The sequence below is a fragment of the Mercenaria mercenaria genome, chromosome 1, assembly GCF_021730395.1.
Source record: "Mercenaria mercenaria strain notata chromosome 1, MADL_Memer_1, whole genome shotgun sequence".
In the NCBI taxonomy this organism is placed as follows: domain Eukaryota; kingdom Metazoa; phylum Mollusca; class Bivalvia; order Venerida; family Veneridae; genus Mercenaria; species Mercenaria mercenaria.
Genome location: NC_069361.1, coordinates 57,681,769 through 57,970,126, shown reverse-complemented (window position 1 = coordinate 57,970,126; position 288,358 = coordinate 57,681,769). Strand labels below are relative to the sequence as shown.

The following is a 288,358-nucleotide window of genomic DNA, read 5'->3' as shown; positions in this document are numbered from 1 at the left end:
ATTGTAAAACGGACGAAAAGATTCAGTAAATCTGTAGCTATATTAAATGTCGCATTAGGCTTGCTATAGATTCAAAGCAGATATTTGATGAATTGTGTGGTATATATGGACCTCAGGCCATTTCAATGCGCACAGTTTTTAGGTGGGTTAAAGTTTTTAAAGCTGGGAAATTATCTGTCTAAGATGATACCCGTTCTGGTAGATCTAAAACCTCTGTTACCAAACGTACGTAGCAAAACCGGAAATGCTACTTTCCCATCTGTAGAAATTAACAAAAATATTCAATGGCATATGGCGTCAAAATAATACTTTGGTTTTCTGTCCTCCCAGGTTATAGCCATTATTGTATGAGTGGAAAATGTTATCAACAGTGTTTCAGAAATCTCAGTGGCTTGGTCAGGAATTGAACCCGTGTTCTTTGGAATAAATCCACATATTTTACAATTCGACTCCGTCCATTATATGTAGTGAAGGAATGTGAAGTGCAAAATAAAAAAAAAAAATCCTCTAATTTACTGAGATAAACCCAAAACACACTCCTAAATAAGGGACAGGGATAACAGCAGTTATTGTCAGTAATATGATCACACTCGGATTGATAACGTTCTTTTATCATAGAAAAGTTCTGTTTTCTCACTCTAGAGGTTTACCACCGATCAAAAAAAATCTTTAAATGCAATAATATATTACATGTTCGACGGCGTGGATCCAGCATGAAGTCTTCTCTCTGCGATAAACGTTGAGCCGAAATAATGACAAAACATATGTTCATTACATTAATTACTTTTACCGTTGTATTTTTTATATATATATTTTCTCTGTTGAAAGAAGTTTTATTGTGAGTACACAAGAGTAATTCTAGAGCAAAACTGAAACGTAGCAAATTGTTAAACATGAACGTTGTATCTGATTCTCCATAAAACGTATACACGGCCAATTTAAGTTATATGTATGAAGTATTCGTAAACACAGTACATTTTTGAACTGACTGATACCTGCAAATCTGTCTTCTTCTGATTAATACAGTACTAGATCTAATATAAAAAATTGATTAATACAGTACTAGATCTAATATAAAAAAATTGATTAATACAGTACTAGATCTAATATAAAAAATTGATTAATACAGTACAAGATCTAATATAAAAAATTGATTAATACAGTACTAGATCTAATATAAAAAAATTGATTAATACAGTACTAGATCTAATATAAAAAAATTGATTAATACAGTACTAGATCTAATATAAAAAAATTGATTAATACAGTACTAGATCTAATATAAAAAAAACAGTGTGTTGTCAACGTGCCAGAACTGTCCACATGGTATTAAGACATTTTATTAGAATTATATAAAATTTATCGAACTGAACGCCTAACATGCTTAGCATGACAGTTTTCAGATGATCATAACAGTTTAGTAAAAGTTATATTTATGTTTACAAATAATTTCGAAGTTTGCAGAAAACCTTAAGTGCATTTCTTGAAAATGTTCAAAGTTTGTTGTTGCCGGAAATTATTTAAAGGAAATATCACAGAAATCGTGTCCGTAAGTAAAAGATGAGGTCATGATATAAAAGAGATAATTAATTATTAATTATGTGTTGATGACCTGACAGTTAATGTGCAAATTAATTCTAAGTTTATTTGCACATTTCTGCCACTCGCTTACTTTAAAGTTGGATGGATATGTTATTATTGCATCTAATGTTTCATGAATTGTATACATTTTGTAAAATATACGATGTTCACGTCATTTCATGTTATCGTACGAACCCTGAATACTATGGTATACATGTGGTAGATTGTCGTTTTTCTTACAAATAATATTTAAGAAAATTACATGAAAGAAAATACGCTTATCTTCTTTAACTATAAGTATTCATTTACTTTGGTTTTGGAAGAAACAAATTCAACAGATGTAAATTTTTGTAAGGCAGAGTGAAGATACTGAATTCTTTTATTAAATTTGTTTCTACCTTTTGTGGTGTTACATTGAAACTGCTGTCACATCTTTAGAAATAAACAAACTCTTGTTTTTTGGGACATGACGCCAAAAGTAAAGGTTGAATATGACTAAATCAGTCCTGACCAGGGACTGGTGGTTTGAGTTAGGGAATCTAAGCAATGTGTATATGGTTTTGTATACAAAAAATCATCTTTAAAGCTTCGATTGATAATGGTGCATCTTTTTCTATTTAATGATATTTCGTTTATCGTCTCTTTCATGTGAACGATATCTAAAACTAATGTAGACAATAGATATGTAAGATAAGGACAAGAGAGGATCTTCATCTTCACCTCGAAACAATCTAGAGATATATCAATCGGTACAATCCGAAACTTCACTAAGGGCAACAATATATCACACCAAAACTGAACTGTCAGCCGTTTGCAATTGTTTCTTTCTCTATCTGATACATTAAAACCAAAGGCATAAATAACATGAGTTTAGTGAACGAAATGGCATTTTTCTACGGTATTTCTAGGTGAAATCCCCTTCCCAGTAATGTGTCTTATTTATTACTTTCTCAATAAGAAGCTACGGCTTCAAATCATAGAAAAAACCCCAGAAAATCTCAGGGGATTACGTTGTTATAAACAATACCCAATCTGACATATCCTTACGACACAGGGCACATTTTTATACAATCTCGCCATGCATATTTATGTTTTTGACAACACAGAAAATGACGTCACTCGACCTTCAGCTATTTCCGGAAGTAAAGAAAATGAAAGTAGACCTGCTAAACTGCCTCTGCATTGGTCGATAGTCAGGGGTCACACGCAGGGGTCATCCTGTCAAAATATATGGACTTCTTTTTTTTTTCTTTTTTTGCTATTGGGGAGTCCATTTTCAGAATTTTCTAACTATTTGAAAACACCTGGGCTTTAGCACGACATGTCAGCTTTTCATCTGCGAAAACATATTTGAACTCGGAATAAATACACAAATCCCACAGGTGTCCGTAACGGAGCAAGGGTACATAGAGATTTTTGGAACTTCGTTAAATCGCTCAAAAGGTACATTTTGATGTTGTCTGAAAGTGTCAGTATATGTCTCGGATATAAGATATTTCCGTATTTGAGAGCTGCAGACCTAGACATTTCAGAAACGTTTTCAAAATGATTTCGTGTAATAAATGTTGATTCTACGGAAGCGTGAAAGGGCCATCAAAGGCTAATACGTTTTTATTACGTTACAGGTGCGGAAAGGATATTTGCCCTAGATAATTTATTCTAGGAAAGATACCAACCGGGGTCGCTGTTTTCAAAATTCTATTAAACAGTAAATAAATTGATATTATCAGAAAAATGTCAACGATTCAAACGTCCCAGATTTTCATGAATATACATAATCTGTTATAAAATATATAAAAGATTATGCTGCGTGGAAGAGCACATACGCCACACTTTTCATCACAGCAAGTGCGCCTTTTCAGTGATTAAGTAATATGCCTTTGATGAGATATGAGGTAATGGGTAGGATGATTTTTTTTAGTTTCACTTCAGACTCCGTCTTGCCCAGGCCTATCATGTTTGTGCTTATAGAAAATAGCTCTATTCGGTTGTCCGCAGTGAATCACAGCAAATATTTGAAATCCTTTTTTTCTAATTTTCATAAAAAAATAGACATATAATTTCTTTGACCTAATTTTAGTATCGTTTTTAAAAAAAATATTACTGCAATGGCAATGAGTGGAGATCGTACTGAGTTACTAATTCTCAAAAGATCCAAAATATATTAATTATATTTCATAGAAAATGTGTCAACATCGGACTGATTGACGGAATATCGCTGTTGAAATTATGAAAAAATGTGGTTGCGTTCAACTGATGATTTAAACAGAATTATGATCTAAACAGAATTGACAAAGGGCGAAATGATATGATCATTTAAAAGAACAGCTGTTTCTTAGTAAGCCAAACAAATTTTATTTTGACGGTTCCTGGCAACTTGGATAATAAAGTTGAAATCCTGAAATCATACATAAATGACGATAGAAAAATCAACCTATATTATATTTGTTTGTCAACAGATTTTGTTGTTCTATTTTATGTCATGAAACAATTTATTACTCCGTTATGGGTTTTCATTTGTGTACTTTATATATGGCATATCATGAACGAACAAGCGTATATTAGGATTATGTATGTACGTACAAACCCTGCAATTGTTTTGATAAAGAAGAGGCATCTTATTGCGAATTCTGCATGTATTCATAAACAGAGAGCATAGTGGAAACAATCCTTTAGGGTCATGGAGCCCCAGGAGCATGAAAAGAATTACTACAGTATTTTATGTCACAAAATCTGTACAACATATATAAATTTTGGGGAGAATAAGGTCAGTTAGTATAAAACAAGTTTAACATTAGTGTAACTGACATTTGTTGAGTATAGCACGTTTCGGGTAGAACTACTAGAACGCCAACCTTGACAACTGGAATAACCAGTACTTACAGTAAACAGCGGAAAGGAATAACAACATATGTTTTACAAATGTCAACGATCTAGTTTGGTTCTCTAATAATCAAATCGCTCGATATCCATTTTGTTTATTATTCTGTTTGTTTCTTTAACAATCCTTTCTACATGTTATTGTACGAGTCGTCCTTTACATTTTGTCTCACCGGGAGCCACATTAAACCTCGCACTGTTTAATATCAACTGTCAGAAGGTTATTTTACTTATTTACTTTATCGCCTTTAACTATGTGTCTATTAGACTACCGTTGAGAACATTATATATTCCACCATGTAAAAATGTCCAAAAATGACGTCTGATCTATTAGACCACCAAGTAAAATGTGAAATGGTTAACTGACAGCGGTCAAAGGAAAGCCCCAACCGCTTGCGTCAGTTTACCAAAAATCTGTCATTGTTCCCACTAAAAGTGTATTACAATACAATGTTATTCATTTTACAATAAAAGATAAAAATGCTGAAAAATTCAAAAAGTCAGTTATGGCATAAGCTATGATTGACAATGTCAGCAAATAACAACACTGCCACTTATATTCTGAACGTGTTTAATGTTTTTATGTAGAACAAGTTATTCTTTCATATTGAGCTATCGGAATCATTTACATATCAAACACACATAAAATCACTTGCTGCGAGTAGTCATAAAATATTAGTGAAAATGATGAAGAATACGTATTTTGCAAACGTTCCATACATTTTGCATGTACACGTATACGATGGATAAGTTATGGTGAGCGTTTGGTAGTAGAGATTTTTTTCTGTCAATTTTAGGATCGTTAAACAGCAAGTGGTTTTGGTATGTTATTTCAAAATGGTATCGTTATCGTTTGCCTTTTCTATCAGTAGTTGATATTTGGTATTTTTGCTGAGATATATCAAGCACACAGCCATTATAATCCAGAATATATGTGAATATACTGCTTTTAATCGCAGAAAGACAGAAAATATGAGAATTTGAATATAATCAACAGTAATCCTTCTGACATATCTGCCTTTGACAATTCATTCTTGTGTAAAACTATGTGCAAGGTATTCGGCGATATCTCAGATTTTCATAATTCTTTTCTATCGCTCAGACAACATTTCTATTTTTCGATGTGGTAAATACAGTTTCTTTCTTCTCTGTAGCCCGGAATGGCAGACATATCAAACAATTATGTTACACATCTAAAACCGTGAGATATATTAAAGAAACACAGAGTGCGTGGCTGAGAAATCTGCGTATATTCATAGGTAAGATGGCCCTGTGAAAACAATCCGTTATGATGAAATTACGAATGTCTTTTACATTACCAATCCCTGAAACTTAAAGAAAATATCAACAGCTTTTGAAGTCGTCGTATCTGTTAAACTTTGGAGGAAATCAGGCCAATTAGCATAGTACGAAGTTTGGCATCAGTACAAGTGACATTCTACAGTTGCAGGTTTGGATAGAGCGTCAACATGGACAATGTTCGCTTTACTTATACCAGTGGTATGGATAGAGCGTCAACGTGGACAATGTTCGCTTTACTTATACCAGTGGTATGGATAGAGCGTCAACGTGGACAACGTTCGCTTTACCTATACCAGTGGTATGGATAGAGCGTCAACATGGACAACGTTCGCTTTACCTATACCAGTGGTATGGATAGAGCGTCAACATGGACAACGTTCGCTTAACCTATACCAGTGGTATTGATAGAGCGTCAACATGGACAACGTTCGCTTTACTTATACCAGTGGTAAATAATATAATAGAGAGGAATATTCAAAATGTCAACGACAAAGACAAGGGTATTTGATTTAGGTTAGTGCTTATTTGCTGACTGCTTATTAGCAAGCTAGTTTCGTCAATGACATTTCAGCGAAAGCTTCGAGAGAGACGCTTATTTGACATACATTTATGTAGAATTTAGGCTCATAAATGTTCACCACGTAGACGACAGTATTCTGACTGAAAAATAAGTTTAGATAATCTCTGATCAGTTTAACAACCCAGAAAATAATTATGTTTCCTTTTTTCTGTATCTATATATGACCACTTATTCCATTTTACCGCAGCTGAGAGATTTATAAACAGTAAATAATAATAATAACAAATGAAATACATTCAGTTTTTGAACTTAAACATAAAACCCAGAAAGCACTACCTGAAAGCAAGAAATGGACTGCTAATGCGAACTCACTCAGCTTTACTTGATAATACGTTTTGTTATCATAGACGGGTTCTGTTTTCCTATTTTCTCAATTCCATTCTGGAGAACAGCCATCGATCAAAGAAGAAATGAATTCTAAATCAACAATATATTACAAGTGTGACGGTGTGAATCCAACATGAAAACTGCTATGAGATAAACGTACAGCCAAAAATCAGAAAGCGTATTGTTCAAAACATTAATAACTTCACACATTTTTATAACGATATCTTGTTGTTTCGTTTGATAAATAAAACTCACGCTGATCTTAATGTTTTGGTTCCAAGAAAGTCCTATGTGTATTTAAAGGATAAATACTACCAAAGTGCATGGAATACACCATTTGATACAGACAGATAACTATAGTCTTCCAAAATTGTAGGTTGCTGGTTAGTTTATGAACTGTATTTCCCACTTAACATTCTGTTTCTGTTGTAACTCGCTAGTAGTCGTACGGATAACAATTAATTAAAGTTCAATGTAACAAAACAACATAACAAGAGCTGTTACTAATGGTGACAAATGCCACCGCAGCGCCTTGAACTTTGACCTGGTGACCTTGACCTTTGACCTGGTGACCCCAAAGTCAATAGGGGTCGTGTACTCAATAAGTACTATTAGCATGTGAAGTTTGAAGGTCCTGGGTGCAGTGGTTCGCGAGTAAAGTGCCTTCATGCAAAAGTTAACACTGGCCCCTGTGACCTTGACCTTTGACCTGGTGACCCCAAAGTCAGTAGGAGTCGTGTACTCAATAAGTACTATCAGCATGTGAAGTTTGAAGGTCCTGGGTGCAGTTGTTCGCGAGTAAAGTGCCTTCATGCAAAAAAGTAACATTGGCCCCTGTGACCTTGACCTTTAACCTGGTGACCCCAAAGTCAGTAAGGGTCGTGTACTCAATAAGTACTATCAGCATGTGAAGTTTGAAGGTCCTGGGTGCAGTGGTTCGCGAGTAAAGTGCCTTCATGCAAAAAGTTAACGTTGTGACGAACGAACGAACGAACTAACGAACTAACGAACGAACGGACGGACAGTTGAAAACTAATATGCCTCCCTTCGGGGGCATAAAAATATTTATTTGTATATCTCAAAATGATCAGCTGTTCTACCTCTGGCAAACTCTACTCCTGTACAACAGCTGGGACCTACAACGGTACAGCATGTAACTACCTAGTTTTCACAAGACAACAACCAGGGCATTATACAATAGGTGTTTCAACGTACAGCTTCCGCCAGCAGAAAAACATTGATATATACGAAATAAAGTTTCATTTCGTACTATTATTTATTAAATTAATATTATATTGTATTACAACTATTCAAAATAAGCTGAATGTAGACATTAATTTAATAAATTGCATGTATTGACACATTTCCTTTTAATGTACACACATATTGTCACACACCAAAATACATGAAGTCATTCTCAGTTAGGTATGCAAATGGGTTCATTTAAAATTCTGCAAAAAATCTTTGTACTTAACCCCATACTCCTAATATGGCACTTCTTTGTGAATAAGGATGATACACTTTGTCTATATAATGCAACGGGAAAGTGTTGAAACTGGCTGAAACTGATGAAAAATTCAGTGAAACTGACTACCATGTTTTACTATGCAGTGTAAGAATATTGTTTAATTGGGCTAAATGTTGATGAAAATATAAATTATTTTACGATGTTACAGAATCGTCTCAGAGATCAATTTAAGCAGAAATGACATTTTTGATATTAATAGTATGGCAAAACTGGCCCATTATGTAAAAGTCAAAACCGAATTTAGACATGAACTTTATATTTAAATTGTAGAAAATGACATCTTAGAAAGTTGTTTACATGCTTTAGTCATTCAGCAAATAGCCTTGCTATCGAAACAGGAGGATATGTCGGTATTGATAGAGCTGATAGGTTTTGTAGACAGTGTTATCACGATTTTGTAGACAAGTGTTATCACGATTTTGTAGAATCAGAACATCACATTTTGATGACTTGCTGCAAATATTCCAATATTCGATCAAAGTATTTACCAAATATTTATTGGCCTTACATGCTGAAATTCAACAAATAAATGACGTCAAAAGTTGGAAAGACTGTAATAAATATTTGTAAATATATCAACAAGTCATATAAATTAAGGACAGAAACAGTATAGTTAAAATCTGTAGGAAGCAAAGAATACAACCAAACAAAGTAATAGCAAACTCGTTTTAACTGAGTCTGTTCATTAGATATAATGTACAGTTCAATACCTCTCATGCATAAAACCTGTAAACAGATTCTTTGGAATCAAAGAATACAACCAAGCAAAGTAATAACAAAGTCTGTTTAACTGAGTCTATGGGAAGTGCAACACCCCTCACGCTCTCTAGCACCGACTTCCGGGGGTTTCTATGACACAGATATTGAATGGGCTGCATGAACTCAAAGGACCAGAATATATAACAACACTGAATTCAAGTACGCGGAGACTTTGTACGGCCACCACACGGCATTTAAATGATTAAAGATCATTGTTATGAATATGTTTTATTATACATAGATGTGTAATGTTACCCAGGTGCATATAATTATTTATTGGTACTGTATCTGTTCATTAGCAAAAGACATCCTATGTCTCGATATTACTAATAAAGTTTTATTGTTTTTGTTGTTGCTACTAATCCAAAAGTTATCAAAATGCATATTTGTCAGTGCTGAGTTTCGTCAAATAAGTTAGAATTGTGCAGAAAACAAAATTTACTCAATCCTCTCTGTTCACCTCTATAAAAAATAACACGTCATGAGGTGGCACTACCTATGTAAGTAATAAAGACATGAAATGGAGTCTTTTAAATGAAAATGTGTCTGGCAGAATGATTCAATAGGAAACTAAAAATGCTAAAGCTATTGCTAGGAAACAAAAGGCAAAGTCAGTGAAATTTCGAACAGGTGCTAATTAAATAAATTGCATGCGAAGAAGGGCTCGAGACAAGAACTTATTTCAACATAACTGACACAGAGTGATATTTTCATCGTGATGGAATTTCCATTAGTAAAGTAAGACAGAAGAGCATGTGGACAAAAGTGTGTGTGTGTGTGTGTGGTGATAATCTGACACGTTTATGTGTAAAATCTTAATAGTTTAATCGTATTTCTGTCATTTTTTCACATAACAGTAGGGCGAAGTTATTGACATTGTACTCCCTATGCATTATAGGAAAATAAATAAAATCCTTCGTGGGGAGATGGTAATGACTATTTGTGAAACAGAGGATGTCCATACTTGTATTAACGTCACAAGCAATTTGCTTTACTGACCTGTGCCAAAACATTAGAGCAGACAAACTATTCAAAAGGTATGTTATACCATATGCCATTTAGTCATAATTGACATTGACCACATGTATATTAAAGCTCAAATTTCGAAACTGCATATCCTTAGGACACCGGGCACATTTTTTTTTGCAATGTCGCCAGACATATGTATGTTTTTGACAACACAGAAAATGACGCCACTCGACCTTCAGGTATTTCCGGAAGTAAAGAAAATGAAAGTAGACATGCTAAACTTGAAAACAAAAGTCGCCTTTGCATTTGTCGATAGTCAGGGGTCACGCGCAGGGGTCACCCCGTCAAAATGTATGCGCGCTTCTTTTTTTTTTTCTTCTTATTGGGAGTCAATTTTCAGCATTTTCTAACGATTTGAAAATATATCGGCTTTGGCACGACATATCAGCTTTTCATCTACGGAAACATATTTGAACTCGGAATAAACACAAATCCCATAGGTGTCCGTAACGGAGCAAGAGTACATAAAGATTTTTGGAACTTCGTCAAATCGCCCAAAGGGTCCTTTTTGATGTTGTCTGAAAGTGTCAGTATATGTCTCGGATGTAAGATATTTCCGTATTTGAGAGCTGCAGACCTAGACATTTCAGAAATATTTTCAAAATGAATTTCGTGTAATAAATGTTGATTCTACGGAAGCGTGAAAGGGCCATCAGATGCTAATACGTTTTATTACGTTACAGGTGCGGAAATGATATATATAGAACAGTTAACGGTACCGTTGAATATTTTGAACGTGTGAAAATAGTGCTATATATGAATGCGGTTTTTAAATAATGATAACAATGTGCTAATGAAATATACCAACAAACTGAGTGAATAATTCTACTTAATAATCTTGGGGAATTTATTTAAAATTACTTCTTCTACTGAGTTAAATGGACCACTTGTGTTCGAAATTACATAACGAACAACAATCATACTCGCTCAGTAAATCCTGATCTGTTACCGTATAAAACAAACAAGGAAACGCTTGCAACATAAAGACAAATTTTGTTTATCACGGGGAAAATATTGCTTCGACTTGATTTTGTCTACCAAGTATTGTGTTAAATGTTCTGTCCATTTTATAAAATTATCTTTTAATAAAAAATATACAGATAAACAACTGACAATTGTTTTCGGTTTTTGTAAAGCTAATATTTCAGCTTGACTGAAAATGGTAGTTGCATTATAGCGTCCTATCTCATCCTTAAACCCGGCGATAATGTATTCCATTTTATCCGATGAAATCTTAAAAATGATTATAAAATTGTTGGCACATGACCGGCGGAGAGTTAACGCCCATCAACACTACAAGCCCAACTGAACCAAGCAGGACTAATCCTCAGAACACTGATGTAAATGTAGTATTGGTCAAAGTAGCCGTCAAATACAAAAACTAGAATTTTATAACCCTAAGATATGCGATTTTCCCGTTTATGTGGAAATACGTGTATTAAAATGAATCGGCGTTTTTTAACGACGACTTTTAATTAGCAAAGTAAGTGGTCGTAACAGGAGATACATAAGGACAAGCAAGTAGGCTGACGAGCCATTAATTTTAAGTATCAAATTCATGTAATTATTCCACGAGAAGTCTGTATGTATAATGTAAAATGCTAGAAGATATGTCTGCGTAAGCATGAATTAAATATATAGGAAAATTTTTGGAAAGCACAGAATGTAACAAAGCAAAATAATAATAGACTGAGGTCTGTCCATGACTGATATTGAAAAGCTCAACACCCCTCATGTCCCCAAACACCGGCTTCTTCGGACATCTGTTAGACAGATATTGAATCGAATCCATGGTTCTAAAGGTCCAGAAAATATTACAACACCGAGTCAAAGCACGGGGAGACTTTTGACGGCCACCCCAAAGCACTAAAGAACTACTGTTTTGATACTTAATAAACTCTATGAGAAGATCCCTTTGAAGCACAGAATGTAAATAAGCAAAATAATAGTAGGCTCGGCTTGATTGAGACTGACTGTTCATTAGAGGTAATGAAAAGTGCAACACCCTGCGAGTTCCGACTAAAACGGAGTTCTGTTACACAAATATTGCAAGACGGCACTTCAGACTGATGTTGTGAAAGTTAATAAAATCTGAAAGAAGATCCTTAGCAAGTATGGAAAGCAATAAAACCTCTGTTTGAGTCTGTTCATGAGAGGTAAGCAACACCCCTCACGGTACCTAGCATCGACATTTTTGTGACAAAGGGATTGCTCAGCTCTGTATAGAATTGATAAGTAGAACTAAATATTCCAAGCGCTTATTACACTGAACGAAAGCGTTAACAGCAAAATGTAAACAACAGGAAATTATCTTCTATGCAGAATCAGTTTACTGTTCTGTAGATGGCTAGTATTTTACGTCTGTGCAATGTTCTGGGAGGAGCAAGCCATTATATTTATTGAGTTAATGGTACTTGCGTTCAAAATGATCTTACAAACAGCACATCATGCATGCATCAACACACAAACATGCGACATGCAAGCTAATCACGGTGTAAACATTGAACATAATGTTAGTGATATAAACAGTCCTCGTGATTTTCCATTTTCTTGAGTGTTTTCATGTTTTCATATGAATTTAAAACTGGACAGAAAAGGATAACTGTTACTGGGACTTGTACAAGGAATTACATTTCTAATGTCCTCGTGTATTGTAAGCTTATCTAAAGGCGTGGTAAAAATTCTTTGGTAAAAGAAAACAAATCAAATAAATAAAACAATCAATATTCGCTCAATGATCTACTATTATTTCAAGATTATAACACACAGATGCCAATGTGCAAAAGATTGATATAGGTGCAAAAGAACAACAGCATCTCATTTGCACAGGAGCATCTATAATTATGTTCCTGGTTCTTTCAGGAAATTTATATACTTTAAATGACACAATGAATTGTATTGCCGTAAAGTTCCATAAATGAATCAAGTTTATCGAGCGAATATATGACACAAGCACAACTGCAAGATATTATAATGATAATGGCATTTTACAGAGAAACCTGAGTGGAACAATAAATAAAACAGTACGTTCTGTCAGAACAGAACGCGGAAAACTTCATCTTACGGGTGTCTTATGCATTCCTCCACTGAACATGCAGTTAATTTCAGTAGAATTCGATGAAAACAACTTTATGAAGAAACATCAGTTTTCTGGCTAAAACAAAACTCAAAACTTTTGAATTAGAAAGCTGGTCAAAAATAAGGACCAAATGAAATTTATGTCTAACTTGTTATCCTTCATTACTACGGTTAGTACCGCGAGCACGTCAAATAAAGTTTACATGTGTTATAACATATGTATTTCTTGTAGAACAAAAATAAAGTGAACATTGCATTCATAAGAGAGTTAAGAGAATCTGATTCCTATATAACTGTTTAAAAAACACATTCTTATTCGTGACATACACTTAGCTTACTAAGTATTTAAGTAGACATATACTTTTCACATAAAAATGTTTTTAACGCGATATAATTTTGATAAGTGTTTTCTTACAAAGTGTATACAGTTCTTAGCAATGTATTCATTAAATTACTACAGTGCTTGTTTCTTACATCAGAATATATGTAATTTACGAGATGACTACGATAATAAACTTGATTTAATTAAATGGGTGATAACATATAGGCAGTATCCTAACCGTTGTAAGATACATTTGTCGCCGGTGTAATGAAGTATTTCGACCCCTATAGAATAATGACCCCCGGTCATTATTCTATAGAAAAAAGTGACCCCCCGGTCATAGTATTATGACCTCCAGATCATAGTACTATGACTCCTCCACGTGAAGTAAACTGAACCTCACGAAGAATATTGACTCCCATAAAAAAACGACCCCCGGTCATTTGGTCAAATTTAATGATAACTCGTGTATCTAAGACCTAATTGCTGCATTTTATGCCCCCACTCGGGAGAGGGGGGCATATAGATTTGCTCTTGTCCGTCCGTCCGTCCTTCCGTTTGACTATTAGCCCCAGATACCATCACTTGACACAGAAATCAGAGCATTCCGCAACGGGAAAAGGGATTCTATTTCTAGACGCTGTATCTTGGTGTATACATTTTTTTCAGGAAAATAACAATTCACAATACGTTCACAAAACACACCAGTGTCAATAATCCCTGCAAACTTCGGTATGAAGTAATTCTTCATAAAAAAACTGCACAAGAAACTGCTAGCATAGAACTTAGTATTAAGGTAGTTCTGCACGTTTGATAAACCGGAAGTGATGGCGTAACGTCATTTATCCGGAAAACGTAGAATAATGCCTGGATTCGGCGTACGGAAACGAAAATCAGTTTATGAGTTAAGGGCAACCCGTGAGTAAGTGTACTGAAATGGCACTGTTACTATCTTTCTAAAGTTAAAATATGATGTTAAACATGTTACACGTTAAATAATTCAAAATAATGTCTTAAAATTAGCTTAAAATATGCGGTTCACTTTAATAATAGCCAGATATCTCAAAAATAAGCACACGGACCTATACATTTTATTTCACCATATTATAGGCCATATGTTTATTTACGACTGTGAGAAGTTTCATTAAAATCTACATTGTAGAAAAATTTCTATTCGTGAAAATGATATGAAAATTGCGTTTTTCCCATAGAGTCCCATTATGAAAAATTGCGTGAGGTCGAAATTTTTCAAATCAGTTTAGCAAAAAATCAAGCACACGACCCTATCTTTTTTATTTGCTGAATTTTCTCAGTATATTCGGAAGTTTTTGAAAGATCAGAGTTTAATCAAATTCTACATTGTAGAAAAAATTTCGATCCTAACGTGCAGAACTACCTTAATAGAAGTTGCAATACTTAGCAGAGGCAGTAAAGTACGGTAGCGGCAATAATAGAAAGTAGTAGTAGTAGTAGTAGTAGTAGTAGTAGTGGTAGTGGCAGTGGCAGTGGCAGTTGCAGTAGTAGCAGCAGCAGCAGCAGCAGAGGAATAAGTGACAGCAACAACAGCAGCACGAGAAGAAGAGGTAGATGTACAAGACGTATTAGTGGAAGCAGGTATAGTAGTATCAGTAGTAGCAGTTGTAGTAGTAGTAGTAGTAGAAGTAGTAGTAGTAGTTGTAGTAGTAGAAGAAGACGTACATGTAGTAATAGCAATAGAAGTAGCGGCACCAGTAGTAGTAGTACAATCAAAATGTTAATTATTGGCAATGGAGGGTATTAGAGTTGTAGATCTAGTAAAATTGTCAGTTAGGTTTGGTGGGGATCACTTTTTAATAGATATTATAGTCGAAAGTCTTTTTAGGAGCCGGTGTTTTACACGGAAAGAGTAACTTTTTTAAATAGAATAATGTCCGGGAATCGATATTGTATGAGAGTTCGAATGTAGTAATTTCGGCAGTGAATATTTTACATGGAAATAGTCACTTTTTCTATAGAATAATAACCGGGGTCGTTATTCTATGAGATTCGAAGGGAGTCATCTTTAGGCAGTCAGTATTTTACTTGGAGGGGTCAGTTTTTCTATAGAATAATGACCGGGGGTCGTTATTCTATAGAGTTTTCAAAGGGAGTCAGTTTTTTATAAGGGGAGTCAATTTTTTACAGGAAAGGAGTCACATTTTCTATAGAATAATGACCGGGGGGTCGTTATTCTATAGGGGTCGAAATACTTCATTACACCGGCCGTGAGACGAATTTTGTTTGAGGTAGAATAAACTCTTAAAAGAAAAAAATGCTAAACTGTGCTAAGCACTGTAGTAATTTAATGAATAAATTGCTAAGAATTACAAGCATTATGTTGTGCATGTCAAGCAATACAGGTTAGAGGCATTTTTCCAAGAATCATAAATAGGATAGTAAAAACAATCCGCAAAGATCATGAAATTACGGATGTCTTTCGCATTATCCTCGAGAGCATGTAGAGAATTTCAACAGCCTTTTGATGTCATCGCATCTGTATAACAATTGTAGAGAAAATAAGGTCAATTAGCATATTACGAAGTTTGGCATCAATGCAATTGATATTTGTTAACTGTAGCATGTTTCAGGTAAAACGCCAACTAGGCCAACGTAAATACACCTTGGTATATCAATCACGTGTAGTAAATAGCAGAGTGCAATAACAACATAGGTTTTCCGGAAATATCTATGACCTAGATCAGTGAAAAAAAGACACAAACCTGGCGCCAGATTGCTCCTTGTTATTTCTTTATATAAACTTTATTTTATGACATATTCATAACCACGCAGTAAATTGTGTTACACTGTGGGCAGCATTATTTCATGTTAATTATCACAACAGTATGCACTTGAAAAGACTTTACATTTTTAAAAGATTTTAATGTTCACCCCTACAATATCACAAATTGTAAGTGTCATCTGATTAGTTTTTCCGCGATTCACAAATTGGCGAGTACTTGTTTTACTGGTTTCATGCAAGATTATCATTTCATTATAAAGTTTGTCTGTGATTCCACACATTAACCTGCTTTGCTGGATGAATTCAATTAAAAGTAACAAAATTCACCCAGAAACAGCCATGTGAAATATGTTTGCAGTGATGATAAACGATAAATGCAAACTTTAACCTTCCAACAACTTAAACAGTATTTCCCATACACACTATAGTCCGTATATATGTGATATAAATATTTTAAAAAATAGGACCAGGAATAAAAACTGACATGGTAACACTATGAGATACATTATATCTATTTAATGTGGAAACACCAAATTGACAGATCGAACAAAATAAATGCAACACTTAAAGCGAAGTCGTTGCAATTTGCTGAAAGGAGTTGACTAAACTATAAACTGCTGAAAAAGCGGCAGCCTGAAACTCTATCCATTAGCAAGAAATGCGATCAGGAAGCCTCTCAATACACACGTGTGGGCTAATAATCTCACATGTTTTTCCGTGAAATTATAATTCTGTCCTTCTTGAACAATTAGGTTGTGTCAAAGTTTAGACAATGGATACTGAATACTATGGGAGAAAAAAGATAAAAGAATGGTAATGTTCTCTCTCCTGATCCGTTACATATATAATGGACGGATACAAAGCAAAAACATACTGAACGGTTTAAAATGACAGTGATCGCTATGATATAGACTGGCATCAGTCGTTAGAGTCCTTTAAAATAAATATCTCTGCCACGAATTCCTCTAAAATAGCACTGTCTGTAAAACATTTACAAAACCTCTTATCTTTGACTCTAACTGTTAAGATTGAGCCTACAGTAGAGAGAAAAGGCTTTTCTGAGAAAATACCGGTGTCAGTATGAAGAAAGAATAAACTTTATTACAGATTACGTGATCTTAACAGACTGTGTAAGTCTAGCTATAAAAAGGCATAAATAGGTAGTTAACGTAAACAGTCAACACAGCATATATTGTGCACAGCGAACTAGGACACTATATTTAAATGTTGGCATTTCTTTGGCTTATTGACCTATCTTAAACAGCATGTATATGTATTTTGAAAAAGTTGGGCACCTTATTTTTTTCTATCACTCATTTCTTTTTTAAACCAGTATGTGTCTTTTTTATTTTTAGATGTAGCCAGATACACTATTAGTGCCGCCCCATCCAGTCAAAGGTCAAACCAATTCATGTCAGAAACAGAGTATAATGTTCTGCAGTGATTTCAAAATGTAGAATCATTCTAATGTCATTAATGGTACGAATGGTACAATTAAGATGTCAATTCCTGTTCAACATCCACAAAATATGTTTCACCACCAAGAACATTGAAACTGATAGGTACGTTCTATACTAATATGGAGAGAAAAAAAACAACAACATTATCGCCTATTTTCCAATCTGCTTGTGGTCCGAATATATAAGTTCTACATAAATATTCTAGCAATGTTATGGATATCCATTATACTAATTATTTGTTCATAATACGTTGTTTTCAATAATTTCTTTTAAAACAGTCCCTCTTGAGAGGTGTTCCATGTTTTATAAATTGTCATGAACATGCTTGATTGATTTCGCTATATGCTTCCAAAGTTTGTAGATTTTCCATCTTATATTTCATCCACGTATTATATATAAGTTGAAATAAAATGTACGATTACTAGTAAACTTCGCAGAGATAACCATATCTTTTAAAAGATACTTTGATTTTTTTTCTGTTTAATAAAAGAACCATAGCTTTTTAACTTAAACTTGATGAAGTCCACCAGACTTTGTTAAATTACTATGACATCTCTTTTTTTCTAAAAAAAAACCCTAAGATGAGAAAATATTCGATTTGATGCCGTACTTTGTATCAGTTATATATCAATATCAAACAGCCTCCTCTGACCAGGGACAATACCGAGCCTCCTCTGACCAGGGACAATACCGAGCCTCCTCTGACCAGGGACAATACCGAGCCTCCTCTGACCAGGTCTGACCAGGGACAATACCGAGCCTCCTCTGACCAGGGCCAATACCGAGCCTCCTCTGACCAGGGACAATACCGAGTCAAACAGCCTCCTCTGACCAGGGACAATACCGAGCCTCCTCTGTCCAGGGACAATACCGAGCCGCCTCTGACGAGGAACAATACCGAGTTAAACTGCCTCCTCTGACCAGGGGCAATATCGAGCCTCCTCTGTCCAGGGACAATACCGAGCCTCCTCTGACCAGGGACAATACCGAGTCAAACAGCCTCCTCTGACCAGGAACAATACCGAGCCTCATCTGACCAGGGACAATACCGAGTCAAACAGCCTCCTCTGACCAGGATCAATACCGAGTCAATCAGCCTCCTATGACCAGGAACAATACCGAGTCAAACAGCCTCCTCGGACCAGGGGCAAAACCGAGCCTCCCCTGACCAGGGACAATACCGGGCCTCCTCTGACCAGGAACAATACCGAGTCAAACTGCCTCCTCTGACCAGGGACAATACCGAGCCTCCTCTGACCAGGGACAATACCGAGTCAAACAGCCTCCTCTGACCAGTAACAATAGTGAGCCTCTTCTGACCAGGGACAATACCGATCCTCCTCTGACCAGGGACCATACCGAGTCAAACAGCCTCCTCTGACCAGGAACAATACCGTGTCAAACAGTCTCCTCTGACCAGGAACAATACCGAGCCTCCTCTGACCAGGGACAATACCGAGCCTTCCTTGGCCAGGGACACTACCGAGTCAAACAGCCTCCTCTGACCAAGAACAATACCGAGTCAGACAGCCTCCTCTGACCAGGAACAATACCGAGTCAAACAGCCTCCTCTGACCAGGGACAATACCGAGCCTCCTCTGACCAGGGACAATACCAAGCCTCCTCTGACCAGGAGCAATACCGAGTCAAACTGCCTCCTCTGACCAGGGACAATACCGAGCCTCCTCTGACCAGGGACAATACCGAGTCAAACAGCCTCCTCTGACCAGGGACAATACAGAGTCTCCTCTGACCAGGGCCAATACCGAGCCTCCTCTGACCAGGAACAATACCGAGTCATACTGCCTCCTCTGACGAGGGACAAAAGCGAGCCTCCTCTGACCAGGGACAATACCGAGCCTCCTTTGACCAGGAACAATACCGAGCCTCCTCTGACCAGGGACAATACCGAGCCTCCTCTGACCAGGGACAATACCGAGCCTCTTCTGGCCAGGGACAATAGCGAGCCTCCTCTGACCAGGGACAATACCGAGTCAAACAGCCTCCTCTGACCAGGGACAATACAGAGCCTCCTCTGACCAGGAACAATACCGAGCCTCCTCTGACCAGGGACAATACCGAGCTTCCTCTGACCAGGAACAATACCGAGCCTCCTCTGACCAGGGACAATACCGAGCCTCCTTTGACCAGGAACAATACCGAGCCTCCTCTGACCAGGGACAATACCGACCTCCTCTGACCAGGGACAATACCGAGCCTCCTCTGACCAGGGACAATACCGAGCCTCCTCTGACCAGGGACAATACCGAGCCTCCTCTGACCAGGAACAATACCGAGCCTCCTCTGACCAGGGACAATACCGAGCCTCATCTGACCAGGGACAATACCGAGTCAAACAGCCTCCTCTGACCAGGATCAATACCGAGTCAATCAGCCTCCTATGACCAGGAACAATACCGAGTCAAACAGCCTCCTCGGACCAGGGGCAAAACCGAGCCTCCCTGACCAGGGACAATACCGGGCCTCCTCTGACCAGGAACAATACCGAGTCAAACTGCCTCCTCTGACCAGGGACAATACCGAGCCTCCTCTGACCAGGGACAATACCGAGTCAAACAGCCTCCTCTGACCAGTAACAATAGTGAGCCTCTTCTGACAGGGACAAAACCGATCCTCCCTGACCAGGGACCATACCGAGTCAAACAGCTCCTCTGACCAGAACAATACCGTGTCAAACAGTCTCCTCTGACCAGGAACAATACCGAGCCTCCTCTGACCAGGGACAATACCGAGCCTTCCTTGGCCAGGGACACTACCGAGTCAAACAGCCTCCTCTGACCAAGAACAATTACGAGTCAGACAGCTCCTCTGACCAGGAACAATACCGAGTCAACACCTCCTCTGACCAGGACAATACCGAGCCTCCTCTGACCAGGGACATACCAAGCCTCCTCTGACAGGAGCAATACCGAGTCAAACTGCCTCCTCTGACCAGGGACAATACCGAGCCTCCACTGACCAGGGACAATACCGAGTCAAACAGCCTCCTCTGACCAGGGACAATACAGAGTCTCCTCTGACCAGGGCCAATACCGAGCCTCCTCTGACCAGGAACAATTACCGAGTCATACTGCCTCCTTGACAGGACAAAAGCGAGCCTCCTCTGACCAGGGACATACAGAGCCTCCTTTGACCATGAACAATACCGAGCCTCCTCTGACCAGGACAATACCGAGCCTCCTCTGACCAGGGACAATACCGAGCCTCTTCTGGCCAGGGACAATAGCGAGCTCACTCTGACCAGGGACAATACCGAGTCAAACAGCCTCCTCTGACCAGGGACAATACAGAGCCTCCTCTGACCAGGAACAATACCGAGCCTCCTCTGACCAGGGACAATACCGAGCTTCCTCTGACCAGGAACAATACCGAGCCTCCTCTGACCAGGGACAATACCGAGCCTCCTTTGACCAGGAACAATACCGAGCCTCCTCTGACCAGGGACAATACCGACCTCCTCTGACCAGGGACAATACCGAGCCTCCTCTGACCAGGGACAATACCGAGCCTCCTCTGACCAGGGACAATACCGAGCCTCCTCTGACCAGGAACAATACCGAGCCTCCTCTGACCAGGAATAATACCGAGCCTCCTCTGACCAGGGACAATACCGAATCAAACAGCCTCCTCTGACCAGGGACAATACAGAGCCTCCTCTGACCAGGGACAATACCGAGCCTCCTCTGACCAGGAACAATACCGAGCCTCCTCTGACCAGGGACAATACCGAGCCTCCTCTGACCAGGGACAATACCGAGCCTCCTCTGATCAGGAACAATACCGAGCCTCCTCTGACCAGGGACAATACCGAGTTCATTCAGTATTAAGATCATCACCGAACACTCAGTTCATGAAATATTCAGTTCGTTCAGTACATTTTGCTTATTGTATTTCTGATCTTACTCAAAGTTACTTGATCAAACCTCTCTTATCATAGACTTGTTTTGCCGCCCTATTTCTTAGAACAACCATCGATCAAAGACAAAATGAATATCAAATACAGCAATATATAACATGAGTGACGGCGCGAAACCATCTTGCGATCTACTACAGTAAATCTACGACAATACAATAATAATTTCACACGTTTTTGCAATAATAATCTTTTTTTCTCTATAGAACAACAACATGATTTTGATCTTTATATCTATTGTGACTGCGCTCTAAGTTCCTAGAATATATCTCCAGGAAAATATATATAAGTGCATGCGGTACATATACACAAGTATACGTGTATCAGTCTTGAAGAATCCACTGTTATATATTTGTGGAAGGTGGAAGCTTTTTGGTGTTAAAATGATGCAGACAGTTTGCCAATAATGAATCTTTTATCAGAAATGGCATTAGTAATTATAATGTTCTGTTAAAAGTAACAGCCAAAAGCAGTAGAAAATGATCATAATTATACTGTTCACATTATCACGTGTTCAGTTTCTAGCAAACTGTATACCCATTAACAATATATAGATGCAGAAGCGGGCACAATTTAAAAAGATTGTTGATTATTGATACAGTACTGACGTGGAGTTACAACATGTTAATATTTTCAAAACGAGGTTAGTAGCAGTAGGAAAATGGCAAATGACCTCAAGAGACCTTTGTAACATCTGTATATAACAGTTTCCGCCGCCAGATATAGCCTAAATGGTTTAGTGTCAAAACTGGTCTTCGGGACAAGTTCACTTGTATTAGACATTAATATTGCACGAAATACAAAAACAACTAAATAGTGAAAGTTGTCTTATGACGAAAGAGAGACAACATGTTAGTACTGCTCGATGAGAAAAAGAGCACAAGATTCAGTAAAAGGATTTGGAACCTTAAACAAGTAAGACAAAACAAAGGAAATGAAAACGTGCAAGTTTCGTGTACTCAGGACCCTTTAAAAATATATTATTTTCATGATGGAATGTTCATTAGCAAAGTGTGTGGTGATAACATGGAATACCAAAGCATACGGAGTACTACAGTAAATGCCACAAGAATCAAAGTATTTGCAGCATGAAAGTTTTATTGTAGCCGATGGATTGTATCACTCACAAGCTAGGTTGTAGACTAAATATGCACCAAATATAAGCTAATGTCCCCCATGCCACATTCCATTTAGCAGCTCTTTTCACTGGCCGCATTAAAACAAAGCCGTTTAAGCATAGGTAAATAACCGTAAATTATATACTTTTGCTACAAATGACAAAACCTGCATACTTTTTGGCAGATTGGTAGTGTTTTTGCGTCTGTGTATTTAATTGTACTTAATGTTCTGGGAGGAGCAAGTCATTATATTTATTGAGTTAATGGTACTTGCGTTCGAAATAATTTTAGAAACTACACATCATACACACATGTGGTATACTCGCTTTTCATGAGGTTAACACTGAACATAACTTTAGTGATATTAGCAGCGCGAAAATATGTTTTTTCCTACTTTTTCGATAGATATCGAACATGTTATTAGCAAACAACTGATAGACAAATATCACTTTTCCAAGTATGATATGAAACAAAGCGAAAATATATGCTCCTAAGTTCCTTTTTTATAAATTTTCAATTTATTTAAAAACATGTTAACTGCAAACAGCACAATAACACGAGTCTGGATTTCAGAAAATGTCGTGATGTAACGTGTTATTGAAAAACACTAGTCAAGTACATGTTGTTTGGAAAGAAATATTCATACGATGATCTACAAGCATTTTAAGGTTGTGATCGAACAAAACAAAACCTAGAAAATGAATAGCAGTTCATGGGGGTTATAAAGCATTCAACCTCGCTCACTCTAACTAGAACCGACTGAGAGGAACTCTTTAAACAAGAGCTATTGAATGGAGAATATTGTCTTAAAAGACAGGAAAATACTAGGAATTATTACATGCTCGTTTCTATTCCCCGTTAAGTTACACTGGTACCGGAAACGTCAATATTTCCCCATACACCGACGCCTGAATTTCATATCGGGTGCGTGATGCAATTTAGTGTGTGTTGTTGCACTGTTTCTTTTATTTAGTTCAGTATTGTCAATCCTATTCAGGCTATTGAACAAATTCGTAGTATTTACATTATTTTTATACGTGTAGATGCGTATGTAATAAAAAGGTTATTATCTTTTCATCGGGAAATATGCACTCGTTCTTCAGCGGAAGAATATTGCGCTCCTAAAGTCGCGCAATATTTCCACTGAAGAACTCGTGCATATTTCCCGATACAAAGCTAATAACCTATAAATATAACAACACCGAGCTCAACTTTTGTTCTGATTTCTCAATAAGAGCGTGTTCAATACCCTTAAATGCGTTCACATTATATAACAACATGGTCTACATATAGAGTCTTACAATTTTCCAAGTATCCTACTTTTGCCTGTGATAAAAGAAGGTCAATAAGAATAATTCCAAATTTGGCAGCAGTGCCAGATACATACATGTGCAGGTTTGCATGTTATTAACATTGGCAGATCTATTTTACGTTGCAAATAGTTGAATAAACTACATGTGTTTCCCGGAAATATTTGTGCCTAATTCTTCCAATCACCTATTATGTATGAAATTCAACTTATTATTATAACCACCCCGTAAATTTCACATTTTATACCTTTCTACAGTCGTAATGCTAACTGCGCCGCCCAATCCATTTCACTCCACCAAAGGTTTTCATTACCCTATGCCAAAGTCATGCGGTTATTAACAATTTCAACTATCTCAAGTTTAGACTATTGTGCCGTAAATTTAGTTATGAATACTGACATGAACACCGATATGTTCCACAATCAGAAGGAACAAATTCAATGGTTCTTTCTCTTCTTGGTATAATTTTATCTATTTTTATTTTCCGGCCTCTGAAGTACATACAGTCCGTTCCATTAATATTGCACCCCTTTGTCAGTTTCATTCCGCTGCTCACGTGCAAACATATTGTTAATTATCCTTTTGAAAGCAACTGTTTTCATTTTTTTGCTATATATAGACTTTTTACATACTTTTTCTAACATGATATTTTCCTCGTAAAGGAATTTCCTAATATAACAGTATGAGATAATATGAAAAGATCAAAATAATGTTGACTAACACGACCAGGCTGCTAATCTATAATTTTTGTATGAATCAATTTATCATTGTTATATCATATAGCTGCCAATCAGGGTAAAAGTATGGACATTGGACATTTTTCAAGAGAATGTTGAAAATCAAACTCATCGATAAGGGTAAAGACATTGGATTGACCCAGAGGAGCGTCCATCTCCGTCAGAAATAATCTGCATTATAGACTTCGTACTAAAACTTTACAAAGAATCAAGTGTTATTGACCGCTTATATCACAAAGCTCCGCCTTGTCACATCCTATATAGCTCCCTTCGGATATAGCTCCTCGGGGAGCTCTATTCGGGCACCTTTTCGTATATAGCTTCTGTGGATCCGTATATAGCTCCCTTGCTAAAACTGGAGCTATAAACGGAACACCTGTATCTTTGTTCAGTATATAGCTCCTCAATGTTGTATGCAACATGGACCACGTGGCTTATTTAAGACATTTCGTTAAGTCGTGTTTTTAAGGAACAGATAGTGTCAAAATATTTCACACATATCTGCCTTATCTGTAATGCAAGGGCCATAACTAGTACTAAACCACTATTTGCCAGTCAACATTTCTGGACAGTTTGGGACTTTAGGGCAACTACCTTATTTCGTCAAGTCCTACAAAAAAAACTAAAATCTCCAGGTACACTTAATTAACGTTTGCTCCAATTTTGTTAATTCTGTCACATAGTACAGAAGATGAGTGCCTGTCACAGTATGATAAAATATGTATTTGGACTCGAGAGTCGTAACTGCTAGACCAGATACAAAACTTTAAACCCATGTTCCTAACTTCAATTGCCAGTTATTATTTTTTTGTACAGGTTGGTGATTCTTGGTCTAAATGTATCCGTTTTCGGGACTGTGTACCTACGCACTCTGGCTCTCCAGCTCATACCTAATGGTTTGAGAAATCAAATTTATAATCCCAGCCTGTCTCCCAAGTGCTGAGTGAAATCGTATATTCAAATGACACTCTGCAAAATAATCATGTTTTGTATTACTCGAACAGTACTGTTATAGTATATTAATTTTTACATGTATAGGGAGTCATATTCGGTTTTGTACATGCTTGCGTTCGTATGCAGCTCCTCTGTCCCAAGGAGCTATATACGTAAACGTGATCCGAATATAGCTCCCCATGGAGCTATATCCGAAGGGAGCTATATAGGGTGTGACATAGCTCCCTGGTGAGCTATATTCGGAGCACGAGTTCGTATATAGCCCATTGCTTTAGAGAAGCTGTATACGAACGCAAGCATGTGCAAATACGAATATGACTCCCTAAAAATGGATTTAAATGCTATAAAAGTAATGTAAGAGTAATACAAAACATTAGTATGTGGCAGAGTGTTATTTGGACATTCATCCCCTTTGGGAAGAGAGGGAGGCATAAAGATTTGCTCTTCTCTGTCCGTGCGTACGAATTAATAAGAGAGCGAGCGCACTTATGTACGTTTGTCCCGGAAAGGGGTACCATTTGATTGACAATCACTGTCAGGATACGAGTTATATGACCCGGGGAAGTGCCTACGCCTTTAGCATCTTGGGTCCAATCACTAAGGTGACTATGCTGACTATGTCTTAGACTAGCTGACAAACGATGTAGAATGTCCTTTGTAATAACGTATAGCTGGTGAGACTAAATATCTCGTATATAAAATTTTCCTCTGGCTACCTTGCCTAAATGATTCGTGTAGGCCTACCAATGATTCGTAAATTATTTCAGTTATGAGCTAGACAATTTCGGGGATCAGGCAAAAATCATTCAATGTTTCAACTATCAACCTTCAACTCAAATCCACAGCTTAAACTCCTACAGGCTGGAGATACTATACTTGACTGGCCTTTGTGTCGACGTTCCCTTCAGACAATGTTTTTGAACAACAACGTACGAGTCCTATCGCACAGATGCTCAACCTATGTTCTTTTATTTAAAGCTGCAACTCACTAAGATTGCCCCGACTCCTGGATGCTCAGGGCCTATATGCTATCACTTATAGCATTCAACTACCATATAGGTAATAACCCTGATGCCTTGGCTGTATTTCGCAAATAACGTTGAACCTCGTCTATAAGCTGGAACTCTCCTACTTTCTCAGTAGATCACCAAAACCTATGTCTCAGCCTCAGCTTTCCGATGCTCAGCCTATATTTGCTATCGTCTATAGCATTCAACTACCCTTAAGGTAAAACTCCTATGCGCTGGCCCTATAGCTCGAAACCTTGTTGAAATTCTGCAACTCTTCTTTAGTCTATGAACTTTACACGTCTTTTAATAATTTATCCACCCTGACAGTGTAGTTGCAATAACTTCCTCATCAAGGTACTGGGATAAATTATTAGTTGAATCCTCGATGAGTCTTCTTCAATCGCTGGATACAGAATGAGCTCTCCGTCATCTATCTATCTATTTATACCCTAGCAGACGTGCTATTTATAGAACTTGTTTCTGATTGGTCCAAATTTAAACATAGCGTTTTTATTCAAGTCTCAATCGTCTTATCTACCTTGTCATTTTCGCTTTCGGACAAGCATGATTTAAAAGGCGACCACTGATACTGTTTGTTGAAATGATGTTTTTTTATATATAGCTGATACGCTTTGAATTGTTACATTTCAATGTCATTTTTTTTTTCAGAATTACTTAAACATTTCTATTGGAGATATGAAATTATATGTGTTCCATTTTATTTATGATGTATTTTTCTACTTGCATTATTATGTTTGTGTATTGATAATGATTTATTTATTGTAAGGCTGATAGGCGGCTCCCCGACCCCTATCACGCCATCGACGGGGAAAATAAATGGGTCAACCCCTTTCGAGGGTGCCTGAAAAAAAAAAAAAAAAAAAAAAAAAAAAAAAAAAAAAATAGCGTTTTACAACGAGTACTTGCTCTATCAAATATCTGGTTCCTTTTAACTTTTGTATATGACATAATGTGTGATGCTGGGATCCAGCTATCCACATAATGAACCCAAATCCTATTATTTACAGCAATTCAACAATAATTATAGCGATAACAACATGAAAAGAGAGTCAAGCACTATCTGTGCTTATGTGTTACGTTATCAATATATCAAATATACAAATTATTCTGATAATCACCAAACTTTATAAAAAAAAGACAAATGAAGTTACGCACATGGGTTTAAATCTTTAACTCTGGACTGTCAGTTGTGGCCCTTGATTTAGTCCAAATACCTACTTAATCATACTATGAAAGGCATCCATCTTCTGAACTATGTGAACCAAATTCGAAACAAATGTTAATTAGGTGTACGTGACGCTTTTATGTTTGTATCGGACCAGTAACTACAGAATTAGAGCCCTTGACAAATAAAGTAATTGCCCCCAAAGTCGCAAAACTGTACAGAAGTATTGACTGGCAAAGAGGGGTTAAGTTACGACCCTTCCAAAAGATTTTAGACATCATATGTGAAATATTGTAAACAGTAAACCAGATTTAACACACATTTCATGAAGTCTTAAAGGAGAATATCAATGCTTTTGTTCCGTTTATAGCTCCAATTTTAGCAAGGGAGCTATATACGAATACGTGCTCCATATACAGCTCCCAGAGGAGCTATATCCGAAGGGTGCCATATAGGGTGTGACACCGCCTGTATATCTAAGTAACAGAATGTTTCTACACATGACAAAACGTACATACTTCCTGACATATTTAGTCTATTTTACATGTGTATGATTAATTCCTCTTAATGATCTGGGTGTGGTCTTTATACAAAATTTATCACACTTGCATCACACTACACTTCATGCACACATGTAACATTGCTTTTCTTGATATTCTCTAGTGCATTAAAAGTTCAAATGTATGTTGATCGTTATGATTTTAATTTTCCTATATGTCTATGTGCATTTTCATAAGATATTAGAATTAAAAGGCAACGGAAGTGTTGCTTACCTTAGAGCTGACCTGAAATTTGGCCTCCATCATTATGCCGAGCGCTATAAGAAAGCGGGTATTCTTTTTCTGAATAAAAGACGCTTTGATTGTAAAACTGATCCAGCCATTGCGTCCGCTTGATTCGTACATGTGTACCAGATTGGCAGCAATATTTTATAGTACAAATAATTCATATGGTAGGATAAGTCTGATAACAAAAGCTATTACTGTCAACCAAGGCGAATATAAAAGGAAAAAAATGATATATTCTCTTTCGTGATTCACATTCAAGTTACTATAAGATTAAATAAGTAGCATAAATAATTTGAAAATATATATTCATTTCTAATAGGTGAGTTCCTATTGACTTTGTAATTTAACATTGGACTTTTGTATTGACTCTTGGCCTCGACCAAAAAAAAAAGCCAGTAATTAATATTATAATAATAAACTGTAATATAAAAACTAACTAAATGCTACAAGAGTATTAACAGCTTTTAAAAAGGTTGGTATAAAGCATTCAATTATATCTGAAATATATATTATGTTTCCTACCTTATCTGATTATATCCATATATATATGTTACTGAGAAACATACTGCCGATACAACAAGAAATCATATGACGCAAAAACGAGGTTATATATAAATCTGATTAAACTATTACTATCAGGGATAGGAGATAATTATTTTGGAATCCCACGTATTCTGATATAATTGTCTGGGACACTCAAGATAGACAAGCGGTGATTTACCTATTTAAGATTTGGCCATCTTTATGACGAAGGGGATAATTCGATGAATTTGCAAATCGCTTAATGATATTTTTATCCGAGCAATATTTTGCCGGATATTCGATTTATTTGTTTCAGTGTAAGATCAAAATATCTTCAAATCAGTAAACACCAGAAGAAATATTTGCACGAGTGGCAAATGTATGGGTGAATGATAGTTTCTATCAATTTCATGTATTTTCAATGTATACGTAATTGTCTCCAAAACTACCAGTTTTACTCTCGCAACGTCAAGCGTAATGTCAAAACGTCACTTCAAAAAAGAGTAAAGAAAAATCTAGTAATGTTGAAATTTACAAACTTATGAAACGATTTCATTCGAAGGTGAATTTCTACCGATGTCTAAAAAATTAGAAATCTATTGTTGAAAATTAGTGTTTCACTTCTATAACATAAATGTTTACGAGACGGGAGCGACTATCATGATTGTGAGAATTGCTCTTCTCCTAAACGATAACTAAATATGTCTTGTTTAACAGTATTGATTTACTTTTCAAATCATATGAAATGCAGAAAATATACCCAGATTAGATTTTAATCATCGATCATTCTTCCGACAAATCTTCCCTAGACAGTTTATGCTAGAATAAAACATGAGAAAGGTATCTGACTTTATCTTGCTGAATGTTCATATTTCTGTTCTATAGTTATCTGACAAAGTATAGACTAGACAATACATCAAATGGCAACCGTAATGCTTTCATGAATAATATCTTCAAAATATCATAGCTGAACTAGTTTTCTTTTATTTTACCACTGTTCCTACGCTCATATCAGATTCTGCATAAGTAGAAGCTTGATTAACCAACAAAGCTACATTGACTATGTGTTCCATTGATACAACTTTATACAGTTTGTAATTACGTAATATTCTTGATTACGTTGGCTTTCATTGTTGTAGTTTACATAACGGAAAGTTAGCAGTTTTATAAGATTCCATCGCTTTATTCTATCTATTCTATTTATGTTTGTATCTGTTTCGCCATTAAAAACAAATATGATTGCATCTCTATAATGCAAAATGCAATTTTGATAATTCTAATTATGTGTAGTATTTTAAATGGATTTATCCAATACTCCGTGTAACAGCAATGCCTATTCTATGTATATGTAATATATATAAAGAAAATGTCTTACATTTACTATAGGAGGTGTTGTTGTTTGTGCGAAGGTGCTTACATGGCATGGTGTAAAATATAGCAGCGTTATATATACTTTAAATGTGCAGTGTCATAATTTATGTAGATAACGATGCCATTATTTGTACAGTACTTTTATATAATGAACTAATGTATGACAAGAGCATATGGATAAATTGAAAGTTAATACGTCAATGATATTCTCGAAATATCAACTCAGATGTTGAGGAGATGTTTTCATTTTATGAGGAAAGGCAAACATAAAACATTTATGTCTGCAATATCTCTTTAGCGTATTCATTGTTTTAAGGAGAAACAAGAGGAAAGAAACCACACAAGTATGAACTAACAGTGTCTAGTATATTAAACTTAAGTTTTCTAAATAATCACAAAAGTTACTGTGATAATATGTAACGAAAACGAAATTTATATTATCTATCTTTAACCATGATCATTGTTATTTCATTGCCTTTAAAATATATATAAATCCGCATTCTAGTAAAGCTGCTCTGTTATAATATATATAAAGAAAGAGAGCATTATGATCAGATATCTATTTATGTCAGAAAGAGAGCATTATGATCAGATATCTATTTTTGTAAGAAAGAGAGGATTATGATCAGATATCTATTTTTGTAAGAAAGAGAGTATTATGATCAGATATCTATTTATGTAAGAAAGAGAGCATTATGATCAGATATCTATTTATGTAAGAAAGGGAGCATTATGATCAGATATCTATTTATGTAAGAAAGAGAGGATTATGATCAGATATCTATTTATGTAAGAAAGGGAGCATTATTATCAGATATCTATTTATGTAAGAAAGAGAGCATTATGATCAGATATCTATTTATGTAAGAAAGAGAGGATTATGATCAGATATCTATTTATGTAAGAAAGGGATATGACAATTCTATTTATGTAAGAAAGAGAGCATTCGTTTTTATGTAAGAAAGAGAGGATTATGATCAGATATCTATTTTGTAAGAAAGAGAGTATTATGATCAGATATCTATTTATGTAAGAAAGAGAGGATTATGATCAGATATCTATTTTGTAAGAAAGAGAGATTAGATCAGATATCTTTTTGTAAGAAAGAGGATTATGATCAGATATCTATTTATGTAAGAAAGAGAGCATTCTGTTTATGTAAGAAAGAGAGGATTATGATCAGATATCTATTTTTGTAAGAAAGAGAGCATTATGATCAGATATCTATTTATGTAAGAAAGAGAGCATTATGATCAGATATCTATTTATGTAAGAAAGAGAGCATGTCGATATTATTTATGTAAAAAGATATGATCAATACATTTATGTAAGAAAGAGAGCATTATGATCAGATATCTATTTTTGTAAGAAAGAGAGGATTATGATCAGATATCTATTTATGTAAGAAAGAGAGCATTATGATCAGATATATATTTTTGTAAGAAAGAGAGGATTATGATCAGATATCTATTTATGTAAGAAAGAGAGTATTATGATCAGATATCTATTTATGTAAGAAAGAGAGCATTCTGTTTATGTAAGAAAGAGAGGATTATGATCAGATATCTATTTTTGTAAGAAAGAGAGCATTATGATCAGATATCTATTTATGTAAGAAAGAGAGGATTATGATCAGATATCTATTTATGTAAGAAAGAGAGCATTCTGTTTATGTAAGAAAGAGAGGATTATGATCAGATATCTATTTTTGTAAGAAAGAGTGCATTATGATCAGATATCTATTTATGTAAGAAAGAGAGCATTATGATCAGATATCTATTTATGTAAGAAAGAGAGTATTATGATCAGATATCTATTTATGTAAGAAAGAGAGCATTCTGTTTATGTAAGAAAGAGAGGATTATGATCAGATATCTATTTTTGTAAGAAAGAGAGCATTATGATCAGATATCTATTTATGTAAGAAAGAGAGGATTATGATCAGATATCTATTTATGTAAGAAAAGGAGCATTATGATCAGATATCTATTTATGTAAGAAAGAGAGGATTATGATCAGATATCTATTTATGTAAGAAAGAGAGCATTATGATCAGATATCTATTTTTGAAAGAAAGAGAGCATTATGATCAGATATCTATTTATGTAAGAAAGAGAGCATTATGATCAGATATCTATTTATGTAAGAAAGAGAGCATTATGATCAGATATCTATTTATGTAAGAAAGAGAGCATTATGATCAGATATCTGTTTTTGTAAGAAAGAGAGGATTATGATCAGATATCTGTTTTTGTAAGAAAGAGAGGATTATGATCAGATATCTATTTATGTAAGAAAGAGAGGATTATGATCAGATATCTATTTATGTAAGAAAGAGAGGATTATGATCAGATATCTATTTTTGTAAGAAAGGGAGGATTATGATCAGATATCTATTTATGTAAGAAAGAGAGCATTATGATCAGATATCTATTTATGTAAGAAAGGGAGCATTATGATCAGATATCTATTTATGTAAGAAAGAGAGCATTATGATCAGATATCTATTTATGTAAGAAAGAGAGCATTATGATCAGATATCTATCTATGTAAGAAAGAGAGCATTCTGTTTATGTAAGAAAGAGAGGATTATGATCAGATATCTATTTTTGTAAGAAAGAGAGCATTATGATCAGATATCTATTTATGTAAGAAAGAGAGCATTCTGTTTATGTAAGAAAGAGAGGATTATGATCAGATCTCTATTTATGTAAGAAAGAGAGCATTCTGTTTATGTAAGAAAAGGAAAAAATTATGATCAGATATTTATTTTTGTAAAAAAGAGAGCATTATGATCAGATATCTATTTATGTAAGAGAGACAGCATTATGATCAGATATCTATTTATGTAAGAAAGAGAGCATTATGATCAGATATCTATTTTTGTAAGAAAGAGAGCATTATGATCAGATATCTATTTATGTAAGAAAGGGAGCATTATGATCAGATATCTATTTATGTAAGAAAGAGAGGATTATGATCAGATATCTATTTATGTAAGAAAGAGCATTATGATCAGATATCTATTTATGTAAGAAAGGGAGCATTATGATCAGATATCTATTTATGTAAGAAAGAGAGCATTATGATCAGATATCTATTTATGTAAGAAAGAGAGGATTATGATCAGATATCTATTTATGTAAGAAAGAGAGCATTCTGTTTATGTAAGAAAGAGAGGATTATGATCAGATATCTATTTTTGTAAGAAAGAGAGCATTATGATCAGATATCTATTTATGTAAGAAAGAGAGCATTCTGTTTATGTAAGAAAGAGAGGATTATGATCAGATATCTATTTATGTAAGAAAGAGAGCATTCTGTTTATGTAAGAAAAGGAAAAAATTATGATCAGATATTTATTTTTGTAAAAAAGAGAGCATTATGATCAGATATCTATTTATGTAAGAAAGACAGCATTATGATCAGATATCTATTTATGTAAGAAAGAGAGCATTATGATCAGATATCTATTTTTGTAAGAAAGAGAGGATTATGATCAGATATCTATTTATGTAAGAAAGGGAGCATTATGATCAGATATCTATTTATGTAAGAAAGAGAGCATTCTGTTTATGTAAGAAAGAGAGGATTATGATCAGATATCTATTTTTGTAAGAAAGAGAGCATTATGATCAGATATCTATTTATGTAAGAAAGAGAGCATTATGATCAGATATCTTTTTATGTAAGAAAGAGAGCATTATGATCTGATATCTATTTTTGTAAGAAAGAGAGGATTATGATCAGATATCTAGATCTATTTATGTAAGAAAGAGAGGATTATGATCAGATATCTATTTTTGTAAAAAAGAGAGTGATCAGATATCTATTTATGTAAGAAAGAGAGCATTATGATCAGATATCTATTTTTATCTTGTCACTTGCAGTATTTTCGACCCGATATCAGGGTGCCGTAGGCCCCTATATCTTTCTTGATATACTGTCAGTTGACACGTGACCAGTGATATACGGTCAGTTGATCATGTGACCTTATGATCGATATTGTTGTCATAAGAAATTTTGCACTGAAACCATCACCATTGTGTTGGAAATGTCCGAACTAAGAAAATGAGTGGTCAAATAATGAGATTTTATTCAAAAACAAAGAAGTTATTGCGATTTTGTCGGTGATTACGTCATTATATTCGTGACGTCATTACGAATATGACGTCATTAAAACGGTTGTCGCACACTTATTTTTGTAAAATAAATTGCCAAATATCGGAAAATGAAGTAATGACAAGATAAATAGAATAATAGGTTAGTGCCTAAGATGGAGAAAGTTTATCTGGCTCGGCTCCGGACGTTATCAGGTCCGCCTTCGGCTCACCCGATAACCTCCTCCACCTCGACGTGTCTACGGCGTGATATTCCAGTGAGGCAGCACTATAAAGTTGGGCATTATGCTCACTGCTACAAGTAGACACCGTCGTTTATATGACTGAAACATTGTTAAAAAAGACGTTAAACCCAAACACACACACTCCTCCACCTCGCCAGATAAACTTTCTCATCTACGGCACTAACCTATTATTCTCTATAGGCCTATGTAAGAGGTTTCGTACTTTTTGTTATTATGAGACATATATATAGAGAATATTAGGTTACTGTCTGATAAATTTAAATTTATTAGGCGAGTTGAAGAAAGGCGAGGCTCTGCCGAGCCTTATATTTTTTCGCAGACGAGCCTAATAAATTTAAATTTTTAAGACAGTAATCTAATATTCTATTTATCCTACCTGCTCAGAAAATTGGGAAAAGAGTCGTTGGAAAGAGCAACAGCATGCGGACTTGACGTCATATATGACGTTTGCAAGTGCAATTAAATTTATGGATATAATTGAAAAAATTGCAAAAACTTTTTTGTTCCTGGATAAAAACTTTTGATATTACCACTTATTTTCTTTGTTAGAACATTTCCAATACATTGATAACAGTTTCACTGAAAAATTCGAAAAAAAAGTGTTTTCAAAATTTACGGCTGAAGTACTGTAAAAGTAAAAAATAGCAACAACTTTTTTGTTCCTGGATGAAAACCTATGATTTGACCACTAATTTTCTAAGTTCAAACATTTCCAATACAACTGTGACGGTTTCAATGCAAAAATTTAATAAGATATGTGATTTCAAAATTTCCCGCAAAAGTGATATCTTGACACTGACTGGATAAAGCAAAGTTTATTAGGCAGACCGATTTTGTGCTGTATCTTGCACGAGGGTAGGATAAAAAGCAAAGGAAACTTTTTAGCAGTTACCATTAGGCCTACATTTAAAGCAGTCGGCATAGAATTACTGAAAAATATTTACTTGTATACGTTCCCAGCCACGACATATATTTGCTGTAAAAACATAACACGGTAAGTCAGACACGTGAATATGGCCAAATTGTTTTGTATTCTCAATTTATAGCGAGTAGAACGAAACAATGTTATGAAGCTCAAAATAACAAATGAAATACTTGAATAATCGTATTGTGGTAAGTTTCACTTCTCAAATCTAACAGATGGCCTTTGTTTCAAGTCTCTCGGTCATATAGATAACAGAAAACTGTTTTTAAAGACAAAACTATCAGCGACATGTATCTTATTTTCTGTATATAGTTTACTGGGCCCAGTACCAAAACTTTTAAATGGTATAGGCGCAAACATCCTAACAGTTCATGTTTTGCCATTACGAAGTCTTCATACAATCGATTTGCTATACAGCAGCAATTCGGTCTGTCTAGTTCCTGTGCAATTTCGTTTCATAGTGTCTATCGTAACTTATATCAACTTTAATAATGAGACATTTCCCTCGAAATAAAAGGAGTCATGGAGTTTTCCTCGCCAATTAAGCCGTCTGTTGTATCTTCTCAAGAAACATAAATAATGAATGAATCTTTATATAGCCATGTATAATGGATTCGTAATTGTCTCTTTCTCAAATATACACAGTAACTTCAAACAATAAATGTATCAAATCAGGTTTAGGATTTGTCTGTCTTTAACAGAGGAATCAATGAACGTATTTGTAACACGTATTACACAAGTTATGTCTCCAATAAATAGCCATTTGCATGATAATATGTGATGAAGATACTTCTTGAAATTAATTTCATTTTTTTTCTACAAAGTATAAAGTTAACAGTAAGTTCCGGTGTCTTTGCATGAATAAATATATGAGTAAATAAACTATGTTAACTAGTCTTGTTAGATTCAATCAAACCGAGTCTGCTATTATTTTGCTTGGATGCTTGCTATGCTTCCAAAAGATCTCCTGCAAGTTTATACGAAAAAGCTTGCACAAGTAGGGCCTATATAAATATCAGATACCATGCATATTCATGTGTTTGTTCAAATTACCGGTGACCGTTCTACTTGTGGTTTGAGTGTTTACCTCATTTAAATTGCTATTTTCTGACAGCCAATCTAGAATCTATCCATTATTCTTAAACTTGCTCAATCAAAGTAAAATATTTATAAAATTCTTTATAAGAACGACTTCTCCAAACTCATTAATCATGTTCATGATATTATATATGAATTAGTTAACACAGGTTATACACGAGTATTGTCCGTCGTCCCTCTGTACATTCTTTCTCTATTTCCCTCTGTTATAGTTATAGGAATAGTTTGCATTTAAAGCCCTGCTCCGCGGCTATTCAAATTCTATTGTGTGTATGCAACCCATGATTACTATAGGTAACAGTTAACGGCCACGCGCCACACTTTATTTCATAGTTCATAGTCAGGATTTTCATGCTTTTTCAGTGACAATTTAAGGTTAAAAGGTAGGACTGGAGCAGGTCTTTAAGATGTTTTTAGTACACTGAACCTTGTATATTGATTGATTCGGTTTACAGTATGTTCTGTTTGCCATAATTTGCTCTCCTGGGGAAGAGAGCTATATGTTTATATATCAACAGTGTTTATGTATTTTTTCATTTATCCATGTTTCTTTTCAAGATTCGTTTGTTGTCACTCGTCTTATATAATCTCTGCAACAGTGCCTTATCGTCTCTATATATTCCCTATCGGCCCTATATATTCTCTGTCGTCCCTATATATTCCCTATCGTCCCTATATCTTCTCTATCGTCCCTATATATTCCCTATCGTCCCTATATATTCCCTATCGTCCCTATATATTCTCTATCGTCCCTATATATTCTCTATCGTTTCTATATATTCCCTATCGTCCCTATATATTCTCTAATTCCCTATCGTCCCTATATATTCTCCATCGTCCCTATATATTCTCTATCGTCCCTATATATTCCCTATCGTCCCTAGATATTCTCTATCGTCCCTATTTATTCCCTATCGTCCCTATATATTCTCTATCGTCCCTATATATTCTCCATCGTCCCGATATATTCTCTATCGTCCCTATATATTCTCCATCGTCCCTATATATTCTCTATCGTCCCTATATATTCCCTATCGTCCCTATATATTCCCTATCGTCCCTATATATTCTATCGTCCCTATATATTCCTTATAGTCCCTATATATTCCCTATCGTCCCTATATATTCTATCGTCCCTATATATTCCTTATAGTCCCTATATATTCCCTATAGTCCCTATATATTCTATCTTCCCTATATATTCCCTATCGTCCCTATATATTCTATCGTCCCTATATATTCCTTATAGTCCCTATATATTCCCTATCGTCCCTATATATTCTCTTGGAATCACAAGGAGCATTGCTTCTTGTGATGCTGAGAGAAACATCAACTGCTTATGACATCATGAGTAATGTACATGGAGTTAAAATTTCAGTTTTAACCGTGATATCAGCATTTCTGCGAACGACTGAAATTGATTGTAGCCGACGTTGAAATAGATTAGTTGAAGGTCTGCACATCAATATTAATTTCAAAGTAACTATTTCAATAGATTTAAAAGTGCATTGGAGAATTCATTGATCTGATGAAATCATTCGTTCCATGCAACAGTATCTTTAATATATGGATATTACTTTCTGTTGAAATGCACATTGCGTATGTAAAAATACTGTTAACAGATCGTAATTTTGCTCTTTGTCTTAGTGGGTATTCTTTGTAAACATGTACATATATAATATATTCGCACGCACCAATAACGCGTGTCGTTATGCTGTTTGCTCATCATTTCTGTAAGTGTAAAGTAATAGTACAATTTTAATTTGTCATAATGGAATACACTTCCTGTTTAAGTATTGACAAAGTCAGATTAAGCATGGATGTCACTTCTCTGTGCACTTCATGCAAACTTACCATTGGTTTTCTGCCGCGCAATGTGAATTAAAAAGTAATTCGTATCAGATTTGGGAATATCATTTTCGGGTAAAAAACGTGTCTTAAACTATACTTACCAAAGCCTAATCGTACAAAAACAAACAACAATACTATAGAAAACCAGACAAGTACAAATAAGGAGTATTATAGATATTAGTTTTAAGTCAGTGGTAATTTCAGATCTATAGCGTGCAATGTAGGCAAAATGTATTAGCCTTTTATTACACCTGTATTTAATACATTTTGCTATCTATGATAATATTTCATTTATTAAAATATGTACAATATGTTCTAGTAAATACTGATATGTAAGACATGTAAGACAGAACCTCGATCTCATCGATGAAAATAAAATGTAATAGCCAGAATTCTTTATTAAAGATACGTTTTTCATCTTTTGAAATCTTTACGGATCGATGTGGTACAGATAATAATATTTGTTTGGTGACATTTCATTTCTTACATGAAACTGAATCTCCCAATGCTAACACCATTAAATACAAAAGCAAAAACTAAAAGAACAAAGAACTCAGCTCCTTCAAAAAACGATAGCCTGTAGCAGTGCATGTTTGATAAATAAGTGCTGTACACAAACACGCATAACATGTAGCAGTGCATGTGTGATAAGATGTGCTGTACACAAACACGCAAAGCCTGTTACAGTGCATGTGTGATAAATATATGCTGTACACAAACACGCATAGCCTGTAGCAGTGCATGTGTGATATGTGCTGTACACAAACACGCATAGCCTGTAGCAGTGCATGTGTGATAATATTTGCTGTACACAAACACGCATAGCCTGTAGCAGTGCATGTGTGATAATATGTGCTGTACACAAACACGCATAGCCTGTAGCAGTGCATGTGTGATAATATGTGCTGTACACAAACACGCATTGCCTGTAGCAGTACATGTGTGATATGTGCTGTACACAAACACGCATAGCCTGTAGCAGTGCATGTGTGATAATATTTGCTGTACACAAACACGCATAGCCTGTAGCAGTGCATGTGTGATATGTGCTGTACACAAACACGCATTGCCTGTAGCAGTGCGTGTGTGTTAAATATGTGCTGTACACAAACACGCATAGCCTGTAGCAGAGCATGTGAGATAATGTGTGCTGTACACAGACACGCATAGCCTGTAGCAGTGCATGTGTGATAATATTTGCTGTACACAAACACGCATAGCCTGTAGCAGTGCATGTGTGATAAATATGTGCTGTACACAAACACGCATAGCCTGTAGCAGTGCATGTGTGATAATATTTGCTGTACAAAAACACGCATAGCCTGTAGCAGTGCATGTGTGATAATATTTTCTGTACACAAACACGCATAGACAAAGTAAAACATGCATACAGCGAGGACAAAACAAACTTATGAGATTCTTTGATTTCTGTAGGCTACATGGACCCCAACACATCTCTTTGGTGACACTGATATCAGTTGTTGTAGGAGAGTTAAAAACTTCATGCTTTGTTTATAATAGAGCTGGGCCATTTTCTTACAGTTATTTACTTTATATATTACTGACAATCATTTCATTTCATTGCATCCATTACTTCTCTGTCTAGTTCATATGCGTTTTTGTTTCATATTGTCTGTTATTTATATCATCTTTAATAACGAGACATTTTCTCTCTAAATGAATGGAGTGGCGGAGTTTTTCCGTCAATTCAACCGTCTGTTTATCTTCTCCAGACGCTTAAATGACGAATAAAAATGTTTATAACTGTGTTTGACGGATTCTTAATTGTCCATTTCTCAAAAACAGACAATTAATGTATCAAATTAAAATGGGAGATTGCTAGTTTGTTTCATTTTTGCACTTCGTATGAGTTATTGCCAAGGCTCTCTGTCTGTAATTTAGAAAATCAATGAACCTCTGTGTTAGGTGCGGCTGTTTCTCTTATTATGTAAAGTTCCGTAGAAAACAACAGTGCCGATATAATCCTTTTGTACAAATTAATTAACCTAATAATAAAAAAATATTTATCCGCATGTAGTTGCGGTTCTACTTTCGTTTTCAGAAAAAAATAGCGCTGTTTGAAATGCTGTATACTGTGTAAGTGAAATTTACTATATTTTTATACATTATAATACTATTTACTGATAGAGAATATTTTAACAACAGTTGATTGAAATAAGTTTACTTAAGTTTTATGCTTTATAAGTTAGTGTGTAAAAAGAAGTGAATTATTAAGACATTTTCAGCTACTTGTGAACAGATTATAGTCCCATATATTTCTGACTAGAATGGTTTGCATGGTATTATATGTGATGTTATCTTACTGTGTATATGTTTGTATATCATGCACAGTGGGACTTTAATAAACTTCTCTTATCTTATACTGAAACACAGTAAAATATTTTGTGTACATATGCTAACAAAAACATAAAATGCGTGTAAGTTTCCGTCGTTGTTTCTCTGCACATTCGCCATTACAGATATCCGCTAAACTAAATTTACCATTACACATATCCCATGGGAAATGTGTTCTACATTTAGAGTACATTGAACTATGTATATTGACTGATTCCGTTTGATAGAATGTAAACCAGTTTTTTTTTTGTTTGTCATATTATGGGACTGTTAGACTGCTGATACAGTTATAATGTTCTTAGTCAGACTTTTACGTCCATTTATCACCGTGTAGTTTTGCAAAGTAATGGGAACACAATGACAAGAAAATGAGCACCATCATTTTCCTTTTTAATTTATGTTCTTTTTTCGATTTTCATCAATGATTTCTGCAACAGTGCCTACTCATTCACATTGCTCTTTGGAAAGAACTTTTGATGACAATAAATATTCATGGGATAAAAATTGCAACTGTGATATCAGCACAACTGCTTATGATTGCAATTGTAACTGATATAAAATAACTGATTGAAAGTCCGCACACTAGTATCAATTTACAAATTAATTGTTTCATTAGATGTAAATGTGACAGAAGATAAAATAAAGGCTGCAGTCGACGATAAGGGTCTATAATGTACGAGAATTACTACCTCTATAATGTACGAGAATTACTACCTTTATAATGTATGAGAATTACTACCTCTATAATGTATGAGAATTACTTCCTCTATAATGTATGAGAGTTACTTCCTCTATAATGTATGAGAATTACTACCTCTATAATGTATGAGAATTACTACCTCTATAATGTATGAGAATTACTTCCTCTATAATGTATGAGAGTTACTTCCTCTATAATGTATGAGAATTACTTCCACTATAATGTATGGGAGTTACTTCCCCTATAATGTATGAGAATTACTACCTCTATAATGTACGAGAATTACTTCCCCTATAATGTGTGAGAATTACTACCTCTATAATGTATGAGAATTACTTCCTCTATAATGTACGAGAATTACTTCCTCTATATGTATGAGAATTACTACCTCTATAATGTATGAGAATTACTACCTCTATAATGTATGAGAATTACTTCCTCTATAATGTATGAGAATTACTACCTCTATAATGTATGAGAATTACTTCCTCTATAATGTATGAGAGTTACTTCCCCTATAATGTATGAGAATTACTACCTCTATAATGTACGAGAATTACTTCCCCTATAATGTGTGAGAATTACTACCTCTATAATGTATGAAAATTACTTCCTCAATAATGTATGAGAATTACTGTATGAGAATCACTTCCTCTATAATGTATGAGAATTACTTCCTCTATAATGTATGAGAATTACTTCCTCTATAATGTATGAGAATTACTACCTCTATAATGTATAAGAATTACTTCCTCTATAAGATGAAAATGCGTATTATTTCCCTTTCTCACAGCTTTGTCTTTACTAAGTCCTACGTAAGAGATACAAGTCCTACATAGGAGATACTATGTCCTACGTAGGAGATATGGTAAGTCCAAGGTAGGAGATACTAAGTCCTACGTAGGAGATATAATTCGATAATGGGAGGTAACGCTGTGTTGGAGTTTGTCCAGGACGCTGTCATATTTTCAAACTCTAACAACGTGAAAAGCCTGTTTAAGGTTATGCTGTTATATAACCTGCCGTATGTTATTAGTTTACGGAAATGCATTTTGCTCAATAAACGTGTACAATAACACACCAGTGGTGAATGTTTTATTAATATGGACAAGAAAAGAAATGCAATCACCATGATAGAACTTATTGTCGGAAGGTAGTCAGTATATAATTCTCTGAAATATTGAAAATATTGGAAGTGTTTTACCACATAAGGAATGAATTAAATAAACATCTTTTTAAAAACCTTACATTCAAGTCTGTTTCTAAGCATTAGAGATTTCTCACTGCCCGTATTAATACACTTACCTATTTCAGATGCTCTCAGGCCGGACTATCATCAGTTACATTTTCTAAGAAATTACTATTGCCTGATATGCGGTAACATAAGATCAATAGGGAGAGCGCAGATCTACGAATCGCAGGGTCGGCGTATGTTCTCCGTGATGATTTGATAAAAGACATTGTGTATGAAATCATTCCTCCTGCACCTCAGATTCATATATGTGGGGAAGTTGGAAGTTACTTGCGGAGAACATACAGAATCAAGGACACTGTTTAGGTTAACTGCCCGCCGTTATATAACTGAAATAGTGTTGAAAAGGCAGTGTTAAACCCAAAACAAACAAATCATCAGTAACATGTGGCATTTTAATATGGGGGGATAACTTTACCGGATACTTTTGAAGGAAATTAAACAATGAATATCAGCTTGTCATCTATTACTATGATGTTTTACAAATTAACATTATTTGTGATAAACAGTCCATTATACGCTACATTCATATTATATTCAGGCAGTAGTCTGGAAAAAGCTTTAGACTGGCAATGGACAGCCTTGACAGACATCAAAATGTAATAATATCTCTGTACAAGACAAAATGACCCAATGGCTTTCTGCAACGAACCAGTATTTGATATTCTTTCAATATCGACTCACATGTTGGGCAGATAATGTTCATTTAACGGGAATATGCATATTGTAAAACATTCTTGTCTTTAAACTATACCGCCTTTATCATTGCCATAATACAAGACGAAACAAGAGGACATAAATAGCACAATTGTTCTAAACATTATTCAGTCGTTGTCGTTATTGCAGGCCATGATCAATTGCATTCAATTACAGTGAATATTTTATATAAACAATCAGCCGGACAGACGGTCTCTGTGAAGTTAGCAGAATAGCAGAATAACTCCAGCAGAATAGCAGAATAACTCCAACAGAATAGCAGAATAGCCGAACAACTCCAGCAGAATAGGAGAATAGAATTGTTGTTATTCATTTATAGATTTCAATCATGCATACAAGCAATGAACATTAGACAAGAAGTATCAAAGTTACCTTAATCTTTGTCAAGTTTTTATAGATTATCAAAATAGTCATTACTTTAATAAATATTGACCTTTCATACTTACACAGACCATTTTTAAACAATACTGTGTATCGGGATAAAACCTGTTTTGACATCAATTTTAAATGAATTTCAGGAAAACAAAGTTTAATAAGGCAGATGAAATTGACAAAGAAAGTTATTCTGCTATTCTGCTGGAGTTGTCCTGCTATTCTGCTGGAGTTGTTCTGCTATTCTGTCTGCTGTTCTGCTGAAGTTCTAACAGACTAAAGTCATTAAAGCAATAATGGTAACATGTGTCTCGTAAAAAGTGTCTTAGGCGAGGTACAATGCGAGACGTATAATGTATAAAGTCGGTCTTAAAGTTGTTCTTTTAACTGACAAAAATGGTTTTCTAACAAATTAAAATGGTAACATGTTTACCGCAAAAATAGTCTTAGGCTAGTTTTAATTGTCATACAGATGCGAGGTAAAATGAAAAAAAAAACAAAAACATTTAGCATTTTTGTCTTTTTAATGTTGTTCTGCTATTCTGCTGTTCTGCTATTCTACTGGAGTTATTCTGCTATTCTGCTGGAGATATTCTGCTAGAGTTATTCTGCTATTCTGCTGGAGTTAGTCTGCTATTCTGCTATTCTGCTAACTTCACATGATTATTAACAGTAAAACGTATCTAATCGATGGATAAAAACTATTGTGGTAAGGGTTCTTTGTTTTAGTTAAAGTTTCGTTATATATAATTTTTGCAGTAATGTAACATTGGTGGCGGTACCACATGTATTGTCATGGCAGGAATCCAGTGCAATCTGGTGGCGGTACCACATGTATTGTCATGGCAGGAATCCAGTACAATCTGGTGGCGGTACCACATGTATTGTCATGGCAGGAATCCAGTGCAATCTGGTGGCGGTACCACATGTATTGTCATGGCAGGAATCTAGTACAATCTGGTGGCGGTACCACATGTAATGTCAAGGAATCCAGTGCAATCTGGTGGCGGTACCACATGTATTGTCATGGCAGGAATCCAGTGCAATCTGGTGGCGGTACCACATGTATTGTCATGGAAGGAGTCCAGTGTGGTACCGCCACCAGATTGCACTGGATTCCCGCCATGACAATACATGTGGTACTGCCACCAGATTGCACTGGATTCCTTGACATTACATGTGGTACCGCCACCAGATTGAACTGGATTCCTGCCATGACAATACATGTGGTACCGCCACCAGATTGTACTGGATTCCTGCCATGACAAAACATGTGGTACCGCCACCAGATTGTACTGGATTCCTGCCATGACAATACATGTGGTACCGCCACCAGATTGCACTGGATTCCTGCCATGGTAATACATGTGGTACCGCCACCAGATTGCACTGGATTCCTGCCATGACAATACATGTGGTACCGCCACCAGATTGCACTGGATTCCCGCCATGACAATACATGTGGTACCGCCACCAGATTGTACTTGATTCCTTGACAATACATGTGGTACCGCCACCAGATTGTACTGGATTCCTGCCGTGACAATACATGTGGTGCCGCCACCAGATTGCACTGGATTCCTGCCATGACAATACATGTGGTACCGCCGCCAGATTGTACTGGATTCCTTGACAATACATGTGGTACCGCCACCAGATTGTATTTGCAACTGTTGCTCTACTGCAGCGTCAGTTCTTGCAATGTTATCTAGTGTTCATCCTTTTTTGTTATTGAGTCTGAAGCTGACACTAGATTGCATTAGAGTCTGGAAGGTGTAGATGCAATATTGGCGGAATTGTACGGGGTGCTACCATAATAATACAGGTGGCACCGCCGCCATATTGCCTTTGAAACTGCGGCTCTACTGCAGTTTGAGTTGTTTTAATATCATTTGCAGTTATCGCTCTTTTTTTGCAGTGGAGTTGTCTCCTCATTGCATGTGATGGTTTTGCCATATTGAAGTCGTCATGAAAGATTTCCTTGGCGGCACCAAAACGGTTGAAACTTGTAGTTATATTTATTCTTTGTCACACTGAAAGAACTATGCCGAAAATTACGAGTGAAAATGGCTAAATTCTTTAAGACACTTAATTAACATTTCATATGATTATCAATAATAACACATTGAGCAAAACAATACAAGGAAGGAATAAGGCTAGTCTTGGGGTCAGCCATGTCTTGTCCAGATATGTAATCAGTAACAAAATGTTTTATATATAAGTTCTGAACTTTCATTTTTCAAATCGAACTGTATCTTAACGTTTTCTATGTCCTAGGAGTACAAAATATATTGTATTCTTTTTTCTGCTTGCGTATATTAGATACAAGGGCCATTTCCGCGACTCCTTGTAACATTCAGGTGTGCTTCAAGAACCTCGCAGTAAATGTAATATGAGCTATTGTCTATCGATTCAATTCACCGCAACCATTTGTTATGTCATGTTTTACAAACTTTTGTTATATATATTGTATTTCGTAATTTATATCAACTTTAGTAATTGAAATGTCACGGAGACTTTCCCGCCAATTAAACCGCGCGGTGTGTCAAATAGGGGATTTAATTTTCGCGCACTGTTATTCATTCCCCGACTATAGACAATATATTATTTATTACGTCTCTTTCACGTCATATGCTATAAAACAGGAGATCTAGCTATTTGTGACACCTCAAACAAGAATGATTAATAGTCACCTCTGGAAATGACAGGAATATCTAAAAAACAAAGCTACTTTAAGAAACATACGTTTACAGTTAAACTAAATGTGTTTAATGTTTTCACTCGGTAGAAAAATGGGTCTTACTGTAAATGAAAATGGCAGTTGAAGTAGAACCATCCGTTTTGGTAAAATTTTTGGCAAACGAAAGAACTTCTATAGCATACAGAGAAGTGTCATATTTACAAGGAAAGGGGCAACTTTATGTCTAAAATCAAGCTCAAAACCTTCTACGAAACTTTTTTTGTCTTTATAGTTAATCGGCTTTATAGACAATATTGCTATAAAATAGGCTTCGCGCCACAGCACTGGCAAACACAGCACTAGCACATTTATTTTTTGAAAAGTAAAGCAAAAACCAACTTACCAGTCAAAAAATCCATAAGCACATGTACTTTCGGCTGTAAATACATGTACGGCCATTTTTGTCACAGCGCAACATTTCGTTCGCTTAATCCTTACAACATACCACCGTACGTCCCTATGTTTGTTTTTTCGCGAAAAACAATCTCTAGTTTTTTACATATCAACTTGACTTACATGATTTAGTAGAAGGTCACTAGATTAATTCTAGATAAAGAACTGAATACTCCTTCCGCTGAAAACTAGATAACATTTCCCGAAAGTTTTTTTTTTCAAAGGTTGATTTAATGTGACGTAGCTTCAGTTTACCTCAGAATTTCATTTTCTTTCAATTCACACATTCAAAACAGAAATAAACAATAACAACTATATGCTGCATTATCTTTACTTTCCACCTTCGAACTTGTAGACCGGCATCTCTGTTTCTGTTGCATTTTTCTTTCCTTTAGATAAAAACCAACCTTTTCGCTTTTAACGACTGAAAACATTTTCACATTCATTTGTTTTGGTTATCGCAAAGTGTACGCTATTATATCTAACACCAAAAGAGAATCAGTAAGTAACAGACCGGCAACTGCTAAAGGTTGCGCGGTAACATCTCCCGGAAAAGCCCTTAAGAGGCCATGACTTTGGTGTTTTTACTATCTAACAATTTCATGAAATTAATGCAGCAGTATCTACAGCACTTGGTGTATCCAGTCAAGCTTACGCTATATTCTGTTCCCTACAACGTGAAATATTTATTTAACTTTTTTAAAAAAAACTCACTGAATAAAAATAGCTATAGAGGATAAGCAGGTTAAGTTACTTAGTCAGGACCTTCAATTGTCCACCCGTCATTTTGTAGCATACCTGTTTTATGTTTTATTACAATGTTTTCATGAAGTTCATACGGGGAAAAACAGGTCACTTCTATAGTTTAATGTAAATATTATAAAAAGCAACTAATGAAATTTATACAGACGGCTTGTTACAAAAAAATAATACAAGCGACGTCCAAAATGCCAAACTGTACACTCTCTAGCTATAAAATAACTTCAAGACATAATTATGCAAAATCCAATAAACAACGAACATTATTAAATATAAACTCTTAGTTTTTGATACTTTTTATTTTTTTCCAAAACTGCACTTCTTCAATTTCTCCAACCTTGCACATGCATTCTACGATGCAAACTTCGCGTTAACTACTTCGCGTTTGTACGAATCGGGTTCACATCCTTTCAAATTTTCTTTTATCGTCAGTGGCGAAGACATGGTATATGTGTAGGCATGTTTTGACGTTTTTATGACAGATGTGACCAGCCTCAGTTTTTAATGTAGAACAACTAGGTTTAACGTTTGTGAAGAGTTTTTATATATGTTGTTAAATTATTTCACATTTGTGACTGTTTTCACATTTGTAACCGTTATTATATTTTGGGCCCTACATTTGTTCTTTTTCGGAGTGCATTAAACTTCAATTTGAAATTAATTTTGGTAAGGGCTGTCAGAATCTAGCCCAATATATTCTTCTCGAGTGTCGTTTGAAGGGTAGTGACTACCATGCTCGACTAGACGATTAGGTCTGTATATATACTCTTCACTTACCACTGACTGGTGTGACGAAACATTACCTGAACGCCATCAAACACAACCAGTTCTCGTAACAGTTCTTTTTCATGAGATACTTTTTTTTCAGTTTTCATCTGAACTTAAAATTGCTTCATATGATTTATGTTACAATTTGTTCACGTTTTTGTTTGTACTATTATATTTCTCGTGATGCCTCTTCTGTTAGAAAAAGTTCCGATAAACGAACAGTGGTATCAACATTTGGAACTGGAACTGAAATAAAATAGCTGACGCTGACATTTTCATTGAAAGTGCACCATAATATCCAATTTTCAAATTAATTATTCCAATAGATGTAAATGCGCACTGATGACATTTATTGATCCGATAAAAGCGTTCATTTGAAAGAAGATAAAGACTGCAATCGATGCTATTGCAACAGTTTCTATGATGAAGTATATTATTGTCTCTGCAACAACAATGCCTATTGATATGCAAACTGCGTCCGAAATTGCATAACTCTGTCGTCTGATTGACTTTGTCGGCGTTACTTTGCTCTTTTTCTCAGCGGGGTGTCTTTGTAAAACTTAAATTGTTAGATTTTTCTTTCATGGAACACCAAGCCTGTGAATTTTTATGTTATTACGTTCAGTTTATTCATATCCGTATTCAACAATGTCGTCTGCATGAATTTTACATGAAACTGCATTTCGCTCATTTAATGTGCATATTAAATAATGTAAAACAGTAATGCATGTTTTTTTTTTGAAAGCACTTCCTCTTAATGGAGATCAAAAAATGGAAAGATGGATTCCTCTACACCAAGTTCCAAACGTAGAAGTCGTGAATCGCACCATTTTTGCATTTAAAGTAAGTGACAAAAGACAATCAACACACAATTATCTGGAGAAAAAACAAGAAATTGGAAATAAGATGAAAAAAAAATGCATCTTTTAATCATCACACTTAAAAATGTTCACCTAACACTATAGTATGGATTTAGAACCAATTCGGTTTAATGACTGGAATTATTCCAGGATGAACTGTCATCAAACAACAAATACCTGGGGTGTAAACAGTAATCAGAAACACAATGACAATATATATATATATGTATATATGGATTGTATGTCCAAAATAACCTAAGCTGAAATGTCTCGAAAGGCATTTACAAATACGTCACATAGTTTAAGTTGCACTGTCCAAAAGGTTAAACATAGTATAATTATACTCCACGCCGAATTTAAGTTGCACGTCCAAAACTGCAAAACTAACACCAAAAAGTTAAATTGAATTATATACGTCCCAAACAGCAAAACTAACACCAAAATGTTAAACTGAATATATACGTCCCAAACTGCAAAACTAACACCAAAAAGTTAAATTGAATTATATACGTCCCAAACAGCAAAACTAACACCAAAAAGTTAAACTGAATAAATACGTCCCAAACAGCAAAACTAACACCAAAAAGTTAAATTGAATATATACGTCCCAAACAGCAAAACTAACACCAAAAAGTTAAACTGAATAAATACGTCCCAAACTGCAAAACTAACACCAAAATGTTAAACTGCAAAACTAACAACAAAATGTTAAACTGAATATATACGTCCCAAACTGCAAAACTAACACCAAAAAGTTAAACTGAATATATACGTCCCAAACTGCAAAACTAACACCAAAATGTTAAACTGAATACATACGTCCCAAACAGCAAAACTAACACCAAAAAGTTAAACTGAATTATATACGTCCCAAACAGCAAAACTAACACCAAAAAGTTAAACTGAATATATACGTCCCAAACAGCAAAAATAACACCAAAAAGTTAAACCGAATATATACGTCCCAAACAGCAAAACTAACACCAAAAAGTTAAACTGAATAAATACGTCCCAAACTGCAAAACTAACACCAAAAAGTTAAACTGAATAAATACGTCCCCAACTGCAAAACTAACACCAAAATGTTAAAATGAATACATACGTCCCAAACAGCAAAACTAACACCAAAAAGTTAAATTGAATAAATACGTCCCAAACTGCAAAACTAACACCAAAAAGTTAAACTGAATACATACGTCCCAAACTGCAAAACTAACAACAAAATGTTAAACTGAATATATACGTCCCAAACTGCAAAACTAACACCAAAAAGTTAAACTGAATAAATACGTCCCAAACTGCAAAAATAACAACAAAAAGTTAAACTGAATACATACGTCCCAAACTGCAAAACTAACACCAAAAGTTAAACTGAATACATACGTCCCAAACTGCAAAACTAACAACAAAATGTTAAACTGAATACATACGTCCCAAACTGCAAAACTAACACCAAAAAGTTAAACTGAATATATACGTCCCAAACAACAAAACTAAACTGAATTATATACGTCCCAAACAGCAAAACTTACACCAAGAAGTTCAACTGAATAAATACGTCCCAAAATGCAAAACTAACACCAAAAAGTTACAGTCGTCCTTAGATAAAATCATATACGTCAGGATATAGGCTTTTATATTCAATTAACAAGGACAATAGTATACTTTCAGCACAGAGTAGACTATTAAAAGTGTCTAAAGGGGATCTAAACAACTCTTTGTTATATTGACTAGATTGTAGAATATTATTGCGACAGTGGTAGTAATATTTAAGGTTTCTAAGAGCTTTTTACCTGGTTTGTGTTACAAGAACTACAAAAAATGGTCGAATAATTTGTGTCCTTGTCAGCTATAATATTATTACAACATACGCTTTCCTGTTCTCATCAGGAAAACGAGATGTTCTAAATATATTCTGTAGCTAACTGAAATAATGAATACCCAGACAAGGCCCATTTAAGGGTCAATTTTATATGTTTTAATTATATCTGTGTAGGCCGGGCTAACATGCAGAGGGGTCTCTCAATAAAGAACAAGGTTTTTATTTTAAGAGTGAAAAGTAACTGTTATAAAAAGTAAATGAAAATGGTAAAAGAGGCGAAATAAATGACTGTTGCTATGAATACTTTGAGCAACAAACATAAGTGGGGGTAAAATTTGTAACAACCATGTGTTCAGATTGAGACTATAATGGTGTCAGGTTGACATGGAACATCACTGCTATCTTCACTCAAACAGTTATTTTTTTTATCCATTTGATATTCTTATCTTTGAACTTTGTGTATATTATGCTGTAAGCTGGAAGCTATTGAATGTTTCGTTCTGCAAAATCAAAAGAAAAAGAAGTTTATAATTAAATTCATTCAGAAGTGTTCCTGATATGTAAATGAAATAAATAGCTTGATCATAATTACTGGCTGAGCTTTCCTTCTCAAAGTTTCTCTTTTTACCTTAGGGGTGTTGATTAAAGTCTTTCATCCCGGGGAAAACCTCTGCAAATTAGCTGTCGCAAGGTATGGACATCTGGTCTTAATTCAATCTGCAAAACATAAAATATTCATATTGTTACTTTTTCTGCTGTGTGTTTCGTACGATTTCTTTATCAAAGGGTCACTGGAAGGTCAATTTGACCACACCTTTCTCACCTGCCCGTGACAGAAATCATTTCCTGTAAAACCAAAAGTATAAAATGATCCAGAAGTCCTTGATGAAAGAAAAACAGTCGATGAATACTTTTTAGTATAATTCTTATTATTTTGTATTTTAAACAATAAAACTGAATGTAATATGAAACAGTACCTGTAGAATGTTAGAGGTTGTTGTTATAATGCATTGATATCATCCGCATTTTCCAAAACATGAGCCTCTAATTAGCATATTTCTGAAGATTTATGAAGTTGATGAAATTGACATTTTTCGACCCTGTCAATCCAAGTGGCGACGTCGACGGCGCATGACAGGAAGAGATAAGTGAACATGAAGATATGTTCAAAAATAACACCGAATGACACACACGCCAGTTATTTTAATTTATGTGACTAATCCTCTTCCAAAAAAAAAAACTGTTCAAAGATTTCACAGTAGAATGTTTCGTCAGAAGGCATTTACGTTATACGAACATAAGGCAGCGGAGCCCATCAAACTAAGTTTGCTCAAGTTAAAACTTTCAGACATTGCTATATCTCAATTCAAAACAGTTTAACATATTCAAAGAGATTAAAAAAAACCCGGCTGTATGGAGAATGAGAACAATGCGGTCCAAGATTGTATATAATTTTGTTTCAATAATGTAGCAATATGCGTGACCCTTTTAATCAACATTCAATATTTTTTGTAAAACATGCTTCTTAGTTTTAAAAGGCATAATCCTGCAGCGCATTTAAATCTTCAAACAAAAAATAAAATAAAATATGAAACTTCAGAATAGATATAAAATCAACAAAATGTGTGATTTTCACAGTTATGAAGTGTTAAAAAGGCCAGTGCCTGTAGCATCCTTGTTGCTCTATAAATTTTGTACATCATAAAGATGTATACATGCATTTGATATCATTTTAAAGGTTAAAAACAGACTTTTCTATTGATGTTCTGATCATTTATAGCAAAGCTATGAGGCTTGCGTCATAACTTTCAGAACATCCCTCTTAGTTAAGTTTCGACGGTATTATCAAATCTAGTGAATGCCGTTCCCTGTTAGGAATACACTATACTCATCTATGAACAAAGACTCTGCGAACACATTGTTCACTTTTTTTAACACTGATTCCAGTAGCTTTCAGGGAAAAGCCAGTCAACAGCTTTTCCATTGTATGAACAAATGAATCGATTTTCCTCCAGATTCGTTTATCTTAAGGGCCATGTTAGTAAACAAACGGCATTAATAAAGTTTGCAGAATAACTAAAGTAAACGTTTAAGAAGCATGACCGTGTTAGAACAATACGGGGTTTTTGGAAGCAGTTTAAGGTTAACAGAAGTTCACATGATGGACCTTTGAAAAGAAAAAAAGAAACATGCGAACTGTTCTGAGTCAATATCTTCTCATTAGATTTTAAACGATGAAATAAACATCTTAGTTTGTCATATTGTAAAAATTATAATAAACAGAATAGCTTTCTTGTTTTTCGTGTCAAGCGTCAAGTGCAAAGAAAAAAAAAACTCTCCAAGAATTTGATACTGTAATCTTTGTCCAATTTATTCATGAAATGAATATTATCTTTAGCATACTATCTTTGTAAACTGAGCTTCAACTGTTTAAACGTTGCTTTTGTTATTCAAATTGTCGAAACATTTGATGGCGTATTCGTAAAATGATTTTTTTAAAAAGTTTATAGCAATAAAATTTGAGAAATATCTAAATACTGTTTAGCAGTATTTGTGTTTAATTGCCTCATTTAAAATTCTGACACTTCCAATGACACTCCTTAACATCACCTGTCTTGGGCAAAATTAAGTTGTTCCAGGCGGTATCAAAGGATATTTTAAGGTAGCATACCGGAAGTACACGCCCTATAACATCGTTTACAATATCTGTTTAAAAGCGATACTTCCAACTGTGGCAAGTGTGTTTCACAAATGATACTTCTTATTTGTTCAGGGAAATCAGTTTTTCAAAAAATTGTACCTTTCAGACTGTCGGTCTTCTTTGGAATGAATGTCTTTTTGTATTTGATTGATCTTTGCCATGTATCAAAATATTCCATATATCGCGTACCTATTAATTGCACTTACCGACATGTAGGATATATGTACATGTATTTACATTACGTACACATTATCAGCATTTCCCATGAAGAAGCATTTTAAAGAATAAAATGTCACAATGCATGGAAAGGTTCCACCAAATGTCGACGCCATTTTACTTAAATTATATACTGAACTGGAACCGAAAATTAGAAAGCATTATGATCAATGGGCGATTTCACAAATACGACGACATGGAACCGAATAGTACACCGAAACCGAACCGAAAACACGCACACATTGAAATCCTGTCCAGTAAAATGAAAACAGTCATGTTTTTCAACAAGTTTGTCATTTTCTCTTTCAAAATGCAAAACATCACAGGATCCTCAGTCAATTTTAGTTCAAAATCCGTCTCTGTGTTTTTTAATCACATGTAGCCATTTCATTCTCCGACGGCGACTTCGGCCCTTTTATAGTATCGATATACAAGCGATAACATATCAGTATCACCTACATAAGGCTTATTTCATCAGTGTTGCTATCTATACACATTTTACCTTGAGATTCGGATCCATTTTCGCTGTATATTATGTGAAATGGCCTAACAGTACCATCAAATGTCGCTACAATAACATGTAAAAGAATGCTAAAAATCTCTCCATGTCACTTGGTGAGGAAAATTGAGTCTTGCTTGATTACCCAAGGGATAAACGCTTTTTTAGATTATAAAATTAGTTGGTTAAAACAAGATTATACCCCAAGGGTAATTAAAATACAATTGGCAGTTAAATGAGAGCTAATAATTACGGGCCCCAGAGTTTTATTCGTGCAACGAGTTTCCACCGAGGAGTATGCGAGTAATTGAAACATTAATTTGCGTTTCCTAGAAACCGTTAACTTGTCATTGAATGATAAACTTTCGTATCGAAGCAGTTGTAAGACTAGTCTGGCTACCGACTAGATAATCTTTTTTTTAAGAAAAAATGATTCTGTTATATATTCTGACTTCATCAGTTTTGGCTCTGATTATCTAGTCTGGTTAAATTTGGTCAGAGCTTGGGACCGATATCTCATCATGATAAACCGTTAGCTGACCGGTCACAAGAATAGCTGTCGATAGTTTACAGTGGTCAGCACACAGTGCTTTGAGAAGAAAATGGACATAATTATACAAAATTTGAATAGCCTCATGAGTTATTTCCAGTGAACAAAACACAGGGTCTGAACACAGACTACTGTAAGACATGTAAAAGAAAGAAATTCAATAAAAATGAACTTTGACATTACTGGCAAAATTGGGCCAAAAACAGATTATGAAATAGGAGGAATAGATGCTTCCACCTCGAGTGTCCTGTTTAGTAAAATAGTGAAAAATACTTTGAACCTGGTATATCGTGCTTAGTAAATAGTGAAGGATACTATGATACACCTTTAGTAAAATAGTGAAAAATGCTTCACACCTCGAGTATCCTTTTTTTTGCAAAACAGTGAAGAATATTTTACACATTGAGTATCTTGTTTAGTTAAATAGTGAAGAACACTATAGTACATCTCTTGTATCTTGTTTAGTAAAATAGTGAAGGATAGTTTACACCTCGAGTATCTTGTTAGTTGATTAATGAAGGATAGTTTACATCTCGTGTATCTTGTTTAGTAAAATAGTGATGAATACTTTACACCACGAGTATCCTTTTTAGTAAAACAGTGAAGAATATTTTACACATCAAGTATCTTGTTTAGTATAATAGTGAAGACTACTATAATACATTTCGTGTATCTTGTTCAGTTAAATAGGGAAGGATACTTTACACCTCGAGTATCTTGTCAGTAAAACAGTGAAGAATACTTTAAACCTAGTGCATTTTGTTTAGTAAAATAGTGAAGACTGTTATGCAACAAGTGTATCTTGCTTAAAGAAATATTAAAGCATACTTTAAATCTCTTGTATAATAAAATGGTGAAGAATACTTGACACTTCGAGTATCATGTAAAGTAAAATAGTGAAGGATAGCTAACATCTGGTTATCTTCTAAGTAAAATAGGGAAGGGTAGTTTACATTTCGTGAACCTTTTTAGTAAAATAGTGAAGGATAGTTAACATCTCGAGAATATTATAATACATCTCGTGTATCTTGTTTAGTAAAATAGAGAAGAATACTATAATACATCTCGTGTATCTTGTTTAGTAAAATAGAGAAGAATACTATAATACATCTCGTGTATCCTGTTTGTAAAATAGCGAGGTATACTTTACACCTCGGGTATCTTGTAAGTAGAATAGTGAAGGAAAGTTTACACCTCTAGTATCTTGTTAGTAGAATAGTGAAGGATAGTTTACATCCCGTGTATCTTGTTTAGTAAAATAGTGAAGAATGCTATAACACATTTTATGTATCTTGTTTAGTAAAATAAGGAAGGATCCTTAACACCACGAGTATTTTGTTAGCAGAATAGTGAAGGATAATTTACATATCGTATATCTTGTTTAGTAAAATAGTGAAGGGTAGTTTACATCTCGTGAATCTTGTTTAGTAAAAAAGTGAAGAATATTTTCATCTTGTGTATCTTGTTAAGTAAAATAGTGAAGAATACTATATAACATCTCGTGTATCTTGTTTAATAAAATAGGAAAGGATACTTTACAGCCCGAGTGTGTTGTTATTAAATAAAAATACTTTACAGCTCTAATATCTTGTTTAGCAGTGAAGAATATTTTAAACCTCGTGTATCTTGTTTAGTAAAATAGTGAAGACTACTATGCAGCAAGTTCTTATTTCTTAGAGAAATATGAAAGAATACTTTAAATCTCTTATGTAATAAATTAGTGAATAATACTTGACACTTCGAGTATCTTGTAAAGTAAAATAGTGAAGGATATCTTACATCTCGTGTATCTTGTTAGTAAAGTAGTGAAGGATAATTTACATCTCGTGACTCTTTTTAGTAGAATAGTGAAGGATAGCTAACATCTGGTGAATTTTTGTTTAGTCAAATAGCGAAGATCGTGAATCTTGTTTAGTAAAATAGTGAAGGATAGTTTACACCTCGTGAATCTTGTTTAGTCAAATAGCGAAAGATAGTTTACATCTCGTGATGTTTAGTAAAATAGCGAAGGATAGCTTACACCTCGTGACTCTTGTTTAGTCAAATAGCGAAGGATAGTTTACATCTCGTGAATCTTGTTTAGTAGAATAGCGAAGGATAGCTTACATCTCGTGACTCTTGTTTATTCAAATAGCGAAGGATAGCTTACATCTCGTGAATCTTGTTTATTAAAATAGTGAAGGATAGCTTACATCTCGTGAATCTTGTTTATTAAAATAGTGAAGGATAGCTTACACCTCGTGAATCTTGTTTAGTCAAATAGCGAAGGATAGTTTACATCTCGTGAATCTTGTTTAGTAGAATAGCGAAGGATAGCTTACATCTCGTGACTCTTGTTTATTAAAATAGCGAAGGATAGCTTACATCTCGTGAATCTTGTTTATTAAAATAGTGAAGGATAGCTTACATCTCGTGACTCTTGTTTATTAAAATAGTGAAGGATAGCTTACACCTCGTGAATCTTGTTTAGTCAAATAGCGAAGGATAGTTTACATCTCGTGAATCTTGTTTAGTAGAATAGCGAAGGATAGCTTACATCTCGTGAATCTTGTTTATTAAAATAGCGAAGGATAGCTTACATCTCGTGAATCTTGTTTATTAAAATAGTGAAGGATAGCTTACATCTAGTGACTCTTGTTTATTAAAATAGCGAAGGATAGCTTACATCTCGTGAATCTTGTTCATTAAAATAGTGAAGGATAGCTTACATCTCGTGAATCTTGTTTATTAAAATAGCGAAGGATAGTTTACATCTCGTGAATCTTGTTTAGTAAAATAGCGAAGGATAGTTTACATCTCGTGACTCTTGTTTAGTAGAATAGTGAAGGATAGTTTACATCTCGTGAATCTTGTTTAGTAAAATAGCGAAGGATAGCTTACATCTCGTGAATCTTGTTTAGTAGAATAGCGAAGGATAGCTTACATCTCGTGACTCTTGTTTAGTCAAATAGCGAAGGATAGTTTACATCTCGTGAATCTTGTTTAGTAGAATACAAGATAGTTTACATCTCGTGAATCTTGTTTAGTAAAATAGCGAAGGATAGTTTACATCTCGTGAATCTTGTTTAGTAGAATAGCGAAGGATAGCTTACATCTCGTGAATCTTGTTTAGTAGAATAGCGAAGGATAGTTTACATCTCGTGAACTTTGTTTAGTCAAATAGCGAAGGATAGCTTACATCTCGTGAATCTTGTTTAGTAAAATAGCGAAGGATAGTTTACATCTCGTGAATCTTGTTTAGTAAAATAGCGAAGGATAGTTTACATCTCGTGAATCTTGTTTAGTAAAATAGCGAAGGATAGTTTACATCTCGTGAATCTTGTTTAGTAAAATAGCGAAGGATAGCTTACATCTCGTGAATCTTGTTTAGTAAAATAGCGAAGGATAGTTTACATCTCGTGAATCTTGTTTAGTAAAATAGCGAAGGATAGCTTACATCTCGTGAATCTTGTTTAGTAAAATAGCGAAGGATAGCTTACATCTCGTGAATCTTCTTGTTTAGTAAAATAGCGAAGGATAGTTTACATCTCGTGAATCTTGTTTAGTCAAATAGCGAAGGATAGCTTACATCTCGTGAATCTTGTTTATGTAAAATAGCGAAGGATAGTTACATCTCGTGAATCTTGTTTATTAAAATAGTGAAGGATAGCTTACATCTCGTGACTCTTGTTTATTAAAATAGTGAAGGATAGTTACATCTCGTGAATCTTGTTTAGATAAAATAGCGAAGGATAGTCTTACATCTCGTGAATCTTGTTTATAAAATAGCGAAGGATAGTTTACATCTCGTGAACTTGTTTATGTAAAATAGCGAAGGTTAGTTGTACATCTCGTGAATCTTATTCAGTAGAAATAGGAAGGATAGTTACATCTCGTGAATCTTGTTATTTATAAATAGTTGATAGATAGTGAATCTCGGATTTGTTATATAGAATAGTCGAAGATGTTACATCTTTGCGACTTAGATAGCAGTCAAATAGCGAATTATTGTTTTACATCTTCTGATTATAAGATTCTTGTTTATAAAATATTCAAGGATTGCTTTACATCACGTGATCTGTTTGTAAATAGCGAAGGTATGTTTACATCTCGTTGCTGTTTATAAAATACAAGGATAAAGCTTACAAAGAACTACAACTGATCTTGTTAAAATGTAATCGAACATCACGCCTTGAATGGAATAGTTTACATTCTCGTGAAATCTTGTATTAGTCAAAATAGCGAAGATGTTTAATCTCGTGAATCTTGTTTAGTGAATAGGAAGGTAGTTTACATCTCGTGACCTTGTTTAGTAAATAGCGAAGGATAGTTACATCACGTGAATCTCTTGTTTAGTAGAATAGTGAAGTGAATTGTTTACATCATCGAGAACTCTTGTTATAGAATAGGGGAAGGATTATTACATCTCGTGATTCTGTTGGCGTAAAATAAGCGAAGGATAGTGTACAAACTAACCTCGTGAATTTTTAGTAAATATATCAGCAAGGAATAGCGTTTACATCTCGTGAGATCTTGTTTAGTAAAATAGCGAAGGATTAGTTACATCTCGTGAATCTTGTTTAGTAGAATAGCGAAGGATAGTTTACATCTCGTGACTCTTGTTTAGTGAATAGCGAAGGATAGTTTACATCTCGTGAACTTGTTTAGTAAAATAGCGAAGGATAGTTACATCTCGTGATCCCCCCCCCCCCCCCCCCCCCCCCCCCCCCCCCCCCCCCCCCCCCCCCCCCCCCCCCCCCCCCCCCCCCCCCCCCCCCCCCCCCCCCCCCCCCCCCCCCCCCCCCCCCCCCCCCCCCCCCCCCCCCCCCCCCCCCCCCCCCCCCCCCCCCCCCCCCCCCCGGGGGGGGGGGGGGGGGGGGGGGGGGGGGGGGGGGGGGGGGGGGGGGGGGGGGGGGGGGGGGGGGGGGGGGGGGGGGGGGGGGGGGGGGGGGGGGGGGGGGGGGGGGGGGGGGGGGGGGGGGGGGGGGGGGGGGGGGGGGGGGGGGGGGGGGGGGGGGGGGGGGGGGGGGGGGGGGGGGGGGGGGGGGGGGGGGGGGGGGGGGGGGGGGGGGGGGGGGGGGGGGGGGGGGGGGGGGGTTTTAAAATTGAGATATCTACACTCTCGTGACTCTTGTTATATTAAATATGCGAAGATAGTTTACATACCGGAGTTTATACAAAACGAAGATAGCTTACACTCTGATGTTTGTCAAATAGCGAAGGATAGTTTACATCTCGTAATCTTGTTTATGAATAGCGAAGGATGCTTACATCTCGTGACCTTGTTTAGTCAAATACTAAGGACATAGTTACATCTCGGACTGTTATAAAAAGGAATGACTCATTGTGCTTGTGATTTCATACATCTAATCTTGTTATAAACTAGTTTAAGGATAGTTACATTCGTGAAACTTGTTTAGCAAATACGAAGGAATAGCTTTTTACATCTCGTGAATCTGGTTAGTAGAATAGCGAAGGATAGTTTACATCTCGTGACGCTTTTATAAAATAGCGAAGATAGCTTACATCCGTGAATCTTGATTAGGGAAAATATCGAAGGATAGTTACATCTCGTGACTCTGTAAAAATAGTGAAGGATAGTTTACACCTCGTGAATCTTGTTTAGTAAATAGCGAAGGATAGTTACATCTCGTGAAATCTTGTTTAGTGAAACAGTGATAACAAGCATAATACAAAAAGCCAAATATATATATGAAGCCTTTACATTATATTAGGATTAGGATTTTCAAAGAATGTGAATTTGGTTGAGTAAAGTATTGTCCGAAGATGACAAGACTTTTGCAAGAAAAAGCAGAAATCTATTGCAGAATTTTCTCGTTTTCATTTCAATGAATTATTATCACAGAAATAAAATGCAGTTCGTCACTACTGTATATATCATAAAATATTACAAAGAATTGTGACTTTGATCCACTTTCATTTAATATTGTACAAGTTGCTGTTAAGCATATTAAATTACTTCCGTTGCATTTTATTATCATATAAACCATTTCATGGCGATAAGAAAACAACAGGAACAGCAAACAGAAACACAGAAAACTGTCATGGCTTTATAAAATTCTGCATGATATCGCATTACACTCTCTTCCGCCTTTGGATTATTTATTACTTTCATTCAGCACTCAGACATGCACAAACCAAATATCAGCAACAAATCACCACATCATGATTTATTCATTATTTAAAGATATATTGTGATAACTATTCGATTTATCTCGGGATTTATTGCGTGCCTATATATGCTTCCATCCTGAAGCACGCTTTATGGCAACTCTTTTGCGACATTAGATACGCAATGTCGGGCCATAAAAGAAATTACTTCGATTTTGTGTCTTGTGATTGTGCCATACATCTAATTTTCTTAACGGTTGGTCATAAAATATTCCTAGCTTAGATTATGCAATATCAGCAGTAACTCGATGCCCTATTATACTTATATTTTTCGTTTTCCTGTCTGGGCTGTAAAATAAAACAAGTAAGAGTTTGATAAATGTGTCTACAAACGCAACGGCTTTACAAAACATATTTGCCTAAAATGCTATATCGAGGCACAAACGAAAACACAAAAGCACTGAATAAGGGGAAAAATTCTGTCTTATGTTAAACAGAAGACTTGTACTGTTTCCTGTCAGAGAGAATGTACAATGTGTATGTTATTCAATCACATTTAATGTGTTGAAAACATCCATATCAATATAATCCAAATGTGCGATAGAAAATTTCGCAATCGCACTTGCCTCCTTCGCAAGATGCACCGACTGGCTGGTATCTGGCAACCATTTTCATTAAGATCATTATGCAAGATATGTTCGCCTGAAGGAACACAAAATAAACTTTATTGCAAATTCATCTTGCATTAAGAATGAAAATTTCATTTCTAATTATCACATGAAGCATGCTAAATGCTGATTTATCTAGTGCTTTTGATGTAGACTAATGAAGCCAAGAAACAATAAATCTTTAATTACTCTGCATACGAACTAGATGTAAAATACTGAAGCATTTGACATACCAGATTACTGTGGCTTAGGCCTCTTTGGACGCAAAAAGGTTGATGTTCATACGAGACACATGACCGTAGTCCTATTTTTTTCTGAGGATGACCTTATCTTGTCACTTCGAAATATTTTGAGACCTATGTTTCTATATGTAGCAACGGAAACAGAGCTGTTTAGAGAGATTATTGGCCTAGATGAACTAATGGGCGACGTAATGATAGGAAAAAAAAAACATTCGCTACAACGTTGAACATCAGTATATACTGGCTTGCTATTAACCATTTGCTAAAGGGAAAAGAGCAGGAAAACATATTTCAATCTTGATTGTATCACATTATCCTTCATCTGAATAAATATTTCCTTGTGTTCAAATTACCTATTTCGCACACTTTTGAGATATTGTTTCGTCCTCCAGCAAAATGAACTGTAAGCAGAAGTTCAACATTCGAGCTTTTTATTCTATATTTAGTGCTACAGATTAAACAGTTTTATGTTTTAGTTTTGCAATAACTACAATGTACACACATTTGTATAGTAGTCGCAACTTGACCGCGATGGTTGACCTTAGGCAGATTATTCATATCGATTATTTCATTGTAGAAATATGGGGTGCTTAGTGTAGCCGTCAATTTTAAATTTATGAATGAAAATAGCTGAAGCGTTTAAGTACACCCCTTTTCAATAATAGGTTGTATCTAATTGTGTATTATAATACAAAGGTCAACCATCGGGGTCAAGTTGCGTCTACTATAACGTGAAGTAAGTGCTCTTATGGCGTTGTTACGTAAATTTCAGTCAGGTTTGTGTTATTATATAAAAAGACATCAAAGCTTGTTTCTCACCATTACGTTATGATTGTCCAAGTGTTGATGGTGTCTTTAAAAAGTGCGACCATCCACAATAATATGCATATCGTATAGTGATTTTTATACAACTGTGACAATTATCTAAGTGGTACTGGGTACAATGTGGTTAATAGCTATATCCCTCATAAATGCGCATGAAGTATATATATCTTACAAATAAATGATGTACATTACACGAATTTTGAAAATAAAATGCAAAAAAAAAATGTTGTAGTCAAACTTGCAACGTTTTTAAAGTACATTTGTATAGTATATATGGAATAGACCAGCTCGGTCTATACATTTACACTATTCATGTATCATATCTTCGATACCGTTGTGCAAATGTTTACATGTTGCCATGCATATCGTCGTGCAAATGTTTGCATGTTGCCATGCATACCGTCGCGCAAATGTTTGCATGTTGCCATGCATATCGTCGTGCTAATGTTTGCATATTTCCAAGCAATTGAAATAGATAAACTGTCGTGCAATTGTTTGCATGTTGCCATGCAATTGATCTCGTTACTTGTTTTATCTGCATATACAGACAGACAATTGCATCAGAAAAATATTGATGCGGAAGTACGTGGTAATTTCATTTCCAGAACTTCAGCGAAACATTCAAGGATGATCGAACATTCCCTTTGTGTGCACGGAAGTATTTTGGTGATTTTAAAAATAAAATACACATTAAAGCAGCAAAACAAGAGACAGGTGAGCGTTTAATGGCCGAAGCCTTCCTATTTCAGGTGTGAATTTAACGCCTGTCAGGCTTCAGTACAAATCTAAAATTTATAGGATAGTTATTTTTGTGTTCTGAAAGTGTGCCTTTGCAAAGTGTCCAAACAGAATGTTTGTTAACCTCGCGGTAATTTTCAACACAGTGATTCAGGGTGTTGATTGTGTGCCTTATTAAACGGGTACACACAGTAGTTGCACCTAGTTATACATGTTAACCCAGGAATTCAGTGTGTTTGTGCACCTCTTTATACCTACGCACACATTATCAGAGAGTTTGTGTGCCTCATTATCATCGTCCACACATAAGTCTAGTGTATTTGTGTACCTCATTATCGATGTCCCTCATTGTACACGTACAAGCAGTAGTTTAGGGTGTTAGTGTACCTCGTTACACTTACCCACACAGTATTTCAGAGTGTTTGTGTATCTCGTTATACTTGTTCACAGAGTAGCTCAGAGTTTTTATGTACCTTTTTATACTAGTCTACACAGTAATTCAGAGTGCAGTTTGTAAGCCACATTATTATTGTCCACACAGAAATTATAAGTAATGTTTGTGTACTTCATTATACTTGTCCCAAAAGTAATACAAAATGGTGTTTGTGTAACTCGTTATACTTGCCCGCACAGTACTTCAGAGTGTTGTTTTTATAACTCGCTATACTTTCCCAAACAGAAATAAAGAGTACAGTTTGTGTATATCGCTATACTTGCCCACACAGTAGTTCAGAGTGTTGTTTGTGTAACTCGCTATACTTGCACACACAGTAATTTAGTGCAGTTTGTGTATATCGCTATACCTGTCCACACAGTAATTCAGTGGTGTTTGTGTAACACGCTATACTTGCCCACACAGTAATTTAGAGTGTGGTTTGTTTAACTCGCTATACTTGCCCACACAGTAATTTAGAGTGTTGTTTGTTTACCTCGCTGTACTTGCCCACACAGTAATTTAGTGCAGTTTGTGTATATCGCTATACCTGTCCACACAGTAATTTAGAGTGTTGTTTGTTTAACTCGCTATACTTGCCCACACAGTTATTTAGAGTGTTGTTTGTTTAACTCGCTATACTTGCCCACACAGTAATTCGGAGTGTTGTTTGTGTATGTCGCTATACCTGTACACACAGTAATTCAGAGTGGTGTTTGTGTATCACGCTATACTTGCCCACACAGTAATTTAGAGTGTTGTTTGTTTAACTCGCTATACTTGCCCACATAGTAATTTAAATAGTTGTTTGTGTAACTCGCTGTACTTTCCCACACAGTAATTCAGAGTGCTGTTTGTGTATCTCGATATACTTGCCCACACAGTAATTTAGATTGTTGTTTGTATAACTCGCTGTACTTTCCCACACAGTAATTCGGAGTGCTGTTTGTGTATCTCGATATACTTGTCCTAACAGTAATTCAGAGTGTTGTTTGTGTAACACGCTGTACTTGCCCACGCAGTCATTCAGAGTGTCGTTTGTGTATCTCGATATACTTGCCCACACAGTAATTTAGATTGTTGTTTGTGTAACACGCTGTACTTACCCACGCAGTCATTCAGAGTGTCGTTTGTGTTTCTCATTATTATTGTCCACACACACATTAGTTCAGAGTATTCTTAAGTTGACACCTACAGTAGTTAAGAGTGTTTCTGTCCCTCATTTTACTTGTGAACTTAGTAACTCAGTACTTAATTACCTTGTCTATTTGTCATCACAGTAGTTGAGAGTATTTGTATACTTATATTCTTGTCCAGACAATAGTTTGAACAGTTTGTATACCTCATTATACTTGTCCGCACAGTACTTGAGAGTGTTATAACCCATTGCGCTTGTCGGCACAGACGTTCAGATAGTTTGTCTGTCTCGTGTGTATAGTTTGGCGCTTGTCGGCACAGACGTTCAGATAGTTTGTCTGTCTCACGTGTATAGTTTACATGTCGGCACAGACGTTCAGATAGTTTGTCTGTCTCACGTGTATAGTTTGGCGCTTGTCGGCACAGACGTTCAGAGAGTTTGTCTGTCTCACGTGAATAGTTTGGCGCTTGTCGACACAGACGTTCAGATAGTTTGTCTGTCTCACGTGTATAGTTTACATATCGGCACAGACGTTCAGAGAGTTTGTCTGTCTCACGTGAATAGTTTGGCGCTTGTCGGCACAGACGTTCAGAGAGTTTGTCTGTCTCACGTGAATAGTTTGGCGCTTGTCGACACAGACGTTCAGATTGTTTGTCTGTCTCACGTGTATAGTTTACATGTCGGCACAGACGTTCAGATAGTTTGTCTGTCTCACGTGTATAGTTTACATATCGGCACAGACGTTCAGATAGTTTGTCTGTCTCACGTGAATAGTTTGGCGGCGCCTGTCGACACAGACGTTCAGATAGTTTGTCTGTCTCACGTGTATAGATTGGCGCTTGTCGGCACAGACGTTCAGATAGTTTGTCTGTCTCACGTGTATAGTTTGGCGCTTGTCGGCACAGACGTTCAGATAGTTTGTCTGTCTCACGTGTATAGTTTGGCGCTTGTCGGCACAGACGTTCAGATAGTTTGTCTGTCTCACGTGTATAGTTTGGCGCTTGTCGGCACAGACGTTCAGATAGTTTGTCTATCTCACGTGTATAGTTTGGCGCTTGTCGGCACAGACGTTCAGATAATTTGTCTGTCTCACGTGTATAGTTTGGCGCTTGTCGACACAGACGTTCAGATAGTTTGTCTGTCTCACGTGTATAGTTTGGCGCTTGTTGGCACAGACGTTCAGATAGTTTGTCTGTCTCACGTGTATAGTTTACATGTCGGCAAAGACGTTCAGATAGTTTGTCTGTCTCACGTGTATAGTTTGGCGCTTGTCGACACAGACGTTCAGATAGTATGTCTGTCTCACGTGTATAGTGTACATGTCGGCACAGACGTTCAGATAGTTTGTCTGTCTCACGTGTATAGTTTGGCGCTTGTCGGCACAGACGTTCAGATAGTTTGTCTGTCTCACGTGTATAGTGTACATGTCGGCACAGACGTTCAGATAGTTTGTCTGTCTCACGTGTATAGTTTGGCGCTTGTCGGCACAGACGTTCAGATAGTTTGTCTGTCTCACGTGTATAGTTTACATGTCGGCACAGACGTTCAGATAGTTTGTCTGTCTCACGTGTATAGTTTGGCGCTTGTCGACACAGACGTTCAGATAGTTTGTCTGTCTCACGTGTATAGTGTACATGTCGGCACAGACGTTCAGATAGTTTGTCTGTCTCACGTGTATAGTTTACATATCGGCACAGACGTTCAGATAGTTTGTCTGTCTCACGTGTATAGTTTGGCGCTTGTCGACACAGACGTTCAGATTGTTTGTCTGTCTCACGTGTATAGTTTACATGTCGACACAGACGTTCAGATAGTTTGTCTGTCTCACGTGTATAGTTTACATATCGGCACAGACGTTCAGATAGTTTGTCTGTCTCACGTGTATAGTTTGGCGCTTGTCGACACAGACGTTCAGATAGTTTGTCTGTCTCACGTGTATAGTTTACATGTCGGCACAGACGTTCAGATAGTTTGTCTGTCTCACGTGTATAGTTTGGCGCTTGTCGGCACAGACGTTCAGATAGTTTCTCTATCTCACGTGTATAGTTTGGCGCTTGTCGGCACAGGCGTTCAGATAGTTTGTCTGTCTCACGTGTATAGTTTGGCGCTTGTCGGCACAGACGTTCAGATAGTTTCTCTATCTCACGTGTATAGTTTGGCGCTTGTCGGCACAGGCGTTCAGATAGTTTGTCTGTCTCACGTGTATAGTTTTGCGCTTGTCGACACAGACGTTCAGATAGTTTGTCTGTCTCACGTGTATAGTTTACATGTCGACGTTCAGATAGTTTGTCTGTCTCACGTGTATAGTTTACATGTCGACGTTCAGATAGTTTTTCTGTCTCACGTGTATAGTTTGGCGCTTGTCGGCACAGACTTTCAGATAGTTTGTCTGTCTCACGTGTATGTCGGCACAGACGTTCAGATAGTTTGTCTGTCTCACGTGTATGTCGGCACAGAGTGTGTGTTCAGATAGCTCGCTATACTTATCATTAGTTCACAGTGTTTCTGTTCCTGGTCTTACATGACCATTAAGAAACACAGAGCTTTTGTATAATGCATCTAACTTGACAAGACAATAACTCAAGGTGTTGGTGGATCTCGTTGGCAGAGCGTTTATTTGCCATTTTATTAGTCAAGACAGTAGTTCGGAGTGTTTGTGTGCTTCGTTGTTCAAAGACTTGTTCAGTAGTTCAAAGACTTGTTGTGCCTAGTTTAATTGTCCAGACAGTAATTAATGTTTGTGTACTTCTGTATATTTGTCCACATAGTAGTTTAGAGTGATTGTGTGTTTCGTTGTATTTGTCAACACAGAAATATTTGTGACTCAATATATCTATCGAGGCATTGTGCCTGCCTAACAATGATATATAGTGTTTACGTGTTTCGCATTTTTTCAAGATAGTAATTATGAGTTAGAGTGTGTGTATGACTCGTAATGTTAGTCCGGACAGTAGGTTAGAGTGTGTGTGTGACTCGTAATGTTAGTCCCGACAGTAGGTTAGAGTGTGTGTGACTCGTAATGTTAGTCCGGACAGAATGTTAGAGTGTGTGTGACTCGTAATGTTAGTGCGGACAGTAGGTTAGAGTGTGTGTAACTCGTAATGTTAGTCCCGACAGTAGGTTGAGTGTGTGTGACTCGTAATGTTAGTCCCGACAGTAGGTTAGAGTGTGTGTGACTCGTAATCTTAGTCCGGACGGTAGGTTAGTGTGTGTGTGTGACTCGTAATGTTTGTGTGGACAGTTGGTTAGAGCGTTTGTACTTAAATTTCTTTATTGTGCGGAAAGCAAACAAAAATTAGATGTTTGGTACACTGATTGACAAGGGAGCATTAGCCTACTTCAGAATAACTTGGGCTAGAAATGGCAGCTAATGACTGGTGATTAATGTACGACTTGTATAATAATGTCTGTGGTAATATTATAAATATGAAGACTCGAAACAGAATTTTCTCCTTCTTTTTATTGTTGAGTGTGATATGAATTACGTAAGTTTAATTTTGTTCTTTACCACCAACTTGTAAACTAACAATGTGTATTCCGGTCAAAATCAATTAATTATTTCTACACATCTTTACTTTTTAATGATACGGTTCCCATGGCATGTCAAAGGTCAATATCTTAATAAGGTTCATTTTCTAATAACGCGTGATATGTCACACTTAGACCCCCACTTGTTACACGTCCTTGTCCACTCTGAACATCGCGTGGTCCTTGTTTATCTAACGGCTGACCAGATGGTGACAGTGACATTTTAGAGGATTTTGGCTTCGGGTGTACAAGCATAATGCTAACTAAATGTTATATTTTGAGGTTGATTAATTGGCGTCGCAAGATTAACGTTCGATATCTGTCATCATACTGGCATCGGTGACAGGAGAAAAGCCCCCTGTGACCACTTGTTGTAAAAAACAGGTCTTCTGTTAGAAAGCGATTGTGGACACTTTGTGTTTGATTAATGAAACTCATTTTAGGTAATTATTCAGGTGTAATGTGTGCGCGTGCGTTTACAGTTGCATGCTGTGAGAGGTCGTTGTATGGTTATATCACATCAGTACACTCTTGCTTTGACAATAACTGGCCAGATTTTTTTAATGAATGGTTAAGTACAATTGATAAACGGTACACAAATCATGTAGAAAATTAGTCGCCTAGTAGAATAATTTCAGTCTATTCTTTGGAATTATCCATAGTTTTATAGGTTGGACCCTATGGCAAGGATTAATAGTAATATTTAGAACCATATTTCTTCTGTAGCCTTGATTTGAGGAAGCTAAAACTGGAACATGTTTGGGCAATGTTGTGTAAAACAAAGAAATACCTAAATACATTGCTATTGTAATGCCCTACTTTTCTGTGTAAACACATCTCCCCTGACTAAAGTTTGAGAAATTCAATCCCCACCCAGGGGATCTTTGTTACACAAATGTCAGTCAACAAAAACATCTTGATTTATTACATGAAAGCAATGTCATCAAACGTCCGCTTACATTTGACATGCAGCAGACGACATCACGCAAAGCAAATGAACCAGTCACGAGAATCACGCAAGTGTTCGGAAGACTAAGAATCGTTTTCAGGGCCACTACCTTTTGCTTTGTCACTTCCGGTAGAATGTCCAAAAGTGGGCGTTTAGATGCTAGTAGACGTTATTTACCAGACGGTAGTTGCTATATAAAGTTCTATTTTATGAAGCATGTGCAATTTATTGCTAAATGGTATGCCAAAACTGCAACACGTTAATTGTCCTTCAGACTGAACGTCATTTGTTGACGCAGGGAAAATTTGACATACTAGAACGTATCTACAAGTTTACAAGTCTGTTGAGATCAAGTAATCTGTAACACTGTTTATTGCTTTCTTCTTAATGACACTGTTTTCTCTAGGCTCAGAGATAAGAGATAAGATATATTGATTTTTTTTTCAGAAAGTGCTATTAAAGAGGATTTTATGACAGGCATATTTATTTTACAGGATTCTAACGACTGATGCCAGTCTAGTCTACGTGTAATTTTATTATCTTTTTTTTCATAGGGTCTCCTACTCCTATCATATTAGGAACGGGAAGTATAAACTTGGTAGCAAACGGAGAATCTTGCCAGTTTTCATAATTATATATCTGTTGTATCCTATATTAAATATTCACAGCGTTCAGTGTGACAACAGTACTTTTACATCATTTTCCGATCGTTCGTAACTTTAAGTCATCCTTAATGGAAAACATGTTACTAATGGCGTTGCTAAATACAATATGATACTGTTGTATCTGATAGAGAATTGTTATATATTCTCCCATGTGGAAAATGCAAGACCAGGTCAAATGTAATAAGCATTACATACTCGAAAAAACTTTTAAGTTGCCAACGTATCAAATCACAACGCAATTTCTGGTAAATAAACAAAATTATTTATTGAATCAAACAATCATCGAAAGTGTTCTTGACAATTTATCTATCTAATGGAGCATAAAATGCAGTCAATATCAAAGTGAAATCATGGAAAGAAATTGAGAGAGATACTGCAATATCAAATTTCGCAGAAATAATGGATGATCGACATTAAAACTTTAAAATCTTGATAAAGACAGCGTTGTTTGATATTATTATAAAATCAATAACACCTTACCATGATTCTGAATCTGAATCTAAATTGTTTACGCATACAACCAACTTTAATGGCAGACACACATAGAAATTTGTTAAAAATATCTTTCAGTGCTACACATGTTGAAGACAGAATTTGATTTAAGGACGTATGCTAGAATTTGGTGCGAAAATTTTCCCAATAACAGAATTTCTTCAAACTTTTGATACTGAAGGACTATCATCTAAGAAACAAAAAAAAAAATGCAATAAAAATCATAGGTCACCGGTATCGAAAAAGAGTAATCTGCCCTTGAAAACAGCATTTCCCCCAAAAATGACGTTTTCAAGGGCAGATAACTCTTTTTCGAATCTGGTGACCTATGATTTTTATTGCATTTTTTTGTTTCTTAGATGATTGTCCTTCAATATCCAAAGTTTAAAGAAATTCTGTTATTGGGAAAATTTTCGCCCATCTCATATACAGGGAATTCTAGCGTACGCCTTTAAAACATGATCCAACGCATTACATTGATATAGATATAACAAAAGAAAAATGGTCCAGCTATAAGTTATTAGCCATTTCCAGTTGCGTCCGTGCGAGTATTCAGGTTTTAGGTAGATAGGTAGGTAGGTAGATAGGTGGGTGGGTGGCCGGGTGACTGACGGACGGACAGACAGACAGGCAGACAAGCAGGCAGGCAGGCAGACAGACAGACAGATAGATTGATACTTTTATTTCCTCCTCAAGGGAGAGCAGAACATATTGCAGTACATATTTACAAAATGTATACTATAAATATACAATGAGCAATTTTACATGGATATACAAAATATATACAGCTAAAATCAACACTCATGTAACTATATGAAGATGTTTACAATAACCAACCAAACGTGTACAAATAGCTTAAAAAGCGATATATTGTCATTATCAAATGTTTAAATAACCGCTATGGAGATAATACGAACAACCGCTATGGAGACCGAGATAATACGAACAACCGCTATGGAGATAATACGAACAACCGCTAGGGAGAGCGAGATAATACGAACAACCGCTATGGAGAGCGAGATAATACGAACAACCGCTATGGAGATAATACGAACAAGATCTTACAGAAACGAAAAGCCAGAGCAAGATAAAACTTATGTCAAGCGGTACATATTCACTGAAAATACTTTTATATAAACAGATAATGCAAGTATTGTCATTATGCTATGCAACACTGTAAATGTAGCAATGAGCATACTGACAACACGCCACTGTCAGGTGGCACTAACTTACATACCCGATTAACCACTATGGAAATACCATCACGGGAACAAGATCTTACCGAAACGAAAAGCAAGAGAAAGTTATGATAAATTTCCAGCTGAACATTTTCATTTAACAGTAATATTATATGAACAGATAATGCAAATACTTTAGAGCTATCTTATGAAATTCATCATGCGCATTTCCTGTTATACAGAACAGACCAGAGACAAGTTCACAGACTTGTCGGGTTGCACTTAATTTTATAGATTGAAAAAAAAACCCCACTTCATTGCCTTTGAATTGAATAATACTTCGGAAAAATGATTGTCTGAATTCTCTATTTTTACAGCAGTTGTGTATTTTATGGAGCACAATATTATCGGTACAACAGTTACACTTGTTACATATTCCTGTTATCCCATTTGAGCACAAACTTAGACAATTAAAAGCGGTGATGCAAATAGGCTTTAGAGATGGCTGGTCAAGACATAGCCTCCATATTACACAAGGTTTCTCAGTCCTGAATATATATTCAAAAAAAGCTCTCTCCACAACTCGTTCAGTTCTAGCCTTTCGGTTGTTATACTGGAGATTGTGGACGCTTGTCTAACTCTAGTGCACCAAACATAGTTTGACCGGCTATTCATCAGGCTATATTTATTCAAAAGTATGTACAAGTCTGGAAACTTGGGCTCTGACGATCCGTGTTCAAATATCTGGTCAGTCTGTGTATGAGAAGCCGCTTGGCAATATATTTTTCAGGTAGTCGGCAAAGTTGGCCAAAGAACTGTACCTTTTTTATATCAATAATTCATTCAATGGAATATACACCGAGCGCTTCAAGGGCAACATCGATGGAAGAATGTATGGGCAGTCCCTGCAAACGTTTCAAACAATGTCGATGGCTTCTCTCCAGTCTGAGTATATAATTATGTCTGGCGTAGGGAATTCCACATTTTACAACCGTAGAGAGCCTTAGGAATTACTACTGACAAACAGACTTGAAAAACAAGTCCAAATGAAACTAAAAGAATGTTATGGTTTGTACTATTTGCATCAGACCGTAAAAATGCTATCTTCATGTTATACCCTACCTCTAGGTATACTATAGAACCATGATGATGAAAAGAAAGATATACTAAGCCATTTCAATCGCACATTTCTCATTTAAAATGCGCAGATTGGATAATGGGTACTACTGGTAATTTATCTTCCATCGTGCACCAGTCACATTACCTCAATATTTCATATCGTAGAGACACTACGCATATTTTATGCTTTCGTCAGCGTTACCAAAAAAACTTGGATGAATTTCCCTAATGAACTTCCGGTCTAGACGACACATGTTGGGCCAAAGTTAACAAACAAAAACACAGTACAGTACAGACGGACAAAACTTACCTAAAACTATTTATTTCCGTAGAAATAATTGATATACACCAAAGCGTGTTACTTTAGAGCCTTAGTTGATGCAAATATTTTTTCAGAAAAGTTCTTCCTCCTGTATTTATCACTAAAATGTCGTATGTCGTCCGTCGCGCTTTGAGGTCGGTCGACGCACGACAATGCGACACGACATCGCGACAATGCGACACGACATTATAAAAATGTCGCTTCCCTTTGCGTCGCGTTGTCGCGTGTCGTGTCGCATTGTCGCGCGTCGCGAGCAGCAAAAAGTCAGACCGCGACGCACGACAATGCAACACGCCACTACGATATTATTTATAGATATGTCACGTCGCATTGTCGTGTATCGTGTCGCATTGTCGTAATGTTGTGTCGCATTGTCTATTTTGCGGAACGTTCATATCAGCCAAATTTTACTTAGTGTGAAACCCCGCTTTAAAAAATAAAACGCGAAAGAAACAATTGGATTCGTTGTCTAAGCGAATTGGACATTGACTAGGCATTTTTAATACTTAAAGCCTATAAAGAGACATAAGCTCCGTAGTAAAAAGGTTCAAATTTACCCTTTTATAGATCTTAAAAAATCTATCTATAGTGTTGTTTAGAACTGTTAAAATGTTGACCTTTTTCGTATTTTTCAGCTTGTTCGATCTAATCTAAAAAAACGTTATTCTTTGTGTTACAGAAAATGAAAAAAAGCGCTTTAAGCAAGACCTTATGACCCACTGTCGATTTTGCCGATAACTTCACTTGATCCTAAAGCCCACTTTCATTCCTCTTTGTTCTTAAACCTGATTTTGAATATGCTAATGTCTCACCTTTCACCGTTGTCAAAACGTTTTATAACATGCTGACTTTTCCTCTTGTATTCAATTGTTTCCATGCATACAAAAAATCAGTTCAAGGGGCGCCCCCTGCCATATCCTTCTAATTACACATGAAATATGAGAACGCACGATCCAGGTTAATTACACAATGTGATTTTTTATCAATGTGCTGAATTATAACAAGTATAGTAAAAGAGAATCTTTCACTTTATTATGATCCGACATTCACAAATCTATCAGATTGCAAAAATTCACAGTTTCTAGCTATTCCACTTTTTCGCTTCTGTGCCAAGATGCCATTAAAATTCTGTAGGGATTTTAAAACGAAATTAATGCCGTCACGTTTGGGGAAATTTATTAATATCTGTCTCACTAATTAATTGCGTGATACTGAAATGTCCTTGGTTATAATTTTGCCATGGGGATGCGATTAAAATATTGAATAATATTAGCAAGAGTATGCAAGACCGTATTCATGTTTGAAACAGCACGTGTTCATTACAGGATGGATTATGACGCTGTGTTCTTTGTGTATACAGCATCATTTCTCAAGTGCACGTAATCTATACTATTTCTCGAGGACCGTACTGCCCGACAGAAAAACATACACGAGAGAAACCTTCTTTAAATATTTTGCAGTAGTTGCATCATGCAAGGTGTTATTCGAGATCTTAAAGTGAGTTAAAGGTGTCTGTGTAAGATTGTCAAGATTTGAAAGGGTATGTGCATATGTGCAATAAATTTCAGTTTTGAAAGGAAAATGCGCAACACCCCTCACGCCCCCTAACACCCCTCACGCCCCCTAACACCAGCTAGACAATTTGATTCCGATGCACATTTGAAAGCATATTACATAATTTTATAATGAAGGAACTAATGCCGTACTGTTTCAAGGACTGTAGCCTACGGTTGATATAAAAAGGTATCTTCCATGTTGCTACGAAGCCATTAGTACATGTATTTGCTATTCTGCCTATACATAATGAAGGAATTATTTAACAGTGAATATCCATCTTTAACATTCAAACATTAAAGTTTTGATACAAGAAAATCTATACAGATACTTAAAGTTGAAGGACATCATGACGAAGCATTTTAGCAACGATAAAAGTACAATATTGTTACAGCGAATATTTGCACTGGTAATTCCAATAACTGTTACACATATACTTGATTGTAATTCATAGCATTTATGGAAATATTATCCCATCATTCATTCATTACACGTGAGCATGGTGGTATCAACCAACTACACACAAAAAAGGTCCAGCCAACCGATTCCAATAACTCGTGTGGTATTTTCGGGACCCCAGGCAATGATGAACGCAGCGGTAGTCATCTTCCGGGACACTGCTGCAGGGCACAGAGGTGTAGACCAGATAGACGAAGCTACAAGTACAACGGCACCTTATCAGACGCATGCAAGGAAATCCCCAAGCTTCCCAATCCCTACGCTCAACGTGGGATGCGAGAGGGGCGGGGCACATTACCATCGACAGAGCACCAGCCTGCACCTTGCGGCGACAACCGCCCTTGTAAAGGCGACCTTGCTACCTTCTCATTTGTTTGCAACCACGTCTCTCGTGTGTCTGTTGTTAAGGTGTCATTGGCCGTGACAGTGACCCACTTTGGCTTTAAAAATTATTTGGATAGGTTTGTCTTATACTATATGGAAATTGCATAGAGGTAAATTATTCACCATTTGGCTTCAAAAATTCTCTTTAACGGCATTCCTGGTGACATGCCGGGGATACGTACTCTTACATAGCGTAATGCTATACTGTGGCTGAAAGGCCGGATGGACCCTGATTAAACTTACATACATACATACATACATACATACATACATACATACATACATATAGCATTTCATTAATTGCAAAAAAAAAAATCAACCGTTACATGTCCTTAACAAATAAATTCTTACGTCTGACCAAAGACGGGTTTTTTAATGATCCGCGATTTTTTGTATCTTTGTTTAGAAGGATAAGTTTTGCTTTGTATCTAACAATATGATAAGGCCACCAATCTCAATATCTCAATTTAAATAGTATATACTCAAAAAGTTTAAATGAAAAGGGATGCTATAATTTCTATTACTAGTAAATATTCAACACAAATCATTTCAGTTTTAAGTAATAGTCGTAAATAGTCTTTCGTGGTAAATGTATTTACGAGCAAATCACTCATGTTATATTGCAATTAAGAGTAAGAAAGATGCAGAGTATCACTGCAGACGACGATTTCCAATGTCATCTAGCCTTGTCAGTGGGGTCAATGTATAACAATGGATATTCGTATCATTTTGCTTTGAAAGTGCCTATACACAAATGAACATGATTTTTTCATTAAACTGAGTACGACTAAGCACGTGACTCTTTTCAAATGCATTGTGGGAGAAGTAATATCAAACATGTCACATGTGCCATTAATTGTTCTGGTACAAAATATCTTATTGATCAACAAATTAACTGTGGTCATAAACATGTAACCTTCACTTTGTAATCAGATTGATCAATAAGAGATCTTCTTAAAGTTACCAGATTAAAAATACATTATATGTAATCAGGAAAAAGAGAATTTCCTCAGTTTTTGAGGATCTTAAATGTCCAGCGATTCGATCTTTTTACATCATTTCCGGTGAACAAGTCAACGGATATAATCAGTAGAACTGGAATGTCAATTTTTGAATCAAACATTATACTACTGGTTATACAGCCCAGCTGCTGATAATCCTTTAATGTTGGAAATATGTAGACATACCGTCAATACGTAATGTGAAAACAAGTGCAAACACTTCTTTTAACATTAGAATATAGATTTTGTTCATTTCATCATTTTGGAGCAGGTGGTAGAATCGTTTGGATCGAAATGTATCGTTTTATACCTGGTCGCAACATCTGAGATTCTAGGACATCCTGTCGCGCGAGTTTCCTGGAAACCAGTCCGTCTTCCCAGAATCTTGTCATAACAATGTTGGGAGCTTGTATTTTTATTTGTGAATCCACAATTCCCACCGTGTTTACAGTAGGTTTTATTTGCACAACACTTGTGCCATGGTCGATGTCCTAGCTTTATTTAGAATGACATACTCTGTAATGTTCTAACGATGGTATTAATTTCTAAGAACTATTTAAGACGCACTGACTTGTATATTTTTATTCATTTTGAACCGTCATAGCTTTTAGACGTCTAAAACTTAAACGTGTTTTTAAAAAATGGAGTCACGAATATAAAAAAAAACTGGCTTATTGACAATTATCTGTATGCAAATTGTGTTATAGGCAGCAGGGTTTATTGTAACTAGCATTGCAATTGAAATGTTTAATTCCACGGGCCATGCAAAAGTGCTGTCTTTTTGATAAAAGTTTAGACCTTAGTTTAAGAATATTATGGCAGACAGGTTATTTTGAAACTTGATATAGTCCATCATAAACAGCTGTGTTCTAATCGATGTCCTGAAAGCAAGAATAGATATTAGTATTACTTTTTAATGTAAACGGCAATTAAAAATGCATTCTAATGTTTCACTTTTGTAATACTGATGAGGAAATGCATTTATCGTAACTATTCCATTCCAAACATTTGCAGACGATTTTTTTTTGTGTCGCACCAATTACTGAACATTTGTTACACCTAACAGTAAAATCCGATCTTTAATGTTATTTGCATCAATCAATAAAAATGAACAGCAAATCTAAGAAAGTTTTAATATGTGTTTTTCCATGGATAACTACCCAAAACATTTACACATTTCCAAAACAATACTTAGAATATGTTAAATCAGCATCCTATCAGCGGATCTATATATCATAACCAAATCGCTTGCCCGAGCACATATCCTCGTCTGTCTCAATTATAAGACACCGAGGTCAGTGCGATCCAAATGAATTGAATCATCAATTTTTATGATGGTCTAATTTCCAATGGTCTGCTGCAGACGACAGTAAAAGTCTCGCGCAGTGACCATATTGATAAATCGTCTGATATTCTTCTTGGTTTAATAACAGGCTATTGTGGTTATTAAGTTAGCATAAGAGGCAGAACAAAGAGAAAACTTAATTATCCCCATAGAGTTTAGCTCTAAACGTCAACACACTCGAGTCCACTTGATGAATTGTCTGTTGATGCTTTGATTTTTTGTCGTCTGCTAGAGGAAGCATCTGCTATTAGAGACGCTCAAAGATATGGCGGGAAAATTGAAACGCACATGAAAGGAAGCAGTTTATAAAATATAAGAGGAAAATGGTAACGTACTTCACTAATTATTTCACTTTTTTAGATTGAAGTCTTACCATCTGTGTCATACATATAAACGAAAAGACCAACGGGAATTAAAAAAGAAAGTTAAATTTCCGCCTGCCTGTGATACAAAAGTTATATTGGTGTGTTATCTGACTGGAGGTCGTAACTGAAATCATTTTGTTTACTGTTGACGATTTGGTAAAAATATATTATATGAAATAGGGAAAATGAAATTTAGAATCAATGCCTAACATTGACCTTTAAACACCTGGAAGCTAAAGACGCATGAGTACGTCCAGGCAATAATCGAAGATGTATATTGATAGACACTCCACGCGACAAAGAAGTCTCCTAGAAACCCAGAAGTGTGCCCGGGCGTATGCATTGCTAATGAATAGCCCCTTTTAGCTGTAAATGTAATTACAGTTTATTTAATAAGGATTACGAAAGGTTATTTCTAATTTAGAATTCATAATTGAATGATATTTACTCAAGGAGAAGATAATTGGATCTTGCGCAACTAGAGTAAAAGATATTGACCCAAGAGTAACGTTCTTTTCATTGAAGCGTTATATAGGGGTATCCAGTTACTATAGGACATGAAAATTTAAGACAGCTATCTAATTCAATTAGTTTGGTTCGTTGATTTGAGTTTTAGAAGACATGAAGGCCCAATGTAACTGTGCGCTGAACAAATTGTTTTAATCGTACATGTATTATTATTTTCGCTTCATATTCTAGTGGTAAGAAAAATTCATACAGTAACATAATTATCTTCCCTCTGTCGCGTTATAGAATTAGGATTTTCGTCATCTGATCATTTAACATATAAAATTTGTGTTCTTTTTTTTTCTTTCTGTTTTTGTTTTATTAAATTGATTTTCCTATCCTATTAGTATAAATTTGATAAATCTGGTGCCCGGGGAGGGGCGTAGGGGGAGGGGTAATATAGCTCTTCTGTTGAATTAATTTCTCTTCTTGTCAAAGCACCTTAACCACATAAGAGGCATTACGTTTTACTCAACCCGGGATACGCCGGTCATGCGAGCGGCAAGAAAGAAACTCTCGCCGTTTTTACACAACGAACGCTTCGGCGTATGCCGGCCACGTGAGCTTAAAAAAACCCAAAAAACATGTTATGATTTTCAACTGTGTTCAGTTGCAAATAAGTAAGCAAAACATTTCTTGAGGTATGTTTCTACCTTTACTGGTATTAACCTCAAATTTCCAAATGTTTATCCGGGTTTATATCGCGAAAATATATGATTTGCCGCTTAGCCTATCTCATAAGCCTTGACCGGCGCACATCGGCGTACGCCGGGTAGACCCGGGCAGTGCCGTGAAGCCAAATGAACACCTAGCCGGTTGCCAGCGGTGAAACGTCGTACGCTGCAAAATGAATTAGCCCTATGCCCTAAAAACCATGATAATTGCACCAGGGATTTGAATCCCATAGATGTCGCTGTTGCAAACACAATACCATGATCCACGGAATGCAGGCGTGATATGAAGTTCGGCGACCCGACAAACAGATGCTAAACGTTTAAACCTTATCCTGAAAACTATCAGGATCAAAACTAATAGACGGTGTCCAATTATACGTCTGAATAGATCCTAATTTATTGTGATAGCCCTTTACCTTATCTTTATAATATTGAATATCTAATACAAATCAAGATAGAAGACAGTAGATAGAACTTTATATCTTCCAAATATCGTGTGATATGGATCTGTGGGTCACGCGATAGCGTGGGATACATTCTATATCTAGCTTATATAAATAAAACAATGAAAACGCAGTGGCCACGAAATTGCGACTATAGACACGTCAACGAACACGCCGAGCAGGCCTATTCACCGAGCCGTTGTATAAGACAATACCAATTCGATGCATGCACAATTGCCATTTTTTCTTCGTGACTGATTTAATCCGATTAAGCATACAATGATTGACGCATCACATGAATATTTTATCACCGTACTAGGTTCCGGCGAGAGCAAAACCACAACTCACAATTAATATTCGCCCAGATTTAGATAAACGCCGACATTAATTAGAGATAGGCCCTAAAATTTTCAATGATAATATTACATTAAATAAAGTCTAGAAAGTAATTTCCAAGTCCTTGAAATAACCAAAAATGATTTCACAAATGTGGAGTTTATGATAGTTTTGTTATTATCAATGACAGAAGTTTTAATTTTTAATTTAAAGTTGTGATCCACAAAGAATGACAACTCTTGCCTTAGGCTAGTACTTATAAGTAGAGATCTATTAGTTTACTTCCCTTGCAATTACACAATTGAGCGGAAAATGAAAACTGTTTTAAACACAATATCATACTTTTTTGCACAACAAAATCATTAAGGATTTATTCATTTGTGTTTGATTTACCCCTCAAGACATGGTTCCTATGATTCTGTCAGCTTACATATGGTAAAAAATTAACTTTTAACAAGCCAATAATAAAACGAAGTACCAGTAGGTAAATAATAGTTCAGATAATACAGTTTTGCTTGTATCAAAATGTCACAATAGATCCACTTTTTGTAATACAGAACACCTGGTAGGATTAGTAAAGGTGCAATTATATTGATCTCTATTTCCTATGCCTACATTAATATTTGAAGTGACCCTCCGGCGTCTGGAACAGTGTGCGAGCTGCAACATCTGAAAGAAAACGGTAAAAGTGAGCAGAACAAAGCATATAAGACGACAAATGTTTGCACTGACACTCCAGTTCTCCAACTTTGCGATACACGCCTCTATGATACTGTTGTAATGGTGAAACGAATTCAGTTTATGTAAAATATCAATTATTAAAACGAAAGATAAAACGAAGAAAAAGAAACTTCCTTAAAACCCGTTTTGTAAAAAAGATACTCAAAACTAAAGTCTTCAGCAATAAACCAGAACTGGTGAAACCCAAACGCATGGACCACACGTAACTTAGAATGACAGAAAACCCACACAAATGACAAAAAAAAGGAAAATACTTGATTACTGGTAGACTGGGTTAATGAACGCATTTGTCTGAAGTCTGAAGGAAAAACAATGAAATGATATATATTCGTGCCAAGATTTCAAACTGCAAAAGATTTTATACACAGAAAGTGATATGCGTCATTTGTATAACTGGTTACTAATAGACTGAACTTCATTTAATTCTGTTGTATCACAAGAATTATGTAGCTTACATCTCGGTCAGATCTTAAAAACGTAAACATACTACGTTCCGATGTCTCTGCCAAGTATTTTTGTGTCAACTATGCAGAAGCCATGGTCGGGTCATCAACAACACGAAAGCTTAAGCCCTCGGATGCCTGACAGGAACAACTTCCCTCCTAGTAACACCGACATAAATTGACTTATGAATCGATTGCATGTTGAGCCATGTATTTATCGTGCAGTCAATCTATAGCCAAACACGTTTAAATCCTCCGTGGGGTACAAATTCCGCATAGCTGGCAATAAAGCTTTTTGTAACCTGTATACAAACGTTTAAATATCATCTAGTTCGCGTGTGGATTGTGTCCAAAGATTTTGGGCGGACCTGTGAAGGCTGTACGCGCGTGCCACTGTAAGAATGTACAGCGCGTGAGGTAAATAAACCAAACAAATAGCTTTGATGTCTGTGTACCCTTTGATATTATCTTTTTCGTATTGATGTTCCTGTTTTCGCTGGGTTTTAAGTTATACTGAAATAATTTAGGCATATGGAGCTGGTGTCACTGGTGGCGGGTACCGGTATTATTTTAGACATTGGCGGAATCCGGGGTAGAACCTTTCGTCAACCAGATTGAAACCTTTCACACAGGAAATAATTCTACAACCCTATTCCCTACCTGGATTGAATCCACAACAAGGAACAGCAAGCGGTACCACCTCAGAGACCTTAAACACTCGCCGCGGACGGCCATTGATCCACATTGGTACTTGCCCTTAAAAAAGTAACAGTTAAAAAAAACAAACCTGAAAACTTGCTTTTCAAAGTTGATTTGATTTCATTATTGAGTATATTCAATACCTTCTATATACCAAAGGGTAAAGTATAATTTTATGAAAAGTTGAGGACGGAGACATACAGAACATAACATTATACAGATTTTTGTCAACAAAAGTTGAGGTCATTAATCATTAGTGAGCTCCGTAAATAAATAAATAAATAAATAAATAGATAAAGAAATAAAGTGAACTAGATAAATAACCTTGTAACAAAAAAAATTACTTTTGTAGCCATTCCAACTTCTTTAAAGAAGACATTTGTTTTAAATAATTTGTTATTCTTCTCGTCATTGTTTCAGATCTCCATTAAACTATTGCACCAACGCAGGTCCTATTTTGTGAACATTGGCGTTAAAACATTTTTATTATCAAATCAGTAACGTAATAGGGCATGAAAATATACGAGAATCCTATCTGAGTGACAAATAACTAATCTACTATTTGATCGTTATCATATCATATTAAACTGATTAAAGTCCTAATAATAAATGTCAGAATAAGTCAAAAATAATAGGCATTTTTCGTGTGAATATCTTGCTAAAATGGGAAGAGCCCTTCTTTTTTACCAAACACAGAGCAGTATAGACTCCCCCACTGACTTAATACAAATGCCAAACTATTTTTGTGAATGGACGTATTAACAAAACATTAAAACAAAGTATAGGACGTGCAGAAGATATTTGAGAACTTTTCTAGATCAAGACTGAAATAACAGATTGAATGATATGTTTGCGTAAATTTTGGAATATTAGATTTTTATCTCCATGCCCGAGCAGTTCAGTGCCTCGGTTAAGATTACAAAGGGAGATAACCGCTGATAAGAGATAACTCTTGTCAGATTACGACGGAAAGTAGGTATAGGCTCACAATATTGAAAACTAATGTCGCTGTGCAATCATTATAGAGTGTGGAACTGCATAATCTAACCTCTCTAGCGTAAATCTGGCTTATCAGCACAGAAATCAAGCACTTTTCAACAGATTTATTTGAATTTTAATGTGATGATATGTTCGTAATATTGGGAGAATTGAATACAATTTTTTCGTCTAATTTTAACTTGAACGAAAACTTGCCTTGATAATAATAATTAGACTGGCTTTTATGTTGTCAACATAATGGTTGTGGAGATTTTTTAAAACTGTATAATACCTAAATGTACAAGTAAATTCCACGCACGTGTTTCCCCTAAATATTTACAATTGACGAAGAAATAGGGGAGGAGCTTAGTGTTAAAAGAAAGTGCGATCGTCCCATTTCCTTTTAATATTTCATGACATTAAAGTCTTCCATGCATACTGCGAGTGTTTTATGATAATTGTGTTGAACTTACACATTACTAGAGAGCGCGAGGGACGTTGCACTTTCCATTACCTCTCATGAACAGACTCAGTCAAACAGAATCTGCTATTATTTTGTTTCCATGACTCTAAAGGATCTTCTTATAGCTTTATTGAATATAATATAGACCTCATATATAGCTAGTTTGTTTTGTTGCTGTTCAATGAATAGAGTCGGTGTTCTGTACATGTGTGTACTAGCAAAACATCTTAAAAATGATACCAATATCAGCCACCCGATGGAAAAACAACACGCTTGATTGATGCTGTTAGTAAAGTGACATTATCAAAGGGGAAAAAACTGTGAAACTTTATCATAACTGCTGCTTTATCTTAAATACATGTATAACGAAACATATGTTTTACAGAAATCATATGTTGTATACATGACCCGATCTACAAAGCCGAACAATCTGTCAAAATGTTTTGTAAATTAGGAAAGAGAAGACGGTAAATATTTACGCAAGAACTGTGATATCCCCTATCGTTATTATGGTATCATTTCAGATCTCTCAGCGGCCGTCACTGACCTCTCCGGTCTCGATTAGAATATTCCCAGTGAGTGATCCGTCCCACCTGATTTCCAGCAATGTATATACATATATGGTCCTCGCCACGGACACCAGTTTACTGTTCTTTGACCAGATATTCAGATCAAACGATACGTTCTTGATTGATTTGTTCTATTAAAGAAAGAGCTGGATATATCAAAAGTATAGTAAAAAATCAAGATCTAGTTTGAAAAAAGAATTAGCCTAAAAAGTTTTTTTTAGACGAATAATTCTTGAACTCCGGCTTAGATGGTTGTAGGTTTTCATCACTCAATGATGGTTCATTAAAAAGGTAACTTTTCCTCCGTCTCAGCTATATGGAATGATGTCAACTGATAAGAAATTCGATGTTAATTTAAATACTAAGCAAAACTCCACTACATCAGTCCTTAAGAAGCAATACTTTTATTTTTAGAAAAGTAGAAAACTGCAGTAACATGCATTATCTTATTTACTAATGCTGTATGGCCCGGTATATTAAAGTCGCCCCTTTTTCCCAGAGATAATCATAGAGACCAATTTTAAGCATTGCCACACAGAATCTTTGGAAACAAGAAATTGTACAAATGCAGGATTTATTCGTATTAGAAAATGTATGTCTTATATATATAAGAACTACTTTTACAAGATACAGAATTCTTAAATCTATATAATTCAGAAAATTTTATTGAAAATATGCGAACAGGTCGCTTTAATTACAGCAGACGCTTATTGTTTTTGAAAACATCAGACGACATCCCGTGCATATTCTACACAACCCTTGATGTCTTACACATGTACGTAATTATTTTTATCATATTTTCCCACGCTTCCGAAAAGCTTCAATAATTAAATAATGAAAACATATTCCTGTTATAGTTCTATAATCAACATGCCCAGTCAGCACTAAGTATTAGTATATATATATAACCTTTCATTAATTGGGAGTTTAATGCCAGACATAAAAGATAAGTTGAAATTACTTTTATATTAAAGCACTTTCTCACCTGTGCTTACTATTATTATGGCATCGCGCACGCGCACGCGTAATTCGTGGCACGATATGTTTATGTGTTTCATATGCGGGTAAGCATGGTGATTAGGTAGGGTGGAATCAAGTGCTTTGGTTAAATATAAAGACGCACACAAGTACAAGAAATACTATATGTGTTTTGAATTCGCGGAGCAAAAATTTCACGGTATGCGTATGACCGATTAAGGATATTGTAAATATTTTTGTGCGATTATAAATTCGTTGAGTATCATAAATTCGCGCACGGGTAGAGAGTAAAATCAGCAGTGTTCCGAGTCGTTTACCTTTAAGTGGGTGGGGGTCTGGTTAGGATGGTGAAGGTTTTTCAAAAAAAAGTATATCATACCGTAAATCACTGCAACCTAACATAAATAAACACATCCTTTCCGCAGCCTTAACGTAATAAAACGTATTATCGTCTGATGGCCCTTTCACGCTTCCGTAGAATCAGCATTTATTACACGAAATTTATTTTGAAAATATTTCTGAAAAGTCTAGGTCTGCAGCTCTCAAATACGGTTATATCTTACATCCGAGGCATATACTGACGCTCTCAGACAACATCAAAAACGACCTTTTGAGCGATTTGATGAAGTTCCAAAATTATCAATGTAGAGCTACCCTTGGTCCGTCACGGACCCCTGTGGGATTTGGGTTTATCCCGAGCTCAAATATGTTTCGTAGATGAAAAGCTGACATGCCGTACTAAAGCCCAGGTAATTTCAATTCGTAAAAAAGTGCTGAAAATTAACTCCCCAATAGCAAAAAAAAAAAAAAAAAAAAAAAAAAAAGAAAAAAGAAAAAAAAAGAAGAAGTCCACGCGCACACATTTAGACGGGATGACCCCTGCGCGTGACCCCTGACTATCTACGAATCAAATTACGGCTTTCGTTTTCAAGTTTAGCATTTCTACTTTCATTTTCTTTACTTCCGGAATATATGCCTGGCGAGATTGCATAAATATGTGCTGGCCTTCCTAAGGTTATGGAAAATTAAAATACGTCATGTTTTCACTTTTACTGCGAGCAATGTTGCACTTTATATATCCTTTCCGCAGCCTTAACGTACTAAAACGTATTAGCGTCTGATGGCCCTTTCACGCTTCCGTAGAAACAACATTTATTACACGAAACTTATTTTGAAAATATTTCTGTAATGTCTAGGTCTGCAGCTCTCAAATACGGTTATATCTTACATCTGAGACATATACTGACACTCTCAGACAACATCAAAAATGACATTTTGAGCGATTTGATGAAGTTCCAAAATTATCAATGTACCCTTGGTCCGTTACGGACCCCGTGGGATTTGTGTTTTATCCAGAGCTCAAATACTTTTTCATAGATTAAAAGCTGACATGCTGTACTAAAGCCCAGGTAATTTCAATTCGTAATAAAGTGCTGAAAATTGGCTCCCCAATAGCAAAAAAAAAAAAAAAAAAAAAAAAAAGAAGTCCACGCGCATACATTTAGACGGGGTGACCCCTGCGCGTGAACCCTGACTATCTACGAATCAAAATGCGGCTTTCGTTTTCAAGTTTAGCATTTCTACTTTCATTTTATTTACTTCCGAAAATAGCTGAAGGTCGAGTGACGTCATTTTCTGTGTTGTCAAAAACATACATATACCTGGCGAGGTTGCATGAACATGTGCTGGCCGTCCTAAGGTTATATGATTCTGTTTAGTGGTGTAGTATTTAATATTCACTTTTATGCAAGAATTAGGACAAACTAAATCTAAATAGAGTAAACAACACTTTTACTAAGTCAGTATGTGTGTACAATGAATGCCACACATACATGATATTCTCGTAGCATATAAACAGACAAAAGGATTGACGATGGAACAAAGGTTATTTTACCGAAAGTTAGAAGCACGCAAATATTTCTACGCTTACAGTAGTTAGTTCAGTGAGTATAGTAAAAGTATTAGCAAATTGTACAACGAAAAAAACGATAGTTTTCTGAATAAAATTGTTAGATAAAACAGAGGACATCTTCTCCCTTTGACCCCACCCGCTGCATCATAACGTAAACCAAAAGCAAAGGGGCGGCGGGGCTTGTTCAATATTATCAGTAGATATGGTCTGTTTATATGGAAATCAACTTTGGTTTGATTATTTCTGTCTTCTTACAGTGAAGTGGCTTCGATATTGAGTTTTGTCATAAATGCACATGATGTTCTATAAATATTATGTCTGTTACATCAGGCCACCGCATCGGACCACCACATTATAATATCGGAATTTCTCTTTTCTTTCCGCACACAGACATGGAATGTTTGAATAAAGATATGGTACCATTTCATTTATTCGGCTATTTATCAGTGCGCATGTCTCACATAGGCCTATATGTAAATGCCCATATTGTTCTAGACTTACACTGTCTGTTGAGATTACACATTTCCCATTCCATTTAAGAAAAATTAGGTCAATGGGCCTTAGAAATCCTCTTTTCCTCTTTCTTTAGCTTCCCTTCCACCTCCCCCATACTTTGGCTTAGAATCAGAGATAAGAGAAGTTGTAAAATTTTTCAGAAAGTGCTATCAAAGATGATTGATTTTATAGTGAACTCTAACGACTGATGCCAGTCACTTATATTGCTCCAGCCCAGCGGACACAGAAGTACGGTTCATCTTCAAACAAATGTTTGTTATTTTGTTTCAGTGTAGTCCATATAACAAGGTACACAAAAATTATTCCCAAGATCATTTTTGTTTACAAGAGATATAAAGAATATACTGTCAGTGTTACGGAAAACAAATATAATCCTTTTTTCCGTTGAATTATTGTCATGGAGAAAAGGATTTCATTTTTGATGACATAGTGACTGAAATATAGCGGTAAATCTGACCAATTCTCTGAGGGGTCATTCACTTTAGCTTAAACAGGCTCTAGTATAATTAACGAGAGTTAGCTTTTTTGCTTTTTTCATTAATGTTATTATAGTTTTAATAATTAATCGCAGACGGATATTGTCAAGGGAATTTCGCACAGCCTGAAATGTATTTTGCCTTTATAGAGAAGAAACCCCAAATCCATCGTTGCCATTTGCGTCAATGCTTTATGGTTACTAGTCACGCCCCTATAATTAGCGAAAAAAAGGTATAACGGTATACCACCTGTATATCCAACGCGCCAAACGACACAACCTTCCAGCATGACGGTGTAAGGGAGGTAAACACTGCAGAGATAATATCAAACCCATTTTCGCCCTGGATTTTTCGTACGACTGTGCCCATAATTAATTCAAATTATGATAAAATGGAGTAACGAATCCAAAGAAGTTGATATTTTCATAACATTGCTTTAGGCTACATGTTTTTACTTTTTAACAGTTTTCCCCTTATATAAACACTTAAAATAAGAAATAAACTTAAGAATTCATTTCATTAAAGGGGAAAATTTTAAATTCTGTCAATTATTTTGCAGATGAACTGAACATTGTGTTTTTAATATGACAATAACGAAACTTGTCGTGATAATATAATTTTCATGATTTATATAAACATTCAAAATCGATATACGATCTCTTTTCAAATGCGTAATTTTAGGATCCGTCTTCTGTTGTTGTAGTTGTTTTTTTTTGTTTTTTTGTTGAGGGGGAAATTGTTGGTCTTTAGTTGGAAGGAATTTGTTTCTCTCCTTTGAAAACATACATTTCATGTATTACTGCTTCAAATTTTCTTCGACAAACCATCCATTTATTTATTTATCTCTTGTTTATTAATCTATTTATTTATTTATTTTAGGCTTAACGTTACACCGACATAATTATAGGTCATATGCCGACTTTCCTGTTTTTCACGGCGGAGGAAGACCCCAGGTACCCCACCGGGAATTATTTCCTCACGGGCTGGCACCTAGGTAGAATCACCGAACTTTTGTAAGGAAGGTGGAAGGCTTCCTCACGTGAAGAATTATACGCCCTAAACGAGACGCGAGCCCACATCGGTTAGGGGGAAACCAGTGATTTGAGGTCAGCGACCTTTAACCACTCGGCCACGGAGGCACTCTCCATGTACGTAAAAAATGTTGTAAAACTATACTCTTATTTTGGAAAAAGGAAGTAAAATATATCTGTTCTACAAAGACATTCGGACCTATAATTATTTCTTGATTTGTTTGCATTGTTGGCATAATATACGTCATACTTTAAGACTCAAAGTCCCCTTTCCGGGGTAGACACCTCAGTAGTGCGACTGGCCTGGATAGCTTTCAGAGAGGAAAGAGCGGGTTTAGAACGAACTTTAGCCATTAATTACTGCATGCCTTAAGCGAAACGGGACATTCTAAAATAGGCACTCGTCTCATCACATAACAATTTACTGAAAATAAGGCATAAACACACAAGTCATAAAATATGTTTATAAACCGCACCGTAAAATGAGCTGCACGCGTGAAAATATCAATCGTGGAATCCTTGGAAACTTTTCCTTTATGATATCAGATTAACGGAAAACCCAAGATATAGCAAACACATCATTGCTTATTATCTTATATAGTTTATTACAAGTTATTATCAATATTTTTTCATTATCAGTATTAATTGATTCACTATTACCATTATTATTTACGATAATAGTAATCATGATATTAGTATAATCTTTTCATGTTGTCATATTTTCAGAGTCGTATTTTGCTTGGTTTAAAAATAGGGATAAACAAAACACCGAGTAGAACAATAAAACATATACAAAAAAACTGACGTTCCAAGTTCTTCCTCTGAAAAGTAGGTACCTCCGTAGCCGAGTAGTTTAGGTCGCTGACTTTGAATATATCAAGCCCCTCACTGCTGTAGCCGAGTAGATGAGGTCGCTGACTTTGAATATCAAGCCCCTTACTGCTGTAGCCGAGTAGTTGAGGTCGCTGACTTTGAATATCAAGCCCCTCACTACTGTAGGTTCGAAACCTCGCTTTGGGTGTAGGCTTCTTTCAAGTGAGGGGTTACAGAAGGATCTACCTAAGTGCCCGCCTGTGCCTGAAGAAATACTCGGAGGGTATCTGGGGTCGTCCTCCACCATGAAAAGTTAGAAAGTCGCCATAAATATGACCTATGACTGTGTTGTGTGTCGTTAAACCCAACAGGAACAAATCTGCAAAATATAATTTGGCTATCAAGAAATTATATAATAGAGAAGTAACTTACTGCCTGAATGAAATAAATTATTTCAGCTTGAATTTAGAAAAATGTTTTTAAATGTATCGTCTAGCACATTATGATTATAATTCTCCCCTATCTATTGTAACAAAATGAAGTATATCTCTTTATTAATTCTACATGTTAGAACTGACATCGTATAGCCTACAGCTTTGTTAATATCTCAAGCTCATGAACAAGCTATACATACAAAACGGCTCAAGTAATGTCCAGCCCAATATCTCTACTTTAAACAATTCCCGCTGCCCGAGTTTGTCAACTTCAGTTAAAACATACTACATTCCCAGGCCATCCAAAAAGGAGCCATTAGCCGTTTTAAGCCAAGTGCCCGCCCTATCTGATTTACCCAAGTGTCCACCCCTGTATAATACAGCCAAGAGCTCGACCGTCTGACTTAGCCAACAGCTCGACCCTGTCTGACTTAGTCAACAGCTCGACCCTGTCTGACTTAGCCAAAAGCTCGACCTTGTCTGACTTAGCCAAGTGCCAAACCCTGTCCGATTTATCCATGCAAGAAGTCTTCCTTTATATTTAAGGTTCGTGAATGTTTTGATTGTTTCGACTTTAAATATTCTGTTGACAAGGAAGAGTTGATGAAATCTTTAATGAGTAAAGTCATGCACAGAAAGAATGTCTTTGTTTGTTTGTTTTACCACACAGTAGCAAACATACATAATACACGACATATCTTTAGGACACCGGGCACATTTTCATGCAATCTCTCAAGGCATAGGTATATTTTTGACAACACAGAAAATGACGTCACTCGACCTTCAGATATTCTCTGAAGTAAAGATAATGAAAGTAGACAGGCTAAACTTGAAAACGAAAGTCGCATTTGCATTGGTCGATAGTCAGGGATCTCCCCTTCAAAATGTATGCGCGGCGCGTGGACCTCTTTTTCAGTTTTTTTTTTTTTTTGCTAATAGGGAGTCAATTTTCAGCACTTTCTGACGCTTTGAAAATACCTGGGCTTTAGCACGACATGTCAGCTTTTCATCTACGAAAAAATCTTTGAACTCGGAATAGACAGGGGTCCGTAACGGAGCAAGTGTATATGGAGATTTTTGGAACTTCGTCAAATCGTTCAAAAGGTCCTTTTTGATGTCGTTTGAAAGTGTCAGTATATGCCTCTGACGTAAGATATTTCCGTATTTGAGAGCTGCAGACTTAGACATTTCAGAAATGATTTTAAAATGAATTTAGTTTAATAATGTTGATTCTACGGAAGCGTGAAAGGGCCATCAGACGCTAATATGTTTCATTACGTTACAGGAGCAGAAAGGATATATACATTTCCTAAAATGCATTTTATGGCTATTTTTGTTTCAAACGTCTGTTTTCGTACAAATGTGTTAAAAATGTCGGAAAACACTCATTTTTAGTAAAAAAAAGAAAAGATTTTCCTTATATCCTTAGGATACCGGGCACATTTTCATGCAATGTAAGAAAAAATACCGCATCTAATCTTATTAAGTTCGCTCATTATAAAGAGTTCTTTTCATGATTAAGCCAAACACTTTAAAAATATTACTGTAAAATATAATTAGAGTTTATTCTTTGTTCAATATTCGACAATATTACATAGACAAAGATATATCTCAACATCTCGATCTTCTCCTGTAAATATATAGCAGCAGCCTATGTTGTTATGGTGGCCGTGTTTTTGACAAACTGGAATAATTTGAGCATACTTGGTAAAGGGTGTATATCGTTGCGCGCTTCTATTTATTCATTTATTCGACGTATTACGCATATCAATACATTGACACCGTTAATAATTCTACTTATTATCTGAATCTAAAAATGGTCTCACGATTCGCTGATAATGTTTAAGTGCATGTAGGTTATGTAAATCAATATCACAAAATTTAATAAACAAGGAAAATGTAAAATCTTTTTAAACATTTTCTGCCATGATTCACTATTATGGAAGATTTCAATAAGAATCCCTTCAATGAGGTGTAGCGCCAAGATTTTTTTTTAATTTCTTGATTTTCTAGGAAAATGCCGTGGAAGAGGAATGACGTGGAACAAACTGCGTTGTTTTTGTGTGGCAGACTTGTGACTTGTTTTACTTAATCTTTATATAATCTGATTTCGTTTGTACATGTACAAAAGTGTGTATATAGGTCTGAATTGCATCACCTAAGTTAAGCGTTCAGACCATATGGTCGGTGACTGTCAAGTTGTAAAGACGTGGGTTTCTATCAGAACAGTAATTATTTTCAGTGGGTATCTTACCTGATCATTTTAAAGGTTAACCTCAAACTAACTTTATTGCTCTCCAAAGCAGCGCACGACTTAACAACCATACGGACTTTTATATAAACAACGTGAAGCATCTTTGTAAATAGTTGCAATGGATTTTATCGAAGAAATGATGGAGGAAGGGCAAATCGTACGGGTGTTTGGATATGGGTCTTTGCTCTGGAAGCCGGACTTCCGGTATGAGCAGGCGTTCATCGGCAGGATAGAAGGCTATAAGAGACGATTTTGGCAAGGCAATGTCACACACCGAGGAACGGATGAAAATGTAAAGACATGTTTTAATGAAGTTTATATTTTATATAGTGGGTAAATTACAAATAACTCTTTACTGTTATTGAATGCAAGCACAACGTTTATGTAGAAACCGTACTTCGATAAAAGTAAATCCAATTGTATTTATTTTAAACACTCAAAATTAGTGTTTGTTGTAATTCTTATGTATCTTCTTTTTTTAGATTGGACGAGTTGCAACACTTATTCCGTCCAATAAGGTGTGTATGCAATTTTAAACTATTTTCCCTTGATATATCTTACATCTTATATTGAAAAAAAAGATGATACTAAAGTTGCCACTAATGTCGCCTAAACGAAATTGTAATTTTGTAACGTATAATCAAAACAAACCAAGCCTGTTTTTACCTGATAATTTCCGTCACGAGTAAAAACGTAAATATTGCATCACTTATTTTAACATGTTTCGTTATTGATCGTAACATATGTTACATAGTAGCGTATGTATGCATACGTATGAGATGAATAAAACGACAAAAATGATGAATTAGCGCAATATTGAGACTAAAAGCCATATAAGCCGGCATATCTATTACGGATAGAAAACCAATAGTGAATATCAAACTTTAAGGCTACCTTAATGGCTACCCTAATTTGGGGTCAATATTATAAAATCTTAAATAAATTCCAGCATGAAGACTTTAGAAAATAATGTAAAACATATGGTGAAAAATTATGATTAATAGCTGTATTTTTACAGTCAAGCTGGATCCTGTTATTCATTTGACATGGTCTGTGGATGCGTCTTTTGATTTAAACAAAAATGAAATATTTCTGAAGCACAAAACTATATTTAACATTTTTTAAATTGTCATTTCAGAGTAAGGTCTGGGGTGTTATGTTTGAAGTCCGGGACCAAGAAGCAAAAAGTAAAGCCTTAAATGGACTAACTAATCGTGAGGTATTCCTGGGCGGATATGACGTCATTGCAACCACATTTTATCCCAGAGACGGGGAGTGTAAACCGTGCCTGGTAATTGTTTTCATGGCAACATCTCAGAATAGTTATTTCCTCGGGAAAGCAAACACTGATACAATGGCTATGCAAATTGTTAACGCGGTTGGACCTTGTGGCACAAACATTGAGTACGTTACCAAAATGGCGGACTATATTAAAGAACATATACCGGAAGATAAAGACACACACTTGTTCAAGCTAGACAAACGTGTCCGTGAAATGAGTGACCAAAAACACTGTTTGAATAAATCTATTGGACAGAAGGAATTCTTTGAAGAAAGACAAGAAACAGACGGATAAATAAATGAATTTAAGGGAGTTAGTCTTTCAAAGTCGACCACGTGTTTATTGTGGGCGACAATAAATTATATAGTGATCTCAAATAATTCCAGTATTTTTACATCTAGATTTTAATGTTTTAAGCATTTATAGGTTAATTTATTAGTGATTTATTCATCTTTCGTGTTTTCTGTCTTGGTTCGCAAAAAGTGCAAGACTAAAAAATGGCCAGAATTGTATTCGAGTTGGTAAGAATTGAGTTCCAAGTAATTAATATTTCTTAAAACTTGATTGAAAACTTTAACCTTTTTTTGTTTTAACATTAGCCAAGAGCATTTGTGATGACATGTTAGGGTCTGTGGCTATGTTAAAGACGATGTTCTAGGCTGGCTCGATATCCGAATCCAGCCATGTGTTTCTTATGAACTTCGGTCAATACTACCTATAGTTGTATATTTTTTTATATAACTTGTTTTTCATTGAATAAATAATACAACCCATTTCATTTCCACAAAATGTTAAGAATATTTTAAATATTGTAACATATTCTTACAAACTAAATGTGATAATACATATTGAAATATTATGCGAATGAGGTTATTTTTACTTCCTTCATCTTGACCGTCGACAGTTTTGTTGGTTAGAATTAGCAGGCTGCTGACCGATTCATTTTGTCTGTCTTATGCCGCCTTAATCAGGAACGGATGAGAATGATGTGTTTTTGAGAATGTAAGGACAGGCCTTGAGGTCTTTTGACGGATGTAGGCAGAACGGTCTTTGAGATGTTTTGACTGGCGTTCAGGTGTTTTGACGGTTGTAGGCAGAACGGTCTTTGAGATGTTTTGACTGGCGTTGAGATGTTTTGACGGACGTAGGGAGAACGAGATGTTTTGACTGGTGTTGAGATGTTTTGACGGACGTAGAGAGAACGCTCTTTGAGATGTTTTGACTGGCGTTGAGGTGTTTTGACGGATTGAGAGAGAACTGTCTGAGATGTTTTGACTGGCGTTGAGGTGTTTTGACGGTTGTGGGGAGAACTGTCTTTGAGATGTTTTGACTGGCGATGAGTTGTTTTGACGGATGTAGGGAGAACGGTCCTTGAGATGTTTTGACTGGCGATGAGGTGTTTTAACAGATGTAGGGAGAACTGTCTTTGAGATGTTTTGACTGAAGGTGATTTGACGGATGTAGTGAGAACTGTCCTTGAGATGTTTTGACTGAAGGTGATTTTGACGGATGTAGGGAGAACTGTCTTTGAGGTGTTTTGACTGAAGGTGATTTGACGGATGTAGGGAGAACAGTCTTTGAGATGTTTAGACTGATTCAATGTGTTTTTGACGGATGTAGGGATAACTGTCTTTGAGATGTTTTGACTGAAGGTGTTTTTGACGGATGTAGGGATAACTGTCTTTGAGATGTTTTGACTGAAGGTGTTTTTGGCGGATGTAGGGAGAACTGTCCTTGAGATGTTTTAACTGATGGTGATTTGACGGATGTAGGGAGAACTGTCTTTGAGCTGTTTTGACTGAAGGTGTTTTTGGCGGATGTAGGGAGAACAGTCTTTGAGATGTTTTGACTTAAGGTGATTTTGGCGGATGTAGGGATAACAGTCCTTGAGATGTTTTGACTGCTGGTGTTTTTGACGGATGTAGGGATAACTGTCCTTGAGATGTTTTGACTGAAGGTGATTTGACGATGTAGGGATAAATGTCTTTGAGATGTTTAGACTGAAGGTGTTTTTGGCGGATGTAGGGAGAACTGTCCTTGAGATGTTTTGACTGAAGGTGTTTTTGGCGGATGTAGGGATAACTGTCTTTGAGATGTTTTGACTGAAGGTGTTTTTGGCGGATGTAGGGATAACTGTCCTTGAGATGTTTTGACTGAAGGTGTTTTTGACTGATGTAGGGACGACGACTGTTGAGGTTTATTTGATGTAGTTAGGCAGCTCTATATATCTAAGGCTGATTAAGATGCTTATCTTTAGTGGTAGCCTCTTAATTACTATTCATAAACTGTACACGGGTGAATTAAACATAACAAATGACTAAATTTCTTACGGTTTCATAAATCTTCTGTACAACCAGAGTCATTTTCGTTATATTCTGTACAACCAGAGTCATTTTCGTTATAGAGTATATCAATTATCATAAAATTATACTACGTTTAAGAAAGCAAATTCACATTGTTATTGCGTGCAGTGATCAGGCCTGGAAGAAATCCAAAAAACTTTAAGTACTGGTAATTAGCAAGAGGGGTGTGGCAGTTACCTCTTGAAATGAAGTTGAGACTTTGTTGAAACACAATTAGATGTTAGTGTGGATTCCGGTACATAACGTTACTGTTAAATGTAGCAGAATAACTAGATGTCAAATATATACGGGGTGGAAATAATTGCCGTAGTCTTATTGAGAACAACGGGTTCGTACATACTGAGCTTAGGTCACTTGTAAACAATTAATAACAACATTTTCAAAAATGCTGTGAAAGTGACAAAACGTTCTAGTGGTACTGGGATATGTAATCGGTTATATTCTTCTAACATAAAATATTTCAGTCATATCTCGAATATCGGGCCTGGGTCCTACATTTACGTAAAACCTACAGAGAGGATAGGCGATGTTCAGGAACAATATTTACTATTTATGTCTTGAGAAACAAAATCTGTCTTGAGAAACAAAATCTACTGTTCTCCTCCGTACCTTGGTCTGGTTCAAAACGTGCACTTAGATACACACAGTTCTCAACCTCGACCACACATAAATAAATTTAACCTCAGCAATAAAATAATAAGCGGAACAATAAACAATTACTGTTGTGATCCGGCATGACTTTATTGACCTCTTGGATATAGTGTTACAGCTCCATTGGTCCAAAACACTGACGTTGATGCCTGTAATGAAATGTTGTACTAGTATTACTACAAACAGCAACGTGTATACTTCATCAACGTAGGGGGATATATGATATCTAATTAAGAAGTAAGACTGTTTTGTCTGTAACCAAAAATCTCTGTGGATTAAATTTCATGAAAAAAACAACAACAATAATAAATAAATAAATAAAATACTAAAGTAAAATAAAAATAAATAAAAATAAACAAGAGGGTCATGATGACCCTAAATCGCTCACCTGAGTAATATGAGCCACATGTTTAAAATGGCACACTGATGCTAAAATAATAGAAAGTAGGTCATATTCGTGGTATGTTTTAAGATCGATGTGCAAAACTGTACATGTCATCCAAATTTCAAGGCTGTATCTTAAAAAACGAGAAAGTAGGTCAGTAAGTCAAGGTCACAGTCAAGTGACCCCTAATCGCTTGTGGTCATCAGGTAATTATAATTAAACAGTCTAGGAAATATAATCTGATAATTTTTTAAGTATTTATTCCTTTATAACTCATATAACAAGTGACCCCCAGGGCGGGGCCTCTTTTCACCCCAGGGGCATAGTTCGAACAATCTTGTTGATAACCCACTAGGCAATGCTACATATCAAATATCAAATGCCTAGGCCTTGAACTTTCAGACAAGAAGATTTTTTTTCTCCCTATATAAGTCTATGTTAAATTTGGGACCCCCAGGGCTGGGCCTCTTTTCCCCCCAGGGGCATAATTTGAACAATTTTGGTAGAGGACCACAAGGCAATGCAACATGCCAAATATCAAAAGCCTAGGCCTTGCAGTTTAAGGCAAGAAGATTTTTAAAGTTTTTTCCTTTATAAGTCTATGTAAAACTTGAGAACCCCCGGGACAGGGCCTCTTTTCATCCCAGAAGCACAATTTGAACAATCTTCATAGAGGACCATAAGATGATATCACATGCCAAATATCAGGGCTCTACGCCTTGCGATTTTGGACAAGAAGATTTTTAAAGTTTTTCCTTCCGGTTGCCATGGCAACCAGAGTTCTGCATGGAATTCAATTCTTTGAACAAGTTTGAAAGGGGGCCACCCAAGGATCATTCCTGTGAAGTTTGGTGTAATTCTGCCCAGTGGTTTTCAAGAAGAAGATTTTTTTAGAAATTGTTGACGGACGCACGACGCACGACGGACTACGGACATTGAGCGGTCACAAAAGCTCACCATGAGCCTTTGGCTCAGGTGAGTTAAAAATGAACACGGTTGACAGTTCAGTTGCGCAGGAATTTCAGATCGTAAGTCCCATCACCTTCCATAGCCTAACGGAGTTTACTATAGAGTTTTGTTTTCAGACAGAAAATTTGAAGGTACAGTGAAAACAGTAAAGAGGTCTTTATTCACATGTGGCCTCTGAAGAGAGGTACCATGTGGTTTCTGAAGAGAGGTACCAGGTGATTTCTCCAGACAGTTACAGGTGATTTCTCAAGACAGGTAACAAATACAGGTAAGAGGTTGTCTTTTAAGAGGGTAACAAATGATTACCAGTAACAAGTGGTCTCACAAGACAGGTTAGAGGTTGTCTCTCAAAACGGGTAACAAGTCATTTCCAGGTAATAGGTGGTCTCTCAAGACGAGTAACAAGTGATCTCTCAAGGCAGGTAGGTAACAAGTCATTTCTAGGTAATAGGTGGTCTCTCAAGACGGGTAACAAGTGATCTCTCAAGACAGGTAACAAGTGATCTCTCAAGACAGGTAAGAGGTGGTTTCTCAAGACAGTTAACAGCTGGTCTCTCAAGACAGGTAACAAGTGATCTCTCAAGACAGGTAACAAGTCATTTCTAGGTAATAGGTGGTCTCTCAAGACGGGTAACAAGTGATCTCTCAAGACAGGTAAGAGGTGATTTCTCAAGACAGGTAAGAGGTGATTTCTCAAGACAGGTAACAGTGATTTCTCAAGACAGGTAACAGGTGATCTCTCAAAAGACAGGTAAATTCATACTATTTATGAATACACGGGAAGAGTGTGGCGTTTTAAGCATTTTAAAATAGTGGTTTATATTTTGAGGCGGTCTTTAGTAGAGACTTGACTGTATTTAATAATATATTTCAGTGAGCATATTAGCACTCAGGCATGGCTTATTTAAACTGTGGCATTAGTTTATAATATAAGCTCGTTGTCGACTTACCCGGACTTCCCTAGTATGATTAGTTTGGTGTGACTTGTCGTTGTGAAATGTTCTCCGATGTAAACAAAAACAAATCATATCTGAAATTTCATGGAATTCTAAATATAGGATCTGCGTAGCAATTTCTGAAACGGGAAGTATTTGAAATTTAACAAGCTTAGACAGATATACTTTTAAAGTAAAGGAAGTTTCATAATCCACAAAAGTTGCTGTTTCTTTCTTCTTTTTTTTCTTTGCTGTTTTTGGCAGCTTTCGTTTGTTTCAACAAGTGATTTAACCGAGACAGCATTTAAAAAAAACCCCTACTCATTAGCGTTATTGGAATTCATTTTAGAATAAGAGTGCTTTATTTTAATCACTGTAAAGTCTACTTTGTCCATTTAAGGTTCTATTTCATATAGAGGTCACAGTACACGCTGAAATGATATCGCAAAGAAATTCTTTTTTGTTTTTTTTTTTTATTCTTGTCAACATTCACGATTTTTAAACTTTAACTTAATAAACTTAATAGCTAAGTTTTTATGGCATCAAACCATTTACTCGTTCCTAAAATATATGATCAGTTGCAGTCCGAGTGATTTGCTTATCAAAATTATTAATAAGAACTTAAGTTGTAGTACTGACTACCCAAGCTGGTTTGTGAGAAAAAAAAAACGAAGCTAACTATAGTTGTATAATGATAATGCTACCTAGAAAAATCTAGCAGCTAATACTTAGTGTCATCATGAGGTGGCACAATAGCGACCTCAGTGAACTTCGAACCCACGACTTCCAGTTGAGCATTTGACACTAGAACATCACTACTTGGCCCTGCTGTTGGTGTGAAATACTGAATAATGATCCACGTTATGTTAACCTTAGTTCCACAAAAGAGTACTAATACTTTTTACTAATAAAATTAAAGCCATGTAGGACCACATTCGTAACAGATGGCATTTGTAACAGATTTCGTACGTATGCGATCGCATTCGTAACAGGTAAAATGTGTTACGAATGTGTTTGTCCAACATGGGGGTTGGCATGAGAAGCACATATGTATCATGTTGAGTTTTATACTGTAAATGTTCAATCAGTTAAAATTATTTGAGCCACATCATGAGAAAATGGGCCTTCAGGAATCTTCGAATCCGCGCAGTCTGATCAGGGCACACTGTTCGCTGTTATTTCAAAAAAGGCTTATTCTACCTGAATATAAAATTTTCTGACCCTAATTCAGATGCATTTAATCTTCTTCATGTTATTAAATCTGCGATTTTTGCCATTTTAGGGGCCATAACTCTAAGACTAATAGCGTGATATGGCTACTTTTCGAGGAAAAAAAGCAAGATCTTAATGATATATAACTTCAATGCAAATTTGGTCAAAATCAAATAATAAATGTGATTTCTGTCATGTTCACTATGCTTAAATTAGCAAATTTTGTCATTTTAGGGGCCATAACTCCAGGGCAAATGGTGCTATATAGCTGGTTTTCGCAAGGAACCGAGATGTTATAAATATAAAATTTCTATACAAGTTTGGTCAAAATGAAATAATAAATATGGTCTCTATTGTGTTCACAAGACTAAAATAAGCAAATTTTGCCGTTTCAGCCATAACTCCGAGACAAATGGCGCGATATGGCTGTTTTAAAAGTTTTTTTTTGCCAATTCAGGGGCCGTAACTCCAAGTCAAATGGTGCAATACGGTTGTTTTTGAAAAGAACCGAGATCTTATAGATATATAAGTTGTGTGCAAGTTTAGTCAAAATAAACAAAAAATGTGGTCTCTATCGCGTTCACAAGGCTAAAATCAGTAATTATTGCCATCTCAGGGGCCAAAACTCCAAGACGAATAAGGTGATATGGCTGGTTTTTGAAAGGAACCGAGATATCATAGATATATATAAGTTCTGTGCAAGTTTTGTCAAAATCAAATAATAAATGTTGTCTCTATCGTATTCACAAGAAAAATGTGAACGGACGGACGGTCGGACGACGGTCGACGTACAAAGGGTGATCAAATTTAGCTTACTTTGTCACTTCGTACAAGTGAGCTAAAACATGTTACAAATGTGTTTTTAGATGTAAAAATGCACTTTTTTGTTCCTTTTTCCGATCGAAAATGACATGTGACAAATGTGATCAGATGTCACATCAAAAATCGGCATCGATCACATTCGTCTCAAAAATTGTTACATATGTGCTTGATTTCTGTTACATATGCGATCTCGTTTGTAACACCTGTTACATATGCGATCGCATTTGTAACACCTGTTACAAATGCGATCTGATACGAATGTGGTCCTACAAAGCCCTTAGGCAATAGTTGTTAAGATGCTGATGTTCTACACAGACAGCCGACGGAGTAATATTAATATGAACTATTTCCCTGGCACCAGCAGGGACAGTTTCTAAATACATGTATTTATGGCTAGAGTTAGTTATTTAAGATAACTGGTTTGAAACTTGAAATGGGCAATTTGCGTAAAATTAAGGAATATCTATGACGAAAGTCGGTTAAAACGATACCGGTCATCCAACCCATGCGCTAAATTTTGCAGGGAAAAACGGTTATGAGATACTGTTCTTGTCATTATTGCCTATAATACCTCTAGCAACATGCTGGAAATGTCATAGTACCATGTAAATAAAGCGACGGGATTGTTATAAAGAAGCAGTTATATTTTGTTTTGCCGAAAATCAATACGTGTCAAAAAGTTTACAATAAATATGAGACATTAGGACTGGTCTTGTTTATTACACAAAATGTAGACGGCCATTGGTCCACAATCAAATGACGTTGATGAATGTAAATCTGAACCGCAACATAAAATTATACACCTGTGATTTAAATCAAATTTTATTTTACATATACAATGTAGTTTAGAAATCCGTTTCGACAGCGGAGTAAATGAATAAATGGGTTTTAATACAGCCTTACCCGGAAGTGAAGTTCTTTATGTAAATACAGGGAAAGCATTTTATTTGTGCTTAACTTACGCGAGTCTCTTGTTTATATGCAATGCCTTAAAAATAATCAGTATGCAGTTGTCTGAGAAATTACCTTCTGTTCTCTGTTCAGATAATAATTAAGGTATGGGTGGGCACCTGGGTAGAACCACGGGCCTTACACAAATAGGTTCGATTGAGCGCGACTCGCACTTACACGAGTGGGAGGTAATAATTCTAAGTCAGTTCCAGTAATCACACTACCAGCATACTTTAAGGGAAAATATCCTGGGTGTCTCACGAGTTGTGGTCCTGATGCTTGTCGGAACTGAACCCACAAGGTCACTGGTTCAAGGATGTCTCTAAGTTTAAAATTAAAAGATTTATGAACAATTTTTTTCTTATTTTCATCGAACTATTTTATCACAATATATAACAAGCCTTCACAGAAACCATTAAACACGACACTGAACTTGAATTATAATATCAGTCATTATATTTCATGATCCTATTTCAGTTGTATTAAAGTCACAATAATTCGACACCAAACAAATAGTCCCATGCTCATTATTTCCACTAAAATACATTTATCTCTCAAATAAATCAATCGTTAAAAAGCATTTATTGACCATCTTCAACATTAGAAATGAATTTACGGCACACGTCGCACTTAATTTATCATCCTGTGCATATAACTTGAATTGACACACAATTACGAAATATCAAGTTTTGGAGGTAATCACGTTTTTTTAGTATTACAGCTGCACTTAAATAAAGGCAAGGGCCATTACTCAAGTCAAAAAGTTGACATTTGCATATTTTCTGAGTTAGTTCATTAACTGGCTCGTTCATGATATTGACTGGTTAATGAGATAATTCACCTGTGAGATAATTCACAATTAAAAACGCACCTGGCTACCTTGAAAGTCAGGTGACCATACATCCATTACAGCACTCGATGATTTGTGCAATTTATGGTTCAATAAAAGTGTGTCTGTCTCCAACTAAGGAAATGTCAATATTATTATGTTGTGATCTAAATAGGTTCATGGAGTAAAATAAGCATGTACTTGTGTACGCAGTTAGATTGCTTTATTTTTTTTTCTATCTTGCGATGGCAAACATCATATAGCAATAAGGGAATAAAGGTCCCGCGTCTTTCACTCGATCTTGGATTTTATGACCTTCATTATATGTAAGATCATACTGTATGGCGAAAGGCAACAATTTTGTAAAGTATGAAAATCTGTCATCCAAAAATAGAACATTTCAGACAAAGTTTGGCAAATATCTACCAAGCCGTATATGAGGACTTGAGAAAAGTCTATACAATGTGAACATCCATCCAGTGGTTCAAGGTTTCTCATGTTTTAGCTCGGCACCTTAAATATACTGGAGAAGAAACAGCTAAATAAATATGAGAGAGGTCCAATTCAGGGTGCTACAGAAAAAGTTTGGACAATCGTGACTTTTTATTGAATCCTAAACCGCGATGTACGATGGTACGATGACGAAAACAACGATAGTACGATGGTGAAAACGCGATGGCACGATGATGAAATCGCGATGATGCGATGGTACGATTGAGAAATGTCGATGTAATATCGCGTTTTCATCATCGTACCATCGTGTTTTCACCCTCGTGCCATCGCGTTTTCATCATCGTACCATCGCGTTTTCACCATCGTGTCATCGCGTTTTCAACATCGTACCATCGCGTTATCACCACCGTACCATCGCATTTTCACCATCGTACCATCGCCTTCCGGTGGTCATGCGCCTTCCGGTGGTCATTTTCACCATCGTACCATCGCCTTCCGGAGGTCATGCGCAGTGGTACAGTATATGTATCAGTAAAATACAGGCTTGATACAATCTCATTTTCACATTGCACTATATACCTTCTACATCCTAACAAGAATAAGCTGAGTTTGAATAACATCATGTGACTATTACATCCAGCTTTTTATTTACTTTCATGCATACATAAAATACAAAGGACGTGGCCTTGATTTTACAGTTTTAATGAACTGAGCACTGAACATTTTGTAAAACATTTTGCAAAACAGCAGAATGAGATACATTCATATATTGTTGACAAATATACAAGTGCACGGAACTACGCATTTCTAAACGGAAGGCAATGGTACGATGGTGAAAACGCGAAGGTACGATGGTCAAACTGCGATGGTACGACGGTGATAACGCGATTGCACGATGGTGATGGTACGATGGTGATAACGCGATGGCAAGATGGTGAAAACGCGATGGTACGATGGTGAAAACGCGATGACACAATGGTGAAAACGCGATGGTACGATGGTGAAAACGTGATGGCACGATGATGAATACGTGATGGTACGATGGTGAAAACGCGATGGTACGATGATGAAAACGAGATATTACATCGAAATTTCATCGTCGTACAATCGCACCATCGCGATTTCATCATCGTGCCATCGCGTTTTCACCATCGTACCATTGTTGTTTCATCATCGTTCCATCGTGTTTTCGTCATCGTACCATCGTGCATCGCGGTTTAGTATTAAATAAAAAGTCACGATTGTCCAAACGGAACACTGTAGTAATTTGATAAAAGTTTCAGAGAAGTTGAACTTAGACAAGCACTGCCCATCACCTAAAGACTTACCCAAGCTCTCTTGACACAAGGGAAACAATCTGTTTTAAAGTTGATATTGTTGACTGAACACTGTCAATTTTAATATCAATGCAATGGAAAAGCAAGCTATCTATGTTACCAGCTATACAGGATAACCCAGTCATGTATCTAACAGTCCTGATATTGTTTTCTTTGATTTTCTCATATCTCTAGATATTTTCCCCATACTTCGAGGCATATATATGGGTAGCAGAGATTGTTCTGTTTCCAGCTATAGCTTTCTCAACATATTTTACCTTGTGAAATTCTGTGGGTTTTAACTTTAAAACAAGAGCGCCGCCAAGCGGGACAATAAACGCCCGAAGGGTTACATCAGAGAATGGGAGCAAAATTTAAAGAACTTGACTGTTGAAGCCCAAAGGGCAGGAACAACAAAAAGAAGAATTTCCAAAAAAAAAAAATGTCCAAGTCCAAGAAAAATTTTTTACTAGGTAAAGTTATGTCAAAATACATCTAAAAATTTGGATGTACCATCCATGTTGTACCACAGAAAAGTGGTCTCAGTTTTTCCCTACTGCCAATAATAAAAAAGTTTCAAAATAAGCTATTTATAGTAACAAAAAAGGGAAGTAATTCAAAAAAAAATTATTGTAAGGGAACAAAATGGTATTTTGCCAGATAAAAACAAGAGCACTGCAATATACACAAAGCAGTCATAAATGACCTTTGACCCCTAACTGTGACCTTGACCTTGAAGCGTGTCATCCAAAACATGCGCTCTGCACGTCGCCTCAGTGTGGTGAACATTTGTGCCAAGTTTCTTTGAAATCCTTCAAGCAGTTCAAGAGTTACAGAAAACCAGATGAGCTAAAAACCTTTCAAGCGTTTAGACTTTACAAAGTTGACACAAAGTTAAGCTATTTGATCTCTGACTTGCACAGATGACCTTGACCTTGGACCTAGTGATCAGCATTGTGTGCTCTGCAAGTTGTCTCAATTAGGTAAATATCTGGTGCTAGTTTATGCAAGTCTTCCAACCAGTTTAGAAGATACCAAGTGGACACAAATGTAAGCTATTTGATCATCGACCTCCAAGTGTGACCTTGACCTTGGTCCTAGTGACCTGGGTTGTCTGCTCTGTACATGGTCTTGATATGGTTAACAATATATTTTAGTTTTATGATAATCTTCCCAATGGTTGGAAAATAGTGTAGAAAGGAAGTGTACTTTACATTTGACTTCCAAGTGTGATCTTGACCTTGGACCTAGTAACTAGGGTTGGGTGCTGTGCAAGTAATCTAGATGAGGTAAAAAATTAGTGCTAGTATTATGAAAATCTTCCAACCAGTTTAGAAGATATACAATGGACAAAAATTTAAGCTCTCCAAGTGTGACCTTGACCTTGGGCCTAGTGACCTGCATGTCATTTTGGTGATACTGACAACTGATGCTAGCTTTATGAAAATCTTCTTAGTGGAGCAGATCAACAGGTAGACATGTGTGACTCCAATATAGCCTGCATCTATTTTGTATCTAGGGTATAATAAAACTGGATACTATATATTTGAAAACTAAGCATTGAAAAGTATTTTTAGTTCAACATTTAGACTTTGACTTTAAAATACTGAATTTCTATTTTGCTTTGGTATGGTTAAAGATGACAAATTGTAATGAAATTGCATGAATGAAAGTTCTGCAGATTACTTGACATAATTTTGTCATTATGTATTTGTTATAAACATTTTTAATGGCAAGTTGTATACTTGCTGTTCTGAAGTCCAAGACATGGAACATTGATAATACGGACCCTGATCTTAAATAATATTAGTATAAACAAGAAGCTGCATTTTTAAAACACACCATCATGTTCCCAGGTGTAGGACTGAAGATGATTTTAGGTTTAAGGTGAAGATCAAATGAAGGTCAAGGTTATCTATATATAGATCATTTTGTAGGTCTTGCCATAAGGTTTGTTGAGTGGAGTATGAACTAAATTGGGTAATTTATGAGGGCTGTAGGACCAAAAATGTTGTTTATAAAGGTTTTAAGTTTGAAGATGAAGGTCATATAAGGTCAGGGTCAATTATATATAGGTCAAATCACAAGGATTGTTGAGTGCGAGTATGAACTAAATCTGGGCATTAGTGTGGGCTACAGGCAATCTGGTTAGTATGGACTGACTGACAAACAGACAGTCAGTTCAGGCACTATATGCCCGAGGGCATAATTATGTATTGTTATACCTGAGGTTACAACATGTATTTGATATTTCAGCAATTAATTTTTCAGCAACAAATATAAAGTTTGAACTTCATCATGCAATATAACTGTGACCGAAACTTAAAGTTAGGCAATATGTTTGGGCCTTTTGATAGTGTATAAAGCAATAAATGAACAAGTAGAAATGTAGACACTTTATTAATTTATAAAATTGCAATATCTACATGTAACATCATTCATTATATATCAGGTATCATCTCTAAACAATCAGGTTCAGAATAATTACATTACAAACAATGAACTACAGTAACTGATATTAATTGCATTATCAATACTTCAGGTTTCTACCCACAGACAAACAGAATAAAACTTGATGAAAATTAAGCAAATCTTCCTTCCACAATGTCTGTATTACCTGACAATATTAAATATCTTGTCTGAATAAAATTTACTAAGTTCAATGTCAGACTGACACTATAATTATACATAGTCATATGGCAACTTTCCAGCATTTTATGGAGGAATATCTCAGGTTCCCATTCGTGCATTATTTCAGGCAGAGGCAGGCACCTAGGTAGAACCACCAACAATCCATAAGCCAGCTGGATGGCTTGCTCACAGGAAACAATTCTACACCCCAAGCAGCTGGATGGCTTGCTCACAGGAAACAATTCCTCACCCAAAGCAGCTGGATTGCTTGCTCACAGGAAACAATTCTAAACCCCAAGCAGCTGGACAGCTTGCTCATAGGAAACAATTCTACACCCTAAGCAGCTGGACAGCTTGCTCACAGGAAACAATTCTAAACCCAAAGCAGCTGGACAGCTTGCTCACAGGAAACAATTCTACACCCCTAAACCCCAAGCAGCTGGATGGCTTGCTCACAGGAAACAATTCTACACCCTTAAACCCCAAGCAGCTGGATGGCTTGCTCACAGGAAACAATTCTAAACCCCAAGCAGCTGGACAGCTTGCTCATAGGAAACAATTCTACACCCTAAGCAGCTGGATGGCTTGCTCACAGGAAACAATTCTAAACCCAAAGCAGCTGGACAGCTTGCTCACAGGAAACAATTCTACACCCCTAAACCCCAAGCAGCTGGACAGCTTGCTCACAGGAAACAATTCTACACCCCTAAACCCCAAGCAGCTGGATGGCTTGCTCACAGGAAACAATTCTACACCCAAAGCAGCTGGACAGATTGCTCACAGGAAACAATTCTACACCCCTAAACCCCAAGCAGCTGGATGGCTTGCTCACAGGAAACAATTCTACACCCCTAAACCCCAAGCAGCTGGATGGCTTGCTTACAGGAAACAATTCTACACCCCAAGCAGCTGGACAGCTTGCTCACAGAAAACAATTCTACACCCCAAGCAGCTGGACGGCTTGCTCACAGGAAACAATTCTACACCCCAAGCAGCTGGATTGCTTGCTCACAGGAAACAATTCTACACCCCAAGCAAGGTTCCAAACCAACAGCAGTAACAATTAGAACTAAGTTACTTTAACCACTTGGCCACTGAAAAACACCTGTTTGAATACTTTGCTGATTTATTTACTATATGATAAAGAGATTGTGGAATATTTTACTGCAACATTTCAATCCAATGAATTATGAAACTAATGCCTAAATTCAACTATTAAATACCTTTGTAATGTATATAATTTCTAAGACAGGATATAAAATGTTGAAACTAGTGTAAACATTCAAGACAAACAGTACAGAATACTGTAAACTTAAGGTAGTGCACCCATCATGACCATGGGCAATTTCTGTTTTATTACCAATTCTACGTGTGTGGCATCAGCATTCTTCAACTTTTATGGAAAGCCATGTTCAAACTGAAATATATTTTGTTCCAAGAATGTCGAAATAGCCAATAAGAATATAATGTATAATGGCACAGAAATTGCTGATTGTCCTGCTGCGTCCTCTGCTAGAAAATGGCACTGGCAAGTATTAATTTCCAGAATATCATAACGTTTAATTAACTAAGAATGCTTGTTTTACTTTGAAACATTTTGTGTAATTTATGGATGGTTTTTTTCTCTCTAGTTTTTGTAGACTAGCAAGGAAAAGTTAGTATTATACTGTAACTGTGCTCTATTAAAGTGACCTTAATACAAAGTTCATGTATTCAGCTACAGGTAAATAAATGATAAAGAGAGACAGAAGGAGAAAACTGACAATAATAAATAGAATTTTTAAAACCTTGCAGCTAGATGTCAGGGGAGGACAACATAATGAAATATACAATAAAATCAGTTTCGCGAGTAATAGCTTGATAAATATATCAAACTTAACAATTCTACCAAACTGGAATAATTATATAACAGATTTCATTTCTATTCTCTTAAAACATAAATAACACATGAACACAGATTTTTCTTCTTCCTCCAATAATGTACAGGGCCCACTCTGGATTACTGTAATATATTTGCTAACTTTAAATGACAGATGTAACCCAGTGAGACCCTGCATGCCCTAACATTGCTGGCATTAGTACCAGGAACAACCTGAGCAATTCATGTCACATTGTAGTCCTCAGCCATTTTCTTCATATTTTTATTCTGGATTGCTCGAATTATAAAAAGATTTGTCTAGCTAGCTGTGCTTGCTGCATGAACCAGTCCTTCCTAAAACAAAAGCTCTTCATGTAAACTGTATTTCAAACGGTTTCCAAAATGACAAACATGATTTTCATGCTGTCAAGATTCTGCTTGCAATCTTTGATTAGCATAAATATATGCATAGAGATATTCATAATACTTGTACATGTTTTCTGAGATCATATAAACAATCTTTTAATGTATAAGTATGCTCCTTTGTCTAGTTTGTAAATAAAACCTGTTGGTATGCATATTCTCTAATTTTACACTATAGCCTTTCAAAAACATTCTTTTTCATGCAGATTTTCACCCATCTACCTATGATTTACACAGCTATTTGTTTAAAATGTCAATCCATTAATATTAGAACATATTTAACAGCATTACTTTCAATTCATAAATAAAAATTTAATGAAAAATAACACTCCTTTTTTAATCTGCTTATAACATTTTATATTCTCATAATATTTTTTGAGTTTTCATCTGTTTAATTTCACCCAGATTATGTCATTATAATTCAACTGGTTTACAAGTTACACTTAATTTTCAACCAGGTTACATCTACTTCTTACGCTCACAATCACTACAACTGGTAGCAGCTGACACAGGATATTTACCATGCAGTCGACTTAATTCTAATGGGAGCTATGAGGCCCCCTCCCTACACTATGCCTCAGCAACTGCGCCTGGTAAACCAGAGTTTAGCCTGACCTTCAAATCCTTACTGAATACCTGTGTGATCAAGAACAGGTAAACACTTACACATACATATATTTGTCACCTCCATCCAAAATATAATATTTTAATATGAGCAAGTACAAACGCATCCTCAGAACTTATGTAACCATTGTTCATGTTTCTAGATTTGCTCTCTGTATCACTGAGTGATAATAGTTTGCACGCCTGTCTGATGTGCAACAATAAATCCACACACAAATTGTGACTACCAACACATCATCAAATCAGCTCACACTATATCCTCTGTTCCACAAGTCTTCCATTTGTTACACCCCACAGACACTGGTCTTAGCAGTCTCAAACAGGAAACATCATCTTCCAAACCTAATAAATTTCACTTTCCTATATTCCTCCTTAAGTCCTGTCATCTTTTATCAGTTTTGTCCGAAGAAACTCCACCTTTATTTGCATCTGATAATGAACTAAACGATGAAGAATTGCTCAATGGAGTTGGACCTAAAATAGAACAGTATGGCCTTAATTTAGATCCATGTTTTATGTCCCAATGAATAAGCCGTTTGGGCAAAACCACGAAATTTCATCAAAATTAAAATGATTCTACTGTAAATGAAATAAAAGTAAGCAAAATCTTACAAAATCAATCTAAAAACAAGAGCACCGCCTTGCGGGTGCTGACGCTCATCTGATTTTTTTTGTATAATAGAAATATTGTCCTACCCATGATTTTCTAAGTCTAAAAAGGGCCATCACTCTTGCAAAAAGCAGGATAGAGTTATGTTTCTTGATGTACAGTGTCCACTTATGATGGTGAAAAACTGTTGCAAGTTTTAAAGCAATAGCTTTGATAGTTTATGAGAAAAGTTGACTTAAACATAATATTCAACCAAGAAAATGATTTTTCTAAGTCCAAAAGGGGCAATAATTATTGCAAAAAGCAGGATGGAGTTATGTTGCTTGCTGTACAGGGTCAGCTTATGATGGTGAACAAGAGTTGCAAGTTTTAAAGCAATAGCTTTGATAGTTTAAGAGAAAAAGTTGACCTAAACATAAAACTTAACCAAGAAATCTGATATTTTCTAAGTCCAAAAGGGGCCATAAATCTTGCAAAAAGCAGGATGGAGTTATGTTTCTTGCTGTACAGGGTCAGCTTATGATGGTGAACAAGTGTTGCAAGTTTTAAAGGAATAGCTTTGATAGTTTAGGATAAAAGCTGACCTAAACATAAAACTTAACCAAGAAAACTGATTTTCTAAGTCCAAAAGGGGCAATAATTCTTGCAAAAAGCAAGATGGAGTTATGTTTCTTGATGTACAGGGTCTGCTTATGATGGTGAACAAGTATTCCAAGTTTCAAAGCAAAAGCTTTGATAGTTTAGGAGAAAAGTTGACCTAAACATAAAACTTAACCAAGAAATCTGATATTTTCTAAGTACAAAAGGGGCCATAAATCTTGCAAAAAGCAAGATGGAGTTATGTTTCTTGCTATACAGGGTCAGCTTATGATGGTGAACAAGTATTCCAAGTTTCAAAGCAATAGCTTTGATAGTTTAGGAGAAAAGCTGACCTAAACATAAAACTTAACCAGGCAACGCCGACGCCGACAACCGCTCAAGTGATGACAATAACTCATCATTTTTTTTCAAAAAATCAGATGAGCTAAAAATTAAACAACCTTATGTATATCAAAATCGAGGCTTTTACATACATGACAGAATAAAATCCTTTTCAGGCATTTCCGCGCACGCACCCGCCAAATCTAAGGCATTAGTTACCAAGACAAATCTAAGGCATTAGTTACCAAGACAAATCTAAGGCATTAGTTACCAGTATAACTATATCCATAAGCTTTATACGCAGCTGTCATTCCTGCCTGGGCCCCTGCTATCTCAGCTGCAGACAGAGCCCTCTTGGTGCCTCCACGACCCCTGGGTCGACCTCTACCCACACCCGAACCCCTGGGTCTACCTCTACCTCTCGTCTTTTTGGGTGTGGGTGTAGGGGTGGAGGCATCATCCACTATGACTAGAGCATCATTGCTACTGTCATCTATACTGAACAGGACTGGTTGTGGAGTCTCACTGCCCACAGATAACTGTAACACAGGAAGATAAAATAAACATTTTATCACAATAAAACTCCCTTTTTAAATTCAAACTAAAGACTGATTCAGTGAAGAAGCAGATTTCTGCTTGGTACAATCTTCTGATTTAGATGCAAATAAAATTCATGTTTGTAATTAAGTTTTCCATGACAATCAAACCAGTTAGAACTGATCTTGTCCAGCAGATTTCATCAAGCAGAAGGATAGAAGCAGAGCACAAAGGACCACAGACATGTCAAGTTCAGCATGTCAATCTGAACCATCTGAACAAAATATGGATGCTTCTCTCAAATTTGGTGACCATTAGTCAAGGGGTAAATGATAAGCATTACGCTTAAAGTCATACATCAAGAATAAGTTCATTTTCTAAAATTTCTGATATCTAACCAGTACAAGATTATTCTCTGCAACTACCTGCCAACTTCCACACTTAAAAACAAAGGTGACAGAAGAATCATATAAAACTGCTTTTTCTCAACTGATAAAATTGACCTTGCCTGGAGTTCTAGGGGCATTTGGATTAACAATCTAATAGTCTCTAGATCAAGCTAATCTCAATGGTTATACAATATTTCAGGCCATCAATGTCTGTGAGCAGTACATACCTCACTTTGTGGACTGACAGGTCTGGAAGAATCAAAGCTAGCCAAGGAATCAGTATCTGGAGCTGGTATGGTCATATTCTGTTCTTCCACTTTAGCTTTCTTTGACTCCTTCTTCTGTTTGTCAAAAACAGATCATAAAATTTCATTCCTAATTTAACTTACACTTATAAATTAACTGTCTCTATTACTGACTTGTATTGTGATCAACATTTTGTAAACTGCAGTGTCAATTTTACATTTAAATAAAATGATGCCCATGGCAAACATGTATCACCAGCAGTGAAATATATAAAGGTTATGTAACATTTCTGTTTACTTAAAACATTTAATACAAACAGGTTGCGGTTTTGCAGAGGCCTCCTCTATAACATTATCAATTCTGCCCCATGTTAATATTAAATGTTAATCAAAGTATTATTTTTAAAAATCTTTTACCTTAACATACTGTTCTCTTTTTCTTTTTCTGTCTTTCTCCTTGTATTGTTCTTCCTTATCCTTCTTTTCTCTTGATCTCAATTTTACTAAACACAAAATGTTCTATATCTTATACAATATCTACAGAAAATGCTTTTGATAAGAAGTGTGCGATATCAATCACATCTTTATTCATTTAATATTACCATATTTTCCCTAAGTTTTGGGACAGGAAAAAATAATTACCAGTATATTGTGACTGAGTTCTTTCAAAATCTAATGGTGACATGTATATAAACAGACTCAGTACGAAGAAAACCGAGTCAGCTACTATTCTCCTAGGTAGTGTTCTATGCTTCCAAAGGATCTTTTTACAGATTTTATTGCATATTCTATATAATATTCTGATGAGCAGAATTAAATTCACAGTCAAGACTATGAGTTTGACAAGCAGTGGTGTAGTGAAAACAATTCACCTCTAACATAGTGTTTACAGGTTTAAATTCTGTCATGAAAGTTTTGATACAGTTTGTTACATCTCCTTTCAAAGGCCCAAATACTGGTCATAAAATCAGGGAGCTGTCTATATTCATAGTTAAACCTTCCCAATAATAATGAAAACAGACCATAAATGATAAATTAGCAGATGTCTTGATTACCAACAAGAGCTGTCTCCATAGGATGACACATGCCCCCGATGGCACTTTGAATGAACAGTTATGGCCGATGTTAGAGTTTAGGACCTTTGACCTACGGACCTGGGTCTTGTGCGCGACACGTCGTCTTACTGTGGTACACATTCATGCCCAATAATTTTAAAATCCATGCATGAATGAAAAAGATATGGACCGGACATGCCCATCAATGCACTATCATGAAATATGACCTTTAACGTCTAAGTGTGACCTTGACCTTTGAGCTACGGACCTGGGTCTTGCGTGCGACACGTCGTCTTACTGTGGTACACATTCATGCCAAGTTATTTGAAAATCCATCCATGGATGACAAAGATATGGACCGGACACGAATGCACATCATGAAAAATGACCTTTAACGTCTAAGTGTGACCTTGACTTTTGAGCTACGGACCTGGGTCTTTCGCGTGACACATCGTCTTACTGTGGTACACATTCATGCCAAGTTATTTGAAAATCCATCCATGGATGACAAAGATATGGACCGGACACGAATGCACATCATGGAAAATGACCTTTAACGTCTGTGACCTTGACCTTTGAGCTACGGACCTGGGTTTTTCGCGCGACACGTCGTCTTGCTGTGGTACACATTCATGCCAAGTTATTTGAAAATCCATCCATCGATGACAAAGATATGGACCGAACACGAAAATTGCGGACAGACCGACAGACTGACAGACCTACAGACGGTTCAAAAACTACATGCCTCCCTTCAGGGGCATAAAAATATGACCGACTCACTTTTATTCTGTAGTTCATCATCTTCTATAAGCAAGGACACAACTTCCTTAGGTTTTAGTGTGTCTGGCTTGAAGTTTCCACCACTGATAACCATTCGCTGGATCTGTAGCAAAATTCCAATATGAGTTTCTCTTTTTGTTAAGGCATTCAGCCGAGCTCTTTACAAAAGTATACCAGTACTCAAAGATATCAGTAACAGATCAAGAGTTTTCTTCTGTTTAAGCTACAGTCACACATATGGATATGTCCGTGTGTTGAGATACGGTGCGGATGGGATTGGTCTGTGGTGGAGACAGATATGGATAAGTACGGAGCAGTATGTCTTAGTACCGGAAAAATGGTGAGAAATGGGGAACAAAAAATACAGGAAGCGAATAAGTGCTACCTTGAACTACATTTTACTGCGCCTGGCAACTTGCACAGCGCTTGGATGGGTCTGCGTGAACTACGCTGAACTACACTTAAGTACGGGCAGCCTCGGATAACTATGTTCAACTACGGATCAATACGGCAAGGTATGTTTCAGTACGTTTAACTATGGATGAATAAGTTTCAACCAAGCTGGACTAAAGTCACGCTCAAACGGCTACAGATCGCTCAAATTTTTGTGCATGTTCAAAACTTGGAGAAACCTGCAAGTTTTCGATAAGTCTTTAATACCTTTTGACCAAGTGTTGGTACGGATTGATACAGATTACTACTTTGACGTACGGATTGATACAAATTACTGCGTTTCTATCCGTGGCTAGACGTAGCTATTCGCGCCGTATGTGTGACTAGGGTATTAGTTCCGAATCATTCCAACACTACTTAATTACCCGTATGACAACTTCTATTTTTTAATGGGGAAGACCCCAGGTGTACCTCCTTACTTTATTTCAGGCAAAGACAAACACCTAAGTAGAAACACTCGAGGTACCTTCTGCAAGCTGGTAGGAACACTTAAATCTCAAATGATATAACTATAAACCTTAGTACTTGTGCTTTACAGACCTTCTTGACAGTTCAATATTTGCTGATAAAAAACAGAATATATTACAAATCATGAAAAAATAAAAAGGTTCATAACATACTTCACTTTTCTCTTTAGCCCTCTGTAAAATGCGTTCCTCTATCGTCCCTTTACAGATCAACCTGTAAACTGTGACTTGTTTTGTTTGTCCCAGTCTGTGGGCTCGATCCATAGCCTGCTGGTCTACTGTAGGGTTCCAGTCACTGTCGTAAAATATCACCTAGCAACAGAAACAAACAACATGTGCTCTCAAGTATATAGTTTTAGTTATTTCAGAATTCATATGAAATTTCCCCACCCTCACAATACACGTTAGACAAATTTTGTTCCATTATTTATTTATAACAACTTCAGATATATTTTGTTTGTAGAATATTTCTGACAAGATGTAATTCTTGCAAAGATGACATTTCGGAAGACAATTTTTCGTGGATGAATGAATGCATGAACTTTCTTTTTAAGAATTAAAGTAAGTTTGTTACTTTGACAACTTACGATAACTTTAAATGCAAAGTTCATTGCACCATCTAACAAGAACTATCAGTAATGTCACTTACTGTGTCAGCAGCTGTGAGATTAATACCAAGACCACCAGCTCTTGTACTAAGCAAGAACACAAATATGTCGGACCTTGCCTGGAAATCTGCCACCATGTCACGACGCTCAGAAATCTTTGAAGAACCATCTAGTCTCTTGTATGTGTGCTTTCTATGCCACATATATTCCTGAAACATAGAATAGTATTTGTTTCCGTAGAGGATTAAACAAATTTAAGCGGGTTATTTAAAATCACAAAGAGATTTCTGTGAATCGAGGTACAGTTAAAACATTTTAACTTTGTTTCAGAGAGACTGCATATAGGTATAATTATGAAAGACTGACGATTTTTTATTAATAGCGTAAAACAAAGTTAGAAAATCTATTAGTATAAACACAGAAGTGAACCATGTAAAGAACTTTAAAATCACACATCAAACTTCTTTCACAACCAAGACTAAAGACAGGCAGACATTCAGCATCAAAAACAAACCTGAATGAAATGTTATCAAGCAGAAAAAACATTTATTCCCTATTCATTAAAGGACATCAAAGAAAATTATAGAATATCAGAGTACTGAAAGAAGATACAGTTAAATGAAATGTAAATATTTTTGATGCACATTAAGTTTCTGATACTGATAATAACAACACTAAAAAAACATTTGTAATGTCAAATTCTGCCTTGACTCACACTTCATTTGAACTTTAAAGTCACAGATCAAATTTGGAACATCCTTTATAACTGTTAATGACAGGTGATTTGACTTAACATGAATAGATACCTGGTAATTACATGACAGATGTGACCATGATACCACTGTTCAACAAGTAATGAGGTGAATATGTTTGATACTCAAGGACATCACACAGGAAACATAAGATCACAGGGTGTGGCATGATTCTAAACTTCCAGTTGTTTCTTTGAGGAATAATGTTTCAAGCTCCTTGTAAAAGAAACTGCCTTTGGTCATGTGTACTTAGAAATACCACACCGGTCGAATACATAAAACTTAAGTGTTTTTTTTTCAGTTTAAAGTTATCTATTTTTTCATGTTATAGAAAATGTTCTCACAACTTAATGTTAAATACCCTCAACAACAGCTTCCTAGACTTCTGACCAGTGATAGTGACTTAATACTGTATACCCTCAACAACAGGTTCCTAGGCTTCAGACCAGTGATAGTGACTTAATATTATACCTTCAACAACAGCTTCCTAGACTTCAGACCAGTGATAGTGACTAATACTGTATACCCTCAACAACAGGTTCCTAGATTTCAGACCAGTGATAGTGACTTAATACTGTATACCCTCAACAACAGGTTCCTAGATTTCAGACCAGTGATAGTGACTTAATACTGTATACCCTCAACAACAGCTTCCTAGACTTCAGACCAGTGAGAGTGACTTAATATACCCTCAACAACAGCTTCCTAGACTTCAGACCAGTGATAGTGACTTAATACTGTATACCCTCAACAACAGGTTCCTAGATTTCAGACCAGTGATAGTGACTTAATACTGTATACCCTCAACAACAGGTTCCTAGATTTCAGACCAGTGATAGTGACTTAATACTGTATACCCTCAACAACAGCTTCCTAGACTTCAGACCAGTGAGAGTGACTTAATATACCCTCAACAACAGCTTCCTAGACTTCAGACCAGTGATAGTGACTTAATATACTCTCAACAACAGGTTCTTAGACTTCGGACCAGTGATAGTGACTTAATACTGTATACCCTCAACAACAGCTTCCTAGACTTCAGACCAGTGATAGTGACTTAATACTGTATACCCTCAACAACAGCTTCCTAGACTTCAGACCAGTGATAGTGACTTAATATACCCTCAACAACAGCTTCCTAGACTTCAGACCAGTGATAGTGACTTAATATACTCTCAACAACAGGTTCCTAGACTTCAGACCAGTGATAGTGACTTAATATACCCTCAACAACAGGTTCCTAGACTTCAGACCAGTGATAGTGACTTAATATACTCTCAACAACAGGTTCTTAGACTTCGGACCAGTGATAGTGACTTAATACTGTATACCCTCAACAACAGCTTCCTAGACTTCAGACCAGTGATAGTGACTTAATACTGTATACCCTCAACAACAGGTTCCTAGACTTCAGACCAGTGATAGTGACTTAATACTGTATACCCTCAACAACAGGTTCCTAGACTTCAGACCAGTGATAGTGACTTAATACTGTATACCCTCAACAACAGGTTCCTAGACTTCAGACCAGTGATAGTGACTTAATACTGTATACCCTCAACAACAGGTTCCTAGACTTCAGACCAGTGATAGTGACTTAATACTGTATACCCTCAACAACAGCTTCCTAGACTTCAGACCAGTGATAGTGACTTAATACTGTATACCCTCAACAACAGGTTCTTAGACTTCGGACCAGTGATAGTGACTTAATACTGTATACCCTCAACAACAGGTTCCTAGACTTCAGACCAGTGATAGTGACTTAATACTGTATACCCTCAACAACAGGTTCCTAGATTTCAGACCAGTGATAGTGACTTAATACTGTATACCCTCAACAACAGGTTCCTAGATTTCGGACCAGTGATAGTGACTTAATACTGTATACCCTCAACAACAGGTTCTTAGACTTCGGACCAGTGATAGTGACTTAATACTGTATACCCTCAACAACAGCTTCCTAGACTTCAGACCAGTGATAGTGACTTAATACTGTATACCCTCAACAACAGCTTCCTAGACTTCAGACCAGTGAGTGTGACATAATATTATACCCACAACAACAGCTTCCTAGACTTCAGACCAGTGAGAGTGACTTAATATACCCACAACAACAGCTTCCTAGACTTCAGACCAGTGATAGTGACTTAATATACTCTCAACAACAGGTTCCTGGACTTCAGACCAGTGATAGTGACTTAATACTGTATACCCTCAACAACAGCTTCCTAGACTTCAGACCAGTGATAGTGACTTAATATACCCTCAACAACAGCTTCCTAGACTTCTGACCAGTGAGAGTGACTTAATACACTCTCAACAACAGGTTCCTAGACTTCAGACCAGTGAGAGTGACTTAATATACCCTCAACAACAGCTTCCTAGACTTCAGACCAGTGATAGTGACTTAATATACGCTCAACAACAGGTTCCTAGACTTCAGACCAGTGATAGTGACTTAATACTGTATACCCTCAACAACAGCTTCCTAGACTTCAGACCAGTGATAGTGACTTAATACTGTATACCCTCAACAACAGGTTCCTAGATTTTAGACCAGTGATAGTGACTTAATATACCCTCAACAACAGGTTCCTAGACTTCAGACCAGTGATAGTGACTTAATACTGTATACCCTCAACAACAGGTTCCTAGACTTCAGACCAGTGATAGTGACTTAATACTGTATACCCTCAACAACAGCTTCCTAGACTTCAGACCAGTGAGTGTGACTTAATATTATACCCACAACAACAGCTTCCTAGACTTCAGACCAGTGATAGTGACTTAATATACTCTCAACAACAGGTTCCTGGACTTCAGACCAGTGATAGTGACTTAATACTGTACACCCTCAACAACAGCTTCCTAGACTTCAGACCAGTGATAGTGACTTAATATACCCTCAACAACAGCTTCCTAGACTTCAGACCAGTGATAGTGACTTAATACTGTATACCCTCAACAACAGCTTCCTAGACTTCAGACCAGTGATAGTGACTTAATATACCCTCAACAACAGGTTCCTAGACTTCAGACCAGTGATAGTGACTTAATACTGTATACCCTCAACAACAGCTTCCTAGACTTCAGACTAGGGTTGGATACCGGTTCCCGGTATCGGTACAATACCGAATAATCACTTCGAAAAGTACCGGTATATACCGTTTCGTAAAAGAACCGGTACCGATTTCGGTATTTCCATAAAAGTAAAAACAAAATTCTTACAAAATCTGCTGCAAAATAAAGCAGAAATTTAAGCAAATAGCGTAATAACGTGATCGACATTGTTTACTGTGATACCGCTCAGAGTAACCTCCCTTGACACGGAGAGCCAACCGTGCGAATAGTTTCGTATGCTAAATATTACCTGAAATTCCCGTCGTTTTAAACAACGTAAACCCATACTTAATTTCAAAATATATGACACTATTTTTCTTTGTAGTTTTCTTTTAAAACCAATGAAAAAAAATGATGTAAATAAAAAATTACGAGACTAAGCTTTAACCTACGTAAACAAATAATCGGTTTTCGCGAACCATTAGAAATAATGTTATTGTTGGAATGTTGGTTGTTTCAAGTGTTTTGAAGGTTGTTGTTCAATTAAAAATGTCTTGCAAAGTGTTTCACTTTAAAAACATTACTAGTCAACCTAGTCGAAGATTATCATGAGTGAGAATGAGTCTGACTTGTTAGAGGGGTACTTTGAAAGCTAATAAGTGTTCAGTTTATCAGTACTAGACAGTACTGAGCTTTAAAAGCATTACTACAGTGAGTGTATTTATAAATTTTAATTGCATAGTGAGCGAGGTATCTGCTCTAGATTTTTATTTTGGAAAACTAGTCTGTAAGATTACTCTTTCATAATCTAATACATACAACATTCCATTAACAAACTTAAAATGTTTATTTAACACAGCAAATTTTCATGTATATCTACTTACATAGGTGTATATAATACTAAGCAAATCATTGCTTATGTAATGTACTACAAAGCATGGTATCGGTATCGTTAAAAATACCGTATCGTTTCGTTGGTATCGGTATCGGTATCGGACCGCTTCGTCCTTAACGATATCCAACCCTACTTCAGACCAGTGATAGTGACTTAATATACCCTCAACAACAGCTTCCTAGACTTCAGACCAGTGATAGTGACTTAATACTGTATACCCTCAACAACAGCTTCCTAGACTTCAGACCAGTGATAGTGACTTAATACTGTATACCCTCAACAACAGCTTCCTAGACTTCAGACCAGTGATAGAGACTTAATACTGTAAACCCTCAACAACAGCTTCCTAGACTTCAGACCAGTGGTAGTGACTTAATATACTCTCAACAACAGGTTCCTAGACTTCAGACCAGTGATAGTGACTTAATATACCCTCAACAACAGGTTCCTAGACTTCAGACCAGTGATAGTGACTTAATACTGTATACCCTCAACAACAGGTTCCTAGATTTCAGACCAGTGATAGTGACGTAATACTGTATACCCTCAACAACAGGTTCCTAGATTTCAGACCAGTGATAGTGACTTAATATACCCTCAACAACAGCTTCCTAGACTTCAGACCAGTGATAGTGACTTAATACTGTATACCCTAAACAACAGCTTCCTAGACTTCAGACCAGTGAGAGTGACTTAATATACCCTCAACAACAGGTTCCTAGACTTCAGACCAGTGATAGTGACTTAATATACGCTCAACAACAGGTTCCTAGACTTCAGACCATTGATAGTGACTTAATATACCCTCAACAACAGCTTCCTAGACTTCTGACCAGTGAGAGTGACTTAATATACTCTCAACAACAGGTTCCTAGACTTCAGACCAGTGATAGTAACTTAATATACCCTCAACAACAGCTTCCTAGACTTCAGAATAGTGATAGTGACTTAATATACCCTCAACAACAGGTTCCTAGACTTCAGACCAGTGATAGTGACTTAATACTGTATACCCTCAACAACAGCTTCCTAGACTTCAGACCAGTGAGAGTGACTTAATATACCCTCAACAACAGCTTCCTAGACTTCAGACCAGTGATAGTGACTTAACATACCCTCAACAACAGGTTCCTAGATTTCAGAACAGTGAGAGTGACTTAACCCTTAGCCTGCTAAATTTCTAAAATGGACTGTTCCATCATTCAGTTTGGGCAATACCATTTATTATTCGAAGGGGTGTTCACTGAAAATTTACTAACTGAATAGCGAACAGTGCAGACCATGATCATCCTGCACGGACGTGCAAGCTGATCTTGGTCTGCACTGGCCGCAAAGGCAAAACCAATCGCCGCCAGCAGGCTAAGGGTTAATACTGTATACCCTCAACAACAGCTTCCTAGACTTCAGACCAGTGATAGTGACTTAATATACCCTCAAGTTTCCGGCTGAAACTTCCTACAAATGCAGTCAATGTTAAGCATTACTACCAAATGACATTAAAATATGAGAAATCTGAGCTCCATTTCAGACTGAACATAGCAAATTTTTTAATAGCAATATTGTCCAACATTTCTTTGGTTAATGGACAGGTGTAAAACTGGTAAATAACAACTACCAAACATGTGTAAGGACCAAGTCTTATGCTCTACCCTTCGAGAATAAATAAATTAAACATCCTGCATCAATCTGACACAACAAAACAAAATATTCCTCATATGCTAAACCACATAAGGAGCCTGTAAATCAAGCCCAGACAGACTCCCTGACCCCAGTGTCTCCACTTTGAAGCAAAATGTTCTAAAAGAGCAGATCAACAGGATTACTTTGACTTCAGTTCATAAACTGCAGAAACAGATAAACAGATAATATAACTGACAGCCATCTGTCTCCCTAGCACCCACCTCGGAGACTGGGCTTCTTTCATAGCACTAATTAACAATTTTAATGAGAGACCCCAAAGGCAAACCACCATCACTAAATCATCTTTAATCTAAATCCAATCTAATCTTTTTATTTAAAATATCAAAAAGAAATACAAAAGACATGGAAGTACTGGTCAGCTAAAGATAACAATATTATCATATTACCCGCCCTACCTATTTTTCTAACCTGACTTTATCATGCTCATCAACTGATTTAAAGAAAAGCAAACTTGTTGATTTAAAATAGAACAGTACAAAAACCCAGGTATCAGCTGACAAAATGAAATAAACAATGACCAATATCAGTTGATCATATTTCAAAGGGACATGGTCCCAGTGGAACTCATACCCTCTAATTCACGGCCAATGCTGACATATAAAATACAGTCGTCAACGTAACTAATCATCAGTAAATCATTGTAAAACTGATAATAATATAGTCTCTGGCTCATATTCTAAATCATAATAATGGTGAATGCGAGACCTTCCAACTGGACACTGTATGATTACTGGGCACTTCTACATGAACATAAACATTATCAAAGTTACACTAGCATTATCTTGTTACTTGTTTGTATAAAACTGCTATTAAAACAATGATACAAACATTAATATATGCCCCTTGCTGTTACATAAATTCCCTCTACAGTAACTGATGCTCAGCTTCTATAGAATAGGATGACCCTAACAACTTGCAATTTATTAGCTTCAGCCCAGGTGAGCTATTAGGATCGATGAATGTCTGTTGTCTGTCCACATTTAGTTTGTTTACACTCTAGCATCCACAATTTTTAAGCCGGTGCCAGGGGGGTGGGCAGTGTTGCATTCTCCATTACTGCTCGTGAACAGACTCAATCAAACCGAGTCTGCAATTTTCACTGTTTGCCTTGTTCTCGGTGCTTCTGAGGGATCTACTTTCCAGATTTTAATCAAACTTGGTCACGTTTTTGGTCACAAGACCTCAGAAGATTTCGATTATGGGCTAGAGCGGATCAGTATGCAGTATGTCCAGAGTTATGTGCCCTTGATTGACAAAATTTGCTATATTTCATTTTGTTTACACTCCAGCATCTTCATTTCTTCACCAATCCTAATCATATTTATACAAAATGTCCACGACTTCAAGATTTTGGACGAGTAAGGTTATTAGCTAAATTGTGCCGGTAGGACAAGAGATATGTGCCCTTGATTGACAAAATTTGCTATATTTCACCTTGTTTACGCTCTAGCATCTTCATTTCTTCACCAATCCTAATCATATTTATAGAAAATGTGTATGACTTCAAGATCTTGGATGAGTTTGATTATGAGCAAAATTGGGCTGGTAGGACCAGAGTTATGTGCCCTTGATTTACAAAAATTACTATATTTTATGTTAGCACCTTCATTTCTTCACCAATCCAAAACATATTTACATAGTATATGTATTGCCATAAAATCTTGGATGAGTTCAATTTGAACAAAATCAGACAAGTAGGACCAGAGTTATGGTCCCTTGATTTTGCAAAAATCCGTATATTTTACCTTGTTTACACTGTAACACCTTCATTCCTTCAGCAATCCAAATCATACTTATACTGAATGTGTATAAGCATAAGATCTCAGATGAGTTCAATTATGAGTGAAACCTGACTATTAGGACTAGAGTTACTCGCCCTTGATTTTATCAGAGTTATGTGCCCTTGATTTACAAAAATTGCTATATTTCACATTGTTTTTCATTTTTCTTTCTTCACCAGTCCTAATCATGTGTAAGTGATTGATTTGAAAGTTAAGTATATGTCTTCAGGTGGTCTCATTTTCAGGGTAGATAACTATGGACTGATTTTATTTCAAATTACCTCTCTTTGTCTTTAATTAAAATGAACATATTTTGGTAACTACTTGACTGCTTGGTTCCAAATCAAGTGGACCTAGACAATCAGGGTAGACAACTCCAGAGTGAATTTTTGACAAATATATAACCTCCCTTTATTTTAATTTGAATGGGTATTTCTCAGTAACTTCTGACAAATGGATATTTCTCAGTAACTTCTGACAAGACTGATTTGAAATTTCATCAGTGTAATCAGGCCACTCAGATGATCAAGTTAGAAACCTCTGGACTGATCTATATCAGATTAACTCCCTTTGTTTTTAGCTCACAATGATTATTGTAAAACCTTGATAACACTATTCTCACCATAGGTCACAATTTAGCAAAATCTGCTAAGTAGATGTAACCTGTACATGGTCTGTATAGAAGTTGAGCCATGCTGTTTGAAAACAATCCATGCTAAAGCAAGCTACATTAATTCCTTGATGACGGGTCATATTTTAAAGAAAAACAAAGAGGGCCATGATGGCCCTGTATCGCTCACCTGAGTACCATTGCTCAAAATGATATGATCAAATTTTGACATAGAGCACATAGGCATACACATTAAATATCATCAGGATAACATTTTTTTTTGTAACAGTCCCTTTTGACCTAGACAGGGCCAATTTCCATACCAAGTTTGAGGATCCTAGGCTCAAATGCTGCATTTGTGTACTAACATGACTATTCCTTACCCTGGAAGACTTAAATAACATTTAAAACCAATCTCATTAGAAGCTGCTGAGATATATTCTTTACATAAAATAAAGGGAGGTAATTTGTCATAAATTCAGTCAAAAGTTATCTACCCTCATTGTCAGGGTCCATCTGATGGCACAAATGACATTTCAAATTAGTATCTTCATTGGTTACCGAGATACATTCACTTTAATTTGAAACAAAGGGAGGTAATTTGACATAAATCAGTCGATAGCTATCTACCCTGATTGCCTCAGTCCAACTAAAGACAATAATGAAATTTTTAATGAGTTCTATAAATATTTACCCAGATAAATCCATTTTTATTAAAATCAGGGGAGGTAATCATGCATTGGTATACAGAGTACAAGCCTATACAACAATATATTAGTAAATTATTCATATTGATAAATGTTCAATCAAGAGTTATCTAATATGACTATTTTTACCATGGAAGACAAAAATAAGGTTTCAAACCAATCTCATTAGAAGCTGCTTAGGTGTATTTATTTAGATAAAAAATAAAGGGAGGTTATTTGTCATAAATTCAGTCAATATGTATCTTCACTGATTGTCCAAATCCATCTGTTGACATAAATGAAATTTCAGATCAGTATCTTCATTAGTTACGGAGATATACCCATTTTAATTCTGAAATAAAGGGAGGTAATTTGACATAAAATCAGTCCATAGTCATCTACCCTGATTGTCTCAGTCCAACTAATGACAATAATGAAATTTCAAATAAGTCCTTAAAGTACTTACTGATATAAATCCATTTTGATTACAATCAGGGGAGGTAATCAGATATAAAATATCTCTGGAACTTATGATTGGATCTGACAGATTCATCATGGAATCCAAGATTTATTGTTGTTGAAGATATTTTGGAAGTTTGTATCAAATCAAACTATAAATGAAGTCTCTATATGGCTGCAGAGCCAAAATAGCAAATTTTGGACCTTTAAGGGGCCATAACTCTGGAACCCATGATGGAATCTAGCCAGTTCAAGAAAGGAACCAAGATCTTATGGTGATACAGGTTGTGTGCAAGTTTGGTTAAAATCAAATCATAAATGAAGCAGTTATTGTGCAGATAAGGTCAAAGTAGCTAATTCTGGCCCTTTCAGGGGCCATAACTCTGGAACCCACAGTGGAATCTGGCCAGTTCAAGAAAGGAACCAGGATTTTATGGTGATACAAGTTGTGTGCAAGTTTGATGAAAATCAAATCATAAATAAAGCTGCTATTGTGCAGACAAGGTCAAAATACCTAATTTTGGCCCTTTCAGGGGACTTAACTCTGAAACCTATAAAGGGATATGGCCAGTTCAAGAAAGGAACCGAGATCTTACGGTGATACAAGTTGTGTGCAAGTTTGGTTAAAATAAAATCATAAATGAAATCACTATTGTGCAGACAAGAAATTGTTGACGCACGAATGCAAATTCTGGCCCTTTAAGGGGCAATAACTCTAGAACCCATGATGGGATCTGGCCAGTTTTTGAAAGGAACCTAGATATCATGCCAATACAAGTTTTGTACAAGTTTGATCAAAATTGCTTGCAAAATGTGGTCTCTATCTTGTTCACAAGAAATTGTGGACGGACGGACGGATGAACGGCGATCACAAAAGCTCACCCTGTCACTATGTGACAGGTGAGCTAAAAATGCACATTATACTTAATAATGAGTACTGGGATTTTCCCCCACTCTGCAAATGGTAAAAAATCCAGTATAAAGGCATTTCTATTCCCAGTCCATTTGTTGATATGTATGTTATATGATATACTTCCACTAACACAAATATCACTGAGGTGAGCGATACAGGACTATCTTGGCCTTCTTGTAAATAAATAGTATGGCTGTCATTGTGTAATGTTTTTACTGCAGTAAATGAAGTACATACCTGTATAAAGCAGCCACCCAAGGGGGCAACACAATCTGTCTGCTTTAGACAGGTGGCTGCTTAAGACAAGTTGAAATTAGAACAAAATGTCACTAAGGGAATTTAGCAGACTGACTGCTTTAGATACAGGTGGCCATTTAGGCAGGTTCAATTGTACTTTCTTCTTTGCTTTGGGCAAAATATAACTTTTTTAAAAATCAAAATATTTCAATAATTAACAAAGGACAGTGACCTATCACTGTCTTCAGGCTTATCATCAAGTGTATTTTCAGTGTCACTTTCAGTTCCAAAGTTTATATCCTCTGCAGGAAACACACTTCTCAACAAGAAACAGAAAATGACTGAAGAACTGAAACTAACACTGAAAATGCCTCCAATCAGCTTAGAGACATATCGGAAAGTGCTTATGTCATGTTCATTTTTCGAAAGTAAAAATATTTCACATACTCTCCTCTTTATTCCTATTCTTATATTAAGTTCAATGACCTCTTCCTACTTCCATAATTCTCTACAATGTGAAATGAACCATTTCTACTGACTGTCTCTTCTTTTTGTCTGGACAATACTTCATGTTAAATATTGATGAAGTTGAATGGAAATATGAAACAGCAGGTATGGAAACAGCAGGTATGGTAAATTTCTGGTGATTTGAACTTCTGACTTGTTCAGTAAACCAGTTAACTGACAGCTGATAGCGCATAACTTCATCATCATAAACATCAAAATCACAAAACACTACAATGTAATTTAACATTTCAAAATCATAATTAAAGTCAGGATCAATGTTTAAAATCAAAGTTCGCTTTTTGAAGAAGTGTTTTATGTGTGTCTAGATCTTAAGGAAAGTTCAAAGTGTCATGCCCCAGCAACTTTTTGTCATAAATTAAGGGACAACTGACGTCTTATTCAGGTTACATTTTAATTTCTCCTTTTTTATGCTATACTGCAGGAGGTGGCACACACAGATGGCGATATTAAAATTTTGTTCAATTTCATGGCGATAATAATTTTTGTTTTCAACTTTTTTTATCTGATCTTATTGTGAAGCGGAATTTTTTATCTGATTTAATGCCCATTATAAATTATATTTCAAACAGATGCAACCTTCAACAAACTAAATAGACTGTCTAGGTGTTTTCAATGTTTGATCAGATTATGTGACCAACTGTCTGTCACTTTGTTATATAAATCTATAACAGGCTTTCCCATTCCAGCTCCTGTCATTTTTACCCAGGGCTAGACAATGTGGATGGTAGCATATATTTCCACTGCCATCCATAAATTTTCCATTTTTTTCATGTTGGGCAACCTATTTCTATTTTATAAACACAAACAACTTACATTTCAACTCGGGTAACGGTCAGAAACAAAAATCGGATTAATTCTGGATTGACTTCGAGAACAACACTAACCCTAAAGAAACCCTTATACATGGCAGAAATGTTATTTACCAGACCAAGTGAAATTTCACCACAAATATCATCAAAACAAAAGTTAAGACTACTGCATGAAACTTTATCTCAGATCCAGTGAGCTTCAGTTGCCTGTGAGCATTTTTTAATAACAAAAGCAGGCTGTTTCCAGTCAACTAAAGTAGGAATTTTCAATTTGCCCCTTTATATTCAAATATTGTTTGACCAAGAACATTCTGGATATATTTCAATAATTGCTGCATATGAACTGGAAATTATAAAAGGACTCCCATTATGATGAAACCACAAACTTTGCTTTCAAGGATATCAATAATACACAATTTTGAACAAGGTATTTGTTGCATGTAATTGGTACCCAATTGCATCTTTTTAACATTAATTAAAAAAAAATCCCATTTTTTTCTCATTAAGTGCAATTTAGTATCATATGACTGAATGAATGTGGGTTGATTAGCCAATTTTCCAATAATCTTAATCGATATCATACCAAATTTTTAGATTATGGGTAAAACTGATAGCCCCAAGTGACAAGCTAGCTTTAAATCTAAATGCAAATCTTTTAAAAGCAATTTAAATTTTTCCAATTAGACCTGATGCACTGACATTTAATTTCCCCTAGAAACGTACAATTTACATTGGCCAGCGGCTATTGGACAGCAACTGTTGCTGAAGTTTTGGCATGAATGAGAAACCGCCCTGCGGTTATTTCTCAAGCTGTCTCCGCTAATTGTCAAAACCTGTATTTGTCATTTTCACAAAATTATCGTAACTTTAACCATTTTCAGTTCAAAGATAGCATGTTTTTGCATGTTGTCTATGGACAATTAGAAAATGTAGTCAAATGGCCTGTAAAGTTTGTAAATACAATGCAGGGGTCAGTCTTCAACCAAAACAGGGTCACCAGGTGACAATAGCTGTCCAATGAGCTGGACATTTGGCCACGCTTGTAACTCATCAGATAATACTCGATATGTAATTGAGTTGAAACATTTATACAACACAATCCACTAATGAAACAGATCCCCAACCGGGTCAGTCTGTCCAATTTTAACTGTTGAATAAGTTCACCCACCCTCGATTTGAAGCTAGCTTAAGTGCTGGGCAGTTGTGAGATTATTTAAACACATCAGCTTGAACTTATAAACTTAATCAGAGAATAAAAATCTGCAAAATAAATATCTAAGATGGCTATCAAGCAATCTGTTGACTTCGAAGTCCTTTTATTCCAAAGATTCGATATGCCAGGTCATGTCCATATTTACTATATAATACTTACAGGGTAGTTTTTTTTAGAATTTTTTTTGTTTTTGTTTGATTTAACGTCGCACCGACACAATTTTTAGGTCATATGGCGACTTTCCAGCTTTAATGGTGGAGGAAGACCCCAGGTGCCCCTCCGTGCACAATTAAATCACGAGCGGGCACCTGGGTAATACCACCGACCTTCCGTAAGCCAGCTGGATGGCTTCCTCACGTGAAGAATTCTACGCCCCAAATGAGGTTTCGAACCCACATCGATGAGGGGCAAATGGTTTGAAGTCAACGACTCTAACCACTCGGCCACGGAGGCCCCTTTTTTAGAATTAAAATCTATTGTGTAAGAAAAAAAAAAGAAAAAAAAAGAAAGTAAAATATGTTTTTTTGGGTAAAGACTTTAACCTGTATGATTTTACTGCAAGAAGTAAGCTTTTTCCACATGTTTTAAATCAAAAAATAATATGTAAGATTTCTCCAAATGAAGTAAAATGATTCCATAGACTTCTCTGGTAAACAATGGTATAATATGTTGTCATAAAATTATAATTATTTTAATTTGTAAAGTAAGTCAGGTGGCAATTTCCCATCAAATTTCAGTTACTTGACTTTATCAATGACATCAAACATTTAACTGACCAGAGCAGGAAAACACCTGGACCATTCTCAATGAACCCATCTACCCTCATATCTGACACATATATCACCATTCTCTCACATCAACTATCTTCAAATTTACATGAAAACAACAAAGTGGACAGGAAGCCCGCACATCGTAGTCCGGGTATAATCACCCGAGGATAATTGTCCCACTCACTGTCACCGGTATACATTACAATACAGCACAAAGCTCAGGTAAGTCCATGGAAAAACCCACTGTATCTCAATTGTATCATTATCTTTAATGAGCATCTACTTAGAGGAAATAGTGCTATAAAAGACCACCATCAATTTACTGATGAAATGCTAGAGATTGAGGCAAATGTCCACAACAATGGTGTATCTATTTTCAGACAGGAAGCATTTATCAATCTAAATGAAATACTATCAAAGGGAATTAGGTTGAAAATACATAGTAAACACTATAATCAATTTTAAAGCCACCCCACAATATAAATCCATCTATGGGAAGTGTCTGAAATAACTAAGAGAAAAAGAAACGACACTAGTAAAAGGCAGAAGAAGCAAAATCTGGGAAAAGAAGTACATGTACTAGAATAAAAAAATTTCTCTCTAAATATTATTTGCACTGAAATAAGGTTAGACAATACTGTTTTTTATTCAATTTCACTATGAAACACAGCTTACTTTGACCATTGTCTTTCAAACAGAACATTTTGCTTTGTCAGCAGTGTAATCTAGTGTACATATTTTTGTACATACCTTGGGTATATCATTTACAATCTATAAAAAGTTAATAATTTAAGATCTATGTGTTTGTGTTTAACCTTTAGCCTGCTAAATTTCTAAAATGGACAGGTCCATTATTCAATTTGGGCAGTAACATTTATTATTCGAAGGGGTGTTTACTGAAAATTTACTGACTGAATAGCGAACAGTGCAGACCATGATCAGACTGCACGGATGTGCAGGCTGATCTTGGTCTGCACTGGTCGCAGAGGCAGAAACACTTGCCGCCAGCAGGCTAAAGGTTAAACCTTGAATAGATCATTTGGGCTCTATATATTCTGTGTACATACCTAGGTGTTGACCACATCTCGAACAAATAACTGACTATACAGTCAGGGAACACAACCTGAGCTGATAAATTACTGCCTATATATTTAAGGTACACAACTCAAGCAGATCAATTATAGCTTACATATTTAGTGTACACTCAATTACTGACTATACAGTCAGGATACACATCTTGAGCAGATAAATTACTGCCTATATATTTAGGGTACACTCCTCGGGCAGATCAATTACGGCTTACATATTTAGTGTACACTCAGTTACTGACTATACAGTCAGGGTACACATCTTGAGCAGATAAATTACTGCCGATACATTTTGAGTACACATCTCAGGCAGATAAATTACTGCTGATATATTTAGGGTACACATCTCTGGCAGATCAATTATGGCTTACACATTTAGTGTACACTCAATTACTGACTATACAGTCAGGGTACACATCTTGAGCAGATCAATTACTGACTATACAGTCAGGGTACACATCTTGAGCAGATCAATAACTGCCGATACATTTAGAGTACACATCTCGGGCAGATCAATTACGGCTTACATATTTAGTGTACACTCAATTACTGACTATACAGTCAGGGTACATATCTTCAGCAGATCAATTACTGCCGATATATATTTAGGGTACACATCTTGAGCAGATCAGTTAAGGCTTACATATTTAGTGTACACTCAATTACTGACTATACAGTCAGGGTACACATCTTGAGCAGATCAATTACTGCTGATATATTTAGGGTACACATCTCGAGCAGATCAATTAGGTTTACATATTTAGTGTACACTCAGTTACTGACTATACAGTCAGGGTACACATCTTCAGCAGATCAATTACTGCCGATATATTTAGGGTACACACCTTGGGCAGAGCAATTACTGCTTAGATATTAAGTGTAAATTCAATTACTGACTATACAGTCAGGATACACAACTCGAGCAGATCAATTACTGCCTATATATTTAGGGTACACATCTTGAGCAGATCAATTACGGCTTACATATTTAGTGTACACTCAGTTACTGACTATACAGTCAGGGTACACATCTTGAGCAGATAAATTACTGCCTATATATTTAGGGTACACAATTCCAGCAGATCAATTACAGCTTACATATTTAGTGTACACACAATTACTGACTATACAGTCAGGGTACACAACCTGAGCGGATCAATTACTGCCTATATATTTAGGGTACACGACTCAAGCAGATCAATTAATGCTTATATTTTTAGTGTACACACAATTACTGACTATACAGTCAGGGTACACATCTTGAGCAGACAAATTACTGCCTAGATATATCTAGGGTACACAACTCCAGCAGATCAATTACTGCTTACACATTTAGTGTACACATCTTCAGCAATTACTGCCTATATATCTAGGGTACACAACTCCAGCAGATCAATTACTGCTTACATATTTTACATATTTAGTGTACACACAATTACTGACTACACAGTCAGGGTATACAACTTGAGCTGATAAATTACTGTCAATATATTTAGAGTACACAACTCAAGCAGATCAATAACTGCCTAATAAAGTATATATTTAGGGTACACATCTCGAGCAGTAATGTTTATTACTGTCTACATATTTTTGGGCACATACCTCAAGCAGATCAATTACTGCCTATATATTTTGGGTACATACCTCAAGCACATCACTTACTGTCTATATATTTTGGGTACATATCTCGAGCTGATCAAGTACTGCCTGTAAATTTATGCTATACATCTCGAGCAGATCAATTACTGCCTACATATCTAGAGCAGATCAATTACTGCCTATATATTTTGTGTACATATCTTGAGCAGATCAATTACTGCCTATATATTTTGTGTACATATCTTGGGCAGATCAATTACTGCCTATATATTTTGTGTACAGATCTTGTGCAGATCAATTACTGTCGACATATTTAGGGTGCATTCCACGAGCAGATCAATAATTGCCTATATATTTTGTGTGCAGATCTTGAGCAGATCAATTACTGCCTACATAATTAGGGTACATATCTTGAGCAGATCAATTACTGCCTATATATTTTGTGTACATATCTTGAGCAGATCAATTACTGCCTATATATTTTGTGTACAGATCTTGAACAGATCAATTACTGCCTATATATTTCCGGTACATTCCAGAAGCAGATCAATAACTGCCTATATTTTTTTTATGTACATATCTTGAGCAGATCATCTAACGCAGATCACTTACTACCTATATATTTTGGGTACATACCTCGAGCTGATCAAGTACTGCCTATAAATTTAGGCTACACATCACGAGCAGATCAATTACTGCCGACATATTTCGGGTACACATCTCAAGCAGATCAATAAATGCCTATATATTTTGTGTACAGATCTTTAGCACATCAATTACTGCCTAAATATTTTGTGTACATATCTAAAGCAGATCACTGTCTTACTGTCTATATATACAGAGTACATTCAATTACTGTCTATATATACAGTGTACATACCTCAAGTAGATCAATCATCTTGGTCATCTGTGAATAGATAAGCACCCTGTGTCCCTCATCCTTCAGCCGCTGTAACAAGATGTCTAGCACATACAGCTTCCCTGCATCTGTGATAATCTTCTCCTTTGCTGAAAATATAAAATATTAAACATGTCAAGCAATGTGTGAGAGAACTCATTATCTGTTTTTCACATCTGGTAAGCCAAACATGGGGTAAATTAACTGTTTCTGACATCAGCACTTATAATGTATCATGGAATTTTCTGGTCGCAGCAAATACATCATATTAAGTATATGAATACTTTCAAGTTATATCTAACCATCTTTGTTTCTGTGAAAGCTATACCGTAAAAACTCGAATATATCACGCTAGCATGTATATGAGGCACCCCCGATCTTGTATCAAAATCTTGGGAAAAATGCTTACATTGGAATATATCACGCACCGAAAAATCAGTCGAAAACATTGTTTACAAAGTCGAAAGCGGCCATTAGCGGTATGCGTAAAAACGATTTCTCGTGAAAATCACAATTGCTGCATAATCGGTTACAGACAACAGTGACAGTAACTGACAGACAAATTCTTTCTAAAGTATTTGAGAACTTTCTCCAGCTGTCAACACCTTAGCACTTTAACAGACGTGCGAACAAACATCTCATAATTATGGGCACATCAAACGAGAAAATCGCGGCTAATTAGCGTGTTTGTTTAACAATGTACGAGCTGCTATATTGATCAGTAATAATTTGCTGGAAATAAAGAAATAACAAACGATCTGTTTTAATTGCAATTTATTTGAGCATCCTTGAAAGATAATGATTTTAATGATCAAACACCAACAACCCGGAACCGCGAAATTTTGTATTTTGCCTAATTATTAAACTGACATATTATCCGGTGCTCTGGATATGTACGATACTTATTAATTAAATTTACAAATACAAAAAATTTAAACTCACAAATAAAATCAAGTTTACCGTATATCATCAGAGGTTCTGTTCCGTACGTGTTTTTAGACCCGCCCAATAAAACGCTCTTCAAGAGGAGGTTAAAAAAGCACGGCCCAAAATGTAAACACATGACAGTTGACAAAATTGTCCGATTTTCGCCGATATTTTCGGGTTTTCAAGCTGGAAAAAAATGTTTGAAGCTCTACCTTGGTATATATTATGCATCCCTTTAAGAAAAGGAAAAAAATCGTAAAAAAACTGCGTCATATATTCAAGTTTTTACGGTATTTTCTTTTCTCCTTAATTTTCCCAAAAGAGATCAAAACAGAAATGTGAAACAAGGAAATCTCTTGAAATATAGGATATACACAGCTTTTTATTTCCAACATAATGGAAGATAATTAATTTTTTTAAAAGACAATTAAACAATGACTCTCTCTTTAATTTCTTCTTAAAAATTTAAATAAAACTCTAAAAGAAAAGATGAAGTGTGAAAAATGTCATAAAATGTTTATTAAATGCATCCACCTTTAAACTCTATGATGTATTTTTATAGGGATTTTATTCTTTGTGATAATTATTCATGGAGTAATTAATTATTTCACTACTGTGGAATATTTGGAGACATTTATTAAACTTTGATTAGATTTTATTGATTGTTCCCTATTCTCAGACAGGTGAAAAGGTCAGACAAAATAGGTGTCATTGGATACTCTTCAGTCCTTGGAATCAAGAAGTTAATAGCTCTTCAAACATGAAGATATAAACAGTAGTGCCACAGGGCATCTGGTTGCCTGGGATACAGCAGGCATCCTGTGACCACTGCAAATATTTGTGATGCTATTTATGTTAATATTTTATATTAAAATCGATCTGCTATATGGTCAAAGGGAGATAATTATACATCAGCTATATACATAGTAGAGACTACACCGTACATTAGAATCAGAGAACTCAAGATAACTGTTAGGCACCAGTCAAACTGCTTTTGAGACCTGGTATATGTAAAGAAAACTTGAAAAAAATCCTAAGGTACAATTATGCTCTTGATCCAACATGCATGCCATCTTGGTTAGGCAGAACTTCAAGTAAGCTGTGTACTTGCGTAAATACATTTTGAAATTTGCAAAATAACACACTGAAAATTAGACTAGCTCCTAAACTATGAAGTATCATTTTTTCCATTTTTTAAGTTGTTACTTTAAAATACAGCCAATTTATATCCTCTATCCAATACCATGATAATATCACAATCAGTTCTCTGTGAAAATCTCTAATATAGACTGCCATGATTGTGTAACTATTAAATAACAAAAATAATAATTAAAAAAAAAATTGAAAATTTGCAATGAATTCTTTATTATCAGTCTAGTGGCTAGTCAAGTACTTGTACACATTGGAAAAAAAGTTACCAGTATACACAAGAAGTCAAACTTACTATGCTGATGGTGAAAAAGTTACAAAAACAAAAGTCTGAGGGGTTGGTACTCTAACCACCATTGGTTGATAGACTGTAGTTGGCATAAACAAAGTCTAAATTGTATGTAAATTGTATTTTGGCAAATGAAAGCACAGGCAGTGGTATGAAGATATCACTTGTGAAGAACAGACTGTTGAAGATGTAACTCAACATTATAGTTACAATGTTATACAAATGAATACCCTTAAAAGAATTCAGAAAATACCATTTGAAAACAAAATTATGGTGGATGATAACACCCTCTAACCTAAAATCTTACCTGGAGCTCAGCTTACGTCAACATAATTATGGGTCATGTTCTAGGTTTAATATAAATTAGAAAGAACCAGGCATAAAATATAGTCCATCTATTGTAACATTTTGACCTTGACCTGGCATGGCTGAAAGCCAGTTCTACTGATATTGTAATTTTCAGGGTTTCAACGAAAAACACAGCACCTATTATATAACATTATTGCTTGATTATTACAGATTTCAACCCATGGTGAATATAATGAATAAAATTTAATAAGAAAGAATATTAGTGTGGTGTTGAGGTATCTCTTTAATACAAAGTGAATAGAAAGTTCACATGTTACAGACACTGGGTCCAGATTCTGCTTACATATTCAGTTTGTACTGACAGAAATCAATTTTGCATGTCATCTCATGCACTGGTTGACACCAATTTCAACTTTAAATTCTTTTTCACAACAAAAAATAAAAATAAAAAAAAAACACCATTGTTAAATCATGATTGACTTATTGATCCATTCTAAAATGGAGATCAATTAGTTTAATTTACTACAATGGCCAATTTTGCAGGATAATAGGTAACATTTTTACAATAAACAATCAACTGAATGGATAAAAGGTATTCATTACCCAAGGGAGAGATTTGTATCATTTTCGTTATAATTTTCAGACAAAAGGCAGCTGACAAGTCTTTTGTTCCAGTTATTAATACATCCTTGAAAACATGAAAAGTTTTGTGAAGATTTATTGTGATGGTACTTCTAGTACTTTGATTGTGTAAACATGGCCAAATGGCTCAGCAAGGGAATAATGTACATTTTACAAGGACAGGTATTGATTGTTGTCGGTCTGTCAACTAGTGCATTATAGTAGTGGTAGTATGGAGTATGTCATCAAAACAGAACTTACGGTGAAACTAGGCTGAGCTTATGAATAAAACATGGGCCAATCATTATAAATTGTGGATTCATCTCACTGAAACACAAACAACATTATATATTTATTATCTTTTGCCTCTAAAAATATCATCAAACAAGTGTCAGGTGATTTCATAAACCGTGAAGGTTTTCTTGCTTATATGAAAGATAATATGTCAATGAACTGGAGCAATGATGCTTTCCTGCTTCAGCTTTTACAACCTTTCTTTCACTGATGCAGAGATGCTGCAACATCATGACAGCTTGGACCATTCATCAAACAGTTAAGCTAATGAAATGTTCTCACACATTATAAGAATCTTACACTAGCTGTAGGTTGAGATTTCTTACACTAGCTGTAGGTTGAGATTTCTTACACTAGCTGCAGGTTGAGATTTCTTACACTAGCTGTAGGTTGAGATTTCTTACACTAGCTGCAGGTTGAGATATCTTACACTAGCTGTAGGTTGAGATATCTTACACTAGCTGTAGGTTGAGATATCTTACACTAGCTGTAGGTTGAGATATCTTACACTAGCTGTAGGTTGAGATATTTTACACTAGCTGTAAGTTGAGATATCTTACACTAGCTGTCGGTTGAGATATCTTACACTAGCTGCAGGCTGAGATCGAAATAATCAGCTTGAGGTAAATGCAGAAACACCGGAAAAAACAATTTTGTGGCATCTTTGAATATCTCATTGCATTGGGATCATAAGGAAAGTATTGGTAATACACATTACTGATTCCTCTAAACTTTAACATTTCAATACAATTTCTATGAAGTACAAAATTAATAGTTCCATATGTATACAGAAATGGCCATCATCTAAGTTGGTGTTGACAAAACACTTGACATGTGTAAAATCTACTTTATTATCATCTGCAATCAATAGGAAAGATAAATATTTCTGTATGTTTAAACAACTGAACAATTATCTGCAGGTACAATATTCAACTATTGGTTTATTTATAGTTTCTATGGCAACCAAAATAGTCATAAAACAAGAATGGCTATGGAAAAAAAACCTTATTTAGCTCAGTAAAAATGGATTGCTTCATTAAACTAGATGCCCACGGGCAATATGTCGAGCCCGCCAGCTGTCAAAAGGACTGGGAGTTGTACATGACACTCCTTATCTCATTCAGGCAAACATTTATGCCAAATAAAAGGAGATTGCAAAAAGTTACAATATAACGTAAATCTAAAAATAATAAAAAATTCTAAGTCCACAAAAAAATCCGCACCAGTAGTGATAGGTCAAAATACACCTGAAAGTTGGATGTAACATGCATGTTGTACTACAGAAACGTGGTATTGATTTTTCCCTACAACCAGTAATAAAAGTTACAAATATAAGCTATTTATAGTAACAACAAAGGGAAGTAATTCTACGATCTTGCGCATGACACTCCGTCGCATGATGATGAACAATTGTGCCAAGTTACATCAAAATCCCTCTATGCATCAAAAAGAAATGCTCCAGACAAAGTCATTCTTGTATCTGACTTTTGACCTCTAAGTGTGACCTTGACCTTAGACCTAGGGACCTGGTTCTTGGGCATGACACTCCATCTCATGGAGGTGAACATTTGTGCCAAGTTACATCAAAATCTCTCAATGCATGAAGAAGAAATGCTCCGGACAAAGTTGTCATTCTTGTATCCTTTGACCTCTAAGTGTGACCTTCAACTTAGACCTAGGGACCTGGTTCTTGCGCATGACACTCCCTCTCATGATGGTGAACAATTGTGCCAAGTTACATCAAAATCCCTCCATGCATGAAGAAGAAATGCTCCGGACAGTCATTTTTGAATTTGACCTTTGACTTGTAAGTGTGACCTTGACCTTTGAAATAGGAACCTAGGGTTTGCGCACGACACTCCGTCTCACTGAGGTTAACATTCATACCAAATATAAACAAGATTGCTCAGAGCATGTCAAAGTTATGGTCCGGACAAACAAATCCGGACGGACGCACGCACATACACCGAACAGACATTTGGACAACTATGTCTTCGCTTCCGCAAGCGGGCTCGACAAAAAGAGCCACACCAATAAAATCTATGTCATATGGCGACTTTTCTGATTTTGATAGTGGAGAAAGACTAAAGTGCCTCCCTGGGCATTATTTCATCATGGGCAGGTACCTAGGAAGAATACAAAGCTGGATGGCTTCCTGTTTGTTTTGGGTATAGTGCTGTTTTTCAACAGTACAGTATTTCAGTTATGAAATGGCAAGCAGTTAACATTACTGGTGTTCCTGGATTCTGATCTAGTACTACCCTTTCTTAGCAACTATCTGCCAACTTCCCCACATGAATCGGAGGTGGAGGACAATTACTGATTTCAGACACAATGTCTTTTATCGATCATCACTGAGCATACACCTTGCCTCCATGGCTTCCTCACATGAAGAATTCTACAGACCAAGCAGGGTTTCTAATCAACGTTGGTGAGGGGCAAGTGATTCAAGTCAGCAACCATAACCTCTCAGTCACAGAGGCCCCTGTTTGGTGTAGAACTGATGTTATATTTACAACAGGAACAGAACAGAAAGACTCAAACAACAAGATTCTTATACCACAACCATAAAATTAATAACCCTTTACTTTGGTCAAGTGACTGTAATCCACAACTAGCTCAAATGACTGTTAATCCCACTACTAGGTCAAGTCACTGTTAATTCATCACTAGCTCAACTGACTGCTAATCTAGCCACCAGGTCACCTGACTGTTAATCCTGCCACTAGGTCAAGCGACTGTTAATCCACCACTAGAGTTCAAATGACTGTTAAATATCCTGCCACTAGGTCAAATGACTGTTAATCCTTACGCTAGGTCAACTGCTAATCCCCATTACAAAGTAAAGTGACTAGTAATCCTGCCACTACGTGAAGTGACTATTAATCTCTCCACTGGGTGAAGTGCCTGTTAATCCTGCCACTAGGTCAAGTGACTGTTAATCTCACAACTGGGTCAAGTGATTATTAATCCCACCACTAGGTCAAGTGACTGTTAATCCTTACGCTAGGTTGACTGCTAATCCCGTCACAAAGTCAAGTGACAAGTAATCCTGCCACTAAGTGAAGTGACTATTAATCTCTCCACTAGGTGAAGTGACTGTTAATCCTGCCACAAGGTCAAGTGACTGTTAATCTCACAACTGGGTCAAGTGACTATTAATCCCACCACTAGGTCAAGTGACTGTTAATCCGGCAACTAGGTGAAGTTACTGTTGATCCTACCACTAGGTCAAGTGACTGTTAATCCTGCCATTAGGTTAAGTGACTGTAAACCTCACAACTGGGTCAAGTGACTATTAATCCCACCACTAGGTCAAGTGACTGTTAATCCCTCAACTAGGTGAAGTTACTGTTGATCCCACCACTAGGCCAAGTGACTTAATCCCACACTAGGTCAAGTAACTGTCAATCCCGCCACTAAGGTCAATTGTCTGTTTATCCCGCCATTAGGTCAAGATACTGTTAAACCCTCCTCTAGGTGAAGTAACTGTTAATCCCCCCATTAGGTCAAGATACTGTTAATCTCTCCACTAGGTGAAGTGACTGTTAATCCAGCCACAATGTCAAGTGACTATTGATCCCACCACTAGGTCAAGATACTGTTAATCCCATCACTACTTGAAGTGACTGTAAATTCCGCCACTAGGTCAAGTGACTGTAAATCCCTACACTAGTCAACTGTTTATCCTGCCACAAGGTCATGTGACTATTAATCCTGCCACTAGGTAAAGTGACTGTTAATCCTGCCATTAGGTCAAAATACTGTTATTCTCTCCACTAAGTGAAGTGACTATTAATCCAACCACAAGGTCAAGATACTATTAATCCCTCAACTAAGTAAAGTGACTGGTAATCCTGTCACTAAGCCAAGATACTGTTAATCCCTCAACTAGGTCAAGTGACTATCAATTCTGTCAGTAAGTCAAGATACTGTTAATCCAATCCCTTGACAAGGTCAAGTGACTATCAATTCTGTCAGTAAGTCAAGATACTGTTAATCCCATCACTAGGTCAAGTGACTGTTATTTCCACCATTAGGTCCAGTGACTATTAATCCTGTCAGTAAGTCAAGATACTGTTAATCCCACCACTAGGTCAAGTGACTGTTATTTCCACCATTAGGTCCAGTGACTGTTAATCCTGTCACTAAGTCAAGATATTGTTAATCCCTCCACTAGGTCCAGTGACTGTTAATCTTGCCACTAAGTCAAGATACTGTTAATCCCTACACTAGGTCCAGTGACTGTTAATCCTGTCAATAAGTCAAGTTACTGTAAATTCTGCCACTAGGTCAAGTGACTTTTAATCCTGACACTAGGTCAAATGACTGTTAATCCCGCCACTAAGTAAAGTGACTGTTAATCCTGCCTCTGGGTCAAGTGACTGTTTATCCTGCCACTAGGTCAAGTGACTGTTAATCATAATTAAGACTAATGCAAGGTTTCTTCAATTTATATCAAATACTTTTAGAGCAAGGTGTCTAACAAATTTTTTTTCGGACGGATGGACGCAGGGACAAGACCAAATCTATATGCCCCCACCACTCATAGTGGTGGCACAAAAATGATTTCTGCTTAGTGAATTGCAGGACAAGTAAAAATTGTAGCAGGATGAGTGAAAACTCTAGGCAGCTTGTCCTGCAGGACAGGTTGTTTTGAAAGATTTTGTCAAGCCCTGAAATGACTATTAACCCTTCCACTAAGCCAAGTGACTATTAATCCCATCTCTAGGTCAAGTGACTGTTTATCCCACTACTTGGCCAAGTGACTATTAAACCTGCCACTATGGTCAAGTGATAGTTAATCCTGCCACTAGATCAAATGACCGTTAATCCCGCCACTAGGTCAAGTGACTGTTAATTCCGCCACTAGGTCAAGTGACTGTTAATCCCGCCACTAGGTCAAGTGACTGTTAATCCCACCACTAGGTCAAGTGACTGTTAATCTCTAAAGTAGGTCAAGTTAATCTTAATCCCATCACTAGGTCATGTGACTGTTAATCCTGCCGCCAGGTCAACTGACTGTTAACCTCTCTGCTAGGTCAAGTGGTTGTTAATCTCTCCACTAGGTCAAGTGACCGTCAATCTCTCTGCTAGGTCAAGTGACTGTTAATCCCACTACTAGGTCAAGTGACTGCTAATCCCACCACTAGGTCAAGTGACTGTTAATCCTACATAATCCCACCACTAAGTCAAGTGACTGTTAATCCCACCACTAGGTCAAGTGACTGTTAATCCCACTTTTTGCAAGCAGGGCAGCATGTAAGTGGGGACAGTGCTATTACTGCTATCTCAGACTGCCATGAGCAAGTTGCCTTGTATGGAAGACTTATTTTATCTGCAAGGAACAAAGGAGTTAAGTCCATGAAGCCTCATGACAGATACTACTAAATATACTTGGTATTATTAATATTGTTCAAACATTGCCTTCACCAAACATTCTACCTGGATGACTGCAGTTCTAATGAATCTACATTTGTCTCCTACATGGTCACCCAATTGGTCCCAGTATTCTGCTGCAAGTTGGTGCTGAATATGCATATTCAAGATTGTCAGTAGTTTGTGCTAGGTGGACTCAGGAAGGGAGGGAAATATTTGTGCTAGGTGGACTCAGGAATGGAGGGAAATGTTTATGCTAGGTGGACTCAGGAATGGATGGAAATGTTTGTGCTAGGTGGATGCAGGAATGGAGGGAAATGTTTATGCTAGGTGGACTCAGGAATGGAGGGAAATGTTTGTGCTAGGTGGATTCAGGAATGGAGGAAAATGTATGTGCTAGGTGGACTCAGGAATGGAGGAAAATGTATGTGCTAGGTGGACTCAGGAATGGAGGGAAATGTTTGTGCTAGGTGGACGCAGGAAAATGTATGTGCTAGGTGGACTCAGGAATGGAGGAAAATGTATGTGCTAGGTGGACTCAGGAATGGAGGGAAATAAATGGCAGGGATGTATTTAAAGTATGTTTATTACATTCTGTGGCTTGATGCAACACTGAGACCAATGACCGACAATTAAATACCCTCCAACACCACTCCTTACTGCTGATTAATAAAATATTAAAGCATTACCTGAAGAAACAATTAAAACTACTTTAATTTCAGAACATGATAAACACAAAGAAAAAAACAATTGTTTCAAGTGGTCAATGGTACGGCAAGACCTTATCAGTCCATTAGTAACAATCATCCACAGCTGCCCTGCAGTCAGTCTGTCTTGACCATCAGTAATGACCTACAGATAGTGTCACTTGACTTCCTTGATATTCAAAATGGCCACACCATTTAAGTCAACAATACTGTATATCGCATACTATTCTCACCATTTTCAATTTGTAATCTAAGAGTGACCATCACTCCTATCTAAATTAGGAAAGAATAATTATTTCTAGCTCTTTAAAAAACACCATCAGTAGTCATTACTAATTAAAAATCTGTAGTGCACTTTTGTGGAAAATAAGGCAATTTGGCAAAAATAAAACTATTACTAATATTTTACAATTAATGATATTCTAAACCAAGATATCTGATGAATGACAGACATGATTTTAAATTAATCAGGGAACATAGCATGAAGCACTTCATTACTAAGTGTTTTATCATTAATCAGGGCTATTATCAATCCATTAAGACAAGAGCCCTCGAGACTAGCTACTGTACTCCAGGAAGGTCTCTACTGACCACAGAATGACCAGTCAGCACACACAGAGATAAAAGTGTCATTACAAGACAATATGGTTATAAAGGAAATATTGACCACATTAAAGAAAGTGTGATTATTTTTAAACATGTCAAAACAGCTTTATTTGTTCATAATCCCTCAACATCCATGATGCATATTTGTAAGAACAAGTCATCAAGGTCAAAGCTCCAGGTTAAATTAAGGGCAACTACTTCTGGTCTTTGTTTTTCATGGTCTATTAGCAGAGTGCTTTTTTTGAGTCACCACAAATGTTTTTCATTTAAGCTGAAAAATTTGTGAGGTCAATTCAAACAGGACTTTTCTTATTTCAGGCTTATTCTCATATGTTATAGATGCATTCTCAGTGTGTAACATTACTAAATGGTCAACAAATAACATCAAAACAGTAAGGTTAAGAACAGAACAAACTTCATAATCCTTTTGCACAAATTAATGAATTAAGTTTCTGTTGGTTAAGGGGAGACAACTGTGCTTTGTACTGGTTGTCGTTACAAAATTAAGGTGACATATGGTGAATGGTCATCTGTCAAGTGACCAATAGTCTAAGTGGTCACCTGTAGGGCTAGATAAACACCAGTAATTGTCCACTGTGTGTATCAATAAACCACCCGATAATCACAAGTCGGACAGGAAGTGTGCCTCAAACGGGTATAATCACAGCCCCTATAAGTCAGTCTGTTCAACTTTTTGGCTCCCTAAAATAAGCCTCAGTGACAAGTGAGAATTCCTAAATCACTGGTATTCACACCCTCTTCTTCCTGATCAGGGAATGTCTGCTTCATTACAGAAAAATTTCCTTCATTAAATCTGGCATATTCAACATTATTGTTAACTTATTCTGGTCTTAATGAAATATCAAAAATTCTCAGAAACAAAATTTGAAACTTGAAGAAAAATATGGACATGTCAATGTCAGTAATCTAGCATAAAAGTAATCTATTATATCTAAATTTTATTGCTTCAAAAGATTAAAAGAAAAACGAAACAGATGAAGTCAGTCCTTAATATAGTATGCTTAACAACTAAGTTGGCATTTTTATAATCAGTTTAGTTTCAGGGCCAGAAAGGTTGGGAATTCCAAAATTTAATTTTATATGCATAAAAATCTATTGTTCATTAAACATTTTGTGTGTTTAGTTAACTTTGCCATTAAAGCTTTATGGGATCATTTTTTCTGATAAAAACAAAGTTATACAAGGATGTACAATAATGAATTATACCTTTAAAATACACATGGATGATCAGGCTAGACAGAACTAGCAACAATCAATTTGTACAAAAGTTCAGCATCCTCTAACTCAAGGACATTTCAATCAATGCCAATTAATTAAGTCAATAACCTGACAATTATGGTACAATATTGTTGCTACATAATTTATCAATTATCTCCCATCTCACATGTTGTAGTGTAATGGTCAGTCTGACTGGACCCTGGTCACTCTGTTCCATAACAAACAGATAACAGACAGATAATAATCCATTTATGGCACGCCAGTTCCCTGCAGGATTCTGGTAAAGACAATATTTTATAGAGGATATTGACATTTGCAAAGCTTTTCATGATAAAAGTCAGGTAAACTGGACCCTCTATCCTAACACATTTACTCCTGAACTAAGGGTTGGCACTTCGATGTGGGTCATGGGGTAAATATGCAAACAGCAGATTTTTTATGTAATTTCATATTAAACTGCTGTTTTTATAGCAGAAAACTCAAAAAAGGGTGTGTAAAAACAGTGTAGGGACCCATAAAGAGTTTGGAACTACTTGTGTGCTAGCTAAATCGGTTTCTCTCTTGTTCTTTGTAGTGTGTGTGTGTGTGTTCGGGTTTAACATCTTTTTCAACAATTTATCAGTCATATAAACGACGGTGTCTACTTGTAGCAGTGAGCACAATGCCCAATTTTATAGTGCTGCCTCACTGGAATATTATGCCGTAGACACGTGGCATGATACCCCACCCAGTCACATTATACTGTCACCGGGCTGACCAGTCCTAACACTATCCCCTTAATGCTGAGCGCCAAGCGAGGAAGCTGGTAGTACCATTTTTTTACGGCTTTGGTATGACGCGGCCAGGGATCGAACCCACGACCTCCTGCACTCGAAGCTGATGCTCTACCACTAGGCTACCGAGGCGGTGTGTTCTTTGTAGTACGTATGTATGTATGTGGTATATACTTTTGTATGTGTGTACAACTCATACTTTCACTTTCATTCAGTTTATGTTTTGGTTTCTGTTATTTGAAATCCAATGCCAATAAGAAACATTCTATAATTGTCAGGATTCTCCTTTTTTTTTTTCCCCCCCAAGAATAATAACATATGTTACCTTTATCTTAAAGCAGGCAACCATTATATAAAGACAGATGTAAGGTTTTAAGGAAATATTCTCTCACATGTAACATGTAATTCACTCAGTACCATTTAATGTTCTGTTGTTTTCTTTTCTTTTCAAATCAAAAGCAGCCACATATCCTTTAGAGAAGTTCATCTATAATATGATCTGTTCAATATTATACATTTATTAATGCCTTGTCAATAATTGTCAAAATTAGTTTTGTCTAGTCACTTCCACACCATTCAATAAATCAGAAACAAAAGGGTCATGATGACCCTGAATCGCTCACCTGAGTAATATGAGGCACATGTTTAAAATGGCACCCTGATGCTAAAATATTAGAAAGTAGGTCAAATTCATGGTCACTAAAAGTCTGTTTTAAGATCAGTGAGCAAAACTGTACATGTCGTCCAAATTTCAAGGCTGTATCTTAAAAAAAAACAACACAAGAAAGTAGGTCAGTAGGTCAAGGTCACAGTCAAGTGACCCCTAATAGCTTGCGGTCATCAGGTAATTATAATTAAACAGTCTAGGAAATATGATCTGATAATTTTTTAAGTATTTATTCCTTTAAAACTCATATAGCAAGTGACCCCCAGGGCAGGGCCTCTTTTCACCCCAGGGGCATTATTTGAACAATCTTGTTAGAAATCCACAAGGCAATGCTACATACCAAATATCAAAGGCCTAGGTCTTGTGGTTTTAGACAAGAAGATTAAAAAAAAAAATTCCTACATAAGTCTAGGTAAAACTTGTGAACCCTGGGGAGGGGCCTCTTTTCACCCCAGGGGCACAATTTGAACAACCTTCATAGAGGACCATTAGATGATGTCACTTGCCAAATATCAAGACTCCACCTTGCGGTTTTGGGTAAGAAGATTTTTAAAGTTTTTCCTTTCGGTTGCCATGGCAACCAGAGTTCTGCATGGAATTCAATTCTTTGAACAATTTTGAAAGGGGGCCACCCAAGGATCATTCCTGTGAAGTTTGGTGTAATTCTGCTCAGTGGTTTTCAAGAAGATTTTTTTTAGAAATTGTTGATGGCCGCACGCTGCACGACGAACATTGAGCGGTCACAAAAGCTCTTTTTTTTTCAATTTCTGACTTTAGCATAACAACAGGAGTGTAAAACTACATCACAGAAAATTACTTTTGACATTTAACCTTTAGCCTGCTAAATTTCTAAAATGGACTAGTCCATCATTCAATTTGGACAATACCATTTATCATTTGAAGGGGTGTTCACTGACTGAATAGCGAATAGTGCTGACTATGATCAGCCTGTATGGACGTGCAGGCTGATCATGGTCTGCACTGGTCGTAAAGGCAAAGCCACTTGCCACCAGCAAGCTAAAGGTTAAAATTTTAACTAGAATTGTGTCCATAGGACACGGATGCGCCCACATACTGTGCCATCCTCTAAATAGCAAAGTTTTTATTAAGGAAGGGCCATAATTCTAGAAAAATTAGCACAGAAAAAAGTCCATTACTCATGGTCATCTTCACATGAAGGTCCTTCATCTGTAAAACTTTCAAGCAGATCCTTTCAATATTGTTTGAGGAGTTGGACACACAAGATTTTTCTCTATATTCTATACAGCAAAACTATCAAAGGGCCATAACTGTGGTAAAAATAGTCACAGAAAAAATTCCTTTCTTTATAGTCATCTTCACATCAAGGTTGCTCACCTGTAAAAGTTTGAAGCCAATCAGGCTAATAGTGTAGGATGAGTGGGACACACAAGACTTTGGGACGGATAGATGTACGGACAGCAGCAACGCTGAATGCCCCCACATAAATGTGTCGGGCATTATAACTCTAGAGCCACTGGGATAATCTGGATAGTTATCAAGCTTGGCTGAGATAATATGCCTCTAAACATTGTAACAATGTCTGGTGAAAACTGTATAAGAATTTACTAAAGTTAGGGAGTTGACAACTTTAATGGACACTGCCTGGGAGCTGCCACAAGTGATCACAATTTTATTGGCTTATAAATGTTCATACAGCACAAACTACAGACAGAAACTGCATTCAACATAAAGCCGCCCACTTGCAATATCTATAAAATCCTGTTATAATCTGTTTAATTAAAGCAAACTTTGAGCACAGATATTTTTGCAAATTATCTCTGCAAAGTATAACAAGAGCTCGTAGAACACGAAAGTGACAAAATGCCCTCCTTGATGCATTCAGTAACTGCACAAGGAACAGAAATTTTCAGGTCATTGTGACCTTGACCTTTGACCTACTGACCTTAAAACCAATAGGGACATCTGCTGGTCATGATCAACCTCCCTTTTAAGTATCGTGATCCTAGGTCCAAGCGTTCTCAAGATATAGTCCGGAAACAATATAACTGTTCTGGGCAACTGTGACTTTGACTTCTGACCTACTGACCTCAAAATCAATAGGATTCATCTGCTGGTCATGATCAACCTCCCTATAAAGTTTCATGATCCTAGGCCCAAGCTTTCTCAAGTTATTGTCCTGAAATCGTTTAACTGCTCCGGGTCACTGTGACCTTGACCTTTGACCACAAAATCAATAGGGGTAATCTGCTGGTCATGACCAACCTCCCTATTAACTTTCATGATCCTAGGCCCAAGCATTTTTGAGTTATCATCCGTTAACCGTTTAACTGTTCCGAGTCACTGTGACCTTGACCTTTGACCTACTGACCTCAAAATCAATAGGATTCCATCTGCTGGTCATGATCAACCTCCCTATTAAGTTTCATGATCCTAGGCCCAAGCTTTCTCAAGTTATCATCCAGAAACCATTTACCTGTTCCAGGTCATTGTGACCTTGACCTTTGACACAAAATCAATAGGGGTCATCTGCTGGTCATGATCATCCTCCCTATTAAGTTTCATGATCCTAGGACCAAGCTTTCTCAAGTTGTTGTCCAGAAACCGTTTAACTGTTCCGCGTCATTGTGACCTTGACCTTTGACCTCAAAATCAATAGTGGTCATCTGCTGGTCATAACCAACCTCCCTATTAACTTTCATGATCCAAGGCTCAAGCGTTCTTGCGCTATCATCCGAAAACCGTTTAACTGTTCTGAGTCACTGTGACCTTGACCTTTGACCTACTGACCTCAAAATCAATAGGATTCCATCTGCTGGTCATGATCAACCTCCCTATTAAGTTTCATGATCCTACCCAAGCTTCTGCTGGTCATGACCAACCTCCCTATTAACTTTCATGATCCTAGACCCAAGCGTTCTTTAGTCATCATCCGAAAACCGTTTAACTATTCCGGGTCACTGTGACCTTGACCTACTGACCTCAAAATCCATAGGGGTCATCTGCTGGTCATGATCAACCTCCCAATTAAGTTTCGTGACCCTAGGCCCAAGAGTTCTCAAGTTATCGTCCGGAAACGGTTTAACTGTTCCGTGTCATTCTCATCTTGACCTTTGACCTACTGACCTCTAAATCATTAGTGGTCATCTGCTGGTCATGATCAACCTCCCTATCAATTTTCATGATCTTAGGCCCAAGAGTTATCATCCGGAAACCGATTGATCTACATACCAACAAACCGACCGACCAAGACATCTGCAAGACAATATACCCCTCTTTCTTCGAAGTGAGGGCGCGGGGGGGGGGGGGGGGGGGGGGGGGGGCATAAAAATGTCTTGAATAGTATAAAATGTCCAAGATGCTTTTGAAATTATATAAAACAAATGGGTTTTAACAAATATTGATTTTTCATTTTTGTGTTTTGCTATTTCTTATTGTCAGAAAATAAATTTGTTAAATTTCATTGTTTGACAAGAATCTTCAAAAGATCAAGATTGGAAATATACAGTGAACAGACACAGAAACAGAAATTATCATGCTACTTTCTTTACTTTGACTGTGAAAAAAGGAAGAAATATTTTTACATCTCAAAATAGAAACAAACCAACATTACATAGCACATAAAAATAAACATGGAGAAAAGGATTGATGTATCATGCACAAAAATAACCATTTCTTCAGTACTGAAACTGAAAATTTGTTTTCTGACCTATCATTTAAGAAAACTGAATTCCTGAAACAGAACAAGAGGACCATGATGGTCCTGAATCGCTCACCTCTTCCCACATGACCAAGTTTTGAGTATGACGTCATTTTTTCTATTATTTGACATAGTGACCTAGTTTTTGAGCTCATGTGACCCAGTTTTGAACTTGACCTAGATATTATCAAGATAAAAATTCTAACCAATTTTCATGAAGATCCATTGAAAAATATGGTCTCTAGAGAGGTCACAAGGTTTTTCTATTATTTGACCTATTGACCTAGTTTTCGAAGGTACGTGACCCTGTTTACTATCCTCAAAGTGAACATTCTCACTAATTTTCATGAAGATCTCATGAAAAATATGGCCTCTAGAGAGGTCACAAGGTTTTTCTATTTTTATACCTACTGGCCTAGTTTTTGACCACACGTGACCCAGTTTCAAAATTGACCTAGATATCATCAAGGTGAACATTCAGATCAATTTTCATGAAGATCCATTGAAAAATATGGCCTCTAGAGAGGTCAAAAGACTTTTTCTAATTTTAGACCTACTGACCTAGTTTTTGACCGCAGCTGACCCAGTTTCAAACCTGACCTAGATATCATCAAGATGAACATTCAGACCAACTTTCATACAGATCCCATGAAAAGTATGGCCTCTAGAGAGGTCACAATGTTTTTTTATTATTTGACCTACTGACCTAGTTTTTTAAGGATCGTGACCCAGTTTCAAACTTGACCTAGATATCATCAAGGTGAACATTCTGACCAATTTTCATGAAGATCCATTCAAGGGTATGGCCTCTAGAGAGCTCACAAGGTTTTTCTATTTCAAGACCTACTGACCTAGTTTTTGATTGCAGTTGACCCAGTTTAAAAGTTGACCTATATATCATCAAGATAAACATTCAGACCAACTTTCATACAGATCCCATGAAAAATATGGCCTCTAGAGAGGTCACAAGGTTTTTTCATTATTTGACCTACTGACCTACTTTTTGATGGCACGTGACCCACTTTCGAACTTGACCTAGATATCATCAAGGTGAACATTCTGACCAATTTTCATGAAGATCTCATGAAACATATGGCCTCTAGAGAGGTCACAAGGTTTTTCTATTTTTAGACCTACTGACCTAGTTTTTGAACGCACGTGACCCAGTTTCAAACTTGACCTAGATATCATCAAGATGAACATTCAGACAATTTTTCATACAGATCCCATCAAAAATATGGCCTTTAGAGAGGTCACAAGGTTTTTCTATTATTTGACCTACTGACCTAGATTTTGACAGCACGTGACCCAGTTTAGAACTTGACCTAGATATCATCAAGCTGAATGTTCTGACCAATTTTCATGAAGATCTTGTGAAATATATGGCCTCTAGAGAGGTCACAATGTTTTTCTATTCTTAGACCTACTGACCTAGTTTTCGACGGCACGTGACCCAGTTTCAAACTTGACCTAGATATCATCAATGTGAACACTCTGACCAATTTTCATGAAGATCTTATGAAATATATGGCCTCTAGAGAGGTCACAAGGTTTTTCTATTTTTAGACCTACTGACCTAGTTTTTGATGGCACGTGACCCAGTTTCGAACTTGACCTAGATATCATCAAGATGAACATTCTGACCCATTTTCATAAAGATCCCACGAAAAATGTGACCTCTAGAGTGGTCACAAGCAAAAGTTTACGGACGGACGGACGACGGACGCTGCGTGATCACAAAAGCTCACCTTGTCACTATGTGACAGGTGAGCTAAAAATGATAATTGTACATCCCATAATAGCACCCACTAAGCTTCTGTGAGTTGTTCATAAATAAAGACTATAGTGTAAGCCACCTGAATGGCATTTTGAATCTAATGAATTGTAGTAATCAATATCTACTACAATACAAACAAGAGGACCATGATGGTCCTGAATCGCTCACCTCTTCCCACATGACCCAGTTTTGAGTATGACGTCGTTTTTTCTATTATCTGACATAGTGACCTAGTTTTTGAGCTCATGTGACCCAGTTTTGAACCTGACCTAGATATAATCAAGATAAAAATTCTGACCAATTTTCATGAAGATCCATTGAAAAATATGGTCTCTAGAGAGGTCACAAGGTTTTTCTATTATTTGACCTATTGACCTAGTTTTCAAAGGTACGTGACCCTGTTTTGAACTTTACCTAGATATCAAGGTGAACATTCTCACTAATTTTCATGAAGATCTCATGAAAAATATGGCCTCTAGAGAGGTCACAAGGTTTTTCTATTTTTATACCTACTGGCCTAGTTTTTGACAGTACGTGACCCAGTTTCGAAACTGACCTAGATATCATCAAGGTGAACATTCAGATCAATTTTCATGAAGATCCATTGAAAAATATGGCCTCTAGAGAGGTCAAAAGATTTTTCTAATTTTAGACCTACTGACCTAGTTTTTGACCGCAGTTGACCCAAGTTAAACCTGACCTAGATATCATCAAGATGAAAATTCAGACCAACTTTCATACAGATCCCATGAAAAGTATGGCCTCTAGAGAGGTCACAAGGTTTTTTTATTATTTGACCTACTGACCTAGTTTTTTATGGCACGTGACCCAGTTTCAAACTTGACCTAGATATCATCAAGGTGAACATTCTGACCAATTTTCATGAAGATCCATTCAAGGGTATGGCCTCTAGAGAGCTCACAAGGTTTTTCTATTTCAAGACCTACTGACCTAGTTTTTGATCGCAGTTGACCCAGTTTCAACCTTGACCTATATATCATCAAGATAAACATTCAGACCAACTTTCATACAGATCCCATGAAAAATATGGCCTCTATAGAGGTCACAACGTTTTTTCATTATTTGACCTACTGACCTACTTTTTGATGGCACGTGACCCACTTTCGAACTTGACTTAGATATCATCAAGATGAACATTCTGACCAACTTTTTATGGAGATCCATTCATAAGTATGGCCTCTAGAGAGGTCACAAGGTTTTTCTATTTTTAGACCTACTGACCTAGTTTTTGACCGCACATGACCCTGTTTCGAACTTGACCTAGATATCATCAAGATGAACATTCAGACCAACTTTCATATAGATCCCATGAAAAATATGGCCTTTAGAGAGGTCACAAGGTTTTTCTATTATTTGACCTACTGACCTAGTTTTTGACGGCACGTGACCCACTTTCGAACCTGACCTAGATATCATCAAGATGAACATTCAGACCAACTTTCATACAGATCCCATGAAAAATATGGCCTTTAGAGAGGTCACAAGGTTTTTCTATTATTTGACCTACTGACCTAGTTTTTGATGGCACGTGACCCACTTTCAAACTTCACCTAGATATCATCAAGGTGAACATTCTGACCAATTTTCATGAAGATCTCATGAAATATATGGCCTCTAGAGAGGTCACAAGGTTTTTCTATTTTTAGACCTACTGACCTAGTTTTTGACCGCACGTGACCCAGTTTCCAACTTGACCTAGATATCATCAAGATGAACATTCAGACCAACTTTCATACAGATCCCATGAAAAATATGGCCTTTAGAGAGGTCACAAGGTTTTTCTATTATTTGACCTACTGACCTAGTTTTTGACGGCACGTGACCCACTTTCGAACTTGACCTAGATATCATCAAGATGAACATTCAGACCAACTTTCATACAGATCCCATGAAAAATATGGCCTCTAGAGAGGTCACAAGGTTTTTCTATTATCTGACCTACTGACCTAGTTTTTGATGGCACGTGACCCACTTTCAAACTTCACCTAGATATAATCAAGGTGAACATTCTGACCAATTTTCATGAAGATCTCATGAAATATATGGCCTCTAGAGAGGTCACAAGGTTTTTCTATTTTTAGACCTACTGACCTAGTTTTTGACCGCACGTGACCCAGTTTCGAACTTGACCTAGATATCATCAAGATGAACATTCAGACCAACTTTCATACAGATCCCATGAAAAATATGGCCTTTAGAGGGTCACAAGGTTTTCTATTATTTGACCTACTGACCTATTTTTTGAAGGCACGTGACCCACTTTCGAACTTGACCTAGATATCATCAAGATGAACATTCAGACCAACTTTCATACAGATCCCATGAAAAATATGGCCTCTAGAGAGGTGACAAGGTTTTTCTAATATTTGACCTACTGACCTAGTTTTTGACGGCAAGTGACCCACTTTTAAACTTGACCTAGATATCATCAAGGTGAACACTCTGACCAATTTTCATGAAGATCTCATGAAATATATGGCCTCTAGAGAGGTCACAAGGTTTTTCTATTTTTAGACCTACTGACCTAGTTTTTGACCGCACGTGACCCAGTTTCGAACTTGACCTAGATATCATCAAGATGAACATTCAGACCAACTTTCATACAGATCCCATGAAAAATATGGCCTTTAGAGAGGTCACAAGGTTTTTCTATTATTTGACCTACTGACCTAGTTTTTGATGGCACGTGACCCAGTTTCGAACTTGACCTAGATATCATCAAGGTGAACGTTCTGACCAATTTTCATGAAGATCTTGTGAAATATATGGCCTCTAGAGAGGTCACAAGGTTTTTCTATTTTTAGACCTACTGACCTAGTTTTTGACGGCACGTGACCCAGTTTCGAACTTGACCTAGATATCATCAAGGTGAACATTCTGACCAACTTTCATAAAGATCCCATGAAAAATGTGACCTCTAGAGTGGTCACAAGCAAAAGTTTACGGACTGACGCACGCACGCACGGACGGACGACGGACACCGCGCGATCACAAAAGCTCACCTTGTCACTTTGTGACAGGTGAGCTAAAAATAAAAATCCCAAAAAACATCTGAAAGTCAAGCTTTGACTGCAACCAATAAAATGGAGGGTGTACACTGACTGAGAGCAACTTTCTCAACTTATATGAACGTGAAGACCCTAGTCAAATTCTGTTTTACCTATGGTTCAAACCTTTGACCTCCTGCTAGCCCCTAAACCTCCTCTTTTGATCTAGTAACCTTAGGCTTATCTGATATTAGCCAAAAGCAAGTTTTTCTTCAAACTGCAATTTCTAACAATTAAACACAATCATTTTAACAGCAATCTTACTTCTTTAATTAATCATTGAGAATATTTTGTCCTCGCACTATTTGCTCTCTACATGGTTACAAGTATTGTTTTACTACTGTTCCATTGCCTCCTGCTGTGACAGGATACTGTTCTGACATCTGCTCTTAGAACTAATGAAAATTACTACTTGTTTTCCCTGGTTTTAGATTTGTAGGATTTTCAGTCATAAAGTCATATGGAAACTGTTCAGTTTCAACATGGAGAAAGAACCCCTTGAACTACTAACGACAGAAAATTACCCCAGTAGAACGACTAACCTTCCTCAAGTCTGCAGGATAGCTTCAGAACATGAAAGAATTCTACATCAAAAGCAGGGTTTCCAACCACTACGGTGAGGGAGTGTTTCAAGGTTTAACCACTATACCCAATTCTCTACCTTCTCATAAAATAAAACATGGCCTTCACCATAAATAAACAAGAGGACCATGATGGTCCTGAATCGCTCACCTCTTCCCAAATGACCCAGTTTTGAGTATGACGTCGTTTTTTCTATTATTTGACATAGTGACCTAGTTTTTGAGCTCATGTGACCCAGTTTTGAACCTGACCTAGATATTATCAAGATAAAAATTCTGACCAATTTTCAAGAAGATCCATTGAAAAATATGGCCTCTAGAGAGGTCACAAGGTTTTTCTGTTATTTGACCTAGTTTTCGAAGGTACGTGACCCTGATTTGAATTTTACCTAGATATCATCAAGGTGAACATTCTCACTAATTTTCATGAAGATCTCATGAAAAATATGGCCTCTAGAGAGGTCACAAGGTTTTTCTATTTTTATACCTACTGGCCTAGTTTTTGACCGCACGTGACCCAGTTTTGAAACTGACCTAGATATCATCAAGATGAACATTCAGATCAATTTTCATGAAGATCCATTGAAAAATATGGCCTCTAGAGAGGTCAAAAGATTTTTCTAATTTTAGACCTACTGACCTAGTTTTTGACTGCAGTTGACCCAGTTTCAAACTTGACCTAGATATCATCAAGATGAACATTCAGACCAACTTTCATACAGATCCCATGAAAAGTATGGCCTCTAGAGAGGTCACAAGGTTTTTTTATTATTTGACCTACTGACCTAGTTTTTTAAGGCACGTGACCCAGTTTCAAACTTGATCTAGATATCATCAAGGTGAACATTCTGACCATTTTTTATGGAGATCCATTCACAAGTATGGCCTCTAAAGAGGTCACAAGGTTTTTCTATTTTTAGACCTACTGACCTAGTTTTTGACCGCACATGACCCTGTTTCGAACTTGACCTAGATATCATCAAGATGAACATTCAGACCAACTTTCATACAGATCCCATAAAAAATATGGCCTTTAGAGAGGTCACAAGGTTTTTCTATTATTTGACCTACTGACCTAGTTTTTGATGGCACGTGACCCACTTTCGAAACTGACCTAGATATCATCAAGATGAACATTCAGACCAACTTTCATACAGATTCCATGAAAAATATGGCCTCTAGAGAGGTCACAAGGTTTTTCTATTATTTGACCTACTGACCTAGTTTTTGAAGGCACGTGACCCAGTTTCAAACTTGACCTAGATATCATCAAGGTGAACATTCTGACCAATTTTCATGAAGATCTCATGAAATATATGGCCTCTAGAGAGGTCACAAGGTTTTTCTATTTTTAGACCTACTGACCTAGTTTTTGACCGCACGTGACCCAGTTTAGAAACTGACTTAGATATCATCAAGATGAACATTCAGACCAACTTTCATACAGATCCCATGAAAAATGTGGCCTTTAGAGAGGTCACAAGGTTTTTCTATTATCTGACCTACTGACCTTGTTTTTGACGGCACGTGACCCGGTTTCGAACTTGACCTAGATATCATCAAGATGAACATTCTGACCAATTTTCATGAAGATCTTTTGAAATATATGGCCTCTAGAGAGGTCACAAGGTTTTTCTATTTTTAGACCTACTGACCTAGTTATTGATCCCACGTGACCCGGTTGCGAACTTGACCTAGATATCATCAAGGTGAACATTCTGACCAATTTTCATGAAGATCTTGTGAAATATATGGCCTCTAGAGAGGTCACAAGGTTTTTCATTTTTAGACCTACTGACCTAGTTTTTGAAGGCACGTGACCCAGTTTCGAACTTGACCTAGATATCATCAAGATAAACATTCTGACCAACTTTCATAAAGATCCCATGAAAAATGTGACCTCTAGAGTGGTCACAAGCAAAAGTTTACGGACGCACGCACGGACGACGGACACTGCGCGATCACAAAAGCTCACCTTGTCACTTTGTGACAGGTGAGCTAAAAACACATAAGGAAAACAAAACAGAACTTAAATACAATAAAATAGTTACTATGTAAGCATGCTATTGAGGTATAAAGGCCTAAGAACCAATGCCTAAATGTCATAGGCCTGTGCACCGAGTATAAAGAGCATAAGTTTCTGCAAGCAGTTGTTTACCCATAAAATAGCTCAATTTGCATGTTATCTTAATTACTGCAACCAATCATATTTCGTCATTTTAATTGTCACTGGATTTTTATCTTTGCTAAACATCCACAAAAAAGCACCATAAATTGCTATAACAAGGAAAGAAATCAATTCTTATCAAACATCCTAACAGGTAAACAAGCAAGCGTCAAATTTGTGAAATTAGAGGTTTATTTGTCACAAGAATGGAAAATCATTACAAAAGCAATAAAATAAAGTGACAAAGAAAACTAGATATCATTGTTTATGAAAGCAGTCAAAAATAACTATTGATAAAAGATTTTATTTTTGCTGGGACACAATTTAGGTCATATGGCAACTCTTCCAGCTTTTGATGGTGGAGGAACACACCAGCCCCTCCAAGCATATTTTCAGGCAAGTGCTAGGGCCAGGGTAGATCCTAGACCTTTCAAACATAAAAATTACTACAGCTCAAGCAAGGTTTCAAACTGACATCAGTGAGAGTCCAAGTGATTCAATGTAAATTACATTAATCACTTGGACATGTCTTGATAAATGTAAAATGAAATATTTCTTAAACATCAAAAACTCAAATTTTATTGCATCCATTTCCATTGGTAGCTTTCATCAACTAACCGATAATATAAGAAACCTTTTCATCCTTGGTAACAACAACATGTAAAAAACATTAAACCTTGATTCTTGTTTTTAACACTCTTGTGAATTGTGATATAAGAATGAACTTTGACAAGACTCTGAATATAATATTGATCTAACAACAAATAGATTTTAGTTTAAACTTATCAATTTGACAAAAACATTCTAATCCAAGATGTGTACAGATTTTTGATCAATATGTAACATGTAACATACAATGTATGTATTTAATACAGTGTACTCTTAAAATGATAAATGGGGGGGGGGGAGACAGGACAAAGCTGTTTCATCCATAAAAAACAATGGTCTATTGTCTTCCTTCTAAGACATTCAAGCTGAAAAATCACATATTATGATTCATCTCTGCTAGTGTTTATTTTCCAAACTCACCTTCACATTGAGAGGTAGAAAAAACTCGGCTCTCATAGTAAAATCAATAGAACTATCTTTTTGCAAGAATAAGTTGTAAATTACGGAGACGATTCCCAGGATCATTTGTAACATTATTCCTAATAAAGAGCCATTAAATCCATTTAATTGCCATGATTATTTCAGTTTTGATTGGTTAACTAAATTAAACATTCCGGGTAAAAAAAGTTAATTAAAAGGAAGGGACAAAATCAATTTCGTTTTGTGGAGCCAATCAGTCACAAGAGAGAGGCATGTCAATCTAAAACTAAAACAAATTCATTACCAGTAATTAAAATTTGTACATGAATGCTGGTATAATTAGCTGAGCTACTATGTTCTATACGCAAACACACGTAATGAACCACAGGTTGGCACACTGCCAAATATTTCAATATCATATCCATGTAACCGAAGGGAAGTAACTTATAAGTTGATTTTTAAAAAAAAATAAACACAGTAATCTTTCCTTTAAAGTATTATTACTGAGAAAGTAGCCAACATGCCTCATGAAACACTGTCAAATTATGCAAGAATTTGTGTAAAAGATATTTTATAATTTACATGCTAACATTCTGAAACAGCATTACATAAACAAGTTAATGCCTCTATCAGGCTCTCTGGTCACATAAATATGTCTGTTTACTTTTCCGTCAGAAGACTGTTCTATTTAACAACTGAACTGAATACCACTATAGCATCCCTAAACTATTTTTGCCTTTATCTCCTTGCCTACTAATTGAAAGCCTTTAAAAGTATGTATTTCTCATTCCTTATGTGGCTACAGGCTCTTCAACTGTCCAATAAATAACAGCTTCACTACATTGTTAAGAAGAAACTCATAGCATTTGGAATTGGTGTTGGAAGGACAAAGGGAGGTAACACAGACACTGTTCACCTTCACCAAGTAATAAATGAAATTTAACTTACCAGGAATGTAAACACCAGAATAGCCATATTTAGGATGTATCCCTAGAAGCCCCTGTGGATGCATCGGGAAGAAACGCCACCTTGTCCACCACTGAACCTCCTCATATATGTCAGGAGTTCCATACTTCAGCGAGTGCATGGCCTTCTGGGTACCACAAAGTTCTGCAGCAATATTATCCCACTGAGCACTGCGATCAGCGCAGTAAGAAATGCGTTGTTTGATTAGCACCTGGCCAGGGCAGAAACCAAGTCGTTAAAAAATAAATTTAAAACACATTGTGGTAACTTCAGAGTTTCTTTTCATGTTGGCTTCATCATGCTGTCTAAACTCAACAACAGTATCAATAAATTCTGAATACAACCAGTTTTCAAGATCCTCAGTTTCACATTAATTTTGCTACAATTTTTATGGAAAAATCTGTATTTTATGTCTGTCTTAATTTTCATTTTTCATATATCGGAGTAGAGTTTGGAAATAAAATCTATATTAACTTTTTAAGTCTTATATGCCTAAGTTCACATTACACCTTTCGTCATCTAACTTGTACTTCAATATTTCGACACTAGACAGATTATAATCAACTTTTTAGATATGTATACATACCTTAGGTACAGTATGGTATAGGAATGTTGGGTACTGTGTGGGCTGGCACTCAAGTACCTGTGGGGGGTGTTCCTTATGGCACAATGGTGTTAACACTGGCAACTCTGGGGATCTAGGTGACTGCAAAATCAATATTGTTGAATAGAAAATGTCAAGATTGCATCTAACATGCAACACTAGAACTGCTTTTTCCTAAGAAGCAACAACTGTTTCATACATGCTATGTTTTTTATTTTTGTTGTTGATTTTGAAATTTGTTGTTTTGCGTGTAGTGCTGCTTTACAATACTATTTCTGTTATGTAACAGTAGACAGTTAAATATGTCATCTTGCATTCTGTGTCAGTTTCCTGCAAGTATCTGCCAACTTCTCCACATGAATCAGATAAGGATGGTGAATGATTTCAAACACAATGTCTTCTATCAAATCATTAAGGAGAACATGTGCCTCACCCAGGGATTGAACTTTTGTCAATATCCATAGATCTGTGCTTTTCTTATTGACCAAAGCAGACAGGCTCATTAACGCTTTGACTCTCTTCACATTTAAGCAAAGAAAATTAGTGAAAAGTTAACAGCCGCCATGTGTTTTCTCAGCATCAAACTTTACTAAGAACATCAACTGGGAGAGTTACCAAACTTGGAAGGTGAATAATTTGGCTTTCAAGTTCAAAACTGTGTTTGTTTCTTCAGTTAATTTGACAAAACAAACACAGTTTTGAAGTTTACATTTGGATAACGTACATATGGGCAAGTTTCAAGTGTGCAGTTTGATTTTTTCTTTTCACATTATATAAATTGATCCAACATTGCATAGCTGTGAAATTATATATCTCTGAAACAACAAAATCTTTAACTAATGGCTACTGCCGATCGCATCATGATGTATGCTTTCCAGGAGTAACATCTGGTAAAATGTATGAAGTCTTGTACAAGTTGAATTCTGTACAATTATAGCCGAGTGGGCACTGAAACCTCTGGAATGCTCAGCCTTTAAGCGGTGTTGTGGCAAACTGTAAACACACTCGTCATACACGTTTATCTTGCAACTGCAGAAGCAATGTTAATATAATAGTAACAATCACCTTGTTAACAGTAATCAACCTTTTTAGGTGAAGGAATATGACACTCAAATTTCCTGTTAGAAATAATCACTTGATAAAGAACTACCTACCTTTGTAGGTGAATGAGGTGGCGTTCTAGCTGCATGTTTCTTTGTATGAAGATTGTGCTGAAACAGATTTTTCCGCCGTATATGTAGATGCCACTCTGTTTCTCGTACAGAATGTACTATATGATCAGAGTGAGTGTAAACTGAACTGCTTGGGCCCGTGAAGACAAGAGGTGATAATAAGGGACTTGACTCGATGTTTGTGAAGTAAGTTGTTTGCAGGGGTTCCAACAGGAAGCTACCGTGGTGAAACCGAGGACTTCTGAAAATATTATTGATAATTCATTTTTATTCTTTTCTGGTTTAAACATAGTATAAATTTATTAACTTGCATTGGTATACACTTACTGAACGGCTTGCTGGTCAACAGTCTAAACTATCTGCCTGATGTCCAAAGGACCGAGAGCTAAAATTTCTGATTATTGACTAGCAAGCCATTCAGTATGTGTTTTATTACATGACATCAGGAATGAACTCTAAAAGTTTTTTATTTCTCATTAGCCCAGCAAACTTATGCTGAACTGCAGACCAGTCAATAGCACAAACTATAGACTGGTGATTAATATATAGACATGAAATTTTAAGTTACTTTCAAAATGTATACCTCTTGTTGCTATTTTCGTGTAACATCCGGTCTCACAGTATTTGATTTTTGCGAGAACAACAATTTGCAGCGCTATCTACTGGAAACAAATTTCACCTACTTTGAAAGCTGATTACGTTTCACACCCTATTTGTGTAAAAGTATGTTAATTATTTTTAAATGCTCCTGTCAATAAAAAATTAAAATTGGTAATGAATTGAGTGTTGTCCAAATATTTAACAAAATTACCCTGCCACTGTCTTAAATTTACATTGCAATAACTTTTTATGTCTTATTCATGAAATTATTTTTAAAAATATGGGGGTCCGATACATTTTACACTTTCACAGGAAGCACTTTATCAAGTCGGATGCCGTACCGCGAAATTAGAATTAACTCCCTTTGCAAAAGTGAAGGTCACATGCACAAGAAACATGGTGGGTTTAAAGTAAACAAGGACTAGAAAAATGATTTTCTGTTTGAAATAGTATAGGAAATGAAAAGGTTTACGAAGTTAATAGAAAATAATAGCAACATATCTTGTTTTCCTTTCCTTTATTAATTTATTTTCTTAGTACTGCGAAAATAGGTGCAAACAGGCTATAGGCAATACAAGACTTTACTGGCATTGAAGGGTTTTAGCACTCATTTATTGACACAAATCTGTATGAACTTTGCTTCAAGACACATGTTTTGTGAACTTTCTTTCGAATATACCCATTCAGGTGACAACCTGAATTCACTATACAGTCTAACCTGCCTTAAGGTGGAATGCAGGCGACTGCTTAAGTCTTTGTTTTAAATTAGAACAAAATGTCTCTTCGGGATGTCACCTGACTGGCTGCTTAATGCAGGCGACTGCTGAAGTCTTTGTTTAAATTGGAACAAAATGTCTCTTCGGGATGTCACCTGACTGGCTGCTTAATGCAGGCGACTGCTTAAGTCTTTGTTTAAATTGGAACAAAATGTCTCTTCGGGATGTCACCTGACTGGCTGCTTAATGCAGGCGACTGCTTAAGTCTTTGTTTAAATTAGAACAAAATGTCTCTTCGGGATGTCACCTGACTGGCTGCTTAATGCAGGCGACTGCTTAAGTCTTTGTTTTAAATTAGAACAAAATGTCTCTTCGGGATGTCACCTGACTGACTGCTTAATGCAGGCGACTGCTTAAGTCTTTGTTTTAAATTAGAACAAAATGTCTCTTCGGGATGTCACCTGACTGGCTGCTTAATGCAGGCGACTGCTTAAGTCTTTGTTCTAAATTAGAACAAAATGTCTCTTTGGGATGTCACCTGACAGGCTGCTTAATGCAGGCGACTGCTTAGTCTTTGTTTAAATTATAACAAAATGTCTCTTCGGGATGTCACCTGACTGGCTACTTAATGCAGGCGACTGCTTAAGTCTTTGTTTAAATTAACAAAATGTCTCTTCGGGATGTCACCTGACTGGCTGCTTAATGCAAGCGACTGCTTAAGTCTTTGTTTTAAATTAGAACAAAATGTCTCTTCGGGATGTCACCTGACTGGCTGCTTAATGCAGGTGACCAGGGGTCACACTGGGAATTTTTTTCTCTGAGCCACTGCTTTTTCCGAAGATAAAATTATGAGGCCAACAACGGTGAAGCGCATAGCATTGACGTTCTTGTAGGACTACATTATATGTACCAAAATTCTCATACCACTCAAGAAATTAATGTAGTTATTACATATTTTGTAGTAACCCTTTAAAAAGCTACTTAGAAAATCAATTTTTGTTAACTTTTAAAATTATCATTTTTATAAACATCTGCCATTTAATAATTTTTTTTTGAAAATCACATTTAAAATAAAGATGTCAAAAAAGAAGAAATTTTTTATTTTTCTTAAATGTAGACTTTTTATTGGCTTTTTATTAAGATTGCACTAAAAAATCTCGTCAGAAATGACAGAAATATCCGAAAATCACGGTCGCGAAAACGGGTGACAAATACGGAAAACGTAAGTTACAGTTAAATATTTGATAAAATACCTATGTTTTATTGCTTTTCTATCATAATAGCAATTCAATACTTACAATTTCTGCTTATCTAAAGCATTTTTTATTTGTTTTTGCCCAAACTAACCCTCGGCAATCATAGAAAATTTGCTATAGATCGTCTAACAGCCGATTGCTCATTAAATCGTATCAAGCGCACAAAATGATGACTATAATTATCCAGTCTGTTATTCAATAATCTAATTATCGCCAATTAACTGCCTGATCAAATAAAACTTTTGCAAATTGGCTCCCTCCCTTTCAATAACTGATGTTGTTTGTCTACACAGATTATCGATTTTTCACATCTTTTGGTTCGTAAAACTGGCAATATTCGTAGTTTTGCAGACAGACATAGCTTCGGGCCATTTTCGCCAATTAGAAAATTTCGAAGCCACATTTAATCTTTTGTTGCAAATGGCTCAAGTGGCGATCGACAGCATGACTGCTTAAGTCTTTGTTTTAAATGAGAACAAAATGTCTCTTCGGGATGTCACCTGACTGGCTGCTTAATGCAGGCGACTGCTTAAGTCTTTGTTTAAATTAGAACAAAATGTCTCTTCGGGATGTCACCTAACTGGCTACTTAATGCAGGCGACTGCTTAAGTCTTTGTTTTAAATTAGAACAAAATGTCTCTTCCGGATGTCACCTGACTGGCTGCTTAATGCAGGCGACTGCTTAAATCTTTGTTTTAAATTAGAACAAAATGTCTCTTCGGGATGTCTCCTGACTGGCTGCTTAATGCGGGCGACTGCTTAGTCTTTGTTTAAATTAGAACAAAATGTCTCTTCGGGATGTCTCCTGACAGGCTGCTTAATGCAGGCGACTGCTTAAGTCTTTGTTTTAAATTAGAACAAAATGTCTCTTCCGGATGTCACCTGACTGGCTGCTTAATGCAGGCGACTGCTTAAATCTTTGTTTTAAATTAGAACAAAATGTCTCTTCGGGATGTCACCTGACTGGCTGCTTAATGCAGGCGACTGCTTAGTCTTTGTTTAAATTAGAACAAAATGTCTCTTCGGGATGTCTCCTGACAGGCTGCTTAATGCAGGCGACTGCTTAAGTCTTTGTTTAAATTAACAAAATGTCTCTTCGGGATGTCACCTGACAGGCTGCTTAATGCAGGCGACTGCTTAGTCTTTGTTTAAATTAGAACAAAATGTCTCTTCGGGATGTCTCCTGACTGGCTGCTTAATGCGGGCGACTGCTGAAGTCTTTGTTTTAAATTAGAACAAAATGTCTCTTCGGGATGTCACCTGACTGGCTGCTTAATGCAGGCGACTGCTTAACACTTTGTTTAAATTAGAACAAAATGTCTCTTCTGGATGTCACCTGACTGGCTGCTTAATGCAGGTGACTGCTTAACACTTTGTTTAAATTAGAACAAAATGTCTCTTCCAAATGTCACCTGACTGGCTGCTTAGGCAAGTGGGTATATAATACAGATGGTAGCTATGGCTGGTTCAGTGGTATATCAATGCCACAATCATAGGAAATGCTTACATTCATGGCAGTCAAACATGAACTAAAAAAAAAAGTTTATAATATTTTGCAAAAGAACTCAAAAAATATCAAATGTGACCTTACTTTTTCATCTCTGCTTTGTGCCAAAGATATCTGTGAGAGATTGAGTATGCTGCTTTGTACCACAGAAAAACTGCTTGCCATCTGAAAACATGTATAAATATAATTATGTTACCATAATACTTGTAACTGGTGAACATCTAAACAGTTAAGTAGTAATTTGCCAGTACAAAATTGAGGGTTCAGTTTTTCAGCACAATAACATTACAAGTCAACATAGGCATGGGCATATTAAAGAAACTTTCATCACAAAAAAATTGTTTTATTCAATTTCTCTACAAACCTTTGACATAAGACATTGTGTTAAAAGTTTGTTTGTCCTCCAAAATATTTCTTTACTGTCAAAATCAGTTGCACAATAAAAATACAATTAAGAAAAAAACACATAATATTATTAAAAGTAAGGTAATAGCAAATTCAACCAACCTGACCAACAGACCACCTAACATATGCCCATGGAGTTCACTTGGTGACATGTTGATGAAATGGAGGAATGAAAAACAACTATTTACAGATGAACCTAAAATAAATGAAAATTCAAATGTTTATTTTAAAATTTTATATTCATTTTGACATTCTAATCATTTCTCAGTGTGATAATGTGTTTGACTGCATCATCAAATCAGATATAGCTAACATCCAGTCAAGATATAGTCTTGAAACTTCGCAGCTTTAATGACTGAGGACAACCCACCTCCTCTGAACAAGTCTGATGACTTCGTTTTATTTAAGAATTCTGAACTTTTAAGTGGTGTTTTAAAACAACAGAAATAAGGGTTAAGTGTTTGAAAATTAGCAATCCCTGAAATCCTATGGAAAGACTTTACTTTTTATGCTTCACATACTTTTTACATACTTCTGCTTTGCTTGTGTATCATAGAGCTATGATATAGACAAGAAACGCGGCAATGCCACGAAACCAGGTTTTCAACACTTTTCATAAGAATAAACAAGAGTGCCAGAATGTCACAATATACGCCCGTCACAGCAAATTTCTTTACTCTAGCTCCTGTATTTGCAGATGTAATTTTAATTTTGTGGTTGTTTAGTAATCATTGCAATTCTTTTGTTTTTCTAAGTCCACAAAAAAACTCCTTACCAGGTAGAGATACCTTAAAATACACCTAAAATTAGAAAGTAACAACTATGTTGTACCACAGAAAAGTGGTCTTGGTTTTTCCCTACGGTCAATTATAAAAAAGTTACAATATAAGTTATTTATAGTAACAACTAAGGGAAGTTAATCTTAAAAAAAAAAAAAAAAAAAAAATACAAAAAAAAAATTGCAAGTCCACACAGAAATCCTTACCAGGTAGAGATTGGTCAAAATACACCTCAAAATTGGATGTAACATGCATGTTGTACTACAGAAAAGTGGTCTCGATTTTTCCCTACGTCTAGTAATGAAAAAGTTACAATATAAGCTATTTATAGTAACAACAAAGGGAAGTAATTCTAAAGGGAACTGCGCAAGACACTTCGTCTCATGATGGTGTATAATTGTGCCAAGTTAAATCAAAATCCCTCTATGCATGAAGAAGATATGCTCCGGACAAAGTTTTCATTCTTGTATCCTTTGACCTCTAAGTGTGACCTTGACCTTAGACCTTGGGACCTGGTTCTTGCGCATGACACTTTGTCTCATGATGGTGAACAATTGTGCCAACTTTCATCAAAATCCCTCCATGCATGTAGAAGATATGCTAACCCTAACCCTAACCTAACCTTATTTTTAGTAACAATGACCTTGACCTTGATCCCAGAAACCCCAAAATCAATCCCAAGCTACAACTTTATATAAGTTTTCTATACACCAAGTTTCATCATGATAGCTCATTCCTAAGTAAAGTTATTGACCGGAAACCCTTTTACTATTTTAAGTAATAGTGACCTTGACCTTGACCCAAGAAACCCCAAAATCAATCCCAGCCTTTGTCTTGATATAAGCTACATACATACCAAGTTTTATTCAAATATCTTTACCGAAACAAAAGTTATTGACCGGAAACCTTTTTTTCTATTTTAAGTAACAGTGACCTTGACCTTGACCCCAGAAACCCCAAAATCAATCCCAGCCTTTGTCTTAATATAAGCTACATACATACCAAGTTTTATTCAAATATCTTTACCGAAACAAAAATTATTGACCGGAAACACCAGTTTGACGCCGCCGCTGCCGCCCGCCCGCCCAACCGACATCTACCCCAATCTAATAACTCAGGTTTTCGTTGAAAACCTGGTTAAAAAAGATAAGCACTTTAAACATCATCTTGAAGAGGTAAACAATCGATACTTATTTTAAGAAAATACTTCAAACAGTTCAAAGATGTGATTCAGACATGAAATAAAGCAATCTGTCCTTAGAACTTTTAAGTTTGACACTGACTTCACACCATGTGACCTCACAGACTTCACACCATGTGACCTCACATACTTCACACCATGTGACCTCACTGACCTCACACCATGTGACCTCAATGCATTGTACATCCTCTTGATGAGATAAACAATCAACACTAAGTTTATGAAAATCCTTCAAACATTCTAAAAAATATGAGCAGACATCACATGATTTAAAGCTATTTGTCCTTCAGCTGTGATCGTGATGTCGGATATAGTGACTTGGGTTATGTCTGTATTTTATTACGATGAAACTTGCGTAACTGTTAGAAAATAATTTGAAGAATCTGGCAGAATGGTAAACATTTAATACACTATGCTGTTGTCTATTTAGATAACTTACTTTGTTCACTGTCAGGATGAAATATGGATGAATGGATATGGTGAGTATTGTATATACAAAGTAGGTTATAGAGAATTCTCTGTTGACTTGGGTAACTTCTGTCCACAATACCTGCAACAAGAACATATTCATGTTCATACTGATAATCTTCCAGACATGCAAAATAACTTTAATTTTTTCATTTTGCTACCAAAGTCACATACTGAAATTCAATACAGTAACACCAATCACTGTACATTAAGTGAAATATTTGGTTATACTGTATGCTCCTTATTATTTTACTTAAACAGGTCAGTACTGCAGTAAAATGTTAAACAAGAAATGCAGAAATTCCATGAAAACCAGGTTTTCAAACTTTGCATCACGCCAACAGATGCTGTCTAAACAAGGCAATTTGTAATAGCGATTGATGCTCTCCAAAATTTTGAGGCTCTTCAGTCACGGAGGTTGTGTCAAGGAGAAAAACAGTCAGCAAGAGTTGGTTTTTGGTTTTTCAAAAACAATACCTTACATAGTAGAGACTCACCCTAAGCCCTCTTTACACAAGGGAAACAATCTGTTTATAGAGTGAAACTGTTGGGTGAACACCGTTTGTCAATCATAATCCTGTCCATGTTATATCAATGCAATGGAAAAGCAAGCTATGTTACCTACTATACATGATAACACAGTGATGCATCTAACAGTACTGAATTTGTTTTCTTTGATTTTTCCATATTTCTAGATATTTTTCCCATACTTTGATGCATATATATTGGTAGCAGAGATTGTTCATTTTTCAGCAATTACTTTCTCATCATATCTTGTGAAATTCTTTTATAAAAAAATCGTCTGCTTGTTGACAAATTTCACCACAAAAAATGTCACATTTTCCCTCGGGCATTAAAAAAATTTGATCTTTACATAATTTCCTTTACAAAATGCTGACCATTGCAGTAATTATGCATGATTTGTTTAATCCCTAGAGGTAACAAGAGTGCCAGACTGTCACAAAATACACCCATCGGATAAAAACTGTTTGACTTAGAGAGCGGACATGGCTAAATTCGCAGTTTTTTGATAATTCAAGGGCCATAATCCAAGAGTGCCTGGGGCGATTTGGCTGGTTATCGAACTTGATATTATGCCCACAAACATTGTCAGCAAGTTTGGTGAAGATCGGATGAAAACTGTTTGACTTAGAGAGGGGACAAGGCTAAATTCGCAGATTTTCAAGTAATTCAAGGGCCATAATCCAAAAGTGCCTGAGGCAATTTGGCTGGTTATCGAAACCTGGGTGAGATATTATGCCCACAAACATTGTCAGCAAGTTTGGTGAAGATCGGATGAAAACTGTTCGACTCAGAGAGTGGAAAAGGCTAAATTTGCAGATATTCGAGTAATTCAAGGGCCATTACAAACATTGTCAGCAAGTTTGGTAAAGATCGTATGAAAACTGTTGGATTTAGAGAGCGGACAAGGCTAAATTCGCAGTTTTTCAAGTAAATAAAGGGCCATAATCCGAGAGTGCCTGGGGCGATTTGGCTGGTTATCAAACCTGGCCGAAATATTATGCCCACAAACATTGTCAGCAAGTTTGGTGAAGATCTGATGAACACTGTTCGATTTAGAGAGCGGACATGCTTTGCACACCGACCGCCCGCCGCCACGGGTGTTCACATATGACCCGCTCTTTCAGAGATGGGCGTATAAAAAGTGCATGGTTTGCATGAGATACTATGTACATAGTCATCTAAGCCTACAATAAAGTTTTAGTGGAGTTGTCTCCATTTCCCCCCAAATATTTTACCCAGGATCATTTTTTTCTGTTCAAATAACTCTTTTTCAGAAAATTTTATTCTAACTATTTTTTTTTTCAGACTGTGTACTTTGATGCAGTTAGCCACACATATATCTAATATTGGTTGTGCTTACTTGAATTTTTTATTTTCAGTTCCAATGCCTACACATAGTATTGGAGTTATGTCCCGGACAAGGTTTTAAAAAAAAAAGTCCTAGGCCCTGTGGTTTTGGACAAGAATATTTTCGAAGTTTTTCCCTATATAAGTCTATATAATCCATGTGACCCCCAGGGCAGGGCCATATCTGACCCTAGGGAAATAATTTGAACAATCTTGGTAGAGACCTACCAGATGATGCTACATACCAAATATCAAATCCCTAGGCCCTGTGGTTTTGGACAAGAAGATTTTCAAAATTATTCCCTATATAAATCATGTGACCACAAGGGCGGGGCCATATTTCACCCTAGGGGGATACTTTGAAAAACCTTGGTAGAGGACCACCAGATGATGCTACATACCAAATATTAAAGCCCTAGGACCTGTGGTTTTGGACAAGAAGATTTTTAATGTTTTTCCTTTCAGTTGCCATAGCAACCTGAGTTCCATATGGAATTCAATTCTTTGAACAATTTTTAAAGAAGACCATCCAATGAACATCCCTGTGAAGTTTCATCAAAATTGGGCTGGTGTTTTAGGAAGAGATTTTGTTTAAAGGAAAGTGTGGACGGCCAGCCAGCTGGATGTCGGACGGTGAGCGATCACAAAAGCTCACCCTGAGCACTTTGTGCTCTGGAGAGCTAAAAAAAGAAATAATTCAAAAATGGGACCATCTAGAATTATGGTTCCTTGTCACTGCACGTCCTCTCACTGACCTCTATCAGTATGTAAAGTATCAAGTCAATAACTTACAACTTTGAAAACCCTGGTTAACTAAATCTGTATCACATTTTCAAGGCAGAATGAATTTCAATGAAAAATTAAATTTTGGTATCAATGAATTAACAATATAAAGACTTTTAGTTTATTAATTCACATACTCCTTTCCTTGATCACAAAAAAATGTATAACAGCATTTACTTTATGTGTAAATGAAGAAACCTACTGATACCTGCCTCAATATTCTTTAATCTGTTACAAATTAATTTCTTCATGAGTAAATAAAAATCAAGTTTCATTTTAAAATAGTAACTCACCATCCCTGTATACCAGTTTCGGTATGTGATACTCCTCTTGTTTCTGGAAGAAACCAGACCTGATTTCCTGTCTCTCAAACAGTTCTGGGTGATTACACACCTTGCGGAACTGCATCACAAGGTTCATGAGAGAGTTTGCTGTGCTCTGTGCCTGGGATGTGTTCGACATGGCCGTATTGAGCAAATCCTCTATAGAGATTTTGTTCTTGATTCCTTGGTAAAGTAACCTCTGTCTGGTTGTAAGTGGACAATATACCAGAACTTCAATCTTAAAATAGGAAGATACATACAATCATTAATCACTTCCTAGAACATCTAAATTTCTGTGCTATTCTGTCACAAAAGAAACAAGACAAACTAGAACTATTTTAACCACAGAAATCACACATGAAGCAGACAGTACAGCTGAACAATATTCAATGGTATGATTGAGCAATATTCATGGCAAACGAAGTCACATATGAAGCAGCCAGTAGAGTTGAGCAATATTCATGGCAAACGAAGTCACATATGAAGCAGACAGTAGAGTTGAGCAATATTCATGGCAAATGAAAGATGAAGTCACATATGAAGTAGACAGTATAGTTGAGCAATATTCATGAAAGACGAAGTCACATATGAAGCAGACAGTAGAGCTGAGCAATATTCATGAAAGACGAAGTCACACATGAAGCAGTCAGTATCACTGAGCAATATTCATGAAAAACAAAGTCACATATGAAGCAGTCAGTATCACTGAGCAATATTCATGAAAAACAAAGTCACACATGAAGCAGACAGTATCATTGAGCAATATTCATGAAAAACAGACAGTATAGTTCAGCAATATTCATGAAAAATGAAGTCACATATGAAGCAGACAGTAGAGTTGGGCAATATTCATGGAAGATGAAGTCACATATGAAGCAGACAGTAGAGTTGAGCAATATTCATGAAAGACGAAGTCACATATGAAGCAGACAGTAGAGTTGGGCAATATTCATGAAAGACGAAGTCACATATGAAGCAGACAGTAGAGTTGGGCAATATTCATGAAAGACGAAGTCACATATGAAGCAGACAGTAGAGTTGGGCAATATTCATGAAAGACGAAGTCACATATGAAGCAGACAGTACAGTCGAGTGTTATTCATAGTAAAAACAGTCACACAAGAAGAAAACAGTATGGTTGAGTAATATTTCAGGCAAATGGAAGTCACATATGAAGTATGGATGAGGCAAAAGTGGTACAGATATAGTTAAAATATCCAACCAGGAAAAGAAATGAAAGGGCCCAGCGCTAATTATACAGTGTACTGTAAATTGGGCAATTTTCTCATAGGCTTCACTTAGCGATCTCAAGTTTGCAGTATTTGTAGGACTAAGAAATATTGTGTGTTTTAGGACATGATGCAAATAAAACGAAAATTTTGTATGCACAAGTTCCATTATTCGCAAGTATCAGCGAAAATGTTACCCAATCTACCGTAGTGATATATTAGGAACTGTCAATGATGTACAAACCTTATCACTGAGTTCATTTTCCACATCTTTCTTTACTCTCCTCAACATAAATGGCTTCAGTATCATATGCAGTCTTGATAACTGATCTAAAACATGGAAAATATACCTTTTATGCAAAAAACATCCAAAGCTTGACATTAGAACAAGTAAATTCAATGTTTGATCGGGTGACCTAGTTTTTGACCCCGCATGACCCAGATTCGAACTTGACCTAGAGGTCATCAAGACATACATTCTGACCAATTCTCATGAGTTTCAAAATTAAACCGTAGACTCTTGAGTGTTTACAAGATTTTCTTTTGATCTGGCCTACTGACCTAGTTTTTGACCCCACATGACCCAGTTTCAATCCTGACTTAGAGATCATTGATACAATCATTCTGACCAAGATTCATAAAGATTGGCTTAAAACTGTGGCCTCTAGAGTGTTAACAAGCTTTTCCTTTGATTTGACCGGGTGACCTAATTTTTGACCCCACATGACCCAGATTCGAACTTGGCCTAGAGGTCATCAAGACAAACATTCTGACCAATTCTGATGGGTTTCAAACTTGAACTGTGGACTCTTAAGAGTGTTAACAAGATTTTCCTCTGATCTGGCCTACTGACCTAGTTTTTGACCCCACATGACCCAGTCTCGAACTTGACCTAGAGATCATCAAGACATTCTGACCAAGTTTAAGTTTCATAAAGATTGGGTCACAAATGTGGCCTCTAGAGTGTTAAAAAGGCAAATCTTGACGGACGCCCCCCCGACTACAGACAATGACCGGTCACAATACCTCACCTTGAGCACTTCGTTTAGCTAAAATGTCTTTTTTATAACCATTTCAGGGCTATATAAATAAGGCAAGTGAGAAAACATTTTCTGTAGTATATTAAACCATTCACATGACTAGATTTGGAACTGGATGGATACAAGTGTCAGTTTCTGATTAATGTAAGGGAAATAACTAGTGTAAATGAGAAGACTAATTTCATTTGCAGAAAGGTATCTTCCAGTTATATAAACATTAACAAATTATATTCTACTTAATATATGTGTGTAAGATGACTTTCTCTTCAAATTATTATAGTTGTGCTTAAGTCTGTGATTGTTTTTTAAAAATCTGTTGTAGGACAATCTGGTCCATCATTTATTTTTTATTTAATTCTAAAAGCCTTATTAATCATTATCAAAAGCTTGTTAGTGTTAGTTTGATGAATAACTTATAATTATGTGCGGCTGCACGAAGTTGACTTAGCCAAGAGTCACTGGACAGTCTGATGAGGATATGTATCCACAAAGTCATCAGTCGCTTTCACCAGCACTACTCACCTGAGGGTTGACTTGTTGACTGTTTCAAGAATATGAAAGTCTGTGAAATTGATCGGTAAATCTTATCACACTGAGTTACAGTTAATTAAACATAAAAATCAATAATTGTGTTCATTTTGGCTTTAACAAGAATGGATATTGAAATTTGTGCTTTTTCCCAATTTGGCAAAAAATGCCGCGAAAATTCCCAATCCCAGGGGTATGGGTCATGTTTCCAAAATGGTGAGAAAAAACCCTGCACTATCAACCATAGTGCAACAGTTCCAGTGACAAATACAATTTTGTTTCTAGTAACAAGTAAATGAATTCCATATACATATCTCTTTGCACACATAACTGAATTTTTGTGAGAAAGGATAAAAATCTTACTTTCATCAATTCCAGACTGTTTCTCAGCATGACTTTCTATATCTTTAGAGAACCATTCATTGAATTCTTCATGAGAGTCAAACATTGTTGGCATTATGAAATGCAGTAAAGCCCACAGCTGGAAAATATTAAAGAAAACCTTGCAACTAACATTTATATCTATTTCTTCAACTCTGCTGTTTGTTACGTAGGTACAAAAACATATATTTCAATACTTAAAACATCTATTTTTCAGGCTGTAACTCGAGTGTTAACATGTATTACAAAATTATTCAATCTTCTGTTAATCACGTATCTTCTGCTATAGACAGAAATGACTCCAATAAGCACTAAAAACTACTACTTTTCATGCTATGGCTCTACTTTTTCTTCGAAAAGTTGAGCTCTAACATATTTTTTTCTGAGTAAAATTATGACTGAACAATCCTAAAAAAATGTTGTTGTTCTTTTGTCATTGATAATACCCAATCAAAATTGTTTTGTGACCATATTACCACCTACAGAGTTCTTTACAATGACATATAATATGAAATGAATTGTCCCATACTTAAAGGTTAATCAACGGAAAGCCTTGTGACGGAAAAGGTTGAGCAAACAGTAATTTCATCTAAACCAACTGAGCTTGTATCTTTCACAATAACAGACTACCATTCACTCAACACTTTCACGCTGACTTTATTTTCTTGGTTGAAAGACAAAAAATACCTCAGCCATGCTGTTTTGTATGGGTGTCCCTGTCAGAAGCAGCCTGTTTCTACAATTAAATCCAAGCAGAATTTTCCAACGCACACTGTAAAAGTAAAAACAAGTCATGTTTGCTTATTTTGAAATGGTTTAGTATCAATTTTCAACAATATTTCAGAAAGGCAACAGCCGTCACATAACAAGACCAGTGACTGGATTCCAAACAAGTACTGACTATTACCAGTGACTCTGGATTCCAAACAAGTACTGACTATTACCAGTGACTCAGGATTCCAAACAAGAACTGACAATTTTACCAGTGACTCTGGATTTCAAGGCAGTACTGACTATTTTACCAGTGACTCTGGATTTCAAGGCAGTACTGACTATTTTACCAGTGACTCTGGATTTCAAGGCAGTACTGACTATTTTACCAGTGACTGGATTCCAAACAAGTACTGACTAATTTATCAGTGACTCTGGATTTCAAACAAGTACTGACTATTACAAGTGACTCTGGATTCCAAACAAGTACTGACTTTTACCAGTGACTCTGGATTCCAAACAAGTACTGACTATTTTACCAGTGACTCTGGATTTCAAGGCAGTACTGACTATTTTACCAGTGACTCTGGATTTCAAACAAGTACTGACTATTTTACCAGTGACTCTGGATTTCAAGGCAGTACTGACAATCTTACCAGTGACTCTGGATTTCAAGGCAGTACTGACTATTTTACCAGTGACTCTGGATTTCAAACAAGTACTGACTATTTTACCAGTGACTGGATTCCAAACAAGTACTGACTATTTTATCAGTGACTCTGGATTCCAAACAAGTACTGACTATTACCAGTGACTGGATTCCAAACAAGTACTGACTATTTTACCAGTGACTCTGGATTTCAAACAAGTACTGACTATTTTACCAGCGACTTGATTCCAAACAAGTACTGACTATTTTATCAATGACTCTGGATTCCAAACAAGTACTGACTTTTACCAGTGACTCAGGATTCCAAACAAGTACTGACTATTGTACCAGTGACTCTGGATTTCAAACAAGTACTGACAATTTTACCAGTGACTCTGGATTTCAAACAAGTACTGACAATTTTACCAGTGACTGGATTCCAAACAAGTACTGACTATTTTAACAGTGACTCTGGATTCCAAACAAGTACTGACTATTTTACCAGTGACTGGATTCCAAACAAGTACTGACTATTTTACCAGTGACTGGATTCCAAACAAGTACTGACTATTTTACCAGTGACTCTGGATTCCAAACACATACTGACTATTTTACCAGCGACTGGATTCCAAACAAGTACTGACTATTACCAGTGACTCTGGATTCCAAACAAGTACTGACTATTTTACAAGTGACTGGATTCCAAACAAGTACTGACTATTTTACCAGTGACTGGATTCCAAAGAGGTACTGACTACTTTACCAGTGACTCTGGATACCAAACAAGTATTGACTATTACCAGTGACCCTGGATTCCAAACAAGTACTGACTTTTACCAGTGACTCAGGATTCCAAACAAGTACTGACTATTTTACCAGTGACTCTGGATTCCAAACAAGTACTGACTATTTAACCAGTAACTCTGGATTCCAAACAAGTACTGACTATTTAACCAGTGACTCTGGATTCCAAATAAGGCAGTCTGAGTGACAGCTAAATCCCCCGCCACTGGTATGGATAGTGAAAGGGTAAACCTTTGACCTTGGCCTTGAACTGACATGGCTGACCCATGAATTCTGCACATCATCTAGATGAGGTGATCATTTGACCCAAGTTTCATGAAAATCCTAAAAGGGGTTTAGGAGATACAGATCTCAAATCTTTGACCTTGAGTTGTGACCTTGACCTTGAGTTGACATGGCTGAACCATGAGTTCTTGATGAGGTGATCATTTGACCCAAGTTTAATGTTAATCCTTCAAGGGGTTTAGGAGATACAGAATGAACACAAAATGGAAGGCTCAAACCTTTGACTCTTAAGTTGTGCCCTTAACCTTGAGCCAGAATGGCTGACTCATAAATTCTGCACATCGTCTTGATGAGGTGATCATTTGACCCAAGTTTGATGAAAATCCTTCAAGGAGTTTAGGAGATACAGTGCGGACACAAAATGGAAGGCTCAAACCTTTTACCTCGAGTTGTGACCTTGACCTTGAGCCGACATGGCTGACTCATGAGTTCTGCACATCGTCTTGATGAGGTGATCATTTGATTGAAGTTTCATGATTATCCTTCAAGGGGTTTAGGAGATACAGAGCGGACACGAAATGGAAGGCTAAAACCTTTGATCTTGAGTTGTGACCTTGACCTTGAACCGACATGACTGACTCATGGGTTCTGCACATGTTGTTCTGGATGAGGTGATCATTTGACCCAAGTTTCATGAAAATCCTTTAAGGGGTTTAGGAGATACAGAGCGGACACAAAATGTTACGGAAGGACGGAAGATGGAAGGACAGAAGGCTGACGGAGACCATTCCTATAACCCCCCATCACTTGTGGCGGGGGATTAACAAGTACTGACTATTTTACCAGTGACTGGATTCCAAACAAGTACTGACTATTTTAGCAGTGCCTCTGGATTCCAAACCAGTACTGACTATTTTAGCAGTGACTGGATTCCAAACCAGTACTGACTATTTTACCAGTGACTGGATTCCAAACAAGTACTGACTTTTTTACCAGTGACTCTGGATTCCAAACAAGTACTGACTATTTTCTCTGAGTAACTGTCAACTTTCCCATAACAAACAACTCCCACTCAAGTATCTGTCAACTTTCCCGTAACAGACAACTCCCTCAAGTAACTGACAACTTTCCTACAAGACTAAGATCACACAAGTTTAAATGTACTGTCTTGTTGAATTGTTACAGAGAACAAAGGATTCACCTAGGAACAGAACTTGCAAACTCCATACATTCAATCTTATGCTTTCCCAAATGAGGTAAAATAACTCGGCTTGCACAACGTAATAAAATTAAATTTATTAAATATCCATTATCTTCTCTGTACTCGAAATTAAACATGGAATAATTCTGGTGTATAACAACATGCAGATAAGGCTAAAAAAAAAAATATGTGTGGTTCAGGTAACATTGGTAAAAAAAAAATAGGGTAGGTAGGTAGGCTTCCCCCCCCCCCCCCCCCCCCTTCAACGCCAGTTGGTACAGACATAGTTGGTCACAATTCTGTGAGATATGCACATGGAAAGCATCTCAACAATATATGCAATTCTAAGTGGCATTCTGTTATAAATAGGCTACTACATGGCCAGTTTTCGAGTTGTCTGATTGATTATGAATTTCCATAAATACATCTCAGACGAGGGACGAGTGAAGCATTGCCTTCATAATGCGTTTCTGGTCGCCGTGAATACATTTTTCCACTGTCACAGCGACAACACTAGCCGCTGCCATGTTGAAATCGTAATCGATAAGACGCTTGCATTGATTCGTATATTTTCGTACTCAATATTTTTTGTACCAGGTTAAAAACCACAAAAAACTATAAAAAAAGTGTTAGGGTCGGCGATGAAAAAATAGGGTCGGTCGGGTTACCTGAACCACACATATTTTTTTTTTTAGCCTAAGCAGTAATTTGAAGTCTTTCTGTATCAAAGAATCAGGTTATAAAATCTACATGAATTCTAGGTAAGAACCTACACATCTCTAAAAATAATGTTAGATTTCATGGATATGGAGGTACAATGGTAGTTTCTATTTAAATGAGTGGACTGTGCCAAAATTTGAATATCTAGTAAACCTTCTTAGTCTAAGTGTCAATACCTGATCATATCTGATGTAACTGAAACTTGGTGGAACATACCTGGCACTACTTTCTAAGGCCTAGGCCTCACCTATCATTTGATCCTCAAAATGAACCTACCTGGCACTACTTTTTAACGCCTGGGCCTCATCTAGCACCATATATTGCCATTTTATCCTCTGAAAGTACTTCACATCTTGAATGACTAGCTGGTAACTTGTAATCACAACATGAAATGAGGCCTCCTCCGTGTGTAAACATTTTTGATCCCAGAACTTTCGCAACACTCGCCTATCTTGCGTGTTACCCCAGTACGGCACCACCTTGAAACATAACATGCAAGAACACTCATTACATACTGCAGTCTCAAACAAGTAACTGAATGTATTTACTACTCGTATCTGTGCCTAGAGGACAAAACTTAACATAATATTTCTAGTTTCAAAAAGGGGCAAGATACTGTTGAAAAGTGGTAAAATTGTCGAGTCTTCTTTTGCAAAACTTTTACTGGCATGTTACCACACCTCTATGTATATTGGTACAAAAATATGTTACAACTTTGTAAGACATTCCAAAACTGATGGAAGAGTCTTCAGCTGAAACACATTATGAGGGAAACACAACACATCTAAGTTCTTATTACCAATCTCATATTTAATAATCAAATTTTTTCCAGTCCATCAATATTATATATCATTCCACAAGGGTTTCTTTTACAGTACTGAAGTTTGAAATTCTAAACAGTACCTTAAATTTGGGTATAAATCTCGAGCACTCCTGCTGCCAGTTGTGTAGTGTTGAGGCAGGGGCCACAATGAGGAAGGGTCCCCAGATGCCGTTAGCCTCCGCCAGGTGAGCCAGACATGCCAGACTTTGCACAGTCTTTCCCAGGCCCATTTCATCGGCCAGAATACCATTGATACCCTGGTCATACAAGCTGGCCAACCAGTTCATACCCTGAAAAGAGAGAATACTGGTAACTAATGCTGGTCTAAAGTTATAAAACCGCACTTTGGGTCCAGTCTCAGAAAGCCACCCTGCAACTGGGCAATTTCAAGTTTGACCAATCAGATTCTGAAGATTAGAGGCTTAAGACTTGCGTAACTTTGAGACATAAGATTTCAATGTTTTTGTATAACTTTTAAGACTTTTCCTTACGTCTATGGCTAAAATGTTGTAAATATCATAACTCACTCTACCCTGAATGGGTAAGAAACAAATTTTTCGATGACGTTATTGTCAGTCTTCTACTGATAAAACCATTCCAATATTTCAATTCACTTGTTCCTTACTGTTTGTGCATGGCATTATTGAGTTTCAATTTTCCAACAATATTTCTGTTACAAGATCTGTTAGCTGATAGCATTTATTTTCAAAAATCTGATATATTGGACTTGTTCTGCTTTACTCTTATTCTGTAGATTAATATATATATTAAAATCTATCAATATTTACCTTTAGTTGATAGCCTTTAAGTTTGCCTTCGAACATACTTGGTTGTGGTCTCTCATCTCCTACTGTTGCTGGATTGGCTAGAGAGTTGCAATCTGTTGAAATAAGATGTTCACAAGTCAGTTTAAATACATACTGGCTGTGTATGTGTCTGCCAATTATTATGGTAAACAATGCGTATGGTATAGACACAGTATTTTGTGTGACTGGACATATACGACAAATGATGTTGAACCAACACAAGTTTGGTCATAAGTTTGGTACCCTCTGGACATTATTGTAGCCAAGATGGTTGACCACAGGTGCCCTCTGGACATTATTGTAGCTGAGATGGTGGACCACAGGTGCCCCCCTGGACATTATTGTAGCTGAGATGGTGGCCCACAGGTGCCCTCTGGACATTATTCCAGCTGAGATGGTGGACCACAGGTGCCCTCTGGACATTATTCCAGCCGAGACGGTGGACCACATGTGCCCTCTGGGCATTATTCCAGCTGAGATGGTGGACCACAGGTGCCCTCTGGACATTATTCCAGCTGAGATGGTGGACCACAGCTGCCCTCTGGACATTATTCCAGCTGAGATGGTGGACCACAGGTGCCCCCCTGGACATTATTGTAGCTGAGATGGTGGACCACAGGTGCCGTCTGGACATTATTCCAGCTGAGATGGTGGATGGTGGACCACAGGTACCCCTCTGGTCATTATTCCAGCTGGGATGGTGGACCACAGGTGCCTCTCTGGGCATTATTCCAGCTGCGATGGTGGACCACATGTACCCCTCTGAGCATTATTCCAGCTGTGATGGTGGACCACAAGTACCCCTCTGGTCATTATTCCAGCTGAGATGGTGGACCACAGGTGCCTCTCTGGGCATGATTCCAAATGAGATGGTGGACCACATGTGCCCCTCTGGGCATTATTCCAGCTGAGATGGTGGACCACTGATACCCCTCTGGGCAATTTTCCAGCTGAGATGGTGGATCACAGGCTCCCCTCTGGGCATTATTCCAGCTGAGATGATGGACCACTGGTACCCCTCTGCACATTATTGTAGCTGAGATGGTGGACCACATATACTCTCTGGACATTATTGTAGCTGAGATGGTGGACCACAGGTGCCCCCTGGACATTATTGTAGCTGAGATGGTGGACCACATGTACCCCTCTGGACATTATTGTAGCTGAGATGGTGGACCACAGGTACCCCTCTGGGCATTATTTCAGCTGAGATAGTGGACCACAAGCACCCCTCTGGACATTATTCCAGCTGAGATGGTGGACCACAGGTACCCCTCTGGACATTATTGTAGCTGAGATGGTGGACCACATGTGCCCTCTGGGCATTATTCCAGCTGAGATGGTGGACCACAGGTACCCCTCTGGGCATTATTCCAGCTGAGATAGTGGACCACAGATACCCCTCTGGACATTATTGTAGCTGAGATGGTGGACCACAGGTACCCCTCTTGGCATTATTCCAGCTGAGATAGTGGACCACAGGTACCCCTCTGGACATTATTCCAGCTGAGATGGTGGACCACAGGTGCCCCTCTGGGCATTATTCCAGCTGAGATAGTGGACCACAGGTACCCCTCTGGACATTATTCCAGCTGAGATGGTGGACCACAGGTGCCCCTCTGGGCATTATTGTAGCTGAGCTGCTGGACCACAGGTACCCCTCTGGACATTATTGTAGCTGAGATGGTGGACCACATGTGCCCTCTGGACATTATTGTAGCTGAGATGGTGGACCACAGGTGCCCTCTGGACATTATTGTAGCTGAGATTGTGGACCACAGGTACCCCTCTGGACATTATTGTAGCTGAGATGGTAGACCACAGGTGCCTCTCTGGACATTATTGTAGCTGAGATGGTGGACCACAGGTACCCCTCTGGACATTATTGTAGCTGAGATGGTAGACCACAGGTGCCTCTCTGGACATTTTTATAGCTGAGATGGTAGACCACATGTACCTCTCTGGACATTATTGTAGCTGAGATGGTAGACCACAGGTGCCTCTCTGGACATTTTTATAGCTGAGATGGTAGACCACATGTACCTCTCTGGACATTATTGTAGCTGAGATGGTAGACCACAGGTGTTCTCTGGACATTATTGTAGCTGAGATGGTGGACAACAGGTACCCCTCTGGACATTATTGTAGCTGAGATGGTGGACCACAGGTGCCCTCTGGACATTATTGTAGCTGAGATGGTGGACCACAGGTGCCCTCTGGACATTATTGTAGCTGAGATGGTGGACCACAGGTACCCCTCTGGACATTATTGTAGCTGAGATGGTGGACCACAGGTACCCCCCTGGACATTACTGTAGCTGAGATGGTGGACCACAGGTACCCCTCTGGACATTATTGTAGCTGAGATGGTGGACCACATGTGCCCTCTGGACATTACTGTAGCTGAGATGGTGGACCACAGGTGCCCTCTGGACATTATTGTAGCTGAGATGGTGGACCACATGTGCCCTCTGGACATTATTGTAGCTGAGATGGTGGACCACAGGTACCCCCCTGGACATTACTGTAGCTGAGATGGTGGACAACAGGTGCCCTCTGGACATTATTGTAGCTGAGATGGTGGACCACAGGTACCCCTCTGGACATTATTGTAGCTGAGATGGTGGACCACAGGTACCCCCCCTGGACATTACTGTAGCTGAGATGGTGGACCACAGGTAACCCTCTGGACATTATTGTAGCTGAGATGGTGGACCACAGGTGCCCTCTGGACATTATTGTAGCTGAGATGGTGGACCACAGGTGCCCTCTGGACATTATTTTACCTGAGATGGTGGACCACAGGTACCCCTCTGGACATTATTGTAGCTGAGATGGTGGACCACAGGTACCCCCCTGGACATTACTGTAGCTGAGATGGTGGACCACAGGTACCCCTCTGGACATTATTGTAGCTGAGATGGTGGACCACATGTGCCCTCTGGACATTACTGTAGCTGAGATGGTGGACCACAGGTACCCCCCTGGATATTATTGTAGCTGAGATGGTGGACCACATGTGCCCTCTGGATATTACTGTAGCTGAGATGGTGGACCACAGGTATCCCCCTGGACATTACTGTAGCTGAGATGGTGGACCACAGGTGCCCTCTGGACATTATTGTAGCTGAGATGGTGGACCACAGGTACCCCTCTGGACATTATTGTAGCTGAGAAGGTGGACCACAGGTAACCCTCTGGACATTATTGTAGCTGAGATGGTGGACCACATGTACCCTCTGGACAATAATCCAGCTGAGATGGTGGGCCACAGGTGCCCCTCTGGGCATTATTCCAGCTGAGATGGTGGACTACAGGTACCCCTCTGGGCATTATTCCAACTGAGATGATGGACCACAAGTACCCCTCTGGACATGATTGTAGCTGAAATGGTGGACCACAGGTACCCCTCTGGACATTATTGTAGCTGAGATGGTGGACCACAGGTGCCCTCTGGATATTATTGTAGCTGTGATGGTGGACCACAGGTGCCCCTCTAGGCATTATTCCAGCTGAGATGGTGGACCACAGGTACCCCTCTCTACATTATTTCAGCTGAGATGGTGTACCACAGGTGCCCTCTGGACATTATTCCAGCTGAGATGGTGGACCACAGGAGCCCTCTGGACATAATTCCAGCTGAGATGGTGGACCACAGGTACCCCTCTGGACATTATTGCAGCTGAGATGGTGGACCACAGGTGCCCTCTGGACATTATTGCAGCTGAGGTACCCCTCTCTACATTATTTCAGCTGAGATGGTGGACCACAGGTGCCCTCTGGACATTATTCCAGCTGAGATGCTGAGATGGTGGACCACAGGAGTCCTCTGGACATAATTCCATCTGAGATGGCTGACCACAGGTACCCCTTTGGACATTACTGCAGCTGAGATGGTGGACCACATGTGCCCTCTGGACATTATTGCAGCCGAGATGGTGGACCACAGGTGCCCTCTGGACATTATTGCAGCTGAGATGGTGGACCACAGGTGCCCTCTGGACATTATTGCAGCTGAGATGGTGGACCACAGGTGCCTCTCTGGACATAATTCCAGCTGAGACGGTGGACCACAGGTACCCCTCGGGACATTATTGTAGCTGAGATGGTGGACCACGGATGCCTCTCTGGGCATTATTCCAGCTGAGATGGTGGACCACAGGTGCCTCTCTGGGCATTATTCAAGCTGAGATGGTGTAGGAAGACCACAGGTGCCTCTCTGGGCATTATTCCAGCTGAAATGGTGGACCACAGGTGCCCTCTGGGCATTATTGTAGCTGAGATGGTGGACCACAGGTACCTCTCTGGGCATTATTCCAGCTGAGATGGTGGACCACAGGTGCCCCTCTGGGCATTATTCCAGCTGAGATGGTGGACCACAGGTGCCCCTCTGGGCATTATTCCAGCTGATATGGAGGACAGTAGGTGCCCCTCTGGGCATTATTGTAGCTGATATGGTGGACCACAGGTGCCCCTCTGGGCATTATTCCAGCTGATTTGGTGGACCACATGTGCCCTCTGGGCATTATTGTAGCTGAGATGGTGGACCACAGGTGCCCCTCTGGGCATTATTCCAGCTGAGATGGTGGACCACAGGTGCCACTCTGGGCACTATTCCAGCTGAGATGGTGGACCACAGGTGCCCCTCTGGGTATATTCCAGCTGAGATGGTGGACCACAGGTGCCCCTCTGGACATTATTGTAGCTGATATGGTGGACCACAGGTGTCCCTCTGGGCATTATTGTAGCTGATATGGTGGACCATAGGTGCCCCTCTTGGCATTATTTCAGGCTTGCGTGACTCCTGGGTAGAACCACATACTTTCTGAAAGCAAGCTGGACCGCTTCTATACATGATGACACAAGAAGAGCCTGAATCCAGACTTAAGGAGCAAATAGTTCAGAGTCAGTGATCTTAACCACTCTGCCAAAGAGGCAACAATCTTGAAACTAACTAAGCTCTCATGGCTTATTGACAGAAGTCTATAAATACAAAACTGATGCTTGAGTCTCAGAACTAAAGATTCTCATGTCATATGTCATGAGTAATGCTTTCTAAATGTTACTTTGGAATTTAACATCATTTTTAACAAAGTTCAAGACATGTAATGGCAATTGATCAACCATAATTGATTTCCAAAATATACAGCAGATACATGTTCTGTCCTACTTTTGCTGTTTTGATTAAACAGTGATAACTACAAAAAGTTTACAGTAAATAAGAAGACAAGTGCCACAAGAAATTTATAAATCAATGATGCACTGTTCACATTCTTGAAAAAATAAAATTTGATATACTCACTAGTACTGGCATCAAACTGATTTCTCTGAAAATGGAAGAGGCATATTTTTTTTAATTATTCAGTTTTTAAATGACTGTATATTATGTTTTCTTATCCAACAAACAAGGCTGAAAGTGTGACATTATAAGCTGATAAAAATCATTTATGTCACAATTAGTGTCAAGTGTCAGTGCAATGTGTTGTACAACATAAAACAGGCAAATATTTGGTGGATGCAATCAAGTAATCCTGGATGTTATATAAAGATCTAACAAGAGCTGTCCGTAAGACAGCCGATGCCAGACTACTGTGAAATCATTATTATTCCTGGGGGATTAATTTTCGTGGATTTCGTGGTTCAGCTCAACCACGACATTAAGTCCCAACGAACAAGTTATGTCCACGATAATATAAATTGTACTCAATGCCAAAAAAGACACCATAGCCGTCCGATCTGGTCCGTAGTTGTGTATGCGGCAGTACTGACCTGCAGCTTTCGTGTAGTTTATGGAGGCTCCATCAACGATAAATATAGGTATGCATCGGAACAAAACAGACTTTTTCATTCAGACATTTACCCATGGTTTCGTCAAACTAACAGTAGATACTAAAAACAGAAGTTTGAAGTAGCCTCACGTGCCAACCGCACTATGCTGCGGCTGTTATTTGACTTTTACCGGCCACGCTCTGCATTGTTTTTATTTACTGACATGTAGTAAACTACTTCTATTTAAGGCCTATTAAATATTATAGATTTGCGTCCGATGCATTATTACTCAATTCACATTACACGTTTCTCAAATAACACATGCACAAGTTCAACAGCTTTTAATTTTATATGCAGCTGCGCATTCATTTTGCAAAAAAAAACAAGAGGGTCATTGACCCTAAAGCGCTCACCTGTGTACAAGGCTTCAAGTGTGCTTGTATAAGTACAGAATTAGGTTTCTTCTATGTTAACCTAAATTACTTACATGTCGCACACACTTTTGAACCTAGGGCAATAATTTGAAAAATTATGGTAGACACAACAAATCTGATATCACATGCCAAATATCAAGGTTCTAGCTATTATTGATTCAGAGTTTCTAATATAAAAGCCTATAGTAAGTACATGTCAGACACAGAGGTGTGGCCATCTTTGACCTTAGGGCAATAATTTGGACAAGTATGGTATACATAAAGGGAAAAGTGACCACGTCCCCTAGCAGCCATGTTTTTTGACAAATCAAAATAATTTGAATAATCTTGGTAAAGGGTTACACAAGAAGCATTTGTGTAAAGTTATTTTAAAATCGGGCTAGCAGTTTCACACAAGAAGATTTTTAAAGTTTCCACTATATACATATAGGGAAAAGTGACCATGCCCTCTGGCAGCCATGTTTTTTGACAAATCAAAATAATTTGAACAATCTTGGTAGAGGGTTACACTAGAAGCATTTGTGTAAAGTTATTTTTAAATCGGGCTAGCAGTTTTACACAAGAAGATTTTTAAAGTTTCCACTATATACATATAGGAAAAAGTGACCACGCCCTCTGGTAGCCATGTTTTTTGACAAATCAAAATAATTTGAACAATCTTGGTAGAGGGTTACACTAGAAACATTTGTGTAAAGTTATTTTTAAATCGGGCTAGCAGTTTTACACAAGAAGATTTCTAAAGTTTCCACTATATACATATAGGGAAAAGTGACCACGCCCTCTGGCGGCCATGATTTTTTGACGAATCAAAATAATTTAAACAATATTGGTAGAGGGTGACATAAGTACTATTTGTGAAAAATTATTCTAAAATCAGGCCAGCAGTTTCATACAAGAAGATTTTTGAAGTTTCTACTATATACATATAGGAAAAGTGACCACGCCCTCTGGCGGCCATGTTTTTTGACAAATCAAAATAATTTGAACAATCTTGGTAGAGGTTCACACAAGGACCATTTGTGTAAAATTATTCTTAAATTGGGCTAGTAGTTTAAAAAAGAAGACTTTTAAAGTTTCCACTATATACATATAGGAAAAAGTGACCACGCCCTCTGGCAGCCATGTTTTTTGATGAATCAAACTAATATGAACAATCTTGGTAGAGGTTCACACAAGGACCATTTGTGTAAAATTATTCTAAAATCGGACCAGTAGTTTCACACAAGAAGATTTTTAAAGTTTCCACTATATATATATATATATATATATGGAAAAAAAAACACGCCCTCTGGCAGCTATGTTTTTTTGACAATTCAATATAATTTGAACAAACTTGGTAGATGGTGACATAAGGACCATTTGTGTGAAATTATTTCAAAATTGGACAATCGCTTCAGGAGATGTCGTTTGAAGATTTTTTTCTATTTTTAGCTCTGGCGGCCATGTTTTTTGACGAATCAATATAATTTGAATAATCTTGGTAGAGGGTGACATAAGGACCATTTGTGTGAAATTATTTCAAAATCAGACCATCGGTTTAGGAGGAGATGTCGTTTGAAGATTTTTCTATTTTTAGCTCTGAGGGCCCCTATGTGCAACCAAGCTGAACCGTTTGAACAACTTTGGTAGAGGACCATCCAAGGAACATCCATGCCAAGTTTCATCAAAATCCATTCAGTGGTTATGGAGGAGAGGTCTTTTAAAAACAATTGTTGACGATGGACGGACGGACACAGCGTGATCACAATAGCTAACCCTGAGCATTGTTCAGGTGAGCTAAAAAACCCATTCGGATGAAAGTCTAGCAACCCGTTTATGATTGTTTATGTAAGGATTACTATGGTTATACTAGTACTGCTTAATAACAAGAGGGTCACCCCACCTGAGTAATATGAGCCACATGTTTAAAATGGCACACTGATGCTAAAATATTAGAAAGTAGGTCAGTAGGTCACATTAATGGACACTGAAAGTCAGTGTAGTAAGTAAGTAAATGAGTAAAATCCACACATTAAAAAACACCATAATGGTAGATTCTATGAGAAAAGGTCCATTTTTTCAAACTGTAGAAGACTGAGTTCTGCTGAATGAAATTTTTAAATATTAAAAACATTATTATGCCAGATTCAAAATCCGCACTTATATATTTAAAGGCTAATTTATATTAAAACACACAGCATATATAATACAAGAGGGTCATGATGACCCTGGATCGCTCACCTCAGTAATATGAGCCATATGTTTCAAATGGCAAACTGATGCTAAAATATAAAGAAATTAGGTCAGTAGGTCACATTCATGGTCACTGAAAGTCAGTTTTAAGATCTGTGTGCTTAACTGTAAATGTTATCCAAATTTCAAGGTTGTATCTTAAAAAACAAGAAAGAAGGTCAGTAGGTCAAGGTCACAGTCAGTTGACCCCTAATCACTTGGGGTCATCAGGTAATTATAAATAAAGAGTCTAGGAACTATGATCTAATAATCTTTAAGTACTTTTTCCTATATAACTCATATAACAAGTGACCCCCAGGGCGGGGCCTCATTTCACACCAGGAGTATAATTTGAACAATCTTGTAAGAGATCCACTAGGCAATGCTACACACCAAATATCAAAAGGCCTAGGCCTTGAACTTTAGGACAATAAGATTTTTAATTTTTTTCCTATATAAGTCTATGTTAAACTTGGGACCCCCAGGGCAGGGCCTCTTTTCAGCCCATGGGCATAATTTGAACAATTTTGGTAGAGGAACACTAGACAAGGCAACATACCAAATATCAAAAGCCTATGTCTTGCAGTTTCAAGCAAGAAGATTTTTAAAGTTTTTTCCTATATAAGTCTATGTAAAACTTGAGACCCCACGGGGCAGGGCCTCTTTTCACCCCAGGGTAATAATTTGAACAATTTTGGTAGAGGACCACAAGGCAATGCAACATACCAAATATCAAAAGCCTAGGCCTTGCAGTTTCAGACAAGAAGATAAAAAAAAAAAATTCCTATATAAGTCTATGTAAAACTTGAGACCCCGCCCCCAGGGGCAGGGCCTCTTTTCACCCCAGGGGCATAATTTGAACAATTTTCATAGAGGACCATTAGATGATGTCACATGCCAAATATCAAGGCTCTAGGCCTTGCGGTTTTGGACAAGATTTTCAAAGTTTTTCCTTTTCGGTTGCCATGGCAACCAGAGTTCTGCATGAAATTCAATTCTTTGAACAATTTTAAAAGGGACCACTGAAGGATCATTCCTGTGAAGTTTGATTTTTTTAGAAATTGTTGATGGACGGACGATGCATGACTGACGACGCACAACGGACATTGAGCGGTCACAAAAGCTCACCAAGAGCCTTTGGCTCAAGTGAGCTAAAAATTTCATATTTTTTAAAAACAAGCCAAGTTTTGCTGAAGAACACCCAAGAAATATTGGGTAAATTACTAACCTTAGCTTGGTGAGCCTCGTAAGCACTGTGTGCATTCTTCAATGCCTCTTGTTTAGCTGTCTCTGCATCTACACATAGAAAAGTTACAGCAACCTTAAGAACACATGCAATTATTGTTTTCCATATATGCACAAACAAAACTGAATAACAATTCTCTTTAGATTATTCTGTTGGGTTTGACACCATTTTTTCTACAGTATTCCAGTGATGTATGGCATCAAGTGTTTCTAGATTCATTTTAAGTTTTATTGTCCAGTCCTGCTTAAGCTGTCATTTACCTTAAGCAATCAGACAGCTGACTTCACTAACTGACCTTTTGTTCTAATTTCAGCCACCTGCTTTAAGTAGCTACATTGTGTTGTTTCCCTTAGCTGGATGCTTACTGCAGGTTTCACTGTATTCTCTGCATGTATCAGCAAGAGGTGGAGTTTCTCACACTTTCCACATTCTGTCTTCAGTCTGTTTTAAGTTTGTCTTTTGAAAAGCTAGTACAAACTTTAATGTTGTCCATAAGTAATGAAGTTTTAATATTCGAAAATTCAAAAAAATAATAAAATCATGATCTGGTTCTTGCGCATGACACTCTGTCTCATAATGGTGAACATTCATGCCAAGTTACATCAAAATCCCACCATGCATGAAGAAGAAATGCTCTGGACAAACTTCAATTTGACCTTTGACCTCCAACTGTGACCTTGACCTTTGAGATAGGAATATGGGGTTTGCGCAGGACACTCCTTCTCATTGAGGTTAACATTCATGCCAAATATAAACAAAATTGGTCCATGCATGTCAAAATTATGGTCTGGACAAAATCGGACGCACGCACGCACATACACTGACTAAGTGACAACTAAGTCCAGCTCACCGCCAGCGGTCAACAAAAATGGTCATATTCTATTATACTAGGGATGGGAACGAATGTTCGAATATTCGAATATTCGAAAATCTGTCGAATATTCGAATATGAAAATCAAATTCGAATATTTGTAAATTATTGCATTTTTTTTCAAAATAAGTTTCATTGATTTTGGGCAATATGAACGAGACATACAGAATAAAACCATGTCATGTTAGTTTATCACGTATCAAAAGATGTCCAATTAACAAGAAAATAGCAATGCATAATTGGCAGGGGCCATCGTTACTTATTAACAGTTTGCAACAGGCGTCAATGTGTCAGATGCATGTCAAAAGATGTCCAATTAACAAGAAAATTGAATGCATAATTACCTGGGGTCATCGCTACGGATTAACAGTTTGTATAAGCCGTAAATGTGATATCTTTTTATCTTTTGTTCATTTTTATTGGCGCCTGTTTTATGTAACAAGTTGTAGATTTTTTTTTCGAAAACAATACCAAACTTGTAGATATTGTCGATCTTTTCACAATATTTTGTACGAGGTTTCAGACCATCCGCAGAATCGGTTTTCATCCGCAATCGGCCGTATTCGAATTAAATTTTGAAGTAGTTAATAATAAAATCAAGAAAAACGTATGATTGATGCACAAGTTCATGTTGAAGGCGGTTTAAGTCTGCCTTACTTGCATTTTACACGACGATTTTTACACGCCGATTGAAATTTTTCAAAATGGCGGCGGTAATACAACAGCGCGTCACGTGTTTAAATGGGACGACCTGCTATTTTTAGATAAAATTGCGACGGTCTAAATTATAATCGTTTTGATTTTTTGTATCATTTTGAAGCTAAAACACTGAATTAGTTAAATATGTTCATGATTATACTGACAGAATCGTGAAATAAAACGCTAGGATCGGCGGGTTTCGCTATGTATGATCGGGTTACCCGAAATAAACATTTTTTTGGCCTTATTTACGATGATCCACGCTTTAAACAAATGAATACGTTGTGTATATGCCAGTCACTTAATAAGAATTTAAAGCTTCCATTAAAACTAACCGAATATTCGAATATATTCGAATATGGCAAACCGAATATTCGAATATTGATTTCAGTATTCGTTCCCATCCCTATATTATACATATATTTTTTATTATAACTGTGACTGTACTTTTCTATTTTTAGTTACCCAATGGCATTAAAATGACCTTTTCGTCACAATTTTTTTTTATCTCAGTGGGATTTGAACCGACACCCTTCCATTCCATAGCACAAAAATCTATTTTTATGTCAAATATGACCCCATTTTTCTATTTTTAGCTACATTGACCCTGACCCTGATCCAAGTGACCTCAAATACATTCCCAACCTTTTGTGTTTGATAAAAGCTACCTACACACCAAGTATACTGACAATAAGTGTACCTAAACTAAAGATATTGGGAAGAAGCCATTTTTAATAACAGTCACCCCAAATATCATTAAAAGTTAATATTTTAGATAAGCTTACTGTAGTTTGGGGGCAGTAAGTAAGTCCAAACTAAAACTAGAAAATGCTTTTGTAAAAAAGCGCATGTCTCCCCCAATGCAAAGTCCTATAGGCAAGAAGTCAATAGGGGTCAGGAGCGAAAGTCAAACAGACACTGATGGTTGGCTGCAATAGGGATCATCTACTTGGCATGTCCAGTCATCCCGCTAAATTTCAACATTAGTGGCCTAGTGGTTCTCAAGTCACTGTTCAGGCTCCTGTGACCTTGACCTTTGATCAAGTGACCTCAAAATAAATAGGGGTCATCTACTCTGCATGTCCAATCATCCTATTAAGTTTCAACATTGTAGGTCAAGTGGTTCTCAAGTTATTTCCAAAAAATGATTTTACATGAACAGGCCACTGTGACCTTGAACTTTAATAGACTGACCCCAAAATCAATAAGGGTCATCTACTCTGCATGTTCAATCATCCTATGAAGTTTCAACATTCTGGGTCAAGTGGTTCTCAAGTTATTGATCGGAACTGGTTATCAATGTTCAGGCCCCTGTGACCTAGACCTTCAATGGAGTGACCCCAAAAACAATAAGGGTCATTTACTCTGCATGAACAATCATCCTATGAAGTTTCAACATTCTGGGTCGAGAGGTTCTCAAGTTATTGATTGGAAATGGTTTTCCATGTTCAGGCCCCTGTGGCCTTGACCTTTAACAGAATGACCCTAAAATCGTTAGGGTTCATCTACTCTGCATGACCAATCATCCTAAGAAGTTTCATCATTCTGGGTCAAGTGGTTCTCAAGTTACTGACCGGAAATGGTTTTCAATGTTCGGGCCCCTGTGACCTTGACCTTTCACAGAGTGACCCCAAAATAGTTAGGGGTCATCTACTCTTTATGACCAATCATCCTATTAAGTTTCAACATTCTGGGTCAAGTGGTTCTAAAGGTACTGACCGGAAATGGTTTTCAATGTTCAGGCCCCTGTGACCTTGACCTTTAATGGAGTGACCCCAAAATCGATAGGGGTCATCTACTTTGCATGTACAATCATCCTATGAAGTTTAAACACTCATGGTCAAGTGGTTCTCTAGTTATTGATCAGAAATGGTTTCCAATGTTCAGGCCACTGTGACCTTGACCTTTGACGGAGTGATCCCATAATCAATAAGGGTCATCTACTCTTTATGACCAATCATCCTATCAAGTTTCAACATTCTGGGTCAGGTGGTTCTCTAGTTATTGATTGGAAAGGGTTTTCAATGTTCAGGCCCCTGTGACCTTGACCTTTGACGGAGTGACCCCAAAATCGTTAGGGGTCATCTACTCTTCATGATCAATCATCCTATGAAGTTTCAACATTCTGGGTCAAGTGGTTCTCTAGTTATTGATCGGAAATGTTCAGGGCCCTGTGACCTTGACCTTTGACGGAGTGACCCCAAAATCAATAGGGGTCATCTACTCTTCATGATCAATCATCCTATGAAGTTTCAACATTCTGGGTCAAGTGGTTCTCTAGTTATTGATCGGAAATGATTTTCAATGTTCAGGCCCCTGTGACCTTGACCTTTGATGGAGTGACCCCAAAAACAATAGGGGTCGTCTACTCCAGCAGCCCTACAACCTTACGAAGTTTGAAGGTTCTAGATCAAATGGTTCTCCAGTTATTGCTCGGAAATGAAGTGTGACATACAGACGGACGGACGGACAGGGCAAAAACAATATGTCTCCTGGGGGAGACATAATTATAATTCGGAAACCACCTTTCTGATGAGCACACTGAGAAAAAAAATCTATTTTTAGTAACTGTGACCTTGACCATGACCGAATGGCATTAAAATGACCTTTTTATCACAAAAAAATAGAATTTTTTTTTTATCTCAGTAGGATTTGAACAGACGTCCTTCCATCCCACTGACTAAAAAGTAGATTTTGGCTGCCCAACGCTCTAGACCACTGCACCACTGTGGAATTTACTACATGTGAACTTTAAATAAGTTATCCTGACCTTGAACTTGACCCCAATGACCCCATATACAATCCCACCTTGGTTTTTCTATAAGCTACCTATAGGCCAAGTTTAATTTCAATACATCAATGCAAACCAAAGTTATTGTGCGGAAACCAATTTTTCTATTTTTAGCAACAGCGACCTTGACCTTGACCCAAATGCAATACCAGCCTTCGTCTCCTTACCATCTATCTACAGGTTTGGTGTCTACAGCTTGTTCCAAACTAAAGTTATTGTGCAGAAATCAAGTTTGATGCCCGCCCGCCCGACGACATAACCCAATCTAATAACTAATAATGCCTTTATGTATTTTGAGCAGTTTTACTTACAAAACATTACAATTTTCTGGCAGAATCATGTATTTAATTTTTACCGATGTGCAGACAGTCTTGTCACTAAAAGAAGAAACAAGTTGGTTTTTCCAAACATTAGCAAACAAAACTTAATATGCAAGAAATTTCTTTGAGTAATCAAAAATTGATTTCAGTTGGGACTTTTTTCCTTCTAATTGGGAATTTTTTGCTTCAAATTGGGGAAAATGGAGCAAATTTGGCATTGGGAATATTCGGCTCGTGGTACAGGTGGAAAAATCCCTGGTTGAGAGAACCATGAAGGGGACTAATAAATTAAATCTAAATGAAGGCTTATTACAAATATGTTATATAACAAGAGATGAACAAGTGACGAGAACTATAAGTCAGTCTTAAATTAATTTGTCAATGTCTGAATTATTTCTGGTGTAAATGGAAGTAGAATTCATGCAAGTCGCTGATCCATAAGTGTTGATAAATGCATAAGATTTTGAGTTGTTTCATTGATCAGTTGATGACCGAATATTTGAAAACTCATTCGGAAGGTTGACTGAGTATTTGAATACAAAATATGCAATTCCTTGCCATCCCTATATCTAACTATTCTTTAAGTTTTTACAAACTACATTAGCACATGCATTTGCAGTTAATTTACCCGCCCGCTTAGCTCAGTAGGTAGAGCATCGGTCTAAAGATCGCGGGGTCGCGAGTTCGATCCTCGGGCGGGGCGTATGTTCTCAGTGACTATTTGATAAACGACATTGTGTCTGAAATCATTAGTCCTCAACCTCTGATTCATGTGGGGAAGTTGGTAGTTACTTGCGGAGAACAGGTTTGTACTGGTACAGAATCCAGGAACACTGGTTAGGTTAACTGCCGGCCGTTACATGACTGAAATACTGTTGAAAAACGGCGTAAAACCCAAAACAAACACACAAAAGATTTTATAATAGAATTTCAACATTTCTATAACAAGAGCTAGTAGAACAAGAAATGCCCCCCTTGATGCATTCAGTAATTGCACAAGGAACAGGAATTATTTGGTCAATGTTAATGTTACCTTGACCTTTGACCTACTGACCTCAAAATCAATAGGGTAATCTGCTGGTCATGATCAACCTCCCTACAAAGTTTAGTGATCCTAGGCCCAAGCATTCTCAAGTTATCGTCCGGAAACCATTTAACTGTTCCGGGTCAATGTGACCTTAACCTTTGGCCCACTGACCTCAAAATCAATATAGGTAATCTGCTGGTCATGACCAACCTCCCTATCAACTTTCATGATCCTAGGCCCAAGAGTTCTTGAGTTATCATTCGGAAACCGTTTAACTGCTCAAGGTCACTGCGACCTTGACCTTTGGCCTACTAACCTCAAAATCAATAGGGATCATCTGCTGATCTTGATCAACCACCCTGAGTTTCGTGATCCTTGGCCAAAGCGTTCTCAAGTTACCGTCCGGAAACCACTTAATTGTTACGGGTCACTGTGACCTTGACCTTCAACGTACTGATCTCAAAATTAATAGGGGTCATCTGCTGGTCATGATCAACCTCCCAACTAACTTTCATGTTCCTAGACCCAAGCATTCTAGAGTTATCATCCAGAAACCATTTACCTGTTCCGGGTCATTGTGACCTCAACCTTTAACCTACTGACCTCAAAATCAATAGGGGTCATCTGCTGGATATTACCAACCTCCCTATCAACTTTCATGATCCTAGGCCCAAGCGTTCTTGAGTCATCATCTGGAAATGGATTGGTCTACATACAGACTGACCAACCTACCGACAAAACAATATACCCCCACTATAGTGAGGGCTTGAGTATGACTTTATAACCTGTTTTCAGCACAGTCCTATCATTTTAATTTGTTAAATTGGCCAAGCTACCATATCTTCCATTTTGGAAATTCAAAGATTCTCTCACCATAGTCATCATTGACAGTATCAATGAGGAATTCTGATTTCTGTTTCTCTGTCTTATCTTCTTCCAATTTTTTAAGGATCTTGTCCTTTGCTGTTTCTGACTCGCCAGTTATTTTTCTAGCCATGAAATGGGCATACAACTCTGTTTGGGTGATCAAGAAATTTAACTTTCTCTGCTGTCTTCTTGCCTGAAACCAGGAATTGTTTTGTCATTATTTTACAACTATAATCCAATGGAAAAAACTGGTTGTTAGATGATAACAATGCTCAAGTCAGAAGTTAAAGATTTTGCAATTCCACAGAGTCAGGTCCCTCCTCCAAATAAGACACCAGTAATGGCTTTTCAAGGAAGCAGACTCAATGAGTTTCAAGCTTTCAATATAACAGGGCTTAAGATAAATCTTATAAAGTTTTAAACCTCCCTGCAAATAAAAATACCATCAATAAGACATTAGGCACAAACACTTCTTCCTGTGTCCAAAATCAGAGTCATGTCAGCTTACCTCACTCATTTCAAGGTCCATTTTACGTTTCTCAAGCGCCTCTTTTTCGACTCGTTTACGGTGATCTTTTTCAACCTTTTCAAACCTCTTCCAGTACACCATCATCTCCCTAGCAAGTCGTCGTGCCTTTGACTGCGAGTCCTTAGTTTGTTTCTGTGACTGAATGGCAGCTCGACGAACTTCTCGCATTGACTGCATAGAAATCTAAACAGAACAAAATTATTTTAAATAGCTTTTAAATGCCTTTCAATCCATGTACAGCCTGCTTTAACCAAGTTTATTTTAGGTAGAATACTAAAGTGCATCTCTATAGAGAAACACCACTGGGCAGTTTCAAATTGTCTATTATACAGAGGTAGTTGTCCTGGAAATGTTTACTGTCTAAATAACAGGCTGTTTTTGTTTACATTCATTACAGAAGTGTCCAAAAAAAGAGATTGGACTGTACTTCACATATCAATAATGTAGAGAATAGTACCTAACTTTTTCAAATCATAGGTATGAAGTTAAAAGCTTTGAAATGAAGGCAAATGTCCATATATTTCTCAAAAATAGATATATTGATAATACTTTAACCAGAAGCATGCAGTTATGAGCATTTAATATTTTCATATAAAAGAAAATTTTGTGATCAAGAAAATGTAACTCTTCGTGGACATGTAAAGCAGAAACATCAAAGGGACATAATATATTGAATATTTTCTATTTGGGTGCATTTCATTTAACATTCAGCAGTGATCTGGATTGCTAAATCATGATCCATGATACTGTTCGCTAAAAACAGAGAACATCTGGAACAGCCCGATAACCTGCAAATACATGCTGTAACAGAATGCAAATATTTAAGCTCTGACCAGGCCTCGAACCAAGGACCTCTCACACCTAAGGCAGACACTTTACTACTTCCTTATAACAGCAGTAACTATAGCTTTGCAGTTTAAGTGCAACCCTATTCTCTTTCTGACTATATTACGTGAACTGGAACACTTTTGTGACAAATAACATGTATGGTGTACTACAGATTATGAGCATGGCGTTGTTACCCAACGGCAATTTTCATGAAAAGAAAAAATATTATCTAATTTTACCAACATTTTAATAGGTCAAAACTGCCCAAATTTCTCTGACGTGTTTCTTAGAGTATGAACTTACTAACTGGTAGTACCAGCAAAATATACAACTTTCACTGAATTTTTTACATTAAATTTTTTTTTGCCCTTTTAGCAGCTGGCGAATGGCAAAGACAGCAAGATTTGTCCTTATTTAAGCAGTCTTTTTACAAGTTTCTAGAAGATTTCAATTGATAGGAAATTACAATTACAAACTAAATACCTTTCTGCAACACATGAAGTCATTAGCATTCACTATCAATCAGTATTATGACTAAGATCGAATGTTATTTATTCATTCTAATGATTCATAGACACTCCATTGTTTACATTTTTACTCATAATCGGTGCACTTGTAAAAACCACTATATTTGCAAAAACTGAAGCACGCGAAGAACTCTTGTACTGGTTGGGAACCAGTAGCCGTACAAATTTCGGCTCCATTATTTCCTCAAAAAATATTTGACATAAATGAAGCCCACACTGCACAAACTTCAGCTCCTTCTGCATCCGATGTTGTAATTAGCATTGTGTTGTGACTTAAATATGGGTTCCATGGGGCCTCAAATGGGGTCACTAAAAGAAGTTATTTTCCCCGTGAGGTAAACCAGTAGTCGGACAAATATTTTCACGATGTTTTGCTGTTATTTTGATATCGAAATAAGTAATTAAAACTATTTTTACACATTTCTTTATCAGTAATCTCTCCAAAAATGCACATGAAAGATAACCCTACTTTTCAATACAAGAGGGCCATGATGGCCCTATATCGCTCACCTGTTATCATTGCACTTGAGGACAAGAAGGTCCTCAGAAAAAATATCTAAGTCCAAAGGACAGGAACAACAAAGGAAAGAACCAAAAAGAAAAAAAAAAATTCTTACAAGGGGCAGATATGTCAAAATACACCTAAAAATTGGAGGTAACATCCATGCTGTACCACAGAAAAATGGTCTTGGTTTTTCCCTACGACCAATAAAAAAAAGTTACTAAAATAAGCTATCTATAGTAACGTAAAAGGGAAGTAATTAAAAAGAAAATTATTGTAAGTGAACAAAAGAAGGATCTGCCAAATAAATCTGTTGACATAAATGAAATTTCAGATCAGTCTCTTCATTAGTTACGGAGATATACCCATTTTAATTTGAAATAAGGGAGGTAATTTGACATAAAATCAGTCCATAGTTATCTACCCTGATTGGCTCAGTCTAACTAATGACAATAATGAAATTTCAAATAAGTCCTATAAGTACTTACTGATATAAATCCATTTTGACTACAATCAGGGGAGGTAACCAGATATAAAATAACTCTGGAACCTACAATTGGATCTGATTTGTCATGGAATCCAAGATTTATTGTTGTTGAAGATATTTTGGAAGTTTGTATCAAATCAAACCATAAATGAAGTCTCTATATGGCTGCAAAAGCCAAAATAGCAAATTTTGGACCTTTAAGGGGCCATAACTCTGGAACCCATAATGGAATCTGGCCAGTTCAAGAACCAAGATCTTGTGGTGATACAAGTTGTGTGCAAGTTTGGTTAAAATAAAATCATAAATGAAGCTGCTATTGTGCAGACAAGGTCAAAATAGCTAATTCTGGCACTTTCAGGGGCCATAACTCTGGAACCCATAACGGGATCTGGCCAGTTCAAGAAAGGAACCAAGATCTTATGGTGATACAAGTTGTGTGCCAGTTTGGTAAAAATCAAATCATAAATAAAGCTGCTATTGTGCAGACAAGGTCAAAATAGCTGATTTTGGCCCTTTCAGGGGCCATAACTCTGGAACCCATAACGGGATCTGGCCAGTTCAACAAAGGAACCGAGATCTTATGGTGATACAAGTTGTGTGCAAGTTTGGTTAAAATAAAATCATAAATGAAACCACTATCGTGCAGACAAGAAATTGTTGACTGACGGACACATGGACGGACGGACGCAGGGTGATCACAAAAGCTCACCTTGTCACTATGTGACAGGTGAGCTAAAAAATGCACATGAAAGATAACCCTACTTTCAATAGAGAGGCTAACTATATAAAACTCGAATTTCATCCAACACGAATATCAAACTGATATAGAACAAGAGCTGTCCGTAAGACAGCCAAGCTCGACTATTCGAAATATTGTCCTAGAAGCAGGAAAATATTACCCAAAATGTTAAATATCAAAAGAGTTTTAAGTTCAAAAGGGGACATAATTTGACCAAAATGTAAATCAGAGTTATGGGACTTGATGCTATCAACTAGTTTTATAACCCCGAAGGCACATGTGAAGTTGCATTAGTTTTGGAGATAGTAACTTGCATGTAAAACTTTAACCAGAATTTTCTAAGTCCAAAAGAGGGCATAATTTCCAAAAAATACTTGTCAGAGTTATGGGACTTGACCCAGTGAGGTTGGTAATTGATCTAGAAAATGAAAAAATAAGTTTCAAATCTATATGCCTTTAAGTAACAGCTGTATGTACTTGCACACAAAACTTTAACCAGGATTTTCTAAGTCCAAAGGGGGCATAATTTGGCTTGGTGCTATCAACTAGTTTTATAACCCCAAAGACACATGTGAAGTTTCAATTCAATATCTGCATTAGTTTTGGAGATAGTAACTTGCATGTAAAACTTTAACCAGAATTTTCTAAGTCCAAAAGGGGGCATAATTTCCAAAAAATACTTGTCAGAGTTATGGGACTTGACCCAGTGAGGTTGGTAATTGATCTAGAAAATGAAAAAATAAGTTTCAAATCTATATGCATTTAAGTAACAGCTGTATGTACTTGCACACAAAACTTTAACCAGGATTTTTTAAGTCCAAAGGGGGAATAATTTGGCTTGGTGCTATCAACTAGTTTTATAACCCCAAAGACACATGTGAAGTTTCAATTCAATATCTGCATTAGTTTTGGAGATAGTAACTTGCATGTAAAACTTTAACCAGAATTTTCTAAGTCCAAAAGGGGGCATAATTTCCTCAAAATACATGTCAGAGTTATGGAACTTGACCCAGTGAGGTTGGTAATTGACCTAGAAAAAGAAAAAATAAGTTTCAAAGCTATATGCCTTTAAATGATAGCTGTATGTTCTTGCATGCAAAAACTTAACCAAGGTGTGACGCCGATGCCAGGGTGAGTAGAATAGCTAGACTATTCTTTGAATAGTCGAGCTAATAAAATTAGTGCAAAAATCGACAGCCCTGCATTTTATGTTTACAACTATTACCATGAAATTTAAAGCAGCACATGTTATCAGTAGACAATCAATATGTAGTTTAATTATTACTTCCCCACTTGATACCTTGCATGCGCAATGTTATCTTCATGTCCCGTTAAGACCGAAAGTTGTTTTGTAAGCACAGGTGAGGTATCATCATAAAACCTAACATTATACAGAATTGTAAAACAGTGGTTTGTTGTAGACATGAAGAACAAACATTCAAATGATCCAGAAGAAACAACTGCGTGAATAACGCCAAATAAAGCGGCTATTACATGTGTCCGAAACTGGTCCTGTCCAGATACTGGTTCCCAACAAATACGGTCTCTAAATAACGATACATAAACTCAGCTTAGGTAAACAGCCTTTTAATCTTATCTAAATGATCTAAAAAGAACAGGTGGTCATAAATCAAGTTTGATCACAATGACATTTTTATTTTCATAAAAATAGACAGCTGTGCAATTAAACACACATTCTGGAGTTTATTTTTCCAGTTTTATCCTCACCTTTTTCAATGTCTGAAGCATTTCCTTTCTTGCGGAAACTTTCTGTTTCTGAGCCTGAAAGTATAGAGAAATCAATGATAGTTTTGTTAAAATAGCTGTAATCGTTTTTTGGGGCTTTTTTGCTACATTTAGAGTCACATCAATGCAGTTTAGGCCATAATATTATGGCTACATTTCCAAGCTTTGTGCATTCTCATGTTATTTTTTGTGACCATGACTTGCAATTCACCATGACAGCAATGTGCTAATTTCATAGGAATGACTCAAACTGGAACCACTTCAACTTATCTAAAATGTCTTTTCTGGAGTAGAAGCGTTAAATGGCTATGATTAAAATTTATCATACCGTAATATCTTTTGTTGCAACTTAGGTTGAACTATGAACTGAGAAATTACCTCACTTGATTATAAACATTAAACCAAAAGTGGTGATAGTAAAGTCATTCGAAGTTGTCTTTAAACTCTTCTTGACTCACCATGAACTATTTTTTTACCTTTGGTATTTCTTTCTTTGCAATATTGACCCAGATCCTTCTTCTTTTTGCCTCTGCCTGTTCTGGGGTGAGTTTCTTCTCCTTTCCCAATCCTTTCTCCTTCTTATATTGCTTATGAGCCAATATGGCTTGAAGAAGCACTGGATCCATATCCTCTCCTAGCTGGAAAACAAATCATTTCATTTTGTTCCTATCAATGCTAAGGGGTCTTATCATAAATAAACAGAAAAGAGTTACAAAATGTTTAAAGTAATAATAAATAATACCAAACAGAGCTTCGGCATTATAGAGTCATATTTAAATTATCATCAAAAGAGACAGTTTGGAAACTTTGTAAACTGTTGTAAATGTTTATGCACAGTAGGCTAGTAAGTTAGCAACAGCTTTTGTAAACTGGGATTTTCCTGGCCCAAATATAGAATATTTTCCTTAATACATCGATGCAACTTTCCTGCACATTATCACTGAATTGACCTAACAAACCTGTTACAAGACTTGAATACTAACATACCTCATCTTCATCCCCATTTTCTATGATTTTCTCTTTTTTCAACTTCTTCAGCTTGGCTTAAAAAGCAAAAATGTATTAACCAATGGCTTGGTCTGCATTAAAATGATTATATTATTCAATTGAAAAAACATCTAAACAAACATTTCTGAAAAACCACCAAGGCCATCAATGTTTTCGAACCATTGTAAAACTGATTTACTGACTTTAAATTCACAGTAATTCTATACACAGAGAAAGTTTTTCATAAGTACCTTTAATTTTTCTTTCCATCTTTTTCTGATCTTTAGAAATCTTCTTTTTGGGTCCAAGAATGGCTTTTTGTTGGTCTGGGAAATGGTCATAGTTAGATAGCAAGCCTGTTGAATAATACTGATACTGGTGCAGCTGTAAGACAAGAAAACATTTCAAACCTAGTGTTTGCTACTCCCTAATATGTCATTTGATTTTAAGTCACTACAACACAGTTCAGGTAATATTGAATTTTTTAGTCTCAGTAATGCAAGGTGAGACGAGATGCCCTCCAGCAAGTTTTTCAGATACAAGCAGCATCTAAGTAGAAACAGCCATCTCCCGAAAGCCGGCTAAAAAGGTTCCTCATGACTACCCAAGCACTATCCGAAAAGTCAGGTGTACATGAATTGTAGCCAGCACCCATAACTACTTCAGTACTTGGCCATAGAGGCCCAAGCTAGTTCAACTATCAAAATACCACAATTACATTCCCAGTAAGACAAACAACATTACATATGAAACATTTTTTTTCTCAAACCCTGTTTTATTTTATTGGTCTGTCTGCTTTGTAATGAGAATATAAATTATGGAATATTCATTGTGAAATTTTATAACAGACAGAAAATAGAATTCTCTATTAACAATCGAGTTTTAGAGAAAATGTAATGAGGATCAACCAATCTTTTTTCTGCAACAATCTCTGCAAAGTCACTATCAAAGGAAGCATCAAAGAGATTAAGTTATCATCTACATGGGACCTAACTGACCTCTGGTGAGGTCATCATCTATATGTGACCTAACTGACCTCTGGTGTGGTCATCATCTACATGTGCCCTAACTGACCTCTGGTGAGGTCATCATCTATATGTGACCTAATTGACCTCTAGTGTGGTCATCATCTACATGTGACCTAACTGACCACCGGAGAGGTTATCATCTACATGTGACCTAAGTGACCTCCGGTGAGGTCATCATCTACATGTGACCTAACTGACCTTCGGTGATGTCATCATCTACATGTGACCTAACTGACCTCTGGTGAGGTCATCATCTACATGTGACCTAACTGACCTCCGGTGAGGTATTCATCTACATGTGACCTAACTGACCTCTGGTGAGGTCATCATCTATGTGACCTAACTGACCTCTGGTGAGGTCATCATCTACATGTGACCTAACTGACCTCTGGTGAGGTCATCATCTATGTGACCTTACTGTCCTCTGGTGAGGTCATCATCTATATGTGACCTAACTGACCTCTGGTGAGGTCATCATCTACATGTGACCTAACTGACCTCTGGATCTTGATAAAACTGCATCTGATGTTTGCGTTGGTATTTATGCAGTCTGAGCATGTTCTGTAGCTCCGCCTCCGTGATCGCTGCCTCATCTTCTTCATCAGATGAACTATCACTCAATAAAATTGCCTGGTAAAACAAAACAACTATAGCCTCCAGCTGTGCATACAAAACTTTGTGTTTTATTTCTATGTTTTAAGGCTGCATATTTCTTTTTAACTTAAGACCATGGCCACTGTTTAACAATAGAATAGAAACACAAGTTCAGAGAAAATTGGTCCTCATCAATTCAGGACAATTATTGTAGGCAATGTAAATTGATTTATGAAATGAATTCGGACATCAATGACAAATTTTCATTTAAAACTTTTATTACATATAATTTTTCTAATGTTTATTTACTACAGACACAATGAAGAAAAGGTAAATGTGCTTTATACATATACTAACAGATGTATTTGGAACACTTTCATTTTTTCAATGCAATATCAAAATCTTCTGCTGAACTGAATGGCATACAAATTACCAAAGTAAACATGACATGTCTTCTTGTGACCCTAGCAAGAGACTGGTAAATATATATACCTACTTTTAACCACTTTCTGTTTTTCTTCACTTTACCAAAGGTGTACAGCCTATTCTTGTCTGCCTTTCTCTCTGAAATGAATTTTAGATATATATAATTTTTATATATTCTGATAAGTTTAAAACGTCTTCAAGCATCTATATAGAACAATAAAATATTTTCTTTGTATTTCTCTCGACTGTGTTTCAATTTCTCTTATGATGGTTAACGCAATCTATCAGTTACACGTCTGTAAGACAGTTAGTAATGTTAGTGAGAGGATAGTGCAAGATACAGATAACATTCCGATTCCAGAAGCTTCACCGGTTCTTTAGCGTGTCAGGTGTAAAGCACTCATATGCAGACTCTTATCCCAATGTTAGTAATTTTTTATTTGAGGAGTGGGGGTTTTGAAAATCTAAATCTGTGAGAAAATATTTATGTCAAATTAGGGGTTCTTTAAATAACTAAATAATTTTTTATAATGATAAAAATTGACAAACTGCCCATATTAATAAGAGTCTGCTTCAGGAAATTTATTTAAGATTACACACAGATAGAGATACTACACATATGTATGTGTGCATGGTGTAATAGCATATGAATGATACTGTAATATCAAAATGGGTTAATGGTGGCTACTATAAATAACCTTACAAAACAAACATTTTCAAAGATTGCTAACTACACAATTCACTTTTCTTTTTTCAACTGTTTTTCACACTTGGTAACCTGAGATGTGTTATAAACTCAAATATCTGATAAAAAGGTGATTTCAACTCAGTTATTTTGTGCTTAAGGTAATTACTGGCTAACGACCACCAAATCCGGACGACCACCAACCCGGACAGTCCTGTAAACGCTTCATTTCGGTCTTCAACCTTACTTATCTGTTAACGATCAAATGAACGCTTGATTTTCAACAACACAGCGAAGATACAACGGTTAAATTTAAGTATTTTACAAGAAATGCTACATTTCATGTCGTCTGCACTCATGAAGCATGTTTACATGTTGGGGGAAGTCGGAAGTGGCGCGATGCGAATGCGCAGTGTTTCCATAGGGTCCCGCCATTAAATCTAAAGGCCCCATGCAAATTTTAGGTAAGCAGACGAGACGTTTAGGAAACACTTTAATCGGGAAATACAGATTTGTTATTTAGTGCATGATTTTTATACACTCTAAAACACATTTTTATATCAAAATATCCACATCAGTGAAATTTTAAAACATACATTTGGGAGAGAGACGATCAAATCTTCGATTCAAGAGAGGCAATTTGTACAATTCTATGACTTACTGAACGACTACTTTCTCTTGGTTGAAAATAGAAGTTTAATTCAATGTTGAATGTAAACTCTATAAGTGACACCTTGCTGTCCAGAAACATGGTACTGTTAGACCTTAAAACAACGTGATTCGGTGGCCCTTCGTTCGGGACTCGAAAAAGTACTTGACCTAATTTTAGAAGTAAACAAGTTAGCTCTTTAGTTGGGAGGAGAACCTAGCTTTGTTCACGTGAAATTTCAACCACAAGATATAACTATATCCAGAGTTATCGTGAAAAATATTCCAAAAGTGTCCGGTTGCAGGACGCTAGCCAGTATGGTTTATACAAACTGTTTTCATTTCAATTCAATATTTGCATTAGTTTTTAAGATAGCAAGGCATACAGGGTCCACGCTTTTAGGCGACGTGAGCGAAGTGGTCGGGGTTTTTTTTGATGACTTTGCTCTGTTTGTACAGTAAAGCGAAAAACAAGTTGCCCTAAAATCCGGCGCCCAAGGCTGTTATCATACATGTGTATATCGCATCTACCCTCTTCTGATCAGCTTGTAAAAACATTATAAAATCAATTAGCGTAAACTTATCCCGTTACGGGTTGTGAACTTCACATGTCAACAAAGTATGCTCCGCCTATCACCGAATATCATTACAATGATTTTTATTGGTCGAAAACTTTGGAAACACCAACCAAATGCGGCGAAATAAAATTGCCTTTAATTTTTTATTTTGTACATCCCTGATAAAAATAATTGTGTGCATCATGTGCGAAAACAAACAACTAAAAACTGTCAAAAGTTCGACAAGAGGGTCATGATGACCCTGGATCGCTCACCTGAGTAATATGAGCTACATGTTTCAAACGTCAAACTGATGTTAAAATATTAAGAAAGTCAGTAGGTCACATTCATGGTCAATGAAATTCAGTTTTACAATCGGTGTGCAAAACTGTACATGTCATTCAAATTTCAAGGCTGTATCATAAACAAGATAGCCCTAGGTCGCTCACCTAAGAAACTCTCCATAACAGTGTAAAACATGTTTGACCTAGTGATTTCATGGAAACAAATATTCTGACCAATTTTCATTAAGATTGGACCAAAAAATTGGTCTCTTGCGATAAAACAAGCTTTTTCTTAGATATGACTTAGTTTTTGACCCTAGATGACCCATGTTCAAACTCGACCTAGATTTTATCAAGGCAATCATTCTGACCAAAATTCATGAAGATCAACTGAAAAATACAGCCTCTATCACATACAGAAGTTTTTTCTTTGATTTGACCAAGTGACCTAGTTTTTGACCTCAGATGACCCATATTCAAATTCGACCTAGATTTCATTAAGGCAATCAACCTGACCAAATTTCATAAAAATCAATTGAAAAAAAACAGTCTCTATTGCATACACAAGATTTTTCTTTAATTTGACCTAGTGACCTAGTTTTTGACCTCAGATAACCCATATTCAAAATCGACCTAGATTTCATCAAGGCAATCACTCTGACCAAATTTCATGAAGATCAATTGAAAAATACATCCTCTATTGCATACACAATGTTTTTCTTCGATTTGAGCTAGTGACCTAGTTTTTGACCCCAGATGACCCATTTTTAAACTCTGCCTAGATTTTATCAAGGTAATCATTCTGGCTAAATTTCATGAAGATCAATTGAAAAATACAGCCTCTATTGCATACACAAGGTTTTTCTTTGATTTGACCTAGTGACCTAGTTTTTGACCCGAAATGACCCATTTTCGAACTTGGTCTAAAATTCATCAAGGTAATCATTCTGACCAAAATTCATGAAGATCAATTGAAAAATACAGCCTCTATCGCATACACAAGGTTTTTACGTGATATGACCTAGTGACCTAGTTTTTGACCCCAGATGACCTATTTTCGAACTTGGCCTAGATTTCATCAAGGTAATCATTCTGACCAAAATTCATGAAGATCAATTGAAAAATACCACCTCTATCGCATACACAAGGTTTTTCTTTGATTTGACCTAGTGACCTAGTTTTTGACCCGAGATGACCCATTTTCGAACTTAGCCTAGATTTCATCAAGGCAATCATTCTGACCAAAATAAATCAAGATCAATTGAAAAATACCGCTTCTATCGCATACACAAGGTTTTTCTTTGATTTGACCTAGTGACCTAGTTTTTGACCCGAGATGACCCATTTTCGAACTTGGCCTAGATTTCATCAAGGCAATAATTCTGACCAAAATAAATCAAAATCAATTGAAAAATACAGCCTCTATCGCATACACAAGGTTTTTCTTTGATTTCACCTAGTGACCTAGTTTTTGACCCGAGATGACCCATTTTCGAACTCGGGCCTAGATTTTATCAAGGTTATCATTCTGACCAATATTCATGAAGAAGAAATGAAAAATACCGCTTCTATCGCATACACAAGGTTTTTCTTTGATTTGACCTAGTGACCTAGTTTTTGACCCGAGATGACCCATTTTCGATCTCGGTCTAGATTTCATCAAGGTTATCATTCTGACCAATATTCTTGAAGATTTATTGAAAAATACAGCCTCTATCGCATACACAAGGTTTTTCTTTGATTTGACCTAGTGGCCTAGTTTTTCACCCGAGATGACCCATTTTCGAACTCGGCCTAGATTTCATCAAAGTTATCATTCTGACCAAAATTCATGAAGATCAATTGAAAAATACAGCCTCAATCGCATACACAAGGTTTTTACGTGATATGAGCTAGTGACCTAGTTTTTGACCCCAGATGACCCATTTTCGAACTCGGCCTAGATTTCATCAAGGTAATCATTCTGACCAAAATTCATAAAGATCAATTGAAAAATACCGCCTCTATCGCATACACAAGGTTTTTCTTTGATTTGACCTTGTGACCTAGTTTTTGACCCCAGATGACCCATTTTCGAACTCGGCCTAGATTTCATCAAGGTTATCATTCTGACCAATATTCATGAAGATTAATTGAAAAATACAGCCTCTATCGCATACACAAGCTAAATGTTGACAGACGACAGACGCCGGACATCGAGCGATCAGAAAAACTCACCTGAGCATTGCTCAGGTGCGCTAAAAACAAGAAAGTAGGTCAGCAGGTCAAGGTCACAGTCAAATGACATCATATTACTTAGAGTCATCAGGTAATTATTATTAAACAGTCTTTGAAATAGGATCAGATTTTTTTTAAAGTATTTTTTCCTATAGACTCATATAATAATTAAGTGATCCTGGGGCGGGGCCTCTTTTAACCCCAGGGGAATAATTTGAACAATTTTGGTAGAGGACTACTAGGCAATGCAACATACCAAATATCAAAAGCCTAGGTTGTGTGGTTTCAGACAAGAAGATTTTTAAAGTTTTTTCCTATATAAGTCTATATAAAACATGGGACCCACAGGGCAGGGCCTCTTTTTACCCCAGGGGTACAATTTGAACAATTTTGGTTGAGGACCATAAGACAATGCTACAAACACAATATCAAAGGCCTAAGTCTTGTGGTTTCAGACAAGAAGATTTTTAAACTTTTTTTCCTATATAAGTCTTTGTAAAACTTTGGACCCCCGGGGCAGAGCCATATTTGACCCTAGGGGGATAATTTGAATAATCTTGGTAGAGGACCACTAGATGATGCTACATACCAAATATCAAAGCCCTAGGCCCTGTGGTTTTGGACAGGAAGATTTTTAAAGTTTGTCCTTTCGGATGCCATGGCAACCAGAGTTCTGCATAAAATTCAATTCTTTGAACAATTTTAAAAGGAGGCCAAAGAATTGATTGAAGAATGGGGTCTAAATATTTCCATAGATTTTCAGACAAAAGAAACAAGAGCTGTCTCCATAGGATGACACATGCCCCCGATGACACTTTGAATGAATAGTTATGGCCAATGTTAGAGTTTAGGACCTTTGACCTACGGACCTGGGTCTTGCGCGCGACACGTCGTCTTACTGTGGTACACATCCATGCCCAATATTTTTAAAATCCAAGCATGAATGACAAAGATATGGACCGGACACGCCCATCAATGCACTATGTTGAAATATGACCTTTAACGTCTAAGTATGACCTTGACCTTTGAGCTACGGACCTGGGTCTTGCGCACAACATGTCGTCTTACTGTGGTACACATTTATGCCAAGTTATTTGAAAATCCATCCATGGATGACAAAGATATGGACCAGACACGAATGCACTATCATGAAAAATGACCTTTAACATCTAAGTGTGACCTTGACCTTTGAGCTACGGACCTGGGTCTTGCACGCGACACGTCGTCTTACTGTGGTACACATTCATGCCAAGTTATTTGAAAATCCATCCATGGATGACAAAGATATGGACCGGACACGCCCAACTATCATGAAAAATGACCTTTAACGTCTAAGTGTGACCTTGACCTTTGAGCTACGGACCTGGGTCTTTTGCGCGACATGTCGTCTTACTGTGGTACACATTCATGCCGAGTTATTTGAAAATCCATCCATCGATGACAAAGATATGGACCGGACACGAAAATTGCGGACAGACTGACAGACCGACAGACGGTTTAAAAACTATATGCCTCCCTTCGGGGGCATAAAAAATAGATTAAACAAGAGCTGTCTCCATAGGATGACATATGCCCCCGATGGCACTTTGAATGAGTAGTTATGGCCGATGTTAGAGTTTAGGACCTTTGACCTACGGAGCTGGGTCTTGCGCGCGACACGTCGTCTTACTGTGTCACACATTCATGCGTAGTTATTCTAAAATCCATGCATGAATGACAAAGATATGGACCGGACACGCCCATCAATGCACTATCATGAAAAATGACCTTTAACGTCTAAGTGTGACCTTGACCTTTGAGCTACAGTCCTGGGTCTTGCGCGCGACACGTCGTCTTACTGTGGTACACATTCATGCCAAGTTATTTGAAAATCCATCCATGGTTGACTAAGATATGGACCGGACACGCCCATCAATGCACTATCCTTTAAACTCTAAGTGTGACCTTGACCTTTGAGTTACGGACCTGGGTCTTGCACACGACACGTCGTCTTACTGAGGTACACATTCATGCCAAGTTATTTGAAAATCTATCCATCGATGACAAAGATATGGACTGGACACGCCCATCAATGCACTATCCCTTAATGTCCAAGTGTGACCTTGACCTTTGAGCTACGGACCTGGGTCTTGTGCGCGACACGTCGTCTTACTGTGGTACACATTCATGCCAAGTTATTTGAAAATCCATCTATCGATGACAAAGATATGGACCGGACACGCCCATCAATGCACTAACCTTAAATGTCTAAGTATGACCTTGACCTTTGAGCTACGGACCTGGGTCTTGCGCGCGACACGTCGTCTTACTGTGGTACACATTCAGGCCAAGTTATTTGAAAATACTTCCATCGATGACAAAGATATGGACCGGACACGAAAAATGCGGACAGACCGACTGACCGACAGACTGACGGTTCAAAAACTATATGCCTCCCTTCGGGGGCATAAAAATTGGTGTCAGAGTTATGCACCTTGTGTCACATGATGTGGGTGATGAGGTGGAACATCTATTTTAAGTTTAAATAAAATCCATTCAGTAGTAACTGAGATACAGTGAATATACATCAAAATTAACCTTAAATTCTAAGTAAAAAGGGGCATAATTCATGAAAAATTGGTGTCAGAGTCAGAGTTATGCACCTTGTGTCACATGATGTGAGTGATGAAGTGGAGCATCTATTTTAAGTTTGAATCAAATCCATTTTGCAATAACCGAGATATAGTGTAGTGTTATTTCTAGAGCTCAAAAAGGGCAGGGTGCTGCCAAAAAGGGGCAGGGTGCTGTCCGAAAGGGGCAGGGTGCCCTTTTAGATGTGAAAGTTACCATAGCAGTAGTTTCATTTCTAGATGTCTATAGTTAATATGTATTCCATTTATCTTTATTGCACACTTAAAAGAAATGTCACAGAATAAAGTGCTAAATCTTCCCAAAACTAGTAACAAAGTTTACAAAGGCTTTTTACTTACTTTATAGTTTAGGTTAAACCATTCAAGCCTTTCTCTTAAAAATGTCACCAAGAATGTCAGCTTATTCATATGAATGTGAAATAGTGGAGGGCCTTAATATAAGCTTAATCTTGAAACCAAGATCATGTTGTAAACAACATAGTTAAAGGCCTGTTTCAGGTCACATTGTAAACTGATAATTATCAAAAGTCCTAATGTATTTATCAGGTCTTTCATCAATATTTCATTAACAGAAAAGTGCTATTACAGTAAGGTTAAAGTTTACTAAATCGCACATCCAAAATATACTATCCGGATACTGGTACACTTTCGGAATATTGTCTGAAAGTAGTTTTTACTCAGTTTAAATGACCCACTTGGGTAAACCAGAGATAGTTCCACATATTTTGATGTTTCTCATCATAAAAATACACCGACTGTCAGCTTTTTTTGAAGGAAATATGGAAAAATTGCATACGACATCGGTAGTAATAAGACTCGTGAACGGACATTCTAAACTTTCTTTTACTTTCGATAATCATTAAAATGTGTGCATTTTCTAGTTTAAATTACAGTAGAATCACACTGCATTGATACATACTTGTTATACTAAACGACGGTCTAATTTAAATTTTGCCCAAAGAAATCTAGGGCACTTTTCACGTGCTCGGTAATCAGCTGGCCGCTTACGCACGCTTTTTTGACATTTCACAGGATCCATACTCTTTATCAATTTGTTTTAACACTTCATTGATTCTCATTACCTGTGTGCACTCGCCGTGACGTAATTTGCTGATCAAAAAATCGCCGAGGCATGTCAACAAGGAATTTGGCGGGATTTAGCATAAGATCAAAGGCAACATGCCACATTTTACGGGCAGCGTGGCGGCAGTAAAAAACGGCAGGGCGGGGCGCCCCGCTGCATCGCTCTAGAAATAACACTATAGTGAAAATACATTAAAATCAACCTTAAATTTAAAATAAAAAGGGGACATAATTCATAAAAAAATTGATGTCAGAGTTAAGCACCTTATGTCACATGATGTGGGTGATGAGGTGGAACAACTATTTTAAGTTTGAATCAAATCCATTTAGTAATAACTGAAATAAAGTGAAAATACATCAAAATTAACCTTAAATTCTAAGTAAAAGCATACATGCCATAATTTTTCAGGACCTTTCCAGGATTCTGAGTAAAAATTTCCGGGATTTTTACCCTTTGTCCGGGACATACACCGTGACATTAGTATTCGTCTGTTTCATGCATAAATATCATAAAATTACATGCAGATTCCGGAGATAAACATTGTTCCCTCGCTTAGGAATAATTTGCTGCAAATGTCGTCTAGCTTTCTAAGGGAGGTAAATAGGGTAATTCACGTCTATAGTTCGGCACGTGAATATTGGTTGCGTTCCTGAGGTGAACTGAATTAGGAGACTTGCTACATAAGAAGAATTAACCTGGTCATCGTGATTTAGAATCCAGCTTATTTGGTATCATTTTTATGCTTAAACGTTTATCTAATCATTAATAAAATGGAATCCTCAAAGGAATAAAATAAATCTTGTAGATAAAATCCATATAAAATATTTCGGGTTGGGTCAATTTTCATGGATCGGTCGGCAAAGGCATTCAATAGTCAAAAGTTTAATTTAGAATATGTGTGACAATCAATCAACATTTTGAAAGATAACAACCTTTTAAAATAATTATCGTTTAATTGACCGTTATCAGCCATTTCTTCCAATCAAGGCTACATGTAGCTTCACCGCCTACGTGCTAAAAACGAGATTTTCAGCTATTGTTCCTAATATTAAATGATCATAAAACTGTTATTGATTGCATAATTTTGTCAATTCATAATCAGGGTCATCAAAATAGCCGACTGTAAATTAATCTGGGTCATCAAAAGACCGCAGGGCACGTTCGATACGAGTGTTGATCGGAGCTGGCTTAATCAACATGTGTCCCGCTCGAGGGCATGAAACTGATTATCGGATAATTAGGAATAAATAATGTGACACCGGGGACTGTTTATTGTGTTTTATTAATGTAAAATTCAACAATTTATAGACCAAAAAACTAGTTTTTTGGGGGGTTATTTTTGTTTTCTGTATTTTTAATTTTCCGGGACATTTCAACACTGTCCGGGACACCAGGACGAGTATGTGATTTCCGGGACAATCCCGGATGTATGACATGTATGGTAAAAGGTGACATAATTCATGAAAACTTCAGAGTTATGCACCTTGTGTCACATGATGTGGGTGATAAGGTGGAACATCTATTTTAAGTTTGAATCAAATCCATTTAGTAATAACTGAGATAATAGATTTCCAGACGGGACGGGACAAAACTGACTCCTATATACCCCCCCCCCCCCCCCAACATGTTTGGCTGGGGTATAATTACAGTAAACACCAACCTGCTTTTGTAATCGTAATACCATTAAACAATTTATTCCCTTCTGTATCCTTCTTCACACATGGTTTAAGAATTTCTTTTTCAATGCTGAAATCCTCCTCAGTAGGTTTGATTAACTCCTCAACATACGACAAGAAAGGTTCCAGTTTCAAGGCATGTTCAATCTTCTGTATATGTGGTGGATTGGCTAACTGTTGGCCATAATCATGGTCAAAGTGGAATTCCATTGCCAACTGCTACTGTTCTTGCTAGCACATCTTTCTATAAATAGAAATACACAATATTTTTAATTGAATATTATCATCTGTATACAGATGCCGATTCTTTTTTTCAGTAGTCTGTCAACAGTCATATCTCGTAATCTGTCGTTAATTACTTGCTGGCAAATTTGTTTGGTTCTCCACAAATGAAAGAAATGATTCGTTTTAATGTGTGTTAACATAGAGCAACAGAGAAGCTGCATATTTACATAAATAAAATACTCAAATAAATTTATAAAATACACAATTCAAGTAATTATAATGTGTATTTCCTGATTTGATGTGTGTACCTGTATGTACTAGTGCTTTGGCTTCAAAGTCAAACAAATGTCATCAACTGCTTACATATTAGTCACAATAATTACATCACACACATTTTTTTTTTTGCTTCTCCTGTTAATTAGGAGAAAATTGTCTTATCTTCAAACGATTTGAAATAAACAGTTGATTAGAGGTTTATGATGCTCGATTAAGTGATAACTGACTTAAGCAATCTTAAAACATTAAACTCTTAATTCTGAAAGCTGGATGATTTTTCATGGCAACAAAGTAATATACATGAAATATCCTCTAAATATCAGACAACATGTGTCAAACTTGTGTGTACTGTCACTAAAATTAAAAAAAAACATTTTTGTTCACCAATTAAATATCACAAATGTTACCTAAGCAGGAGTGAAAGACACTTATCAAGTTATCTGTATGTTTAAGTATAGGATAGATAGTGAGTGACCGTGTCTGTTAGATATATATGCAAACGTAGTGAGGTATATATCGAACAGACACAGTCACGAGTTTGTCTATGCATCTTAGACCATGAGACACAAAAGCTGTAAAGCTCAAAACTGTCCTGTTCGATTGGGATTGTAATCTGCTGTTGCTGTAAGCGTAATACTTTTTGCACTGTTAGTGCTTATTTGCCAGTAGTCCATTTGAAAATATGCATGCTAGTTTGCATGAATTCTCCAAATACCGAATTTACCAAAATTTGACGTCCGCTTTGAAGCAGTTGTCAGTGACGAGCAATTAAATATGGAATTTCCAACAGTATTCAAAATTAAGACTGCTCGGCAATACAAAGTAACAAAATGCAATTTAAATATCGCAAATGCTACTTGCAGAGCCTGAATTGTAAAATAAAAAACATAAATGTTTGCAATTTCATGGAGAGTAACTTTAAAACAAAATCATACAAGAGCTCGTTGAACACCAAATGCCCCCCTTGATGCATTCAGTAATTGCACAAGGAACAGAAATTATTTGCTCACTGTAAACAAAAGTTTTACTGTTCTGGTTCAATGTGACATTGACCTTTGACCTATTGACCTCAGAATCAACAGGGGTCATCTCCTGGTCATGATCAACCTGCCTATCAAGTTTAGTGATCCTAGGTCCAAGCGTTCTCAAGATATCGTCTGGAAAGGGTTTAACTGTTCCGGGTCAATATGACATTGACCTTTAGCCTACGGATCTCAAAATCTATAGGGGTCATCTACAGGTCATGACCAACCTCCCTATCAACTTTCATGATCCTAGGCCCAAGCATTCTCAAGTTATTGTCTGGAAACGGTTTAAATGTTCCGAGTCACTGTAACCTTGACCTTTGACCTACTGACTTAAAATCAATAGGGGTCATTTGCTGGTCATGAGGAACCACACTATCATCTTTCATGACCCTTGGCCCAAGCGTTCTCAAGTTATCGTCCAGAAACCGTTTTAACTGTTCCTGGCCAATCTGACCTTGAACTTTGACCAAATGACCTCAAAATCAACAAGGGTCATCTGCTGGTCATGATCAATCTCCCTATTAATTTTCCTAATCCTAGGCCCAAGCGTTTTTGAGTTATCGCCCAGAAACCGTTTTACCGTTCCTGGTCTCTGTGACCTTGAACTTTGACCTACTGACCTCAAAATCAATAGGTGTCATCTGCTGGTCATGATCAACCTCCCTATCATCTTTCATGATCCTAGGCCCAAGCAATCTTGAGTTATCACACGGAAACCATTTAACTGTTCCGGGTCACTGTGACTGAAATTTGACATACTGACCTCAAAATCAAAAGGGGTCATCTGCTGGTCATGACCAACCTCCCTATCAACTTTCATGATCCTACGCCCAAGCGTTCTTTAGTTATCATCCGGAAACCGTTTAACTGTTCAGGGTCACTGTGACCTTGACCTTTGACATACAGATCTCAAAATCAAAAGGGGTCGTCTGCAGGTGATGACCAACCTTCCTATCAACTTTCATGATCTTAGGCCCAAGCGTTCTTGAGTTATCATCCGGAAACGGATTGGTCTACATACAGACCGACCGACCAACATCTACAAAACAATATACCCCTCCTTCTTTGAAGGGGGGCATAAAAATTTGGGGTATTCCAAAGTATACTTTTTTCTGTTGTATTCTATACCAAATATCTGTTTATTATCAGGGTCCACACTGGGCTGAAAGAAGTATGAACCACTTTTACATCGTTGGTCGCGAGGAGGGGTGTCCCTCCCGCATCGAAATATTTGTAGTTTCCATTATTAAATGGTGATATTCTACCTATAATTTGGATCTATTTTAAACGGAAGTATGTGTACCTTTTAAGCTTGTAGTGTATTTTAAAAAGTTGTCTTGTTTTGGTTAATTGGGTAGAACCAACACTAGATTACATTTCAAATTCACTGAACTTATAAAGACATACAAACTGTTCATTTTTGAAAACTAATCAAATGTATTTTGAAATCCGTATTTGTTGATATTTTAGCTATATATATAGGGTCTTTTTTAATAAAAGTATGTATACCTTCCAAGCTTGTAGTGTAATTTAAAATGTAGTCTTGTATTGGTTGATTAGGTAGAAGAAACACAAGATTATATTTCAAAATAATGCACTCTCCACTTGTAAAGACATACAAACTGTTCATTGTCGAAAACAAATCAAATAAATTTAATAGTTTCTTTGTTTTATTTTCGTGTATCCATTACTTATGTAAGCTATAATAAATAACAGCAAAATTCATTTAACTTCCACATGTCACACAAATCACTAGCGCTAGCACTTATTCCACTGTCACAGAATACACCTTGCCTTCTTTTTGGCCCACAGTTCAAATGCTGCCTTGAAGTTAAAAGTTGGCATATCTGGACCATCTACTGATAGTACCAAACTACCATTAAACTGTCCAAGTTCTTTTTCATTTAGTCTATTTCTGAGGAAAGTCTTAATCAGCCGTTCACAATCAGCGTTGACACTGGCAACACTAACAACTTTTCAGCTACTTTAGCTGTAGCTGGATCTAATAGCTAAATTTGGCGTGTTACAGACTTATTGCCATTGTTATTGCTGGCTCTGGAAAAGGTAGCAAAAGTAGTCAGTTCTGTTCAATGAACTCCTAAACCCTATGGTGTGTAGATAGTGACAGTATCTAGATCACCAGTTATATCAGAGACATTGAGCATAGATAGTGAGAGACAGTATCTAGATCAGCAGTTATATCAGAGACAGTATCTAGATCAGCAGTTTATATCAGAGACAGTATCTAGATCAGCAGGTTATGTCACAGATAGTATCTAGATCAGCAGTTATATCAGAGACAGTATCTAGATCAGCAGTTTATATCAGAGACAGTATCTAGATCTGCAGTTATTTCAGAGACAGTATCTAGATTGCCAGTTTATATCAAAGACAGTATCTAGATCAGCAGTTTATATCAGATACAGTATCTAGATCAGCAGTTATATAAGAGACAGTATCTAGATCAGCAGTTTATATCAGAGACAGTATCTAGATCTGCAGTTATATCAGAGACAGTATCTAGATCAGCAGTTTATATCAGAGACAGTATCTAGATCTGCAGTTATATCAGAGACAGTATCTAGATCAGCAGTTTACATCAGAGACAGTATGGAGATCACCAGTTATACAGCATGCCCAGTCACGCAGAATCCTGCGTTTTTCATGCAGAAAACACAATGTGCACGCAAATTTTTCGATGGCCGTGCGTGCAGAAACGCATATTTGTTGTGGCCGGCAAATAAACGAGTTCGGCTCAAAAATTGGTGGTCGCTAACCTAAAACCCGGGAAACGCTTGCTTTTGAACAGAAAACCAATAAGCTTCCAGCGGCAAACATCTGCGCGATCTAGATTACTCCAAATACATCACTAACAAAAATGGCAGACGAGCATGAAAAACTTCATTCTGGGTGGAAATATTAAATTGACCTCAGTGCCATATGAAAGGCCGGGTTTTCACTACAAAATAGGCATCATACAGCATTAGTTCCTGCAGGCGTACTGTTGATAATGTGCAGAACAGAATGGTCATCGAGTACTACTGTAAGCAAATGCCTAAGCCAGAGAAAAAGCTGCTGAAGCATTTAGGCCTTAGACATTCGTAATAGTTAAATACTGTTCTTTATGCCTTAGCAGCATATAGTAAAAAGGCTAGGCCTATATAAATACAGTATGACTGAGTTTACTGAATAAATACTGTAAACATTATCTAATATCTGTTGCTTTTAGTTTTCATACCAGTACATATGTTCATGTTTTGGGAAAATTCAGTGTACCCAGATTTTTTAAGCCTGTACCCACTTTTTCCAAAAGTAGTGGGTACAGGTACCCACTTTTTAAAACTCCTGTGGGCATGCTGTTATATCAGAGACAGTATGTAGATCACCAGTTATATCAGAGACAGTATGTAGATCACCAGTTTATATCAGAGACAGTATCTAGATCACCAGTTATATCAGAGACAGTATCTAGATCACCAGTTTATATCCGAGACAGTATGTAGATCACCAGTTATATCAGAGACAGTATTTAGATCAACAGTTATATCAGAGACAGTATGTAGATCACCAGTTATATCAGAGACCTCGAGCAAAGGATCAAAGAGATTGCTGATGGATGCGAGAACAGCCCCTTCACTGTTAACAGAAAATCTAGAATTGAGGTTTTTAACTATGCCATCCACAAACTGACTGCATATAGTGCGAGATACAGTCCTTTGCTTTTGGCAATCCCTTATAGTGTGACCTTCAAATTCAAAAGTATAAGAGTCCAGCCTCATCAAGTGAGGGTTCCTGGGGAGTAACCTTCAGGAATTTCTCTAACCTGACCAGATCTGTAGTCACACAGATCCTCAAGTATACCAATGGTGGAGGAAAGAAGGAGAGAAACCTCAGGCTCTGAGTAAATCAGATCTTTCTTCTGGTATATTTTTGACAAAATGCCCAGTGGTTTAAGTGGATCACACAAGAAATGGGCTATATACATAAACTTGCATGTAGGAATGGGCTTGTAGAGTAACAGAGCTTTTCCCGAACTCTCCTCTAAAATTACAGTGAATAGACTGGAAGAGTTCTTGACCAAGAAACAACAGATCCCTCAAAACTTAACCGGGTATGGAAAACTTCCTTAAATCTGACTGTCTGACCTTGAAGAACACCCTGAATGGCAGACAGTGTGGCCATGGTTTTGGGGGAGTATTTACATACTGAGTTCAACATCTCCTGGAATTTGACCAAGTATAGAATATTGTCAGCACTATTGCAGCTGCTAAGGGCTAACTTGTGCACTATGAAGTGTATTGCAAGGAACCCTGGGACAATGGCCTTAAGACGAGTGAAAACCCCCCCGACTTATAACCAGCCATGACTGATGCCCCATCTGTACTGATACCACATAGTTCTGAAATTTTGATCCCCTTTTTGCCCAACAACTCAATAGTTTTAGAATAGATTGATTTGGCATTTGCCCTTTGAAGTTGATTTATAGCCAACAAGAGCTGTCTCCATAGGATGACACATGCCCCCGATGGCACTTTGAATGAATAGTTATGGCCGATGTTAGAGTTTAGGACCTTTGACCTACGGACCTGGGTCTTGCGCGCGACACGTCGTCTTACTGTTTCACACATTCATGCGTAGTTATTTTAAAATCCATGCATGAATGACAATGATATGGACTGGACACGCCCATCAATGCATTATCATGAAAAATTACCTTTAATGTCTAAGTGTGACCTTGACCTTTGAGCTACGGACCTGGGTCTTGTGCGCGACACGTCGTCTTACTGTGGTACACATTCATGCCAAGTTATTTGAAAATCCATCCATCGATGACAAAGATATGGACCGGACACGCCCATCAATGCACTATCCTTTAACGTCTAAGTGTGACGTTGACCTTTGAGCTAGGGACCTGGGTCTTGCGCGCGACACGTCGTCTTACTGTGGTACACATTCATGCCAAGTTATTTGAAAATCCATCCATCGATGACAAAGATATGGACCGGACACGCCCATCAATGCATTATCCTTTAATGTCTAAGTGTGACCTTGACCTTTGAGCTACGGGCCTGGGTCTTGCACGCGACACGTCGTCTTACTGTGGTACACATTCATGCCAAGTTATTTGAAAATCCATCCATCGATGACAAAGATATGGACCGGACACGAAAATTGCGGACAGACTGACAGACCGACAGACGGTTCAAAAACTATATGCCTCCCTTCGGGGGCATAAAAAGTATGTTTGTGGAGACACAGTGCCAAATTCATTATGTTCCAACAAGTGTATGTAAACAATCAAATTCTGGTGAACAGAAAATATCTGCACTCTCATCTAACATCAAACTAAACTTCCCCGAATTTTGAATTTTGTTACTTAGATCAAGCCTGAGAACATCAGACAAACATTCTTGAAACTCAGACACACTTTCGTTATGTCTATATGTAGTACAGCTGTCCACACAAAGATCACATAACTGTGTTAACCCCTGATTAGTACATAGAGAGTTCAAAGCAGGCACTGCAGAACTTGCCATGTTCTGTCTAGCAGCAAAGTAGATATTTTTAAGAGCCGAAATTACAGCAGCCTCACACTTACTAGTAGAGGTCTCACGAGCAGCTTTCATAAACAATGACTGTTTACCGGCCTCTTCAGCTCTGATGTGTTCTGAAATGTAAAAAGAAATTTCTTTTTGAACTTTTAGATTTCAAATTTTGAAAAGAATTTATCATTTCAGTGCATTAATACAATATTCAGCCATCAAATTTATAATAACCGATAAATAATTGAAGATCATCACCTTTGGATTTTGCATGTTTATGAACAGCATCTTTTTTCAGAATAGCAGTTCCTGCTGTGAATGTGTTTGAATTTTGAATTCTTATACAATGACTGCAGAAAATCAATCCTACTTCATTGTCAAATCGAACCAAAGAATTTTTTTAATTTCCAAGAATCACTGAAATATCTAACTGGTGATTCTTTAGCAATTTAAGCTTTTTTCGAAAGTGGTGTTTGATAAGAATCTTCAATTGGACATTTAGATCTAAAAGAAGCCATCGCAAAAGTTTGACAAGTGGTGATTTGGACTAGTTCAATGCCTGTTTTATAGTCGAGGACACGGCAATCATTTAGTATTTAGTGTTTCCTGCAAACTCTAAAAGGGGCCTGGTGCTTTCCCAGAAAAAAAGGCACTTTTGAGTGTGCTTTGGCATCGAAAAAGGCATTCATCCAAGCACGCTTACTGGCATCATTTTACATATTATTTTCACATTGCATCTGAGAATCTTTCATATTCTTTCTTTAGCTGTATACAAATGTCGTTTCATTTAAATGTAATTTAGACAGCCTGCAGTTTCTTGTAATTCTAATTTTAGAACAACTTTCTATTTATTTAAGTCATTTTATGATTTTGCCATTGAATACAAAGATGAGACTATAATAAACTACAGGGCTTTTTCTGGGGCTTTGGGGCAAAAGGCTCCTGGTCAAATTGTGAATTTTTACGCAGTAAATTGTGAAAACTGGTGAAAAGATATAGACAAATCAATTAAACTGTTAAGTTTTAACATTTAATTTTATTAGTATAAAACTTTATTTTCAAGTTTTACTGGTAGAAATTCAAATGAATTACAAATTTGAAGTGTACCCTAGTAAAATTTAGAGAATTTATTTTTCAGAATTTTTTTTCTAAGTTGCTGATTCTTGACAGACCTTGCAGAAATTGAATAACTCTTCACTTGACATGTTTACAACTAAACTGTCCCAAAAGTTAAGTGTCTGCATGTTCAGGTGAAAAAATCGGGTGGCGAAAATATATAATATTTGATTTTAATGGTGTAAGAACTGTCAACATGTTTTGGGTACTTCATTCAATAATACATCTACGTGTTTTCAAAGGTTTTTACTTATATAAACATACAATGTTCTGCCAGAACCATATATTTAGTTTTTGCCGAGGTGCAGACAGCCTTGCTACTAAAAATAGTAACGGGTTGGTTTTCCCAACAATTTTTGTGATAGTCTACTTGCTGCTTCACCATCGAGGTGCTAAAAACAACAGCTATTGTTCCGAATTAAAATATCAAAAAAACAGTTATTGATTGCATAATCCTATCAGTTTTAAATCATGGCCAATCAAAACATTGTGGCCCGCGTTGCGGCAGCATTTCAAAGGGGGTATGGTGCTGCGCCATGATAAAAAGGCCTGCACGAACATGTAAAGTACAAGTTTATACTATAACACAATACTTTCACTGAAAAAAACTTAATGCATACAAAAACTGATTACTGGACATCTAGCAAACCACAGTGCACTATAGGACAGGCTAAGCATCTAGTCCAACAAATTTGACGCGATCCTAGGAAATATTGAGTAATTTTTCTTATGGGCAATATCTCCACTCACATCAAACACTCGAAAGACCAAAATAGTGGTGGAAATTTCCGATGAAATTTTCATCGCTGCCAACGCTTTACATGCTAGATATCTATAGATTTAGATGCCAATTATGTCACGAATTGGACATAAATTCAAATAGAACTTACATGTATCAAAAGGGGATTCAATTCCTCATTGATTTATATAAAAATTATCAAATAATTATTTTCTGGTGATTTAAACCTATTAGTACTGAACAAGATCAACGTTTACCATGTCTACATGCAATATGCGCAAGCGGTAAAACCAATAACTTTACATGACTGTGTATTGTGATTTATCCTCCATTATTCCGGTCCTTTGAAGTTTTGACGTTCAGATTGCCTGTCACAAATATAAAACAATCTGAACGTCAAATTATTTTGACTAGCTAAGCATCTGGTTACCCGACGGCTTGAACACAGGCTATGTGTCCGACTACCAGAGGGTTAGACACCTGCTTTAAAACAACAGCTGTCAGAGGACAGCAACGCTCGACTATTCAACAGCCCTGTCAATTGAATGAATACAAAAGTCGAAGAAGGGGCATAATTTTGTAAAAATGCGAAACAGGGTTATGGAACCTGCACAGTGCTTATCAGCTCATGATAGTGGACAAATGTATGAAGTTTCAATCCTTTCCCACAAGTGGTTACTGAGATACTAGCTTACATACAAAATCTTAACCAAATCAGGACGCTGACGCACATGCGAGTCCAACAGCTCTACCTATCTTTGAATAGTCGAGCTAAAAACTGTTTCAGAATACTAGTTCAATATTTTACGATTTTGACATTTCGTATTGTCTGACGTTTTATTGAAGTTCTAAATTTCCCGGTAGAGCTTTCCGCAAAATATCTTGTGGAAGGTTTTACTGTCCGGACCGTGGACTTTTATATGAAACCAAACAACAACAAAACAACTTGAATTTAGCATGTAAACAGCTTTTAAATAATTGCTAGTGGAACCCATCATTTTGCTAGTGGAAAAAAATGGCACTAGCAAAAATTTGCTAGTTTGAAAAAAAGTTAAATTCGATCCCTGAACATTATTCCAGTTTGTTTATATAACATGCTTATCATTAATTAATACATCTGTTTAATGATTGCATTCATTACTTTTGTCTTGCAAGTTTTCTTGATAAGAAATACCATGAAATGTTTAGTTCTGCATAAAGATTGTATTACACAATCTAATATACAATGTAGTAACTTACCAAATAGATATTTATAACCAAAAACCATAGAAATCTTCCCTTTGATTTTTGTAGACAAAGGTGCGCAACACGCAAATTCACCCTGCACCTTTTTAGCAGCACCCTGCCCTTTTTAGAGCTCTAAAATAATCCCTAGGATCTGGTCAGTTTTTGAAAGGAACCGAGATATTATGCCAATACAAGTTGTGTGCAAAATATTGTATCTATCGTGCTCACAAGCCAAAAATAGCAAACTTTGGCTCTTTAAGGGGCCATAACTGTGGAACCCATGATGGGATCAGGCCAGTTTTCGAAATGAACCGAGATATTATGCCAATACAAGTTATGTGCAAGTTTTATTAAAGCTGATTGCAAAATTTGGTCTCTATCATGTTCACAAGCCAAAAATGGCAAATTTTGTACCTTTAAAGGGCCATAACTCTGGAACCTATGATGGGATCTGGCCAGTTTTTCAAAAGGAACCGAGATATTATGCCTATACAAGTTGTGTGCAAGTTCGATTAAAATCAAATACAAAATGTGGTCTCTATCGTGTTCACAAGGAAATTGTGAACGGAGGGACGATCACAAAAGCTCACCCTGTCACTCTGTGACAGGTGAGCTAAAAATATTGGAATCATTGCACTAGGATTAGCTTCAGACATATGGACTTAATTATTGCCTCAAACTGACAATTGCTTATGAAATTCAGCGTTTTGTTGTAAAAGTCAAAATCCTCTGATACTTTCGGTTTTGGACCGATTTTTGACTTTTCAGACCGATTCGTGAAGTGAAAAAACGGAAAAAATCGGTCCCGTAAAAATGGAGAAAAGTATAAATTTCGGTCTGATATCTCAATACACGATCACCTGCCAAGTAGGAAATTGCACCTTCAGATAATCAATAAACGTGTCAATCGGCTTGATTGTCACTTTGATACTCGGTCCGTAATTAGCGCGTGACGCAATCAGTGCTCGCGCTGCACATCCTTTAATGTTTGCAGACAGCTGACTGCGGTGTATTAAACATTTTTGACTGGTTTCCTAACGTTTCTGACTGAATCCAAATCATTTCGACAGGGATCCACTTCTTTTATTTAGAATCCGACGGATGGTTTATTTCAAAAGGATATGTTTGATCACGGTAACAAACAAATGGTCGCTGCATTTAATCAAAGAGCTATAATTGTACATTATAGGTCTTTGATTTAATGAGACATCACACGGAAAACCGAAAAAAATAATTTTTATAATTACTTGATTTGAAAAAATTACATGATTCATCTGTTGGGGCTCCAGTTGAAACAAATGCAGATAATCGTCTTTGCAACCCGACTGTACAAAAAAGAAAAACAAGAGCACCGCCTTGTGGGTGCTGACGCTCATCTGATTTTATTTGTGTAATAGAAATATTGTCCTACCCATGATTTTCTAAAAAGTCTAAAAAGGGCCATCATATTTGCAAAAAGCAGGATAGAGTTATGTTTCTTGATGTACAGTGTCCACTTATGATGGTGAAAAAGTGTTGCAAGTTTTAAAGCAATAGCTTTGATAGTTTATGAGAAAAGTTGACTTAAACATAATATTCAACCAAGAAAATGAATTTCTAAGTCCAAAAGGGGCAATAATTATTGCAAAAAGCAGGATGGAGTTATGTTGCTTGCTGTACAGGGTCAGCTTATGATGGTGAACAAGTGTTGCAAGTTTCAAAGCAATAGCTTTGATAGTTTAAGAGAAAAAGTTGACCTAAACATAAAACTTAACCAAGAAATCTGATATTTTCTAAGTCCAAAAGGGGCCATAAATCTTGCAAAAAGCAGGACGGAGTTATGTTTCTTGCTATACAGGGTCAACTTATGATGGTGAACAAGTGTTGCAAGTTTTAAAGCAATAGCTTTGATAGTTTAGGATAAAAGCTGACCTAAACATAAAACTTAACCAAGAAAACTGATTTTCTAAGTCCAAAAGGGGCAATAAATCTTGCAAAAAGCAAGATGGAGTTATGTTTCTTGATGTACAGGGTCTGCTTATGATGGTGAACAAGTATTCCAAGTTTCAAAGCAATAGCTTTGATAGTTTAGGAGAAAAGTTGACCTAAACATAAAACTTAACCAAGAAATCTGATATTTTCTAAGTACAAAAGGGGCCATAAATCTTGCAAAAAGCAAGATGGAGTTATGTTTCTTGCTATACAGGGTCAGCTTATGATGGTGAACAAGTATTCCAAGTTTCAAAGCAATAGCTTTGATAGTTTAGGAGAAAAGCTGACCTAAACATAAAACTTAACCAGGCAACGCCGACGCAGACGCCGACAACCGCTCAAGTGATGACAATAACTCATCATTTTTTTTCAAAAAATCAGATGAGCTAAAAATGGACGGGCAACCGCGAATGATAAAGAAAACCGGAGTGGCACTTTTTATCAAATCGGTCTTTTAAAAAACGTTTCAAAATGAAATTTTGTTTACATCAGAAGAGAACATATAACTTTATAAAATGTTGTTGCTTATTGAAGTACAACGTAAGTGAAATTAAATATCCGTGGCCAACCCGCGTGACGTTTTGGTACTATACATGCGGGAAATTCGATCTCAGCGTTCAAATAACGTACATATTCGGTCCGCGGCAGAGTATTCTTTAAATACTGAGGCTGTTTAGCAGAGAATATATGTCGTGTAACTCACTTTGATGCATTGTATTTTATAGAATTCCGTCAAAGAATGAGGAAACATCACAAAGTATCTGCCGTGTATACGGTATCGAAGTCACGTGCATTCGCTTTTAGACTAGTTACGCACACGGTGTCAATGCCTCGTATTGTCTCGGAAAAGCATCAAAATTTAAACAAAGTAACGATCACACATATAACACTGAATAACTGTCATCATTGTATGGTGACTGGTAACTCAGTTTTAATGCATGACACGCTTATTTCTTTACCCTATCACGTTTTACAATATATGTAATACTGGGAATGCGGTGGGTGGGGTAGCGCCGATGTCAGGATTTTGTTTCAGACCGACTGAGTTATCAAAATTTCCGGAGCCCTGGTAATTAAATATCGAGTATCAACTCCAACCTAGATCAAACTGTGAACAACAAAACTGACACGAGGTGTCATGCTAATATTACAAAATACGGCGGAAATTGAAAGAAAAGTTTGAAATTATTTAAAAATGTCGGATAATTATCGCAATTACCGTAAATATTATCTGTTTAAGTTAATCTCATACAAAGAACCGAAAAAATCGTCTGAAAACAGCCATTCAAAACAAATGGGTCGCCGCTCATTGATCAATAAAATTGGTTTGGTCATCGATAATTGGATCAATTAAAATTAACATCAGCGGATACTTCAAACAATTCCATTGGAAACGTGCTTTCTTTAATAATTGATCGCATCCGTCTCCCCCTCTCCAGTTAACTCGCACACACATGTCACAAAATTATTTAATATATACATCTGTCAAAACATGCGTCAGCTGATTGCTTGCTATCGGTTTTATCTACCCGGGAGAATATCCGAGAGGCGCGAAACAGGAACCATGCTTCCGGATCAAATACACAACAAGCAAATTCGATGAATTGGTATCCCCCGCCGAAAGGGTTTGTGGTGAGGAATGGCAAAAAGATATATCCGGCAAAAAGTTAAGGATGTTAATAAGAAGCAAATAATTTCATTTGTCAAATTCAATTTAACAGAAAACAAATATTTAACTAGAAAATGCTTTTGTAAAAAAGCGCACGTCTCCCCCAATGCAAAGTCCTATAGGCAAGAAGTCAATAGGGGTCAGGAGCAAAAGTCAAAGAGACACTGATGGTTGGTTGCAATAGGGATCATCTACTTGGCATGTCCAATCATCCCGCTAAATTTCAACACTCTTGGCCTAGTGGTTCTCAAGTCACTGTTCAGGCTTCTGTGACCTTGACCTTTGATCAAGTGATCTCAAAATAAATAGGGGTCATCTACTCTGCAAGTCCAATCATCCTATTAAGTTTCAACATTGTAGGTCAAGTGGTTCTCAAGTTATTTCCAAAAAATGATTTTACATGAACAGGCCACTGTGGCCTTGACCTTTAATAGACTGACCCCAAAATCAATAGGGGTCATCTACTCTGCATGTTCAATCATCCTATGAAGTTTCAACATTCTGGGTCAAGTGGTTCTCAAGTTATTGATCGGAACTGGTTATCAATGTTCAGGCCCCTGTGACCTTGACCTTTAACGGAGTGACCCCAAAAACAATAGGGGTCATTTACTCTGCATGAACAATCATCACACGAAGTTTCAACATTCTGGGTCGAGAGGTTCTCAAGTTATTGATTAGAAATGGTTTTCCATGTTCAGGCCCCTGTGGCCTTGATCTTTAACAGAGTGACCCCAAAATCATTAGGGGTCATCTACTCTGTATGACCAATCATCCTATGAAATTTCATCATTCTAGGTCAAGTGGTTCTCAAGTTACTGACCGGAAATGGTTTTCAATGTTCAGGCCCCTGTGACCTTGACCTTTCACAGAGTGACCCCCAAAATCGTTAGGGGTCATCTACTCTGCATGACCAATCATCCTATAAGTTTCAACATTCTGGGTCAAGTGGTTCTCAAGTTACTGACCGGAAATGGTTTTCAATGTTCAGGCCCCTGTGACCTTGACCTTTAATGGAGTGACCCCAAAATCGATAGGGGTCATCTACTTTGCATGTACAATCATCCTATGAAGTTAAACATTCTGGGTCAAGTGGTTCTCTAGTTATTGACTGGAAATGGTTTTCCATGTTCAGGCCCCTGTGACCTTGACCTTTGACAGAGTGACCCCAAAATCAATAGGGGTCATCTACTCTTCATGACCAATCATCCTATGAAGTTTCAACATTCTGGGTCAAGTGGTTCTCAAGTTACTGACCGGAAATGGTTTTCAATGTTCAGGTCCCTGTGAACTTGACCTTTAATGGAATGACCCCAAAATCGATATGGGTCATCTACTCTGCATGTACAATCATCCCATGAAGTTTCAACATTCTGGGTCAAGTGGATCTCTAGTTATTGATCGGAAATGGATTTCAATGTTCAGGCCCCTGTGACCTTGACCTTTGACAGAGTGACCCCAAAATCAATAGGGGTCATCTACTCTTCATGACCAATCATCCTATGAAGTTTCAACATTCTGGGTCAAGTGGTTCTCAAGTTACTGACCGGAAATGGTTTTCAATGTTCGGGCCCCTGTGACCTTGACCTTTAATGGAGTGACCCCAAAATCGATAGGGGTCATCTACTTTTCATGTACAATCATCCTATGAAGTTTCAACATTCTGGGTCAAGTGGTTCTCTAGTTATTGATCGGAAATGGTTTTCCATGTTCAGGCCCCTGTGACCTTGACCTTTGATGGATTGACCCCAAAATCGTTAGGGGTCATCTACTCTTGATGACCAACCATCCTGTGAAGTTTCAACATTCTGGGTCAAGTGGTTCTCTAGTTATTGATCGGAAATGGTTTTCAATGTTCGGGGCCCCTGTGACCTTGACCTTTGATGGAGTGACCCCAAAAACGATAGGGGTCGTCTACTCCAGCAGCCCTACAACCCTATGAAGTTTGAAGGTTCTAGGTCAAATGGTTCTCCAGTTATTGCTCGGAAATGAAGTGTGACGTACGGACGGACAGAAGGACAGGGCAAAAACAATATGTCTCCTGGGGGAGACATAATTAAAGAGTACATAATAAATGTATGTTAATTTGATCCTGACTAAAGAATTTATTTTGAATGGGATATGCTTACTGTAATAAGCTTAGCTTTTAAAATTAAATGCAGTTAATTGAAATGTGAGCTTGAAGTTTAACTGGAACGAAATATTGTCTTTGAGTGGTTTAGCACCAGGTGTTGCTGTTTAACATTTGAACTTAAAAGAACAGATGTCCTTAAGAGAACACAGGTAAGATATCTTGAACATGGTTGAGGGCATGGTTTGTGCAGTCACAACTTAACATGTTGAAGACTAGAGGATGCATGATCGGTGGTGGGCATGACTGGGTGGAGAAGTGAGGTGGGGTAATGGTACAACTTGGAAGGTTTGTGGGGGGGAGGGGGGTTGGGATGGGGAGGGGGGGGGGGGGGGTGTGACCTAGGCAAGTGGGTGACCAGGTGTGAGTGCGCAACTTCACATGTTTATAATAAATGTTCACAGAAAAGAATGAAAGAAATTTAATGAAATTCTGCCAAATGGTAAGTTTGTTATGTACAAATATGTGGATTTTTAGACAATTAAAGGGCAATAACTCTGAACTTACAAAAGAAATCCGTACAAAATTGTCTGTGCACAACCACATTATAGTGCTCTAAATTCTGTTAATGTTTCATAGTTCTAGGTCAAATATATCAAAAGTTATGATGCAGATTGCCGTATCTATAGTACCCTATATAGTTAACACTAGAAACTTCTAAGGGCCATAACTCTGGTGTTACTTGGGCAACCTGTCTGAAACTTGATGGGCCCCATAACCTCATAGTGGTGAACATGTATATGAAGTTTGTTTAAAAAAAGTCTAAAATAAGGAATTAATTGTATATGAAGTTTGTTTAAACAAGAGGACCATGATGGTCCTGAATCGCTCACCTATCCCCACATAACCCAGTGTTGAACCGAGTATGACGTCGTTATTTCTATTATTTGACATAGTGACCTAGTTTTTGAGCACATGTGACAAGGTTTTTCTATTTTTAGACCTAATGACCTAGTTTTTGAACCCCACGTGACCCAGTTTCGAAACTGACCTAGATATCATCAAGGTGAACATTCTGACCAATATTCATGAAGATCTCATGAAAAATAAGGCCTCTAGAGAGGTCACAAGGTTTTTCTATTTTTATATCTACTGGCCTAGTTTTTGACCGCACGTGACCCAGTTTCGAAACTGACCTAGATATCATCAAGATGAACATTCAGATCAATTTTCGTGATGATCCATTGAAAAATATGGCCTCTAGAGAGGTCAAAAGATTTTAATAATTTTAGACCTAATGACCTAGTTTTTGACGGCAGTTGACCCAGTTTCAAACTTGACCTAGATATCATCAAGATGAACATTCAGACCAACTTTCATACAGATCCCATGAAAAGTATAGCCTCTAGAGAGGTCACAAGGTTTTTTTATTATTTGACCTACTGACCTAGTTTTTTAAGGCACGTGACCCAGTTTCAAACCTGACCTAGATATCATCAAAGTGAACATTCTGACCAATTTTTATGGAGATCCATTCACAAGCATGGCCTCTAGAGAGGTCACAAGGTTTTTCTATTTTTAGACCTACTGACCTAGTTTTTAATCACACATGACCCTGTTTCGAACTTGACCTAGATATCATCAAGATGAACATTCAGACCAAATTACAGATCCTGAAAATAGCCTTGAGAGGTCACAAGGTTTTTTATTATTTGACCTACTGACTATTTTTGAAGGCATGTGACCCACTTTCGAATGACCTAGATATCTCAATGACATTCAACAATTTCATACAGATCCCATGAAATATGGCCTCTAGAATGGTCACAAGGTTTTTCTATTATCTGACCTACTGACCTAGTTTTTGATGGCACGTGACCGACTTTAGAACTTGACCTAGATATCATCAAGATGAACATTCTGACCAATTTTCATGAAGATCTCATGAAATATATGGCCTCTAGAGAGGTCACAAGGTTTTTCTACTTTTAGACCTACTGACCTAGTTTTTGACCGCACGTGACCCAGTTTCGAACTTGACCTAGATATCATCAAGATGAACATTCAGACCAACTTTCATACAGATCCCATGAAAAATGTGGCCTTTAGAGAGGTCACAAGGTTTTTCTATTATTTGACCTACTGACCTAGTTTTTGATGGCACGTGACCCAGTTTCGAACTTGACCTAGATATTATCAAGATGAACGTTCTGACCAATTTTCATGAAGATCTTGTGAAATATATGGCCTCTAGAGAGGTCACAAGGTTTTTCTATTTTTAGACCTACTGACCTAGTTTTTGATGGCATGTGACCCAGTTTCGAAGTTGACCTAGATATCATCAAGTTGAACATTCTGACCAATTATCATGAAGATCTTGTGAAATATATGGCCTCTAGAGAGGTCACAAGGTTTTTCTATTTTTAGACCTACTGACCTAGTTTTTGAAGGCACGTGACCCAGTTTCGAACTTGACCTAGATATCATCAAGATGAACATTCTGACCAACTTTCATAAAGATCCCATGAAAAATGTGACCTCTACAGTGGTCACAAGCAAAAGTTTACGGACGGACGCACGCACGGACGACGGACACCGCGCGATCACAAAAGCTCACCTTGTCACTTTGTGACAGGTGAGCTAAAAAAGTCTAAAATAAGGAATTAATTTTTTTTTTTTTTTTTTAGGGGGTGGGGGGGTCGTGGGATAGTGGGGGGGAGATGTGTGATCAAGGTAAGGGGGTGACCAGGTGTGGGTACACAACTTCACATGTTTACAATAAATGTTCATGGAGAAGAATGAAAGAAATTTAATGAAATTCTACCAAATGGTAAGTTTGTTATGTACAAATATGTGGATTTATATACAATTAAAGGGCAATAACTCTTAATTTACATATAAATCCGAATGAAATTGTGTGTACACAACCACATTATGGTGATCTAAATTCTGTTTAAGTTTCATAGTTCTAGGTCAAATATATCAAAAGTTATAATGCAGAAATTGCCATATTTATAGTACCCTATATAGTTAACACTAGAAACTTCTAAGGGCCATAACTCTGGTGTTACTTGGGCAATCTGACTGAAACTTGACGGGCCGCAAGAACTCATAGTGGTGAACATATATATAAAGTTTTAAATAAATATTCCCAACCATTTCCTAGATATGGCTCCGGACGGACAGACGGAAAGACGGACAACACCAAAACTATATCCCTCCGACTTTCGTTGGGGGATAACAACATGGGGAAAAATGAAAATATATGTGGAGCCATAATGTTTCGCCACTCGAGATTTTTTGGAGCCACTTTAGTCAAAGTTTGAGCCAGTGGCTCCAAATGCGATAGGCAGCAGTCGCCCTGTATAATATTTTGTCAATAATTGGTATATCATATAGAGTGGCGGAACCTATGCTCGCGGTATTTTGTACATATATAATCTTTTTAAGAAGCAAGAAAAAATATATTTGTCACTTGCTATGCAAAAACATAAGTTATCTCCTTTATCGAAACATATTGTTGATGTTGTCATCACGGGACTAGTGTCTCGTGAGCTATCGACACGGCATAGTGAGAAAAGGTGAAAATTCGCCTGAAGGGAACCCAAGCTGCGGATAGTATATCGATTAACTAAGGGCGAAAAAAAAATTAGCAGGCTAAAAAGGACAAAACTATGCGAAAATTTTAGAAATATCATTTTTATGTGAAAAACAAAAGAATGAGGATAAATTTAGATGTGCCTCAGTGTATATTTCCCTTATGTAATGAGTCATTTAGAACAAGCTTAAAGAGATATAATGTTATTTAAAAACAGAATCAATATTAAAGATCAAACAACGACAGTGATTAATCACAATTTTTTACACTTTTTAGTTTGTGTAGGAAATTCATCTCCTTAATCTCAGAAATTAGCCATTTGTGACTTTGTCAAAATACTAAGATCACGCGATCTTATTCTGGTTCGAAGGCACTCGTAGTGTAGCCAGCGTCACTTCATCAATCTTGCTCTTAAATGTATCTTATATCTGAACGTAATGCACGATTTCTAAAAAATAACTTAGTTGAGTGATTTTGACATATTTGTGTGAGATTTGTGCGAACGGTATAAGATTGCTAAATTATCGGCTGCTGTATACGTCACGTGAGGTGCACGATGGGCTATCGCTAACATTGTTGCAAATGATTTCACCACTGGTCGGTGTTGAAATGCATGGTGAAATATTTTTATCAGTGCTTCTGCAGAGAGGTAATTATCGAATACGCGAGCATATGAATATCGTCGAAGATTGGTTCCACACTCTTACTATTGTCATAGTCGATCAGAATACATGCTACACTGTACATTTAAATGACATTTGTGCTCCAACTTGTGATCAGCCCAGTCATAATCTACTGAGGTAATTGAATGAATTAGACTTTGTTTACACTGAAGTGTCTATACAAAGACAGGTCGCAGCAAAACATACAAAAATCCGACAGCGACTCAAAACCGAAAGTAGAAATTGAACATGTAATTGCATTTGGCGAAAAGAATGTACAAAAATGCAGATTTTATATTGTTAAGACGTGAAAATATTATACCAAGGACGTTTCAAGTGCACTGATTTTGCTACCTGTTTCGTTTGCTGTAGTTGGCAACCTGCTGTAAGCATTATATTTATTTCACTAAATTAGGACAATCCTAACAAATGCATCAATATTCATGCAGCAGCATAAAACACATTATTTTACCTTTAATATAAGTTTTGCTGAAAGAAAACGAAGTTTTTTAGATCCGTTAGCAATATCGTGATCGCCAACAAAATGGCGGATAAAGTAATGCGGTCGCTGGATATGGCAGTTGCTCGCGGAAAACATAACCCCAGTCATGACTTTCCTCTTACTATGCTGGGGGTCCCCCGCCATTATACACAATGCATCTCACACCCAAAACGATTTGCAAAATCAAGTTTCTTAACGAATATTATTACTTTAAATTATATTAGAAGGTATACAATTGATCAACTATCTGTTCATAGTGTATAATAAATGCATATGTTTGTCCATATCTGAAAACAATGTTAAAAAATTATATTTATTGGAGACTATATTTTGCAAAGTTTTTCTATTTATAGATATGGAAATTTGTGAATGACGTCACAATTTACTTAAAGTTTTTGTAAATATTGTATAATTTTTATATTGTTTGCTTGTCTTTACTTCAGAAAAATGATATCATATTAAAAACATATGATAAATTGAAATAAAAACGCTTTCAAGTGTAAAACTTTGCATAGATAGATGTAAAACCCGCAAGTCACGCAGGCGATTGTCAGGTTTTAATCGCTGAGAAACAAGCGCCTGATTGGTGGCTTAAGATTTCAGCCAATCAGGACGCGTCAACTAATTTCCTAGCGTGGCGGAGACACAAACTTGCGTCGTTGACTGACATTGGTAATATTTCACCCCTTTTAGGTAATGTTTCATTCCCCTTTATATTCTGAATTAATTTATAGTTGATACTGTACATTCATTTTGGCACCAGCATGTTTTCTTTCATGTCTTGTTTCACGAGAATAATAATATGAAAAAGGCAAAGCCTCTGAGCGAGCGTAGCTTAAACGGCAAAGAAACTATTCACTGCTTAAAACAATTCCGTACTATAAGCGGAGTCATTACGTCCAACAATAGAAGATGTAGCTTAAGATCTTCAGCTCTCTCGGTTTATATACTGGATTTGGACGGGAGAGCTGAAGTGCACTCCGTAGGGAAATCATACCAATAATCGTGCCAGAAATCTGACACGCTCGCGTTTGTACATTTTAAAAGAAATCGGCAGCAGCCCTTTCTGATCAGTTAATATATAGTAAAATCTACCATTGTGCCAAATTTTACGCATTAAAACCCATAATTGATGGCAGAACTACCTGACAATTTCGAACTGGTCTGAAACGTTTACTCTACGCCGCCATCTTGCTCCTTTGAAATACGAGACTGACCTTTCACCCGCGCGAACCGCTAAGAGAGCACTCACATGTGCCGCTTCGTATTTGAAGTTGCATCAGCATCCCGGTGGCACAAACACTTATTTTTTATTGAAATTGATTTGAATTATTACTTTCATAGATAAATCCTTAAGAAAACTTGTATGTATAAATCATTTCTTTTGTTTACGAGGTGCTCTAGAGACTCTACATGTGTATTTTTAGCGGCTCGCGCTGTTACGTCATGCGAGAATCTCGTTGTAGCTATTCAACAATGGCCGCCGAAATGATGCTGATCTAGCAGTGACTTGTAAAAATCGGCGATTTTATTGTAAGATTTGCTTCCAGAATTTGATAACTGGTGTTAACTGATGTAGAAGTGATTACTTTATCAAGATATCCATACATCTTCGTTCAAAATTTCAGTTGACTACGTTTGCGACGAAAAGTTGGACAACTTTTTATTTTGGTATGGTTTCATAGTAGGCCTGGTCCAAAACTCTAAAGCCGCAACTATGAAAAAATAAAATATAAAAAAGCGGCATTTAGAGTTTTGGAAGCCAGGACTAGCAGAGCTCCCATAAAAAAGTGAAGAAGTGGTGTTATTGCAATGGCTACAAATATCTCGAATTATCGATCCGTTCAAAGAAGTATAAAATACACAGTATTTATTTTTATAGCTCTTTGATCCGTTTTAGGAAGTTTATGTTCTGTTATTACAATTTACTGTAATATGAAATAAGAAAGCCTCAAAGCGAGCTATAAGGGCATGTTGTTTTTTTTTTTATATTTTTACAGCAATGGGAACAAGAGTATACCTTGGAAGGCTTCCTTATCATGTACGTGAAAAGGATGTGGAAAGATTTTTCAAGGGTTATGGCAAACTGAGGGACATTATGTTGAAAAATGGATATGGATTTGTGGTAAGATATATACTGAACTTCTTAATTGTTTTAACCAAAAAATGATTACTTTTCTCAACTTAAATTGAACAGTCTATTCTGATCTTTAGATTGAAACAAAAATTACATCCAATTACTCAATGTATAAATTTGTAATAGATTTACACCGTCTAAACTAGTAAACTTACCCATAAATACCTTTGTTAGATTAACAGCATCTAAACCAGTAAACTTACCCATGAATACCTTTGTTAGATTAACAGCATCTAAACTAGTAAACTTACCCATGAATACCTTTGTTAGATTTACAACATCTAAACTAGTCAACTTACCCGTGAATACCTTTGTTAGATTAACAGCATCTAAACTAGTTCACTAATACATGTAGATCAACAAAATACCACTATGAATTGAAAAGTATATTGATTTTGTCAATTTTATATGTGTTTTAATATCTGCATTTTGTTTTTCCAGGAATTTGATGACTACAGAGATGCTGATGATGCTGTGTATGAATTAAATGGGAAAGATATGTGCGGAGAAAGGTATAATATGCGTATATACCTTGTAAATAGTACTACACATTTGTTTGAAGAGAGAGAACCTTTCATTGGTTTATTGCTTATTAAGTGCCATCGCGACATCAAAGACATGAACACAAGGCAATCTGTGAATACATTGTCCGGCCTCGATCTTAACGTACTTTGCTGGTAGCCAGCAGGGCTACCAACTTGTGGAATCAAGTAGCCCGACCAGGTTTCTGGTAGTCCCGTTTTGGAAAAGAGAAAAATATATTACAGTCTTATTAAACCTTAATTTTCTTTCAGCAATTGTCCTTTCGGGCAAGTAAGTTAAGAAAACCATTTGCCAGAAAACATTTTTAATTGCCCGAAATCATTTTGTTTATAAATATGATGTATTTTAGTTTATGCTTGATTCAACATTCAGCTATTTAAATGGTAGGCAACAAACCTACCCACACTATCCATGGGCAGGCTAAGCCAACGTTAGTGGATAACCATGTTACAATATTCAAGTAACTAGCAGACAGAAATTATGGGAGAAAATTGTAGAAAAAAAGTAAGACCTATACCAGTATCTAGTTATATGCCAGGCGTGGGGTTCAAATTTGCACTACCCTTCTAAAACTTACTTTTTTAGCCAGGGCCTTTAAAATATAGTGTAGCTGTTCAAATTTAACTGCAATAATGGATCAGCCTGGTTAGCCCCCCACCCTGCCCCCAACCCCCAAAAAATGTTGTGTTTCTGGTGGCATGGCCAAAAAAAAGTAGGGTCGGTAGGTCGGTATTTGTTTTTTTTTTTGCATTATGATCAAGTAAATGTAGCCTATTATCACAGTCCGGGGCGACGTGGAAACAATAATCAACATCAACCCACCTGTGTTTAAAGTAAAAAAAAAAACATAAACAATTATCGGTAATTATTCTGTTGATAAACAAGTAATTGGCCTTGTTTTCATCATCAATTAAAATGCGCAATATCCCGTATAAACTGACAGGTAAATGTGTCAAACGATAATAGTAGATATCCTACCTCTGTGACCTATTTGCCCTCAAGGAATTTACATTATTGTTTGAAAAGAATATCTGACTTAGTGTCGAGTCTAAAAGGACATGTACAAAGATTCATTTACTTATTAAACTTACTCAAAACCACAGCGACATACTGCTTTATTTTAAAACAATCATTGTTAGCTCATCTGATTTTTTGAAAAAAAATGATGAGTTATTGTCATCACTTGAGCGGTTGTCGGCGTCGGCGTTGCCTGGTTAAGTTTTATGTGGTCAGCTTTTCTCCTAAACTATCAAAGCTATTGCTTTGAAACTTGGAATACTTGTTCACCATCATAAGATGACCCTGTATAGCAAGAAACATAGCTCCATCTTGCTTTTTGCAAGATTTATGGCCCCTTTTGTACTTAGAAAATATCAGATTTCTTGGTTAAGTTTTATGTTTAGGTCAACTTTTCTCCCAAACTATCAAAGCTTTTGCTTTGAAACTTGGAATACTTGTTCACCATCATAAGCAGACCCTGTACATCAAGAAACATAACTCCATCTTGCTTTTTGCAAGAATTATTGCCCCTTTTGGACTTAGAAAATCAGTTTTCTTGGTTAAGTTTTATGTTTAGGTCAGCTTTTATCCTAAACTATCAAAGCTATTCCTTAAAACTTGCAACACTTGTTCACCATCATAAGCTGACCCTGTACAGCAAGAAACATAACTCCATCTTGCTTTTTGCAAGATTTATGGCCCCTTTTGGACTTGGTTAAGTTTTATGTTTAGGTCTACTTTTTCTCTTAAACTATCAAAGCTATTGCTTTAAAACTTGCAACTCTTGTTCACCATCATAAGCTGACCCTGTACAGCAAGCAACATAACTCCATCCTGCTTTTTGCAATAATTATTGCCCCTTTTGGACTTAGAAAAATCATTTTCTTGGTTGAATATTATGTTTAAAACAACTTTTCTCATAAACTATCAAAGCTATAGGAGAGATCGTGTTTGTATACAAATTCTATTTTTAGAACTGATAAGACAGTGATCGGGTGGGCAGAAGCCGACCGTCCATGTTTTTTGTAAACAGTGATGTTTTTCTAACTGTCTAAACTTTCTTAAAACACAAATTACATAAATAATTTTTTGATCAATGGAAAGGTTATAAAACAAGCAATTTATTGATTACTTTTAATTGTTATTTCGAAATAAAATGGATTAATTATGAAGGCTTAACTTACACTGTTTTTCTAAAGGTTGTGAAAATCACTATGCCGCTTTTAAAATTATATGTCATTTAAAACGGTTATTCATTGAAAAAAGATATTTGGATACAAAAATATGAAGATTGTTAGTATTTCAAATCTTTTTGAATTTTGAAAATCCATAAATGAGCAAAAAAGTTATTAAAAATTAAAAATTCTGATTCAATACGCAAACGGTGTTAAAATCATTTGTTTTGCCAACCACCAGATAAACAGATGTTAACGCGTGACGTCACGGCGATCTCTCCTATTGCTTTAAAACTTGCAACAGTTTTTCACCATCATAAGTGGACACTGTACATCAAGAAACATAACTCTATCCTGCTTTTTGCAAGAGTGATGGCCCTTTTTAGACTTAGAAAATCATGGGTAGGACAATATTTCTATTATACAAAAAAAATCAGATGAGCGTCAGCACCCGCAAGGCGGTGCTCTTGTTTTTATTTACGTTCACAAGGTCCCGTAACCTATTCATCCGCACTTGCAGAAATCTGTTTGCCAAAAATCGTTTTACTCGATGTATTTAAATTGCTGCCACTTTTTCATTATTTAAGATTTTTTAATTCTGTTTTTTGTACTTTCTTGTCAAAAGTCTGAATTTTATGACCATAGTATGTATTATTTATTTACTTTTAGAAATAAATAAATAATTAAGATCGTGCTGTTTGAAATTTTACAAATAATTGTATGAAACTTCGATCATTTTTATAGAATTTTGCCTACATTTCTGTCGACATCTTATTAAAATCGTTATAGAATTCAAACTGTATTATTTCTAAAGCGTTGCTGAAAATTTGAAGCGATTATATTAAAAAATGAATGCACTACAAGCGTTTTTTGTGTACGTGTCGATAAACATTTAAGTAACGGCGATACGATAGGTCGCACGTGCTAGTGGAATGGAAAATTACTGGCATGACGTTTTGATATCTTTACGATTCGCAGGTAAATTCCAGTCAATCCAGGTAATTTTTAGGGATGTAATTTCTGAATTTTGTAAAGTTACTTTGTATATTGCAAATCTGAAGTCATCAATTCATGCATAAATATACGAAAGCTAGTATTTAGGATGTACATTTCAGATTCATGAAGTTCTTTTTGTAATTATTGTGAAAATTAAGGGATTTAAATTTCGGAAAAATGGCCGACCGGTGTTATGCGGACCGAAAATATCGTTGTCATTTAAAAGGAAACATCAGATAAATCGATGAAATTTCACGCTTTTATTATTAACATGTTTGAAAACTTAGTAGCCCGACGGACTACCCAGCTTTGGAAACTCGGTAGCCCGTCTGAAAAACTGGTAGCCCCGGGCTACCGTCAAGATCGAGGCCTGATTGTTGATCTTAACTGATGTGTTTATTAGGCTGTGATCAAGAAATGTCGCTTCGGCGAAGGGATGTGGAAGATACCACTTTGTTGAATATTTGTTGCATGTGATAATATCCTGGCTGAAACCAGAAGTTAAAGACCTTTTTAGTTAATGAGGGCTTAGACATACTTGTCACTTGTGCTGTCTTTATATTTGTTTCTGCATTGTTATTTGTTAGCTTACCTGTCACCTAGTGACAGGATGAGCTTTTGTGATCGTCCGTCCACAATTTCTTGTCTGCACGATAATGGTTTCATTTATGATTTTATTTTATCCAAACTTGCACACAACTTGTATAACCATAAGATCTTGGTTCCTTTATTGACCTGGCCAGATCCCATTATGGGTTCCAGAGTTATGGCCCCTGAAAGGGCCAAAATTAGCTATTTTGACCTTGTCTGCACAATAGCAGCTTTATTTATGATTAGATTTTTTCCAAACTTGCACACAACTTGTATCACCATAAGATCTTGGTTCCTTTATTGAACTGGCCATGAGTTCCAGAGTTATGGCTCCTGAAAGGGCCAAAATTAGCTATTTTGACCTTTTCTGCACAATAGCATCTTCATTTATGATTTGGATTTAATCAAACTTGCACACAACTTGTATCACCATAAGATCTTGGTTCCTTTATTGACCTGGCCAGATCCCATTATGGGTTCCCGAGTTATGGCCCCTGAAAGGGCCAAAATTAGCTATTTTGACCTTGTCTGCACAATAGCAGCTATATTTATGATTAGATTTTTTCCAAACTTGCACACAACTTGTATCACCATAAGATCTTGGTTCCTTTATTGAACTGGCCATGAGTTCCAGAGTTATGGCTCCTGAAAGGGCCAAAATTGGCTATTTTGACCTTTTCTGCACAATAGCATCTTCATTTATGATTTGAATTTAATCAAACTTGCACAAAACTTGTCACCATAAGATCTCGGTTGCTTTCTTGAACCGGCCAGATCCCATAATGGGTTTCAGAGTTATGGCCCCTGAAAGGGCCAGAATGGGTCACACATTAAACCGTAATCCACCTAAAAACCGGAATACACCTGTATTTTTTAATTTAAAGGTATTTTTGAAGTGTTTTTGATATAATTCAATCATATATATCATAAATAATTAACATACGAAAGGAAAATAAAATACGTTCATGCAAAATGATTTTATACGAGATTGAAAATCGGCGACCGCGCGGGAAATTTTCATAACCGAAATACACCCAAATTTTATTAATAAATGGTATTTTCGTAGAGATTTTTTGCAAAAATCATTCCTGTGTAATATAAATAATAATATTAAAAAAGGAAAATAAAATACTTTAACGCAAAACTATTTTATACCAGATCGAAATCTGGCGACCGCTCGGGAAATTACCTTAACCAAAATACACCCGTATTTCTTCAACAAATAGTATTTTTGAAGTGGTTTATGACTGAATTCAAACATATATATCATAAATAATTTATTTTCAAGAGGAAGTTAAAATAATTTTGCGCATTACGTCTTGTACACGATGAAAATCTGCGAGGGCACTGTAAATTTGCGCATTCGTGAATATATTTCCATGTCCTAAAATTCTCTATTATACACCAGTATTTCTGTAATAAATCGCATTTTTAGGGTTTATGACAGAATTCAGTCATATCTAAAACGAAAAATTAATTTAAAAAAGCAAATTAAAACACGCAAAACATTTTTATACGAGGTTGAAAATTTGTTGAGCGCACGTGAAATTTGCGCACTCAGGGCCCTCGTTTGCCGATTTTTGGGGCCGAAATTCGGCCCCGTTCCCCCCTCGAAATAGTATGCTTTTTTCCCCCGAAGTATAGAAAAATTCCCCCTCGAAAGAAAAAAAATCAAGAAAAAAATCGATACCCGATAGTCTTAGGAGCGTCTCGTAACTTAATGAGCCTGATAAAGTTTTACTCCTTCCTCTTATCAGTCATTTTCTACAGTAAAACTATATCCACGATAAACACGTGTATTCAAAATAAACACACGCGGTCATGCCCTCCTGCCTTTGATCTTCTGCTAAATTCCCGCTCTTTATCATGTGGACATGCCACGCTGATTTTTCTTTATCAGCAAGTTACGTCACGGCGAGTGAACATAGGTAATGAGAATCAATGAAGTGTTAACATTAATTGATAAAGCGGTACCCGTATTGAGCCTGCATACTGTCAAAAAAGGCGCCAATTATTAAATTATCGTAATTAAGCGACCAGCTGATTACCGAGATTTCTTCATGCAAACTTTAAATTAGCTCATTGTTTAATGATTGTACCTTAATATCAACCAGAAAATCCACAAATTTAAATGGATTTGGAAAGTAAAAATAAGTTTAGAATGTCCGTTCACGATTCTAATTACACCCGATGACATATGCAATTTTTCCAAAATTCACTAAAAAAACTTGACTTTCAGTGCAAGTTTTAATGAAAAGTAGCATCATTATTTGAGGAACTATCTCTGGTTTACCTTAGTGGACCAAGTTTACTGGCAAAAACAACATTTCAGAGGACATTCCAAAAGTGTACCAGTATCCGGATAGTACTTTTTTGGATACATTTTTACAGTGTTTTAGCACTTTTCTGCTAACAAAAAAAAAATATGGAAGAAAAACCTCATCAAATTAAAATGAATTTTGATAAAAATTTATTTACAATATCAGATTATATGACCTGAAACAGAAATTATTATTATGTTATTATGATGTAACATGTTCTTGGTTTTAGTAGCTATTAATTACTTAGTATTACTTTATAAGAAAATATAGTCAATTGTATTGATGTGTTGGGGCAGGACTCTTGTATTTTGAAAAAGGACCGTTCAAAATTTGGACCCTGCTCCGGCTGCTGCTGAGACAATGTCCGTGGATACTGCTAGTGCTACTGATAATGACGACATGTGAACCTCGCTTGGATATCACATAACTGATTTAATAAAAGAAAATAAAAGTTGCCTGTTTTTAATAGATTATGTTCTGTACAATACTTCAGATATATTCACATTAGTTTGATATCTGTAATACTCAACTGACCTTAATTTAAGGGGTTATGATCAGATGTCATATCTCCAGAGTGAATTCCCCCCTCCCTTGAAAACGACGCGAAATTCCCCCCTCCAAAGGCCCCGGCCCCAATCCCCCAAAATGTAGAGAGGGCCCTGGCACTCGTGGATGAACTACAATCGTTATTATTTTGTTAGCTTTTAACTTAGGTAGGTTAATTTCTTTAAAATTTTGATTCTTTTGGTTTGAATTATTTCAAAATAGTCTTTAAATGGTATTATATAATATTCCTTTATGAAGTATAGAGTAATCATATAAGCGAGCGCAGATGTATTTATAATTAAATTTCATATTTCAGATAATGGGAATTATTTTAACGCCAAGAATAATTAAATAATGATACTTACATAAATACTGAGTTGTTAAAATCCTTGTTCTTACACCATCATCCAAAGTGCGTGTAGACCAATGACCCTTGCTGCTGAGTGGTTAAGAATGCTTGCTTGAAACAACTGTAACCACTCACTGATTGATATCAGATATTGGTTCGAGACTCACTACCGACCAGGATACCATAATTGATGAAGTTGGACAGTACCATAAGAAGCATATGATAATTAGTACAAGTATCATTGTACTGATTTCGTCAGTTTTTTACAAATGAAGAAACAAACTGCAGCTCTTAACATTTTTATTTCACACATTTAACAAGTAACATTTTCATTTTATTTCGTCAAACATACTTTCAAAAGAAATAGTATTTCTACAGAACATAATATTTACATAATTAACAAATCAATATGGAGTGAAGTATTGAATATTTATATAAATATGGTAAATAATAATAATAATAAAACGTTGTAAAGAGTCGGTGTGTACAACACCCAGCGAAGTTATATAACTCCCCTTCCCGACTACAGTACATAACATTTACATAATTAACAAACATAAACGTAGTAAATAAATAATAATAACAAAATGTTGTAAAGAGTCGGTGTGTACAACACCCGGTGAAGTTATGTAACTCCCCTTCCCGACTACAGTACATAACACTAGGGTAAATCATTAAAATCATGGAGAATCAATATGTGGTTCTGGTTCATGTTTTTTCCTTTTTAAGCTAAGAGTTACTGTTTTTGGTTTCCTCTTTCTCTGACCTGGCTTGCGCCCATTTGTCCTTGGGGCCAACACTGTTGTCTTGCCGTCCGTCAACGTCACTTGTGTGCTGTCTATTGGGACGTGATGTCGAACACGATTGTAAGTATTGACCTTTTGTTTGTCAGTCAAGGAAATCCAGTCAGTCTTTGACCTCTCGAAATGTCGGTACATGTCCGTAAGCCGATAGTCACCAACTCTGACAATTGCGCTGCGAATGCGCTTGAACTGTCCATTGACCAAATCCAGTATAAGATTCACAAGTTCGGGCAGGGGCTTGGACTTCCAGTCAACAGTCTGTTTCAGGACATGATTCATACTTTCACAATTGTTGTTGGTCCAATGTTGTATAACCTTATTTTGACGCTGTGGGTCATTAACCTTCTCTTTCAGTACGGGTATCAGTCGTCTTTGGAAGTATGTCAGGAATTTGCTCGAAACCTCTGTCAGTTCTGTCTCAATCTCCTTAACCTGTTCGTCGTAACAAAATACTGTCATCTGCGTCAATGAGTCCATCTTGTCCGAAAATTTTGTCGAGCATGTTTACCCTCTGTGTCTTTGATACCGTGTCATCCGTCAGTATATGTCTAGCATTCTCCTCGAGATGTCTCGTACAAAGAACATGAGTTGCCTCTGGGAAAACAGTTGTAATGGCTTTAACTAAAGCCTATTCGTCATCTGAGCCAATCACTAATTTTGATAGAGGGGTGTCATGCAATTTCAACTTCAAATGATAAAAAAAATGACTGAAAGTTTCGAAGTCACTGTTATCGTGAATGAAGATGGGCCCCAGAAAAATAGGATTTTGGTTTGTCCTTACATGTTCAATAGAAAGTTGTTTGTAACAAGTAACAGTGACATGCATTTTACATAACATGAACGTTTTATCAATTCCTAAAACTGTTTTTCCAGTGCAACACATGTTCTTCAAGTCCGTCAGTTGCTTGTCTGTATAACATATAAATGCGGGGGGCTTTCCACTAGTCCTTATTACAGATCTAACCCGATAAGGCCAGGTGATGATCATAAATAAATAAACTTTATTTCTTGGAGGTATGTATACTCTAGATTAGGGTCATTCTCGTAAGCATACATTATTTCCGTAAGATCGTAGAGTTATAATCTCGTATACAGAATTAACTTTTAATTAACTTCTCTCATTCATGTTTAATCTGATTGAGCATCGTTCTACATCTTACAAAAATTATAAAAATTGTTCATATAATAAATACTATTTACTTTAAAAAGAAAGGCCGAGTGCATTTCAGTTATGGAAATTTCCCGTGCGCTAGCCGAATTTTGATCTCGTATAAATTCGTTTTGCGTTAATAAAGTAAATAATTAAGTTAATAAAAAAAAATATTTTCCATTTGTAAATTTATTATTCATAATATATACGAATGAGTTCTGCATTAAACCCTACAAAATACCATTTATTAATATAATACGCGTGTATTTCGGTTATGATAATTTTCCGCGCGATCGCCGCATTTCAGTCTCTTATAAAATCGTTTTTCGTAAACGTATTTTATTTTCCATTCGTATATTAATTATTTAGGATATATTTGATTGAGTTATATAAAAAAACTTACATAAATACCATTTTTTAATAAAATACGGGTGTATTTCGGTTACGATGATTTCCCGCACGGTCGCCGAATTTCATTCTCTTATAAGATCATTTTGCGTGAATGATTTTATTTTCCTTTCGTATGTTAATTATTTATGATATATATGATTGAATTATATCAAAAACACTTCAAAAATACCTTTAAATTAAAAAAATACAGGTGTATTCAGGTTATTCCACGTGTATTCCGGTTTTTAGGTGGATTCCGGTTTAATGTGTGACCGGCCAGAATTAGCTATTTTGACCTTGTCTGCGCAATAGCAGCTTTATTTATGATTTGATTTTAACCAAACTTGCACACAACTTGTATAACCACAAGATCTTGATTCCTTTCTTGAACTGGCCAAATTCCTTTATGGGTTCCAGAGTTATGGCCCCTGATAGGGCAAGAATTAGCTATTTTGACCTTGTTTGCACAATAGCAGCTTCATTTATGATTTGAATTTAATCAAACTTGCACAGAAACTTGTGTCACCATAAGATCTTGGTTCCTTTCTTGAACTGGCCAGATCCCGTAATGGGATCCAGAGTTATGGCCCCTGAAAGGGCCAAAATTAGCTATTTTGACTTTTTCTGCACAATAGCAGCTTCATTCATGATTTGATTTTAACCAAACTTGCACACAACTTGTATCACAGATCTTGATTCCTTTTTATATGCCCTAAGAGACATATTATGTTATCGCCTCGGTGTCTGTCTGTCGGTTAGCAATTTCGCTTCCGCTCTGTAACTGAACCCCATGATGGATTTCAAAGATACCTGACACAAATGTTCACCTCATCGAAACGATGTGAAGAGTGCATGTTTCAGATGGCTCACTTCAAGGTCAAGGTCACACTTAGGGGTCAAAGGTCATATGACTTTGTTTTGTGTGTATATCTGCTCTGCATTTGCGTTGCATTGCAGTGCTCTTGTTTTTATTTGGCAGATCCTTCTTTTGTTCACTTACAATAATTATGTCTCCCCCAGGAGACATATTGTTTTTGCCCTGTCCGTCCGTCCTTCCGTCCGTCCGTACGTACGTCACACTTCATTTCCGAGCAATAACTGGAGAACCATTTGGCCTAGAACCTTCAAACTTCATAGGGTTGTAGGGCTGCTGGAGTAGACGACCCCTATTGTTTTTGGGGTCACTCCGTCAAAGGTCAAGGTCACAGGGGCCTGAACATTGAAAACTATTTCCGATCAATAACTAGAGAACCACTTGACCCAGAATGTTGAAACTTCATAGGATGATTGGTCATGAAGAGTAGATGACCCCTATTGATTTTGGGGTCACTCCATCAAAGTTCAAGGTCACATGGGCCTGAACATTGAAAATCATTTCCGATCAATAACTAGAGAACCACTTGACCCAGAATGTTGAAACGTCATAGGATGATTGGTCATGAAGAGTAGATGACCCCTATTGATTTTGGGGTCACTCCGTCAAAGGTCAAGGTCACAGGGGCCTGAACATTGAAAACCATTTCCGATCAATAACTAGAGAACCACTTGACCCAGAATGTTGAAACTTCATAGGATGATTGTACATGCAAAGTAGATGACCCCTATTGATTTTGGGATCACTCCATTAAAGGTCAAGGTCACAGGGGCCTGAACATTGAAAACCATTTCCGGTCAGTAACTTGAGAACCACTTGACCCAGAATGTTGAAACTTAATAGGATGATTGGTCATAAAGAGTAGATGACCCCTAACGATTTTGGGGTCACTCCATCAAAGTTCAAGGTCACAGGGGCCTGAACATTGAAAATCATTTCCGATCCATAACTAGAGAACCACTTGACCCAGAATGTTGAAACTTCATAGGATGATTAGTCATGCAGAACAGATGAACCCTAACGATTTTAGGGTCACTCTGTTAAAGGTCAAGGCCATAGGGGCCTGAACATGGAAAACCATTTCCAATCAATAACTTGAGAACCTCTCGACCCAGAATGTTGAAACTTCATAGGATGATTGTTCATGCAGAGTAAATGACCCTTTTTGTTTTTTGGGTCACTCCGTTAAAGGTCAAGGTCACAGGGGCCTGAACATTGATAACCAGTTCCAATCAATAACTTGAGAACCTCTCGACCCAGAATGTTGAAACTTCATAGGATGATTGTTCATGCAGAGTAAATGACCCTTATTGTTTTTTGGGTCACTCCGTTAAAGGTCAAGGTCACAGGGGCCTGAACATTGATAACCAGTTCGGATCAATAACTTGAGAACCACTTGACCCAGAATGTTGAAACTTCATAGGATGATTGAACATGCAGAGTAGATGACCCCTATTGATTTTGGGGTCAGTCTATTAAAGGTCAAGGTCACAGTGGCCTGTTCATGTAAAATCATTTTTTGGAAATAACTTGAGAACCACTTGACCTACAATGTTGAAACTTAATAGGATGATTGGACATGCAGAGTACATGACCCCTATTTATTTTGAGGTCACTTGATCAAAGGTCAGGGTCACAGGAGCCTGAACAATGACTTGAGAACCACTAGGCCACGAGTGTTGAAATTTAGCGGGATGACTGGACATGCCAAGTAGATGATCCCTATTGCAGCCAACCATCAGTGTCTCTTTGACTTTCGCTCCTGACCCCTATTGACTTCTTGCCTATAGGACTTTGCATTGGGGGAGACATGCGCTTTTTTACAAAAGCATTTTCTAGTTTTTCTTATAATTACTTCCCGTTTATATTACTATAAATAGCTTATTTAGTAACTTTTTTATTATTGGCCATAGGGAAAAACCAAGACCATTTTCCTGTGGTACAACATGGATGGTACCTCCAATTTATAGGTGTATTTTGACATATCTGTATCTTTAAGAAAATTTTAACTATATTTTCTCGTGATTCTTTTGATTGATCTTGATTATGATTTTTTGACCTTCTTGTCCTTAAGTGCATAGGTGAGCGATATAGGGCCATTATGGCCCTCTTGTTTTAATCATGTCATGAATTAGATACACGTTTTGTTACAGAGTTAGTGTTGAGCATGCAAGAGGAACTCCGAGAGGCTCAGACAGATATTATGACAGTAGCTATGACAGATATCCACCTCGTCGTGGAGGTGGGGGAGGTGGTAGAAGAAGTAGTGCAAGAGATAAGTAAGTATGCACCAATATCTACATGTTAAGTTTTTCATACCATTCCTCATTTTGACAAAACCTTTTGAGGTAAACATCATGTCCAGTTTTAGGCTCGAGTACATAACTCCATCAAAGATTTTGTCTGAATTATGGCCCCTTTTACAAATGTTTAAGTTTTTTGTAACAGTTCGTTTTTTTGTGTAAACTGTTTGACATATGGCTTTGAAACTTTCATCAGGCCATAATTAAAAAAATATTTGTTTGTAGTGCTCCAACCCAGACTTTTGTGAGTGGGTAGGTAGGTAGGGATTTTTTTTGTAAAATCAGTGAACACAAATTTTCACAGCAGACATTGAAATAAATTCATGAATTTCAGAGGGCAAGAACATGAATGGCAGACAAATTCTACTTCTTGCATGCAGACATTTATTAACCAGATCTTATTTTTTCAAATTAATCAAAATTTTCGTAAAACTGAATGACACTACTGTGGGAATAGACCAGGGAGAATGCACAAACAATCTGGACACTCCCAACCCTCATTCCCTCAATTTTAAACATTTTATGGGACAGTTGTTCTCACTTCAGATGCTTTCAGACTCTTAGTGTATGAAATGATATTGATGGTCTTAAGTTTTGAGTACTCAAATGTCATTAATCTTTGAAAGGAATGAAAACAGCTGTTAATATATCTTTTGTCTAAATTCTGAGTACCCACTTTTTGTGCAAGTCTACGTTTTGTCAAAACTATTTAACCTGTGGCTTTGACATTTTAAACACTTGCTTATCATCATGATCTCTACTGTAGAAAAGAGTACATAACTCTGTCAACTATTTTGGCTGAATTATGGCCCTTTTTGGACTTAGAAATCATTTAAATTTTTGATACAAGTCCACATTTTGTCTAACTTGTTTGTCATATGGCTTTGAAACTTTGACCACTTGTTTACCATCATGGTTTACATAACTAGGACAAGGACTTTGGCTCAGTTTTGGCTTTTTTTTAGCTCGACTATATGAAGAGCTATCCTACTCTACCCGGCGTCAGCGTCTTTCCGCGTCCCTCCTTTGTAAAAGTTTGTTTACACTTTCTCTTTTATCTCTGTAATTACTTGATGGATTAGTTTCAAACTTCAAATAGTTATTCCTCATCACCACCCACATCATATGGCACAAGGGCCGTAACTCTCACACCAATATTTCATGAAGTATCCCCCCTTTTTACTTAGATTATTTCAGGTTAAAAGTTTTGGTGTACTTTCACTCTATCTCTGTTATTACTAAATGGATTTGATTCAAACTTAGAACACTTGTTTGACATCATCAATCACATCATATGGCACAAGGTCCATAACTCTTGCACCAATTTTTCAAGAAGTATGCCCCCCTTTTACTTACAATTTAAGGTTACTTTTGATGCATTTTCACTTTATCTCAGTTACTACTAAATGGATTTGATTCATACTTAAATAATTGTTCCACATCATATGACACAAGGTGCATCGCTCTTGCACCAATATTTTATGAATTATGCCCCCTTTTATGCTTAGAATTATACTTACCTGATGTTTTGATACACTTTACCTATCTATTTTGACATAGACTCTAGCTATTGTCCAATATCTTCATCCACATTGGAGTCATTAAGCACTCCAGTGACAGCTCCAGCCTCCTCAGATGTGCCCAGTTTCACTATCCAGCATCGAAATAGTCTCCTGTGACAGCTCTTGCTATTCTACTCACCCTGGCGTAGGCATCACATCTTGGTTTGCATGCAAGTACATATGGCTATCATTTAAAGGCATATAGCTTTGAAACTTATTTTTTTCTTTTTCTAAGTCAATTACCAACCTCACTAGGTCAAGTCCCATGTATTTGGGCCAAATTATGCCCCCTTTTGGACTTAGAAAATCCTGGTTAAAGTTTTACATGCAAGTTACTGTCTTCCAGAACTAATGCACATATTGATTTGAAGCTTCACAGGTGTTTTTGGGATTTTAAATTTAGGTGATAGCATCAAGTGATATCCCATAACTCTGACAAGCATTTTGGCTAAATGATGCCCCATTTTGGACAGAAAATCCTGGTTAAAGTTTTGCATGCAAGTTTCAATCTCCAAAACAAATGCAGATACTGGATTGAGACTCTATAGTTATTTTAACATTTAGGGTAATATTCCTGCTTCTGGGACAACAATTCGAATAATCGAGCATTGGCTGTCTTAAGCATACCATTCCATATTTTGTCTAAGCTGTACCGTCATGGTCACACATTGCCATATAGTGCAAGACTTACCCAAATCCACAAATACAGGTACATTGTTTGTCTTCTCTATTTTTCTATATTTGTCTGAAAATCTCTGGTAATATTTTGATCCCATACTTCAATTCTGCAAATATTCAAGTGCGCTGTCAACAGACGGCTCTGTTTATCTTTTCAAATTTTTGCCTTGAATTACCAACATTAATATATTTTTCCTTTTGCAAGAACAAAGTTTACATTTATTTACTTGCTATTGCAGGTATGGTCCACCAACTCGTACAGATAACAGATTAATTGTTGAGAATTTATCGTCGAGGGTCAGCTGGCAGGTATGTCACTTGATGATTATGGTAAAATTTTGAGGAATTTTATTGCAGTTTTTTCATGAGAAATAAAGCTACCTGTGTTATTTGGATTTTATCTCTTTTTGATAGGATTTTAAGGTTTTATAAGTACATGCATAGTGAATATGAATCAATGTGGTTTTTGTAAAAGTTTTCCAGTAGGAACTGATACTTAAGGTTGTTTTTTTTTTTTCCTGAAAATTTTATCTTTCCCTATTTTTGTAGTTTTTGTGTGTTACATTTCTAACAACATTGAATAGAAAAACAAATATTTCTAATGTAAAAGAGTGAATTATGTCTAATGATTTAAATGCATATTAGAGATAGGGAATGGTAAAATGCGCATTTTTTTGTTGATTGTTTGCAGAAATTAAGAGAAAAAATTGTTTTGAAGATGGTAATTTGAATAAACTTATGTTTTAATGTTGAGTCTTGCTCTCTTATCGTATAAGGACACAATGATCAATTGGAGCAAGCCAGAATCAATGTCAGTCAGTCAATAGAGGCAAATTTATAGACGTGCCACATCACTCAGTAGGCTCAAGGCTCAAAGCTATCAATCCTCAAGGCACAAGGGGCTAGCCTAGCAGTTCGCGCCACCCACATCTGTCCATGCCACCACATTCCCGCAGGGTTCAATGTCAGAAGATCAGATGCACTCGAGGAGAAATTTAAACACCCAGTCAATAGAGTGTGATTTGTTTCTTCAAATCTAGCTCTATTGGGTTCTTGAAAATTTTCTTATTTGGAAATTTGAGTAAAATAAAATTTTGGCATAACATTTGTAAGAACACTGAGATTGTTCTTGGACAGACGTTTTGACATTGTTGCACTTCTGTGCAAGGACTGACGTTCAGACTTAAGATGATTCCTTGCTTTGGTGTACCATGGTTGTTTTCTGGCTGGTCTAAGGTGTCAGAGGGTCGAGGCATTTTCTGGCTGATACATTAAGGCACATTTGACAATGGACCAATAAGCATCCATATGCATCCTCTGGCTGACACTAATGCCGAGTGTTCATCCCCACAACCCACTGTTTCAGAACAAGTGAACATTTGATGTAGAGGTAATTTAATTGTGAACAGGGGCATATTTGAGGTGATGAGTTAAATATTAATGTATAGGAACTTGGGGCTTGAAAAATCTGTTGTATACATGCATGTCTCTCATGATTAGAATACAGGGCTTTCGCTAGGAATTCAGAAAGAGGAGTCCTGGACTCCAGTCCTGTGAAAAGAGTCCCACAGCAAAAACTTTGTGTCCAACTTCAAAGAAAGTACATGTAGTATAAATGCTGTATGTTTTAATTAATATACCGTAACTTAAGTTGTTTTTAGTTGAGTTGAGAAAATAACATTTAAATATTTACAACAGGCCTAATTATTTGCATTGTTAAAATCAGATTTGCGTACAAGGCTGTGAAAAGCAAAACGGTATTTGATAATTATATTATATGATTTAAATCTGATCTCATTAAAACACTGCAATTAGCATTTACTCAGTGTCTTGCATGCAATCAATTAGCGCTTTCTCACCAAGACACCCGTCAAACTGTTATCGGCCGCGTTAATTGGCTGTACACGAATTCAGCGACGCCCTGATTGCTTAGCTACCGATACGACACTGACACAAGATTGTGTATTCCTTTTAGAAACTGACGACGTGTAGATATTTTATTTTTTTTATTCAGAAATATATGCATACAAAGGGCATCCACGGAAGCACCAGGATTGCGTACAAGACAAAAAAGTATGCATCCAAATACGCAAGATTGAGCGTCTCTGAAAGCCCTGAGAATAGGATATATTAATTTCTTGTACAGTATATATTGAAAGGGGAAATGACACCAGATTAAAGGCAATGATTTTTCAAGCCCTAATAGTAGTAAGGTTGTTGCTTGCCAATAAACCAAGGATTAAATTAATTACAGCCAGTGACTTCTTCTATACTAATTTGAATTTCAAAAGGAGTTTAAATGAATTTCAAAAATTAAGTCTGTTTCCATAGTATAAATGTTGTAAAATCATTTAATTTCGTGGGCATGAAATACTGAAGTTCAAGCAGAAAAGATTTCATGTGGATATGAATTTGTGGATTTAAGGTTTTGGTGATAAAATTAATTGGAATTTTACAGGTTCATTGCGATTTCATTTTTATGCATTGAGGCAATCATGAAATCCATGAAGAAAAAAATCTCCCACAATATTAATGATTTTATGAGTTATAAATGTTGATAGGGGAACAGTTGTAAAATACTCACAAGTAAATAAAGGTTTTGGCATTTGTATCCATTTTTATCCACTGAGAAATTTAAAATTGTCCTTTACAAGAACAAGATTTTATTCGCTATTTGGACCAATTTCTGATAGGCTTGTGGTAAGAATGGTAAGTTTTAGTTCTATAAAATGCATGCTTTAAAAGGTTGTGGATTTGGGAATATGCTTTCATCATGTCAGATTATGTCATCCTTCCCATTGTTTGCAATCATCCTGTGGTAAATTGATAGGTGTTGAACTTTGTGTTTTTCTCAATTCAGGATCTGAAGGACTATATGAGACAGGCAGGTGAGGTGACATATGCTGATGCACATAGGGACAGAAAAAATGAAGGGTAAGTACAAGATGGATGATTTCTGCTACTTTAAAATTGCTAGATAAGATGCAAAATAGTTTTGAAGTGCTCATAGTGAGCTTTTGTGATTACGCTGTGTCCGTCGTCAACTATTTCTTTAAACATCTCCACAACCACTGAATGGAATTTGATGAAGCTTTGCCTAGATATTCCCTGGGCCGTCCTCTACCAACGTTCTTCAAACAGGTCTAAAAATAGAAAAGTCTTCAACAACATCTTGTAAACCGCTGGTCAGATGTTGAAATGACTTCACACAAATGGTCCTTGTGTAGCCTTCTACCAAGATAGTTCAAATTATTCTGATTTGTCAAAAACATGGCGTGATCAAAGTGATCATTGTTTGCAATCATCAAAGTGATCACGCCATCTGTTTAAAAAGAAAACTTGAAAAATCTTGTGTGAAACTGCTGGCCTGATTGTAAAGTAATTTTACCCAAATGTTCCTTGTGTGAACCTCTTGAACTCAAAGTTTGTTCAAACTATTCAGATTAAAATAAAAACATAGCCGCCAGAGGGCATGGTCACTTTCCCTATATGTATAAAGTGAATCTTGAAAATTTTGTATGAAACTGCTGGCCCAATTTTGAAATAATTTCACACAAATTATCCTTGTGTGAACCTCTTCAAAGATTGCTCAGGTTATTCTGATGATCATTTGTCATAAAAACATGGCCCCCAGAGGGCATGGTCACTATTATCTATATATTTGAAACTTTAAAAAAATTCTTGTGTGAAATGGCTGGCCCGATTTTAAAATAATTTCACACAAATGGTCTTTGTTTGACCTACCAAGATTGTTCAAATTTTTTTGATTTGTCATAAAACATGGCCACCAGGGGGAGTTGTCACTTTTTCCCTATAAGTATATATTGGAAACTTTAAAAATGTTTCTGTCAGAATAAGCAGACCCAGTTTTACACAAATGTTTCTTTGGTGACTATGAATAATATATTTATTTAGTAGAAACTTATATAATATTCTCACAAGTCGGAAAACACTGGCACCGTCCCGGTATAATTTCACAGACATTTTCCTTGCATAACCATCTACCAAAGCTGTTCATACAAGCAGCGTAACTCAGGTGAGCTATCTGGGGCCACATGGCCCTCTTGCTTTCTTTTCATTCATTGATAAAAAGTGAGCAAACTATTAAAGTAAAGAACTTTCAGACACTGCCAGAGATTTTTTTATGCCCTCACTTTTGGGGGAAGGGGTTGGGGGGGAGGCATATAGATTTGCTTTTGTCCGCCCGTCCTTGCGAGAATGTTGTCGCGCCTAGCTCCAAAAGTATTTGACGTAGTCACAAAACATTACAGGAATGTTGGTCAGCATGTGTAGTTGTGCACCTGGGGTGTCTCGTCCGGATTCATTCAGTCATGTAGGAGTTACGGCCCCTGACTTAAAAATTTGTCATTTTAGTGTTGTCGCTGTAAGCTCCAAAAGTATTTGATAGAGAGTCACAAAACTTTACAGGAATGTTGATCAGCATGTGTAGTTGTGCACCTTGGGTTTCGCGTCCAGATTCATTCAGTTGTGTAGGAGTTATGGCCCCAGACTTGGTAAAAAAATTGGTCATTTTAATGTTGTGTCGCAGCTAGCTCCAAAAGTATTTGACGTAGAATCACCAAAGGTTACAGGAACGTTGTTCAGCATGTGCAGTTGTGCACCTGGGGTTTCGCGTCCGGATTCATTCAGTATTGTAGGAGTTATGTTCCCTGACGTAGGAAAAAATTTGTGTCCTTTGTCATGTAGTGGGGGCATCTGTGTTCCATGGACACATTTCTAGTTTCCTTCATAAACTGACTCCGGTAAACAGAGTCTGTCCCCAACTGAAAATGTATGTGTTTTTCCCCCCAAATGCAGGCAAAAAATCTCCATTCAGCTGACAAGAAAAATAAAAGGAAGGTTATATCTTATCCGAAAATTGCATCTGAAAACCATTATATAAAATTATCTTATAAGAGAAAAATATTCAAACACAACCGATTCTTCTTGCAGCAGACGGCAAGCGGTACACTACATACCTTGTGACAACACCGATGAGAAAATTTAGTTGTTTATGTAAACACCCCGTAAACTAGACAAATAGTTAAAAAATATTAGGATATGGATGACGGGAATGCAGATTTTTTGTATTATTGAAACAATGTGTTAAAATTGCCACATTGATTGAACTGAATAGCAATTTTTCACCAATTTGCTAATAAAAAATCAGTGGTATCTAATGCGTCTGCTTTGGGTCAGTCTTCATTTTGAGATTTTAATTTATAGTCTTGCACACCAAATATTTGCACTATCAGCACCAGATCTACAAAATATCATTCGAAAACTTGAGTATCATACCTGATGCCCTACCCACTGCTGTTTGTAACACTGCATCAGTTTCTTTTTCCCCAAAATCTTTAAATTTTACTACGCATTTTCCCCCATTTTACTGGTACCGGTGCCATCCCCAAAATCTGAAAAACATCTCTTGACTGCACACTGGGTGTAATGATGTCCATCTTTCGGGTCAGACCAGAGTATGTTGACAACTCTCACTGAACACCAAAAAGTGCAATTTCTTTTATCATTGAATTGCTTTCTCATTTGTTACTTTTTTCTTTGCAAATATGGCTAGACAAATGTTGGATTCTGTATGAACATTTTCATTCATCATCTTTTTTCTTTGTGCTAAATTGTATGGTCAGTGATGCTGTTTCAAGACGGGGCTGATTGTGATGATACTCGTATTAACATCTGAGCCATCTTTGTAGCATTTTGAGAAATGAGAAAATTAGCTAATTACATGGTGTAATGTAAAGTTGGGAAAAATGACCAGTATATATTAGTAGAATAAGTGAAAAATATATATGAACTAACAAAGGAGATGATGTCCATTTTTCGAGTCCGATTTTCCATGTTGCAGGGCGCCTGATGCATAATATTTGACAATGGTTTCAGCTAAAGCTGTCTCATATTTGTCTTGTTCTAGCAAGTTTTAGTTTAAAAAAAAAATTATTTTATAAACAATTTTACGGTGTTATGATGTCCATCTTTCGGGTCAGAAATTTTCTGTTGACAACCCTAACTGAACACCACATATATTGATAAATTTACAAAATATTTCTGAGCAAGGTGGCAGCTTTGCAGGTCAAGCAAAGACTGTATTATGTAATCTGACAATGTTTACCATTGAACAAGGTTATAGGATGTAAGAAAAGGAAGTTGTATTTCTGCAAGTGTGAATGCTTTATTCTTTAAATTGAAGAATATGGTGTTATGATGTCCATCTTTCGGGTCAGAATTTTTCTGTTGACAACATAAACTGAACACCACATATATTGATAAATTTACAAAATATTTCTGAGCAAGGTGGCAGCTTTGCAGGTTAAGCTAAGACTGTATTATGCAGGCCTCCTAGTAAAACCTTTAAAACCTTTAAAAACCTTTAATTTCAGAGCAAACCTGTAAAACCTTTAAATCTTCTGAAAAAACCTTTAAAACCGCCAAATAGCCTGTAATTTTCACTCAGAACCTATATTTTTGTTCAGACTGCTTGCTGTGCCAGTTTAAAGCAAGTAATGGTTATACTACTGTATTTCTTCCCCCCTTTTAAGTGTTGTTATTAGGATACTGCTTGTGTATCTTTCATCATGAGTTTTTCAGAATGCTGTTGTGTTCACCAGACCACATACATGTAGTAAATACCTATATATATTATGTGTTTTCAACGAGAATTCCGACAAAATTAGCCTTTATTTACTCTTTATTTTTAGCTCACCTGTCACAAAGTGACAAGGTGAGCTTTTGTGATCGCGCGGTGTCCGTCGTCCGTGCGTGCGTCCGTAAACTTTTGCTTGTGACCACTCTAGAGGTCACAGTTTTCATGGGATCTTTATGAAAGTTGGTCAGAATGTTCACCTTGATGATATCTAGGTCAAGTTCGAAACTGGGTCATGTGCCGTCAAAAACTAGGTCAGTAGGTCTAAAAATAGAAAAACCTTGTGACCTCTCTAGAGGCCATATATTTCATAAGATCTTCATGAAAATTGGTCAGAATGTTTACCTTGATGATATCTAGGTAAAGTTCGAAATTGGGTCACATGCCGTCAAAAACTAGGTCAGTAGGTCTAAAAATAGAAAAACCTTGTGACCTCTCTAGAGGCCATATATTTCAAAAGATTTTCATGAAAATTGGTCAGAATGTTCACCTTGATGGTATCTAGGTCAAGTTCGAAACTGGGTCACGTTTCTTCAAAAAGTAGGTCAGTAGGTCTAATAATAGAAAAACATTGTGACCTCTCTAAAGGCCATATTTTTCATGGGATCTGTATGAAAGTTAGTCTGAATGTTCATCTGGATGATATCTAGGTCAAGTTCGAAACTGGGTCACGTGCGATCAAAAACTAGGTCAGTAGGTTTAAAAATAGAAAAACCTTGTGACCTGTCTAGAGGCCATATATTTCATGAGATCTTCATGAAAATTGGTCAGAATGTTCACCTTGATGATATCTAGGTCAAGTTCAAAAGTGGGTCACGTGCCATCAAAAACTAGGTCAGTAGGTCAAATAATAGAAAAACCTTGTGACCTCTCTAGAGGCCATATTTTTCATGGGATCTGTATTAAAGTTGGTCTGAATGTTCATCTTGATAATATCTAGGTCAAGTTCGAAACTGGGTCACTTCCCTTCTAAAACTAGGTCAGTAGGTCAAATAATAGAAAAACCTTGTGACCTCTCTAAAGGCCATATTTTTCATGGGATCTGTATGAAAATTGGTCAGAATGTTCATCTTGATGATATCTAGGTGAAGTTCGAAACAGGGTCATGTGCGGTCAAAAACTAGGTCAGTAGGTCAAATAATAGAAAAACGTTGTGACCTCTCTAGAGGCCATATTTTTCATGGGATCTGTATGAAACTTGGTCTGAATGTTCATCTTGATGATATCTAGGTCAGGTTTGAAAGTGGGTCACATGCCCTCTAAAACTAGGTCAGTAGGTCAAATAATAGAAAAACCTTGTGACCTCTCTAAAGACCATATTTTTCATGGGATCTGTATGAAAATTGGTCTGAATGTTCATCTTGATGATATCTAGGTCAAGTTCGATACAGGGTCACGTGCGGTCAAAAACTAGGTCAGTAGGTCTAAAAATAGAAAAACCTTGTGACCTCTCTAGAGGCCATACTTGTGTATGGATCTCCATAAAAATTGGTCAGAATGTTCATCTTGATGATATCTAGGTCAAGTTTGAAACTGGGTCAAGTGCCATAAAAACTAGGTCAATAGGTCAAATAATAGAAAAACCTTGTGACCTCTCTAGAGACCATATTTTTCAATTGATCTTAATGAAAATTGGTTAGAATTTTTTGTGATCGCGCAGCGTCCGTCGTCCGTCCGTCCGTGCGTGCGTAAACTTTTTGCTTGTGACCACTCTAGAGGTCACATTTTTCATGGGATCTTTATGAAAGTTGGTCAGAATGTTCACCTTGATGATATCTAGGTCAAGTTCGAAACTGGGTCATGTGCAGTCAAAAACTAGGTCAGTAGGTCTAAAAATAGAAAAACCTTGTGACCTCTCTAGAGGCCATATTTTTCAATGGATCTTCATGAAAATTGGTCAGAATGTTTATCTTGATAATATCTAGATCAAGTTCGAAACTGGGTCAACTGCGATCAAAAACTAGGTCAGTAGGTCAAATAATAGAAAATCCTTGTGACCTCTCTAGAGGTCATATTTTTTATGGGATCTGCATGAAAATTAGTCAGAATGTTCGTCTTGATGATATCTAGGTCAAGTTCGAAACTGGGTCACGTCCGGTCCAAAACTAGGTCAGTAGGTCAAATAATAGAAAAACCTTGTGACCTCTGTAGAGGCCGTATTTTTCATGGGATCTGCATGAAAATTGGTCAGAATGTTGATCTTCATGATATCTAGGTCAAATTTGAAACTGGGTCGACTGCGGTCAAAAACTAGGTCAGTAGGTCAAATAATAGAAAATCCTTGTTACCTCTCTAGAGGTCATATTTTTCATGGGATCTGCATGAAAATTGGTCAGAATGTTCATCTCGATGATATCTAGGTCAAGTTCGAAGCTGGGTCACGTCCGGTCCAAAACTAGGTCACTAGGTCAAATAATAGAAAAACCTTGTGACCTCTGTAGAGGCCATATATTTCATAGGATCTGCATGAAAATTGGTCAGAATGTTCATCTTGATCATATATAGGTCAAGTTCGAAACTGGGTCAACTGCGTTCCAAAACTAGGTCAGTAGGTCTAAAAATAGAAAATCCTTGTGATCTCCCTAGAGGCCATATTTTTCAATGGATCTTCATGAAAATTGGTGAGAATGTTCACCTTGATGATATCTAGGTCTTTTTTGAAACTGGGTCACGTGCAATCCAAAACTAGGTCAGTTGGTCAAATAATAGAAAAACCTTGTGACCTCTCTAAAGGTCATATTTTTCATGGGATCTGCATGAAGATTGGTCAGAATGTTCATCTTGATGATATCTAAGTCAAGTTCGAAACTGGGTTACGTGCAATCAAAAACTAGGTCAGTAGGTCAAATAATAGAAAAACCTTGTGACCTCTGTAGAGGCCAGATTTTTCATGGGATCTGCATGAAAATTGGTCAGAATGTTCATCTTGATAATATCTAGGTCAAGATTGAAACTGGGTCACATGTGGTCAAAAACTAGGTCAGTAGGTCAAAAAATAGAAAAAACTTGTGACCTCTCTAGAGGCCATATTTTTCATGGGATCTTTATGAAAGTTGGTCTGAATGTTCATCTTGATGATATCTAGGTCAAATTTGAAACTGGGTCAACTGCGATCAAAAACTAGGTCACTAGGTCTAAACATAGAAAAACCTTGTGACCTCTATAGAGGCCATATTTTTCAATGGATCTTCATGAAAACTGGTGAGAATGTTCACCTTGATGATATCTAGGTCAAGTACAAAACTGGGTCACATGCCTTCAAAAACTAGTTCATTATGTCAAATAATAGAAAAACCTTGTGATTTCTCTAGAGGCCATATCTTTCAATGGATCTTCATGAAAATTGGTCAGAATTTTTATCTTGATGATATCTAGGTCAAGTTCAGAACTAGGTCACATGAGCTCTAAAACTAGGTCACTATGTCAAATAATAGAAAAAACGACGTCATACTCAGTTCATGTGGGGACAGGTGAGCGATTCAGGACCATCATGGTCCTCGTGTATCTTGATAATATCTGGGTCAAGTTCAAAACTGGGTCACATGAGCTCAAAAACTAGGCCACTATGTCAAATAATAGAAAAAACGATGTCATATTCAAAACTGGGTCATGTGGGAAGAGGTGAGCGATTCAGGACCATCATGGTCCTCTTGTTTAATATTTTACACTAAAAGGCCTTTATTTCCATAGATTGGAGCCTTTATAAAAACCTTTATTTTTGTTCAGGCCTGCTAGGAGGCCTGTATTATGTAATCTGACAATGTTTACCAGTGCTCCAGCTAGGATTAAAAAAGGGCAGGGTGCTGGCACTGAAAAGGGCACTTCTGGGGTTGGGGTCGGTCTGGGACCGTGTTCCCCTGGGAAAGAAATATAACTTGTCCATGCATCCAGTGCCTTTTAACATACTTTAGGCATGGAATTTGGCATAATTTAGGCATGTTTTTTTGTCACACTTTAGGCATGGTATAAGGCATACTTTGTCTTCTAATATGCTACGTCTGTCATCTCTAATACACCTATTTATTAACTAAAAATTCTGCTGTTTGTATTTTACTTGGCATTGATTATCAACTTGTAACATTTCTTTGTAATTGCATACTGTATAACAATATCTATGTGTTTAGGCCTATTTTACTTGTTACAATTTCAGTACACATTTCCATTTACTTGATATTTATAAATATATACGTCCAACATATATACAGCAAATAAAGTTTTAACTTCCACTTAAATAAATGAAATCAGGCAATGTTTTTAACTTACAACAGTCTAAAAGCAAATTTAGCACTTGTAATAGAACGTAATCCGGGTATCCAAAATTTTATATCCGGGTATAGTTACACTTTTTTCTAAAAGTCGTTTAATGTCCAGTTTAAACAATATTTTTGAAAAGTTATTATGATGCAACACCAGTTTAACAGCATTTTACAGTATCTGACATTAAAGTGTACCCTGTCATAACATCTTGGTAAACTAATTTCAAAGAAACCTTCATAAAAAATCCGCAATTTCACAAAGCAGATGACAACCTACTTTCGATTTCAAAAACTTGTAAAACGATAAAATCAAAATATTTTCCTATTTAAATTTGATTGTGATCGATTTTTATTAATTAGATTTAAATGTCTTTGTCTGGACTTAAGTTTCAGTTGTGTATAAAGGGATATTTACGATTATATTACTGAAAACGAAAGTACACTTTGACAGGTGGCGCGAAAATGATAATGATTTCAGACTGGTTTGCAAACTGTTTTAACACTAAGGTTCTGTGATTTTAATGCTAGTGGAGCAGTCTAAAATATCATGGTCTGCCTCGGGCACGATTACAGCAGGTAATTGTTTGCTAATTATATCAATGCCCCCCCCCCCCCCCCCCCCCCCCCCCCCCGCGTGTATCACCCGATAAAAGGGGGCAGTAAAGCAGTGTATTATAATCACTGAGGCAAAAAAGGAAAGTTTGGCTAAAAAAAGAAATGAACGGTTGTAAAACGGGCAGGGTGCCTGGCGGGGCAACAGGGTGGAACGATTTTCGGAACGGGCAATGCGCCCTGCTGTAAATAGCTAGCTGGAGCACTGTTTACCATTGAGCAAGGTTATAGGATGTAAGAAAAGGAAGTTGTAAATCTGCAAGTGTGATTGCTTTATTCTTTAAATTGAAGAATATGGTGTTATGATGTCCATCTTTCGGGTCAGAAATTTTCTGTTGACAACATTAACTGAACACCACATATATTGATAAATTTACAAAATATTTCTGAGCAAGGTGGCAGCTTTGCAGGTTAAGCAAAGACTGTATTATGTAATCTGACAATGTTTACCATTGAGCAAGGTTATAGGATGTAAGAAAAGGAAGTTGTATTTCTGCAAGTGTGATTGCTTTATTCTTTGAATTGAAGAATATGGTGTTATGATGTCCATCTTTCGGGTCAGAATTTTTCTGTTGACAACCCTAACTGAACACCCAAACAGCAACTCTATTGAAGTTAGTAAGATGCAAGTGAGAAGAAAAATAACTTGGTTCAATCTTTTATAAAAAGTTTAAAGCTCCCAGGTAACATAATTTTACTGTATTTCAGAGTTGTTGAGTTCCAGTCATACAGTGACATGAAGAGGGCTATTGATAAACTTGATGGCTCAGAGATCAATGGCAGAAAAATCAAACTGATAGAAGACAGACCAAAAAAACGCAGGAGGTGAGTTCTCTATAATTTCCAAAATAAATGCATTACTCTGTTAATTACATTGGATCATTATGAAAGTGAGGCTTTGGCAAAAAATTGAACTAGAGTAAGTATATTTTGACAACAGTTACAACAGTTTTGTGTAAGAACCATTGGTGGTCATTATAGCGGGTTTCCACTGTACTTGTAATTCTTAAAAGTTTATTGTAGAGGACATTGTTTGGATTTAGCAATGATGTTTGGTTCAAGACGGGTCTGATGTTGATGATAACCTGACCTTCTGAGCTGTAATTCAAACTGACTTCCTAATCAAGTCATGTCCTGTTATAAATCTGTTGTAAACAGTATTACTTACTTTAATTAACGTTTGCTGAAGAATTGAAAAAATTGATATACTAGAGTGCCCTTATCCATTTGATCGAATTGCTGTTCATATTTCAAAAAGAATTTCACCCAGTCCTCCAACTTCGCCTGATTGTTATTCAGCATGGGAAATTTTACAGCAGGGGTATTTATTTGGATCTCACACTGTTACGCCCGCCCGCTTAGCTCAGTAGGTAAGAGCGTTGGTCTACGGATCGCGGGGTCGCGAGTTCGATCCTCGGGCGGGGCGTATGTTCTCCGTGACTATTTGATAAACGACATTGTGTCTGAAATCATTAGTCCTCCACCTCTGATAATTCATGTGGGGAAGTTGGCAGTTACTTGCGGAGAACAGGTTTGTACTGGTACAGAATCCAGGAACACTGGTTAGGTTAACTGCCCGCCGTTATATGACTGAAATACTGTTGAAAAACGGCGTTAAACCCAAAACAAACAAACAAACAAACACACTGTTACGGCCCTTGACTTAGTAAAACAGTATGCATAAAAAGGGCCCACGTTTGTGCCGCATGTATCTCAAAAAGTATTTGACCCAGTATTATGAAACATTACAGGAATATTATTCAGCATGTGAAGTTGTGCACCTAAAATTTTGTTATCACTGCCAGACTAGAGTTACGGTTCTTGACTTGGTAAAAAAGACTCGTATATGTCGCACATATCTGTAAAAGGAATGAACCTAGGGTCATGAACCTGAGCACCTGGATTTTGCTTCGAATTTCTGTCAGTCAGACAAGAGGTATGGGCCTTGATTGTCCTAAATACATGTATTCATGAGTAGCATACAAAATTTGTGTTGTATGTATCTAAAAATAGTATTTGCAATGTACTGTGTCAGTGCATGCGGGGGGTACATTCATCACCTTTAGTGATAGCTCTAGTTCACCTAGTCATGAAACAATGTTCAGTGACAGGAGTTGGCTGGTAGGGAGCACCTGTGCCCTATGGGCACACATCTAGTTTTTAATACCCCGCCACAAGTGGTTGGGGGTTATAGGAATGGTCTCCGTCCGTCTGTCCGTAACACTTTTGTGTCCGCTCTATGTCTCCTAAACCCCTTGAAGGATTTTCATCAAACTTGGGTCAAATGATCACCTCATCAAGACGATGTGCAGAACACATGAGTCAGCCATGCCTGCTCAAGGTCAAGGTCACAACTGAGGGTCAAAGGTTTGAGTCTTCCATTTTGTGTCTGCTCTATATCTCCTAAACCCCTTGAAGGATTTTCATCAAACTTGGGTCAAATGATCACCTCATCAAGGCGATGTGCAGAACTCATGAGCCAGTCATACCAGCTCAAGGTCAAGGTCACAACTCAAGGTCAAAGGTTTTAGCCTTCCATTTTGTGTCCGCTCTTTATCTCCGAAACCCCTTGAAGGATTTTCATCAAACTTGGGTCAAATGATCACCTCATCAAGACGATATGCAGAACCCATGAGTCAGTCATGCCGACTCAAGGTCAAGGTCACAACGGAGGTTCAAAGGTTTGAGCCTTCCATTTTGTGTCTGCTCTTAAACCCCTTGAAGGATTTTCATCAAACTTGGGTCAAATGATCACCTTATCAAGGCGATGTGAAGAACTGAGCCAGTCATACCGGCTCAAGGTCAAAGGTTTTAGCCTTCCATTTCGTGTCCGCTCTATATCTCCTAAACCCCTTCAAGAATTTTATAAAACTTGGGTCAAATGATCACCTTATCAAAACGATGTGCAGAACTTATGAGTCAGCCATGCTGGCTCAAGGTCAAGGTCACAGCTTAGGGTCAAAGGTTTGAGCCTTCCATTTTGTGTCCACACTGTATCTCCTAGACCCCTTGAAGGCTTTTCATCAAACTTTGGTCAAATGATCACCTCATCAAGAGCTCATGAGTCAGCCATGTCAACACAAGGTCAAGGTCACAACTCAAGGTCAAAGGTTTTAGCTCTGTATCTCCTAAACCCCTTGAAGGATTTTCATGAAACTTTGGTCAAATGATCACCTCATCAAGACGTTGTGCAGAATTCATGGGTCAGCCATATCGTCAAGGTCACAGCTAAAGGTCAAAGGTTTACCCTTTCACTATCCATAACAGTGGCGGGGGATTTAGCTGTCTTTCAGACTGCCTTGTATTTCAGGCACTTGTGATGTTTTTGTTTTTAGCTCACCTGAGCACTTCCTGCTCAAAGGCGAGCTTTAGTGATCGCCCTGTGTCAGTCGTCCGTCCGTCGTCAACAATTTGACTGTTAACACTCTAGAGGTCACAATTTTGGCCCAGACTTAATGAAACTTGGTCAGAATGTTACCCTCAATAAAATATTGGACGAGTTCGATATTGGGTCATCAGGGGTCAAAAACTAGGTAACCAGGTCAAATCAAAGGAAAAGCTTGTTAAGTAGAGGTCACAATTTTGGCCCAATCTTAATGAAACTTGGTCAGAATGTTACCCTCAATAAAATATTGGACGAGTTCGATATTAGGTCATCTGGGGTCAAAAACTAGGTCACCAGGTCAAATCAAAGGAAAAGCTTGTTAACACTCTAGAGGTCACGTTTTTGGCCCAGTCTTAATGAAACTTGGTCAGAATGTTACCTTTAATAAAATCTTGGACGAGTTCGATATTGGGTCATCTGGGGTCAAAAACCAGGTCACCAGGTCAAATCAAAGGAAAAGCTTGTTAACACTCTAGAGGTCACAATTTGGGCCCAATCTGAATGAAACTTGGTCAGAATGTTACCTTCAATAAAGTCTTGGACGAGTTTGATATTGGGTCATGCAGGGTAAAAAACTAGGTCTGACACCAGGTCAAATCAAGGAAAAGCTTGTTAACACTCTAGAGGCCAGATTTAGGACTATCTTCATGAAACTTGGTCAGAATGTTAATCTTGATGATCTCAAGGTCCAGTTTGAATCTTGGTCATTTTGGATTAAAAACTAGGTCACCAGGTCAAATCAAAGGAAAAGCTAGTTTACACTGTAGAGGCCACATTTATGACCATATCTTAATGAAACTTGGTCAGAATGTTAATCTTGATGATCTATAAGTCAAGTTCAAATCTGGGTCGGATGGGGTAAAAAACTAGGTCACTAGGTCAAATCAAAGGAAAAGCTTGTTAACTCTCTAGTGGCCACATTTATGACTGTATCTTCACGAAACTTAGTCAGAATGTTAATCTTGGTGATCTTTAGGTCAAGTTTTAATCTGGGTCATGTCTGGTCAAAAGCTAGGTCACTGGGTCAAATCGAAGGAAAAGCTATTTAACACTTTGGAGGCCACATTTATGACCATATCTTAATGAAACTTTGTCAGAATGTTAATCTTGATCTTTAGGTCAGTAGGTCAGGTGAGTGATACAGGGCCTTCATGGCCCTCTTGTTTTTAATTTCACTTTGCAAGAGTTATAGCCCTTTACTTCCTCGAAAAATTAGTTTGTACCTTATGTTTATAAAAATGTACTTGACCTAGTCATAAAACATTAGATTGTTATACCCCCACCAAACATGTTTGAGGGGGGTATATAGGAGTCAGTTTTGTCGCGTCCCGTCCCGTCCCGTCCCGAAATCTATTATCTCAGTTATTACCAAATGGATTTGATTCAAACTTAAAATACATGTTCCACCTTATCACCCACATCATGTGACACAAGGTGCATAACTCTTGACACCAAGTTTTCATGAATTATGTCCCCTTTTACTAAGAATTTAAGGTTAATTTTGTTGTATTTTCACTATATCTCAGTTATTACTAAATGGATTTGATTCAAACTTAAAATAGATGTTCCACCTCATCACCCACATCATGTGACATAAGGTGCATAACTCTGACACAATTTTTTTTTATGAATTATGCCCCTTTTTACTTAGAATTTAAGGTTGATTTTGATGTATTTTCACTTTATCTCAGTTACTACTGAATGGATTTGATTCAAACTTAAAATAGATGTTCCACCTCATCACCCACATCATGTGCCCACATCATGTGACACAAGGTGCATAACTCTGACACCAAGCTTTCATGAATTATGTCCCCTTTTACTTAGAATTTAAGGCTAATTTTGTTGTATTTTCACTATATCTCAATTATTACAAAATGGATTTGATTCAAACTTAAAATAGATGTTCCACCTCATCACCCACATCATGTGCCCACATCATGTGACACAAGGTGCATAACTCTGACACCAAGCTTTCATGAATTATGTCCCCTTTTACTTAGAATTTAAGGCTAATTTTGTTGTATTTTCACTATATCTCAATTATTACAAAATGGATTTGATTCAAACTTAAAATAGATGTTCCACCTCATCACCCACATCATGTGACACAAGGTGCATAACTCTGACACTATTTTTCTTGAAGTGTGTCCCCTTTTACTTAGAATTTAAGGTTGATTTTGATGTATTTTCTCTATATCTCATTCTGATTGGCTTAGAGCCAAAGGGAAGTAACCTTTTTTAGCTCACCTGTCACAAAGTGACAAGGTGAGCTTTTGTGATCGCACTGCGTGCGTGCGTCCGTAAACTTTTGCTTGTGACCACTCTAGAGGTCACATTTTTCATGGGATCTTTATGAAAGTTGGTCAGAATGTTCACCTTGATGATATCTAGGTCAAGTTCGAAACTGGGTCACGTGCCATCAAAAACTAGGTCAGTAGGTCTAAAAATAGAAAAACCTTGTGACCTCTCTAGAGGCCATATATTTCACAAGATCTTCATTAAAATTGGTCAGAATGTTCACCTTGATGATATCTAGGTCAAGTTCGAAACTGGGTCATGTGGGATCAAAAACTAGGTCAGTAGGTCTAAAAATAGAAAAACCTTGTGACCTCTCTAGAGGCCATATTTTTCATGAGATCTTCATGAATATTGGTCAGAATGTTCACCTTGATGATATCTAGGTCAAGTTCGAAACTGGGTCACGTGGGGTCAAAAACTAGGTCATTAGGTCTTAAAATAGAAAAACCTTTTGACCTCTCTAGAGGCCATATTTCTCAATGGATCTTCATGAAAATTGGTCAGAATGCTCACCTTGATGATATCTAGGTCAAGTTCGAAACTGGGTCACATGGGGGTAAAAACTAGGTCAGTAGATCTAAAAATAGAAAAACCTTGTGACCTCTCTAGAGGCCATATTTTTCATGAGATCTTCATGAATTATGGTCAGAATGTTCACCTTGATGATATCTAGGTCAAGTTTGAAACTGGGTCATGTTTGGTCAAAAACTAGGTCAGTAGGTCTAAAAATAGAAAAACCTTGTGACCTCTCTAGAGGCCATATATCTCAATGGATCTTCATGAAAATTGGTCAGAATGTTCACCTTGATGATATCTAGGTAAAGTTCGAAACTGGGTCACGTGCGGTCAAAAACTAGGTCAGTAGGTCTAAAAATAGAAAAACCTTGTGACCTCTCTAGAGGCCATATTTTTCAATGGATCTTCAGGAAAATTGGTCAGAATGTTTACCTTGATGATATCTAGATCAAGTTCGAAACTGGGTCACGTGGGGTTAAAAACTAGGTCAGTAGATCTAAAAATAGAAAAACCTTGTGACCTCTCTAGAGGCCATATTTTTCATGAGATCTTCATGAATATTGGTCAGAATGTTCACCTTGATGATATCTAGGTCAGGTTCGAAACTGGGTCACGTGGGGTCAAAAACTAGGTCAGTAGGTCTAAAAATAGAAAAACCTGTGACCTCCCTAGAGGCCATATTTCTCAATGGATCTTCATGAAACTGGTGAGAATGTTCAGCTTGATGATATCTAGGTTAGGTTCGTAACTGGGTCATGTGCGGTCAAAAACTAGGTCAGTAGGTCGAAAAATACAAGAACCTTGTGACCTCTCTAGAGGCCATATTTTTCACGAGATCTTCATGAAAATTGGTGAGAATGTTCACCTTGATGATATCTAGGTCAAGTTTAAAAGTGGGTCACGTGCCTTCAAAAACTAGGTCATTAGGTCAAATAATAGAAAAAGCTTGTGACCTCTCTAGAGGCCATATTTTTCAATGGATCTTCATGAAAATTGGTCAGAATTTTTTATCTTAATGATATCTAGGTCACATGTGCTCAAAAACTAGGTCACTATGTTAAATAATAGAAATAACGACGTCATACTCAGTTCAACACTTGGTCATGTGGGGATAGGTGAGCGATTCAGGACCATCATGGTCCTCTTGTTTAACCTTTGTACTGAGTTTCTTTCCCTTAAATTCCAGGAATTAGTCTATTTTTAGAAATCCTATTTTTAGATTTTCAATATTTTAGGTATTTTTCTAACTTTTTTATTATAAGTCCTATGTAAAAAGTAAAAACATTTTTCTGTGGTAACATGGGTCGGTAAGACACTTTTTTGTATTCACTTTTAGTGTATCTCTAATATTAGAGATTTAATATATTTACTAGTATTACTATACTAGTATTATACTAGTATTACTTATATGTGGAAGCCCAGGATGTACTCCAAAGTATTTTTAAGATTCCTTATGGTTGCCATTCTTCTGTGACAAGACCGTATGGTGGGGGTATGAGTCACTCCTGTGACAGTTCTAGTTTTTATAGCATGTGAAATTGTGTACCTGGTGCTTTTTTTTTTGGATTTTCCACAACTAGGCCAGAATTATGGTCCTTCACTCAGTGAAAAATACACAAAGTTCTTAAAACTTGTATGTTGCAAACACGTTAAAAAAAATTCACCTACAGCCATGAAACCATGAACAGTAACAGGAGAAGGGGGACACCTGTGCCTTATGGACACACATGTAGTGGTTGTTTTGTTTTCAGGTCAACAAGGTCACGATCAGATAGTAGAAGTCGCAGCAGGTCACGATCTAGACGCAGGAGAAGTAGATCAAGGTCACGATCCAAGTCCCAGTCCAGATCCAAGTCAAGATCAGTCAGCAAAAGCAGGAGTAAGAGCAGATCGAAGAGCAGATCAAAAAGCAAATCCAAGTCGAGGTCTAGGTCAAGGTCCAAAAGTGCAGATAGAGAACCAGCCAAATCTAGATCGAGGTCAAGGTCAAAATCACCAGCACAAGAAGATGATAAGAACGATGAATGAACACTTAAAGGGCTTGAAACCAAGTCAGGGATTGTAGATATTTTAAACAGTGCATGTTCAATGCAACCAGTGAAATTCTGTTACCATCACATTTCACTGTTAATACATCACAAATGTTTTCAGCATTTTGTCCACATTTAAGTCGCATGCAGAGAGTAATAAATTGTTGTGAGATTGTTCAGAAGGAACGTTTTTACAGGTTTTCTGAATGTATTTGCCTTCAAGCTGTTAATTAGAAGTTGAGTCTGCTTCGTTATTCATTGATGTATATAAAGTGCTGCTGTTATTCCACATTAAATACCTTGGTGATAACCCCTTTCTAATGTTGGGGCAATTTGAATTTTAGGGCATTTGTACTGTTCACCAATAAATATTTGTTAGTAAAGTCGAAGTATTCAATCTACACCACTAAGTAAGATAAGGTAGCTCCTTAAATCTGTTATAAGCGATTTATGCATGTTTACAATGCAGATCTAGAAAAATATTTCTGCTATTGCTATAAAGCAGGTAATTTCAAGTGGTGCATAACTATTTAAAAAAAATAAAGAATGTTGTTGTAATTAAGCAAAATTGTATGCAGTTGTGCAAAGTAATTTTGCAAGCTGTAACAAGTCTAAAGGTAATGGAAAATGATGAATGCACTGTAGAAATGATACAAAGATGTGATATTAAAATTATATTTTGAGTCAGAAGCGAGTCTTTTGATTTTGTTGATATTTTATTTTTATTGTAAATATTGATAGTATTCCAGTTCAGAACTTGCATAAATATATAAAATATTAAAAATTTAGATCGAGTTTATTGTCCTGACAAGTGACACAAATTGCATAGCATTTTTATGCAGATGTTCACTGGGTCTAGTATGATAAGTATAAACGTGTGTAAGCTTCCAAATCTGATGACTTTGAAGAGAAATTCTGATCAAGGAAACCACAAACTGAAAATCTTGGTAGGAAGTTGCACGAGCTTGCTGCTGATGAGCAGTTAGAATTGAAATACTACCAATATTTTACTTCTGTACATGTGAATTCATAACATTTGTATAAAAATTTCATTTATTGTATATTTTTGTAAATATGAAAAAGGAAAATGTGCATTTGTCGGGCATACAGGACATGGATTATATGAATAAAAGATAAATAAAAGAAACTTGTTAAGATTTTTGAGTAGTACATTATTTACATAATTTAGGTACACTTGGATATCCAACTACATAGATGTGGAGCACAAGACCATGAATAGCCAGGTCAACGGTATGATCCCTGGTAACGAAGTTGTCTACAATGATTTAACAGAACACTATTGTTAATTCATCCTAGATTTCATACTTATGTTTCTTGTATGGGGAAGCAGATAGTTTCTGCTTTCTCTGTCTGTTCTGCAAGTCTTGTCTGGAATATTTCTCGGTAAAACTTGGGAAGCTTCATCCTCCAGAGGTCAGAAGAATTTTAGCTCGCCTGAACTAAGTGAGCTATTGGTATAGGTGGATGATTGGTTGTCCTGCGTTAACACTTTAACTTTAACATCTCTGAAACTAATGGTCATAACTGCATGAAACTTGGTCAGTAGCATCCTGCCGTATCAAGTTTGTTCAGCTTGGCCCTTTCAGGGGTCACCAGAGCTAAGGCCAGAGTTTTTTTATTTTTTGTTACTCGGATTTTGGGCAGAAAAAATGTTGACGGGAGGGAAAAAAATAAAAAGGCAGTAAAAATTACTAAAACAACAGACGATAAGTGATCACTTCAAATGTGTTGTCTGAAAGGATTTTAACACTTCTTTAATACGCATTTAACATGTGATACAAAGAAAATTACCATTCTGTGTTTAACTTTTTTATTATCTTGAACATAAAATTGATCATTTCAAAAAGTTTAACAAAATCACTCTTTGGGCATGGGTACTATTTGCCCTTGGTCATAACATCTCCCGCGAGTATTAAATTGATGATTGAATAGCAATTTTCAATGGTCTGATTGGCTGGTTTCATTTTTAGCATGTGCATACTTTTATTTTTAATTCATAAACTTTTCTGACCAAGATCTTTATTTAATACATTTTAATATTTATTTGTTGTGTTATAAGTCACACTGACACAATTTTATAGGTCATATGGTGACTTTCCAGACTTAAATGGTGCTGGAAGACCCCAGGTACTCCTCTGGGCATCATCTCAGGCAAGAATTGGCATCTGGGTAGAATGGTCTACTTTCCGTCAGCCAGCTGGATATCTTTTTCAGATGATGACCTGAGTGGGGCTCAATCCCACAGTGGTCAGGGGCAAGTGATTCAAAGTCTGGCCACTCTTTATTTTTCTTCTTTATTTTATATTCGATGGTCAGAAAATGAAAGCATAAGTAGCTAGATAGGTCCCTGAATATATGTATATGTCTTCATAAGCATATCACAGGGTTTAATCCCCTTCATAACAGGGTCCTTCCCTCAGAAAATATCTTCTAAATTATGCAGTTTTCCCCAAAAACTGACTTTACATAAGGTTTTTTTATTCCCCTTTGCCCAAAGACCGAGCTATTTTTGCTCCAAATCACAGGCCTGGGCCCCTTTCCCTCCTGGTTAAACCCCCTCCCCCACCAAAAAAAAAATCTGAAATGGATGACTCCTTTGGCAGCACTTTGTTGCTCCTATATGTCATCCTCATGTAAATATATAACTGCCAAAGGCATGTCAAATTCACATTCAATGGTACCGTTGTTATTTACGTCGGGTAAATTATGTTTTTCTAGCATTTTGAGACACCGTTACTGACCGTTACCTTTACAGAACTTGTTTCTCGTTGTTTTATTGTCTATATACTAGATCACAAACCAAATATTCCGCTTTTCCATCGCGCATAAATCGTTCAAAGACAATCTTAAATTTCACTCGTTTTTGTTTACGTACGGGAGACGCTTCCATTTGAGCGGAAATTGCGCCTATATGACACTGACGAATAATGCGCTGACAAATATCGACGTTGTCGTCGTCGTCAGAATGCAGCAAAACATCGATTGTCGCCCGAAAATAATTTTGAAATTACAATTTTTATTTTTTTCCAAAATGACGGAAAATAGGGTCGGCGGGTCTGAGTAACGAAAAATCAAAGAACTCTGGCCTAAAGAGTATAGGTGGATAGTATGTCCTCCTTTGTCAACATTTTTACTTAATAACTCGGAAACTACTTGTCAGATTTACACCAAACGCTCATTGGTATCCTGGCATGGACCCCTTTTAGGGGACCAAGGGCTGAAGTTGGGAATACCTTGAATCAACTTGTGAATCATCATCAAACTTGGTCTGTAGCATCATAAGGCACTCTCCAAATTTGTGTTCAAATTGGGGGCTACCTGAATTGAAAATGGAAATACCTTTAAAAAGAAAAGCTCGTGAACCGCTCGATAGCCATCATCTTCATCAAACTTTATTTGTAGAAGAATCATCATATGGTCCTCTACTTACTTTGTTCAATGGGGGAACCTGTCAGCTAGATCTAAAAATAGATCAAACTTTGAAACGACTTCAGAAACGGCTTGACTGATCTTCATCAAACTTTGTATAAAACATAATAGTTTCAACCAAATTTGTTCACATATGGGCACTTGGCCTCATTTAAGGACCACTATAGTTAAAAAATAAAAAGACTTGTAAACAGCAACTAGAGCTAACAATAGAAATACCTTAAAAGTAAATGAACTGAACTGCTTGATGGATCTCTGTCAAACTTGGTTTGCTCCATCACTGTAAGGCATTTGGCCCCTATAAGGAGCCACAAGAAGTAAAAATAGAAAAACCTGTTGTGAACTGCTTGATTGATCTTCATCAAACTGGTCTGTAGCGTTTTTGTTAATCCCCAACGAAAAGTGGTGCGGGGTTATAGGAATGGTCTACATCCGTCTGTCCATAACACTTTTGTGTCCGCTCCATATTTCCTAAACCCCTTGAAGGATTTTCACGAAACTTGGGTCAAATGATCACCTCATCAAGACGATGTGCAGAACCCATGAGCCAGCCTTGTCGGCTCAAGGTCAAGGTCAAAGGTGTGAGCCTTCCATTTTGTGTCCGCTCTATATCTCCTAAACCCCTTGAAGGAATTTTATAAAACTTTGGTCAAATGATCACCTCATCAAGGCGATGTGCAGAACCCATGAGTCAGCCATGCCAGGTCAAGGTCAAAGGTTTGAGCCTCCCATTTTGTGTCTGCTCTGTATCTCCTAATTCCCTAGAAGGATTCATATGAAACTGGTCAAATGATCACCTCATCAAGGCGATGTGCAGAACTTATGAGTCAGCCATGCCGGCTCAAGGTGAAAGATTTTAGCCTTCCATTTCATGTCCGCTCTCTATCTCCTAAACCCCTTGAAGGAATTTTATAAAACTTGGGTCAAATGATCACCTCATCAAAACTATGTGCAGAACTTATGAGTCAGCCATGCCGGCTCAGGGTCAAGGTCACAACTTTGGGTTAAAGGTTTGAGCCTTTCATTTTGTGTCCACTATCTCCTAAACCCCTTGAAGGCTTTTCATCAAACTTTGGTCAAATGATCACCTCATCAAGACGTTGTGTTCATGAGTCAGCCATGTAAGTTCAAGGTCCAGGTCACAGTTAAAGGTCAAGGGTTTACCCTTTCACTATCCATAGCAGTGGCGGGGGATTTAGCTGTCTTTCAGACTGCCTTGTTATAACTTGACATGAACAGATGGATCATCACCGAACTTGTCTGTAGCACAAGTATAAGTTGCATTACTGTAAGGTCCTCTATCAAATTTGTTTAATGGCGCTGCTTTGTCCCTTTTAGGGAAATCGGAGCTAAAAGAAATTTCTTTTCTTAAGTTTGTTCTAATGTTAAGGCATTTTTTTGGCCGTCCAAGCAAAATATAGAAAAAAAACCTTTAAAATAACATACTTTAATGAACTTCTTAATGTGACTAACCCACACATCGTGGTATGAGATTTTAAAAAATCAAACTTTTGCTATATTCACCTTTATGTTGCATATTTGATGTAATGTCAATGTATTTTCCATTGCATTCTGTTGCAAATCGTTTTTTTCCTAATGAATTTAAAATAAAAGTATTCGTCTGCCATTTCTAATAGGGTTCCCTCATGTATAGTAAAACGGAAATCCATTCAGGGAGCACCTGGCAACGTCACGTGACAATGAGATTAAATACCGTCATCATGATAATCAATACAGTATAGTAGTACAAGTAGCTTGCAGATAGTAAAATATCTGGGTATTGAACGGCAAATTTTCTAATAAATGGTCTTGCATGCGATGAAAATCATCGATAGTTATAGACAACCTGTCGGGGAATGTGACACCACTTATTATACATGGATTTAAAGGTAATTTTTATGTTCCTTAAATGCATGTAGGATGGATAGGGTGTGATAAACAATTTTGCATGTATGGTATCAAGAGAGAAGTGCTGTTAACGACTATGATAAACAGCACACGCATCTTATGGCCACTTATTGTACATTGTCTTTCAGACACGTTTAGGCCCAAGTTCATATCTTTGGGATGAATAGGGTATATTCAATCTTCTTTAAGTCTTCTTGCAGAACGCTGTTCGGAGCACTTTTGAACAGCACACAGACCCTCTTAGGTTATGTGACACCGCTTGTTATACATCATTTGAAAGGTATTTACTGTCTTTCAAATGCATTAATGCTCAAGTTCCTATCTTGGAGATGAACTACGTAGATCATTCAATTTTCTACCGTAAGTATTGGGTGAGGAATGCAGTTCAGAGCATTTTGAACATGCCATACACATTTTCAGGGAATGTGACACCACTTGCCACACATCATTTTAAAGGTACAAATATCTCAAAGTGCTTTATTGGGGATGAATTAGGCATATCATTAAATCTTCCACAATAAGTCTTATGGAGAACGCCGTTTGTAAACCCTTTAAAATAGCCCACAGGCCATCTTTCAGGGATGTTGACACCACTTGTTATTCATCATTTGTACTGTCTTTGAAATGCATTAAGGCTCAAGTTCCTATTTTTGGGATGAATTAGGTAGATCATGCAATCTTTTACCGTTAGTATTATGGAGAAAAAGCCGTTCAGAGCATTTTGAATATAGACCCTCTGTCAGGGAATGTGACACCACTTTTCACACATTATCTTAAATATTTTTACATTTTCTTTCAAACACATTTACGCGGAAATTCCTATCTTGAGGATGAATAGGGTATATTATTAAATTTTGTACCTTAATCATTCCATGAAAAATGTTCAGAGCAGCCGACAGACCCTCTTCCAGGGAATGTGACACCGCTAGCCATACATCATTTTATAGGTATTTAATTACTTATATTGTCTTTCAGACGCATTGAGACTCTTGTGCCTATCTTGCGGATGAATTAGGTATATCATTCAATCGTTAACCACAAAGGGAAAGGCAATGATGTTCTTAGTTAATTCCATCTCCTAGGATTTCTTTTAATCGTTTAAAGAAGTGAAAGAATTTTCAAAATCGGCTTAAAACTGAAAAAGTTATGAGCATTTAGATATTTTATCAAAATTGGCGGCCATTTTGTTTCCATGACAACAAAAAAAATGACTGATTTATTACTTTTCTAGATACATATTTTAACTATTTACTTATTTCTGTAAATTTATTTCTCTATTTTTGCTCAGCTGTAACGAACGAAATGACCATGTTTAACATCTTACACCCAAGAAACATATAAAATATAAAAGGTTTTTTGCTAAATAAAGAATTCATCAGTGTGTACATGACGTCATAAACACACTAAAATGGCTGCCTCCATGGTCAGCCATTTTCTTAAATTTCAAACTGCCGTATCTTTTTCAATAGTGGTCCGATTTTGAAAATTCCTTTAATGTTATGAAATGCTTGAGGATATGGCTTTCATATGAAAATAACTTATTATCAGGCATTCCTTGCCCTTTAATTAAGTCTTTTTGGAGAAAGCCGTTGTGAACATCCCACAGATCCTCTTTCTGGGAATGTGACACCATTTGCATTACATCATTTTAGAAGTAATTATATTGTATTTCAGATGCATTCAGACTATGGGAATGAATAGGGCTACCGTAGATGATTCAATCGTGCTTTTTAAGTATTGAGGAAGGAAGGCCGTTCTGAGTACATTGAACAGTCCACAGATACTTTCTCAGGGAGTGTGACATCACTTGCCATACATCATTTTAAATGTAGTCATATCTCCTTTCAAATGCATTAAGGCCTAATGTGCGATCTTGGGTATGAATATGGTAGATCATTCAGTCTTCTACATTACGTCTTCTATTTCGTCGGTCGTAGCACTCCCGTAGCACTTCGTCTTAAGTCTTCTCGGAAAGGTAGCAATACTGTCTTTCAAATGTATTAAGTACATGTTCCTATCTATGGGAGGAAAACGTCAGATCTTTCAATATAAGCACCTTTAACATGATGTACGATAAGTGGTGTCATATTCCTTGGCATAAGATTTGTGTGTTGTTGATCATGGTCACTAACCATAAACATGTTCCTTCAAATTACAGAGGTATTACTCTTGTGAATGTTGTTGGTAAAATGTTCTCATTGATTTTGAGGAACCGTATAAATAAATGGTGTGAATCTAATAATGTATTCAACGATTCACAATATGGTTTCCGTGATGGTCGTTCTACGACTGATGCAATTTTCCTATTACACATCCTATTACACACAATAATTCAAAAATCATGTCCAAAAAGTCCAAACTTTGGTGCGTCTATCAAAGAGCCTTTGACACGGTCAACAGGAATGCGCTATGAAGAGGTAATATGTCTTATGCTGTGAAGGCTCTACATGACCAAGCTTTGAAAGCTTATCACAATCTGTTAACTTTGTTTGATAAAGTAAAATTTGATAGTAAAACTAAAATTTCATTGTTAGATACCATGGTAGTGCCGATACTCTTGTATGGTTCCAAATTTTGGGGAGTTTATAATTATAAAGAAGTAGACAATTTACATTTTAGATTTTGCAAATATATTCGTGGTGTGAAACAACAGGCCCCAAACTATGCTGTTCTCGGTTAACTTGGAAGAATTCCTTTATCTGTTATATGTAAGGAACGCTCAATAAACTTTTGGCTGAAAATTATGAAAAACACAAACTCTGCAATATATTTGTCATTGTTTAAGAAACATATCCGCGACCAGTTTATGCAGGATTGGTCTGCATCTATACATCTATGCCTAAACTAGACTATGGCATGTCAAATGTTGCGAAATTATATATGTATGTTATTATTATTGAATGTTTGTTATTATTCAATGTCGTGTCATTCATATTCTAAAATTTGCTATTGTTATTGTATATGTCGTTATTCTTATGGTTTGTTCGATATTCTTACGGTAAAAGTCATTATTATTATTCTATGTTTCGTTATTGTTATTGTATCTTTGATATTGTTATTCAATGTCGTGTCATTCATATTTTAAGTCTTACCATTGTTATTGTATATGTCGTTATTCTTATTGTATGTTCGATATTCTTATGGTAAAAGTCATTATTGTTATTCTATATTTCGTTATTCTTATTGTATCTTTGATATTGTTATTCAATGTCGTGTCTTTCATATTCTAAGTGTTACCATTGTTATTCTATATGTCGTTATTCTTATGACGTACGTGGTTTACTAGCGTGTTTATCTCGTCTCAGAGGAGGCGCTAAGAACCGGAGTGGGAGCCAAAGCACTTTGAAATGGAGATTTTTTAATGTGTCATCAATTCTCACATACCAGAGCTTTATCATGATTTCCTTGGATTGTTACAAACAGCTGATGGATGATGTTATAACAACATCCTATTCATTTCCTTAGAATGTATTACGAGATATTTGCACTTCTCTTTTCTTTGCACTTGTCTAATGATGGGCTATCATGGCGTTATAAGTTGTATAATTATGATATTTTCTGTGAAAGGGACATTTCCTAATGCACAACGGTTTTCATGTTCAACGCATTTTGGATTTTTAATAGTTAGTGTTAACTTTGTGGTAGTCTTGAAATGCAATTGCAATATGTGCTTCACTAGGTACTTACAAATGCTAAATAAATATAATTGTTTACTTGTAAATTGCTTAATTCGATTACATATACGTATATGAAAATGCTAACACTCAAAATACCTCTCCCAGATGTTGTAACGATAACAAAGAAACTGAAAACGTTAGATATTTATTCCCCTGTCGAACCGCATGTATCATACAGCTTTTGTCTTATCCTTGTCTGTTTGTCAGTAGTCGTTCTGCAGTCAAAGTCATATTAATTAGTTATTATTTAGTACTGGGAGGGTGCCATCTGTTGAAGCAATATTTGATGTCAGATTTGTTTTTAATTAATGCTACGTAGTAAGAATGTGTATTGACCGTTACTGAGCTTACAGTTACAGAATTATAAATACAGTTTTCTAATTTTACTTAAATAACGTTTATAAGGAAACATGTATGTTGATACTTAATTTCCAGCTAGCGCGATTCATTGATTTGAAAAAATATCATTTATGATTTGAAAAAATATCATTTCTTATATTTACATTATATAGTATCACTGCCTTACTGTTTTTGTTTATGCTTTCAAATAACTCTTAAAAATTTGTTTCTAAATGGGTGAGAAAAGACATAAATATACTGAAAAGATAAAAAAAAAACAAATTAGCAAAAATATCGAGGGAGTTTTATAAATAAAGTGTACATTCTAACATGACTAGCAATGCTTAAGGCCTATGCTATTTTGAAATTATGAATAAGGTGGGTGGGGTACATGATATTATTTCTGATTAATTTCGAAGTTAATGTAAAACAAACGTTATTCCAATGTGACAATACATCAAAACCATGAAGTGCTGAACTCTTACTTTAATTTAAAAAGTAAAGTGGGAAAAGTTATCAGTATGTTCGTGTCACAATTTTCGGGGTAAGTATTCTATGCCATCGTGCATAACTGCGAAAAACTATAACATACACAATAAAGCTAAACTATCCGTGTAAATGAGCTGAGAGTTATTTTTCTATTTCCGTTTATTACTTTTCTAAAAAACACATTACAATTTACCAGGTGTTGGCAAAATTTGTCATTTTTGTGCACATGCCTTTACACATTAAAGAAGTCCGAACTATAGGTATGGTGTGTGAGAGGGGCCTGAGCGCTTACGTAGTGCTCATTTACAGGAATTGTACTGCTCATATATATATGAATTTTATAGGTAGATAAAATTATTTATGTCATTGTTGTACATTTGGAGCAAATCGGTCCTATTCTGAAATATGTTAATTTATATACTACGGTAAAAGCCAATCAATGAATTCCTTTTATACCGTTGAACCAATCGTGAAACGGCATCTTCCTTCTTCGTCAGCATTCAAGAGTGAATAGCACGCTTCTTTCTTTAATTTTATTTTGGCTAATTTCTGGTTTTATCTTACCACCACATGCCATTCCGCCTCCTCTTTCAAGTGACAAATTTCTAATTTTGAAAGATTTCTCTTAATATGCAAATTCATCTACATTTCTTGATATGCTTTCGGCGGTTATATCCGCCCTAATATGTGAATATATATATTTGTTATGGTATTGGACTGTAACTCCATACAGATATGAGAACATATCTATTTGTTAAGGACGGTATATTTCGCCCAGATATGTGAAAATATAAATTTGTTAAGGTATTTTTCGGCGGTATTTTCTGCCCAGACATGTGAACAAAAATATATATATTTTAATGTATTGTTTTGCAATGGCAGTATTTTTCGCCCAGATATGTGAAAATATATATTTGTTAAGCGGTATTTTTCGCCCAGATATGTGAAAATATATATTTGTTAAGGTATTATTCGGCAAAATAAATACTGCTTTTTTCAGTCAACACTTAGTTCACTCTTATATTTTCCCATACATAGTCCTCAGGGTCAGTGCTTCGTTGTGAACAGATGCACATAAATAACTTTATCATAAGTCCGCAAAGTGCAACAAAAGAAATAGCAGTATTAATTTTGTAATAATATTATTTATTTACAAGTTATGTCTGACAAATGACATCGAGAATTCTAACTTTAGAAAGCTGCATTTTCAAGTACCTGAATTTTTCCACTTTGGTTGAAAAAATTTTTTTTTACAATAGATAATGACTGACTACAGAAGGTAATAAAAATACCATTGACCTAGAGAATGCTACAACCTACTAAACTTCAGAGTTTGTTTAAAATTATATTGAACACGTTTGCTTTAATTTAAGGTGAAAAATAAACTAGAACTCTATGATAAAAATCGAATAAATCATTTCGAACATGTTAGACAGTGAGAAAACAAACATATCGTACGTATTATTTAGCATGGATGATTTGAACTGTGAATATATACTTTTTACAGAACAGAACAGAACAGAACATATAGTTTATTAAGACTTAAGCCTAACAGCCCATCGTCATAAATAATACAATTTTACAAACCTGCAAACACAAAGAAATATATACTTTTTACACTTAACATTTAATTCCACGAGTACACACACATATACATATATATTTACCTTTACCCTTTATACAATAGGAATATATTTGTTTTACCTGTAAGATTAAAGCATAACCCCTCGTGAATAAATAATGCATGTGGCGTTCACTGTTGATTTATAATTGTAATATTATATTTTGATGTTACACTGAAACAAACAAACCCTTTTTGCATATTCATTTATATAAAACAAACAAACAAAAACGGGAACAATGTTTATTTTGTTTGATTGCGAGTAACACCGAAACGACACAATGAACTTTTCCCAGGTTTTGTTGGTGGTGAGAGGCTCCAGGGGTCCCTCCAAACATTTTTTGAGGCTCAGACTAGTACCTAGATCGAGACACTAACCTCAGTTGGATGGCTTCCTTACGTGAAAAGTTTCACACCTCAAGTGGGTTTTTGATCCCACGTCGGTGATGGGCGAGGAATTCGAAGCCAGCGGCCATGACCATCAAGTTTTTCTTTTGCAAGTATAAAACATAAATATTCAATTAAATTTCGTAAACATAACTGACAATGACATTTACAACGACGGAAGTTACAAATGGTTTGCCGAATACACCATACTTTTAAATACAGAAGTTTACACACCATGTGGGTCGGAAAGCACGAAATTTACGTTCTTGAACGTATATGTGAATAGTTACTTCTGAAATGTAAACAAAGGCATAAAAGTAACTGTTTTCATGTTCGTGGTAAGGATCGACTTGTGATTGTCAATGTTCCCGATACGGAATATATATGAATGTATAAACACGAGCCGTTTCATCTTACAGGACTTACAAGAACATAGTAAGCGGTTGTTTATTTATTGTATTTATGTTCTAGTAACCTTTGACACTGATTTCGAGGACAGGCCGGGTTTGTGACATATACATGTCTGTTGTTGGGCTGGAAAAAGATAGACCCAAAATTTATACTAAAAGCTATATTGCATAAATGTTTCGTTATTTCTGTGCATACAATTCGGTTGTTTGAAGGTTAGAATATCAGAAAATTACAGGAAATTAAACATGTCTTTGAAAAAGTACCGATCTTTCATCATTTGTTTGGTTGGCGCATGATTACAAATTTAATGTTAATAGGCCGTGATGTCCATGAAGCCGTGTAAAGTGAAAATTTTGATGACACGTTGGTTTTATTTTGTAATTGTGAGTGATCGTTAAGTGATCAGAAAGATCGGACAATGGGATGTTATAAAAAAGTGATGTTTTATTTAGATTAGAAAGTCAATCGTACTCTACAATAAGGAAATATAAGGTAAAATACTCCTTTTATTTCGTTCACTGAAGAAAACATGGCGGAAACAGTTTTGTAAAAGAGCGGTGCACGTGTGATTCGTGTAACATAGTTTAACGGCGTTTTCTTAGAAAGCTAACGCTCAGCTCATTTACACTGACATATCCTTGATTGAAGAATATATATATTGTATATATATGAGAGACTTACGGTACCAAATACTTACCCCGAAAATTTCTATGCATTTTCTTCTAGTGCACTGTTGGGACATGTTTTTGAGTGTCATTGATACTTTATAATTTATTCGGAGATACATTTTCTTATAATTATTAGTTTCTTTTTGATCCCCGTGCATTTCTCGCGTTGTTACGACAATCTCAGTTTTACATAGGAATTTTGCATTGTCGAAATAGCATAGTCCTTAAATCGTCAAAACAATATTTTATTTACGTCACCTGAACGTTGTATTTAGCGCTATGTATGCACCCAGAAGTAGCTGTTCAAAGTTTAATAAAACATTTTACTTAGTAGCAAGTATAAAACCAAATGTCAAATAGCACAACTGTTTTGTTTAATTTACACACATACTAAGCTGATTAATGGTTTGTAGAATAAATCGCCATCATTTCCGCAAAAAGTATTACCATTTTCGGTCCTGGTGTGTATTGTACAAGCGAACGATTGGTGATAATACAATTTTTGTGCAAATGAGATCTGAATGTGCTCCTTTTATTACTGGTGACAATCGATCTCTTGCGCTTCATTTTATTTGGGGTGCTCATGGTTACATTTCTAAATTGTTCGTCTAAATTTGATGTATTTTGCTGAGCTTTATTTTCTTTTCTTTTAAATTTGTATGTTACATCATTCTTTTTGGTTGTCAATGATAACCCTATCCTACGTTTGCCTTTAAACAGACCCATCTGGAAAGAACAAAAGTAATAATATCATACAGAACTGAGCATCCTTTCTTTGCGATTCCTTTCAAACTTTTAAAATAAAATTGACCATTAAACATTAAACTTTGTAGCCGTTGCGCTGATACATACACATATATTTAGCTCGATTTTTCGAAGAAAAAGTAGAGCTATTGCACTCGCACCGGTGTCGGCGTCGGAGTCGGAGTTTTTTTTATAAAGTCAAATATTTCTGTTACTATCAAAGCTATTGACTTGAAACGTAAAACAGTTATTTACTATCAAAGTCTGCACCAGGAGAAACTATCTCTATAACTCTGATTGAATTTTGACAGAGTTATCCCCTTTTTAACTTAGAGTTTTAAGTTTTATAAAGTTTTACTGGCAAAGCTCTAATTCAGAGTCAAGTACTGAGAAA

The 288,358-nt window shown here is 36.7% G+C and overlaps 3 protein-coding genes and 1 long non-coding RNA gene across 7 annotated transcripts; 2 read left to right on the top strand and 2 right to left on the bottom strand.

Moving 5' to 3' along the window:
• Positions 1–89,261: 89,261 nt before the first annotated feature.
• Positions 89,262–103,495, bottom strand: LOC123536468 (uncharacterized). Of its 3 annotated transcripts, none has more exons than XR_006683341.2 (4): positions 103,009–103,495; positions 99,862–99,941; positions 97,627–97,706; positions 89,262–90,952 (listed from the first exon to the last, which is right to left on the bottom strand). It is a non-coding gene; the product is annotated as an uncharacterized LOC123536468 (long non-coding RNA). The 3 variants fall into 3 exon arrangements; XR_006683345.2 differs by having other exon boundaries at positions 103,064–103,495; XR_006683344.2 differs by lacking the exon at positions 103,009–103,495 and adding an exon at positions 100,551–100,768.
• On the top strand, positions 93,042–95,402 carry LOC123536494 (putative glutathione-specific gamma-glutamylcyclotransferase 2). Its single transcript, XM_045319706.2, has 3 exons — positions 93,042–93,553; positions 93,744–93,779; positions 94,400–95,402. The coding sequence occupies exons 1-3, from the start codon at positions 93,380–93,382 to the stop codon at positions 94,835–94,837; spliced, it is 648 nt and encodes a 215-aa protein (XP_045175641.2). The 5' UTR covers positions 93,042–93,379; the 3' UTR covers positions 94,838–95,402.
• Positions 103,496–107,813: 4,318 nt separating the features above from the next.
• Positions 107,814–237,256, bottom strand: LOC123536509 (chromatin-remodeling ATPase INO80-like). Its single transcript, XM_045319728.2, has 34 exons — positions 237,066–237,256; positions 223,600–223,668; positions 216,456–216,715; positions 206,761–206,828; positions 206,169–206,300; positions 204,894–205,026; positions 204,643–204,698; positions 204,132–204,293; positions 203,638–203,691; positions 198,806–199,009; positions 198,304–198,490; positions 191,705–191,772; positions 187,365–187,389; positions 182,045–182,136; positions 181,337–181,546; positions 180,710–180,912; positions 176,811–176,895; positions 176,106–176,223; positions 174,419–174,504; positions 172,916–173,183; positions 169,939–170,049; positions 167,622–167,715; positions 167,199–167,279; positions 163,018–163,276; positions 161,846–161,965; positions 161,242–161,470; positions 135,015–135,142; positions 117,072–117,239; positions 116,576–116,734; positions 115,503–115,605; positions 114,085–114,170; positions 113,650–113,763; positions 112,768–113,035; positions 107,814–111,439 (listed from the first exon to the last, which is right to left on the bottom strand). The coding sequence occupies exons 3-34, from the start codon at positions 216,679–216,681 to the stop codon at positions 111,348–111,350; spliced, it is 4,389 nt and encodes a 1,462-aa protein (XP_045175663.2). The 5' UTR covers positions 216,682–216,715; positions 223,600–223,668; positions 237,066–237,256; the 3' UTR covers positions 107,814–111,347.
• Positions 237,257–237,631: 375 nt separating this feature from the next.
• Positions 237,632–275,417, top strand: LOC123536500 (serine/arginine-rich splicing factor 6-like). Of its 2 annotated transcripts, none has more exons than XM_053548847.1 (8): positions 237,632–237,788; positions 239,096–239,220; positions 239,674–239,744; positions 252,123–252,248; positions 254,752–254,821; positions 257,373–257,446; positions 266,747–266,863; positions 273,992–275,417. In XM_053548847.1, exons 2-8 carry the CDS (start codon positions 239,098–239,100, stop codon positions 274,266–274,268), a joined length of 858 nt encoding a protein of 285 aa, XP_053404822.1. In that variant the 5' UTR covers positions 237,632–237,788; positions 239,096–239,097; the 3' UTR covers positions 274,269–275,417. The 2 variants fall into 2 exon arrangements, with proteins under 2 accessions (XP_053404822.1, XP_045175654.2); XM_045319719.2 differs by having other exon boundaries at positions 237,672–237,767.
• The last annotated feature ends 12,941 nt before the right edge of the window (positions 275,418–288,358 follow it).

Bases quoted from the DNA above. Each gene is read 5' to 3' on its own strand.
- LOC123536494 (XM_045319706.2), top strand. From the start codon at position 93,380: ATGGATTTTATCGAAGAAATGATGGAGGAAGGGCAAATCGTACGGGTG. The intron at 93,554-93,743 runs GTAAAGACATGT...TTCTTTTTTTAG, and splicing joins ACCGAGGAACGGATGAAAAT to ATTGGACGAGTTGCAACACT. The intron at 93,780-94,399 runs GTGTGTATGCAA...TTGTCATTTCAG, and splicing joins CACTTATTCCGTCCAATAAG to AGTAAGGTCTGGGGTGTTAT.
- LOC123536509 (XM_045319728.2), bottom strand. From the start codon at position 216,681: ATGGAATTCCACTTTGACCATGATTATGGCCAACAGTTAGCCAATCCA. The intron at 206,301-206,760 runs GTAGGTATATAT...TTGTTTTACCAG, and splicing joins AAAACAGAAAGTGGTTAAAA to GCAATTTTATTGAGTGATAG. The intron at 204,699-204,893 runs GTACTTATGAAA...TTGCTTTTTAAG, and splicing joins GATGGAAAGAAAAATTAAAG to CCAAGCTGAAGAAGTTGAAA.
- LOC123536500 (XM_053548847.1), top strand. From the start codon at position 239,098: ATGGGAACAAGAGTATACCTTGGAAGGCTTCCTTATCATGTACGTGAA. The intron at 252,249-254,751 runs GTAAGTATGCAC...TTGCTATTGCAG, and splicing joins AGAAGTAGTGCAAGAGATAA to GTATGGTCCACCAACTCGTA. The intron at 254,822-257,372 runs GTATGTCACTTG...TTCTCAATTCAG, and splicing joins CGTCGAGGGTCAGCTGGCAG to GATCTGAAGGACTATATGAG.